At 41.3% G+C, this 242,500-nt stretch overlaps 8 protein-coding genes across 8 annotated transcripts in view; 6 read left to right on the top strand and 2 right to left on the bottom strand.

The window, feature by feature from the left end:
- The window catches only part of LOC306980821 (atrial natriuretic peptide receptor 2), a 16,747-nt gene extending 3,893 nt beyond the window's left edge, over window positions 1–12,854 (bottom strand). Inside the window, exons 1-18 of the mRNA XM_079580254.1 lie at window positions 12,753–12,854; window positions 11,401–11,533; window positions 11,105–11,237; window positions 10,205–10,309; window positions 8,628–8,730; window positions 8,416–8,561; window positions 7,362–7,434; window positions 6,022–6,181; window positions 4,891–4,977; window positions 4,667–4,810; window positions 4,482–4,603; window positions 3,326–3,464; window positions 3,199–3,247; window positions 2,256–2,357; window positions 2,072–2,191; window positions 492–585; window positions 334–421; window positions 117–256 (exon numbers count right to left, since the gene is read on the bottom strand). Of these exons, the coding sequence (XP_079436380.1) occupies window positions 117–256; window positions 334–421; window positions 492–585; window positions 2,072–2,191; window positions 2,256–2,357; window positions 3,199–3,247; window positions 3,326–3,464; window positions 4,482–4,603; window positions 4,667–4,810; window positions 4,891–4,977; window positions 6,022–6,181; window positions 7,362–7,434; window positions 8,416–8,561; window positions 8,628–8,730; window positions 10,205–10,309; window positions 11,105–11,237; window positions 11,401–11,533; window positions 12,753–12,768 (1,954 nt within the window). The 5' untranslated portion in view covers window positions 12,769–12,854. The remainder of the gene's footprint in view (window positions 1–116; window positions 257–333; window positions 422–491; window positions 586–2,071; window positions 2,192–2,255; window positions 2,358–3,198; window positions 3,248–3,325; window positions 3,465–4,481; window positions 4,604–4,666; window positions 4,811–4,890; window positions 4,978–6,021; window positions 6,182–7,361; window positions 7,435–8,415; window positions 8,562–8,627; window positions 8,731–10,204; window positions 10,310–11,104; window positions 11,238–11,400; window positions 11,534–12,752) is intronic.
- Window positions 12,855–14,958: 2,104 nt separating this feature from the next.
- LOC306981045 (nephronectin-like) lies at window positions 14,959–42,925 on the top strand (the record flags this gene model as incomplete). The annotated part of the gene is made up of 12 exons (XM_079580591.1): window positions 14,959–15,158; window positions 18,457–18,557; window positions 19,357–19,449; window positions 24,197–24,316; window positions 25,659–25,778; window positions 26,728–26,862; window positions 36,451–36,525; window positions 36,651–37,433; window positions 38,295–38,378; window positions 40,694–40,792; window positions 40,854–41,119; window positions 42,779–42,925. Coding segments are annotated over 12 exons (2,163 nt in total), but the record flags the coding sequence as incomplete, so codon positions are not given.
- Window positions 42,926–48,141: 5,216 nt separating this feature from the next.
- Window positions 48,142–67,468, top strand: gp1ba (glycoprotein Ib platelet subunit alpha; the record flags this gene model as incomplete). Its single annotated transcript, XM_079580590.1, has 15 exons — window positions 48,142–48,157; window positions 48,346–48,587; window positions 50,163–50,258; window positions 52,194–52,385; window positions 52,446–52,541; window positions 52,605–52,784; window positions 56,087–56,103; window positions 56,163–56,365; window positions 61,740–61,981; window positions 63,370–63,465; window positions 65,421–65,612; window positions 65,673–65,768; window positions 65,832–66,011; window positions 67,203–67,295; window positions 67,412–67,468. 15 exons carry the CDS (start codon window positions 48,142–48,144, stop codon window positions 67,466–67,468), a joined length of 1,998 nt encoding a protein of 665 aa, XP_079436716.1.
- A 4,060-nt stretch (window positions 67,469–71,528) lies between these two features.
- On the bottom strand, window positions 71,529–94,987 carry cfi (complement factor I). The gene is made up of 15 exons (XM_079580589.1): window positions 94,893–94,987; window positions 93,230–93,383; window positions 89,386–89,446; window positions 89,136–89,295; window positions 86,659–86,852; window positions 86,495–86,596; window positions 84,743–84,853; window positions 84,553–84,585; window positions 80,265–80,404; window positions 80,099–80,202; window positions 74,052–74,156; window positions 73,557–73,732; window positions 72,664–72,765; window positions 72,442–72,590; window positions 71,529–71,665 (listed from the first exon to the last, which is right to left on the bottom strand). The coding sequence occupies exons 1-15, from the start codon at window positions 94,967–94,969 to the stop codon at window positions 71,597–71,599; spliced, it is 1,737 nt and encodes a 578-aa protein (XP_079436715.1). The 5' UTR covers window positions 94,970–94,987; the 3' UTR covers window positions 71,529–71,596.
- A 6,802-nt stretch (window positions 94,988–101,789) lies between these two features.
- On the top strand, window positions 101,790–120,023 carry LOC306981042 (uncharacterized protein). Its single transcript, XM_079580588.1, has 13 exons — window positions 101,790–101,926; window positions 107,122–107,247; window positions 107,323–107,387; window positions 107,464–107,598; window positions 107,958–108,000; window positions 109,052–109,268; window positions 109,336–109,724; window positions 109,921–110,376; window positions 110,683–110,780; window positions 112,543–114,178; window positions 116,247–116,348; window positions 117,858–118,107; window positions 119,178–120,023. The coding sequence occupies exons 2-13, from the start codon at window positions 107,161–107,163 to the stop codon at window positions 119,195–119,197; spliced, it is 3,498 nt and encodes a 1,165-aa protein (XP_079436714.1). The 5' UTR covers window positions 101,790–101,926; window positions 107,122–107,160; the 3' UTR covers window positions 119,198–120,023.
- A 5,161-nt stretch (window positions 120,024–125,184) lies between these two features.
- ttc39b (tetratricopeptide repeat domain 39B) lies at window positions 125,185–159,406 on the top strand. Its single transcript, XM_079580199.1, has 19 exons — window positions 125,185–125,463; window positions 148,611–148,645; window positions 148,719–148,823; window positions 150,220–150,351; window positions 150,462–150,523; window positions 151,506–151,573; window positions 151,896–151,960; window positions 152,027–152,132; window positions 152,218–152,283; window positions 153,387–153,495; window positions 153,564–153,631; window positions 153,698–153,757; window positions 154,425–154,586; window positions 154,665–154,756; window positions 157,028–157,148; window positions 157,219–157,330; window positions 157,410–157,527; window positions 159,092–159,208; window positions 159,295–159,406. The coding sequence occupies exons 1-19, from the start codon at window positions 125,425–125,427 to the stop codon at window positions 159,389–159,391; spliced, it is 1,734 nt and encodes a 577-aa protein (XP_079436325.1). The 5' UTR covers window positions 125,185–125,424; the 3' UTR covers window positions 159,392–159,406.
- Window positions 159,407–165,589: 6,183 nt separating this feature from the next.
- Window positions 165,590–174,474, top strand: wdr55 (WD repeat domain 55; the record flags this gene model as incomplete). The annotated part of the gene is made up of 6 exons (XM_079580077.1): window positions 165,590–165,804; window positions 167,703–167,923; window positions 167,994–168,205; window positions 169,549–169,655; window positions 171,784–172,053; window positions 174,144–174,474. 6 exons carry the CDS (start codon window positions 165,590–165,592, stop codon window positions 174,472–174,474), a joined length of 1,356 nt encoding a protein of 451 aa, XP_079436203.1.
- Window positions 174,475–204,979: 30,505 nt separating this feature from the next.
- On the top strand, window positions 204,980–215,182 carry LOC306980543 (type I phosphatidylinositol 4,5-bisphosphate 4-phosphatase-B-like; the record flags this gene model as incomplete). The annotated part of the gene is made up of 7 exons (XM_079579976.1): window positions 204,980–205,078; window positions 209,163–209,329; window positions 211,409–211,515; window positions 211,596–211,710; window positions 211,782–211,834; window positions 213,639–213,729; window positions 215,039–215,182. The coding sequence occupies exons 1-7, from the start codon at window positions 205,012–205,014 to the stop codon at window positions 215,180–215,182; spliced, it is 744 nt and encodes a 247-aa protein (XP_079436102.1). The 5' UTR covers window positions 204,980–205,011.
- Between the last annotated feature and the right edge of the window lie 27,318 nt (window positions 215,183–242,500).

Genomic DNA, 242,500 nt, shown 5'->3' with positions numbered 1-242,500 from the left:
GATGGTTGGTTGGTTGGTGGATGGATGGTTGGATGATGGATGTAAAGATGGATGGATGGGAGGATCAATGTTGTGTATTCCAGGCAGATAAACAGGTAGATTAGCCCCACACTCACAGGCGTCGCCGATGGTCTCCACCTTGTAGACGTCGTAGTTGTCGATGATGTCGTCGAAGGTGGTGTAGAGCTTGTTGAGCAGATCCACCACCTGGTACGGAGTACTGGAGCCCGACAGCTGCGTGAAGCCCACGATGTCACTGAGGAACAGAAACATTTAGGTACTAGACTTTTATCAGGTTTTCTCCTTAACCCTTCAGTAAAGTGGATCTCTGACCTGAAGAAGACGGTGGCGCTGACGTAGCTCTGGGCCTGGGCCGTGGTTCCCTGCCGCAGGTCGTCGGCCACTTGTCTGGGGAGCATGCCTGAGGAGCACAGCACACGTTTGTACTTCAGTGTCTGTCATTCACAGCGTCTCGTCTCGTCTCGTCTCACTGTAGAGCAGCCGGTCCGTCCTCTGCTTCTCGTGCATCAGGTCCTGGGTTCGCTCGGCCACCAAGACCTCCAGGTGTTTACTGTACTTCTCCATCTGCGACACGGACACAACCACATGGAGCTCTATATAACATTTACACCAGTGAAATCAAAATAATGAACTCATCTCTCACAACCCGCCTTAACTGAGCGCATTTATTTTATTCTTATCACTTTTTAATTGATTTTTATTGTCACTTTTTTGTTTAATTTTTGTCAATTTTTTGTTGAGTTTTTGTCACTTTTTTGTAAATTTTTTGTCACTTTTTAATAGAATTTTTGTCACTTTTTAATAGAATTTTTGTCACTTTTTTATTCAATTTTTATCACTTTTTATTGAATCATTTATTTTTTTAGTTTTTGTCACTTTTTTATAGAATTTTTGTCACTTTTTTATTGATTTTTTGTCACTTTTTTATAGAATTTTTGTCACTTTTTTTATAGAATTTTTGTCACTTTTTTTATAGAATTTTTGTCACTTTTTTATTGAGTTTTTGTCACTTTTTATATTGAGTTTTTGTCACTTTTTTATAGAATTTTTGTCACTTTTTTATTGAGTTTTTGTCACTTTTTTATAGAATTTTTGTCACTTTTTTATTGAGTTTTTGTCACTTTTTTATAGAATTTTTGTCACTTTTTTTATTGAGTTTTTGTCACTTTTTTATAGAATTTTTGTCACTTTTTTATTGAGTTTTTGTCACTTTTTATATTGAGTTTTTGTCACTTTTTTGTAAAATTTTTGTCACTTTTTTGTTGAGTTTTCGTCACTTTTTTGTTGAATTTTTATCACCTTTTTGTCTAATTTTTGTCACTTTTTTGTCTAATTTTTGTCACTTTTTTATTGAATTTTTGTCACTTTTTTATTGAATTTTTATCACTTTTTTATTGAGTTTTCGTCACTTTTTTATTGAGTTTTAGTCACTTTTTTGTTGAGTTTTTGTCACTTTTTTGTTGAGTTTTTGTCACTTTTTTGTAGATTTTTTGTCACTTTTTTGTAGATTTTTTGTCACTTTTTTGTCGAATTTTTGTCACTTTTTTGTCGAATTTTTGTCACTTTTTTATTGAATTTTTGTCACTTTTTTATTGAATTTTTGTCACTTTTTTAATATAATGTTTGTCACTTTTTTATTGATTTTTTGTCACTTTTTGTAGGTTTCTTTTGTCACTTTGTTATAGATTATTTGTCAATTGTTGACACTTTTTTGGGTTTTTCTTTGTCACTTTTTTGTTGCACTTTCATCCTTGTTTCCACCTCGTTTTTGTCGCTATTTTGACACTTTCTTCAAGAAGCTTTTAGATTTGGGTAAAGCCGAGCTGTAGAAAAGGTGCTCGGTTCAGGCAAAAGTAAAGAGTAAAGAGGTCAACGACACATCTTTTCTTTTTTTCTTTTACGTACAATTTTTCATGCAAACAATGAAAGCAGAAGCCATTAGATTAAATTATCTAAACGTATTCGTAACATCCCAGTTCTTCTCAGGGCGAGTTTATTGGTTCATTTTAAAACCTGCAGGGTTTCGTGTCCCCGTCTCAAACCGTCCTACCAGGTTCATCATCATGTCGACGGGGCTGCCTTTGACCGGGTTGATGCGGTGGACGAACTTCTTGATCTGCTCGAAGGTGGGTCTGTGGGCGGGGTTATGGGCGCGGCACCGGCGGATCAGCTGCAGGTAAAGAGAACTCACGTTACACCACACGTTTAGGTTCCCTCTGGTTACCTCTGGTCACCTCCACGTAGTCCGCGGGGCAGGGGCAGGCGTTGTCCGTTTTGCTGCGGATCAGCTCGGGCAGCGGCGGGCACCAGGCCGACTCCAGGCTGGACTCCTCCGCCTGCGACCGCGAGAACGCTGGGTTTAGACCTTAGACCTTTAATTCACATGTGCAACCTCTTACCACCCGCCAAAACCACATGCATTCTCTCCTCTTTGCCACTGTCGTCACTTTTTATTTGTCACTTTTTTATGGCACTTTTGTTACTTTTTTGATGCATTTTTGTCACTTTTTGCTGGATTTTTGTAAAAAAAAAATTGCTGGATTATTGTCATTTTTTGCTGGATTTTGTCTTTTTTTTACTATATTTTTGTCATTTTTTGATGTTTTTTTTCATATTTTTTGCTGGATTTTTTCATATTTTTTGCTGGATTTTTGTCTTTTTGCTGGATTTTTGTTATTTTTTGCTAATTTTTTGTCATTTTTTTGCTGGATTTTTGAAAAAAATTTGCTGGATTTTTGTCATTTTTTTGCTGATTTTTTGTCATTTTTTGCTGGATTTTTTCATATTTTTTGATGTTTTTTTTCATATTTTTTGCTGGATTTTTTCATATTTTTTGCTGGATTTTTGTCATTTTTTTGCTGGATTTTTGTCTTTTTGCTGGATTTTTGTTATTTTTTGCTAATTTTTTGTCATTTTTTTGCTGGATTTTTGTAATTTTTTGCTGGAATTTTGAAAAAAATTTGCTGGATTTTTGTCATTTTTTTTGCTGGATTTTTGTCGCTTTTTTGCTGGATTTTTGACTTTTTTTTGCTGGATTTTTGTCATTTTTTTTGCTGGATTTTTGCCATATTTGTCAGTTCACATCCTCATTTTCATCTCGTTTTTGTCACTATTTTGAAGAACAGGAGAAAACATGTTCAGGTGGGAGTTCAGAGGTTAAAGACTGTTGGGACTCACGGGGACGGGGTCACTGCGCGTGGCGATCTCCAGCAGGATGATGGAGTAGCTGGAAACATCAGGAGAAGGTTATGAAGCGTCACATCTCATGTCCTGCTTGGATGGAAGTGAGCGTTATATGTCGTACCAGAAGACGTCGCCCGGCTGCGTGGGCTCGACGCTGGAGCTCTGGAACTCGGGCGGCAGATACACTTCCATCAGGCGCTGCTGATAGGACGACACAGGCTCCGCCCCCTCGTCGCGCCGGAACATCCTCAGACCGAAATCTGGAATGAGGAACCACCGTTTTACTAGAAGACGTTGTTAGCATTTAGCCTCTCCTAGCATGTTCCTCGCTCTTCCATGGGCACAAAGACCAGAGAGGTGCGGATCATCTAAGCTCAGGTAAGAACAGATCTCAGTCTGGAAAAACAGTGGCCTGTTCCTTTAACCCCTTAACTCCCACCTGAACCGAGCACATTTTCTCCAGTTTGGCTTTACCCCAGTCCAAAAGCTTCTGGAAAAAAGCTGTGAAAATAGCAACAAAACTGAGACGAAAACAATGATGGAAATTGATGAAAATTTATGAAAAAGTGGCAAAAATGTCACAAGAAAAAATGGACGAAAAAATGACAAGAAATATAACAAAAATGTGGTAAAAATTTGACAAAAAAATTACAAATATGTGACAAAAAATTACCAAAATTTGATAAAAAATAAAAAAAAAAAGGAAAAAAATGACAAAACATTACCAAAAAATGAAAAAAAAAATAGGACAAAAACAATTACAAAAATATAACAAAAATGTGATAAAAATTCGACCAAAAAATTTCAAATATGTGACAAAAACTGACCAAAATTTGATAAAAAATTTACAGAATTTTTTTTAAAAAAATGACAAAAATGTGACGAAAAAATGAAAAAATGTGACAAAAAAATGACGAAAAAAATACAAAAATGAGACAAAAAAATGACCAAAATTTGTTAAAGATTCACGAAAAAATGAAACAAAAAATTGACAAAAAATGACAAAAATGTGACAAAAAAATACAAAAATTTAACAAAAAAATGAAAAAAATGTGACCAAAAAATGACGAAAAAATGAAAAAAATGTGACAAAGAATTACAAAAATTTGACAAAAAAATATGACAAAAAATGAAAAACAAATGAAAAAAAAATTGACAAAAATATGACAAAAAAGCTACAAAAATGAGTTGAATACCCAACAAAAAAATGTGATGACGTGAGGAAAAAGATCCTCTCGGTTCAGGCGGGAGTTAAGAGGTCGAATGTCCGCAGTTACCCGTGATCTTGCAGACCCAGCGGTCGTCCAGGACACAGTTGAGGGACTTGAGGCGCCCGTGGCAGAGCCGGTGCTGGTGCAGGTACGACATCCCTCGGGCAATGTCCATCGCGAAGGAAAACCTGAACAAGAACACAGTCCCGTTACGACGACGCTCCCACCTCCGCCCAGCAGGGGTCGCTCACCTGAACCCCCAGTTGAGCGGGATCTCGTCGTTCAGCAGCACGTCGTTCAGGCTCCCTTTGGGGCAGTACTCGGTGACGATGGCCACGTTGGGCAGCTCCACGCAGCCGCCGATGAACTTGCACAGGTTGGGGTGATCCAGCTCGCTAAAAACATTAACTTTATTACTTATTATTACAGGAACCTGAGGAGAAACACGCGCAGAGGCCGAGGGTTTTCCTGTTACCGGACTTGCTTGACCTCCTGACGGATGGTTTTGGACAGAGAGAACGACTTGGTTTGGATTTTCTTTATGGCAACTGTTTGACCGTCACTGAAACAGGAAAAGATGAAGAATTTTAATCCCTTAACTCCCACCTGAACCGAGCGCATTTTCTCCAGTTTGGCTCGATGATGGAATGTGACAAAAAAGTGACAAAAAATTGAGGAAAAAGTGGCAAAAATGTGATAAAAATTTGACAAAAAAAGACAAAAATGTGATTTTTAAAAATGCCGAAAAAATTACAAAAATGTGACAAAATGTGACAAAATGTGACAAAAATGTGATAAAAAATTGACAAAAAATTGACAAAAAATGACAAAAATGTGACAAAAAATGTGATAAAAAATGACAAAATGTGACAAAAAAATGACAAAAATGGGACAAAAAAATGACAAAAATGGGACAAAAATGTGATAAAAATTGGACAAAAAAATGACTAAAATTTAACAAAATGTGACAAAAAATGACAAAAATTTGATTAAAAAATGACGAAAAAATGACAAAAATGTGATAAAAAATGTGATAAAAAATGACAAAAAATTGACAAAAAATGACAAAAATCTAACAAAATGTGACAAAAAAATGTCAAAAAAATGACAAAAATGGGACAAAAATGTGATAAAAATTTGACCAAAAAATTATAAAAAATTCACAAAATGTGACAAAAAAATTCACAAAAAATGACAAAAATTTGATTAAAAAAATGACGAAAAAATGACAAAAATGTGATAAAAATTTGACAAAAAAATTACAAAAATATTTAAAAAATTCAACAAAATGGGACAAAAACATTGATTAAAATTTAAAAAAAAAATAAAAAATGTGACAAAAAAATTGTTAAAAAATGACAAAAATATGATTACAAAAATGACCAAAAAATTACTAAAAATTGACAAAAAATGCCGAAAAAGTTACAAAAATGAGTTGAATACCCAACAAAAAAATTATGGAAAAAACTAATCTGACGTGAGGAAAAAGGTCCTCTCGGTTCAGGCGGAAGTTAAGAGGTTAAACAGAGTTAAAGCCACACACGTCGACATGAGAAAAGAGGTTTTCTGTCACAAACTGGCGTGATGATTAATATGAAGCAGTTACTAGACTCCGGTGCAGGTGAAGGCGCCCCGGCGGGGCCCGGGGCCCGTGCAGGAGCTGAGGGCCGTCACTCGGCTGCTGTTGCTCTCGTTGTTCCCCAGGGGGGCGCTCAGGATGCTGCCCATGGTCACGCGGGCGCCGTGCTCTGAGGACAAGCACACGTCTGAAACACGGGACATGTATGTAGAGACGTCAGTGAGAGGCTTCAGGAGGAGGAGTTTCCTGTCATTTTTACCTTTAATGCCCACCTGGACCAAGCACGTTTTCTACCGTTTGGCATTTCTCAAATCTAAAAGCTTCTTGAAAAAGCCTCAATTATAACAACGGAAATGAAGATGAAAACATGACAAAGAAATGACAAAGAAGCAATAAAAGAGACACAAAGGTTTCAAAAAAGCAACAATAATACAACATTTTCATCCTTTTTGTTGCCATATTGAGGCTCTTTTTCCAGACGCTTTTAGATTTGCATAAAGCCAGACTGTAGAACATGTGCTCGGTTCAGGTGGGGGTTCAGAGGTTGAGACACTGCAGGAAAAACTCATTGTTTTGATTTTCAGGTTTTGGGCTAAACTGGGCCTTTCCGAAACCGCTCCCTCCCCCTAACACTCAGTCTGCTCGTGCCCGGAGTGGAGTTCTGTCCGAAGTGGACCCCTCAGTGACGGGGGAAACCCCCTAATCAATGGAAATATTTTTTTTCACTCAAACCTGGCTGTAAATACTGTTTAAAGTGACGTTAGCCCGCAGTTAGCTTTGCCCGTTTGCATGTTAGCTTCTTCTTCGTGATTCCATTAGTGTGTATTGGTGGCTCTGGTCCGGTGGCAGTCAAGTTGCAAACATAGTTTTCTGTCCAGAGACACCAGGGGGAGATGAAAGACCCTCCAATCATCCCATAAACACTTGTATTACCCCCACAGGGACTACGGAAAGGATTTATTAAGGTAAACACGTTACTTAGTACTGCTTTAATAAGAGTGGAAGGGTGTAGGGGAAGGGAGGAGGGAATGGTTTCGGAAAGGCCTTTGGTCTCTTTTCTCTAACATGGGGCAGTTAACATAAAACAAAGGAAACTATTCCACACGTGTCCAGCAGAGGGCACTGACGTAATAATCTGGATATAAACAACACATTATAGCCACGCGGTAAATGGACAGTCTGCCCCAGGGCGGCTGTGGAGGGAAGGAATAGTGAATGTAGCAGAAACAGGCTGGTAAAGTGCCGTTTACATGTCAGGCTCATTATTGAAAAAAGTCTCCGGAATCGTATTTTCCTCAGATGGAAACATATTTCACTGGAGCTAAAGTCTCGTTCCTGCAGCGTCTCGACTTCAGTCTGGGCCGTACCTTGTTTGACGTGTGAGAAGTCGATGATCCAGCTCTCGTCCCAGAGCAGCTTCTGTTTCTGGTACCAGAGCCACTGCAGCAGAGAGCACAGCCTCCTCAGCCTCTCCCTCTCCCCCAGTATACATGTTACAGACAGCAGAGAGCACAGCCTCCTCAGCCTCTCCCCCAGTGTACCGTAAATAATCTAATTTAGGCCGGGGCCTTTATTTACTCAAGGGCATCTAGGACCAGGCCTTTATTGGAACCAGGCCACAATTAGAGACAGGCCTTTATTTCTATTGGAGCAAAACGGACGACCAGGAAAACAAAGAAAAACGAGATTTGTGTCCATTTGCACCTAAAATATTAGGTTCATTTATTCATTAACATTTCAAACCCTCTCCCAGCGGCTGGAACATTGACGCCTTTTATTTTGTCGGGACAACAGGAAGTGTTTCGTTGCTGTTAGCGGAGCTTTGACATCAGTGTCACTGCAGGTTTCTGTTTCGTTTTTACCGCGGACCGGATTATTTGTTGTTATCTTGTGTAAAGGCGAGTTTAGACGGAGCGTTTGTGTTTGTGATCGATCATGAGACTGACCCGAGAGAAGACGAGACGCTCGCGCTGATGGGAGGAGTTATTTTGAGGCGTGGGACTGACCTGCACACGGAGCAGCTGGACGTGCTTTGAAGACGCGATGGTGACTTTATTAAAACCCTGGAGGGTCACACAACATTTGTTGCTTTCCCTGTTTCCAAATATCGTCACAGGAGGTTTGAAAAGTGGCTAAATCTGTGTCAAAGTTACGCTCGGATCAGCTCCTCCGCAGCGTCTCCATCGGCCCGGGTTCAGTTTGTTACTTCCTGCACGTGAGTTTTCATTCACACCAGTATGAGACAAATTCCTAACATGGGGAATATTTCTACTGCTATAGTTTCTAATAAAAGCCCCGGCCTGTTTTAGAGACCGGCTTTAATTTGCCTCCACCAGCCGCGAACCCGGCCTCTGTTAGAGACCCGGCCGCTAATGGAATACAGGCCAGTATTAGAGAATTTACGGTATGTTACAGACTTACGGAGCAGAGGGCGGCGCAGCAGGTGCAGATCAGGCCCAGCGGGAGCCCGATGGCCACTTTGGTCGCGGGGCTCATGGGACACTCCCCACAGTCGACGGGACAGGTGCGGCAGAGCTCCGCCCCCTCGCACACGCCGTCGCCGCAGACTGAGACAAACAGGGTTCATTTGTGTCACTTTAATATCGGCTGTAACCTGCTGGGGGGGTACGTACTGTCGGCGGGCAGCACGGTGCTCTTGGCCTCCAGCGCCACCTGCATTTGCCCCACTCTGATGTGGGCGATGAGCGACGTGAGGCCGGGGTGGAACAGCACCACCTGCAGGAGACACGGGACACTTTCATAAGCTTAACTCCCACCTGAACGGATCCCATATTCTCTTGTTTGGCTTTACCCAAATCCAAAAGCTTCTTGGGGGAAAAAAGCACCAAAACAGCCACAAAAATGAGAAGAAAACAAGGATGTAAACGCAACAAAAAAGTGACAAAAATTAAAAAAAAATGTGACAAAAATTCAAAGAAAATGTGACAAAAATTCAACAAAAATGTGACAAAAATTCAACAAAAATGTGACAAAAATTCAACAAAAAATGACAAAAATTCAACACAAATTTGACAAAAACTCAACAAAAAAGTGACAAAAATTCAACAAAAAATGACAAAAATTAAACAAAAAAGTGACAAAAACTCAACAAAAATGTGACAAAAATGGAAAAAAAAGGAAAAAAAACACAACACAGCAACAATGCGAGGAAAAAGATCAGTTTTGTGGGTCTTAGCTTTAAAATGAGGTGTTGCACAGGCCTATATAATAACCTAAGAGGACAGAATGCATTTGGTTCAGGCGGGTGTTGAATTTTTGTCACATTTTTGTTGAATTTTTGTGACTTCGTGCCTTGGACGTCCAGTTGGTCTGCGTAGTATATTGTAGTACATTGTAGTACATGGTAGTATATAGTAGTATATTGTAGTATATTGTAGTACATGGTAGTATATAGTAGTATATTGTAGTATATTGTCGTGCCTTGGAGGTCCAGTTGGTCTGCCTCATGGTAGTATATTGTAGTACATTGTAGTATAATGTAGTATATAGTAGTATATTGTAGTATATAGTAGTATATAGTAGTATATTGTCGTGCCTTGGACGTCCAGTTGGTCTGCCTCATGGTAGTATATAGTAGTATATAGTAGTATATTGTAGTATATTATAGTATATTATAGTATATAGACTTCGTGCCTTGGAGGTCCAGTTGGTCTATATTGTAGTACATGGTAGTATATAGTAGTATATTGTCGTGCCTTGGAGGTCCAGTTGGTCTGCCTCATGGTAGTATATTGTAGTACATGGTAGTATATTGTAGTACATGGTAGTATATCGTAGTATATTGTAGTACATGGTAGTATATAGTAGTATATTGTCGTGCCTTGGAGGTCCAGTTGGTCTGCCTCATGGTAGTATATAGTAGTATATTGTAGTATATTGTAGTACATGGTAGTATATAGTAGTACATTGGAGTATATTGTAGTATATTGTAGTACATGGTAGTATATAGTAGTATATAGTAGTATATAGACTTCGTGCCTTGGACGTCCAGTTGGTCTGCTTCATGGTAGTATATTGTAGTATAATGTAGTAGTATATTGTAGTATATAGACTTCGTGCCTTGGACGTCCAGTTGGTCTGCTTCATGGTAGTATATTGTAGTATAATGTAGTATATTGTCGTGCCTTGGAGGTCCAGTTGGTCTGCCTCATGGTAGTATATTGTAGTATAATGTAGTATATTGTCGTGCCTTGGAGGTCCAGTTGGTCTGCCTCATGGTCCCGGTGGTGGAGATGGTGTGGGTGAAGATCTTCCCGTCGTCGGGGATCCAGGGTCCGCAGATGCTCTCCGTGACCTGCACAGACACAGCCGTGAACCCTCCCGTCCGCCTCTCGGCCCTCAGATCGCCTGCTGTACAGTGTTGTTTTCGTCAACGAGGACGATAACGTTATCTTTTCGTTCTCGCCCCTTTTTTAAAGACGATAACGTAACCATGACGTAGCGATGACGTAACGATGACGAGCTAAAATGAGCTCTTTGGGGACGAGAAAATGACGAGACGTTTCCGAGTTTACGTTAATGAGACGAGACAAAAATGGAAGAAGGTTTTTCATCAGATCGTTTGTGCGCGGAGTGAGAGAACACACGGTAAACGTGACCCGGAGCGGCGCCGTGCTGCTCATGATTCGCCCGGGCAGCGCCGCCTCTTTCTCTCTCTCTCTCCCCGTGGCGTGCGGTCGCTGCTCGTGCAGTTTTTCAATACCGCGGCGTCTGAACACAGAAGCACATTGAGGTCGGCTACGTATGTGCAGACAGCGCTGTTGGTAAAAAATAAATAATCTGGAAGTGACGATCAGAGGACGAGGAGAGCGGGCGCTTTTGGGAAAAGTCCTGTTCACAGTCGGCCACTTCTGCCAGTGCCTCTCGTGGTGTCATCTGTTTGTCAAAAGCCAATAGAAGCTTTTATTGATCCCAATTTCCAAGACTTATTGAAATTAATAATAACTTCTTATAATGAAACAGACGAAAACGTGACAAATCGTGACTAAAACGATCACATTTTGAAATGACTAAAACGTGACTAAACCTAAAAGCATTTTCGTCCAAAAGACTCAGACTAAAAGGGCCTAAACCAACACTGCTGCTGCACCATGTATCCGATGGGGCAGGAGTGGATGTTGGCGTGGTGGATGCAGCAGTTTTCTCCGTCGGCGTCTTTCCAGTTGGCGGGACAGTCGAGGTGTTCGCAGAAACGCCGCGCCGCCTCCGCGTCCACGATGGAGCTGCGGGACGGAGGTCAGAGGTCAGACGTGGAGGTCAGAGGTCACACGTGGAGGTCAGAGGTCAGATGTGGAGGTCAGAGGTCAGATGTGGAGGTCAGAGGTCAGACGTGGAGGTCAGAGGTCAGACGTGGAGGTCAGAGGTCAGATGTGGTGAGTTTAGTACCTGTGAGTGAAGATCCTGTTGTCCACGGCCCACTGGTAGAAGGAGTCCTGAGCGGTGACGGAGTACGTGACGCTGAAGACCTCGCCGCTCTTTATGGACTCCGGGGGGCGCTCCAACCAGGCCATCTCCAGACCTGAGGCACAACAAGGTCTTTAACCTCTTACCACCCGCCTGAACCAAAGGCATTCTGTCCTCTTTTGGCTGTGTAGTTCCTCATTTGAAAGCTAAGACCCACAAAACTGACCTTTTTCCTCGCGTTGTTGCTGTGTTGTGTCACCTGATTGTATGTTGTTGTTTTTTTCAATTTTTGTCACATTTTAGTTGATTTTTTCTCATTTTTTGTTGAATTTTTGTCATTTTTTGTTAATTTTTTGTTGAATTTTTGTTTAATTTTTGTCATTTTTTGTTAAATTTTTGTCATTTTTTGTTAAATTTTTGTCACTTTTTGTTGAATTTTTGTCACTTTTCGTAAAATTTTTGTCATTTTTTTGTCACATTTTTATCACATTTTGTCACATTTTTTGTAAATTTCTTGTGACATTTTTGTGACATTTTTGCCACTTTTTCATCAATTTTTCATCACTTTTTTGTCAACGTTTTCTCAGTTTTCTGTTACATTTCCATCATTGTTTCGTCTCAGTTTTGTTGCTATTTTCACAGCTTTTTTCCAGAAGCTTTTGGATTGGGGTAAAGCCAAACTGGAGAAAATGAGCTCGGTTCAGGTGGGAGTTAAGGGGTTAAACTCTCTCAACAATCTGTACCAAATGACGACCAGCCCCTTATCAGAGCCCCATTAATAACATATTAACTCTATTCTAAAGGATTAGTTATTATTATAGGGAGAACATTGCATGAAACGGAACATCAAAGACTGTCGTGGCAAAAGAAATGTGTTTGTTTTTATAGATCTACATCAGTCTCACCTCTGCAGTGTTTGAATGTTTTTATCACTTTTTTGTTGAGTTTTTGTCACTTTTTTGTAGAATAAAAAAGTGACAAAAATTCAATAAAAAAGTGACAAAAATTTAATAAAAAAGTGACAAAAATTTAATAAAAAAAGTGATAAAAATTTAATAAAAAAGTGACAAAAATTTAATAAAAAAGTGACAAAAATTTAATAAAAAAGTGACAAAAATTTAATAAAAAAGTGACAAAAATTCAATAAAAAAGTGACAAAAATTTAATAAAAAAGTGACAAAAATTTAATAAAAAAGTGATAAAAATTTAATAAAAAAGTGACAAAAATTTAATAAAAAAGTGACAAAAATTCAATAAAAAAGTGACAAAAATTTAATAAAAAAGTCTCACCTCCGCAGTGTTTGAAGGTTTGTATTAATCTGTATAAGTCTCACCTCCGCAGTGGATCATGTTGAACTCGTTGGGTTTTTCCAGGGGCCAACAGTCGTACTCGCTGTTGTCCAGGTCGTGCCAACACCGAGCGACGCCGAGGCAGAGAAACAACATCTGGAAACATCACATTTAAACACAGTCTTAACGATACAGAAATAATATTAGGATCAGAAAAAGATTAACTTTAAAATGAGTAAAATAAAAACTATAGCTGAGTCTGACCCAGAGCAGCGTCTGTCGCTCCATGTCCCTGATGAGGCTGATGTGAGGATCGTTCCAAATAAACACATCAGATTTATATAAAGAGGAGAGAGAGAGAGAGAGAGAGGGAGAGAGAGACTCAGAGGTGACAGAACACTGCCGCCTGGAGGAGGACGCGGGAACTGCACTGTCAAAGATTCACTCACATTTTCATGTAAATAAATCAAATGGACTGGGGGCGTTGGAACCAAAAGGAACTCACATCGGTCGCTGAAAATATGCAGCAAAAAGAAAATATAAATGGAAGTAAGTATATTAAATCTATCCTGGATCTGAGAAACTAAAGGTTTGTGAATCAGTTCCAGATAAAGATCAGGGGAAACATTTGGACGTTTCTTTACAAAACCGACTGGAAAGATCACATTTTGGAACGTCATGAAAGAAGCTCATTACAGGAGATGTTTTTACACTTATATAAAGAAGAAACATCAAGAACATTGTGCTCCTGCCCGGGGACTGAGATGGAAATGAGCTGAATCTACTACAAAGCAGCTTTTCTTTAGGATTACTGTGAAATATGCTCATCAGATAAAAGGGGGAACTATATTGTAAGGCGTACAATATATACTCCTGTTAATAATACCAGGAGTAGTCCGAAATCCGCGGAGTAATCTTCACTTTACTGCGCGGATTTCGAACTAATCCTGGTATTATTACGCCTTACAATATAGTTCCCCCTTTTATCCACTTAGAAAATCCACAGTTTAATTTTGTGTAATTATACTTTGTAGTGTAACACTTCACGTAACCATATTTAAATAGGGAAAACGTGGAAGAGCTTGGTAGCTTCTATCTTGACCTGTTTTGGAGCTATAGAGGAGAGAGGGAGAGGCTAAATGCTAACGCCGTCTGCGCTGTGTTTACGTGACTGAAGGCACGGGGGAAGATCAGACAGGTCCTAAAGAACTCGTCAAAGCTCAGGTAAGAACATATCTCAGTGTGTAAAAACGGTGGCCTGTTCCTTTAAACACAGGACCACAGGCTGTTATGAAGGTGTAGCTCTGCCCTGATAGGCTGAGGGGGAGGTGTGACCCATCATCACCTGGAGTAGGCTTCATTAATCCCCATAGGGAAATTCGCATTTGACCCATCCTCAATGCCACTGGAGCAACTTTAACTACGGGGCCGTCAGGATCCAGGGGTGGTCTCTGACACAGACCTCGACGCGTGGCTGAAATCTATCCCTAAATCCAAACACAGAGGAGAGAGTGAGCGCCGTGTTTCAGTGTTGACTGTAAACAGAGCTTTCACCTGCTCCTCCTGACAGCCACAGCCTCTGAGGGACAGCTCATTCTTCCTCCTCCTCCTCCTCCTCCTCCTCCTCCTCCACCTCCTCCCCCTCGCGGCGGCTGCAGGTGCAAACATGTCTTTACTGTAAAACTGCAGGAAGTACAGTACGAGCCTGAGGACACGCGCATACCTCCGCCTGACAGAGCGCCCCCAGGAGGAGAGGGATGCGCCTCCTTCAGTTTGACCACAGTAATGATCAGTACGTGTGGACATTAAGTCTCTAGTGAAGAAAAAGAGTGTGAATGTTTGCCCATAACTTCGGCAAAACGACTGCTTTATCCCAGCACATGGGCCTATACGTTTCCAGATGGGTTTATTTTCAGCTCGTGGTGTTATTTTAACCCCTCTGCCTCCGTGTGAGTTACGCCAGGGCTGTTTTTAACTCGACATCTGCAGAAAGAGAGAGAGGAGAGGGGGAGAGAGAGGAGAGGGGGGGAGAGAGGAGGGGAGGGGGACAGAGACGCACAGAGGGAGAAACAGGGGGAGAGAGTGAGTTGTTTCTGTCCTGAGGCTGGAATATCAATCACTTTCTCCTCGGTTTTGGACACTTTTACGCACGCGCTTCCTCCTCGCCGCCTCGTCTAAACTGTTCCGTTAAAACTCGGATAAACTCGGATTAATCCCTGTCTCAACATCGACGCGTTTTCGTGACTTTCTTCCCGCGTCTCGACTCTTTTTCCGCGCTGCGTAAAGTCGCGTCATTGCGATGCCGCTGAGTCGCGGACGGCGCTGAACCGCTTCACCCCCCGGGGAGCTGCTGCTGCTGCTGAGAGCCGGCCGTGGAGCATGTTCCCCCGGCTGTGGCTGGCGCTGGTGCCCGTGTGGAGCGCCTGGAGCAGCGGACAGCGCTACGACAGGTACGCGCTGGTACGGAGGGAGGGGGGGCTTTTCACGGATTAAGCGGGATTTCAGGCGGTTTAGCTTCACGACTTTTTACGCACGAGTTGTTCCACATCTCCTTTGGGTAAAGTCAACGTTATTCAAATGATTTTACATTTTAAGTGTGTACGTTTTTATTTTAACCCCTTAACTCCCACCTGAACCGAGCACATTTTCTCCAGTTTGGCTTTACCCCAGTCCAAAAGCTTCTGGGAAAAAAGCTGCGAAAATAGCAACAAAACTAAAACGAAAACAATGATGGAAATGTGACAAAAAAGTGACGAAAAATTGATGAAAAAGTGGCAAAAACGTCACAAAAATGTCACAAGAACTTGACAAAAAAATGTCAAAAAAATGTGACAAAAATGTGATAAAAATGTGATAAAAATTTGACAAAAAATTACAAAAAAATTACAAAAAATTGACAAAATTTGACCAAAAAAATGACAAAAATGTGACAAAAAATGACAAAAATTTGACAAAATTTGACCAAAAAATAAAAAAAAATGAAAAAATTGACAAAAATTTGAAAAAAAAAGACAAAACATTGACAAAAAAGTTACGAAAAATTGATGAAAAAGTGGCAAAAATATCACAAAAATGTGACAAAAAATGACAAAAATGTAACAAAAATGAGTTGAATACCCAACAAAAAAATGATGGAAAAATAATCTGGTGACGTGAGGAAAAAGATCCTCTCGGTTCAGGCGGGAGTTAAGAGGTTAATGTCGTGTTTGGTTGGACTCAAAACTGCTCATTGGATACAGGTGTTGGAGAAAACAGGTATAATGTGCGTAATTCAAACGTTTTGGTTCAGTAACACATCATCTCTTTTATAACTTCACTGAAACCGAATTCTCACTTAAATTTATTGACGTTTTTGTGCGTTTTTTCCACAAACTCTGAATCTCCACATTGATTCTCTTTCTAAAGGCGAGACGCTGCCGGTAAAGAGGGAAACTATGTATATGTAGTGATTTCAATTTGAAACTTTTTGCTGTAGATGCTGATATAAATATAAGAAAAAAAGTATTGCAAGTTTTCTGCCATTTTAAGTTTTATGTAAAAAATAAGACGTATTTTCAGAAGGATTGTGGATATTGTTTAGTATTGAAACCCACCTGAACAGAGCACATTTTCTCCAGTTTATCATTAACCGAATCTAAAACCTTCTTGAAAAAAGCGTCCAAATAGAGACAAAAAACTAGATGAAGACGAGGATGAAAGCGCAAAAGAAAACGTAAAAAAGTGACAACAAAGCAAGTGGCAACAAAATGCAACAAAAAAATGCAACAAAAAAATGCAACAAAAAAGTAATATTAAAGCAATGGAAAAAGTGGCAAAAAATGACAACAAAAAAATCTAAAAAATCAGAAATATGATTAAAAAAATTAATAATAAAAAAATAATGAAAACAACACGGCAACAATGCACGGAAAAAGATCCAATTAGATCAGTTTTGTTGGTCTGGCTGTTCCACTTCCCAGTCAAGAAACTTTTAGACTTGGGTAAAGCCGAACTGGAGAAAATACACTTGGTTAAGGTGGGAGTTAAGAGGTTAATGGTCATTTTTGTAATTCATAAGTTTTATTTTTAAATACGTGGTAGAGTGACATCATCACAGTCTAGAACCTGGGCTGTGTCTGAAACCATCAAATTATCGCCTCTATGTCCTATAGCTCCTGACCTTTAACCTTTCATGGGGTCGACTGTTAGATCTATACAGTTAGTGAACTAGAGCTTCAGCGGCATTTTCCCAATTGGACCGTCCTTACCCAGGGGAAGAGGACGTGACATCACCAACAGCTGCCGTTCTTCTTCTTTAAGGTTATTGGCAGACTGCAGGCAAACAAAAGCACATGTCGCCCCCTACTGTACAGTGTCCAACAACAGCAACAAGACAGTTAAATAAAAGAAAATGCTAAAGTGGCTATGATAGTTAGCATTGAGGCTCCTCCCCCTAACTCCTTCCTAACTGACAGCCCAATTCGGAGGCTTCTTATCATGGCGGACGTCATGATCGACCTCTTACCAATCTGCTCGTTTCAGAAGGACCCTGGAAACAGTCGGAGTTGGTGAAAGAAATGTTTCCCCCGATCATTATGACTATGATTCACAAACCACATAATCCTTATTCCACTGACCAACATCAGGCTCATGTTTCGGAATATTGTCTCCACTTTTGGACGCCGTAGTTCAGGGGTAGGTAAGCTTGCTTGGCGGAAGCTGATTTTCTTCATTTTAAAAAGACCATGGGCTGGACCTGCCAATTTTAGCCTAAAGTAAAGCACCATTTTCTACAAATGCCAGCGTTGTCTGTACATGACTGTGGCCATGCCGTTAAACGACACCAGTCTGGTATCGGGAAAAAAAGTTTAGGTTCTTCTGATATCAAAAGCAGTTTTTCCTGTTTTTTTCCCCTTTTATTTTAAATTTCTTGCCCAATGTTTGCCCCATTTCACACAATCTTTCTTTCTTTCTTATTTTTCCCAATTGTTTTTCTTGTTTTCAGAATTGTTTTTCCTTCTTACTAGTTTTTCTAAATTGATTCCCTATTTTTTGCCCCTTTTTTTGTCCACATTTTAGCCACAAAATGATCCCCCATGTTTCACACATTTCCTGTCACTGGAGCTGAACGCGATATTGTAAATGTGCAGATCTTTCACACATTATTGTTCTGTTTTCTTGTTCTAGACGACACATATTTTAGTATAGATATTGGATAAAGTACCCTTCCCTATACACGACCTAATCGGGTGTTTTGTTTACAATTTTGAAAGATTTGACTGCACATTTTTAGAATATTCAACCAGGCTTTTGACCTCTGATTTGTGTTATAATGTCATCTTCAAAATCATTCAAAGAGTCTTGAGGGCCAGAGCTTCAATGCTGGAGTTGCTTTGCCCTGCCGTAGTTCACATGAGCTGGATGAACACGTGGATCCAGGGTGGCCTCGGCCTCGGGTTCTGTCTTCATTCCATTTAAGAAGCTCACGGGGGGAAGGTTGTAGAAGCTGAATGTAAATGTGGTTCAGTGTGTCCTGTGATGGGAAGACACTTCACCTGCAGGATGTGTTTAGGAGCGAGGCTCAGACAGTCAGACAGACAGTCAGTCAGACAGTCAGTCAGACAGTGAGGGGAAAGTATGCGGCTCGTCGTGTCGGGGCCTGACCTGCCGTGGAACGTGCCCCGGATCCTGAGCCGGTCCGGACTGGCCCCCGAGGAGCCGAAAACACGCAGCGTCTCCCTGACTCTAACCCCCCCGTCTGTGTCGCAGCTGGAGGGACCTGCAGGGGGCGCCGGCCGACGGCCTGTGTCGCTATGGCAACAGCGTGGAGTGCTGCTGGGGGTGGAGCCTGGAGCGCGGACGCTGCCGACGTAAGGCCTGTGGATCTTTAACAGCTTAACTATCGCCTGAACCGAGCACATTTTCTCCAGCTTTACCCCAATCCAAAAGCCTCTGGAAGAAAGGTGTGACAATAGCAACAAAACTGAGACGAAAACAAGGATGTAAATGTGAAAAAAGTGACAAAAAATTTACAAAAAAATGACAAAAAAATTTACAAAAAGGTGAGAAAAATTTATGAAAAATTTAGAAAAAATGGACGAAAAAAACCGAAAGATTTGACAAAAAAATGACAAAAAAATGACAAAAAAATGACAAAAAAATGACAAAAAAATTACAAAAAATTACAAAAAAGTGAGAAAAATTTGACGAAAAATTTAGAAAAAATTGACGAAAAAGTGATGAGAATTTGACACAAAAAAAATAATTTGACCAAAAAAAATTGACCAAAAATGTTTGAAAAATTTGACAAAAAAATTACAATAAATTTACAAAAAAAATACAAAAAGTGACAAAAAATTTACACAAAATTTACACAAAAAATTACAAAAAAATTACAAAAAGATTACAAAAATTACAAAAACTTGGCAAAAAGTCACGAAAATTTGACAAAAATGAGACAACTGCCCAACAAAAAAAGTGATGAAAAAAAATCTGATAATTTGAGGAAAAAGATCAATTCAGTTTTGTAGATCTTAGCTTTCAAATGAGGCGTTACACTGACCTACAGGATTTGGGTAAAGCTGAACTGGAGAAAATGCTCTCGGTTCAGGCGGGAGTTAAGAGGTTTGTATTAAAGGCTCTGTAACCGGTTCACGCGTGTCCTTCCAGCGGCGTGTCCTCACGGCTGTAAACACGGGGAGTGCGTGACCCCGGGGCGGTGCCAGTGCGAGCCGGGCTTCACCGGGAAGACATGCAACCAAGGTAAGTGACGAGATATAAGAAGAATAAGTCGTTTTAAAATGGCCACTGTAGGTTTTCTGCGACAAAATCGAGCCTGGTTTAACTTCTTAAGCCCCGCCTTACCTGAGCACCTTCTCTCCAGTTCAACTTTACTTTATGAATTAGATATTAAAGGGGATATTATGCTTTTTTCAGTCACACAGCACCAGTCTATATCACACTACAATGATGACAAACCTTCTGTTGGTCTGTAAATGCAGTAAATTAGAATAACTGCCTTGTATAAAATGTCTCTCTCAAAATGGCTGTAGTGAATGTCTTGAAATAGGCCTCTGTCTCTTTAAGAACCTCTGAGCCTTTAGACACGCCCCCTCCACACGCTGTCTGTGGCATCAGTGGGGAGGGGGTTCTGCTGAGGAGCAGTGGTCGGTTACTCGGCTGGTGACGAAAGCTCGGAGGCGTCTCCAGGAGGTGGGGGCGTTCCTAGGAGGACTCAGGCAAACCTATCCCTAAAATGGCCGCCATCAGAGTTTTCACAGATTACTCAAGGCATGTTTTTAATGAGGGAGTGACAGAATAACATGATGTAAAGCTTGAAGAAGTCCATTTTGCATAATACCCCCCCTTTAAAGAGAGAAAGGCCCTGAAATTACAATTTCCCAAATAAATCTATGGAGAAACACTAGTGAATAGTTTAATACATTATTGTGAAGATTAGGGATTTTTTTTCCAGGTTAAAGTTTATATAAAGGGACATTATGCAACTTTTTATGTGGAAAAATAAACCAGAGTCTGTGTGGATTTAACCAGAGCTAAATGTTGTTAGTGCTGCAGCGTCTGCAGAGTTTACAACATACAGGCTAACGTTGCTAACGTTGCTAATGTTGCTAACTAGCCGCTAACTCACGGCTAACAGTTCTGGAGATTCTTACTCCGTTTTATGCCCAGGGGTTTATTCATCTGAAAAACTAACCCAGCGACTAAAAAGTCCTCAGAAAATCCTAAATAAAGACACACAGCATGTTTATATTGCAGCAAAAATGAGCAAAAAAAATGAAAATGCTGAAGCTACTGGATAAGTTACTTTAAACACAAGAGAAAATCCACACGGAGCTGAAGTAAAGGAGAAAAGATCTGCAGTAATAAGTAACATCTCAATACTATTGTTACATAAAAATATATAAATGAATAAAGCACAAGCGCTGAGGAGCTTTAGGACACGAGCTGTTCTGTCTGTGATGGACTGAGTGATAAAAATAAAAAATGGCATCTGTTCAATTCTGATATAACTTCTCTTAAAGTGTCGCCGACTTTACTCAAGGAAATGTAAATGAGTAAATGAACTAAATACTAACTAATCTGCTGTGACAAAGTGCTGACGGAGCTGCTGAACCTGAAAACCTACAAAACAGCTGACCCTGGAGCGTTGTAGAGATCACAGTAAAGGGGCCATGCGGACCACTCACACAGCTGTGGGTCACTACAAGGTCAAATGCACACAAATATCAAAAGTTGCATAATGCAGCTTTAAGCCCTTAACTCCCACCTGAACCGAGCACATTTTCTCCAGTTTGGCTTTACCCCAATCCAAAAGCTTCTGGAAAAAAGGTGAGAAAATAGTAACAAAACTGAGACGAAAAACAATGATGGAAATGTGACAAAAAAGTGACGAAAAACTGATGAAAAAGTGGCAAAAATGTCACAAGAAATTTACAAAAATTGGCAAAAAAATTACAAAAAATTGATAAAAAATTGACAAAAAAATGTGACAAAAAATGACAAAAAAAAATTGAAGAAAAAATGACGAAAAAATGACCAAAATGTGACCAAAAATTACAAAAATGTGATAAAAAATGACAAAAAAATGACAAAAAAGTTACAAAAATGAGTTGAATACCCAACAAACAACGGTTACAAGTTATAATTAACTTCTTCCTACTTCCTTCGAGCAGCACTAATACCTCTCATGTTGTGAAAAATTCTGTATGTTATATGTTTACTATACCTGTCTGCATCTGTTCAAATAAACTAAACTAAACTGTCTCCCCTTAAATGTGTATGAAAACCTAAAATGACAGAAAACTTGTAAATCGTTTTTGTCTTGTATTGATGTCAGCCTCTACAGCAGAAGTCTCTACATTTACAGAGTTTCCCGGTTCAGCTGCAGCGTCTGGGCCTCAAAGGCAGACGACTCGTTTGTCCTGAGCTTCCGTGTAGATCCGTGTAAACAGAGTGGGAGGAGCTCGTCTGAAGCGCATTCCTGTGGCGTGTTTCACTGAGCGCCGAAACGCCCGGATCTGTTTTTAATCCGCTGATTACAGAGGAGGTGTCAGACTCACTTCCTCTGAGCAAACTCCCTCTGAGACCCCGACGTCGACCACAGCCCCCCAAGGCAGGACTTTAACCTCTCACCTTCACCGAGCACGCTTTCTACAGGCCGGCTTCACCCATTTGAAAGCTAAGACCCACTAGGCAGATTTCTTCTTCACTCTTTTTCATCCTTTTGATAAACAAGACCAGTCTGGTAAAATGAAAGCATCAAAAACAGGAACTGAGGGGAACAAAAGTTTTATCTTTATCCAAGTGTTGATGCTGTCGGTCCAGAGCTGTGGTTTCTCCAGTTTGGCATTACCCAAATCTACAATTAACCTCTTAACTCCCGCCTGAATCGAGAGGATCTCTTTCCTCACGTCATCAGATTTTTTTTCCAGCCTTTTTTTGTGGGTGTTCAACTCATTTTTGTAACTTTTTTGTCATTTTTTTGTCATTTTTTGTCATTTTTTTTGTCAAATTTTTATCACATTTTTGTCAAATTTTATCACATTTTTGTAATTATTTTGTCACATTTTGGTCAATTTTTTATCAACTTTTTGTCATTTTTTAAAATCCCATTTTTGTCATTTTTTTGTCCATTTTTGTCACATTTTGGTAATTTTTTGTCATTTTTTTGTCAATTTTTTGTCATTGTTTGTCATTTTTTGTCATTTTTTTTTGTCAAATTTTTATCACATTTTGGTCAATTTTTTATCACATTTTTGTCATTTTTTTTGTCATTTCTTTGGTCAATTTTTGGTCATTTTTTCATACATTTTTCGTCACTTTTTTGTCACATTTCCATCATTGTTTTCGTCTCAGTTTTGTTGCTATTTTCTCACAGCTTTTTTCCAGAAGCTTTTGGACTGGGGTAAAGCCAAACTGGAGAAAATGTGCTCGGTTCAGGTGGGAGTTAAGGGGTTAGAGTGTGATTTAAAAAAAAAGCATCAAAAAAGCACCAAAAACACGACTAAAGAGGGATGAAAAAGCCACCTGAGCTTAGACGAGTTGATCCGTACCTGTCTGGTCTTTGTGGGAGAGCTCAGTCGCTTCTAACTTCACCCCGTTTGGAGCCATAGGAACACACTGGGAGAGGCCAAATGCTAACAACATGTTTGGTCTTTTAGCGTGAATGAGCGCACACACAAAGACCAGACAGGTACACATCAACTCGTCTAAGCTCAGGTAAGAACATATCTCAGTATGGAAGAATGTGAACTGTTCCTTTAAGGCAGACGCTGCAGGTGAACAGGGAAACCAGATTTATGTTGTTTGTTTCCTCTGTCACTGTGAGTTTAACCTTTCGACCCGAGGAGCGAGTGTGAGGAGCTGTTTGGGTTTCGGAAACTTCACTCTGAGAATCAGTAACGGCGTCGACAGAAACGTTAGAGAAGCTGAAGTTAAACAATGTCAGAGTCGGTTTGTGACGGGACAAAGGCGTTTCATCCATGCTGTTAACCTCTTAACTCCCACCTGAACCGAGCACATTTTCTCCAGTTTGGCTTTACCCCAATCCAAAAGCTTGTGGAAAAAAGGTGAGAAAATAGCAACAAAACTGAGACGAAAACAATGATGGAAATGTGACAAAAAATGACAAAAAATTGACAAAAAATTGATTAAAAAAATGACAAAAAATTACAAAAATTGACGAAAAAATGACAAAAAATAATTTAAAAAATGATGAAAAATGGACGAAAAAATGACAAAAATGTGACAAAAAAATAATAGAAATTTATAAAAAATTGACGAAAAAATTACAAAAAATTGATAAAAAATTGACATAAAAATGACAAAAAAATGACAAAAAAATGACAAAAAAAATGACAAAAATGTGACAAAAAATGACAAAAAATTGACGAAAAAAAGACAAACATGTGACGAAAAAATGACCAAAAATGTATTTAAAAAATGACAAAAATGTGACAAAAAAATTACAAAAAATTGGCGAAAACGTGACAAAAAATTGACAACAAAATTTTAAAAAAATGACGAAAAATCGACCAAAAAATTACAAAAAATGTGACAAAAAAAATTACAAAAAATTGACACAAAAATAATTTAAAAATTGATAAAAAATTGATGAAAAAATTACAAAACATTGATTAAAAATTAATAAAAAAATGATGACAAAACGACAAAAAATTCACAAAGAATGACAAAAATGCGACAAAAAAATGACCAAAAAATTGACAAAAAAATTAAAAAAATTAATTAAAAAATTGATAAAAAATTGACGAAAAAATGACAAAAATGTGATAAAATGTTACAAAAAAGTTACAAAAATGAGTTGAACACCCAACAAAAAATGATGGAAAAAAAATCAGATGACATGAGAAAAAAGATCCTCTGGGTTCAGGCGGGAGTTAAGAGGTTAAAGTGGCGGGACAAAGGCGTTTCATTTCCTCCTGCTCGTTTCTCTCTCACGTTTTGATCCTGTTGATTCTGTTTTGGTCAGACCTGAACGAGTGCGGCCTGAAGCCCCGCCCCTGTAAGCACCGCTGCATGAACACGCCGGGCAGCTTCAAATGCTACTGCGCCGACGGCTTCGCACTGCAGCCCGACGGGACCTGCAAGAGTCAGTACACACACACACACACACACACACACACACACACACACACACACACACACACACACACACACACACACACACACACACACACACACACACACACACACACACACACACACACACACACACACACACACAATCTTATACTTCTATCTTAGTGAGGACACTCATAGACATAATGCATTACCCAGACCCTAACCTTAACCCAATTCTAACCCTAACCCTAAAACCACCCAAAATGTCCTCACTCTGTTGGTTAAAAACTCAAACTGGTCCTCATAATGTCATAAGTACAAGAACACGCACACACACACACACACACACACACACACACACACACACACACACAATCTTGTACTTCTATCTTAGTGAGAACACAAAATGTCCTCACTCTGTTGGTTAAAAACTCAAACTGTGTCATAAGTACAAGAACACACACACACAAGTCCACAGGGAACACACAGTCTGTTAACCCCTTAACTCCCACCTGAACCGAGCACATTTTCTCCAGTTTGGCTTTACCCCAATGCAAAAGCTTCTGGAAAAAAGCTGTGAAAATAGCAACAAAACTGAGACGAAAACAATGATGGAAATGTGTCAAAAAAGTGATGAAAACATTGATGAAAAAAGTGGCAAAAACGTCACAAAAATGTCACAAGAAATTGACAAAAAATTGTCGAAAAAATAACAAAAAATTGACAAAAAATTGACAAAATGTGACAAAAATGTGATAAAAATGTGACAAAAAAATGAAAGAAATGTGATAAACATTTGACAAAAATATGGACAAAAATTTAACAAAAAAATGATTAAAAATGACCAAAAAAATACAAAAAATTAATAAAAAATGTGACAAAAAAATGTGACAAAAAAATTTGACAAAATTTTGACAAAAAAATTGACGAAAAAATGACAAAAAAGTTACAAAAATGAGTTGAATGCCCAACAAAAAAATGATGGAGAAAAAAATCTGATGACGTGAGGAAAAAGATCCTCTCAGTTCAGGCGGGAGTTAAGAGGTTAAGGAATGAGAAGAGGAGACCGGTAAATACGACACCTTCAGCTCTGAGCCTGGTCCTGCAACTTTACAGGAATATATCGGCTACGAGAGAATATCGTAGTAGTAGTAGTAGAAGTAGTAGTATTTGAAATTTACAATATCAAGAAATGCGGAAACAAAGTGTCACAAGGATTTTTGTCAATATCGCCCGGGCCTGATCTGATCCACAGAAAGCAGAAACTTCTAAAGCAAAGTCAAATCTCACAAGGTCAATACGTTCATTCCTGAAAACATCTGGACCGAACGCCGCTTCTCTTTTCTAATCCTCTGCGTTTGACCTTTCAGACGCCCGCACCTGTCGCCATGCCAACTGTCAGTACGGCTGTGAGGTCATGAAGGGGGCGGTCCTCTGCACCTGCCCGTCGCCGGGGTTACGGCTCGGGCCGGACCGGCGCACCTGCGTCGGTGAGAAACTCGCTGTAAACTGAGGCTGTGTCCGAACGTCCACACTATCGCCTATATAGTCACTATATAGGGAATATATAGTGCTCACGCCATTTTGTAGGGGTGTCCGAATGTCCAGAGAGAAAAAATAGTCCTCTCGAAATTTCCCACAATGTATCTGGAAAAGTAGTGAGCATCCGATGGTCACTAAACGGGTCAATATAGACCACAATGCATTGCGAGAGTCTGAGAAGAGCCTGACAGAGACAGGTCTTTGAACTAAACACCACGACTGAAGTAAATCAGCTGTTTCAGTCGTGTGTTTGTGTTTCTCATGAATAAACGACCTAAATATAAACGGTAACGGTGAAAAGATGCTAACGTTAGCTGCTAACCTTTAGCTGGAGCTGTTAAATGACCGACAGCTTCCTCTCGAATAATCCAAGCCATTCATGTAAAATCCATGTGAAGTAAAAGCGAATCTGAGTCGTATTAATCCATAAATATTCCACTGACTCTGAGTTTGGTTTTTATCACAGAAATACTTTATTCCCGGAGTTTCGTGAACTTTTAGCAGATGTAGTCGCTCAATCTGCTGCCGCTTCAGACACCGGGCTCTGACCGACTTTCGGCGTCTCTGAGCTCACGCTGGGGAGTTTCTTTTTTTTTTTCTTTTTTTTGTGATGAGAGCAACGCCTGTAAAAGTGCCAACACAGTCGTTCTGTTTCATAAAATAAACGTTTGTAACAATAAATAAATTCAGAAAAAACAGAATCAGAAATATCTGCAGTCGCTGCGCCTGACGTCACGCAGCTCTGAGAAAGTAGTGTCTTGTGTCCGAATCACAACAGAATCAGTGACTATATAGTGCGGGCGTATGCAGTGAATGAGGGTTAGGGATAGTGTGGACATTCGGACACAGCCTGAGACGATGAGTCGACTCGTGCTCGTGTTTGTTTCTCCGTCTCAGACGTGAACGAGTGCGTGGAGCTGAAGGGGGCGTGTCCTCGCCACAGGAAGTGCCTCAACACCTTCGGGAGCTTCGTTTGCAAATGTCACCTCGGATTCAGACTCAGCCTCGTCAACGGGCGATACAGCTGCATCGGTCAGTCCCAAACCCTCACAGAACTGTTCTCTGAGGGACTCACACACTCACAGAACTGCTCTCTGAGGGACACACACTCACAGAACTGCTCTCTCAGGGACACACACACTCACAGAACTGCTCTCTGAGGGACACACACTCACAGAACTGTTCTCTGAGGGACACACACTCACAGAACTGTTCTCTGAGGGACACACACACTCACAGAACTGCTCTCTGAGGGACACACACACTCACAGAACTGCTCTCTGAGGGACACACACACTCACAGAACTGTTCTCTGAGGGACACACACTCACAGAACTGCTCTCTGAGGGACACACACACTCACAGAACTGTTCTTAGAGTGACACACACTCACAGAACTGCTCTCTGAGGGACACACACACTCACAGAACTGCTCTCTGAGGGACACACACTCACAGAACTGTTCTTAGAGTGACACACACTCACAGAACTGCTCTCTGAGGGACACACACACTCACAGAACTGCTCTCTGAGGGACACACACTCACAGAACTGCTCTCTGAGGGACACACACTCACAGAACTGCTCTCTGAGGGACACACACTCACAGAACTGTTCTCTGAAGGACACACACACTCACAGAACTGTTCTCTGAGGGACACACACACTCACAGAACTGTTCTCTGAGGGACACACACTCACAGAACTGTTCTCTGAGGGACACACACTCACAGAACTGCTCTCTGAGGGACACACACACTCACAGAACTGTTCTCTGACGGACACACACTCACAGAACTGCTCTCTGAGGGACACACACACTCACAGAACTGTTCTCTGAGGGACACACACACTCACAGAACTGTTCTCTGAGGGACACACACTCAGAGAACTGTTCTCTTAGGGACACACACACTCACAGAACTGTTCTCTGACGGACACACACACTCACAGAACTGTTCTCTGAGGGACACACACACACACAGATCTGTTCTCTGAGGGACACACACACTCACAGAACTGCTCTCTGAGGGACACACACTCACAGAACTGCTCTTAGAGGGACACACACTCACAGAACTGTTCTCTGAGGGACACACACACTCACAGAACTGCTCTCTGAGGGACACACACACTCACAGAACTGTTCTCTTAGGGACACACACACTCACAGAACTGTTCTCTGAGGGACACACACACTCACAGAACTGTTCTCTTAGGGACACACACACTCACAGAACTGTTCTCTGACGGACACACACACTCACAGAACTGTTCTCTGAGGGACACACACACTCACAGAACTGTTCTCTGAGGGACACACACACTCACAGAACTGTTCTCTGACGGACACACACACTCACAGAACTGTTCTCTGAGGGACACACACTCACAGAACTGCTCTCTGATGGACACACACTCACAGAACTGCTCTCTGAGGGACACACACTCTCACAGAACTGCTCTCTGATGGACACACACACTCACATAACTGTTCTCTGAGGGACACACACTCACAGAACTGTTCTCTGAGGGACACACACTCACAGAACTGTTCTCTGAGGGACACACACTCTCACAGAACTGTTCTCTGAGGGACACACACTCACAGAACTGTTCTCTGAGGGACACACACTTACAGAACTGTTCTCTGAGGGACACACACTCAGAACTGTTCTCTGAGGGACACACACACACACAGAACTGTTCTCTGAGGGACACACACTCAGAACTGTTCTCTGAGGGACACACACTCAGAACTGTTCTCTGAGGGACACACACTCACAGAACTGTTCTCTGAGGGACACACACTCACAGAACTGTTCTCTGAGGGACACACACTTACAGAACTGTTCTCTGAGGGACACACACTCAGAACTGTTCTCTGAGGGACACACACACACACAGAACTGTTCTCTGAGGGACACACACTCAGAACTGTTCTCTGAGGGACACACACTTACAGAACTGTTCTCTGAGGGACACACACTCAGAACTGTTCTCTGAGGGACACACACTCACAGAACTGTTCTCTGAGTGACACACACTCACAGAACTGTTCTCTGAGGGACACACACACTCACAGAACTGTTCTCTGAGTGACACACACTCACAGAACTGTTCTCTGAGGGACACACACTCACAGAACTGTTCTCTGAGTGACACACACTCACAGAACTGCTCTCTGAGGGACACAAACTCACAGAACTGTTCTCTGAGGGACACACACACTCACAGAACTGCTCTCTGAGGGACACAAACTCACAGAACTGCTCTTAGAGGGACACACACTCACAGAACTGTTCTCTGAGGGACACACACTCACAGAACTGTTCTCTGAGGGACACACACACTCACAGAACTGTTCTCTTAGGGACACACACACTCACAGAACTGTTCTCTGAGGGACACACACTCACAGAACTGTTCTCTGACGGACACACACACTCACAGAACTGTTCTCTGAGGGACACACACACTCACAGAACTGTTCTCTGACGGACACACACACTCACAGAACTGTTCTCTGAGGGACACACACTCACAGAACTGCTCTCTGATGGACACACACTCACAGAACTGTTCTCTGAGGGACACACACTCTCACAGAACTGCTCTCTGAGGGACACACACTCTCACAGAACTGTTCTCTGAGGGACACACACTCACAGAACTGTTCTCTGAGGGACACACACTTACAGAACTGTTCTCTGAGGGACACACACTCAGAACTGTTCTCTGAGGGACACACACACTCACAGATCTGCTCTCTGAGGGACACACACACTCACAGAACTGCTCTCTGAGGGACACACACTCACAGAACTGTTCTCTGAGGGACACACTCTCACAGAACTGTTCTCTGAGGGACACACACTCACAGAACTGCTCTCTGAGGGACACACACACTCACAGAACTGTTCTCTGAGGGACACACACTCACAGAACTGTTCTCTGAGGGACACACACACTCACAGAACTGCTCTCTGAGGGACACACACACTCACAGAACTGCTCTCTGAGGGACACACACACTCACAGAACTGTTCTCTGAGGGACACACACACTCACAGAACTGTTCTCTGAGGGACACACACACTCACAGAACTGTTCTCTGAGGGACACACACACTCACAGAACTGCTCTCTGAGGGACACACACACTCACAGAACTGTTCTCTGAGTGACACACACACTCACAGAACTGCTCTCTGAGGGACACACACACTCACAGAACTGTTCTCTGAGGGACACACACTCACAGAACTGCTCTCTGAGGGACACACACACTCACAGAACTGCTCTCTGAGGGACACACACTCACAGAACTGCTCTCTGAGGGACACACACACTCACAGAACTGTTCTCTGAGGGACACACACTCACTGAACTGTTCTCTGAGGGACACACACACTCACAGAACTGTTCTCTGAGTGACACACACACTCACAGAACTGTTCTCTGAGGGACACACACTCACAGAACTGTTCTCTGAGGGACACACACTCACAGATCTGCTCTCTGAGGGACACACACACTCACAGAACTGTTCTCTGAGGGACACACACTCACAGAACTGTTCTCTGAGGGACACACACACTCACAGAACTGCTCTCTGAGGGACACACACTCACAGAACTGCTCTCTGAGGGACACACACACTCACAGAACTGTTCTCTGAGGGACACACACTCACAGAACTGTTCTCTGAGGGACACACACTCACAGAACTGTTCTCTGAGGGACACACACTCACAGAACTGCTCTCTGAGGGACACACACACTCACAGAACTGTTCTCTGAGGGACACACACACTCACAAAACTGCTCTCTGAGGGACACACACACTCACAGAACTGTTCTCTGAGGGACACACACACTCACAGAACTGCTCTCTGAGGGACACACACACTCACAGAACTGTTCTCTGAGGGACACACACACTCACAGAACTGTTCTCTGAGGGACACACACTCACAGAACTGTTCTCTGAGGGACACACACACTCACAGAACTGTTCTCTGAGGGACACACACTCACAGAACTGCTCTCTGAGGGACACACACACTCACAGAACTGTTCTCTGAGGGACACACACACTCACAGAACTGTTCTCTGAGGGACACACACTCACAGAACTGTTCTCTGAGGGACACACACACTCACAGAACTGTTCTCTGAGGGACACACACTCACAGAACTGTTCTCTGAGGGACACACACTCACAGAACTGTTCTCTGAGGGACACACACTCACAGAACTGCTCTCTGAGGGACACACACACTCACAGAACTGCTCTCTGAGGGACACACACACTCACAGAACTGTTCTCTGAGGGACACACACTCACAGAACTGCTCTCTGAGGGACACACACACTCACAGAACTGCTCTCTGAGGGACACACACACTCACAGAACTGTTCTCTGAGGGACACACACTCACAGAACTGTTCTCTGAAGGACACACACACTCACAGAACTGTTCTCTGAGAGACACACACTCACAGAACTGTTCTCTGAGGGACACACACTCACAGAACTGTTCTCTGAGAGACACACACACTCACAGAACTGTTCTCTGAGGGACACACACACTCACAGAACTGTTCTCTGAGGGACACACACACTCACAGAACTGCTCTCTGAGAGAAACACACACTCACAGAACTGTTCTCTGAGGGACACACACTCACAGAACTGTTCTCTGAGGGACACACACACTCACAGAACTGCTCTCTGAGAGACACACACACTCACAGAACTGTTCTCTGAGAGACACACACTCACAGAACTGCTCTCTGAGGGACACACACTCACAGAACTGTTCTCTGAGGGACACACACTCACAGAACTGTTCTCTGACGGACACACACTCACTGAACTGCTCTCTGAGGGACACACACTCACAGAACTGCTCTCTGAGGGACACACACACTCACAGAACTGTTCTCTGAGGGACACACACTCACAGAACTGTTCTCTGACGGACACACACACTCACAGAACTGTTCTCTGAGACACACACACTCACAGAACTGTTCTCTGAGGGACACACACTCACTGAACTGCTCTCTGAGACACACACACTCACAGAACTGTTCTCTGAGAGACACACACACTCACAGAACTGTTCTCTGAGGGACACACACACTCACAGAACTGTTCTCTGAGGGACACACACTCACAGAACTGCTCTCTGAGAGACACACACACTCACAGAACTGTTCTCTGAGGGACACACACACTCACAGAACTGTTCTCTGACGGACACACACTCACTGAACTGCTCTCTGAGGGACACACACTCACAGAACTGTTCTCTGAGGGACACACACACTCACAGAACTGTTCTCTGAGGGACACACTCACAGAACTGTTCTCTGAGGGACACACACTCACAGAACTGTTCTCTGACGGACACACACTCACTGAACTGTTCTCTGAGGGACACACACTCACAGAACTGTTCTCTGAGGGACACACACACTCACAGAACTGTTCTCTGAGGGACACACACTCACAGAACTGTTCTCTGACGGACACACACTCACTGAACTGCTCTCTGAGGGACACACACTCACAGAACTGCTCTCTGAGGGACACACACACTCACAGAACTGTTCTCTGAGGGACACACACTCACAGAACTGTTCTCTGACGGACACACACTCACTGAACTGCTCTCTGAGGGACACACACACACACAGAACTGTTCTCTGAGGGACACACACTCACAGAACTGTTCTCTGACGGACACACACTCACTGAACTGCTCTCTGAGGGACACACACTCACAGAACTGCTCTCTGAGGGACACACACACTCACAGAACTGTTCTCTGAGGGACACACACTCACAGAACTGTTCTCTGACGGACACACACTCACAGAACTGCTCTCTGACGGACACACACTCACAGAACTGTTCTCTGAGGGACACACACTCACAGAACTGTTCTCTGAGGGACACACACACTCACAGAACTGTTCTCTCAGGGACACACACTCACAGAACTGCTCTCTGAGGGACACACACTCACAGAACTGTTCTCTCAGGGACACACACACTCACAGAACTGTTCTCTGAGGGACACACACTCACAGAACTGTTCTCTCAGGGACACACACACTCACAGAACTGTTCTCTGAGGGACACACACTCACAGAACTGTTCTCTGAGGGACTCACACTCACAGAACGGTTCTCTGAGGGACACACACACTCACAGAACTGTTCTCTGAGGGACACACACACTCACAGAACTGTTCTCTGAGGGACACACACACTCACAGAACTGTTCTCTGAGGGACACACACTCACAGAACTGTTCTCTGAGGGACACACACACTCACAGAACTGTTCTCTGAGGGACACACACTCACAGAACTGTTCTCTGAGGGACTCACACTCACAGAACGGTTCTCTGAGGGACACACACACTCACAGAACTGTTCTCTGAGGGACACACACTCACAGAACTGTTCTCTGAGGGACACACACTCACAGAACTGTTCTCTGAGGGACACACACTCACAGAACTGCTCTCTGAGGGACACACACACTCACAGAACTGTTCTCTGAGGGACACACACACTCACAGAACTGCTCTCTGAGGGACACACACTCACAGAACTGTTCTCTGAGGGACTCACACTCACAGAACTGCTCTCTGAGGGACACACACTCACAGAACTGTTCTCTGAGGGACTCACACACACTCACAGAACTGTTCTCTGAGGGACACACACACTCACAGAACTGCTCTCTGAGGGACACACACACTCACAGAACTGTTCTCTGAGGGACACACACACTCACAGAACTGCTCTCTGAGGGACAGACACTCACAGAACTGTTCTCTGAGGGACACACACTCACAGAACTGTTCTCTGAGGGACACACACTCACAGAACTGCTCTCTGAGGGACACACACTCACAGATCTGCTCTCTGAGGGACACACACTCACAGATCTGTTCTCTGAGGGACACACACTCACAGAACTGTTCTCTGAGGGACACACACTCACAGAACTGCTCTCTGAGGGACACACACTCACAGATCTGTTCTCTGAGGGACACACACACTCACAGAACTGTTCTCTGAGGGACACACACTCACAGATCTGTTCTCTGAGGGACACACACTCACAGAACTGCTCTCTGAGGGACTCACACTCACACAGAACTGTTCTCTGAGGGACACACACTCACAGAACTGTTCTCTGAGGGACACACACACTCACAGAACTGCTCTCTGAGGGACACACACTCACAGAACTGTTCTCTGAGGGACACACACACTCACAGAACTGCTCTCTGAGGGACACACACACTCACAGAACTGTTCTCTGAGGGACACACACACTCACAGAACTGCTCTCTGAGGGACACACACTCACAGAACTGTTCTCTGAGGGACACACACACTCACAGAACTGCTCTCTGAGGGACACACACACTCACAGAACTGCTCTCTGAGGGACACACACTCACAGAACTGCTCTCTGAGGGACACACACACACAGAACTGCTCTCTGAGGGACACACACACTCACAGAACTGCTCTCTGAGTGACACACAGTCACAGAACTGCTCTCTGAGGGACACACACTCACAGAACTGCTCTCTGAGGGACACACACACTCACAGAACTGTTCTCTGAGGGACACACACACTCACAGAACTGCTCTCTGAGGGACACACACACTCACAGAACTGTTCTCTGAGGGACACACACACTCACAGAACTGCTCTCTGAGGGACACACACTCACAGATCTGTTCTCTGAGGGACACACACTCACAGAACTGTTCTCTGAGGGACACACACACTCACAGAACTGTTCTCTGAGGGACACACACTCACAGAACTGTTCTCTGAGGGACACACACTCACAGAACTGCTCTCTGAGGGACACACACTCACAGAACTGTTCTCTGAGGGACACACACACTCACAGAACTGTTCTCTGAGGGACACACACTCACAGAACTGCTCTCTGAGGGACACACACTCACAGAACTGCTCTCTGAGGGACTCACACACTCACAGAACTGCTCTCTGAGGGACACACACTCACAGAACTGCTCTCTGAGGGACACACACTCACAGAACTGCTCTCTGAGGGACTCACACACTCACAGAACTGCTCTCTGAGGGACACACACTCACAGAACTGTTCTCTGAGGGACACACACACTCACAGAACTGTTCTCTGAGGGACACACACTCACACAGAACTGCTCTCTGAGGGACACACACTCACAGAACTGCTCTCTGAGGGACACACACTCACAGAACTGCTCTCTGAGGGACACACACTCACAGAACTGTTCTCTGAGTGACACACACTCACAGAACTGTTCTCTGAGGGACTCACACACTCACAGAACTGCTCTCTGAGGGACACACACTCACAGAACTGCTCTCTGAGGGACACACACACTCACAGAACTGTTCTCTGAGGGACACACACACTCACAGAACTGCTCTCTGAGGGACACACACACTCACAGAACTGTTCTCTGAGGGACACACACACTCACAGAACTGTTCTCTGAGGGACACACACACTCACAGAACTGTTCTCTGAGGGACACACACACTCACAGAACTGCTCTCTGAGGGACACACACTCACAGAACTGCTCTCTGAGGGACACACACTCACAGAACTGCTCTCTGAGGGACACACACTCACAGAACTGCTCTCTGAGGGACTCACACTCACAGAACTGTTCTCTGAGGGACACACACTCACAGAACTGCTCTCTGAGGGACACACACTCACAGAACTGCTCTCTGAGGGACACACACACTCACAGAACTGCTCTCTGAGGGACACACACACTCACAGAACTGCTCTCTGAGGGACACACACACTCACAGAACTGCTCTCTGAGGGACACACACTCACAGAACTGCTCTCTGAGGGACACACACTCACAGAACTGCTCTCTGAGGGACACACACTCACAGAACTGCTCTCTGAGGGACTCACACTCACAGAACTGTTCTCTGAGGGACACACACTCACAGAACTGCTCTCTGAGGGACACACACTCACAGAACTGCTCTCTGAGGGACACACACACTCACAGAACTGCTCTCTGAGGGACACACACACTCACAGAACTGCTCTCTGAGGGACACACACACACACAGAACTGTTCTCTGAGGGACACACACTCACAGAACTGTTCTCTGAGGGACACACACACACAGAACTGCTCTCTTAGGGACACACACACTCACAGAACTGTTCTCTGAGGGACACACACACTCACAGAACTGTTCTCTGAGGGACACACACTCACAGAACTGCTCTCTGAGGGACACACACACTCACAGAACTGCTCTCTGAGGGACACACACACTCACAGAACTGTTCTCTGATGGACACACACTCACAGAACTGCTCTCTGAGGGACACACACTCACAGAACTGTTCTCTGAGGGACACACACTCACAGAACTGCTCTCTGAGGGACACACACTCACAGAACTGTTCTCTGAGGGACACACACACTCACAGAACTGCACTCTGAGGGACACACACTCACAGAACTGGGAGAACTTCCGGTTTGCTCATCACTTCTCCTAAAGTATTTGTCCTGAGCAGATAAGGACTCCAGGCCCTTCTGTTCCCTGAATCCCGACGCTCCAAAGTGCAGGTGCAGAGACGGACGCTGCAAAGGTACAAGTACAAGTACATATTGAAGTACAAAGTAACTCATGATATTTCTGGGTTCACAACACAAAGTACTTTTTACTACGTGGTAACATTTATACTCACAAAACTGACTGATATTTTCTTTGCAGATGTTCCCAAAGTCAAGGTGGAGCCGCAAACGCCTAAAACTACTACTACTACTACTACTACTACTACTACTACTCTGGCGACTACTACACCCACAACTACCATTACAATCCCTACAACTACTGCTACTTCTACTACCACCACACCGACAACTACTACTACAACTACACCTGTCCCCACTACTACTACTGCAACTACCACTACTTCTACTGCTGCGACTACAACTCCACTTCCTACTACTACTACTACTACTACTACTACTACTACAACTACACCTGTCCCTACTACTACTACAACTACACCTGTCCCTACTACTACAACTATCACTACTGCTATTGCTACAACTCCACTTCCTACTACAACTACTACTACTACACTTGCAACCACGACAACAACACCTATTCCCTCTACTACTACTACTACTACAACTCCAGCGACTACTACTACAACTCCCATTCCTACTACTACTACTACTACTACTCCAGCAACTACTACTCCAGCACCTACTACTACAACTCCAGCCGCCACAACAAACCCACCGACTACTTCAACTACTGCTGTTACTACTATGCAAACTACTACAACCGCAGTTACAACGCCCATTCCTACTACTACTACTACTACTACTACTACTACTACTGCAACCACAGAACAGGAAACTACCACAATAAGACGAACGGCGGCTCCGACGACTCTTATTTTGAAAAGCACAGCTCCGTCCACGACGACAGTGAACAATCGCATCAACAAAGACGTGACGCATCGACAGAGAGGAGACGTCCACAGTAAGAATAACATCGATTCTGCAAAGTATCGCGATATTCTGAGGCACGATACGATACTTTACATGTTCATATCGATACTTTACAGGCACTTTAACCTTTTCTCCAGTTTGGCTTTATGACAAAAATGACAAAAATGACAAAAAATTTACAAAAAATTTACAAAAAATGTACAAAAAATGTACAAAAAAATGACAAAAAAAATTGACAAAAAATGACAAAAAAATGACAAAAATGTAATAAAAATGTGACAAAAAAATGACGGAAAAATGACGGAAAAATGACCAAAAAAATGATAAAAAAAATGACAAAAATGTAATAAAAAATGGACAAAAAATGGACAAAAAAATGGACAAAAGAATGGACAAAAATTGACGGAAAAATGACCAAAAAAAATGAAAAATGTAATAAAAAATTACTAAAATTTGACAAAAAATTGACAAAAAAATGACAAAAAAATTGACAAAAAAATTGACTAAAATGACCAAAAAAAAGACAAAAATGTAATACAAAAATGTAATACAAATGTGACAAAAAACTGACAAAAAATTTACAAAAAATTTACAAGAAATTTACAAAAAATGACAGGAAAATGACCAAAAAGTTGAATGAGTTGAGTACCCAACAAAAAAATGATGGAAAAAAAATCTGATGACGTGAGGAAAAAGATCCTCTCGGTTCAGGCGGGAGTTAAGAGGTTAACAATAGTGATATATCGTTTGTTATTTTGTGCAATATGTATCGATTATCGTATCTCGAGGTTATCGATATCAGGAGACATGTATCGTGTCGTGACTCAGATGTTCCCAGATGTTTCCAGCCCTCCTCTCTCCTGCATCTCCCTCTTCTGCCTTTATCCTGCAGTCCCTCGTCATCCCGGTCAGAACCCGGTTTGGGAGTTCGATATCGAATTGGGAAACACGGCGGACGAGGCCAAAGACGACGCAGGTAAACGACCATGACGCCGTATTCAAGCTCAACTTAAACAGAATCAAATAATAAACATTTTTCAAGATGTTCACAAGTGGAGGACATGAGGAGGAATAAAAATCCAGAGAGAGTTTTGCAGCATCTCAAAGGGAATTATTAGAATCTCTGTCCAAAAGTTTGTTTTTTTTTACGTTTATTACAAAATCTCGTGGAGACAAAAACAGCAAAAAACAGGCAAGGCAAATAAAATAAAATAAGAGTAAAATAAAATAAGGCATTGTTCTCAGATAAGTAACAAGGTGTTTCAGCAGCATTGCAAATTGCTTCCACAGTTTGATTGGATCTTTTTGCAAAATTCAAGGAGGATAAAAACATACACAATTCATTTCCAAAAGTATCTTTGATGACTAAAGACATCAGGCATTTTGTCGGGATTTCCACAGTAAAACTACATTAAATTACAAACACATGTACTGAAAGTGATGAGGAATATCACTCTCGTGCGGGTTTTGAGTTACATCAATAGGAGTTTTGATAATCCCTTTCCAAAAGTCGCATATGTGGCCTTTAAAGGGGGGGTATTATGCAAAAGGACTCTTTCAAGCTTTCCATCATGTTATTCTGTCATTCCCTCATTAAAAACATGCCTGAAGTGTTGCCTTGGCACATTCACGTATTTTTGAGTAATCTGTAAAAACTCTGATGGCGGCCATTTTAGGGATAGCTCTGCCTGAGTCCTCCTAGGAACGCCCCCACCTCCTGGAGACGCCTCCGAGCTTTCGTCACCAGCCGAGTAACCAACCACTGCTCCTCAGCAGAACCCCCTCCCCACTGATGCCACAGACAGCGTGTGGAGGGGGCGTGTCGGAAAGGCTCAGAGGTTCTTAAAGAGACAGAGGCCTATTTCAAGACATTCACTACAGCCATTTTGAGAGAGACATTTTATTCAAGGCAGTTATTCTAATTTACTGCATTTACAGACCAACAGAAGGTTTGGTCATCATTGTAGTGTGATATAGACTGGTGCTATGTAGGGCCGTCACGGTATGAAAATTTTACCTCACGGTTATTGTGACCAAAATTATCACGGTTTTCGGTATTATCGCGGTATTTTATTTAATGTGTGTTAATATGTTCAGAAAGCATTGATAGTCCTGCACAAACTGAAATAGTTTCAATAAAGTTTAACAGTGCTTGTTACATAAAAAAATACAGACAAAGCCTTATCACATCAAAGTAAAGGAACTATAACGATGTGTTGTTGATGTTTCGAGGGTAATACATGTACTGTTTATACTGTCAGAAACGAAGAAGAAGAATATTGTTGAACAAGATAAACCGTCTATATCAGACACGGCTCATGCTGGCGGTGGCGCTGCAGCCGCACTATGGGGAGACTCGTTACATTCTCCCTCAACCCAAAGTCCCACATCAGCATTTCAGCTAAAACGCTAACGTTAACTTACTGCTATAGAGCTGTGGGAGACGCTAACGTTAGCTTACTGCTATAGAGCTGTGGGAGACGCAAACGTTAGCTTACTGCTATAGAGCTGTGGGAGACGCAAACGTTAGCTTACTGCTATAGAGCTGTGGAGACGCTAACGTTAGCTTACTGCTATAGAGCTGAGACGGTCACGCTAACGTTAGCTTCCTGCTATAGATGGAGACGGTCACGCAGGAGAGTCAGAGGTTCGAAGTCTTGCTGCATTTGGAGACACTTTTTCCTGCACGTTCCACAAACAGGAAAACTGTCTCTATCAACTGTCCTTCAGCTTCTTAAAATACACAAACATGTCCAGACTTCAGGCTCGGTCTCTGAGGCTGATCCTGCTCTGTCGTGTCGGACATGATTCCAGCTTTGAGAAAGTTTTGTTTTGCTTCAGCAGAGGAGACGGCGGCTCATGAGGCTCACTTTGCCTAAACCGCGGGCGCCGTAATCCACCGCGGTAAAATATTTTTTCAAGAACAAGACGGTAATTATTATTGTCAACATTTTTACCGGGATTTACCGCTACACCGGTAACCGTGACATCCCTAGTGCTATGTGACTGAAAAAAGCAGAATACCCCCTCTTTAAAGACCCGTATAGTCGTCATCAGTGGCATAATTAACTTAGATTTTCCTCAGGATTTCAAAGTAAAGGTGTTTCAGATTACGTAATAATAAAGTGAGATTATTAGAGATCATGTGACGCTGAGACCTCTCACTCCTCTCACTCCTCTCACTCCTCTCACTCCTCTCACTCCTCTCACTCCTCTCACTCCTCTCACTCCTCTCACTCCTCTCACTCCTCTCACTCCTCTCACTCCTCTCACTCCTCTCACTCCTCTCAGATGTCGGGGGACTCGAGTGTTCGTTCGACCGAGGTCTGTGTGACTGGATTTCGGAGCGAGAGGGCGACGTGCACTGGGAGACCACCGCCGGACCACGAGGTACCACCGACTCACGCCCTGTTGAAAAGTCCAAAGGTTTGACTCTCTTCACGTCCTCCAGGTGAGCGTTACCTGTCCGTCCCGCCCCTGAAGCCGGGTCAGCGCCCGCTCAGAGGGGCCCGCCTCTCCGTCCCCGTGGCCCCGCCCCTGAGCGCGGCCCCGCTCTGCTTCTCCTTCTCCCATTGGCTGACGGGGCACCAGGTGGGCGTGGTCCAGGTGTTCCTGCGGAGGGCGCGGGACCACAGGTACGGGGCGGCCGTGTGGAGCAGGACGGGCGCGCACGGCTGGAGACTCACTCAGGTCACGCTGGACCGGGACGTGGACCGGGTCAGAACCTGCTTTACTTAGTACTTACTTAGTACTTACTTACTTATTACTTCACTTATTACTTCACTTATTACTTTACTATTACTTTCTCATTACTTCACTTATTACTTTCTCATTACTTACTTAGTACTTTCTCATTACTTCACTTACTACTTATTCATTACTTCACTTATTGCTTTCTCATTACTTCACTTATTACTTATTCATTACTTACTTAGTACTTTCTCATTACTTCACTTACTACTTATTCATTACTTCACTTATTACTTTCTCATTACTTCACTTATTGCTTTCTCATTACTTCACTTATTACTTATTCATTACTTACTTAGTACTTTCTCATTACTTCAATTACTACTTATTCATTACTTCACTTATTACTTTCTCATTACTTCACTTATTGCTTTCTCATTACTTCACTTATTACTTATTCATTACTTATTACTTATTCATGACTTCAATTATTACTTCACTTACTACTTTCTCATTACTTCACTTATTACTTTCTCATTACTTACTTATTACTTATTATTCAATACTTTACATCAGGGGTCGGCAAGTTTGATAGACTCGCGACCCACTGAAAAAGGTTCCGCGACCCACTTTTGGGTCCCGACCCACCAGTTGAGAATCCCTGTTTCACAAGTGTGATATTCTCCCTGGGTATTTTTAAAATACTGCATGTTTAGAGTCCTGTTAAAGGAATCTGATCTCTTATTTGCATAATAATATTTCATCAATCATCTTGAGGGCCGGAGGTTCTGTGCTGGAGGGCCGGATTTGGCCCGCGGGCCTGACGTTGCCTGCTTTACATAATACTTCTTTACTTATTACTTAGAAGTAACTCTGGTTGTAAATAATACTTATCATTTTATTTCAGCTGAGCAGTATTTTAACCCCTTAACTCCCACCTGAACCGAGCACATTTTCTCCAGTTTGGCTTTACCCCAATCCAAAAGCTTCTGGAAAAACTGTGAAAATAGCAACAAAACTGAGACGAAAAAAGTGATGGAAATGTGACAAAAAAAGTGACGAAAAATTGATGAAAAAGAGGCAAAAATGTCACAAAAATGTCACAAGAAATTGACAAAAAATTGACGAAAAAATGACAAAAATGTGATGAAAGTTTGACAAAAAAATAACAAAAAATGACGAAAAAATAACAAAAATGTGCCAAAAAAGTTACAAAAATGTTATCACTCATTCAAATCTTGTTTTGTCCCTATTTTGAGTTATTTATTTATTTTAAGCTTTTATATTTGGGAAAGGTCAAAAAAATGTAAAATGTGCTCGGTTAAAGTGATAGTCTGTAAGTTTAAATATATCACAAATTTAATAGATTATAGATTATATATAGATTATAGATTGTTACATAATAATATTTTTTTCTAAAGTCCCTCCCTTCGCTGATTTCAGCAACTAATCAGAATCTGCAGGACACCACTTTGACCAATGAGACGAGCTCTTCCTGTGAACCGGCCTGTCAGGTCCAATCAGGAGAGAAGGGGGAGGAGCTTGATGTTCCTGCGCTACTCAGGCCTTTACTTTCAGATTTCACTCTTCAAACTTACAGACTATCACTTTAAGGCGGGGGTTAAGACTAGGAATAATTGTGTAAACTTTAAAACCTGGACATTGACGTTTATTTTTCTGGTCCAGATTTTGCTGAAGGCCGAGCGGAGGAGGGGCCACCGCGGACAGATCGCCGTCGACAACCTCCGACTCCGACCGGGGCCGTGCCGATGACATCACACCGACGCAGGCCTCTGATTGGACGACGCGTTTTATTTATGCTTCCTTATTTAAAGACGTTTTACGCAGGAATCGATGTGTTTGATTCTGATTTGTTTTATAATAAAAGCTTGAACCTTGAAATCGTCGTGTGAAATATGGGAAGGTAAACGTCGCCCCGCCCCCGCGCTCGACCTCTGACCCGCCCCCTCTCTCACCACCTCCACCTGCGGGGCGAGCGAGACGTCTGCACTCCCTCACCCCACCCCTCCTCTTCCTCACTCACAGCTGTTTCAGGAGGAAGGGGCGAGACGACAGGTTTGACAGGCGGTCATTATGAGAAAATCAACAGAGCTGAGGGAGGGAGGGGGAGGGGGGAGAGAGAGAGAGAGGGAGAGAGGGAGAGGAGGAAAGAGAGAGAGGAGGAAAGAGAGAGAGAGGAGGAAAGAAAGAGAGAGGAGAAAGAGGAGGAAAGAAAGAGAGGAGAAAGAGGAGGAAAGAGAGAGAGAAGAAAGAGGAGGAAAGAGAGAGAGAGGAGAGGAGGAAAGAGAGAGAGAGGAGAGGAGGAAAGAGAGAGGAGAAAGAGGAGGAAAGAGAGAGAGAGGAGGAAAGAGAGAGGGAGAAAGAGGAGGAAAGAGAGAGAGAGAAAGAGGAGGAAAGAGAGAGAAGAAAGAGGAGGAAAGAGAGGAGAGGAGGAAAGAGAGAGCAGAAAGAGGAGGAAAGAGAGAGAGAGAAAGAGGAGGAAAGAGAGAGGAGAAAGAGGAGGAAAGAGAGAGAAGAAAGAGGAGGAAAGAGAGGAGAGGAGGAAAGAGAGAGGAGAAAGAGGAGGAAAGAGAGAGGAGAAAGAGGAGGAAAGAGAGAGAGAGAAAGAGGAGGAAAGAGAGAGAAGAAAGAGGAGGAAAGAGAGGAGAGGAGGAAAGAGAGAGGAGAAAGAGGAGGAAAGAGAGAGGAGAAAGAGGAGGAAAGAGAGGAGAGGAGGAAAGAGAGAGGAGAAAGAGGAGGAAAGAGAGAGAAGAGAGGAGGAAAGAGGAGGAAAGAGAGAGGAGAAAGAGGAGGAAAGAGAGAGAGAGAAAGAGGAGGAAAGAGAGAGAGGGGAAAGAGAGATGAGACGAGGAAAGAGAGAGGAGAAAGAGGAGGAAAGAGAGAGGAGAAAGAGGAGGAAAGAGAGGAGAGGAGGAAAGAGAGATGAGACGAGGAAAGAGAGAGGAGAAAGAGGAGGAAAGAGAGAGGAGAAAGAGGAGGAAAGAGAGAGAGAGGAGGAAAAAGAGAGAAGAAAGAGGAGGAAAGAGAGGAGAGGAGGAAAGAGAGATGAGAGGGGGAAAGAGAGAGGAGAAAGAGGAGGAAAGAGAGAGAGAGAAAGAGGAGGAAAGAGAGAGAAGAAAGAGGAGGAAAGAGAGGAGAGGAGGAAAGAGAGATGAGACGAGGAAAGAGAGAGAGAGAAAGAGGAGGAAAGAGAGAGGAGAAAGAGGAGGAAAGAGAGAGGAGAAAGAGGAGGAAAGAGAGGAGAGGAGGAAAGAGAGATGAGAGGGGGAAAGAGAGAGGAGAAAGAGGAGGAAAGAGAGAGAGAGAAAGAGGAGGAAAGAGAGAGAAGAAAGAGGAGGAAAGAGAGAGAGAGAAAGAGGAGGAAAGAGAGAGGAGAAAGAGGAGGAAAGAGAGAGAAGAAAGAGGAGGAAAGAGAGGAGAGGAGGAAAGAGAGATGAGAGGGGGAAAGAGAGAGGAGAAAGAGGAGGAAAGAGAGAGAGAGAAAGAGGAGGAAAGAGAGAGAAGAAAGAGGAGGAAAGAGAGGAGAGGAGGAAAGAGAGATGAGACGAGGAAAGAGAGAGAGAGAAAGAGGAGGAAAGAGAGAGGAGAAAGAGGAGGAAAGAGAGAGGAGAAAGAGGAGGAAAGAGAGAGAGAGAAAGAGGAGGAAAGAGAGAGGAGAAAGAGGAGGAAAGAGAGAGAGAAAGAGGAGGAAAGAGAGGAGAGGAGGAAAGAGAGAGGAGAAAGAGGAGGAAAGAGAGAGAGAGAAAGAGGAGGAAAGAGAGAGAAGAAAGAGGAGGAAAGAGAGATGAGACGAGGAAAGAGAGAGGAGAAAGAGGAGGAAAGAGAGGAGAGGAGGAAAGAGAGACGAGAGGGGGAAAGAGAGAGGAGAAAGAGGAGGAAAGAGAGAGAGAAAGAGGAGGAAAGAGAGGAGAGGAGGAAAGAGAGACGAGAGGGGGAAAGAGAGAGGAGAAAGAGGAGGAAAGAGAGAGAGAAAGAGGAGGAAAGAGAGAGAGAGGAGAGGAGGAAAGAGAGAGAGGAGAAAGAGGAGGAAAGAGAGAGAGAGGAGGAAAGAGAGAGGGAGAAAGAGGAGGAAAGAGAGAGAGAGAAAGAGGAGGAAAGAGAGAGAAGAAAGAGGAGGAAAGAGAGATGAGACGAGGAAAGAGAGAGGAGAAAGAGGAGGAAAGAGAGGAGAGGAGGAAAGAGAGAGGAGAAAGAGGAGGAAAGAGAGAGAAGAAAGAGGAGGAAAGAGAGGAGAGGAGGAAAGAGAGAGGAGAAAGAGGAGGAAAGAGAGAGAGAGAAAGAGGAGGAAAGAGAGAGAAGAAAGAGGAGGAAAGAGAGATGAGACGAGGAAAGAGAGAGGAGAAAGAGGAGGAAAGAGAGAGGAGAAAGAGGAGGAAAGAGAGAGAGAGAAAGAGGAGGAAAGAGAGAGAGAGAAAGAGGAGGAAAGAGAGGAGAGGAGGAAAGAGAGACGAGAGGGGGAAAGAGAGAGGAGAAAGAGGAGGAAAGAGAGGAGAGGAGGAAAGAGAGAGGAGAAAGAGGAGGAAAGAGAGAGAGAGAAAGAGGAGGAAAGAGAGAGAAGAAAGAGGAGGAAAGAGAGATGAGACGAGGAAAGAGAGAGGAGAAAGAGGAGGAAAGAGAGGAGAGGAGGAAAGAGAGACGAGAGGGGGAAAGAGAGAGGAGAAAGAGGAGGAAAGAGAGAGGAGAGAGAGAGAGAGGAGAAAGTGGACGCGAGTGTGAGAGAAGAGGAGGAAGGAGAGAGAGAAGGGGAGGAAAGAGAAAGGGGGGGGAAAGAGGGGAGAAAGGGAAGGAAAGAGAGACAGAAGAGAGGAGGGAAGAGAGTGAAAGAAGAGAAGAGGAAAAACAGAGGAGGAAAGAGAGAGAGGAGAAAGGAGAGGAAAGAGGGGAGGAAAGAAAGAGGAGAAAGTGGACGAATATGTGAGAGAAGAGGAGGAAGGAGAGAGAGGAGAAGAGGAGGAAAGAGAAAAGAGGGGAGGAAAGAAAGAGGGGAGAGAGGGAAGGAAAGCGAGACAGAGAAGAGAGGAGGGAAGAGAGTGAAAGAAGAGAGGAGGAAAAACAGAGAGAGGAGGAAAGAAAGAGAGAGAGGAGAACGAGGGAGAGGAGAAGGGGAGGAAAGAGAAAAGAGGGGAGGAAAGAAAGAGGGGAGAAAAGGGAGGGAATAGTGAGGAGAAAGAGGAGGAAAGAAAGAGGAGAAAGAGGAGGAAAAAAAGAGTGAGAGACGAGAGGAAGAAAGAGAGAGAGGAGAAAGGGGAGGGAATAGTGAGGAGAAAGAGGAGGAAAGAGAGAGAGAAAGAGGAGGAAGAGGGAGAGTTTCCCGTATATCTCAGACTCACTATCTCTCTCATTCATCCTGGCGGTGCTCGTGCCCTGCCCGGCGCTGGGGCTGGGGGCGGAGCTTGTGCTCGTGCCCGGCGCTGGGGGCGGAGCTTGTGCTCGTGCCCGGCGCTGGGGGCGGAGCTCGGGGGATTCTTCGTTTACGACCCTGAACCCTGTCATTACTCACACTTTTCCTGCAGCCGAAACTTTTATTTCTCCGTTTGATCCGAGTCCGGGGAGTTTCCGTCGAATTCACTTTATATTTAAACCCCAGCGCTGGCCTGTAATCAGTCTCTCCCTGTTTTTATTTTACCTGGCACTTTATTTTAGCCTTAATCTCACTGATTAAAAGTCTGATTTATGTTTCATCCTGAGAAACAAAACAGGAAATAATGTGAGAATCCTTATATTTGTAGAATGAGCGACATTTGTTTTTACTCATGAGCACACCGCCCTCTGCTGGTCACAGTTAGACTAGGAGGCTATAGACTCTATGTACATTTTTATTTTATATTGGCTATATATTTTTAGATTGTATAATATGGTAACTATGGTAACGGTCAAAATGCTGAATTTCGGACTCAGTTTATGGTTAACCTCTTAACCCACACATTAACCCAAGTGCATTTTCTCCAGTTCAGCTTTACCCAAACCTAAAAGGTTACATCCTATGGGCCAGAGTAACGGGTCATTTGAAAGCTAAGGCCTACAAAACTCTTCTAAACAGATAATTTTCCTCATGTGGTTTCTGTGTCATCACTTTTTGGAGTTTTGTTTTCATAGCTTTTTTTATTTAATTTTCATCACTTTTTGTCACTTTTCTGTTGCTCTTTTGTAGCTTTTTTCCCCCGAAGAAGCTCAATTCAAAGCTCAATTGAACATCTTACCTCCCACCTGAACAGATGTCCAAATGTAAAGGCTTATTGGAAAAAGTGTAAAAAAAAAAAGGAGCGACAAAAACGTGACAAAAAACAATAAAAATGTGACCAAAAAAAACCCAACAAAAATGTGACAAAAAATAATTTAAAAAATGACAAAAAATAATAAAAATGTAAAAAAAATAAAAATGTGACAAAAAAAACAAAAAAATGTGACAGAAAATAAGAAAAATGTGACAAAAAAATAAATAAAAATGTGACAAATAATAAATAAAAATGTGACGAAAAAATGTGACCAAAAAAAACGTGACAAAAAAATTAAAATGTGACAAAAAATAAATAAAAATGTAAAATAAAAAAAATAAAAAATGTAAAAAAAAAAAAAAATGTAACAAATAAAAAAATAATAATAAAAAATGCGACAAAAAATAAATAAAAATGTGACAAAAAAACAAAAAAATGTGACAAAAAATAATAAAAATGGGACAAAAAAATAAATAAAAATGAGAAAAAAAATAAATAAAAATGTGACAAAAAATAATAAAACCAACAAAAATGTGACAAAAAATGTGACAAAAAATAAATACAAATGTAAAAAAAAAACTAAAAAAATGTGACAAAAAAAAAATGTAACAAATAAACAAAAAATGTGACAAAAAATAATAAAAATGTGACAAAAAAATAAATAAAAATGTGACAAAAAAACAACAAAAATGTGTCAAACTCTGACAAATATGAGATGAAAAAGAATGTGAAAAATTGACAACAACGAGGCAGCAATGCGAGGAAAAGGATCTGTTTTGTATGTCCTGACTATGAGGCGTTACTCTGGCCAATATGCCGCAAGCGCCAGGTGAGAACTTGTTAGATTTGGGTAAAGCCGAACTGGAGAAACTGCGCTCGGTTAAGGCGGAGGGTAAGAGGTTAATATCTAACTCCTAGATCTATCCACGTGAAACAAAAACAGTCATGAAGTCCGGCGTCCTCTCTCTCTCTCTCTGCACATATGAACTGAGGTCACATGACGTGTCCCGTTATCAGTCGTCTTCCTGGTCTTCCTGTTTGGCGTCTCCTCTCGGGGGCCAGTCCTGCCCCGGCCCTCGCCCGAGATGCTCCTCTCCTCCGTCGCTCCTCTCCTGCTTCTCCTCCATCTCCCTCCCGTCGTCGCGGGGACGGCGGTGACGGGTTGCCATGGAGACCGGGACACGGACCACCGACCCCGGCAGAACTGCACCGCGGCGGGTTTCGCACACGTGCCGTCGGGAATCGAACCCTCCACCCAGGTCAGGAAACGCATCACTGTTATGGCTTCTTACTCTCAAAGTACTGCGGTATTTGAGGAAAAGTTTCACGTTGTGTCGTATTTGCTCATTCCTTTGTTTGATATAATGTTTACAAATCCTCAGAACAAGAAATATGCTCAGAATGTTTACGTTTGTGGCGATGAAAGTGAGATATTTGCGGATTACAATGCCTTTAAATACGCCTTGCTGCTCCCTGTAGGAACCTGGATAGAAATATAAAATGTAAACAATAGAAGGGGTCCAAGCGCTGACCCTTGAGGGACCCCTCGACCAGGCCCAGGTACAGAAAAAGAGACTCTTTAGATCAAAGTTTTCAACTCATTTTTGTAACATTTTTGTAACTTTTTTGTAATTTTTTCGTCAATTTTTTATCAATTTTTTTGTCATTTCTTTTGTCCTTTTTTGTCAATTTTTTGTAATTTTGTCGTCAAACTTTAATCACATTTTTGTCCTTTTTTTGTCACATTTTTTGTCCATTTTTTGTCACATTTTTGTCATTTTTTTGTCAAATTTTTATCACATTTTTGTTAAATTTTTGTCGTTTTTTTGGTCATTTTTTTATCGATTTCTTGTCATTTTCTTGTGACATTTTTGTGACATTTTTTCCACTTTTTCATCAATGTTTTCTCACTTTTTTGTCACATTTCCATAATTTTTTTCATCTCAGTTTTGTCAGTCTATTTTCACAGCTTTTTTCCAGAAGCTTTTGGACTGGGGTAAAGCCAAACTGGAGAAAATGTGCTCGGTTCAGGTGGGAGTTAATAAGGGGTTAAAGGAAGTGACTATTTTTTTTAATAAATATATTTTTATATATATATTTTTCCAAAGGTTATGCCCAGTATATGCCCTATTTTCCCCAACTTTTTAACAAATCTTTTTTTCATTTTTGCCTCGATTTTTTCTTATTTCCCAATTTTCACCCCTCATTTTTGCAATTTTTTATTACAAATATTTTCCATGTTTCTCCCATTTTTTTCCTCTAAAATATTTTACACATTTACTTTTTTTCCCCAAATTTCTCCCAAATTTTTCCCCATTTTCCACGCCTGACATTGTAAATATGCAGATCTTCATTATTGACAAATATCTTAGTATAGGTATCGGAAAAGTATCGTTCAGGCATCTGTATCAAAAACCAAGCATTGCTAAAGTATCGGGAAAAATGTAACAATACCCAGCCCTAGTTATTCAAAGTAAAAAGTACAAATCCACTGAAAAAGCCAGAGAAAAATAATGTTTCATGAAGTGCATTATTAGGTTTTAACATGAACTAAACAACTTAGTGGAGTAGAAACATGAACATGAACATGTCGTGTAGTAAAAGTAATATATTCTCAACACAAGTACTGCTAAAGTACTGCGCTGTAGTACATGACTCCGTTATCTAAACCCCGAGCGTTTCCGGAGGTCGTGGTTTGACAGACGTGCCTGAACCACTTCCTGTCGATACGAGCCTCATGTTTCCTGAGGCTCGTGTTTCCAGAGCTACTGTACATGTACTGGATATTTCTGCTGTTTATGATTCTCCACTTAAGCTGCTTTTGTTCCTTTCAGGTTCTGTTGTTCCGTCTGAACCAGTTCTCCGACTTGTCCTGGTCGTCGTTCACCGTTTTTACAGAAATCTACGAAATCGACCTCAGCCAGAACCAGGTGAGCGGCGTCCGAAAGTCGGAAAGGATCAGTTTCTGCTGGTTTATCCTTCCCAAAGTAAAGTACAGGCATGTATGTGATATATGTACCTCTATCACTATGGAGTACTCATTTAGAGAAATATAAGTATTTTCTGGAGGTATTTTTCAAACCCAGAAGACACGACGCTTGGATTCAGTTAGTTCCGCCCCCTCTCTCCGCCCATACAACTTTACTGTAGTAGAAATAAAATATCACAGCAATAAGTGAAGTTACTTCATGATGCAGTTATAAGGAGTTGGCAACTGCAACACAGCTTCATAAACGGCTAACACACATGCTAACACACATGCTAACACACACATGCTAACACACACATGCTAACACACACATGCTAACACACACATGCTAACACACACATGCTAACACACACAAGCTAACACACACATGCTAACACACACAAGCTAACACACACAAGCTAACACACACATGCTAACACACACATGCTAACACACACATGCTAACACACACATGCTAACACACACAAGCTAACACACACATGCTAACACACACATGCTAACACACGCACGCTAACACACACATGCTAACACACACACGCTAACACACACATGCTAACACACACATGCTAACACACATGCTAACACACACGCTAGCACACACAAGCTAAGACACATGCTAACACACACACTAACACACACGCTTACACACATGCTAACACACACACGCTAACACACACGCTAGCACACACGCTAGCACACACGCTAACACACACGCTAACACACACGCTAGCACACACGCTAACACACACGCTAACACACACGCTAACACACGCGCTAACACACACGCTAACACACACGCTAACACACACGCTAACACACACGCTAACACACATGCTAATACACACACGCTAACACACACGCTAACACACACGCTAACACACATGCTAGCACACGTTCTGACTCACCACCGCTCCGGTCGCTCCATCATCGTTGGTTATAAAAGTGAATCCACTTTGATTCTGGTGAAGGTTCACAAATATCAGAGACTGTCACAGAAAAACACTATTTTGGTGAAAGTCGCCGAATCCCGGAGAGAAAAAACAACTTCTGGCGAGTGGCCTCTTCTTTAGGAAGGTTGAATAAAGTCCTCGAACTCAAACGCGCTTTTCTCCGTGACATTATCGTTAGGTAAGAATAAAGAACAGGCGTGTCCAGAGTAGGTTAGAAAGAGCTTCTTCTACACAACTTTCAGAGAAACATGACGTCTGTTCAGACGCCTCGGGCGTCTTACATCAGAAATAATGAAAAAGCAGTTTTATGAATTAAAATCAGGCCTAAGGCTTTACATTACAGACGTCGGGCTCTTCCTGTTTGACACTATGACGTAAAACACATCAGAGTCACAACTCAGTGTTTTCCAGCAGAGGCGGAGCAGCTGCTCAGAGCAGGATTCAGGTGGATTGTGAGAACTGTGTGAATGAAGCTAAACAACACTTATTGATCAGGAAATAGCAAAACAACATGGTTAAAAGCTCCAAAAAGTCGATGATATAGGTCCTTTAAAGACGAGTTTAATACAAGATGATGTGTTTAAGGCGAGACTCTGCAGGTGAATTAGGAAAACGTTTTCATTTCAAAGTGCAAATGTTGTTCAAAGTTTAGTTTCTCCCGTCTTTAGCCGCTGCTGTCTCCCACAAAGGAAATTACCATATTTGGATTACAGCGTCATCTCGGTCACAGCCTTTCCTGCTACACGTGGATACCAAACGTGTCAGTATTTGTGAATGAATAACCGTGGGAAAGACCAGGGAGACACAGACATGTTGGTCATTAAATGAACATTGTAAAGAGAGAGTTTGGTCTGTTTTGACTCTGACATCACCTGCCGTGTAGCTGGAGCGTTCTTCTTCTCCAAACCTTCCTCTTGTCCCTCCAGATCTCCGCTCTCGCCCCCAGCGATGCCCCGATCCTCCCCAGCCTCAGCGTCCTCCGCCTGGGCTCCAACCAGCTCCGGGCCGTCCCCGATCACTGCTTCACCGCGAGTCCCGCTTTAACCAAACTGTTCCTCCAGGACAACGTCATCAGCTCCCTCACGGACCAGTCCTTCTCCGGGCTCGGCAGACTGGAGGTCGGTCTGCAACGATATTCACCACAAGAGTCTTTTCAAAACTAACCGGTTTACGTTTAGGACCTGGATCTGTCGAACAACCACATCCAGACTCTTCCTGAGCGCATGATGTTTCCTCTGACCTCCATGACGATGCTGTTACTGGAGGCGAACAAGGCGAGGACACAACTCTATGAAAGGTTTATGAAACAAAGATCTCATTCGTCGATTCCGTTTCAGATAAAGGAGATGCCTGGCAGCTGGTTCAGCCCGAAGGAGGAGGTGCATTACCTGTTCCTCTCGGCCAATCCGTGGGTTTGCTCCTGCTCTGGGAGTTACCTGCAAACGTACCTGGAGGACTACAGCTACAACGTCTACGTGAGGGACGGGCCCACCATCAGCCCCGACGGGGAGAGCGTGGTGAGTTCAAACATAAGTTATATAATAACTTGTGATCCTCTCGCCTGAACTGAGAGGATCTTTTTCCTCACGTCATCAGATTTTTTTTCCATCACTTTTTGTAACTTTATTATCATTTTTTTGTCACTGTCGCCTTCGCTGTAATTGCTTAGAAAAGTATTTGTACCGTAAACTCTCTAATACAGGCCGGGGCCTTTATTTACTCAAGGGCATCTCGGACCAGGCCTTTATTGGAACCAGGCCACAATTAGAGACAGGCCTTTATTTCTATTTGAGCAAAACGGACGACCAGGAAAACGAAGGAAAACGAGATTTGTGTCCATTTGCTCCTAAAATATTAGGTTCATTTATTAATTAACATTTCAAACCCTCTCCCAGCGGCTGGAACATTGACGCCTTTTATTTTGTCGGGACAACAGGAAGTGTTTCGTTGCTGTTAGCGGAGCTTTGACATCAATGTCACTGCAGGTTTCTGTTTCGTTTTTACCGCGGACCGGATTATTTGTTGTTATCTTGTGTAAAGCCGCGTGTCTCGGACACTCGGGTGAAGAGAGGGGCTGAGCTGTCAACTGATCACCACCTGGTGGTGAGCTGGATCCGCTGGCAGGGGAGGAAGCCGGTCAGACCTGGCAGGCCCAAGCGTGTTGTGAGGGTCTGCTGGGAACGTCTGGCGGATCCCTCTGTCAGTGGGGTCTTCAACTCCCACCTCCGGAAGAGCTTCACCCAGATTCCGGGGGAGGCGGGGGACATGGAGTCCGAGTGGACCATGTTCTCCTCCTCCATTGTCGATGCGGCTGCTCGTAGTTGTGGCCGTAAGGTCTCTGGTGCCTGTCGCGGCGGCAATCCCCGGAAGTAAGGGATGCCGTCAAGCTGAAGAAGGAGTCCTACCTGGCCTTGTTGGCTTGTGGGACTCCTGAGGCAGCTGAGAGGTACCGGCAGGCCAAGCGTGCTGCGGCTCGTGCGGTCGCGGAGGCTAAAACTCGGGTCTGGGAGGAGTTCGGGGAGGCCATGGAGGAAGACTATCGGTCGGCCTCGAAGAGATTCTGGCAAACCGTCCGGCGCCTCAGGAGGGGGAAGCGGTGCTTCACCAACACTGTTTACAGTGCGGGTGGGGGGCTGCTGACCTCGACTGGGGATGTCGTCGGGCGGTGGAAGGAGTACTTCGAGGACCTCCTCAATCCCGTCGTCACGTCTTCCAATGAGGAAGCAGAGGCTGGGGACTCGGAGGTGGGCTCGCCCATCACCCAGGCTGAAGTCACTGAGGTGGTGAGAAAGCTCCTCGGTGGCTCCGGGGGTGGATGAGATTCGCCCTGAGTACCTTAAGTCTCTGGATGTTGTAGGACTGTCTTGGCTGACACGTCTCTGCAACATCGCGTGGCGGTCGGGGACAGCGCCCCTGGATTGGCAGACCGGGGTGGTGGTCCCTCTCTTTAAGAAGGGGGATCGGAGGGTGTGTTCCAATTACAGAGGGATCACCCTCCTTAGCCTCCCCGGTAAGGTCTACTCCAGGGTGCTGGAGAGGAGGATCCGGCCGATAGTTGAACCTCGGATCCAGGAGGAACAATGCGGTTTTCGTCCTGGTCGTGGCACACTGGACCAACTCTATACCCTTCATCGGGTGCTTGAGGGTTCGTGGGAGTTCGCCCAACCAGTCCACATGTGTTTTGTGGACCTGGAGAAGGCGTTCGACCGTGTCCCTCGTGGTGCCCTGTGGGGGGTGCTCCGGGAGTATGGGGTCCGGGGCCCTCTGCTAAGGGCTGTCCGTTCCCTGTATGACCGCAGCAGGAGCTTGGTTCGCATTGCCGGCAGTAAGTCAGACCTGTTCCCGGTGCGTGTTGGTCTCCACAGGGCTGCCCTTTGTCACCGGTTCTGTTCATTACTTTTATGGACAGAATTTCTTGGCGCAGCCAGGGGCCGGAGGGTGTCCGGTTTGGGAGCCTCAGAGTCTCATCTCTGCTGTTTGCGGACGATGTTGTTCTGATGGCTTCAACGAACCAGGACCTCCAGCTGCTCTGGGGCGGTTTGCAGCCGAGTGTGTAGCGGCCGGGATGAGAATCAGCACCTCCAAATCCGAGGCCATGGTTCTCCACCGGAAAAAGGTGGCTTCCCCTCTTCAGGTCGGTGGGGAGTCCTTGCCTCAAGTGGAGGAGTTCAAGTATCTCGGGGTCTTGTTCTCAGTGAGGGACGGATGGAGCGTGAGATGGACAGACGGATCGGTGCGGCGTCAGCAGTGATGCGGTCGCTGTATCGGTCTGTCGTGGTGAAGAGGGAGCTGAGTCGGGGCAAAGCTCTCGATTTACCGATCGATCTACGTTCCCGCCCTCACCTATGGTCATGAGATTTGGGTAATGACCGAAAGGACAAGATCGCGAATACAAGCGGCCGAAATGAGTTTCCTTCGCAGGGTGGCTGGGCGCACCCTCCGAGATCGGGTGAGGAGCTCAGTTACCCGAGAGGAGCTCGGAGTAGAGTCGCTGCTCCTTCACGTCGAAAGGAGCAGCTGAGGTGGCTCGGGCATCTGTTCCGGATGCCTCCTGGTCGCCTCCCGCGGGAGGTGTTCCAGGCATGTCCTAGTGGGACAAGGCCTCGTGGAAGACCCAGGACACGGTGGTGGGACTGTGTCTCCGAGCTGGCCTGGTGTCGCCTCGGGGTCAGAACAGCTGGAGGAGGTGTGTGTGGATCGGGAAGTTTGGGCATCTCTGCTGAGACTGCTGCCCCCGCGACCCGGCCCCGGATAAAGCGGAAGAAAATGGATGGATGGATTCTTGTGTAAAAGGCGAGTTTAGACGGAGCGTTTGTGTTTGTGATCGATCATGAGACTGACCCGAGAGAAGACGAGACGCTCGCGCTGATGGGAGGAGTTATTTTGAGGCGTGGGACTGACCTGCACACGGAGCAGCTGGACGTGCTTTGAAGACGCGATGGAGACTTTATTAAAACCCTGGAGGGTCATAAACATTTGTCGTTTGTCCTGTTTCCAAATATCATCACAGGAGGTTTGAAAAGTGGCTAAATCTGTGTCAAAGTTACGCTCGGATCAGCTCCTCCGCAGCGTCTGCATCGGCCCGGGTTCAGTTTGTTACTTCCTGCACGTGAGTTTTCATTTACACCAGTATGAGACAATTTCCTAACATGGGGAATATTTCCACCGCTATAGTTTCTAATAAAAGCCCCGGCAGTTTTAGAGACCGGCTTTAATTTGCCTCCGCCAGCCGCGAACCCGGCTTCTGTCGCAGACCCGGCCGCTAATGGAATACAGACCAGTATTAGAGAATTTACGGTATTTTTTGTTTGTTCTTTAGGTCTGTGACAGTCCGAAGTCTCTCAAAGGCCAACCCGTGATCACAGTCCAAGAATCCGACTTCTGCAATGCTGAAGCAACTACTGCTACGACGATTCCTGCTACTACTGCGACTCCTGCTACTGCGATTCCTGCTACAACGATTCCTGCTACTGCGACTCCTGCTACTGCGACTCCTGCTACTGCGACTCCTGCTACTGCGACTCCTGCTACTGCGACTCCTGCTACTGCGACTCCTGCTACTGCGACTCCAGTTGCACCCGCCGAGAAGCGAAGCGGAGTATGAGGAGGTCGGGTTGAAAGAAACAGGAGAGAAGTGATGTTTTATTTTTAGCTAAATTTCAGAGCTTTTCACTGCAAGACTCTTTTGCTAATTTGTTAAGTGGTGACGTCACAGCTCTACTTCCAGGTTCAACAGATGTGCGAGAAACTACAAAAAACTCTTTTATATCCTAATCAGTATTACTGAAACTCAACGGAGAGTTACTGAACACACTTATTTATCAGGCCCATGAGCCAAAAGTGCTGAACCTACTGCTATAAAAGTAATATTTACCAAAATCGCTACATCCGGGTTAGCGGAGATAAATGCTAACGGCGACTTTAGTAAATATTACTTTTTTAGCAGTAGATGCGGCATTTTTGGCTAATGAGTCTGAGAAATACGTAGGTTCAGATTCAGATTCAGATTCATTTATTGGCCATTTGCAGTTTGAAAAACCACATTGGAAAAAAATGTGCAAAGAGCTCAAAGTGCGATATGTAAAACACGTAAAAAGACACAATATAAAAAAACAGAACAAACAAACACTGCCACATTAAAAACCTAAGGGCAAAACATTGTACAATAAAAGTCCACACAGATAAATAATAAATAAATAGAAGTGCCTGTTTAAAGTGACTTGTTTAAAGTGACTTGTTTAAAGTGCCTTGTTTAAAGTGACTTGTTTAAAGTGACTTGTTTAAAGTGACTTGTTTAAAGTGCCTTGTTTAAAGTGACTTGTTTAAAGTGACTTGTTTAAAGTGCCTTGTTTAAAGTGACTTGTTTAAAGTGACTTGTTTAAAGTGACTTGTTTAAAGTGACTTGTTTAAAGTGACTTGTTTAAAGTGACTTGTTTAAAGTGACTTGTTTAAAGTGTCTTGTTTAAAGTGACTTGTTTAAAGTGACTTGTTTAAAGTGCCTTGTTTAAAGTGACTTGTTTAAAGGAATAGGCCACCGTTTTTACATACTAAGATATGTTCTTACCTCACTTTAGACGTGTTAATATATCCCCGTCTGGTCTTTGTCCGTGCGCTCTGCCAGGCAAACGGAGCACATACGCAGCCTCTCCCACATGTCACATAGCTCCAAAAAAGCTCACGATAGAAGCTACCAAGCTCTTCCACGTGTTCCCTATTTAAATAAAGTTACGTGAAGTGTTTTCATGCAAAGTATATTTACGCAGAAATGTAACGTGTCGATTTTATAAGCAAATAAAAAGGGGGACTATATTGTGAGGCGTAATGATACGAGGAGCACAGCGTCCGCGTAGTAACTCCTAAAGACTTCCCCCGCTCACTTCCGTCAATAACCTTTAGGAGTTACTGCGCGGACGTTTTGCTCCTCGTATCATTACGCCTCACAATATAGTCCCCCTTTTTATTTGCTTATAAAATCGACACGTTACATTTCTGTGTAAATATACTTCGCATGAAAACACTTCACGTAACTTTATTTAAATAGGGAACACGTGGAAGAGCTTGGTAGCTTCTATCGTGAGCTTTTTCGGAGCTATGTGAACTGTGGGAGAGGCTGCGTATGTGCTCCGTTTGCCTGGCAGAGCGCACGGACAAAGACCAGACGGGGATATATTAACTCGACTATAGTGAGGTAAGAACATATTTTAGTATGTAAAAACGGTGGCCTATTCCTTTAAAGTGACTTGTTTAAAGTGACTCGTTTAAAGTGCCTTGTTTAAAGTGACTCGTTTAAAGTGCCTTGTTTAAAGTGACTCGTTTAAAGTGCCTTGTTTAAAGTGACTTGTTTAAAGTGACTTGTTTAAAGTGACTTGTTTAAAGTGACTTGTTTAAAGTGACTTGTTTAAAGTGACTTGTTTAAAGTGACTTGTTTAAAGTGCCTTGTTTAAAGTGACTTGTTTAAAGTGACTTGTTTAAAGTGACTTGTTTAAAGTGACTTGTTTAAAGTGCCTTGTTTAAAGTGACTTGTTTAAAGTGACTTGTTTAAAGTGACTTGTTTAAAGTGACTTGTTTAAAGTGACTTGTTTAAAGTGACTTGTTTAAAGTGATCACAGCTTAAGGAAAGAAACTGTTGATATGTCGATCAGTAGAACATATGACGGAGCGATACCAGCACCTCAGAAAAGGCCTGAGCCGGGCGGCCTGAGGCGTCATTTGCAAGTTTTAAAGCTGGATTCAGTCGTCGAGCTTTATATGTGGCTCCAGGAGCGGCAAAGAGCAGCCAGTGGTCCTGAGGCTGAGCGAACCACTTTGTTCAAAGCCTTCTTCTCTTTCAGAGTGAGACCAAACCACACTGTGAAACATCTGGTCAGAACACTCTCAATTACACAATAATAAAACTTCAAAAGAATCCTAGTATTTTGGGTAAACTCTCGAAGCCTGCGTGAAAAGAAGAGGCGCTGTCAGAGTTCATCGTATGTGAGCTCCAGATCAAGCCATGAGAAAGAGTCACACCCAAGAGTTTACATTTCTCAACAATCTGCACGTCAGAATCATGGAGAGTAGGGCTGTGCAATTAATCGAAATTCGATTACGATTTCAATTACAACAGTAAACGATTACAAAATTAGCATAATCGCAAAAAATCGATTATAATATTTTTTTTCAATGTTTTTTTTTTTTTATGTTTTTTTTATTTTATTTTATTTTTTAATGTTTTTTTTTTTTCAAATTTTTAATTTTTGGATTTTTGTCACTTTTTTGCTGGATTTTTGTCACTTTTTTGATGGATTTTTGTCTTTTTTTGATGGATTTTTTTCACTTTTTTGATGGATTTTTGTCTTTTTTTTTGGATTTTTGTCACTTTTTTGCTGGATTTTTGTCACTTTTTTGATGGATTTTTGTCTTTTTTTTATGAATTTTTGTCACTTTTTTGCTGTATTTTTGTCATTTTTTTATGAATTTTTGTCACTTTTTTGCTGGATTTTTGTCATTTTTTTAATAGATTTTTGTCATTTTTTTTATGGATTTTTGTCACTTTTTTGCTGGATTTTTGTCATTTTTTTAATAGATTTTTGTCATTTTTTTAATGGATTTTTGTCACTTTTTTGCTGGATTTTTGTCACTTTTTTGCTGGATTTTTGTCATTTTTTTGCTGGATTTTTGTCACTTTTTTGCTGGATTTTTGTCTTTTTTTGCTGGATTTTTGTCACTTTTTTGATGTTTTTTTTAAAGGCAACAAATAATCGTTTGAATAATCGTGATTTCAATTATGACAAAAATAATCGTGATTATTATTTTTTCAATAATCGAGCAGCCCTAATGGAGAGTAACAGGAAACTGATTCCTATTGTGACAAAAATCAATAACAAGTTCACCTGTTTTTGAAGTGTTCAAAAGCAGGTTGTTTTCTCTCCTCACTGAACAACGTTCTCCACCTCCTCACGATAATGAGACTCATCATTTGAACTGATCAGCCCAATGACGGTCGAATCGTCGGCATATTTGATGATCACATTTTTATCATGCGATGCGACAAGGTCATGAGTATACAGTGTGAACAGCAGCAGGTTCAGTAACTCTCCACTGAGCTTCAGAAATATTGTTGTTTTTCAGAGTTTCAAATATATTTATATATATATGCATATTTGCAGGTTTGCTCGGCCCCGGAAGCAGAAGTCGTGACGTCACACTGAGCAAGCGTATTGATCGTACAGGGGTCAAAAGTGAAGGATTTATTACTGGCCACTAGGGGGCAATGTAGGATGTTACTATTACCGGCTCAGTTAGGAACCGGATATTGGTTGTTACGCTCATGTTCATGGCAAGGTGTGTTATTGTGCTATTCAGCCTAATTCATGTAAGTCCCATGTTTAATGTTTTAAAACGTAATTTACACAACAGTTGCATATTATGTGTAATGTTGTAATATATAATGACCTATGTTATATTGTACGGTCACATTTAGGAGTTTTACCATTCACTTATCCTGCAATTGTTTGTATTATTGTAGGGCTCCTTCATCTCTGTCATTAAAGACATAATTCGACATTGAGGAGTGTTTCTTCAAAAATTATCGTACAAATGCGATAATTATTGTACGTCTGGCAACCCTGTGTCTCTGTGATTTGGAAATTGCATTGCGTAATATTACGATAAAATTGCAAATGCATTTAAGTGTTGCCGTCTGTATCTATGTTGACGCACAGATGCTGTTGTTTGCCTTATTTAAACTGCTTCATTGCCGCTCCCTTGGAACATTTCCTTCTTAAAGTTATAAAAAGGGAAATTATCCACAAAATAATATGATATTACAGATACTTTTATGTTTTTATTCTCATCACAGCATTGACGGATAATATATGTTAATAAAGTGTAATAAAATAATTTGACTGAGCAACTTTTATGTTTATTAGGCCCGAGCGGCTGCCGGCGCAAGGGCCTATTGTAATCGCAATGCAGGCCAGTGCACGGAGCGCACGAAAACAGTCCCCATGTCAACCGTAACCGTAACAAATACACGTCTTCTGGTCAGTGTCGGCCCTTTGACTTTGTGGATTAACCTCTGACCACCCGCCTGAACCAAATGCATTCTGTCCTCTTTGGCTGTTATATAGGCCTGTGTAACACCTCATTTGAAAGCTAAGACCCACAAAATTGATCTTTTTCCTCACGTTGTTGCTGTGTTGTGTCACCTTTTTGGTGGGGTTTTTTAATCCTTTTTTTTTTCTTTTTTGTCACATTTTTGTTGATTTTTTGTCACTTTTTGGTGAATTTTTGTCACTTTTTGGTTGAGTTTTTTGTCACTTTTTGTTGAATTTTTGTCACTTTTTGGTTGAGTTTTTGTCACTTTTTGGTGAATTTTTGTCACTTTTTGGTTGAGTTTTTTGTCACTTTTTGTTGATTTTTTGTCACTTTTTGTTGAATTTTTGTCACTTTTTGGTTGAGTTTTTGTCACTTTTTGGTTGAGTTTTTTGTCACTTTTTGTTGATTTTTTGTCACTTTTTGGTTGAGTTTTTTGTCACTTTTTGTTGATTTTTTGTCACTTTTTGGTTGAGTTTTTTGTCACTTTTTGGTTGAGTTTTTTGTCACTTTTTGGTTGAGTTTTTTGCCACTTTTTGGTGATTTTTTGTCACTTTTTGGTTGAGTTTTTTGTCACTTTTTGTTGATTTTTTGTCACTTTTTGGTTGAGTTTTTTGTCACTTTTTGGTGAATTTTTGTCATTTATTGTTGCATTTTTGTCACATTTTTGTTGCATTTTTGTTTGTATGTCTTGGCTGTAAGCGCCAGGTGAGAACTTGTTAGATTTGGGTAAAGCCGAACTGGAGAAACTGCGCTCGGTTAAGGCGGAGGGTTAGAGGTTAGTATCTAACTTCTGGATCTATCCACGTGAAACAAAAACAGTCATGAAGTCCGGCGTCCTCTCTCTCTCTCTCTGCACATCTGAACTGAGGTCACATGACGTGTCCCGTTATCAGTCGTCTTCCTGGTCTTCCTGTTTGGCGTCTCCTCTCGGGGCCAGTCCTGCCCCCGGCCCTCGCCCGAGATGCTCCTCTCCTCCGTCGCTCCTCTCCTGCTTCTCCTCCATCTCCCTCCCGTCGTCGCGGGGACGGCGGTGACGGGTTGCCATGGAGACCGGGACACGGACCACCGACCCCGGCAGAACTGCACCGCGGCGGGTTTCGCACACGTGCCGTCGGGAATCGAACCCTCCACCCAGGTCAGGAAACGCATCACTGTTATGGCTTCTTACTCTCAAAGTACTGAAATGAAAATGAAATGAAGTACTGCAGTATTTGAGGAAAAGTTTCACGTTGTGTCGTATTTGCTCATTCCTTTGTTTGATATAATGTTTACAAATCCTCAGAACAAGAAATATGAATGAATGTTTACGTTTGTGGTGATGAAAGTGAGATATTTGCGGATTACAATGGCTTTAAATTTGCCTTGCTGCTCCCTGTAGGAACCTGGATCAAAATATAAAATGTAAACAATAGAAGGGGTCCAAGCGCTGACCCTTGAGGGACCCCTTGACCAGGCCCAGGTACAGAAAAAGAAAGACTCTTTAGATCCAAGTTTTGATGCTGTTGGTCCAGGGACAGCCTTAACCTCTTAACTCCCGCCTGAACCAAGAGGATCTTTTTCCCTCACGTCATCAGATTTTTTTTTTCCCATAATTTTTTTGTTGGGTATTCAACTCATTTTTGTAACTTTTTTGTCATTTTTTTGTCATTTTTTGTATTTTTTTTGTCAAACTTTTATCACATTTGTGTCCTTTTTTCCGTCAATTTGTCACATTTTTGTAATTTTTGGGTCATTTTTTGTCAATTTTTTGTTTTTTTTTGTCAATTTTTTATCACATTTTCGTCACATTTTCGTCCTTTTTTTGTCCTTTTTTGTCACATTTTTGTGACAAAAACACATCTTTTTTTTTTGCCTCAATTTTTTCTTGTTTCCCAATTTTCACCCCTCATTTTTGCATTTATATATTACAAATATTTTCCATGTTTCTCCCATTTTTTTCCCTCTAAAATGTTTTACACATTTACTTTTTTTTCCAAAATTTCTCCCAAATTTTTCCACATTTTCCACGCCTGACATTGTAAATATGCAGATCTTCCAAACATTATTGACAAATATCTTAGTATAGGTATCGGTAAAGTATCGTTCAGGCATCTGTATCAAAAACCAAGTATTGCTAAAGTATCGGGAAAAATGTAACAATACCCAGCCCTAGTTATTCAAAGTAAAAAGTACAAATCCACTGAAAAAGCCAGAGAAAAATAATGTTTCATGAAGTGCATTATTAGGTTTTTAACATGAACTAAACAACTTAGTGGAGTAGAAACATGAACGTGAACATGTCGTGGAGTAAAAGTAATATATGCTCAACACAAGTACTGCTAAAGTACTGCGCTGTAGTACATGACTCCGTTATCTAAACCCCGAGCGTTTCCGGAGGTCGTGGTTTGACAGACGTGCCTGAACCACTTCCTGTCGATACGAGCCTCATGTTTCCTGAGGCTCGTGTTTCCAGAGCTACTGTACATGTACTGGATATTTCTGCTGTTTATGATTCTCCACTTAAGCTGCTTTTGTTCCTTTCAGGTTCTGTTGTTCCGTCTGAACCAGTTCTCCGACTTGTCCTGGTCGTCGTTCACCGTTTTTACAGAAATCTACGAAATCGACCTCAGCCAGAACCAGGTGAGCGGCGTCAGGAAGTCGGAAAGGATCAGTTTCTGCTGTTTTATCCTTCCCAAAGTAAAGTACAGGCATTTATGTGATACATGTACCTCATATGTACCTCTACCACTATGGAGTACTCATTTATGTGATAAAGATAAATATTTTCTGGAGGTATTTTTCAAGTAGAAATAAAAATACCACAGCAATTAGTGAAGTTACTTCATGATGCAGTTGTAAGGAGTTGGCAACTGCAACAGCTTCATAAACGGCTAGCACATACGCTAACACACACAGGCTAACACACACACACCAACACACACACGCTAACACACACATTAACACACATGCTAACACACACATGCTAACACACACACACCAACACACACACGCTAACACACACGCTAGCACACACAAGCTAACATACACGCTAACACACAAGCTAACACATGCTAACACACACACCAACACACACACTCAAACACACACGCTAACACACACACGCGATAACACACAAGCTAACACATGCTAACACACACATGCTAACACACACATGCTAACACACACATACTAACACACATGCTAACACACACACGCTAACACACACATGCTAACACACACACCAACACACACACTCAAACACACACGCTAACACACACACGCTAACACACACATACTAACACACATGCTAACACACACACGCTAACACACACATGCTAACACACACATACTAACACACATGCTAACACACACACGCTAACACACACATGCTAACACACACACCAACACACACACTCAAACACACACGCTAACACACACACGCTAACACACACACGCTAACACACACACGCTAACACACACACGCTAACACACACATGCTAACACACACACACTAACACACAAGCTAACACACACAAGCTAACCCCCGCTCTGGTCGCTCCATCATCGTTGGTTATAAAAGTGAATCCACTTTGATTCTGGTGAAGATTCACAAACATCAGAGACAGAAAAACACTATTTTGGTGAAAGTCGCCGAATCCCGGAGAGAAAAAACAACTTCCGACGAGTGGCCTCTTCTTTAGGAAGGTTGAATAAAGTCCTCGAACTCAAACGCGCTTTTCTCCGTGACATTATTGTTAGGTAAGAATAAAGAACAGGCGTGTCCAGAGTAGGTTAGAAAGAGCTCCTTCTTCACAACTTTCAGAGAAACATGACGTCTGTTCAGACGTTCAGACGCCTCGGGCACTTCCTTCCTTTTTTTTTCTTTCTTACATCAGAAATAATGAAAAAGCTGTTTTATAAATTAAAACCAGGCCTAAGGCTTTACATTACAGACGTCGGGCTCTTCCTGTTTGACACTATGATGTAAAACACATCAGAGTCACAGCTCAGTGTTTTCCAGCAGAGGCGGAGCAACTGCTCAGAGCAGGATTCAGGAGGATTGTGAGAACTGTGTGAATGAAGCAGAAAACACTTACTGATCAGGAAATAGCAAAACAACATGGTTAAAAGCTCCAAAAAGTCGATGATATAGGTCCTTTAAAGACGAGTTTAATACAAAGAAAACTCAGTTTGGAGATTATGTGTTTAAGGCGAGACACTGCAGGTGAATTAGGAAAAGGTTTTCATTTCAAAGTGCAAATGTTGTTAAAGAAAGGAATAAAAACGGCCCTAAAGTTTAGTCTTTTTGTCTGCACATGCAGCCTTTAGCCGCTGCTGTCTCCCACAAAGGAAATGACCATATTTGGATTACAGCGTCATCTCGGTCACAGCCTTTCCTGCTACACGTGGATACCAAACATGTCAGTATTTGTGAATGAATAACCGTGGGAAAGACCAGGGAGACACATTCATGTTGGAGTCACTAAATCGTCATTAAATGAACATTATAAGAGAGAGTTTGGTCTGTTTTGACTCTGACATCACCTGCCGTGTAGCTGGTTCTTCTTCTCCAAACCTTCCTCTTGTCCCTCCAGATCTCCGCTCTCGCCCCCGGCGATGCCCCGATCCTCCCCAGCCTCAGCGTCCTCCGCCTGGGCTCCAACCAGCTCCGGGCCGTCCCCGATCACTGCTTCACCGCGAGTCCCGCTTTAACCAAACTGTTCCTCCAGGACAACGTCATCAGCTCCCTCACGGACCAGTCCTTCTCCGGGCTCCGCAGACTGGAGGTCGGTCTGTAACAATATTCACCATCAGAGTCTTTTCAAAACTAACCGGTTTACGTTTAGAACCTGGACCTGTCGAACAACCACATCCAGACTCTTCCTGAGCGCATGATGTTTCCTCTGACCTCCATGACGACGCTGTTACTGGAGGCGAACAAGGCAAGGACACAACTCTATGAAAGGTTTATGAAACTAAGATCTCATCCGTCGATTCCGTTTCAGATAAAGGAGATGCCTGGCAGCTGGTTCAGCCCGAAGGAGGAGGTGCATTACCTGTTCCTCTCGGCCAATCCGTGGGTTTGCTCCTGCTCTGGGAGTTACCTGCAAACGTACCTGGAGGACTACAGCTACAACGTCTACGTGAGGGACGGGCCCATCATCAGCCCCGACGGGGAGAGCGTGGTGAGTTCAAACATAAGTTATATAATAACTTGTGTTTTACTATATAAGTTAAGTTTGGTTTCTTAACCTCTTAACTCCCGCCTGAACCGAGAGGATCTTTTTCCTCACGTCATCAGATTTTTTTCCCATCACTTTTTTGTTGGGTATTCAACTAATTTTTGTAACTTTTTGGTCATTTTTTTGTCACTGTCGCCTTCGCTGTAATTGCTTAGAAAAAGTATTTGTACCGTAAACTCTCTAATACAGGCCGGGGCCTTTATTTACTCAAGGGCATCGAGGACCAGGCCTTTATTGGGACCAGGCCACAATTAGAGACAGGCCTTTATTTCTATCTGAGCAAAACGGACGACCAGGAAAATGAAGAAAAACGAGATTTGTGTCCATTTGCAGCTAAAATATTAGGTTAATTTATTAATGAACATTTCAAACCCTCTCCCAGCGGCTGGAACATTGACGCCTTTTATTTTGTCGGAACAACAGGAAGTGTTTCGCTGCTGTTAGCGGAGCTTTGACATCAGTGTCACTGCAGGTTTCTGTTTCGTTTTTACCGCGGACTTGGATTATTTGTTGTTATCTCGTGTAAAAGGCGAGTTTAGACGGAGCGTCTTGAGGCGTGAGACTGACCTGCACACGGAGCAGCTGGACGTGCTTTGAAGACGCGATGGAGACTTTATTAAAACCCTGGAGGGTCACACAACATTTGTTGCTTGTCCTGTTTCCAAATATCGTCACAGGAGGTTTGAAAAGTGGCTAAATCTGTGTCAAAGTTACGCTCGGATCAGCTCCTCCGCAGCGTCCCCAACATCGGCCCGGGTTCAGTTTGTTACTTCCTGCACGTGAGTTTTCATTTACTCCAGGATGAGACAAACTCCTAACATGGGGAATATTTCCACTGCTATAGTTTCTGATAAAAGCCCCGGCCTGTTTTAGAGACCGGCTTTAATTTGCCTCCGCCAGCCGCGAACCCGGCCTCTGTTAGAGACCCGGCCTCTGTCAGAGACCCGGCCCCTGTCGGAGACCCGGCCCCTGTCGGAGACCCGGCCCCTTTCAGAGACCCGGCCCCTGTCGGAGACCGGGCCTCTGTCAGAGACCCGGCCCCTGTCGGAGACCCGGCCCCTGTCGGAGACCCGGCCGCTAATGGAATACAGGCCAGTATTAGAGAATTTACGGTATTTTTTGTTTGTTCTCTAGGTCTGTGACAGTCCGGAGTCTCTCAAAGGCCAACCCGTGATCACAGTCCAAGAATCCGACTTCTGCAATGCTGAAGCAACTACTGCATCTTGGGTGGATACTACGACTCCTGCTGCTACGCCTCCTGCTGAAATGCCTCCTGCTACTGCGCCTCCTGCTACTACGCCTCCTGCTGCTACGACTCCTGCTACTACGCCTCCTGCTGCTAGGACTCCTGCTGCTGCGCCTCCTGCTATTACGACTCCTGCTGCTACGCCTCCTGCTGAAATGCCTCCTGCTACTGCGCCTCCTGCTACTACGCCTCCTGCTGCTACGACTCCTGCTACTACGCCTCCTGCTATTACGACTCCTGCTGCTGCGCCTCCTGCTACTACGCCTCCTGCTGCTACGCCTCCTGCTGCTACGACTCCTGCTGCTGCGCCTCCTGCTGCTACGACTCCTGCTGCTGCGCCTCCTGCTACTACGCCTCCTGCTGCTACGCCTCCTGCTGCTACGACTCCTGCTGCTGCGCCTCCTGCTATTACGACTCCAGTTGCACCTACGGTTGACAATTATGTGACTCTCAGTAACTATAAAGTCGTAACAAGGTACGAAACGTTCACGCGCTTCGTCGATTGGTCGGATCGGTGGGAATCGTTCAGAGGAGACGGACGAACGGTCAAAAAAACAACCCTTCCCCCAACGACCGAACCTCCCACCACGACCGTGCCACCCTTCCCCACTACCGGACACCAGACATCGACAAAAACGCCACCCGAAACCACAATTCCCGCCAAAACGACGCCTGTAGATGCTATTTCTGACATTAGCACAAAAGCCACCTTAGAAGTAGCGCGAGATACTACAAAACCTGCCACTTTACCGACTTTTGACACCACCGAAACTCAGTCAGTGACAGTTTCTACCCCTGAAAGCGTTAGAGCAACACCTACGGACCCGATTGTCGCCGTTAGCACGATTAGCAATGCCGTACTTAGCGCTGAAGTGGTTAGCACGGCGCGCGGGGTCTTCTGCTTCTGGTTGTTTGCGAGCTGCGTTTTTCTTTGCGTCGCTTTGGCCGTCTCTTCTTTCGTAACCGCGATGATGTTGTGTCTTTGGTACCGCGGGGTTTACAAGTCGCTAAAATGCATCATCGCGGGCAGGGAGCAGGTTAGCATGATGACTCGCGAGCCGGCGCAAGCTAGGTACCGCACAATGTTGTTGGTAGCGAAGGAAGCTGGAGAGGTCGAGTGTTTCGTCAACCTAGGACCAAAAGATGGCATTTTAGGAGCAGGAAATGTCGGGGGATCCGTTTACAAGCAGACGATGCACCGGGTTATTAGCAAAGAACAGGAAATCGAGGCTAAGGAAGTGCTAGCGGAAGGCGGAGCTAGCCGCGAAGCTAGCCGTGAAGCTAGAAAGCGATACAGCGTGATCCTGAGGGAGGTCCGCGAGAAGGACGGCGGGGAGGCGGAGAGATGCGATTGGGTGGTGGGCGGATGGGAGGCGGAGGATGAAGGGGCGGGGCACGGGGGCAGCTGGGGGGCGTGGCTGGGGCAGTTCTTACCCAGCATGCCGTGGGGTTTGAGCGCGCCGCCGAGAAGCGAAGCGGAGTATGATGAGGTCGGGTTGAAAGAAACAGGAGAGAAGTGATGTTTTATTTCTAGCTAAACTTCAAAGCTTTTTACTGCAAGACTCTTTTGCTAATGCGTTTGTTAAGTGGTGACGTCACAGCTCTACTTCCTGGTTCACAGATGTGCGAGAAACTACAAAAAACTCTTTGATATCACAATCAGTATTTCTGAAACTCAACGGAGAGTTACTGAACATACTTGTTTATCAGGCCCGTTTGCCAAAACTGCTTATACCATGGTCTGTGTGAATACTGGATTCTGATTCTGGCTGGTGCATTATTTTGGTATAATCGCACACGTAGTCCGGTAGTTAAATCACTGGGATATCACTCCGCTGTGGCGTCGCCATAGCAACGCCTGACACAGCTGAATCAGATAAAGGCGTAATTAGTGACTGACAGGAACGAATGAGATGGATTTTGTGTTAATTTCAACGTTTTGGGCTAAAACCAAACGTTTGATAAATGTTTGTAGAGGAGAGTGAGCAGCTAGGTTAGCTACTGTTAATAACATATGAGCTTTACATTTCTATTGAAAACGGTTCAGGCTATTCATCATTTTCAGACGTACATAAAATGATCCTGCATTTAAACATATTTGTCTGGATTAGTAAAGTCAAACATAAAAGTTTCAGTTCGTGGGGCCCAGGTGTGAGCGACTCCACCGCAGCTGTTTCCATAAACAGTTGAGCTGGTTGAGCTAGCTAGCTTTAGCTTCAGGTTAAACAGCGTAAAAGTGAAATAACTCCTGCCCACGAGTGCCGCATATCGGTGTTTACTTCCAGGGAAAAGTGTTTCCGGGTTAGTCCTGTTGTGTTGTGATTCTGTGCTGATGTTGTGTCGTTGAGCCTGACTGAGATCCTCGTAATAGCTGCGGAGAATGACTCGCTCTGAGACCAGCCTTCAGTGACCGGCTAATAACCCACACAAAATAGTCCCGTAGTCTGGCATATTTAGTGAGTTTAGTCAATGAAAAACACATTTATTATAAATGTTACGTTTGTGGGACCCTGGTATAAGCGGATTAAACAACGAGGAGCCGCATTAGACGTTATAATGCAGGAGGAACAACACTCCGTGTTGTGCGTTATAACCGTCTAATGCGGCTCCTCGTTGTTTAATCCTTACTGAACCTACTGCTATAAAAGTAATATTTACCAAAATCGGTACTAGCGGAGATAAATGCTAACGGCGCAGCAGCTACGCTGACTCCGGAAGTAGTGACTTTAGTGAATATTTCTTTTTAGCAGTAGGTGCGGCATTTTTGGCTAATGAGTCTGAGAAATAAGTAGGTTCAGTAACTCTCCACTGAGTTTCAGAAATATTCTCGCATATTTGCATCGTAAAGGGGTCAAAATTATCGTACAAATGGGATAGTTATTGTATGTCTGGCCACCCTGTGTCTGTGATTTGGAAATTGCGGTGTTGCCGTCTGTATCTATGTTGACACACAGATGCTGTTGTTTGCCTTATTTAAACTGCTTCATTGCCGCTCCCATGGAACATTTCCTTCTTAAAGTTATAAAAAGTGAAATTATCCACAAAATAATATGATATTACAGATACTTTTATGTTTTTAATCTCATCACAGCATTGACGGATAATGTATGTTAATAAAGTGCAATAAAATAATTTGACTGAGCAACTTTTTATTTGTTTATTTTAACCTCTTAACTCCCGCCTGAACAGAGAACATTTTCTCCAGTTCAGCTTTACCCAAATCCTGTAGACCATTTGAAAGCTAAGATATACAAAACTCATCTAAATGAATCTTTTTCCTCACGTCATCAGATTTTTTTTCCATCATTTTTTGGGGGGTATTCAACTCATTTTTGTAACTGTTTTGTAAAAAAAAAATAGTTTCATTTTTTATGATTTTTTGGTCATTTTTGTCACATTTGTCATTTTTTCGTCAATTTTTCATCACTTTTTTGTCAAAGTTTTCTCACTTTTTTGTCACATTTTCATCATGGTTTTCGTCTCAGTTCTGTTGCTATTTTCACACCTTTTATCCAGATTTTGGATTGGGGTAAAGCCAAATTGGAGAAAATGTGCTCGATTCACGTTTTTCCATACTGAGATATGTTCTTACCTGAGCTGTGACGAGTTCTTTAGGACCTGTCTGATCTTCCCCCGTGCCTTCAGTCACGTAAACACAGCGCAGACGGCGTTAGCATTTAGCCTCTCCCTCTCTCCTCTATAGCTCCAAAACAGGTCAAGACAGAAGCTACCAAGCTCTTCCACGTTTTCCCTATTTAAATATGGTTACGTGAAGTGTTCCACTACAAAGTGTAATTACACAAAATTAAACAATGTGGATAAAAGGGGAACTATATTGTAAGGCGTAATAATACCAGGAGTAGTTCGAAATCCGCACAGTAATCTTCACTTTACTGTGCGGATGCCAAATTACTCCTGGTATTAGTACGCCTTACAATATAGTTCCCCTTTTATCCGCTTAGAAAATCCACATTGTTTAATTTTGTGTAATTATACTTTGTAGTGGAACACTTCACGTAACCATATTTAAATAGGGAAAACGTGGAAGAGCTTGGTAGCTTCTATCTTGGCACAGGTGAAGATCAGGTCCTAAAGAACTCGTCAAAGCTAAGGTAAGAACATATCTCAGTGTGGAAAAACGGTGGCCTGTTCCTTTAAGGGTTTAATCGTTTTCCACATTCGGCCCAATGAAATCTGAACAAACACAAGCGAGTCTCGCAGAAACCAGTTTATTTGGCGTTGAACAGTTTTGTAAAAATGCAAAATGACCAAAAGTGACGGGTTACGGGTTGTATTTGGTGATGACGGGCCAGCCGGTGTGGAGTCGTATCCACTCGTAGAAATGCGCCACCTGCAGGTCAGAGAACAAAACAGTCAGCCGTATAGACCCTGCACATGTCGGGCTTTTCATTCATAAAGTAAACCTTCATTTAACCCCTTAACTCCCACCTGAATCGAGCACATTTTCTCCAGTTTGGCTTTACCCCAATCCAAAAGCTTCTGGACAAAAAATGTGACGAAATGTGACAAAATTGTGATAAAAAATTGACTTCTTTTTTTTTTTTAAATGGACAAAAAAGTAAATGTATTTAAAAATTACGAAAAAATTAAAAAAAAGGGACAAAAATGTGATAAAAATTGGATGAAAAATTGACCAAAAAATGTCAGAAAATTGACCAGAAAATTGACCAAAAAATTGACCAAAAAATGACAAAAATGTGACAAAAAATTTGATCAAAAATTTACCAAAAATGTGACAAAAAAATACAAAAAAATTACAAAAAATTGCAAAAATGTGACAAAAAAGACAAAAAATTGATTAAAAATGACGAAAAAAAGTGATAAAAAATTGACAAAAAAATTACCAAAAAAAATGACAAAAAAGACAAAAAATTGATAAAAAATTGACAAAAAAATTACCAAACATGACAAATATGTGATAAAAAATTGATGAAAAAATGACAAAAAATTGACAAAAAATGACAAAAAAAAAGACAAAAAAGATACAAAAAATAGTTGAATACCCAACAAAAAAATGATGGAAAAAAAAATCTGCTGACGTGAGGAAAAAGATCCTCTCAGTTCAGGCGGGAGTGAAGAGGTTAAAACTGGATGAACTCTCAGCACCTGTGTGTAGACTCCGGGGAAGCCTGGCTGTCCGCACTTCTCCCCCCAGCTCACGATGCCCCACAGGTACGACACCCCCAGGGCGTCCTCACAGACCAGGGGCCCCCCGCTGTCGCCCTGGCACGAGTCCACCAGGCCGTCCAAGTCCCCTGGAGGCAAACACATGGGCTCAGTGTCAGAACAACAAGGCGCCGTGTCGGGGAGGGCGGGCGGGGCACTCACCTGCGCACATCATGCCGGGCTTGAAACGGTCTTGGTAGAAGCGCTCGCAGTCGGGGATCAGAGACACGTTGGCCCAGAGAAGAACCTTCGCCGCTTTACCCTCTGCGGGAAACACACGGGACAGAGAGTCAGGTATGTGCCACGAAATAACTCAAATACACGTCTTCAGGTCAGTGTCGGCTAGGGCTGGGTACCGTCGTTTTTTTTCCGATACCACTACTTTAACGATACCTGCTTTTCGGTACCGGTGCCATAACGGTACTTTTTTCGATACCTATGTTATTTTAATTGAGTTAAAATAATGTGCACAGGAAAAGTATCGTTCAGGAGGAAGTCCAAACACGGCACATCAGAAAACAGGCGCAGCTGCATCACCTGTAACTTCATTTTTTGAGCAGAATTCCCACTAAAGCCGTCACATTTTTGTTGAATTTTTGTCATTTTTTGTTGAAATTTTGTCAAATTTTTGTTGAATTTTTGTTGAATTTTTGTCACATTTTTGTTGAATTTTTGTCACATTTTTGTCACATTTTTGTCACATTTTTGTTACATTTTCCTGTAAGGTGAGAGTGCTCGCCGCTGTCCCACTGTGCTGTGTGTGTAGAAGTATGAGTAGAAGGTGGAGTAGTAGAAGTAGGCGGTTCGCCCCCAGCCGCTGATGCTGCAGCTGTGATTGTAGTAGTAGTATAAGTATAAGTATAAGTACCTGCAGTGCGCCCCCAGCCGCTGATGCTGCAGCTGTGATTGTAGTAGTAGTAGTAGTAGTAGTAGTAGTAGTAGTATAAGTATAAGTATAAGTACCTGCAGTGCGCCCCCAGCCGCTGATGCTGCAGCTGTGATTGTAGTAGTAGTAGCAGTAGTATTAGTAGTAGTATAAGTATAAGTATAAGTACCTGCGGTGCGCCCCCAGCCGCTGATGCTGCAGCTGTGATTGGCCGGGAACAGCTGCGTGGTCCAGGGCACACAGACCGGACGCACCGCCGGGTTTTCACGGAAACATCTCTCCTCGAACGGGAGCTTCTTCAGCTCCACCAGCGCGATGTCGTTCTCGTACGTCCTACCGTTGTATCTGAGGGAACCGAGAAGTCACTGACACTGTGTATTTGTACCCCCTGAAGACGGGTCCGGGGCCCACATTTGGGCCCCGACCCACCAGTAGAGAAACACGGCTCTGATCTATAATGTGTCCTGCTGTTTTCTACATCTGGAAAAACGAAAATCAGTTAAATGTATTAAATTTGAAAGAGCTGGACCTGAGCTCATCCACTTAAAACATGTTAGAAACGCTGCTAAAAGTATCGAGCAAAACCAAAATGCGACACAGAGTGAGATAAACGGAGGAGGGAGTGTGAGGAAGGGCCTCAGGTGTAAACCCGTGTGTCTGTTACTGTGGGTGGATGTGGATGTCCTCCACCGGGACGATGTCCGTCGTGCTGTGAGCGCGATTCTTCCTCCACAGAGAAAACTTCACCCTAAAGGCGCCGGGGTTTGGCCTAAAAACACACCAAATAAAAACATCAATAAACATGTAAAAGTCGTAGAAGGTGGAGTAGAAGTAGGAGTAGTAGAAGTAGTCGTAGAAGTAGGAGTAGTAGAAGTAGTCGTAGAAGTAGGAGTAGTAGAAGTAGTCGTAGAAGTAGGAGTAGTAGAAGTAGTCGTAGAAGTAGGAGTAGTAGAAGTAGTCGTAGAAGTAGTAGAAGTAGTTGTAGAAGTAGGAGTAGTAGAAGTAGTCGTAGAAGGTGGAGTAGTAGAAGTAGGAGTAGAAGAAGGAGTAGTAGAAGTAGTCGTAGAAGTAGTAGAAGTAGTTGTAGAAGTAGTCGTAGAAGGTGGAGTAGTAGAAGTAGGAGTAGTAGAAGTAGTCGTAGAAGTAGTAGAAGTAGTTGTAGAAGTAGGAGTAGTAGAAGTAGGAGTAGTAGAAGTAGGAGTAGAAGAAGGAGTAGTAGTAGTAGTTGTAGAAGTAGTAGAAGTAGTTGGAGAAGTAGGAGTAGTAGAAGTAGGAGTAGAAGAAGGAGTAGTAGAAGTAGTCGTAGAAGTAGTAGAAGTAGTTGGAGAAGTAGGAGTAGTAGAAGTAGCCGTAGAAGTGGGAGTAGTAGAAGTAGTCGTAGAAGTAGGAGTAGTAGAAGTAGTCGTAGAAGTAGTAGAAGTAGTTGGAGAAGTAGGAGTAGTAGAAGTAGTCGTAGAAGGTGGAGTAGTAGAAGTAGCCGTAGAAGTAGGAGTAGTAGAAGTAGCCGTAGAAGTGGGAGTAGTAGAAGTAGTCGTAGGAGTAGTAGAAGTAGTCGTAGAAGGTGGAGTAGTAGAAGTAGCCGTAGAAGTAGGAGTAGTAGAAGTAGTCGTAGAAGTAGGAGTAGTAGAAGTAGTCGTAGAAGTAGTAGAAGTAGTTGTAGAAGTAGGAGTAGTAGAAGTAGTCGTAGAAGGTGGAGTAGTAGAAGTAAGAGTAGTAGAAGTAGGAGTAGAAGTAGGAGTAGTAGAAGTAGTCGTAGAAGGTGGAGTAGTAGAAGTAGGAGTAGAAGAAGGAGTAGTAGAAGTAGCCGTAGAAGGTGGAGTAGTAGAAGTAGGAGTAGTAGAAGTAGTCGTAGAAGTAGGAGTAGTAGAAGTAGCCGTAGAAGGTGGAGTAGTAGAAGTAGGAGTAGAAGAAGGAGTAGTAGAAGTAGGAGTAGTAGAAGTAGCCGTAGAAGTGGGAGTAGTAGAAGTAGTCGTAGAAGAAGTAGTTGTAGAAGCAGGAGTAGTAGAAGTAGTCGTAGTAGAAGTAGTCGTAGAAGTAGGAGTAGTAGAAGTAGTCGTAGAAGTAGTAGAAGTAGTTGGAGAAGTAGGAGTAGTAGAAGTAGTCGTAGAAGGTGGAGTAGTAGAAGTAGTCGTAGAAGTAGTAGAAGTAGTTGTAGAAGTAGGAGTAGTAGAAGTAGTCATAGAAGGTGGAGTAGTAGAAGTAGTCGTAGAAGTAGTAGAAGTAGTCGTAGAAGTAGTCGTAGAAGTAGTAGAAGTAGTTGTAGAAGTAGGAGTAGTAGAAGTAGCCGTAGAAGGTGGAGTAGTAGAAGTAGTCGTAGAAGTAGTAGAAGTTGTTGTAGAAGTAGGAGTAGTAGAAGTAGCCGTAGAAGGTGGAGTAGTAGAAGTAGTCGTAGAAGTAGTAGAAGTAGTTGTAGAAGTAGGAGTAGTAGAAGTAGTTGTAGAAGTAGGAGTAGTAGAAGTAGGAGTAGAAGGTGGAGTAGTAGAAGTAAGAGTAGTAGAAGTAGGAGTAGAAGTAGGAGTAGTAGAAGTAGTCGTAGAAGTAGTAGAAGTAGTTGTAGAAGCAGGAGTAGTAGAAGTAGTCGTAGAAGTAGGAGTAGTAGAAGTAGGAGTAGGAGTAGTAGAAGTAGGAGTAGAAGTAGTCGTAGTAGTAGTAGTCGTAGAAGGTGGAGTAGCAGAAGTAGGAGTAGTAGAAGTAGTCGTAGAAGTAGGAGTAGTAGAAGTAGTCGTAGAAGGTGGAGTAGTAGAAGTAGTTGTAGAAGTAGGAGTAGTAGAAGTAGTCGTAGAAGTAGTAGAAGTAGTTGTAGAAGTAGGAGTAGTAGAAGTAGTCGTAGGAGTAGAAGAAGTAGTCGTAGAAGTAGGAGTAGTAGAAGTAGTCGTAGAAGGTGGAGTAGAAGTAGGAGTAGTAGAAGTAGTCGTAGGAGTAGTAGAAGTAGTCGTAGAAGGTGGAGTAGAAGTAGGAGTAGTAGGAGTAGGAGTAGTAGAAGTAGGAGTAGGAGTAGTAGAAGTAGTCGTAGAAGTAGGAGTAGTAGAAGTAGTCGTAGAAGGTGGAGTAGAAGTAGGAGTAGTAGAAGTAGTCGTAGGAGTAGGAGTAGTAGAAGTAGTCGTAGAAGTAGGAGTAGTAGAAGTAGAAGTAGGAGTAGGAGTAGTAGAAGTAGTCGTAGAAGGTGGAGTAGTAGAAGTAGTCGTAGAAGTAGGAGTAGTAGAAGTAGTCGTAGGAGTAGTAGAAGTAGTCGTAGAAGGTGGAGTAGTAGAAGTAGTTGTAGAAGTAGGAGTAGTAGAAGTAGTCGTAGAAGTAGTAGAAGTAGTTGTAGAAGTAGGAGTAGTAGAAGTAGTCGTAGAAGGTGGAGTAGTAGAAGTAGTCGTAGTAGAAGTAGTCATAGTAGAAGTAGTCGTAGAAGGTGGAGTAGTAGAAGTAGTCGTAGAAGGTGGAGTAGTAGAAGTAGTCGTAGTAGAAGTAGTCGTAGAAGGTGGAGTAGTAGAAGTAGTCGTAGTAGAAGTAGTCATAGTAGAAGTAGTCGTAGAAGGTGTCGTAGTAGAAGTAGTCGTAGTAGAAGTAGTCATAGTAGAAGTAGTCGTAGAAGGTGGAGTAGTAGAAGTAGTCGTAGAAGGTGGAGTAGTAGAAGTAGTCGTAGTAGAAGTAGTCGTAGAAGGTGGAGTAGTAGAAGTAGTCGTAGTAGAAGTAGTCATAGTAGAAGTAGTCGTAGAAGGTGGAGTAGTAGAAGTAGTCGTAGTAGAAGTAGTCATAGTAGAAGTAGTCGTAGAAGGTGGAGTAGTAGAAGTAGTCGTAGAAGGTGGAGTAGTAGAAGTAGTCGTAGTAGAAGTAGTCGTAGAAGGTGGAGTAGTAGAAGTAGTCGTAGTAGAAGTAGTCGTAGAAGGTGGAGTAGTAGTAATTGTCCAATCAGACATCCTAGAAGCCGGGTCTCCAATGTAAACAATGGGACAGACCAGCGATGAGCACTGAGCAAATCCACTTTTTTTTAACTGCTAACCACAAAAAACCCACCAGACAAAGAAGAAGAAGCAAAATGGTGAAGCACCTGCCTGTGGAGGATGTAGATCAGACACTAGGACCACAGGAGAGTCAATGTGGATGGTCTACGCCCAGATAAATGTCTCCAAATAAACAAGCATACGTCTGCTTTAAAGGGGGGGTATTAAGCAAAATGCAAACTTTTTCAAGCTTTACATCATGTTATTCTGTCATTCCCTCATTAAAAACATGGCTGAAGTGTTGCCTTGGCACATTCACATATTTTTGAGTAATCTGTAAAAACTCTGATGGCGGCCATTTTAGGGATAGGTTTGCCTGAGTCCTCCTAGGAACGCCCCCACCTCCTGGAGACGCCTCCGAGCTTTCGTCACCAGCCGAGTAACCAACCACTGCTCCTCAGCAGAACCCCCTCCCCACTGATGCCCCAGACAGCGTGTGGAGGGGGCGTGTCTAAAGGCTCAGAGGTTCTTAAAGAGACAGAGGCCTATTTCAAGACATTCACTACAGCCATTTTGAGAGAGACATTTTATACGGCAGTTATTCTAAAGCTCCTCGGTGGCTCCGGGGGTGGATGAGATTCGCCCTGAGTACCTTAAGTCTCTGGATGTTGTAGGACTGTCTTGGCTGACACGTCTCTGCAACATCGCGTGGCGGTCGGGGACAGTGCCCCTGGATTGGCAGACCGGGGTGGTGGTCCCTCTCTTTAAGAAGGGGGATCGGAGGGTGTGTTCCAATTACAGAGGGATCACCCTCCTTAGCCTCCCCGGTAAGGTCTACTCCAGGGTGCTGGAGAGGAGGATCCGGCCGATAGTTGAACCTCGGATCCAGGAGGAACAATGCGGTTTTCGTCCTGGTCGTGGCACACTGGACCAGCTCTATGCCCTTCATCGGGTGCTCGAGGGTTCATGGGAGTTCGCCCAACCAGTCCACATGTGTTTTGTGGATCTGGAGAAAGCGTTCGACCGCGTCCCTCGTGGTGCCCTGTGGGGGGTGCTCCGGGAGTATGGGGTCCGGGGCCCTCATGGTGCCCTGTGGGGGGTGCTCCGGGAGTATGGGGTCCGGGGCCCTCTGCTAAGGGCTGTCCGTTCCCTGTATGAGCAGCAGGAGCTTGATTCGCATTGCCGGCAGTAAGTCAGACCTGTTCCCGGTGCGTGTTGGTCTCCACAGGGCTGCCCTTTGTCACCGGTTCTGTTCATTACTTTTATGGACAGAATTTCTAGGCGCAGCCAGGGGCCATAGGGTGTCTGGTTTGGGAGCCTCAGGATCTCATCTCTGCTGTTTGCGGATGATGTTGTTTTGTTGGACCTTCAGCTGCTCTGGGGCGGTTTGCAGCCGAGTGTGTAGCGGCCGGGATGGGAATCAGCAACTCCAAATCCGAGGCCATGGTTCTCCACCGGAAAAAGGTGGCTTCCCCTCTTCAGGTCGGTGGGGAGTCCTTGCCTCAAGTGGAGGAGTTCAAGTATCTCGGGGTCTTGTTCACGAGTGAGGGACGGATGGAGCGTGAGATCGATAGACGGATCGGTGCGGCGTCAGCAGTGATGCGGTCGCTGTATCGGTCTGTCGTGGTGAAGAGGGAGCTGAGTCGGGGCAAAGCTCTCGATTTACCGATCGATCTACGTTCCCGCCCTCACCTATGGTCATGAGATTTGGGTCATGACCGAAAGGACAAGATCGCGAATACAAGCGGCCGAAATGAGTTTCCTTTGCCGGGTGGCTGGGCGCACCCTCCGAGATCAGGTGAGGGGCTCAGTTACCCAGGAGGAGCTCGGAGTAGAGTCGCTGCTCCTCCTCTAAAGGAGCAGCTGAGGTGGCTCGGGCATCTGTTCCGGATGCCTCCTGGTCGCCTCCCGCGGGAGGTGTTCCAGGCATGTCCTAGTGGGACAAGGCCTTGTGGAAGACCCAGGACACGGTGGTGGGACTATGTCTCCGAGCTGGCCTGGTGTCGCCTCGGGGTCCCCCAGAACATCTGGAGGAGGTGTGTGTGGATCGGGAAGTTTGGGCATCTCTGCTGAGACTGCTGCCCCCATGACCCGGCCCCGGATAAAGCAGAAGAAAATGGATGGATTCTAATTCTAATTTACTGCATTTACAGACCAACAGAAGGTTTGCTCATCATTGTAGTGTGATATAGACTGGTGCTATGTCACTGAAAAAAGCAGAATACCCCCTCTTTAACTGCGGGGGTGAACTTTTACAAGCCCACAGTCCCACGTGTTTTTGTCTCCCTTTATGATAAAAGTACTGTGTGTTTAGTCTCAGTCCTGATAACCGTCTGTAGCTGAGGGTCATTGTGGCACCTGTAGGTTTAGCTAGCATTAGCTAACTTTAGCGCACCGGAGAAATGTTCCTATTTTTAGACATACTAAACAAGTCAGAGGGTGCTTCCAGGCAGTGTAAGAGCACGACTGGTCCACAAGGCGGCGCTGTTGCATTTAAGGAAGAGATCATAAGGTTTGTGTCTGTTTGCTTTAGTGTCAATAATGCTTTATCCTTCGTGGGATAGTTTAATATCTTGAATATCTCCCTCTGCTGCAGACTGTAACAGCCTTTACCTCGATCTGATCGTGTTTCACCATTTGTTTGTCGGCCGTAGCAACAGTAACTAAGGGGGGCGGGGCTCGGCAAAAGGTCATTTGATCAGGTCTAAATCTTAACTTTTATTCAGTTTTATTACAGAGTTCTTGGATACAATAGATGAGAATTGCTAAAAACGAAAGTGACCTGACGCAGTGAGCCGCCGTGAGGATCCAGCAGCCGCCGATGTACGCGCCGCCGCAGTCCATCTTCCCCGAGTCCACCAGCCCCACCTGCCACTGGATCTGGTACTGCAGCGGGAAACAATCTCTTCACATTAGGAACAACAGGCTGAAGGGTTTAAGATACTCACCGGTTTGGCAGGCACGCCCCCCACCACGCGCCGGACACGCCCCCCTCGCCCTCGCTCCTGCACCTCCTCCTCGTCCACCATCGTCATGTTCGGGACGCCGCACTCCAGCGTCTCCAGGTTCTTTCTGCTCAGCCTGATCTCTGGACAAACATGTTTACAGTTTATTCATCAATCGAGCCTCTGTTGTTCAAAAGTTTCCGTTGACTTATTTGCGACCGTGAACTGTCTGGTCGGGGTTGTGGGCGGGGTTTGCTCGAGCTAAGGCTGTTCCCGTGATGCGCCCGGAGCCCCTGGTAGGAACCGGGTTTCCGAGCGTGGAAGGTACTGTACATTATTTTGTTTACGTATCACTATTGAGGGTGCGAAAGTTTCGAAAGGCTAACTGTTTGTTTTTCTCTTTGCAGTTTGCCGCTGCTGCTCAAAACTAGCTCTCGTAGCTAGCTCTCTTTAAAGGGGCTAGATCAGGGGTGCCCAAAGTGGGGCCGAAACAATTCTATTGGCCCGCCAGAGGGTGACCTACTTTTGCGCTGCCTGTGGTTAACACTGACTGTCTTCCATTCATTCTCAATGGTAAATATGGATGCAGTACACTTTTTGACCACCAGCGTCAAATTGGGGGCGCTGTTTCACTCCTTTCACAAAGTTAAGAAAACACTGCTTGGTATTTATCAATTACAGAGCGTTGTAGCATCAACTTTCACAGTTTTTCAACTTTTATTGCAAAGGCTGTTGATATCGACAGCTGCTTATGTTAAAGGAATAGGCCACCGTTTTTACATACTGAGATATGCTCTTACCTAACCTTAGTAGAGTTAATATATCCCCGTCTGGTCTTTGTCCGTGCGCTCTGTCACGCAAACGGAGCACATACGCACATACTCTTCCACGTGTTCCCTATTTAAGTAAAGTTACGTGAAGTGTTTTCATACGAAGTATATTTACACAGAAATGTAACATGTCGATTTTATAAGCAGATAAAAAGGGGAACTATATTGTGAGGCGTAATGATACGAGGAGCACAACGTCCGCGCAGTAACTCCTAAAGACTTCCCCCGCTCACTTCCGTCAATAGAAGCTGCGTGACTTGTACAGAGCCTTTTACAACAAGCAGAAAATATATTTTGGGAAAGTGCTCGCGCATTCCTACCTCATGGTCGAGGTCCTGAGTCCTGTGTCGTCGTCCGGGGTGAGTTGGAAATCTGTGAAACATTACTACACTATATACTTTCTGCTTGTTATCACAGCCCGGCACGATGCACGTGAAAGGCATCGTTCACAAGTTATCCACGCTTCTTCAACTGTTCTCTGCGAGCTCTCTACAAGTCACGCAGCTTCTATTGACGGAAGTGAGCGGGGAAGTGTTTAGGAGTTACTGCGCGGACGCTGTGCTCCTCGTATCATTACGCCTCACAATATAGTCCCCCTTTTTATCTGCTTATAAAATCGACATGTTACATTTCTGTGTAAATATACTTCGCATGAAAACACTTCACGTAACTTTACTTAAATAGGGAACACGTGGAAGAGCTTGGTAGCTTCTATCGTGAGCTTTTTTGGAGCTATGTGACATGTGGGAGAGGCTGCGTATGTGCTCCGTTTGCCTGGCAGAGCGCACGGACAAAGACCAGACGGGGATATATTAACTCGACTAAGGTTTGGTAAGAACATATCTTAGTATGTAAAAACGGTGGCCTATTCCTTTAAGAATTGACGCTGAACTGAATTGATGCTGAACTGACACTTTCAAAATGATCTAATGTGGATTTTCTTTGAGTGAACGAATGAGGTAAAGTTACTGTAGGTGCTGTAGATACAGGTGTTTTTGTTGTTTTTTGTTGATTTTCTTTTACTAAAACTAGGCTTTTGCCATAGTTGCCATTTGTTTTAATATAGCATGTTATTTGCATAGATAGAATCAAATGCAAATGTTGGCTATCGGAGAAGAAAAAAGTAAATAAAAAAGTAACTTTATAATTTGCAGTTATACGTGTTTTTCGTGCTTGACATCGCCGTGTTTGCCCCATGATTTTGGCCCTCGGAGGCAAAAAGTTTGGGCCCCCCTGGTCTAGATGCATGTTAGTCATGTTATACTCACTACTGCCACCTCAGGTCATACGTGTAACTGCAGCTTCTATATTAAGCTCATGCATGACGGCACTTCAGAACCGAATTAACACCTTTCTGAGTGACAGGATTTTAGAGGCAGTTGTGGTGAACAGGTCGGAGGACATGGCTGGAACGTGTAGGGGGAGGGAAATACTTAGTTTGAACATTTTTAAACTCCTTATAGTCCCTTTGAGATTTCCAGAAGTGAATTCTAAAACTCTAGATTGCTCAGAGTTTGTGTGGTACACCTAAAAGTATGTGACCACATTGTTTTTATTTATTAGGTAATTTGAAAAGATTTTATTTTATAGCAATTTAAGCTGAGACAAATATACAGATATTATGGTACTGTCCTGATTTTATAAGGGAAGGGAACATTAGAGTGGAACCTTTGTTCGTAAGGTGTTGCCCCAGGTGGTAATAGCGTTGGACTTCCTGTTTTGCCTCAAACGCAATCTGGACGTAAACGGCAGCACTCGTGTGTTCATTGTCTCTACCTTATTTTAATATTTCACAGGTCAGTACACGGTGAACCATAACCACAAATATATTGTATGGTCCTTATACAATTATCTACTAGTATGTGAAACTGTTCTTTACTTTGTGGGCCGTTTCTAGGGATAAATGGGGAGTTTTATCAGTCAATATCTGAGAGTGGCAGTGGGACTCCCGCGCTCGGTAGTTCGTGCGGGGTTTAGCATAGCCATCGCCGACTCTGTTTTTAGGAGTTTGGTGATGCGTTTTGTTTAACTACCATTTGTGTGGCTCACATTTAGCAGCTATAGGCTCTGAGTACAGTAAGCTAATTAATATAGTAAAGCCAGCATATAGCTGTGTCTCATTTCATGTGTAGTAAATTTGTTCAAAAGAATGTAAAAGGTTACGGCATTTTGTTTTTGTTAAGCTGTAGTATTTTTCAGTCCTGATTAAAGATAATAGCGATGTATTTTAGTGCAAGCCCACTTTAATGCAGCTAAGTTTAGCAAAGCAAAAACAAAACAGTTGATCATCCTGTAATTATCATATGCATATTTTTCTCTAAATGTGGTAAAATGTGTTGGATCCAAAGGTTACCTGTGAGAAAATGTTTAAGCTTGTGCATAGAGAAAAGTGATAAATTCACTGTATCGCACCTGTTGATAAACGAGTAAAAAACGCAATCTAGACGTAAACGGCAGCACTCGTGTGTTCATTGTCTCTACCTTTTTTATTATTTCACAGACGCACAGATTGCAACAATCACTGCTACGTCAGCCCCACAGCTTGGGGCCCGTAACATTTGGTTCTTTTGTTTTGACTTTGAACGTAGCACTTTAGCCGAAGGTGGGGTTCAGCTAAATTGGGCGTGTGTTTTGTCTCAGTATTTTCATTTGTCTGGGCTCCATCCTTTGGTAAAGTTTTATTGGTGTTTGAAGTATTTGTATTAAAACTCTTAAAGTCGTGTTACTAAAAAGACACTTTAACATTGTTCAATATTAATAAAAGAGTATGTGTTTTTGCTACTACTCTTGCCTCAGTTCCAGTTTTTGCCAGACTTACCTCGCGGGTGTATTTATGATCTAAAAGTAACTTACCGTTTTTTACACTGGGGAACTCTGCAATGAGAAGATGAGATCATCATAATCTACTCAGTGTTTGATACGTCAGCCTTTAATCTGAGATGTAGGAATGAGTTTAACCTCTTAACTCCCACCTGAACGGATCCCATTTTGTCCAGTTTGGCTTTACCCTAATCAAAAAGCTTCTTGGGGAAAAAGCACCAAAACAGCCACAAAAAGATACAAGAAAACAAGGATGTAAACGCAACAAAAATGTGACAAAAACTCAACAAAAATGTGACAAAAATGTGACAAAAAATCAACAAAAATGTGACAAAAAATCAACAAAAATGTGACAAAAATGTGACAAAAACTCAACAAAAATGCGACAAAAATGTGACAAAAATGTGACAAAATTTCAACAAAAATTCAACAAAAATTCAACAAAAAAGTGACAAAATTTCAACAAAAAAGTGACAAAAACTCAACAATAAACTGACAAAAACGTAAGGAAAAAGATCAGTTTTGTGGGTCTTAGCTTTCAAATGAGGCCTATAGCCAAAGAGGACAGCATGCCTTCGGTTTAGGCGGGTGTTAAGAGGTTAAGCATCGTAATAATAAATGCGAAGTGGAAAAAAACGTACCAGTGACTCCAGTTTCTGTGTCCTCTGTGGTCTCTACAGAAGCATAAGAGAAAGAACGTTTTACAAACCAGAACAGCAAGTAAAAAGTACACGTTTTATACTGAAGTAAATCTTGTATCTGTACTTGTACTCGAGTGAGAAAATGTCCTGATTCTTTGTCCAGATTAGAGCATCGCTGTGTTTCCCTCACCTTTTACTCCCGCCTCGTCCGCTGCGTCCAGACAGTCCCTGATTCCGTCTCCGACCGCGGACCTGGGGATGCACACGCCCGAGTTACACCTGAACGCATCGCCTCTGCAGCCTGTGAAACAGCAGAGGCAGATCAGTGAGACACGCACAACCACACTTCATGGTCATGTGTTTCAGAAAGGTCACATGACCATGAGGCAGATCTTTAGAATATTTTACAGATTAGTGTTGGTCAACACATAATGGGACAAAAGATATAATCATATGGAGGTGTGGACGATATTGTAAGGTGTAGTAATACCAAGAGGAGTTCGGCGTCCGCACAGTAAAGTGAAGATATTACGGCGCGGATGTCACACGACTCCTGGTATTATTACAGTCCAGCCCACGACTTGTAGAGCATAAATTCATAAGTATGTCAAAAAGTATGTCTCTAGGCCATTCCTGTGCAGAGTTAGGATTTTTTTTAAATTACCAGAATGCTCACTTCAGCCAGTAGGGGGCAGCTTAAATAATAATAAAAGGAAAGAATTCCACAGTTGTCCAGCAGAGGGCTAACCTGGCTAACACCAGACTGCTGTGTGCGCTCGAATAATTTGGATCTGCACAGCAGCCTGGGGACCATGGCTGAAATGTTCGCCTGGATCTGGGACCAATCACAGAACGAGGAGAGACGGCGAGATGATGACGAACTATTCGATATACGGAAGCTTGTAGTTTATTTACGGATCAAACATGACAGCAGCAGACGCGACGCTATTTTTCGATCAAGCTTTAGGCCGTCTTCTAAATAGACGGCCTAGTAGATTGGTCTGACAGTCTGCCCCTGGGCAGCTGTGGCTACAATAGTAGCTTACTGTGAGGAGACTTGTGACACAGGCTTGTAAAGTGCAATAAGTGTGAGCCGTTTTTATGAGGCTACAGTCCTATTATTATTAATTTATTGAAAAAAAAAGTCCTCAATGTATTTTCCCAATCAATTTTTTTTTATACATATATATTTGAGCTTTTTTTATATTACACTGATATCCCACAAGTTTGAGTTATTGTTGATTTATTATTGACTCAATTCAGGCTTCTCATGTGGCCCCTTATGAAAATTAATTGCCCCCCCCTGCCTTACAATATAGTTCCCCCTTTTAATCGCTTAGAAAATCCACATTGTTTGATTTTGTGTAATTATACTTTATCGTGTAACACTTCATGTAACCATATTTAAATAGGGGAAACGTGGAAGAGCTTGGTAGCTTCTATGTTGACCTGTTTTGGAGCTATAGAGGAGAGAGGGAGAGGCTAAATGCTAACGCCGTCTGCGCTGTGTTTACGTGACTGAAGGCACGGGTGAAGATCAGACAGGTCCTAAAGAACTCGTCAAAGCTAAGGTAAGAACATATCTCAGTATGTAAAAACCGTGGCCTGTTCCTTTAAAATAAATGGTCTTTTATAGAATAAATGAACATACATTGTTCTGTTTTCTGGTTCTAGAACTAATATTTACAAATAGGCATCGAAAGCCCAAGACCCGCTTCTCTAAATCTACAGTATTGAGGACAAAACTGTCTTTTTTATACCTTGTTCATACATTTAGGCACATTTAAAGTCCAGAAACATCAATCTGAGAGAACTGGAGCTGGAACAATAAAGTTCATAGAAAAGACTTCTGGAGTGAAAGCTAAAAATACAGAAGTCTGAACTCTTAGGGGAGACTTGTAAACTTAAACCTTATAAAAGTAGAGACAAGAGGGAAACGTACTGTTGCAGCACAACTCGTCGCTGCGGTCGCCGCAGTCGTCGACGCCGTCACACGTCTGTATGCGCTGAATGAACTTGTCGTTTACGCACTTGAAGTTCGTGCCTGAAAGACGACAGAAAGCGGCGTCACCGAAGCGAAGTCCGAGCTGCCGTGAGCGTCGTTACCTTTGAGCGTCCCCGCGTAGCAGTTCTGCTGAGCCACCCTGGTCTCCATGCCTGAGTGGTTACGGATGGTGCACTCGGCCAGCGCCTCCTCGAACCCCTCGCACTCCACGTGAACGCAGCTCTCGGGGAACGACTTCAGGGGATCCGAGCGCTGCAGCGTCGAGAGCAGCGTCGTCTCGGCTCGCTGCGCTCCCCTGTTTCAGAAAGTACAGCATGAACGTCCCTCTCAGAAGAAGCAGGAGCTCACGTCCCTGTGCTTGCCTCACAGGGCGGAGCCTCCACAGGCTCCAGAGCTTGATTGACAGGCTCTGGAGCCAGTTAAAGGGGCTAGATACAAGTTAGTCATTTCATACTCACTACTGCCACCTCTGGTCTTATGCATAACTGCAGCTTCTATATTAATGTAGGGGGAGGAAAATACTTTAACATGTTTAAACTCTGTATAGTCCCTTTAATGCATTGAAAATGCTTCCATTTTTCGGGCTTTTAAACAAAAACCAGCGTGGTTAAAAATATTTCACCTCCCTCAGCGTGGTCACATGAGTCATAGCGGTTTTTAGAAAAAGAAAAAGTCTTTGGAGCCAGACTTTTATAGGGGGGGTATTATGCAAAATGGACTTTTTCAAGCTTTACATCATGTTATTATGTCACTCCCTCATTAAAAACATGCCTGAAGTGTTGCCTTGGCACATTCACGTATTTTTGAGTAATCTGTAAAAACTCTGATGGCGGCCATTTTAGGGATAGGTTTGCCTGAGTCCTCCTAGGAACGCCCCCACCTCCTGGAGACGCCTCCGAGCTTTCGTCACCAGCCGAGTAACCAACCACTGCTCCTCAGCAGAACCCCCTCCCCACTGATGCCACAGACAGCGTGTGGAGGGGGCGTGTCCGAAAGGCTCAGAGGTTCTTAAAGAGACAGAGGCCTATTTCAAGACATTCGCTACAGCCATTTTGAGAGAGACATTTTATACAAGGCAGTTATTCTAATTTACTGCATTTACAGACCAACAGAAGGTTTGGTCATCACTGGTGCTATGTGAGTGAAAAAAGCAGAATACCCCCTCTTTAAGCTTTAAAGAATCAATGCTCCCAAGTGTTTTATGGAGTCGCTCCTGGCCACCAGGGGGTGGTATTACAGCAATGTCAGCTCATAAGGACCATAGAGAAGAGCGTTCCTCAACCATTGGATTGTAGTGTTCAACTCAATTAGATAATCTTTGACAGTGGAAGAGCCAGACTTTGATTGACAGGCTGTTAGCATTACAGCTAATGGTGCGGGTGCGGCTAAGACCGAACTACACGTCACAGGAGGGCGGAGTCTACAGTGAAGATCCCGCCCTTATGCCCTTTTTAGGAACATGCTCCGGCTTTCGTCGACTAAAATATTTGCTCAAAATTTCAGTCAAAGTCATATTTTTGCTGACAAAAATTGGACTAAAGCTAAAAAAAAAGTTGAGTAACAGAAAAGTGAAAAAAAGCAATGGAAAACACAAGGAAAAAGATCTGTTTAGATGAGTTTTGTAGGTCTTAGCTTTCAAATGAGGCGTTACACTGGCCTATATTTTGCAACCTTTCAGATAGATACAGACAGCATCTCGTCATAGAAGGGGGCGTGGCCCGAGGGGGGAAATAGAATCTTTAGAGAAACACAATTTTCACTCTTTTTAGCCATTTTCTGGTGGAATATCAACTTATTTATCACATAAATAAAGTCAAGTGTAAATCGGGCCCATATGGATATTTTCTCACAGCAGATTGTTCAGTAGAAGTGAAAAAACTGCAGTTGTAGCAAGCGCTAGCTAACCGTTAGCATTAACCCGATGCTAACATGTAGCATCAGGTTAGCATTCTCTGTTATTTATAATAATAATAATAATGCATTGGTTTTATATAGCGCTTTTCTGGACACTCAAAGACGCACTATTCTTTCACTCCATACTCGGTGGTGGTAAGCTACTGTTGTAGCCACAGCTGCCCTGGGGTAGACTGACGGAAGCGAGGCAACCAGTCTGCGCCATCGGCCCCTCCGACCACCACCAACCACTCACTCACGCATTGCATTCGCCAGGCTTCCTGGTGTTACTAAACGGTCTCCCATCCAAGTACCGACCAGGCCCTTCCCTGCTTAGCTTCCAAGGTCTGACGGGATTGGGCATAGCAAAGGCGGTATGACCACGGTATGACCACAATATTTATGTTATTTATGGGCTGTTGAACCACTCTGCTCCTCCCCATGTCTTTGTATCTTTATGCAGTAGAAAACTATATTCATGTTTCAGCGTTTGTTAAAGACGTTTTTGAATAATTAGATAAAGTTTAGATTTTTCTCCAAATAGTTTTCCCCCTTAACTGTTTTCAAACATGACCATATATGGGCGACTCCAGAGATGCCGCCTGTATCTATTTGGGTAAAGCCGAGCTCGGTTAAGGCTGGGGTTAAGAGGTTAACACTGTCCTAAAAGTAAACGTTTCCTCACAGTTGAGTCCCATGTTCTCTGCAGACCACGTTGGCGGCGGCCATGTTCCAAGAAGAGCCGCAGATCAGTCTCTTTTCCGCCACCTCGGGGTTCAGGGCGTTGGGAACGTTCAGCGTGATCAGCCTGCCCTCGATCGAGCTGCTGAAGAACTGGTGCGACGCTGTGGGAACATCATCGAGGAGAAAAGAGATCCAAGGATGGAAACGTTACCAAATCCTCCTCCTCCTCAAGCAAAAGAAACAACACGAACCTTCACAGGAGCCGAAGTGAGACACGGTGCGGCGGTGAGTTCGACACGTCGTCGCCATCGCCTGAAACAACAGCAGCCCATGAAGAACACATTAAACACATACAATATTATAACTATTGTATCGAAACACACGGACAGGACATTAAAACCCCACTTTAAAGATTGCAAACATCAAACCCAGAATATTCTGTATGTATATAATGGGTTTTCGCTCACTCCAGGATTCCGTGATCTATTTTTTGTTTTGTTTTAACCAAAGGGAATAAGAAATAAAGCGCATATGACAGGTTTTAATGCTTTCGAAAATATGACTTCATTTCATTTATTAATTTATTTCAATGGGACAATGCACATTAAACGGATTTAGCTCAGACCAACCACCAACACAGAACATAAACAAGTACTACAAACATGACATACAGTACACGCGTACACAAACTAGTGGTGGGACCTGTTCATTACAGGTCTGTAATTAATTAATCACAAACGAAAATCGAAAACAAACATTTTTTGCACCTACATTATTCAATGATTAGCTAGAAACATGAGCTCAACAACAAATGTTTTTTATTGTTGTTAATCTGTAAAGTTATTCAAGTAACAGAAGTGCATTTACAGCTTTCAGGTGTTTACGAACTCTGATCACTCCTGTAACTTGTAGAGTTCATTAAACAGTAATAATAATGCCACATTTATATAAAAGTAACAAAATAAATAAAGCAAAAGGGCCAAAAAACAGCGCCTTTAAGTGTTTAACACCTGCAGGAAACAGGAATCAAAGTGACATTTCTTATCCTGATAAGGGCTAGGGTTATTGTGGCCAGTGTTAATTTTGACGACATATTTTAGTTTAGTTTTAGTCTTATGACTAAAATTTAATTTAATTTTAGTCAAGATTTAGTCAAAAAAACAATTTTAGTCTAGTTTTAGTCGACTAAAATTAAGACTAATTTAGTCGACTTTGCATTGATAATATTCATTATAATCAGTGCTTAATTTGTAAATTAGTATTTTCAGGAACACTTTTGGTCTGATGTGATGGATTGGGAGAACAGGCCAAAACATTTGCCGGAACACTCTCATTAGACACCAATATATCAGATAATATTTTTGCCGGATCCTCCTAAATATTTCCCGGATCGTTTACCCTGAAAAAAATTGAATTGGGGGAATGCGTTCCCCCAAACGGGGGATCAAATTAAGCACTGATTATAATCATATTTAATCTTGTTCCTCTGCTTCATGTTTCTGCTCCACATGAATAAAGCTCAGAGCTGATCCTTTGGCAGAGGATTTATATGATCTGAGGCTTTCAGACGCTCAATGGAAGTTTGGATGATTTTAGTCTCTCCTTTTCATTTTTATTTAGTCTTATTTTAGTCGACTAAAACATCTGGACATTTTAGTCATAGTTTTAGTCTCATGAAAAACTTTTTTATTTAGTTTTAGTCCAATTTTAGTCGGCAAAAATATCACTTTGACTAAAATTAAGACTAAATATTTTAGTCGACGAAATTAACACTGATTGTGGCAAGTTTATCAGTTGTATAATTATCATTTATTTCAGAAATGTTGGTGGAAAAGTTACTTTCATTTGAATTGTTAAGCTGTCAAAAGGAAGTGACATAGATAAAGGTAAAGCTCCAGAGCAGTTTGACTCTTTTCCCATTGGCATGGTCCGCACGGCAACCGTTTAAATCGGGCGGCATCTCGTCATAGAAGGGGGCGTGGCCTCGCCGAGGGGGAAAACAGAATCTTTTGGGAAACACAATTTTCACTCTTTTTTCTGGTGAAATATGATTTATTTATCACAGACAAATAAAGTCAAGTGGAGTTTATTTGTCTGGATATTTCCTCACAGCAGATTGCTCTGTAGAAGTGAAAAAACGGCAGCTGTAGCTCACGCTAGCTAGCGTTAGTGTTAGCATTAGCACGTTTCCTTTCTTTTATGTATTTAGGGGCTGTTGAACCACTTTGCTCCTCTCCATGTCTTTGTATCTTTACTTAGTAGAAAACTATATTCATAATTCAGCATTTGTTAAAGTAGTTTTTGAATAATTAGAGAAAGTTTAGATTGTTCTCAAAATTGTTTTCCCCCTTAACAGTTTTCAAACATGACCATATATGGGCCATTCCAGAGATGCCGTCTGTATCTATCTATAGATACAGGCGGCATCTCGTCATAGAAGGGGGCGTGCCTTCGCTGAGGGGGAAAATAGAATCTTTAGAGAAACACAATTTTCCCTCTTTTTTGCCATTTTCTGGTGGAATATCAACTTATTTATCACACAAAAATAAAGTCCAGTGTAAATCGGGCCCATATGGATGTTTTCTCACAGCAGATTGTTCAGTAGAAGTGAAAAAATGGCAGTTGTAGCAAGCGCTAGCTAACCGTTAGCATTAGCCCGATGCTAACATGTAGCATCAAGTTAGCATTCTCCGTTATTCATGTCTTTATGGGCTGTTGAACCACTTTGCTCCTCCCCATGTCTTTGTATCATTATTTAGTAGAAAACTATGTTCAGATTTCAGCATTTGTTAAAGTAGTTTTTGAATAATTAGAGAAAGTTCAGATTTTTCTCAAAATTGTTTTCCCCCTTAATTGTTTTCAAAAAACAATGTATATTTTCTCTAATTATTCAAAAACTACTGTAGCAAACGCTGAAATCTGAACATAGTTTTCTACTAAATAAAGATACAAAGACATGGGGAGGATCAAAGTGGTTCAACAGCCCATAAATACATGAATAACGGAGAATGCTAACTTGATGCTACATGTTAGCATCGGGCTAATGCTAACGGTTAGCTCGCGCTAGCTACAACTGCAGTTTTTTCACTTCTACTGAACAATCTGCTGTGAGAAAATATCCACATGGGCCGATTTAGACTTGACTTTATTTGTGTGTGATAAATAAGTTGATATTCCACCAGAAAATGGCTAAAAACTGGAAAATTGTGTTTCTCTAAAGATTCTATTTTCCCCCTCGGCGAGGCCACGCCCCTTTCTATGACGAGATGCCGTCTGTATCTATCTATCTATGTCACTTCCGGTTTGTGTCCAATAAGGAAGTGATGCCGCACAGAGTTTGCGTGATTTTGTATTAATAGTTTGCAAAAACCCAGGAGGAAGTTATAAGACAATGTTTTTTGTATTTCTGACAAACTCCCAGAAGATTTTATTTAATGCCAATTGGAATCTTTTTTTTAATGCTGTAAAGCTTTGTAACACACTGTGGAAAGACTGCGTCAGCACACGGCTGCCCTCAAGGCTGTGTCCTTTCCCCCAAACTCTCCTCCAAACCCCACTGAACCGATCAAAGGAGGAGGGAGGTGAAACATGGCGGTAAAAGCTAAAGGAGGAGGGAGGTGAAACATGGCGGTAAAGGTTAAAGGAGAGGGAGGTGAAACATGGCGGTAAAAGCTAAAGGAGGAGGGAGGTGAAACATGGCGGTAAAAGCTAAAGGAGAGGGAGGTGAAACATGGCGGTAAAGGTTAAAGGAGTTAAAGGAGTTAAAGGTGCATTATTATACGGCTCTTCACAACGCAAGTAGAAGCTCCGTTGATTTGAATGGGATTTCCCAACGTTCTACCGGTCATTATTTTATGATAAAGGACCTCTGAGAAAAATAATGACGCTGCCAATGGCAACGGAGTTCGTGCTTTCATATCACTCCGCGCGTACGTAGTAGCGACACTATCTCTGTCCCCGTCACTGCCAGAGAAGTTGGGGGAATCGCTCGTGAAGTTAGCGTGAGTCTGACTTTCAATTTACCCAAAAATTCACCATCATTCCTCCAACTGCGCCTTCAACTAAGTAGCTAGGCTAGCTACTAGTCTTACTTACGTGGCAGTAGGAGCGGTAGTCGCGGGGGCCGGGTCCACACACCGCCGTGATATTTTTGCTCGGACAAAGATACGCAGGTTTACAGTGACACACGCCGTTCACGCAGCGCTGCCACGGATAGCAGAAGACCAGCCCACAGGAGCGCCGGGTGTAACTGCAACACAGCGGCGGTTAGACACCTGGATCCAATATTCAGATTCAGATTTTTTTCTCATATTTATGCCTTTAATCTAGAGCAATATTCTCAAATTGATATCTCTATATTTAAAAGGTTTCCCATTAATCTGCATCAACAATAAATACTGACACTTTCAAATAGTCACATATATATATAGTGCTTTTCTACCTAACGTTTAGGCGCTTTATTAACCCCTTAACTTCCACCTGAACCGAGCACATTTTCTCCAGTTTGGCTTTACCCCAGTCCAAAAGCTTCTGGAAAAAAAGCTGTGAAAAAGCAACAAAACTGAGACGAAGACAATGATGGAAATGTGACAAAAAAGTGAGAAAACATTGGCAAAAAAGTGACGAAAAATTGATGAAAATGTGGCAAAAATGTACCAAAAAATGTACCAAAAAATGACAAAAATGTGACAAAAAAAATTGCAAAAATGTGACAAAAAATGACAAAAATTTGATTAAAAAAATGACTAAAATGTGACAAAAAAATGACAAAAATTTGACAAAAATTTGACAAAAAAATTACAAACATTTGACAAAAAATGACAAAAAACTTACAAAAAAGTTACAAAAATGAGTTGAATACCCAACAAAAAAATGATGAAAAAAAAATCTGATGACGTGAGGAAAAAGATCCTCTCGGTTCAGGCGGGAGTTAAGAGGTTAAAGCAGTGGTTCTCAACCTTTTGGAGCTGCGACCCCCACTATAACAGTTAAAGGGGTTCGTGAACCCCGCCCGGGTCACACCGTGAGAAATCGGAATATTAGCCTAAATAATTCTTAAAAAACAAAGAAAAAAAAACAAATGGTTAAAGTAAAATTAATCAAATTACGAACATATAATGGCACTCATATAATATAACATATAATGGTAAAATAGCACACACATGCGACAATAAAATATTATATTATACGCTAAAAAAAGTATGTATATTTTATCTACATGATCTGGCGACCACCCAAATTCGTCTCACGACCCCCAGGTTGAGAACCACTGGGTTAAAGGAACAGGCCACCGTTTTTCCATGCTGAGATATGTTTTTAGCTGAGACGAGACGAGTTGATGTGCACCGGTCTGGTCGACCAAAGATGTTGTTAGCATTTAGCCTCTCCCAGTGTATTCCTATGGCTCCAAACGGGGTTAGAAGCGACCGAGCTCTTCCACGGGCACAAAGACCAGACAGGTACAGATCTAAGCTCAGGTAAGAACATATCTCAGTCTGGAAAAACAGTGAACTGTTGCTTTAAGAGGAATTTGACCAAGGATGGGCTGAATCCAGAGCCGTGGGAAGATATTTTAGTTGGGGGTGCTGAGGGACAAAATTTACCCCCAAAACGCTTTTTCTGTGCATATTTCCTATTTATTAATGTTGCTTGGTGTTCCCAAACTATCCACCAGGGGGTGCTGCAGCCCCCTCAGCACCCTGGGTTCCCACGGCCTTGGCTGAATCTGCTCCTGTGATCTCAGTGCTGTTGACGTTACTTCTGTGCTAAACACTGCCGGTCCAGGACGCCGTCGTCTGGAATGGGGACTGATCCGGACCCGTTCTGTGGAAACATGACCGCGACCTGCTCCACTCCGACTCCGGACGGCGCCGCCCCGGTCGGCTCGGCTCCGGTCGGCGCCGCTCCGGTCGGCCCCACTCCAGTCTGCTCCACTCTTTGTCTGATCTGCTCCACAGAAAACGGCTCCACTCTGGTCTGCTCCACTCTGTGTCTGGTCTGCTCCACTTCGGGGATCGCGGGATCGGGCTCCGGGGGCCTGACCTGGAAGAAACCAGGACCAGAGTTACATTCAGGGGAGACACTTTTTGTTTTGGTGCTTATTGTGTTTAAACAATATAAGAAAAAAGAGTGTACGCAGACTAATGTTTAGCGCTCGTGCTTTTCCCACCAGGGACGGGGTCTCTCTGTGGAGTTTGCATGTTCTCCCCATGTCTGCGGAGGTTTCCCCTACCACTAAAACATGTACAATAGGCCAGGATGAATGTGAGTGTGTCTGTGAGTGCGCATGGCGGGCGATGGATGGAAATTAGACCAAGGCAACAATCCGGTGCGGCTCACTTACATGCATGAGACCCATGTATGTTCATTAACATGTCCCGACCAAATAAACCAGTAAATAAATAAAATAAGATAAACCACCTAAACCAGGGGGAGGCAAGTTTTCTTGGCAGAGGCCGATTTTCTTTATTGTAAATAGACCGAGGGCCGACGCCGCTGATATTTAGCCCAAAGCTGGAAAAAACACCATCATGAGATAAATGACTTAAAATTGCTTGAATTAAAGTTCTTTTATTCTAGAGAGGAAACAAAGTGATGGATACAGTGGGTAGAATAGTCTGCAAGGAGGTCTGGTGCTCTTCAGGAATAGGCAAAAAAAGGGATCGAGGCTCCGATACCAGGTTAAAAGTCCTTTAATGAATGGACATGCCAGGCCTCGGATTTTTCCCTTTTTTTGCCTAAAGTTCTTCTATGTTGAATTTGAGTCGGTTTGAACTAATCCAAGATACAAATGCTACAGCGCCAAAGGAACAAGAATAAAACCCTCTTCAGACAAATAATTGTTTTTCTCTTAAAATGACACAAAATTATCTGAATTAAGAGAATAACGACTACCAGAGGCTTTATCTAATCTAAGACCAGACCAAATCTACTCAAACCTTAGATGTAATCTCTTAATTCAAGTAGATCTATATGATTTCTTCCTTAAAACGATTATTCTCTTTCCAGTGGACGTCTTTCAAATGCCAGTGTTATGACCTAATTGACAGTATTTCTACCTTTTTTTCCTCCCATTTAACTCTAATAATGTTAAAAGTACTCTGTGATTTGTATAATAGTGTTTTTCAAAATCATCTTGAGGGCCAGAGGTTCTGTGCCAGAGGGCCGGATTTGGCCCCCGGGCCTGACGTTGCCTACCCCTGACCTAAACCGAACACATTTTCTCCAGGTTGGCTTTACCCAAATCTAAAAGCTTCTTGGAGAAAGTGTCAAATGGCGACAAAACGAAGTGGAAATACACTTTATTTTACACTACCTTGACACATTGTACTTAACTAAATGTAGTTCAGTGTAATGTGCTCTGCAACAATCTGTAATAACTTATGGGTTAGATACACAATGGAATAATGTGTATTTGTACTTTGTAGGTACATAATGTAATAGGACACGAGACCCTGAAGGGGTTAGAGCTATGTCTTATTACATGATGTACCTACAAACTACAAATACATATTATTCCATTGTGTATCTAACCCATACGTTTGTTAAGTGGTGACGTCACAGCTCTACTTCCTCTTAACCCCTTAACTCCCGCCGGAACATGTTTTCTCCTGTTTTCCAAATTCTCCAAATCTAAAAGCTTCTTCAAAATGAGGATGTAAATTGACAAAAAGTGATAAAATCCAGCAAAAAAAAAGACAAAAATCTAGGGGGAAAAAGTGACAAAAATCCAGCAAAAAAAGACAAAAATCTAGGGGAAAAAAGTGACAAAAATCCAGCAAAAAATCCAGCAAAAAATGACTAAAATCCAGCAAAAAAAAGACAAAAATCCAGCAAAAAAAAGACAAAAATCCAGAAAAAAAATGACAAAAATCCAGAAAAAAATGACAAAAATCCAGAAAAAAAATGACAAAAATCCAGCAAAAACATGACAAAAATCCAGCAAAAACATGACAAAAATCCAGCAAAAAAAATGGAAAAAATCCGGCAAAAAGTGACAAAAATCTACGAAAAAAAGTGACAAAAATGTGACAAAAATATGACAATAATTCAGCAAAAAAGTGACCAAAATCCAGCAAAAAATGTGACAAAGATGCATCAAAAAAGTAATAAAAAAAGTAACAAAAGTGCCATTAAAAAGTGACAAAAACACATAAGGGAAGAGAATAGAGGAGAGAATGCATTTGGTTTTGGTGGGTGGTAAGAGGTTAACATTTCCGAAACTCAACGGAGAGTTATTGAGCATATTTATTTATCAGGCCCATTAGCCAAAAATGCTGAATCTATTGCTATAAAAGTCATATTTACCTAAATCGGTACATCCGGTCTAATGCTAACGGCGGAGCAGCTACGCTAACCCCGGAAGTACCGACTTTAGTAAATATTACTTTTTTGGCAGTAGGTGCGACATTTTTGGCTAAAGAGTCTGAGAAATACGTAGGTTCAGTCACTCTCTGTTGAGTTTCACAAATATTGATTGTTGTTTTGATTGAGTTTTTAATGTTTATTTTCTCGCATATTTGCCGGTCTGCGCGTAGCCGGAAACGGAAATGACGTCAAACTTAACAAACTTTTTTTTTCTTTTTTTTTCTCACACTAAACAAACGTATTGGTACATGTTATTACAGACTGTTACAGAGCACATTACATTGTACTAAATTTAGTTAGTATGTAGGACACTGTAAAATGAAGTGATACCCAAAAAAGTGACCCAAAAAAACACGATTCAAATGTGATAAAAAAAAATGTGACAAAAACATGACAAAAATGAGCTGTTTCTCTGGCCTAGAGGCTGTGAGCTCCAGTCCAGAAGCTTTTAGATTTGGGTAAGCTGATATGGAGAAAATTAGCTTGGTTAATTGGTAAGAGGTTAACCCCTTAACTCCCACCTGAACCGAGCACATTTTCTCCAGTTTGGCTTTACCCCAATCCAAAAGCTTCTGGAAAAAAGCTGTGAAAATAGCAACAAAACTGAGACGAAAACAATGATGGAAATGTGACCAAAAAATGATGAAAAATTGATGAAAAAGTGGCAAAAATGTGACAAAAATATTATAAAAAATGACAAAAATTTGATAAAAAATTGATGAAAAAATGACAAAAATGCGACAAAAAAAAATGACAAAAATGTGATTAAAAAATGACGAAAAATGACAAAAATGTGACAAAAAAATGACAAAAATGTGATTAAAAAATGACGAAAAAATGACAAAAATGTGACAAAAAAATGACAAAAATGTGATAAAAAAATGCCGAAAAATGACCAAAAAATGACGAAAAAATGACAAAAATGTGACAAAAATGAGTTGAATACCCAACAAAAAAATGATGGAAAAAAATCTGATGACGTGAGGAAAAAGATCCTCTCGTTAAGGCGAGGTTAAAAGACCAAGAGAGTTGTGCTCGGCTTCTTCTGAAAAGCTTCTTGAAAATAGTAGACATGAAAATGAGACGAGATGAAAATAACAGAAAAGTGACGTCGCGATAACTATGTGGTCTTAGCTTTCAAATAATAGGCCCATAGGCTGGAAGCTCCAGTCGAGAAGGAGAAAATGGAGAAAATGTGCTCGGTTAAGAGAGGAAATCTGCCTGAAGCAGTTTTCTTACCGTTAAAGTCTGCAGCACCAGAACCAGCAGGAGGATCAGACTCAAACCTGCACATTTCATCTTCACAAACATCTCACTGCTCCTCATCCAGCGCAAATAAACAAGTACTAAACCAAACCCAGAAGAGGTGAAGACGGCGCCGCAGTGTTCCAGATGCCAATGACTGTTCTGACCTCCTTTACTCCCTGTCAGGTATTGATTTTGGGGGAAACGGAGGGAGGAGTTTTACAGTAGAATCCCGTAAACGCGTCTAAACAAACTCCAAACAAGGAACAAAGTGCACAGTATCAGAAGCATTGGGTAAAATAAATACAGCCTGAACCAGGACTCACTATAGATGTTTAATCATATTATTTAACCTCTTAACTCCCGCCTGAACCGAGAGGATCTTTTTCCTCACGTCATCAGATTTTTTTTTTCCATCATTTTTTTGTTGGGTGTTCAGCTCATTTTTGTAACTTTTTTGTCTTTTTTTTTCATCAATTTTTTATCACATTTTTGCCATATTTTTGTCATTTTTTTTGGTCTTTTTTTTTGTAATTTTTTGTCACATTTTTGTCAATTTTTTGTCATTTTTTGTCACATTTTAGTCATTTTTTGTCACATTTTTGTCACATTTTATCACTTTTTTATCATTTTTTCGTCATTTTTTAATCAATTTTTAGTCATTTTTTGTCATATTTTGTCACATTTTTGTCATTTTTTTGTCACATTTTTATCACTTTTTTGTCATTTTTTCGTCATTTTTTAATCAATTTTTTATCACATTTTTGCCACGTTTTTGTCATTTTTTATCACATTTTTATCATATTTTTGTCATCTTTTCATCATTTTTTTAATCAAATTTTTGTCATTTTTTGTCATTTTTTCGTCAATTTTCATCACATTTTTGTCAATTTTTTGTCATTTTTTTGTCAATTTTTTTGTCAATTTCTTGTCAATTTCTTGTGACATTTTTGTGACATTTTGCCACTTTTTCATCAATTTTTCGTTACTTTTTTGTCACATTTCCATATTTTTTTTCATTTTTGTTGCTTTTTTCACAGCTTTTTCCGAAGCTTTTGGACTGGGGTAAATCCAAACTGGAAAATGTGCTCGGTTCAGGTGGGAGTTAAGGTGTTAACAGAAGTGGAAACGTTTTGTGTGAGAAAACTGTTGTAAACGTAAGTATGACCTGCCTCTGGTGCTTTGTCAGAGTCTCAGCGCTGAACACATTTCACATGTTGAAATGATCTCTCTGTAAATAAACCGGCTGTAACGGTTAATGTTTAACAAAATCTCAGCACAGTTTCAAAATCTGTGAGCAAAGCTTTAGGTACAGACGATTAAAGGGAGAGAATTACCGAGACGTCGTGGAGGATTCCAGTCTCCGCAACGTCTCCACAACTCGGACTGATTACACACAGGGTTGTTCTCACTGGCCAGAGACCAGTTTGAGACAAGAGTCGCCTCCGGTGAAACGGCCCTTTAAAAATCAATATTGCCACAGGTCATCGTAATAAGACCACAGAAGCAAAATACAAGCAATCTTTTTCTTTTTATGTTTAAAAATATTGTTTTACTGTTACAAAAGGTAGCAGCAGTAGTAAACCAATGGGTGAATATTGCTGGGAGCTGACATTGCTGTAATACCACCCCCTGGGGGCCGGGGTTACTCCATAAGACACTTTGGAAACATGATTCTTATGTAGTTTTGCACCTAAACTGCTTAAAATCCTGACTCCAAGAGTTTTATTTTTTCTAAAAAATTGCTATGACCCACTGGGGTAGGTGTCATATTTTTAACCACGCTGTTTTTTGTATATTAGAAATATAATGTGGAAGCCTAAATCTGTGATTGACAGGCTCTGGAGCTCTGTGGAGGCTCTACCATTCCCGCCTTTATGCCCTTTTAAAGAGGGGGTATTATGCTTTTTTTCAATCCAGGAGGTGGGGGCGTTCCTAGGAGGACTCAGGCAAACCTATCCCTAAAATGGCCGCCATCAGTTTTTACAGATTACTCAAAAATACATGAATGTGCCAAGGCGACACTTCAGGCATGTTTTTAATGAGGGAATGACATAATAACTGTAACTGTAAAGCTTGAAAAAGTCGATTTTGCATAAACCCCCCTGTAACAGGCTTCGTAAGAGAAAAAGTGAGCAGCCATGTGAATTTCACAGACCACTCGGGACCATTATGAATGGGGCTGAATGGGACTCACCAATCTCTCTATAAACGTATGTTTTTGTGAATTCTTCCCTCTTTCCCCCCTGCAGCTATAATGTATTTTTTAGAACAATGTATCTAATAACATATTATTATTAGCATTAGTTACTAATTTTGCTGCACCCTTTTTATTTTGATACAGACGGCATCTCTGGAATCGCCCAAATATGGTCATGTTTGAAAACAGTTAAGGGGGAAGCGATTTAGAAAAAATGTAATCTTTCTCTAATTATTCAAAAACTTCTTAACAAATTCTGATTTATGAATATAGTTTTCAACTAAATAAAGATACAAAGACATGGAGAGGTGCAAAGTGGTTCAACAGCGCATAAATACACAAATAACAGAGAATGCTAACTTGATGCTACATGTTAGCATCGGTCTAATGCTAACGGTTAGCTAGCACTAGCTATAACTGCCGTTTTTTCATCTGCTGTGCGAAAATATCCATATGGGCCCGATTTACACTTGACTGTATTTATGTGATAAATAAGTTCATATTCCACCAGAAAATGGCTGAAAAGAGTGAAAAATTGTGTTTCCCAAAAGATTCTATTTTCCCCCTCGGCGAGGCCACGCCCCCTTCTATGATGAGATGCCGTCTGTGTCTATAGATTTTTTTCTACAGTCTATGCTATAGATGAAGAAAAATAAATAAATAAATTAATTAAGATAAAAAAAAAAATAGATTATTATTATTATTATTATCATTATTATTATTATTATTATTATTATTATTATTATTATTATTATTATTATTATTATTATTATTATAAATATTACTGCCACAATTAATTTTATTATTATTTAGCGGAGCCTTTTTCTCCGGCGGGCTCTGATCACGTGACATCCTACGTCACCGGGCAACATGGCGTCCTCGGATTGTAGCTGAACAGAAACAACAACGGCGCAAAAGAAATCTCCAAAACCGCCGAAGTATCTGCTTTCTTTTCCCGGACGGTTTTCCTTCCGCTGCGGGTGAGTGCGGAGCCTGAACCCGTGTGAAAACGACCCGGGAAACACGCGCAGTCTGGGCTAAAGGAGCGGGTTTGGCCGTTAGCTGCGGAGCTAACGACGGATGTAAACAGAAAGAAGCTCGCGCCGAGTCAGAGCGAGAACGTGGAGGTGTTCGCAGCTTTTACCGCAGATATCAGTGCGTTTGTTGTGGCTGTGGTTGACTAATCCCTGGATATTTCACTGTTTATGTGGAGTTTCGTTTTATCAGGTTAACTAAACAACATTTGCAACGTTACCAACTGCGACTGAGTAGCAATGAATGAATGGTGCCCGTTAAAACACACTTAAATAGTCTTTAGGTGGAATCTGTGTTGTATTTGTGCGATATTGAGCTGGTCTAGATTGAAACAAGGCAAAAACGGGTCAAATAAAGGCCACTTTACTTTACTGAGCTTCTTGTCTAGTGTGTTTTAGCCTCTTAACCTCTTAACTCCCACCTGAACATGTTTTCTCCAAATCTAAAAGCTTCTACAAAACAGAGGCAAAAAACGAGAAGGAAATGAGGATGGAAACGCAACAAAAAAACGCTAAAAAGTGACCCAAAAAAATGACAAAAACTCAACAAAAAAAGTGACAAAAGAGCAACAAAAAAGTGACAAAAATCCAGAAAAAAAATTGACAAAAATCCAGAAAAAAGTGACAAAAATCCAGAAAAAAAGTGATAAAATTCCAGCAAAAAAGACAAAAATCCAGCAGAAAAAAGACAAAAATCCAGAAAAAAAAAATTGACAAAAATCCAGAAAAAAAATTGACAAAAATTCAGAAAAAAGTGACAAAAATCCAGAAAAAAAAGTGATCAAATTCCAGCAAAAAAGACAAAAATCCAGCAGAAAAAAGACAAAAATCCAGAAAAAAAAGTGACAAAAATCCAGCCAAAAAAAAGACTAAAATCCAGGAAAAAAAAGACAAAAATCCAGAAAAAAGTGACTAAAGAGCAGCAAAAAAGTAATAAAAAAGTAACAAAAACACATAAGGGAAATAAAAAGTGACGACAATGGCAAAGAGGAGAGAATGGATTTGGCGTGTGGTAAGAGGTTAACCCCCGCCTTAACCGAGCACATTTTCTCCAGTTCAGCTTTACCTTAATCTTAAAGGAAACACTACACCCTAAAGGCCAGAGTAACACCTCATTTAAAAGCTAAGACCTACAAAACTGATCTTAAGGGATCTTTTTCCCTGCGTTGTTGCAGCAACATTTCTTTTCATTGCACTTTTGTTACTGTTTAGTTGCGTTTTCGTCACACATTTTTCATAATTTTTCTGTTGCTTTTCTGTTGCATCTTGACCCTTTTAGCCCCTTAACTCCCGCCTGAACCGAGCACATTTTCTCCAGTTTGGAAAAAAAGGTGAGAAAATAGCAACAAAACTTAGATGAAAACAATGATGAAGATGTGACAAAAAAAGTGAGAAAAGCTTGACAAAAAATGGACAAAAAATGAAAAAAAAATGTGACAAAAATGTGACAAAAAAAGACAAAAAATGAAAAAAAAAAATTGATTAAAAAAATTACAAAAAAGCTACAAAATGAGTTGAATACCCCCCCCCAAAAGGTAGAAAAAAATCTCATGACGTGAGTTTTGTAGATCTTAGCTTTCAAATGAGGCGTTACACTGGCCTACAGGATTTGGGTAAAGCTAAACTGGAGAAAATGCTCTCGTTTCAGGCGGGAGTTAAGAGGTTAGATTTTGGTGAAGCCAAACCGGAGACTAAACCACAGGATCCACGACCAGGCCTGACTGATTACATACTTTCTTACTCTCTGTCATAGTCTGATGATCACGACCTCAGGTTTGTGGTATTACAGAGCCGTCCTGCTGCTGCTGCTGGTGTTTCTCCTTTCACCGCGACGTCTACATTTCCGGATTGCAGAGCTTCATGGTTTCAGATTTACATAAAGGCAAATGTCCAAATGTTTCAAATCACAGTGCGAGAGCTGAGCCTTTACAATCCCCGTCCAGAGGAAATGTACGCTTTACCTGCTCTACACATTGTTCAGTGAATGACACACAAACATCAGATTTATATATACTTTTTTTTGGATCTCTCTTTTGTTTTATTTTCATATATTTTCAGTTGTGTTTAACTCCTTAACTCCCACCTGAACGGATCCCATTTTACCCAATTTGGCTTTACCCCAATCAAAAAGCTTCTTGGGGAAAAAGCCCCGAAACAGCCACAAAAAATGAGAAGAAAACAGGGATGTAAACGCAACAACAAAAAAAGTCATAAAACTGAACAGATATTTGTAAAAAAAAAACACAACCAACAAGTGACCAAAAATAAAATAAAGAAGGGAGAAAAACTCAACCAAAATGTGACAAAATTAGGAAAAAAATGTGACAAAAATTGGGAAAAAAAGTGACAAAAAATCAACAAATATTTGACAAAAACTCAACCAACAAGTGACCAAAAATTTGAAAAAAATGTGTCAAAAATGTGACAAAATTGGAAAAAAATGTGACAAAAAATCAACAAAAATGTGACAAAATTGGAAAAAAAATCAACAAAAAAAATGACAAAAACTCAACAAAAAAGTGACAAAAATTCAACAAATATTTGACAAAAACTCAACCAAAATTAAAAAAAAAAAAATGAGAGAAAAACTCAACCAAAATGTGACAAAAATTTGAAAAAAATGTGACAAAATGTGACAAAAAATCAACAAAAATGTGACAAAAAGTCAACCAACAAGTGACCAAAAATTTATTATAAATGTGAGAAAAACTCAACAAAAATTAGAAGAAAAAAAAAAAAAAAAAAAAAAGGTGACACAACACAGCAACAACTCAAGGAAAAATATCAATTTTGTGGGTCTTAGCTTTCAAATGAGGTGTTACACAGACCTACAACCAAAGAGGGCAGCATGCATTCGGTTTAGGCAGGTGGTAAGAGGTTAATTGTATTTCATGTTTATTGCAACTTCATGTTTTGATCCTTACAAAGGGCTTCTTTCTGCACATTCTTTGCTTTTATTTTTTGCAAAGAGTTTGTGAAAGTTGAAGCTGTTTGTCGTGTCCAAACTCATTCATTCCTAACATTCTTTAAGCATTTCTAACGTTCCAATTCTGTACAAGGATGAGTTTATGAACATGTTTCGCAACTTCCAGCTAAAAGTAACGAGGCTTCTTCGCACTATGATTTTCTGAGTCCATATTGTGAATTCACATTGTTATACAGTCAAACAACAGTAAGATAATCATATAGAGCTGGGTGATACTGACAAAAATGAATAGTTTCTCTAAATTTGTATCGCTTTGTCCTCAACAGACAATGCAAGAGCAGAGAAGAACACTTTCCTGATTGTTCCCCTAATTTTTTTTCTAAAATTTACTTAATTTTTTCCTCATTATTACTCTATTTGTTTTCATCCTAATTCTCGCATGTTTTCCCTTATTTTTTCCCAGTTTTTTTCCTAATTGTTCCTTTTTTTCTTCCTAATTTTTTCCCTCCTATTTTTTCTTCTCTCTTCTTTCTCTACTTTCCCCTTTTTTCATTTGTTTTCCCACATTTCCTGACACTGTGGATAAACTCAGTGTTGCAAATTTGCATAACTTCTGCCAACCAGCGCTTTCTATACAGTATATCCTGTATGTAGAGGATATATTGGCCTGCTCTGTATATACATAATCCTCATCAGCATCAGTAAGAGTTCAGCGTGTGCTCATAACGTAAGGCAGGGGTCGGCAAGTTTACTCGACCGATTTTCTTCATAGTAAAAAGACCGAGGGCCGAATCTGACAATTTCACCTAAAAGTAAAGCTCACAAATGCCAGTGCTGTGCATCATATATGACCTCATTAGGTGCTCTGTTTGGAAATGTTTAAGTAATTAACAGTATTTCTCATATTTTTACAGTACTTAACCAATTAAAGGAACAGGCCACCGTTTTTACATACTGAGATATGTTCTTACCTGAGCTTAGACGAGTTCTTTAGGACCTGTCTGATCTTCCCCCATGCCTTCAGTCACGTAAACACAGCACAGACGGCGTTAGCATTTAGCCTCTCCCCCTCTCCTCTATTCACCTTATTCCGCCCCGCCCACTTTTGCCACTTTTTGCGTTGTCTCGGCGCCTCGTTGTCCAGACGCTTCCGGTCGAGCGCGAAGCCCGTTCATTTAAGCGGAGAACGAGGGAAAATATTCCCCGCTCAAATCTGACGTTTAGTCGATCGATTTGTGTAAAATGTCCGATGTTCATTTGCAGCAACATGTCGACACTGCAGCATTTCTCTGCGCGGCCTGAAAACGGCTTTGTTTTCGTGTAGTGACTGATTTTATGCAGACTTCTCCAGCCCCATGTTAACACATAGGAGAAAAGGGGCGGGTACAATTCATGGCGGCGCCCACGCGAGCCTCCGGAATAAGGTGAATAGCTCCAAAACAGGTCAAGATAGAAGCTACCAAGCTCTCTCCGCGCACTAATCTTCACTTTACTGTGCGGATTTCGAACTACTCCTGGTATTATTACGCCTTACAATATAGTCCCCCCTTTTATCCGCTTAGAAAATCCACATTGTTTAATTGTGTGTAATTATACTTTGTAGTGGAACACTTCACGTAACCATATTTAAATAGGGAAAACGTGGAAGAGCTTGGTAGCTTCTATCTTGACCTGTTTTGGAGCTATAGAGGAGAGAGGGAGAGGCTAAATGCTAACGCCGTCTGCGCTGTGTTTACGTGACTGAAGGCACGGGGGAAGATCAGACAGGTCCTGAAGAACTCGTCTAAGCTCAGGTAAGAACATATCTCAGTATGTAAAAACGGTGGCCTGTTCCTTTAAAAAGCTTCTTGGAAAAAAACACATCAAAAGATTGACAAAAACTAGCGAGGAACTGAGGAAAAATCAGTTTTGACGGTCATAGCTTTCAAAATTAAGTGTTATTCCTATAGGCTGCAAGCTCCAGTCGATCGGCTTTTTAGATTTGGGTAAAGCCAAACTGGAGAAAAAGGGCTTGGTTAAGGCAGGGGTTAAGAGGTTAAACTCTACAACGGTTAAAGTACCTCTGATTTGTGTGAAGTTATTTCTCAAAATCATCTTGAGGGCCAAAGGTTCTATGCTGGAGGGCCGGATTTGGCCCCAGGGCCTGACGTTGCCTACCCCTGACGTAAGGTCTGATCACATACTGATAGATTCCTGTTTTCTTCTTCTTTCAGAGCCTCCTCTCTGTTCAGTTTGTTTTGTATAAACTGCTAAAATGTCGGGGAAGAACTCCGGCGAGCGCTTCAAAGTCGGCGACCTGGTCTTCGCCAAAATGAAGGGCTTCCCCCATTGGCCGGCTCGGGTAAGAACGTGGACACAACAGCTTTGATTTAAACTTTTATATCGCGCACAGGCTCATTTATGTTGTTTTTCTTAGATTTGCAAATCAGACACCGGCTACAAAAAGCGAGTCCCCGTCTACTATTTCGGGACGCACCAGACGTACGTACCCCTGCCGCGTTGGTCCGTGAGTTTCCGCGAGTTTCCGCGTGGACTGAGTTGTTGTTGTCTGTCGCAGGGGAAGCGTCCCGCCCGAGAACGTGGTCCCGTACGTCGGGAACAAAACCAAGTACGGCAGCGGAGTCCGGATCAAGGGCTTCACGGAGGGAATGTGGGAGATCCAGAACACACCGGGGTCGGGAGCAAGCAACAGGTGCGGCACAAAAACTCCCCACGGGTTTGTTTTGTTAAAGTAGCCACGAGAAAACACGATAAATCAAATGTAGATTCTTTCATTTGGTCTGGTATTCTTGTTTATACATCCATGGAAACAATTCAGGTCACATTTCACAGCCATTATTCTTTTTTCATGGTAATGCAACATAAAATTGGTACAACAACAATCCAACAAACAATAATACATTCCATCCACCTCTTAACCCCTGCGTTGAAGTGCATTTGACACATTAGACATATTTTTTGCTGACACATAGTTAACACAAGTGTATTTAAGATTTTGCTAAAGATTGTACCCGGCTTTCTTTAGTCTGACCATTTTTGTGTTGTTTATAGTTTCACTTCCTTATTTTACACTGACTGGAAGTGCCAGATGAAGGCAATTTTAAGCTGTTGCAGTGCCGACCATGTTATCTATCCTCTCCTCTCCCATCCTAACCTCTCCTCCTCTCCTCTCCTCTCCTCTCCTCTCTCTCTCTCTCATCTCTCTCCTCTCATCTCTCCTCTCTCTCCTCTCCTCTCCTCTCCTCGCCTCTCCTCGCCTCTCCTCTCCCATCCTAACCTCTCCTCTCCTCTCCCATCCTAACCTCTCCTCTCCTCTCCTCGCCTCTCTCCTCCCTCTCTCTCCCCTCTCCTCTCCTCTCTCTCCTCTCTCCTCTCATCTCTCCTCTCTCTCCTCTCCTCGCCTCTCCTCTCCCATCCTAACCTCTCCTCTCTCTCCTCTCTCCTCTCTCTCATCTCTCTTCTCTCTCCTCTCATCTCTCCTCTCTTCTCTCCTCTCTCTCCTCTCTCTCATCTCTCATCTCTCCTCTCATCTCTCCTCTCTTCTCTCCTCTCTCTCCTCTCTCATCTCTCATCTCTCCTCTCATCTCTCCTCTCATCTCTCCTCTCTTCTCTCCTCTCTCTCATCTCTCATCTATCATCTCTCCTCTCTCTCCTCTCCTCGCCTCTCCTCTCCCATCCTAACCTCTCCTCTCTCTCCTCTCTCCTCTCATCTCTCCTCTCATCTCTCCTCTCATCTCTCCTCTCTCTCCTCTCATCTCTCCTCTCTCCTCTCATCTCTCCTCTCTCCTCTCTTCTCATCTCCTCTCATCTCTCCTCTCTCTCCTCTCATCTCTCCTCTCTCTCCTCTCATCTCTCCTCTCTCTCCTCTCATCTCTCCTCTCTCTCCTCTCATCTCTCCTCTCTCCTCTCCTCTCCTCTCATCTCCTCTCATCTCTCCTCTCTCTCCTCTCATCTCTCCTCTCTCTCCTCTCATCTCTCCTCTCATCTCTCCTCTCTCTCCTCTCATCTCTCCTCTCATCTCTCCCTCTCTCCCCTCTCTCCTCTCCTTTCCTAATATGTATATCTGTTCACTTTATGGTTAAACTGGGTTTTGATTCATGTATTTTATAAGACAGGTGTAAATCTTGTCTCTTTTGTTTCTACAGAAGCCAAAAGTGCAGACCCCTCCGAAAACTCCAGCTCCAAAACCAACTCCTAAATCTCCAAACGCCAAAGCCACTCCCACTAAAACTCCCGCCAAAACTCCCGCCAAAACCCCCGCTAAAGACGCTAACGACAACAAACCGACCCCGAAGTCCCGAGCCCAGACTCCGCGAGCCGCCGGGTGGAGCCGAAGAAGCGCCAAGGCCGAGAAACCGACGAGTGTGGAGGAACCTGCCGAAGAAGAGCCGCAGAAGAAGAGAAAACAGGAAGAGGAGCCGGTGACGAGGGGGACGCAAGCGGCGCAAGCAGGAAGACGACACGCAAAACCAGGAAGTGGTCGCAGGAGTCGCGGAAGCTGAGGCCGAAAAGCAAGATGGCGGAGAGGCGGGTAAAGGAGGAGTGAAAAGGAAGCGAGGAGAAGAAGAGGGAGAAGGGGGAGCAGAAGCAAAGACGGGAGAGGAAAAGAAAGATGGAGAGAAGGAAGGAGACAGTAAAGAAGGGAAGGATGAGGAGGAGACGAAGGAGAGGAAAGATGAGGAGGAGGTGGGAGGCAGGAGAGGGAGAAGGAAGGATGAGGGAGAGGGAGAAGAGAAGGCTGAGGAGAAGGAGGTAGCACCCAGGAGAGGGAGAAGAAAGGGAGAAGAGAAGATGGAGGAGAGGAAAGATAAGGAGGAAGTAGCACACAGGAGAGGGAGAAGCAAGGGTGACGGAGAGGGAGAAGAGAAGACTGAGGAGGAGGCTGGAGACGGAGAGAGAGAAGGAAGGATGACGGAGAAGAGAAGACGGAGGAGAGGAAAGATAAGAAGAGGTAGGAGAGAGGAGAGGGAGAAGAAAGGATGACAAAGAGGGAGAAGAGAAGACTGAGGAGGAGGCAGGAGACGGGAGAGGGAGAAGGAAGGATGAAGAAAAGATGGAGGAGAAGAAGGATAAGGAGGAGGTAGCACACAGGAGAGGAAGAAGAAAGGATGAGGAAGAAAAGAAGATGGAGGAGAAGAAAGATGAGGAGGAGGTAGCACACAGGAGAGGAAGAAGAAAGGATGAGGAAGAAAAGAAGATGGAGGAGAAGAAAGATGAGGAGGAGGTAGCACACAGGAGAGGGAGAAGGAAGGAGGAGGAAGAAAAGAAAATGGAGGAGAAGAAAGATAAGAAGGAGGTAGCACACAGGAGAGGGAGAAGGAAGGATGAGGGAGAAGAGAAGACAGAGGAGAGGAAAGATGAGGAGGAGGTAGCACACAGGAGGAAGAGAAGGAAGGATGATGGCGAAGAGAAGGCTGAGGAGGAGAAGCCGAGAGCCAAGGAGAAGCGCGACAAACCTGTGGATGAAGAGGTGAGTTTGAGACGTTTGAGATCTCCCCTAATGTGAGCCTGCTGTTCTGCAAAATCCTCTTTAATATCACATTGTTTTCCTTTAAAATATTGAGCTGAACTTTCGCCAGTATCGCCCAGGCCTGAACTGGTCTCGGGATGTTTATTGATGCGAGTTCCGGATTCTCCTTTTAATGTCTTCTCCTCTACAGCTGTAATCGTATACGGCCTTGTAATGGCTCCGTTAACGCAGACAGGCCGTGCCCTAAAGGCTTTAGGAGCCGGGAGACAGTTTAATGAGCGCCGTGTTTTATTTGAAATCGTTCAGAAGCAGAAGCGGATGGCGGCGAAGAGAGAGAGCGTCCTCAAGTCGCTGCGAGGGTTGATCAAGTCCGGGAAAAGAGCCAAGACGAGAGAGGCGTCCAGGTAAACGATACGAGCCCTACGGTTGTGCCTCGCGGCGAGACGCTGCAGGGCTCCTCCTCCCTGAACGTCTGAGCTTTAAAGGCACATTCTGTAATTCAAATGATCACTCTTTAACAGCAGCTCCACTTTAGTCGCTCCTACAGCTCCAGGCTTTCCAGGCTCCACACTTTCCAGGCTGCTTTTGTCAGAGAGATTTTTCAGTATCAAATTCCATCCAGATACTTTTACGTTTTTTTTTCACTTTGGAATGAGCCGAGTTAGAGCCTTCGTAAAATGGGCAAAGGCATAGCAGTGATCAGAAGGGGCTCCTCCTTTATGGCCCCGGCTGTGAGGAAAATGGTGGTACAATCCCTGGTTTTATCCCACCTTGAATATTGCTCTATCGTGTGGTCTGCTCTGAACGAAACTGACTCATCACGACTCCAGGTCATGCAAAATAAAGCTGCCCGCCTCGTGCTGGGACGTCCATACAGAAAAAGGATCACTGATTTGCATCAAATGCTGTCGTGGCCTTTGCTCCAAATTAAAATACAACACAACCTTTTGTTTTTTCTAAAGAAAACCATTCTGACTGGTCAACCTCAATGTTTGTTTGAAAAATTAAAATATGTCAACCAAAGTCACTCACATGGCGTCGGGCCTGTGGAGCGGACTTGGTCCTACCTCGTCCTAGGACTCATTTTTTAAAGAAATCTGTTTCATACAGAGACGATGCGCTGTGGAATGAGCTCCCAACAGCACAATCTTTTAAGAGAAAAGTAAAATGCTTAATGAAATAATGCAGGATGTTCTGACATTTTTAAAATACTGACACAATTTCTAGCATTTTCAGACAACTTTTACAAGCATTTTTTCTCTTATTTGCACAATAATATTTCTCAAAATCATCTTGGGGGCCAGAGGTTCTGTGCTGGAGGGCCGGATTTGTAGCCTGGCATCCAGACTAATCTCCGATGTTTATTAATTAATAAACAGGAGACTAGTCTGGCGACCCTGCTGCTGGAGGCGGGACTAATGTGGGACAACCGAAGCGCAGCAGCCAATGAGAACATAGCGGATGTGACGACAGAAACAGCGACAAGAAAGTTGTATCATTCGGACATTAACAATGGCGCTCCTGCCACACGGAGTTCAGTAAATGACTTCTGTTGTTTATGTCAGAAAAACTTAAGAATACAAGCATACTGGAGCATTACGTGAAGTGGTTGCTTGTGTTGAAAAACTACAAAACAAAGGCGTAACAACGTGACCCCGTTCAGCGAGCTGCTCTGATTGGTCGGTAGGCTCCATATCGCTGCGTCACTTCCTTTGAAAGCGCGCAATGGAGTGTTGCCAGACCCTCTTCTGTAATGAAGTTGGCGAGACTACCGGATTTGGCTCCCGGGCCTGACGTTGCCTACCCCTGCTTTAGGTGATTCAATCACAGTTTCTGTCCCAGCTTTAATTAGCTGCACTTAGCATTAGCATACAGTTGCTAGGCTAGCAAGTATGTCAAAATTAGCTCAGCGATTGAATTCTCAAAGTTCTCGGTGACATACAGCATGTTCATATCGACTGATATCGGCCTCATATCGGCAATTTTTACACATAAATTATGCCTCGTTTTTTATATGAAAACATAAAATGACACAGACCTCGCAGTACATTTTTTTCTCATATTTATGTCAGTAATCGACAGCAGAAGCTTCGAATCAATATCACCTGCAGCGTCTCGCCTTAAGCCCATTAAGACTCGATTCTGATTTGTTTTCTCATATTTTAGGAAAAGTCTAGAAGCCGCTAAAAAGAGGAAAGAGAAGAAACCCGAGGTGAAAAAGTCGGATCGGACCAAGCGCAAAGAGAGGCTTCAAAAGGACGAGAAAAAGGTCAAAGAGACTGAAAAATCTAAGAAAAAGGACACGGAACGAGGTCAGAAAGAGACGACCAAGGACGCGAAGAAGGAGCCGACCAAGGAGGCGAGGAAGGAGCCGACCAAGGAGGCGAGGAAGGATGCATCTGTCGAGCCCAAGGCGGCGGATAAGAAGGCGGAGCTAGGAAGCAAGAAGACGGACAAGGAAGCGAGTGAGGAAAGGAAAAAAGAGGGTTCAAAGGAAGCGACTAAGGAGGCGAAGAACGACGTAACAAAGGACACGGCTAAGGAGGCGAAGAAGGGCGAAGTCGAGGAAGCGAAGAAGGAAGAGGCCAAGAAGGAAGCGAGGAAGGATGCAGGCGAGGAGGTGAAAACGGAGGAGAAACGGATCATCGGGAAGATCGTAAAAGCGTCGTCTGGGACTAAAATCCACGTCAAGACGATGGGTGGCGGTTCGGAGGAGGCTAAAAACAAAAGTGCCGAAGTCCAAAGTGAGAAAAAGAGAGTCTCTGAGGAGAAAGAAGGCACCAAGGAGGCTTCGAAGAGCAAGGAGGAGCCGAGGGAAGGTCGGAAAGAGAGGACAGACGGGAAAAGTGACAAGGAGACTGCAAAAATGGCCGACAGTAGCAAAGGAACTGCAAAAACGGCAGATAAAAGCAAAGATACTACAAGAATTGACAAAACAACTGTTAAAGAAGCTACAAAAATGGCCGACAAAAGCCAAGAAGCTACAAATACGGACGAAAAAAGAAAAGGAACTACAAAAATGGACAAAACAACTGTTAAAGAAGCTACAAAAATGGCGGACAAAAGCCAGGAAGCTACAAATACGGACGAAAAAAGAAAAGGAACTACAAAAATGGACAAAACAACCCCCAAAGAAACAACAAAAATGACGGAGAAAAGCAAAGAAACTACAAAAGTTGATAAAACAACCAGAGCGGCTTCCAAAATGGCCGACAAAAGCAAAGAGACGACAAAAAAGACCGACCGAAGCAAAGAAACTACAAAAACGAATGACAAAAGGAAAGGAACTACAAAAGCGTCCGACAAAACGGGGAAAGAAGAAGCGAAAGACGTCGGTAAAAGGGTCGAGTCTGGACGGGGAGGGCGGAGGGACGATGGAAGAAAAGAAAAGGAAGGGCCGAGGAAGAAGGCGAAGGAAGAAGAGGTGAGGAAGAGCGGCGCGAAGAAAGAAACCGACAACGACAGAGAGTCCAGGAGAGGCAGGGGGTCCCGAGCCGGAGAAGAGGAGGTGAAAGGCAAAAAAGAGCGACAGAAGAAGGAGGAGAAGAAAGACGGGGCGGCGGCGGAAGAGAAGGTCAAAGAGGCGGAGGTGGAGAGCATCGAGTCGCTGCAGGAGAGGATGATGCGAGCGCTCAGGGAGGAGGAGAGGAAGAGCGAGGGGGAGAGGGCGGAGGAGGGGGCGGCGAGGAGCCCGGGGGGAGGAGGAGGGGGAGAGGGGAGAGGCGCCGGGATGACGCTCACCGACTCCACGCTGCACCGGCTCCACGGGGACATCCGGATATCGCTCAAAATGGACAATCCGGTGAGAAAACACACTTTCAATCTAGCCTTTCTTCTATTCCTGCACAATGTACTGCAAATATTGTATCGTAACATTGGGTATCGGAGTGAATATTTGACACGCTTTGGTGAAAATCAATGTTCCAGTTTGGCTTGATCCAAATCTAAAAGCTTCTTGAAAAAAGCAGCTCCACTGAGGAGAGAAAATAACAACAAACTGGAGAATAGTTTAGTGTAAATCCAATATTCCACATAGAGCTGACTTTATTACAGACGACACTCCCTAAATCAGAGTCTGTGCTGGATTTAACCTCTTAACTCCCACCTGAACATGTTTGCTCCTGTTCTACAAATTCTCCAAATCTAAAAGCTTCTTCAAAATGGCAACGAAAAATGAGAAGAAAAGGAGGATGTAAATTGACAAATATGACAAAAAATCCAGCAAAAAAAGACAAAAATCCAGCAAAAAAAGTAACAAAAATCCAGCAAAAAAAGTGACAAAAATCCAGCAAAAAAGTGATACAAATTCAACAAAAAAGTGACAAAAATCCAGCAAAAAAAATGACAAAAATCCAGCAAAAAAGTGACAAAAATCCAGCAAAAAAAGTAACAAAAATCCAGCAAAAAAAGGGACAAAAATCCAGCAAAAAAGTGACACAAAATCCAGCAAAAAAAAAAGACTTAAATCCAGCAAAAAAAAAAGACTAAAATCCAGCAAAAAAAAGACAAAAATCCAGCAAAAAAGTGACAAAAATCCAGCAAAAAAGTGACAAAAATCCAGCAAAAAAGTGACAAAAATCCAGCAAAAAATGTGACAAAAATCCAGCAAAAAAGTGACAAAAATCCAGCAAAGAAGTGACAAAAATCCGGCAAAAAAGTGACACAAAATCCAGCAAAAAAAGTGACAAAAATCCAGCAAAAAAACGACAAAAATCAAGCAAAAAAAAAAAGACAAAAATCCAGCAAAAAACTGACAAAAGAGCAGCAAAAAATGTGACAAAACAGCAACAAAAAAGTTGACAATAATCCAACAAAAAGTGACCAAAATCCAGCAAAAAAGTTACAAAAGTGCCATAAAAAAAAGTGACAAAAACACATAAGGGAAATAAAAAGTGGCGACAATGGCAAAGAGGAGAGAATGCATTTGGTTTTGGCGGGTGGTAAGAGGATTTAACCAGAGCTAAATGTTGTTAGTGCTGCAGCGTCTGCAGTGTTTACAACATACAGGCTAATGTTGCTAAACTAGCCGCTAACTCACGGCTAACAGTTCTGCCAATTCTCACGCCGTTTTAATCCCAGGGGTTTATTCATCTGTCAAAAAGTCAAAAATGTGACAAAAAAGCACAGCCATTTATATCAGTTTTGTAGGTCTTTCAAATGAGGCGTCACAATGAGATTTGGCTGAAGCTGAACTGGAGAAAATGCACTTGGTCAAACCTCTTTATCTCTCACCTAAACTTAGCACATTTTCTCCAGTTCGGCCTTACTCAAATCTAAAAGCTTCTCGACTGGAGAGTCCACAGCCTACAGGCTCATTTGAAAGCTAAGACTTTCTTGCGTTGTCGTCACTTTCTCGTCATATGTTTTGTGCTTTTTTGTCAAACTTTTGTCGCATTTTTTTTGTTGCCTTTTCATCACTTTTTGATGCGTTTTTGTTGCCTTTTTTGACGCCTGTTTTGCTGTGTTTTCAATCCTCACTTGTGTCTCGTTTTGTTTCACTTTTTTGTAACTGTTTTGTCGCTTTTTCATCACTTTTTTGTCGCTTTCTTGCTGCGTTTTCCTCCTGATTTACGTCTCGTTTTTCAAGAAGCTTTTAGATTTGGGTCAAGTCTCACTGAACGGATCCGCCCAGTGTCTCACTCTTTTCAGGGACATGTTTTCACACTTTAAAACATAATAAAACAATAATGATGTGAGGAATCAAGACGAGACATGTCCTGACAGTTGAACATTACTCATAGTCACGACTGTAGGTGGTTGGAAGGAGGAGGATTAGGATATTTATTCAGATCTGGAGGCTCAAACACATGCATGAACACTGTACCAAATGCTGACCTGGCAACCCTGCTGACTGATGTGATGTGCCTCAGGACGTGAGCGCGTGTCTGCTGGCCCTGGATCAGCTCAGCATGGTCTACGTGACGTCTCAACACGTGCAGAGACACAGCGAGCTCGTCACCACGCTCAGACAGGTACGGCCACTGACTCATTACACCGGGTTAACCATGGGCGGGTTAACCATGGGCGGGTTAACCATGGGCGGGTTAACCATGGGCGGGTTAACCATGGGCGGGTTAACCGTGGGGAAACTGAAAAGTCCATGCAAAGTATGAAAGAGCTCAGTCCAAACGTTGGCGGGAACGTTTGACATTAAATCTAGGGCTGCATTATATGAGAAGAAATACAATACTACTACAGGTTTTAGGTCAAGTAGAATGAGAGGTTGAATTGTCTACACGGTTTTATATTACTGTATGCAAAGCCAAACGTTTACATGTCATTCATATTTGGGAGCATTGCCTTTAAACCGTGTAACTTGGGTCAAATGTTCTGGATTTTTTCCCATAAGCTTCTCACAATATTGAGAACTGGTGTAACTGAGACACATTTTTAGGCCGCCTTGTGTGCCTATGCCTTTTCAGCTCTGCCCATACATTTTCAACTGGATTGAGATCAGGACTTTGTGACGACTTTAAGTCACTTTGTACCAGTTTGACTTTGGGTCATTGTCCATTTGGAAGAAACATCTGCCACAAGCTTTAACGTCCTGACTCTTGAGATGTTGCTCCAATATTTCCACATAGAGTTCTTTCTTCATGATGTCATCTATTGTGTGAAGTGCACCAGCCCCTCCCACAGCAAAACAGCCCCACAGCATGAAGCTGCCCCCCCGTATTCACAGTTCAGATGGTGTTCTCCAAACGTGATGATGGTCATTTTGGCCAAAAGGCCACAGGAAATGTCTCTATACATTAAAGTCTTTATTTTGGATTATGTTTTGGAGTCAGAGTTTCTTCCTGCAGAGTTCCCTCTCAGCCCATGTCGGTTCAGGACTTGTTTCACTCTGGATAATGACAAACTCTGACCAGGTTCAGAATCTTCACCGGGTCTTTTGTTCTTGGGTTGATCTTCACATTTCAGACACAGAACCCGCCTTCTTTCTGGTCTGTGTGATGACTGGACATTTACATCATTGTTTTAACCAAAGAACCTGAACCTTCAAGTGTCTTGAAATTAAACTCAAGGATCCAGACTTGTGTTTCCAAGGTCATGACATCGACATCTGGGCTTTCTCAAATATATAGTAATCTTAGTGTATGTAAACTTCTGCCAAAAAAATGTTATCTCTCATTCTGCTGGCATTTAGCAAATAGAAATAATTTTGAACCATAAAAGGAAAAGTGCATTCTGGTCTTTTTTATATAGTGTAAGTAAACATCTGGTTCCCATTGTACGTTCTTAATTTAGGACGTTTTGTCGACTTGCGATTTTGTCTATAATCCCTCCAACATGTTGCTCCCTCGTCTTTCCCACGCTTATTCATTCACATATACTGACTGTAATCTAAATATGGTCGTTTCCTTTGTGGGGACAGCAGCGGCTAAAGACAGGACAAATATTCACAGGGAGCATGTGCAGACAAAGAGACTGTATTCGTTATTCCGATAATGATCCGTAAATGCGTGTCTGGTTCCTCTTAGCTGCGTTTCTACCGGGCGAGCGAGGCCATCATGGACAAGGCCTCCATGCTCTACAACCGCTTCAAGAACGCCTTCCTGCTGGGCGAGGGCCAGGAGGTGGTGAGCGCCGGCTTCCTGCGCTCTCTGCTGGAGGAGAAGGAGCGCGAGGAGGGGCAGCGCTGGCGGGACAAGCTGAAGACGGAGGACCTGCTGCAGGAGGTGAAGCGGCGCATGGAGCACGTGCACGAGCGCAAGGAGGCCCACGGCACCGGTACTTAACGTGGCTAAAGGTCCTGATGTCTGTGGTAGGGCTGGGTACCGTTCGTTTTTTTTCGATACCACTACTTTTTCCGATACCTATGTTGTTTTAATTGAGTTAAAATACTGTGCATAGGAAAAGTATCGTTCCGGAGGAAGTCCAAACACGGCACATCAGAAAACAGGAGCAGCAGCGTCACCTGTAACTTCATGTTTTGAGCAGAATTCCCACTAAAGCCGTGATAAAAAGAGAGTTCGGACATTATTACCTCCTGAGCTGCAGGAACAGACCAGATCCACATCAGGAGCGTTTACTGAAGATAAACTTTTCTAAACTCACTGAGCTGTTGGACAGTGAAAGCTCCTCACACGTCACAGATCTGTTACATAGTGAGAGCGCTCACTCTGTCACTGACAATGCACCATAACTGTTCCAAACATGGCTAATGCAGAGTGAGCCTCACCTTTTCCACAAACACTTTGATCCCAAATGCTCCGGTGCAGCTGGAGTTTAAACAACAGCAGTAACTTCAGGCTCTGCGGCTAAAGCTAAAGAGTTTCTTGTTGTCACTATCGTGTTGTCACTGCTTTTCTTTTTGTCTAAGAGTTTATTTTCTTATTCAGTCCAGGTTTAGTCCTGTTTTTTAAGCAGTTTACTGTAAGTCCTGGTTTAGTCCTGGTTTAGTCCTGGTTTAGTCCTGGTTTAGTCCTGGTTTAGTCCAGGTTTAGTCCAGGTTTAGTCCTGGTTTAGTCCTGGCTCAGACCGCGGCTCTGCCATCTCTGATAACGACTGAAGTGTGAGTAAGTTACAGCTTTGCTTCTGCATTTGTGCTGAAGCTGCTCATGAGTTCAGGCTTTTTTAGACTCACTGCGGATCATTTATTGACGTTTGGAGAGAAAAAGTACCGAAAATTAGCACCGAAAAAAAAAAGTTTTTCGATACCGCCCCCGACCGGAGCTTTTCGGTTTAACGGTACCCAGCCCTAGTCTGTGGTCTCTTAACCTTTTGGACACAGTTGTTAGTAAAAGGCACTGCATTTTGTTTCTCCATATTAATTTTAATTTTTTTGCCTTATTTCCCAGCCCCAGTGGAGAGTCACTAGCCACACGGCGCCCCCTTGTGGACTAAAGGACCTCTAAGAAGACTCCATGGTGCTATTTCTTGCATTTCTGCATTTTTACTGGACTTCACCATCTCACGACACTTATTTATTTGCAGTCAACTTCTTCCAATGGCCTTAACTCTTTTAAATGCATTACTTCAATACTACAAACTATTTATACACATTCTTATTTGTTTTTGTCAACAGTTCTCAACTGTATTCACTACAAAATGCTGCAACATCCCAGCCTTTTAGAGAGAGCTCATTCACAAACGTATTATTCTGATGATAAAGCTAAGCTAACTCATGCTAAACTTGTCTTAACATGTTTTTAACAGGGCTAAGCTAACTGGCGCTAAAGCTAAAGGCATCAACATCCAAGCATTAGCTGTTTAGTTAGCATAGACTAGGCTAACTGGTACAAAAAAATAATAATTTCAACCTTTGTCGACCTTACATTTACTTTCCCCAGACATTTTTTTGTTTCTTCGTTCAAATTTTTTTTATTCTGGTGTCAAAGCTAAGCTAACTTGTGCTAAACTTGTCTTAACATGTTTTTAACAGGGGCTAAGCTAACTGGCGCTAAAGCTAAAGGCATCAACATCCAAGCATTAGCTGTTTAGTTAGCATAGGCTAGGCTAACTGGTACAAAAACAAAATTATTTCAACCTTTGTCGACCTTACATTTACTTTCCCCAGACATTTTTTTGTTTCTTCGTTCCAAAAAGTTTTATTCTGGTGTCAAAGCTAAGCTAGCTTGTGCTTAACATGTCATAAGTCATTTTTAATGAGGCTACGCTAACTGGCGCCAAAGCTAAAGGCATCAAAATCCCGTTTGCTAGCTTGTAATTGAGTAAAGTAAATTTCCCTTAATTGTTTACCATTTTGGTCATTCAGAAAAGTTATTGTGGTGTTCAAAGCTTACTCAGGCTAAACTTGTAACACATTTTGAATGAGGCTATGCTAATTGAGGCATTAGCTGTTTCATTAATGTAGAATAGGCTAAATGGTGATAAAACAAAATGATTTAAACCTTACTTTTCCCATAGACATATTTTGCTTCATTCAAAAAAGTTTTAATTTGGTGTCAAAGCTAAGCTAACTCATGATGCTACGCTAACTTGCGCTAAAGCTGAAGGCATCAAAACCTAAGCATTAGCCGTTACGCTGCAATTTGAACCTCTGTCTTCCTTATTACACCTTTTTTCCTTGCTTGTAAATTGTTTTTAATTAGCCTAAGCTAACTAAAGCTATCAAAATCCAAGCATTAGCTGTTTCGTTATTGTCGAGCTGATAGTTAGCAGCACATTTATGTTTTCCCCCCTTTTTAAGAGCTCTTGTAAATGTTTAACAGCTGGAATGCTCCACACTGGCTTTATAATTTGAGGAAACCAATAAACAAAAAAAAGCTGTTTCATTAGCATAGGCTAGGTTAACAACAAACAAAACAATTTAAACCTTTGTATTGAGTAAAACCTTTTAATAATTTAATACATTTCATTCATTTTTTGTTTATTCATTCAGAGAAGTGTTTTTTCTGGTTTTAAAGCCAAGCTATCTCATGCTAAACTTGTCATAGCACATTGTTATTGAAGCTAAGCTAATTGGCGCTAAAATAAAATAATCTAAGCATTAGCTGTTTAAGATAACTGGTGCTAAAACAAAACGATAGCCTTATTCTTTCTACCTGTCTGTTTTATCTGCTTGGAAATTTACTACAAATGCTCAAAACCAACTAGCATGAAACATATTCATAACTTTGTAGCGTTTTCGGTTTCAGATTTTAAAAGTTGTTTAGCGACAGATTCAATTTTCTCGATTTCTTTGGTAAAAATTAATGGGATGTTTTCTGCCTTTCCACTTTCAGCCCCATATGAAGCGATAATTTTTTTGTTACTTGAAGAAATGGTTGATGGGAAATTGAGTTCTCCCCCAGACAGAAGCATTAAAGGCTCTTTTGTATCATTACATTCAACAACCGCTGATATTTTACTGTATTTAACTGTCACAGTGTGATGTTTTTTAATGGTTTTTCTCTTTATTTTGTAGATATTTTAGTTTTGGTTGTACGTAGCTGTGTATTTTTCATCATTTGGATATAAAAAATGTGAATTTATAAATGACTACATTTGTTGTGCATTTATTTCTATACTTTGCCTAAATAATTGTGTGTCTGTTTATTAATTTGTTACAAAAAGTATATATTTTTTAATAGAAAAGGTCTTGCTGTTATTACTTCTTTCACGTTGATATCCATTCTGAAATTTGGGGCATTTTGGAATTGATTTGCACATCCCCAATCGGGAGAAATCTATGTATTTAAGATTGAAAATTAAGAAAAGGCATTAACTAGGAGAGAAAAATCCTCCCCATTCATGTTCCAGCAATGTCCTAATGTGTAGAATGAGCTCAGACCTGTTCACCACAACCAGGTTTTAAGTAAAATGGGCCCCGGGGCTAACGTTTTTTCAGGGCCCCCATGGCATCTCTCTCTCTACAATGAAAGGATAAATTACAAATTTGTTTAATCTGAACATGCAGAAGTAACTTCTCAAACATAGCACTAGTTATAAAAAAAATTGTGAATAAACAGTTTAACATAATGACCCCAATGTGAGCTCCGTGGCCCTCGCGGAGGAACTTCTGCTACTGCCAGACTGGAGATTTTTTTTTATCTTAATGGTGCAGTTTGGTGCTTTCTCGTGCATTTTAACAGACCATATTTTTCCCAGTGTCAGCTCAATGTAATTGGCTCAGACATTGTTTAGTCCTGGTTTTAGTCTCACGTACAAAGTCATCTGATTAAGCCTTACATGTGAGGGAGTCTACAGAGAGGAAACCCTCTCCTTTTCCCTTTATACCCAGGGGCCCTTCAGCCTGCCGGGCCCCTGAGCTTAGCCCCTGTAAAGCCCCTGCATAAATCCGGCCTTGACCACAACTGCCTCTAAAATCCTGTCACTCAAAAAGTTGTTCATTCGTGTCTGAAGTGCCGTCATGCACGAGCTTAATATAGAGACTGCAGTTACGCTTAAGACCTGAGGTGGCAGTAGTGAGCATAAAATGACCAACTTGCTTCTAGCCCTTTTAAGTAACAAATCTTCATTTTCACTGGTTAAAAAGATTTATATAGTGTTGTGTTACTTAATTCTTCATAATGATTTATTCTTTATGTTTTTATGCTATTTTCTTCAGCTTTGTTTTCCATAACTGTCACAACTGAAACATGAATCAAACTCTTTAACCTCTTAAAGAGGGGGTATTATGCTTTTTTCAGCCACATAGCACCAGTCTATATCACACTACAATGATGACGAAACCTTCTGTTGGTCTGTCAATGCAGTAAATTAGAATAACTGCCTTGTATAAAATTGCTCTTTCAAAATGGCGTTAGCAAATGACTTGAAATAGGCTTCTGTCACTTTAAGAACCTCTGACCCTTTCCGACACGCCCCCTCCACACGCTGTCAACACTCCGCTCGTTGTCTCAACAGTATTGAAACTACGATCGGTGCATTTTAATTTTTATTGTTGGAAAGGACCTACTGTTTATCACTTTGTGAACAATGGCCACACAGGATATTATTTGGAAACGAACCTTCCACACCGGACGCTTGGAAGGGGCTCTTGCCTGAAAAATAACTGCTGTTTGGAGGCTCTCTCTTTGCATCTGCCATGCCCTATGGATCTCTAACTATACCCCCATGGGATCTGCAGGAGCCCATACGATTCAAAGACGGACATTATCTGTGCAGGTGGACAATGGTTTTTCGAGGTTACCCGTTAGCTTGTTACAATCGACTACAGCTCATTGTTGATGAAAAGTCTGCAATAAACCACTAATGTGTAAAGCCAGGCTCATTGTGTGATCATCGTAAAGGCTGCTTCGAGTAGTTGCCTGCTTTATTGACGTTATTTGTGCATAATATGCTGCCTGTTTTCAATGAATGTTGTGAAGGTGAAGGTTGTTAGCTTGTCGCGGCTAATAGTGCCTTAGCTCCGGGAGAAAACCACTCGGCAACGACTCACTGTAGATGAAATGTGAGCAATAAACTACACAATCAACAAGCCAGGCTCCGTGTGTGATCATCATAAAGGCTGCTTCAAGCAGTTGCCTGTTTTAGTGACGTTTTCAATGCATAATATGCTGCTTGTATTCAGTGAATTTTCCCGTTAGCTTATCACGGCTAGCTTGTTAGCTCCGGGAGAAAACCACTCGGCTACGACTCACTGTAGATGAAATGTGAGCAATAAACTACGAAATCAACAAGCCCGGCTCAGTGTGTGATCATCATAAAGGCTGCTTCAAGCAGTTGCCTGTTTTAGTGACGTTTTCAATGCATAATATGCTTGTATTCAGTGAATTTTCCCGTTAGCTTGTCGCGGCTAGCTTGTTAGCTCCGGGAGAAAACCACTCGGCTATGACCCATTGTAGATGAAATGTGAGCAATAAACTTCCAAATCAACAAGCCTGGCTCCGTGTGTGATCATTGTTAAACGGTTCTTTATGTGTGTGGTGGTTTTATTGACTTTATTTGTGCATATTTCTCGTTTCCACGTGATGACTCGAGGTTTAGCTTAGCATTAGCTTTCTCCGGAGGCTCTGTGCATCATCAAGGCCCAGCGCAGAACCAGACACTGAAATAAGTGTTCTTGTCACCGGTTTTAATCCTGGGTGTTTCGGTAACAGAAACACTGATGTGTGTCTTTGTAAAAGTCTGCTGTGGCTCCGGTTCACAACACATGAAGCTAATCCTCCATGATGACTCTGTTTACATCTTAGGGCTAGACACTGGGGGGATGGGGGTTCTGCTGAGGAGCAGTGGTTGGTTACTCGGCTGGTGACGAAAGGTCGGAGGCGTATCCTGGAGGTCGAGGGCGTTTCCTGAAGGAATCAGGCGTTTTATCCCTAAAATGGCCGCCATCAGAGTTTCTACAGATTACTCGAAAATACGTGAATGTGCCAAGGCAACACTTCAGGCATGTTTTTAATGAGGGAATGACTTAATAACATGATGTAAAGCTTGAAAAAGTCGATTTTGCATAATAGGCCCCCTTTAACTCCCGCCTGAACCGAGAGGATCTTTTTCCTCACGTTATCAGATTTTTTTCCATCATTTTTTTGTTGGGTATTCAACTCATTTTTGTAACTCTTTTGTTACAAATTTTTTTGGTCATTTTTTCTCAAATTTTTGTCATTTTTTTTCCTTTTCATTTTTTAGTCATATTTTTGTAATTTTTTTTGTCAAATTTTTATAAATTTTTTTTATTTCTTTGTCATATTTTGTCAAATTTTAGTGTTTTTTTTTTTTTTTAATATTTTTTTTGTCAAATTTTTTAATTTTTGTTGGTCAAATTTGAATCACATTTTTGTAATTATTTTGTCACATTTTTGTCATTTTTTTGTCACATTTTTATCACATTTTTGTATTTTTTTTGTCCATTTTTTGTCCATTTCTTGTGACATTTTTGCCACTTTTTCATCCATTTTTCGTCACTTTTTTGTCAATGTTTTCTCACTTTTTTGTCACATTTCCATCATTGTTTTCGTCTCAGTCTTGTTGCTTTTCCACAGCTTTTTTCCAGAAGCTTTTGGATTGGGGTAAAGCCAAACTGGAGAAAATGAGCTCGGTTCAGGTGGGAGTTAAGGGGTTAAGAAGCCTACTTTTTTATTCTTACATGAGCAACTATTTGGGCCACTACTTTTTACTTCTACTTGAGTAAAATTATCTAAAAGCACCGTTATTCTTACTTGAGTAAATATTTTGGCTAATGTGTCAATGGAATAAACAAGGACAAGAAGCAGCCGTTAAACAGGAAGTTAGCATCATCTTGCTAATCAACTCCCGAACTTAAAATCCCATTCCTTGTCTCTCTTTTGTCCCGTTTTTGCGCTCGTTTATCCCGACTTCAGCTGCATTTTAACCCGGGTAAACCGCTGTAAACTGAGCCGGGTCTGGTGGTCTGTGGGCGGGGACCCGGAAGCCTCCATCGCAGCGGGCGGAGGCGTGTCCTGTGGCCGCCTCTCCAAGCTCCTCACTCGGCGTCAGATCACGGAAGAGCCCGCTTTGCCTGATCCAGCTCCGGAGCGGGGATTTTTTTTTCTTCCACCGAGGATTTTTTTTTTTTTTTTTAACGAAACGTAGAAGGAGGAGGAAACATGGCGTTGTCGTGACTTAAAGGCTTTTTTTTCTTTATTTATTTTGTCTGTGAGAAAAAAGGAGGAGAAAATGGCCCACGTCAGCAACGGGACTCCAGCCGAAGAGGAGGTGAGTCCGAGCGGCGGCGGCGGTGTCTCGTAACCCGGGCTGTACTGGAGGGGGGGAAATAAAACCAAAACCAGACTAAAACTGTAGATCAGGTGCAAATCCAAGAATGAAGGCAGATCTGGAGAGGGGAATGATTTGGTGTTGCATAAAGGTGTAGCCTACCTGCGCCAGTGGAAAACAAGGCAGACCTACAGCCTCATTATGGGACAGGGCATGGGGTAAAGCAAACACTGGGCACTAAAATCAATCTGTTTGAATGGAACATGATGCTATAATGCCATTAATTATTGATAAAGCTTTCGATTGGTTTCCAGATCTATGGTTATTGGAGAAAAAAAGGGCATCGCTTGAGTGTTTTCATGCAGAAGTTCATACAAATATACACAAAGATTTTTTGCATTTCTGGTATTGTAAGTAGAGAAAATCTGACTACTGCAACTAAAAGATCATGTGTAATGAAAAGGTTGGCTGCCTTATTGCGGAAGCTGTGCCATATTTTACTACACAATAAGATATTAAAGCGTCTTAACCTCCGCCTGAACTGAGCAGATGTTCTCCAGTTTGGCTTTGTCCAAATTTAAAGGCGTCTTGGAAAAAAAAGTGGCATCAAAAATGAGACAAAAACGTGACAAAATAGAGCTTTGTAGGCCTCAGCTTTCAGATAAGGTGTTACACTGGTCTATAGGCTGTGACCTTGCAGCAGGGGTTGGGCCGGACCCTCCAATTGAAGCAATTGCAGTAAATCATCACTTTCTACATAATTATGCCAACAAAAATGTAACAAAAAATCAACAAAAATGTGACAAAAAAATCAACAAAAATGTGACAAAAATTCAACAAAAATGTGACAAAAAATTAAAAAAATGTGACAAAAATGTGACAAAAATGTGACAAAAAAATCAACAAAAATTCAACAAAAATTCAACAAAAATTCAACAAAATTCAACAAAAATGTGACAAAAATGTGACAAAAATGTGACAAAAAAATCAACAAAAATTCAACAAAAATTCAACAAAAATTCAACAAAAATGTGACAAAAACTCAACAAAAATGTGACAAAAATTCAACAAAAATTCAACAAAAATGTGACAAAAAAATCAACAAAAATGTGACAAAAATTCAACAAAAAATCAACAAAAATGTGACAAAAACTCAACAAAAATGTGACAAAAAATCAACAAAAATGTCACAAAAATGTCACAAAAACTCAAAAATGAAAAAAAAAAAAAAAACATACAAGAGGTGACACAACACAGCAACAACAGTTTTGTGGGTCTTACCTTTCAAATGAGGTGTTACACAGGCCTATATAACAGCCAAAGAGGACAGAATGCATTTGGTTTAGGCGGGTGGTAAGAGGTTAAAAAGGAGCCGTCTGGTATCGATCCGCCCATCCCTAATACACACACAGATTTTTTTGCATTTCTGGTATTGTAAGTAGAGTAAATCTGACTACAGCAACCAGAATACACCCTGGACCTAAGGAAAAGAAGAGATTGTAGTAAACTCCCATGTCTCACAGTGACTAACAACAATAATAACCTTAACCCTACTGTTATTTTCTTCTCCTGTTTGTGAATGCTTGTTGACAATGGCAATAAAGAGACAGGTTTTTATGTTGCGTAAAGGTCGGCAGTCTCTCCCTGAGCCAATGAGGACGACAATAAAGGCAGTTTTTTAGAGATGCGTTGTGAAACTAAAAGGTAATGTGCAATGAAAAGGTTGGCTGCCTTAGTGCGAAAGCTGTGCCATATTTTACTACACAATAAGATATTAAAGCGTCTTAACCTCCACCCAGGGCCGGACTGGGACTGAAAAACAGCCCTGGACTCTGACCAGCCTGGCCCAAATTAGCGTAATTGTGACACTTCCACAAATACATATTTTAACCTCTTGCCCCCCGCCTTAACATTAACGAGTGCATTTTCCCCAGTTCTGCTTTTTATTATTATTATTTTGATCGGTATCATCAGCAAAAAGAGCGGGAAAGGCGGTCGTAGAAACAGAAGCAAAATCATTCATATAAATAATAAATAATAACGGTCCCAAAATTGAACCTTGTGGCGCACCATACTCCATGGAATTCCTTTTAGATTCAGGTTTTTTTATACTGGGCTTTACCCAAATCTAAAAGCTTCTCGACTGTAGATCAGCCTCATCACTTTTCATCACGTTGCCACATTTTTCTCATATTTTTGTTTTTTTAATAATTTTTCTATCATTTTTTGTTTTCTCACGTTTTTGTAGGTTTTTTTGTCCGTGTTTTTCTCACGTTTTTGTTGACTTTTCATCCCCTTTTTCTCGCTATTTTGATGCTTTTCTTTTTAGCTTTTAGATTTGGGTAAAGCTCGGTTGAGGCGGGACTGGTGGCCCTTCTGTGCTCTTCCAGAATGGACACATGGCCAGTCCGCCCCTGCCTCCGCCTGAACTGAGCAGATGTTCTCCAGTTTGGCTTTGTCCAAATCTAAAGGCGTCTTGAAAAAAAAGTGGCATCAAAAATGAGACAAAAACGTGACAAAATAGAGCTTTGTAGGCCTTAGCTTTCAAATAAGGTGTTACACTGGTCTATAGGCGGTGACCTTACAGCAGGGTCGGCAGGTTTGCTCGGTGGAGCTGGTTTTCTTCATCGTCAAAAGACCGAGGGCCGGACCCTCAAATTGAAGCAATCGAAGTAAAGCATCACTTTCTACATATGCCAGTGTTGTACATCATATACACTGGGAAAATGTCCGTCGTAAATTACATAAATTACTTAAAATCGCTTGAATAAAGGGTTTTTTATGTTAGATTTGAGTTTGAACTCATCTAAGATCAGATAAAAACACCAATGGAACAAATAGAAATCCCACTGGAAATCAAACAAATTAACTTTTCTGTAAAAGATATTTATTTTTCACTTGAAATTATACAAAATAATAATAATAAACTTGTGCTTGTTCCTTTGGCAAGAATAGGTTTTATCTGCTTTAAGGCCAGACCTAATCCACTCAATCTTTAGATTTAATCATTTAATTCAAGTAGATTTAAGTCATTTCTTAGTTTTCTTAGAGTATTCTTTAGGATTATGGCCTAAGGATGCTCTGCTAAGATATTTTAGGATTTTAGGAATTGCCAGTATTTTTCACATTTCTAAAGTACTTTAACAGGCATTTCATCTCTGATTTGGGTCATAATATTTCTCAAAATCATCTCGAGGGCCAGAGTTTGATGATGGAGGGCCGGTTTTGGCCCCGGGCCTGACGTTGCCGACCCCTGCCTGACAGTACACATTCTGCTCAGAAGGAGTGAACTGAAGCAAGAATCTTATGAGCCCCAACCCCCAAACTCAATGCAATAAAACAAAGTACATTTCACAATTAAACTACAACAAGGAAACATCAGCAAAAACATGGATAATAATCCCATCACTATCTGATCATTACAGAGTGGCCAATTACAAGATGGCAGCTACATTATGGGATTTACATCACTGAAACTCATGCACTTAAAGCTGGACTGGAGAAAATGCGCTCGGTGAAGAGGTTAAAATGCAAAAAATCATCAGAAATATAATTTACATGGCTTTGTCGCTGAAAAATAAATTTATCCTGATAATATTGCATCCATACACCTTCCACAGTTACTTTCCCCCCCAATATTTCCCCCATGTTTTTATTTTTTCTTTCCCAATTTCTCCCCCATTTCATCCCCAATTTTTCCCCATTTCTTGACATTGAAGATAAACTCGTTATTGTAAATTTGCGTATCTTATAAACTAGGGATGCACGATAATATCGGCCGCCGATAATTATCGGCATTTATCGGCATTTTGGCGCCATCTCCGATAAGCCAATAAAAAAAAAATTGGCCGATAATTAGCGGCGCCGCCCCGCACGTCCTGCAGCCCGGAGCTGCTGCAGACTCAGGACAGCACGTTTACAGCAGCAGATACAAGCTCTCCACGGCCGACTTCTGCACTGCTTTAGCTGAAAACACGACGAGTATTCCAGCGAAACAGCTGTGCAGAAGAGTGTTTCGACTTTTTACATCGAAGTAACTTCAACATTAGCACCGCAACAAAATGAGAAAAAGGACGAGGAAATGTGAACCGCGGATCCGCTCATGTGAGTTACATTGATGAAATGAGCCACACGCGCTGCCACATCACTTTTCTCTCATGTCAGAGACGCCTCTAGACTCAGTGAAATACTGTAATACTGTCTATATTCCAGTATTGTAAATAAGAATTCATTAGTATGATGTCAACAAAAAGAAAAACACAAGGAAGGAAGTAGTAGTAGTAGGTTTTTTTTAATCAGATGTGACACATCATGTGAGCAGAGACAGAGAGAGAGGTGAGACTCAAACCCAAAGTAAAACTCATTATTTGATTTATATTTATACACTTGTTTATTGCTTGGTAGAGTTAATACATTTTGGGCAGAACTGTGAACTGTTACATTGAGTTCTTGTCACAAAATAAAGTGCAAATATATAAACATAGTTATCGGTGTCATTATCGGTATCGGGACATGCGGAATTATCGGTTATCGGTTCAAATTGGCATTATTGTGCATCACTATTGTAGACAGCTTTTTCCGTATGATCTTGTAGTCAATACATTACCAACATCTAATGTAGTGAAATACTAATCTCGGTCTTTGCCGAAGGAACGACATTACAACATGGTTAAAGCTCAGAAAATTATGTCCACAGAAGAGGCCACTTTACCCAAACCACTTTTGCAAACGTCCCATTTCCCACGTGATGGCGATGGACCTCGAGACCCGGTTTTGCTTTGGCCGTACATAACGTCACGTAATTGCGTAAAATGCCGCACAGCTGTTTTTTTTTTGCCTGGGCCAGACTCGTGTCAAACAAACGTCTCCTGAATGTGAGGGCGGCTAATCTGATTAGCTTCATTAGAGTCAGCAGACTGCGCTGACCAGGCCCACAATGGAGGCCTGTCCCAGAAACCCCGGCACCTGGAGACCAGTTAGGGACTCCAGTTGGCCTCGGAGACGTCCCCTCTAGGTGGTCGGGAAAGAACTGGGTCTCCGGTCTTCAGGGAAGGTTCTTGAGTCGTCTTCTGTTCTCTCTTGGTCTGAAAGAGGAGTCAAAGAAGGAGAATCTATTCATGAACCGGAATGGCGGCTTCGCTTTCACCAAGTTTAGACCAGTCTGAGCTCTGTCATGTTAACGAGGCTGAAACTCGGCCCAGGACAGATCGATGGGCAGGTGATCAGCAGAGGTTCGGGCCGTTCAGACTGAAACTGAATAACGTCTAATGACAGTTTGAAAGAGCCTCTGAGCTTGGTTCATGTGGAGAACAAACATGAAGCAGAGAACCTCGATTAAACACAATTACAATCAATATTATTAATGCAGAGTTGACTAGATTCGTAGAAGAAATTAAAGTATTAAGACGAAAAACGACGACAATTTTTTGATTCTGTTGGTCCAGGGACGTTACAGGAATTACAGGAAGTGACTCGGTTGTTTCAGCTCAAATAAATGATTGTTTTCCTCTCATTTTTTTTATTGCCATTAAAAAAAAGCTCAATGTTTGTCCGATTTTTCCCAATTTTTTCCACATTTTTTCCTATTATTATCATTATTTATTGAAACAGGGACAATGTACAGAACCATTAGTCTTTACAAGAGGAGATGGTTTGTACCAGATTTAGCTCAGCAGCTGTTTTCCATCCGCAGTCCCTGGACAGGTGTGAACATAAAGCATTACAATTACAATCTATAAATCCAATCTACAATAAAATCACTGTATAAAATACGTTCTATGCTTTTCCTAAAAGTGTACACACAAAAAAAACTAAACAATCTCTATAGTTTACTGTACATTCATTAATGCTGACACGACTGATGATCTAAAATGTACATTTTCAAATTTCGAGTAAAACTATTAAAATCCACAGACAGTTTCAGACGGTCTGGAAGTTCGTTCCACTGTTTAATGGAGCGAAACGAGGAGGCTCATCGTGCAAAGGCCGATCTTTTTGGTATGACACAGTTTTTATTTGCAGTGGATCGAGTAGTTCTTGTATTTTGCTCAGAACAAAGTCTGACAAAGTTCTTCAGTGGTGGTGGAGCTGCGTTATTGGTGATTTTTAATGTAGTTCTTAGATTATTGTATAAAATTAGATCACTCAGGATATTGCAATGATGATGATGAAGTGTTGTTTTTTTTTCCTCATTATTTATTACTAATGTTTTCCCTATTTAACCCCAATTTATTCCCTATTTTTGCCCCATTTTTTACGTTTTTTTTGCAGGAAGTGACTCGGTTGTTTCAGCTCAAATAAATAATTGTTTCCTCTCATTTTTTTATTCCAGTTCAGTTCAGTTCAGTTCAAGTTTTTTATTCAGCCATGGTGTTATTACAGACACAATAACAACAACAGCAAAAGCAAAATATTCAATGCTGAATAGGAGCATGAGGAAGACATTGTCTTATAAATTTCATGCCCCTTTTTTTTTTTTCTCCAAAATCTGAGCTGGCTCTGAACAGATGGCTCACCGGTTTTTGATGTGTGTTAGCCTATATCAAGGTACAAATAATACTTTACATCTAAATCAATAACTGTTTCAAATTCAACATTGGTTCTTATGTTTCGTTGCTTTCGTATTTTCCAAGTACTTTTTTTTTATACATTTGATTGAATTGAGTGATTGTGTTACATGATTTTTGAACAATGTCCAAAGAATTCCATAAACTGATCCCTTTTACAAGAAACCCCTTTTGTTTTTGTGAAGTGTGTGAAAATGGAACCCAGAAATTGCCCTTTCTTCTGTTGTTACTGTCTGTGATTAACACAAATTTGTTTTGAATATGTATTGGCACCAACTTATTTTTCACTCTCCACATAATTTGTAGTATTTTAAATTTGACCAATTCATTAAATTTCAAGGTCTGCAGTTTTATAAACAGTTTGTTTGTGTGATCTCGTGGACCTTTGAGAGTCACAATTCTTACAGCTTTCTTCTGGCGTAAGAACAACCTTTCTGTATAACTGGTGCATGCATTTCCCCACACTTCAATACAGTATGTTATATAAGGAACTATTAAGGCTGAGTATAAAAGCTGTAATGAAGCCTCATCCAACGTGTGTTTAACCTTATATAAGATACCAATATTTTTACTAACTTTACCTTTGATGTGGTCAATATGAGGCTTCCAGCTAAGTTTGCTGTCTAGGATAACCCCCAAAAATTTGATTTCTGAGACACATTCAATATTTACATCTTCAATAACTAGTTTTGTACATGCATTTTTCTTATTTCCAAACACCATATAATTTGTCTTATCCCAGTTTAAGAACAATTTATTATAATCAAACCATGTCTTTAATACTGTCATTTCCCTTTCGATATTGGCCATTAATTCATTTAAATCTGTTCCAGACTTGAACACAGTTGTGTCATCAGCAAACAACAAAAAATTATTGTCCTTGGAAGCCTCAAAGATATCATTAATAAATAATATAAAAAGTTTAGGGCCAATTACTGAACCCTGGGGGATTCCACATACAACAGTTCTACAGTCCGAGTTATAGTGTTTAAATTGAACATATTGGTTTCTGTTACTTAAGTAGCTTTCAAGCCATTTGTATATCTGACCCCTTAGTCCGTAGTGTTGTAGTTTTTTCAACAATAGGTTATGGTTGACAGCAGAGGTTACATTAACCGAAATTTCTCCGTCATTTACGGAATATTTTTTACTTTGACGGAAAATTTCAAAGGCCGTCTGTCATTTTGAAGGATTGAAAATCAAGCCTTAACGAAAATAAAGCCGCAGCTCTGCTGTTCTTCAGAGCGCGCGGGTCTCTCTCTCTCTAAAGTTTCACACCGCGTCTTACAAGTTGTATCACTGCCTTGCTCGCTAACTTTCCTGACCCGGGCGCTAACAACAACACGGGGAAGAAAACCACGATGCAAACGCGGTTAAAGGCTAATAATATGGAGCGCTCTCAGGAGTCTCAGGACGAGCTCATCTATGTCCCCCCCCCTCTCTCTCTTTCCCTCCCCGTGTGCGTAGCGGGCGGCGCGTAGTGCAGTGATGGAACTGGTAAACATTGTCCCGTTCACTCACCGTTTCTTATATTCCGTTAAAATTGAAAAAAAAAGAAGAAGCAAATAATAAGCTCCACTTTACATTTGTATGAGCGTAATCTGAGCCTTGATATTGATGAGCAGGTGACGCTCTGAAACTCGTCTCCTCTGAGACTTTTACGCACGACTTTATGCACATTTCTGCTGCAAAATGTACCGTGACTGCTCAGATCAGGTTTAGTTTAGCTCCATTTATCCTGCAATCTCACATTTTTACTAACATAAGTAACATGCAGCATATATATATATATATATATATATTTATTTAAAAAAAAACGCTTATTGAGAGATTATTCATGAAGGATAAAAATTGCTCATGACGGATTTTTTTCAACCCTGTCCTTCAAAATGAAGGAGAGAAATTATCCCGAGCGAAACCACTGGTTGACAGTGTCAAACGCTTTCTGTAAGTCCAGAAATATGCTGACCAGGTACTGCTTCTTGTCTATTGCAGCAAGAATTTCTTCAGTCAAGTGAATTAGTGCAACAGAGGTTGATCTATTGGATCGGAATCCATATTGGTAATCAAAAAGTAAATCATTTTTTTCCAAAAATAAATCTAATTTATGCGTAAACCATTTTTCAGCAATTTTAGAAAACTGTGAGAGTATTGAAACTAAAAAAATTAAAAAAGCCCAATGTTTGTCCGATTTTTCCCAATTTTCTTCCACATTTTTTGCGTATTTTCCCAATTTTTCCTCATTATTTATTACTAATTTTTTCCCCTATTTAACCCCAATTTATTCCCTATTTTTGCCCCATTTTTTACAACATTTGTTTACAGGAAGTGACTCGGTTGTTTCAGCTCAAATAAATGATTGTTTTCTTCTCATTTTTTTATCCCATTAAAAGAAAGCCCAATGCTTGTCCGATTTTTCCCAATTTTTTTCCACATTTTTTTCTTATTTCCCCCAATTTATTCCCTGTATTTGCCCCATTATCCCCCTTTTTTTTTTTTACAATTTTTTTCCTCATTTTTTGCCACATTTTTTTCCTATTTTCCCAATTTTTCCTCATTATTTATTACTAACATTTTCCCTATTCAACCCCAATTTATTCCCTATTTTTGCCCCATTATCCCCCATTTTTTAAAAAATTTTTTACAGGAAGTGACTCGGTTGCTTCAGCTCAAATAACTGATTGTTTCCTCTCATTTTTTTTATTGCCATTAAAAACAGCCCAATGTTTGTCCGATTTTTCCACATTTTTTCTAATTTTCCCAATTTTTCCTCATTATTTATTACAATTTTTTTTCCCTATTTAACCCCAATTTATTCCCTATTTTTGCCCCATTATCCCCCATTTTTTGCAATTTTTTCCCTCATTTTTTGCCACATGTTTTTCTAAATTATTCCCAATTTCTCCCCCCATGTCTTGACATTGGAGATGAACCCGATATTGTAAATTATTCATGAACATAAACTGTCCTTTGGTGAACCTTTGGGCTGGAGAGATTGGTCGAAATCCTCTGTGTTTTCACTTCAGACGCAGCAGGTCCTGGTGGAGAGAGGAAGTTTCGCTCGGAGTCGTGTGGGAGGGAAAAAAAAATCCTTTTTATAAAAGGCTCTTAAACGTCCCACGCACTTTCGCAGCTTCTCGCTCTGAAACACATGCTTCACTTCCTACAGAAACTTCATCAGCGCAAAACAAGGAGATACGGAGACACAATCTGAGGGAGCTTTTTATTTTATTGTTATGTTTGTTACATCTGAGCTTTAGATCTGGTTCTGAACTCTTTATAAGTGAAAACAATTCTAAATCTTGTCAAGTCTGAGCCTGCAGGAGCTGAAGGGAGACGTTGTTGTAAAACTGGATTGAAAACCTCATTCTGACGTCTCCAGTCTCTGAGATTTATGCAGTTTGAAGTTCGATATATTGAGGCAGGAAAGTATCGCGATAAACGATATTATCGACTCTTAACGATACTCGATACTGTCGACTCTCAGGCATAAAATAACAGTAAACCTTTGTTCTGAAAGTGCGTCATCATCTCCTACAATATCACACAAGCTGCAAAAAGCAAGAAATATAATGAAATTCAATTTGCTTCAGTTAGAAATCAAAGGAGAACAAGAAAGAATAACGGGAAAATGGTAATAAATGTACAGACGCTAAATATCGATTCCAAAAATGTATCGTTTATCTGTTATTTATTGAACGATAAGTTGATATAGTGATTATCGTGACAGGCCGACGCAGACTCACAACAGCCTGAAAAAGGTCAAAACTCTGGTTCTAGTTCGGGCTGAACGATATGGACATTTTTAGAAAAATAGAAACATAATACAATTAGGGCTGAAACAACTAATCGATTAATCGACGACTAATCGATTATTGAAATAGTCGACAACTATTTTAGTCATCGATTAATCGTTTTCTGGTTCACACAGACTCAAATAGAGCAAAAATTACATGAAAATTTAGTATTTTTTGATGAAAACCTACTTTGTTTTTATAGCAAGTGTATGAAGTGCACTTTGTACATTGTAAATTTCATGAATATCTGTTTGTGTCTCATCCAATCAGAAGCAGAATCAGCACCCAGAGCCTCCAACAAACATTTACTTCACGTTTACTCCATCAACACGTCCTCAAGCGGCTCCACTTTAGCTTTGTGTGGTACAAAAACACCATCCATGGCCAAGCGACTAATCGATTAATCGTAAAAATAGTCGATAGATTAATCGATTACAGAATAATCATTAGTTGCAGCCGTAAATACAATATATATAAAAGAGTGCAGTTTCATTGATGAAAGTCTATATTGTTTATATCGTTGCTTTTTGGATTTTAAAGAACAGGCCAGACTGAGATATGTTTTACCTGAGCTTAGACGAGTTCATATGTACCTGTCTGGTCTTTGTGCCCGTGGAAGAGCTCGGTCACTTCTAACCTCACCTCATTTGGAGCCATGGGAATACACTGGGAGAGGCCAAATGCGACTGAGCGCACACACAAAGACCAGACAGGTACACATCAACTCGTCTAAGCTCAGGTAAGAACATTTCTCAGTATGAAATAACGGTGGCCTGTTCCTTTAATGTTTTGAATGTTCATATATCGATATGATAATGATATATCTTTCAGCCCTAGTTCAAGTTTTGATTTTTTTTTTTTTATGTCAAAATAGCGACAAAAAAATGCCAAAAATGAGAATGAAAATCCAACCAAAGAGCGACTAAAAGGCGATGAAGAAGTGACAAAAATGTGTGATGAAAACTCAACAAAAAAGTGAGAAAAGCGATGAAAATGTGGCAAAAAAATGTGACGAAAATGCATTAAAAAAGCAATGGAAAAAGTGGCGACGATGCGGAAACAGCACAAGGAAAATGATCCGTTTAGATGAGTTTGGTTAAGGCGGGGGCTAAGAGGTTTACTTACTTCCATTGTAGCCTTGTTTTGGCCCATTTTTTTGTCTCTTTTAGACCAAACGTTGTGTATAATTTCAGCCAAATCCGCAGGTAAATGAGTTTTGTATGTTTGTGATTTCCGCTCAGTCCCTGTAAGACTTTTAACAGCCAGTGTTAACAGCGATTGTTTGGGTCATAAGTCGCTGAGTCAGAGCGTCGCATTCATCTCCCGTGACGACCGTGTTTGTTTACTCTCTCCTTGAACGTTTTCTGCTGAGAAACTCTGAACAAAAGTCATGTGCGGGGCGTGGTCTCAGGTGGAGGTTTTGGAAGGAACACATTTAACAAGTCATTAAATGTATTGTGCCAAAATGACGGCTTCTTTACTTCTGCTAACACCGAAATCAAAGCACGTAGTCACGACAGGAACCGAATGAACCGCTAGTAAAATATTTCTTAAATTAACTTTACAAGAATCTACCATCTTCATCTTCTCTCAGATGATTTTCTTCTTCTTGTTCCTCTCCTGTTTTGGCTCTCGCTGTTTTAAAAGGATGACCTTCACCCACGAAATCCAAGTGAATATGAACATCCTGCACCTCATTCTGAAGCTCTGAAATCTGTAAACTTCCTTCTGATGGCGTGAGGATCAGATCTACCTGCTCCTCAATGCACCCAGTTAACCTCTTAACTCCCACCTGAACGGGTCCCATTTTCTCCAGTTTGGCTTTACCCTAATCAAAAAGCTTCTTGGGGAAAGAAACGCCAAAACAGCCACAACAAATGAGAAGAAAACAAGGATGTAAACGCAACAAAAATGTGACAAAAATTCAACAAAAAAGTGACAAAAATGTGACAAAAATGTGACAAAAAAGTGACAAAAATTCAACAAAAATTCAACAAAAATGTGACAAAAATTCAACAAAAAGTGATAAAAACTCAACCAAAAAGTGACAAAAGCTCAACAAAGATGTGACAAAAAAGTGGAAAAAAAACTCAACAAAAATGTGACAAAAATTCAACAAAAATGTGACAAAAATTCAACATAAATGTGACAAAAATTCAACAAAAATGTGACAAAAATTCAACAAAAATGTGACAAAAATTCAACAAAAATGTAACAAAAACTCAACAAAGATGTGACAAAAATGTGACAAAAATTCAACAAAAAAGTGACAAAAAAGTGACAAAAACTCAACAAAAATGTGACAAAAATTCAACAAAAATGTGACAAAAATTCAACAAAAAAGTGAAAAAAACTCAACCAAAAAGTGACAAAAATTCAACAAAAATGTGACAAAAATTCAACAAAAATGTGACAAAAATTCAACAAAAATGTGACAAAAATTCAACAAAAATGTGACAAAAATTCAACAAAAATGTGACAAAAATTCAACAAAAATGTGACAAAAATTCAACAAAAAGTGAAAAAAACTCAACCAAAAAGTGACAAATGCTCAACAAAGATGTGACAAAAAAGTGAAAAAAAAACTCAACCAAAAAGTGACAAAAATTCAACATAAATGTGACAAAAATTCAACAAAAATGTGACAAAAATTCAACAAAAATGTAACAAAAAATCAACAAAAAAGTGACAAAACTCAACAAAGATGTGACAAAAATTCAACAAAAATGTAACAAAAACTCAACAAAGATGTGACAAAAACAACAAAAAAAGTGACAAAAACTCAACAAAAATGTGACAAAAATTCAACATAAATGTGACAAAAATTCAACAAAAATGTGACAAAAATTCAACAAAAATGTAACAAAAAATCAACAAAAAAGTGACAAAACTCAACAAAGATGTGACAAAAATTCAACAAAAATGTAACAAAAACTCAACAAAGATGTGACAAAAACAACAAAAAAAGTGACAAAAACTCAACCAAAAAGTGACAAAAATTCAACAAAAATGTGACAAAAATTCAACAAAAATGTGACAAAAATTCAACAAAAATGTAACAAAAAATCAACAAAAAAGTGACAAAACTCAACAAAGATGTGACAAAAATTCAACAAAAATGTAACAAAAACTCAACAAAGATGTGACAAAAATTCAACAAAAAAGTGACAAAAATTCAACAAAAATGTGACAAAAATTCAACAAAAATTCAACAAAAAAGTGACAAAAATTCAACAAAAATGTGACAAAAATTCAACAAAAAAGTGACACAAAATCAACAAAAATGTGACAAAAATTCAACAAAAAAGTGACAAAAAAACATAAAAAAGGTGACACAACACAGCATAAACGCGAGGAAAAAGATCAGTTTTGTGGGTCTTAGCTTTCAAATGAGGTGTTACAGGCCTATAGCTATTGAGGACAGCAGGGTTTAGGTGGGTGGTAAGAGGTTAAACATCTCTCTGCATTGATCCGTGGCCTCCATGTCGTGGCACTTGATGAAAAAGCTTTGGCTGATTTGATTCACGCCTCGTTTATTACCGGACAGACGTGTATCAGCGTTTTCTCTGCGTCTCCTCCTCGTGTCTTTCACAGTCTCCTCTGTGTCGCAGTAAATCCACTCACTCAGGAATGTCCCGTCTTCAGCCAACAACCAACAACGCCAACGTAAAGTACACAACACGCACAAACTGACCGGGTCGTGAACTCATTTTCAGTCCAGACGCGTCAGCTCAAACACTTTCAGACAGTTTTCTCCTTAACATGTTAGTCTGAATTGCAGTTTATGATTATTCTCTGACGTTTTGTCGCTTCAAGCCGGAGGTTTATCCAGAAAGTGCCTCCAACATGTCTGTGTCGCTCCCTGTCTTTCCCACACTTATTCATTCTTAAATACGGTTTGGTATCCACGTGTAGCACTAAGGCTGTGGCCGAGATGACGCTGTAATCCAGGGGTAGGCGAGTTTGCATCACGGAGGGACGTTTTTCATCATTGCCAAAACACCAAGGGCCAAACCTCACCATTGTAGCCTAAAGTAAAGAACCATTTTCTGCAAATGCCAATGTTTTACATCTGTGGTTCTAAAGTGGTCTGGCTTCGAGACCTACCACTACCTTAATAACAAGCTATGACCCAAATAAAACTTTAATTTGTCATATATCGTATAAAATATTGTATTTACCACATCTGTCCTTATTGAACATGCCGTAGATGTGATTTTAAGACTGAAATTATGATCAAAACAACCCAATAGTATTAGTTTTAACAGACTCCCGTGTAGTTTCAGATGGAAAATATTGACAAAAGTCCTGACCCGCCAGTTGAGAATCACTGTTTTACATTATATATGACCAAGTGGGATGTTTTGCAAGGACATTTAAAACATACTGACACTATATGTCGCATTTTTAGAGTACTTTAACAGGTATTTTATCCCTTATTTGCATAGTAATAGTTCTCAAAATTATATTGAGAGCCAGAGGTTCTGTGCTGGAGGGCCGGATTTGGCCCCCGGACCTGACGTTGCCTACCCCTGCCATAGGATGACAAGCCACGACCCAAATAAAACTGTAATTTGCCATATATCTAATGAATTGTTGTATTATCCTCACAAGTTTTTATTGAACAAGCAGTAGATATGTTTTTAAGAGATGAAAACAAACCAGTAACATTCATTTGAACAGACACCTGTGTGTTTCCATGCAGTTTAAGATGGAAAGTTTAAGATTTTCTTGGGGGGAAAAAAAAGTTCAATATTAGGCTTGCGACGTCCTGAAAATGGTTCTGCTATCAACTTTTGTGTCCCGACCCACCATGCAGTTAAGAATCACTGTTTTTGACGGAGGAAATTAGCACCCTGTACATTTTGCTTCACTTATATATGTTAACCTGTACAGGGTTTTATTTTCTGTTTTATTTTATTTTTTATTTATGTATCTATTTTTTCATTTTTGGGGACTACTTTTTACGCAAATTTTAGTTTCTCTGCCCATCATAAGGGAAATGGGGATGTGGGTGACAAAAAGGGTGTAAAATGAAAGTGTATTGCATGCAAAAAAGTGCAAAATGCCAATGCAATGTAACACTTCAATAAAAAATAATCACTGTTTTATATATATAACCAAGTAGGAAACTTTTTAAATACTGACACTATTTGTCGCATTTTAGAGTACATTAACAGGTATTTGATCTCTTATTGGTGTAGCAATATTTCTCTGTGCTTGTGTGCTGTAATCCAAATATGTCTGAAGTCCCTCTGAGCAAATCTGTGTAACAAACATGGCTCTATCCATTATTTAGGTGTCGCTGAAAACAGTACATTTTGGTCGTTCTGGTTGTTCTTATGTTTATTTCCCCGCCTGTTCTTCACCTCCAGCGTCTCGCCTGACCTCAGATCAGTTTACTTCCACGTGTCGCTCCTGGACGTCGTGTTGAAAAGCTGCTCCGTCCGCAGACACCTCAGTCAAATCCAGGGTGTGCCGGTGGTTTTATTGGCTTCATAAACTCGCCCGGTTACTTCCTGTTTCCTGTTTGCGGAGGGAAATTTCTCATTTACATACGACTGCACACGCCAGGATCAGGGTTATAGGCCTGGGTTTACTGTGCACAGATTAAAGATTAAGCAAAGGTCATCTAGAAGTCGTCTATCCGTGGCTTATACAGCAGCAAGGCAATCCTAAACATTATATTTGTAAAGCCACGGATGGAAAAGTCTACACATCGTCACACTTCATTTTTTTTTTTCCTTGCTTTTGATGAGTTTTTGTTGTATTTTTGTTGTTTAGTCCATTCTGGTTCTTGTTTAGTGCAGCCTGGTCTTTGTTTAGTGCAGTCTGGTCCTTGTTTAGTGCAGTCTGGTCCTTGTTTAGTGCAGTCTGGTCTTTGTTTAGTGCAGTCTGGTCTTGTTTAGTGCAGTCTGGTCCTTGTTTAGTGCAGTCTGGTCCTTGTTTAGTGCAGTTTGGTCTTGTTTAGTGCAGTTTGGTCTTGTTTAGTGCAGTCTGGTCTTTGTTTAGTGCAGTCTGGTCCTTGTTTAGTGCAGTCTGGTCCTTGTTTAGTGCAGTCTGGTCTTTGTTTAGTGCAGTCTGGTCTTGTTTAGTGCAGTCTGGTCCTTGTTTAGTGCAGTCTGGTCCTTGTTTAGTGCAGTTTGGTCTTGTTTAGTGCAGTCTGGTCCTTGTTTAGTGCAGTCTGGTCCTTGTTTAGTGCAGTCTGGTCTTGTTTAGTGCAGTCTGGTTCTTGTTTAGTGCAGTCTGGTCGTGTATAGTGCAGTCTGGTCTTGTTTAGTGCAGTCTGGTCTTGTTTAGTGCAGTATGGTCCTTGTTTAGTGCAGTCTTGTCCTTGTTTAGTGCAGTTTGGTCTTGTTTAGTGCAGTCTGGTCCTTGTTTAGTGCAGTCTGGTCCTTGTTTAGTGCAGTCTGGTCCTTGTTTAGTGCAGTCTGGTCTTGTTTAGTGCAGTTTGGTCCTTGTTTAGTGCAGTCTGGTCTTGTTTAATGCAGTCTGGTCCTTGTTTAGTGCAGTCTGGTCTTGTTTAGTGCAGTCTGGTCCTTGTTTAGTGCAGTCTGGTCCTTGTTTAGTGCAGTCTGGTCCTTGTATTGCGCAGTCTGGTCTTGTATAGTGCAGTTTGGTCCTTGTTTAGTGCAGTCTGGTCCTTGTTTAGTGCAGTCTGGTCCTTGTTTAGTGCAGTCTGGTCCTTGTATTGCGCAGTCTGGTCTTGTATAGTGCAGTCTGGTCCTCGTTTAGTGCAGCCTGGTCTTGTTTAGTGCAGTTTGGTCTTTGTTTAGTGAGGGTTGGTCTTTGTTTAGTGCAGTCTGGTCCTGGTTTAGTGCAGTTTGGTCCTTGTTTAGTGCAGGTTGGTCTTTGTTTAGTGCAGTCTGGTCCTTGTTTAGTGCAGTTTGGTCCTTGTTTAGTGCAGTCTGGTCCTTGTTTAGTGCAGTCTGGTCCTTATTTAGTGCAGTTTGGTCCTTATTTAGTGCAGTTTGGTCCTTGTTTAGTGCAGTCTGGTTCTTGTTTAGTGCAGCCTGGTCCTTGTTTAGTGCAGTCTGGTCCTTGTTTAGTGCAGCCTGGTCCTTGTTTAGTGCAGTCTGGTCCTTGTTTAGTGCAGTCTGGTCCTTGTTTAGTGCAGTCTGATCCTTGTTTAGTGCAGTCCGGTCCTTGTTTAGTGCAGTTTGGTCCTTGTTTAGTGCAGCCTGGTCCTTGTTTAGTGCAGCCTGGTCTTGTTTAGTGCAGTCTGGTCTTGTTTAGTGCAGTCTGGTCTTGTTTAGTGCAGCCTGGTCCTTGTTTAGTGCAGCCTGGTCTTGTTTAGTGCAGTCTGGTCTTGTTTAGTGCAGTGTGGTCCTTGTTTAGTGCAGTTTGGTCCTTGTTTAGTGCAGTCCGGTCCTTGTTTAGTGCAGTTTGGTCCTTGTTTAGTGCAGCCTGGTCCTTGTTTAGTGCAGCCTGGTCTTGTTTAGTGCAGTCTGGTCCTTATTTAGTGCAGTTTGGTCCTTATTTAGTGCAGTTTGGTCCTTGTTTAGTGCAGTCTGGTCCTTGTTTAGTGCAGTCTGGTCTTGTTTAGTGCAGTCTGGTCTTTGTTTAGTGCAGTTTGGTCCTTGTTTAGTGCAGTCTGGTCCTTGTTTAGTGCAGTCTGGTCCGAGTTTAGTGCAGTTGGTCCTTGTTTAGTGCTGTCTGGTCCTTGTTTAGTGTAGTCTGGTCCTTGTTTAGTGCAGCCTGGTCTTGTTTAGTGCAGTCTGGTCCTCGTTCAGTGCAGTCTGGTCCTTGTTTAGTGCAGCCTGGTCTTGTTTAGTGCAGTTGGTCCTTGTTTAGTGCTGTCTGGTCCTTGTTTAGTGTAGTCTGGTCCTCGTTCAGTGCAGTCTGGTCCTTGTTTAGTGCAGCCTGGTCTTGTTTAGTGCAGTCTCGTCGTGTTTAGTGCAGTCTGGTCCTTGTTTAGTACAGTCTGGTCCTTGTTTAGTGCAGTCTGGTCCTTGTTTAGTGCAGTCTGGTCCTTGTTTAGTGCAGTTTTGTCCTTGTATAGTGCAGTCTGATCTTGTTTAGTGCAGTTTGGTCTTGTTTAGTGCAGTCTGGTCTTGTTTAGTGCAGTCTGGTCCTTGTTTAGTACAGTCTGGTCCTTGTTTAGTGCAGTTTGGTCCTTGTTTAGTGCAGTTTGGTCCTTGTTTAGTGCAGTCTGGTCCTTGTTTAGTGCAGTCTGGTCTTGTTTAGTGCAGTCTCGTCGTGTTTAGTGCAGTCTGGTCCTTGTTTAGTGCAGTTTGGTCCTTGTTTAGTGCAGTCTGGTCCTCGTTCAGTGCAGTCTGGTCCTTGTTTAGTGCAGTCTCGTCGTGTTTAGTGCAGTCTGGTCCTTGTTTAGTGCAGTCTGGTCCTTGTTTAGTGCAGTCTCGTCGTGTTTAGTGCAGTCTGGTCCTTGTTTAGTGCAGTTTGGTCCTTGTTTAGTGCAGTCTGGTCCTTGTTTAGTGCAGTTTGGTCCTTGTTTAGTGCAGTTTGGTCCTTGTTTAGTGCAGTCTGGTCCTTGTTTAGTGCAGTTTGGTCTTGTATAGTGCAGTCTGGTCCTTGTATAGTGCTGTCTGGTCCTTGTTTAGTGCTGTCTGGTCCTTGTTTAGTGCAGTCTGGTCCTTGTTTAGTGCAGTTTGGTCGTGTTTAGTGCAGTCTGGTCGTGTTTAGTGCAGTCTGGTCTTGTATAGTGCAGTCTGGTCCTTGTATAGTGCAGTTTGGTCTTTGTTTAGTGCAGTTTGGTCTTTGTTTAGTGCAGTCTTGTCTTGTATAGTGCAGTCTGATCTTGTTTAGTGCAGTCTGGTCCTTGTTTAGTGCAGTCTGGTCTTGTTTAGTGCAGTCTGGTCCTTGTATTGCGCAGTCTGGTCTTGTTTAGTGCAGTCTGGTCCTTGTTTAGTGCAGTTTGGTCCTTGTTTAGTGCAGTTTGGTCCTTGTTTAGTGCAGTCCGGTCCTTGTTTAGTGCAGTTTGGTCCTTGTTTAGTGCAGTCTGGTCCTTGTTCAGTGCAGTCTGGTCCTTGTTTAGTGCAGTCTGGTCCTTGTATAGTGCAGTCCGGTCCTGTCCTCGTGTTGACAGCGCTCCTGCCCGGGCCAGTCGTAGTCCGGCGTGTGCAGTGAGCGGTGGCGCCGGTGCCTGAGGCTGCAGCTGCTTCTCTCTGTTACATAACGCTCGCTCTCCGTCTATTATTAGCCTGGCTCTGTGTCTCTTTCGCTCGCACTCTGTTCACGACTTCACATCACTGCGGTCACTTCAGGGACACTGCAGGCCCGGGTTTAATCCTGCTGAAGTCTGGACCTGCTTTAGACCTGGTTTAGACCTGCTTTAGACCTGGTTTAGTCCCGGTTGGAGAGAGATGTAACATTAACAGTAACACAAATGAGAGTCAGCATCATTTTCAAGTCTTTAACTATTAGAGGATCATTTAAATGTGGTTGAAAAAACCTCCCAGTGATAACAGTATTTTTTCCTCTAATAAATATAGTAAAAATCTCTATTGTTCCAAGTGATCTTGCAACTCAGGGTTTCCAATACATTTTAAAGCTTGTAATTCACTGAAAATAGGTCATATTTACTGAAATCAAAAGCTATTTCAATTTAGCCTGGCATCCAGACTAATCTCCGATGTTTATTAATTAATAAACAGGAGACTAGTCTGGCGACCCTGTCGTAGAAAAGCTACTGCTTGAGGCGGGACTAATGTGGGACGACCGAAGCGCATAGCAGCCAATGAGAACATAGCGGATGTGACGACAGAAACAGTCACAAGAAAGTTGTAGTCATTCGGACATTAATAATGGCGCTCCTGCCACACGGAGTTCAGTAAATGACTTCTGTCAGCACACACTACACGACTTTTATGCCCGATTTCGCTCTTCTCGAGTCGCGTCTAGTCGAAGGCAGTCACACGGAGTCGGGTCGTGTTGTTTGGGGGGGGTCACGACTGGACTGTTCAAATCGTGTAGTGTGGGCGGTAGAAAGACGTGACTAGACTTCAGTCGTAGGTAATCAAACATGTTTGATTTTTAAGCCCGATTTTGGACGCACGGGAGAAACGTGGGTGATTTTACCCCAAATGTGAATGACAGAGTGATATAAAGACAGAAAAACACCGCCGCGCCTCCTTTTTTCACTTCTCTGTTAAACCAGCGGCACAAACAACTCATTTCATGGCCACAGCCCCACACACGAAACAGCACAACTTTATATCACCAAAAGTTCACGACAGCCACCCTTTCCAGCTACATTTCAACCACGAACAGAGTTTAGCGGCTCTTACTGTGTTTGGAGACGAACTGTTTAGCTTCACCTCCCCGCTTTCTCCTCCGTCTCCTCCGTTATCTCCTCCATCCTGAGATTGACGCCCGTCTCCTTTTCTTATTAAATCCACTGAAATACGTCTTCTTCCTCTCGCCAACTTTTATCTCCATTTGACAGGCCAAGTTGAAGGCTACGTAGTAGCGTTAGCCTAGCGCTGCGGTGTTGTGACATTGTTGACACCGTTGACCAATCGGTACCCGCACACGTTATCCCACGCTCACAAACACAGACCTATCTTTGCGGATTTGGGGTCAGTTTTCGAAGCCGTAGAGAGGACAGACAGTGTTATAAAACATCAGCTGTTTGTCAGAATCGTGTAGTGTGTTCGCTCTTACGATTCTCAGTCGCTAAGTGTGAACCCCAGACGTTCGAAAATCGCACTGAATCCAGTCGTGTAGTGTGGACCCCCCATTCTATATAAAATCGTTTACGACTGGAAAAGTCGTGTAGTGTGTGCTGACCTTAATGTCAGAAAAACTTAAGAATACAAGCATACCGGAGCATAACGTGAAGTCGTTGCTTGTGTTGAAAAACTACAAAACAAAGGCGCAACAACGTGACGCCCGTTCAGGGAGCTGCTCTGATTGGTCGGTAGGCTCCATATCGCTGCGTCACTTCCTTTGAAAGCGCGCAATGGAGCGTTGCCAGACCCTCTTCTGTAAAGAAGCGGGGTCTGGTTGGCGAGACTAATTTCAATTATATTTCAACATAGGACCTTCTTTGAGCAGCTTGAAAATTCTTAAATCCATTAAATTGTAAGTTTTTGGACAGTTTCTGTTTGGATTTCTTTGCAGGATGTCAGAATAGCCTCCCAGAGCTGCTTTTTGGATGAAAACTGCCTCCCACCCTCATAGATGTTTTGCTTGAGGCTCTAAAGGTTCTCAATAGGGCTGAGGTCAGGGGAGGAGGGGGTCCACATCATGAGTTTCTCTCCTTTTATGCCCATAGCAGCCAGTGATGCAGAGGTTTTCTTTGCAGCTTAATGTGGTGCGTTGTCATGATGAAGAGGATTTTGTAAAGCTCAGTGGTCAGTCAGAAAGAGGTCATTTTCACACCTTCAGGGATCCTAAAGGGGCCGACCAGCTCTCTCCTCATGATTTTGGTCCAAAACATGACTCCGCCCCCTCCTTACTGACGTCACAGCCTTGTTGGGACATTGTGGTCATTCACCAACTATCCACTACTCCATTGATTTGACCATCCAGGGTCACACGGCCTCATCAGTGAACAAGACTGTTTGAAAATGAGTCTCATGTATTTCTGAGCAGCCGTTTCTGCTTCAGCTTCAATGAACAGTTTAGGGGAGGCCGGAAACTGCAGCCTCTGGAGGGTCCTACACCTTGATGTTCGGGAGACTTCAGCTTTGTAGCTGCTGTTCTCTTAATCTGATGTATTTGTCTGGCTGAAACCGTCCTCATTTTGCCTTTATCTGCACAAACCTGTGTGTGTCTGAATCATCCACAAATCTCTTATCAGTACGATGATTATGCTTAATCTTTCATGAAATATCGAAGGTTTTCATACCTAGACCAAGGCATTCAACTATTTCACGCTTTTCATCAGCAGAGAGATCCTTTTTCTTTCCCTTATTGCTTGAAAATGATGATCTGCTTAATAAAGTGGAACATCCTTTTTCAGAAGTTTTTCCCTTAACTGGGCTTAACCTGAAAACTAATCATCCCAGGCCTCTGAGATTAATGTCAGTGATTCAAAGAGCCCTGAGATACAAAACCATCCATGAGTTTAATAATTCGGAACGCATTGTTAAGTTGATTCAGTGACATAAAAACGGACAATAGACAGAAATGCGAGAAAATAGAGAAGAAAATGGGGGAAATAGAGAAGAAAATGGGAGAAAATAGAAGGAAAAAATGGGTAGAAGAAAATGGGGGAAAATAGAGGAAAAATAGAGAAGAAAATAGAGGGAAAAAATTGCGGAAAATAGAGAAAAAATTGTGGGAAATAGAGGAAAAAATTGGGAAAAAATAGAGGAAAAAATGGGGGAAAAATAGAGGAAAAAATGGGAGAAAATAGAGGAAAAAATGGGGAAAAAATGGGAGAAAATAGAGAAGAAAATGGGAGAAAAAAGAGAAAAAATGGGGGAAAATAGGGGGAAAAATAGAGAAGAAAATGGGGGGAAAAAGAGAGTAAAAAAATGGGGGAAAATAGGGGGGAAAAGAGAGAAGAAAATGGGGAAAAATAGAGAAGAAAATGGGAGTAAATAGACAAGAAAATGGGAGAAAATAGACAAGAAAATGGGGGAAAATAGGGGAAAAAAGAGAGAAGAAAATGGGGGAAAATAGAGAAGAAAATTGGAGAAAATAGAGAAAAAATGGGAGAAAATAGAGAAAAAAATTAGATTAATGTCAGGGATTCAAAGAGCCCCGAGACACAATATCCATGAGTTTAAAAATTTGGAACGCATTGTAAAGTTGATTCAGTGACATAAAAACGGAGAATAGACAGATCATTCACTCCCTGATTCTGTTTCTGCAGGACTGCTTTGAGGATGCCTTCGACCGGATCCCGGCGTGAGTACAGCTGAACGGTTTGGAGCTGGACACGGTGAGTCACGGCCTGAAATGTAAACTGTTTCTGTTCCAGCACGTGTCAGATGGACCTCCACACGGCCATCCAGGAGACCCAGTGCGCCCTGAACCTCGTCCTCAACAACAAGTTCTCGGAGGCGCTGGACCTGCTCAAGCCCTGGTGAGGAGCCCAGACTCTGTGTTATTACGTTTGATCACAGTGAAGGGGCGAGAACTTCTGTTTACCACACAAGTCCATACGAGTTGTTACAAGCGCTGAGTTTCACTGTTTTCCCCTTTTTTATTTTTATTATCATTTTGCCCAATGTTTGCCCCGTTTCTCCATTTTTTTTTTCTTCTTTTGTCCCTAATGTTTTCTCATTTTCCCAATTTTTCACCCTCAGTTTTGCTATTTTTTTCTGAGCAATATTTTCCCTTTTTCCCCATTTTTCCTCCATTTTTGGTTCTGTTTTTTCCCTTTTTTCTTTCCATTTTTTCCCAACCTTTTCTCTTCCTCATTTTTACCATTTCTTTCCCCCCTCATTTGAGCTCATTTCTTATTTCTAAAATGTTTCTACATTTTTTCCCCCCGTATTCTTTTCCATTTTTTATTATTTTTTTCATTTTTACCCAATGTTTTGTCCCATTTCTTCCTATTTTTTCTTCTTTTGGATCAATTTTTTTTGCTCTTTTCCCCAATTTTCCCCAATTTTTGTCACTTTTTTCCCAGATTTTTGTCCAATTTTTCCCAGATTTTTGTCCAATTTATCCCAGATTTTCCCCAGATTTTTGTGACTTTTTTCCCAGATTTTTGACAATTTTTTCCCAGATTTTTGTCAAATTTTTCCCAGATTTTTGTCAATTTTTCCCCCAATTTTCCCCAGATTTTTGTCACTTTTTTCCCAGATTTTTGTCCAATTTTTCCCAGATTTTTGTCACTTTTTTCCCAGATTTTTGTCACTTTTTTCCCAGATTATTGTCAAACTTTTCCCCCTGTTATCCCCCCCATTTTTGCCCAAATATTCCCCAGATTTTTGTCAATATTTTACCCAATTTTCCCCAGATTTTTGTCCAATTTTTCCCAGATTTTTGCAACATTTTCCCCAGATTTTTGTAACTTTTTCCCCAGATTTTCCCCAGATTTTTGTGACTTTTTTCCCAGATTTTTGTCCAATTTTTCCCAGGTTTTTGTCAATTTTTCCCCCAATTTTCCCCAGATTTTTGTCACTTTTTCCCCAGATTTTTGTCAATTTTTTCCTATTTTCCCCCATTTTATTCAAATGCTTTCGCCTATTTAAAAAAAATAATGATGACAATTTCTCCCATTTTTCACATATTTCTTAACATTGGACATGAACCTGATATTGTTAATTTGCAGATCTTCCAAACATTCTTGCTCTGTTTTCTGCTTCTACACATATTTCTGTATCGTATCGGGAAAAGTATAATTCGAGTATCTGTATTAAAACCATGTATGGTTAAAGCGCTCAGGCCTCGCCGCAGTAACCACGGTGATGATGTGTGTGAGGAAGCTCCCGCCCCCTCGTGAAGGCGTCTGTGTGTCTGATGTGTTGCAGGTGGAGGGACAGCATGTACCACGCTCTGGGCTACAGCAGCATCCTGGTGATGCAGGCCACCATGACCTTTGAGCAGAGGGACATCCAGACGGCCATGGGCGTCATCAAAGAGGCGCTCAGCACCTGCCAGAGGTCAGGCGGCTTTAGTCTGGGTCTAGTCCTGGTCTAGTCCTGGTCTAGTTAATCTTTCAAGCAGGATTTTCATCAAATGAATGTTAAAGAATGTGTTTGTTTGGTTGCAGGTTCAGGAAGAGGAACTCGATGGTGGGCGCTCTCCTCAGTAAACAGACCAACCTGCAGGAGCGTAAGTCCCGCCCCCTCAGTGTGATTGACAGCTGGGGTCTGTGCAGGAGTAGAGCTGGGCACCGTTAGATCTTTAAATCTTTAGATCTAAGTTTTGATGCTTTTGGTCCAGGGACCGAATGAAAGGAAGTGACTCGGTTGTTTCAGCTGAATTATTTATTTTTTTTACCGCATTTTCCCCTTTTACCCACTTTTACCATTTCTTTTCCCCTCATTTTTGCTCATTTTTTATTTCTAAAATGTTTTCCCACATATTTTTTCCTTTTTTTTTATTTTTACAATGCCCAATGTTTTTCTGATTTCCCCCCTATTTTTCCCAGATTTTTGTCCAATTTTCCCCCCAATTTTTTCCCTATTTTTCCCCAATTTTCCCCAGATTTTTGTCCAAATTTTCATGGATTTTTGTCCAATTTTCCCCCCATTTTTCCCCTATTTTTGTCCAATTTCCCCCAATGTTTTCCCTATTTTTGCCCCAATTTTTCCCAGATTTTTGTCTATTTTTGTCCAAAATTTCACCCATTTTTCGCCCTATTTTTGCCCCAAATGTTCCCTGATTTTTGTCCAATTTTTTCCTGATTTTTGTCCAGTTTCCCCCATTTTCCCCCCCTCATTTTCCCCCTATTTTTCCAAGATTTTTGACCAATTTTTCACAGATTTTTGTCCAATTTCCCCCCTATGTTTTCCCTATTTTTGCCCCAAATGTTCCCTGATTTTTGTCCAATCTTTTCCAGATTTTTTTCAGATTTTTGTTGTCCAGTTTTCCCCCAATTTTCCCCTATTTTTGTTCAGTTTCCCCCTTTTTTCCCCCCGATTTTTCCCAGATTTTTGTCACACATATCTCCGTATAGGTATCACTAAAATCAGCATGGAAAACCCAGTATCGTTAAAGTACTGGTATCGAATGTATCGGCCCAGCCCTGTGCAGGAGTCAGTGGAGGCCGTGGGGTTTATACTTAAACGTTCTTTGTTTCTCTGATTCCCAGAGGAGATGCACGCCGAGCTGTGTTACGCCGAGTGCCTTCTGCAGAAAGCCACGCTCACCTTCGTCCAGGTCAGTCTCGTCTTCACCACACGATTTAGCCCCGGTTCTTACCCTGGTTTAGTCCTGGTTTAGTCCCTGGTTTAGTCCCGGTTCGGCCGTGGATTCGCCGTCTGTGCAGCGTGTGGTGGAAACATTGTCTTCAGTTTCAGCTTCATCCATAATTCAGTTTGTTTTGGGGCCGTTTTCACCTGATCTTTCTCTTGCTCCACTTTGAGACTTTAACGCTAAAACCACAAACCTCTTTAAACACCATTTCATCATCCAAAATACAGAAACATTATGTCTCTGAGATCCTCAATGAATAACCTCCGATGTGTCGCTGTTTTCAAAGGACGAGAACATGATCAGCTTCATCAAAGGCGGCATGAAGATCCGCACGGCTCACCAGATCTACAAGTGAGCGTCTCCTCTGAGCCGTCGTCTTTGCCCGGGGAAGCTTTAGTAACGTTTGGTGTTTTCCAGAGATTGTCAGAACGTGCTGAGCGCCAGTCGGGGCGCGGACAGCCAATCAGACGCCTTCAGGCAGTTCGAGGGCGGGGTCAAACTGGGCGTGGGCTCCTTTAACCTGGTCAGTGCTGGACTTTATGTTCTGGCTCTTTACTTACGTGGATGTTTTCTTCATACAATGACTGACTCTGACTTCCTGGTTCCAGATGTTGTCTCTTCTGCCTCAGAGGATCCTGCGGCTGCTCGAGTTCATCGGCTTCTCTGGGAACAGGGTCAGTGAGCTCGGAAAGTCCGGGTCTAAGTTCTCATTTAGTCCTGGCTGAGGCTGGGCACTGTTAAACGATGCCAGTGCTGCATCAGAGAAAGGGTTTCGGTACTAACAGCATCGAAATAATATCTTTAGATCAGAGTTTTGATGCTGTTGGGCCCGGGCAGCATTAAAGGAAGCGACTTAAATTTTCCCAATGTTTGCCCCATTCTTCCAGATTCTTTTCTTATTTTTGTCCAAATTTATTCTAGTCTCCCTAATTTTTCCCCCTAATTTTTGCTCATTTTTGATCACTAATATTTTCCTTATTTTCCTCCAATTTATTCCACATTTTTTGCCTATTTTTCCCTCCCTTTTTTCCTCTATTTTTCCATATTTTCCCCAATTTTTTCTCAATTTTCTCACCAATTTTTCTATATTTTCCCCCATTGTTTTCTTTATTTTCTCCCATTTTCTCCTCTTTTTTCCCCATTTTTTTCCTCTATTTTCCCTCAAATGTTTCCCTATTTTCCCCTACTGTTTTCTTTATTTTCCCCCCAATTTTTTCTATATTTTCCCCTATTTTTTCCATATTTTCCCCCATTGTTTTCTTTATTTTCCCCCATTTTATCCTCTTTTTCCCCCATTTTTTCCCTATTTTCCCCCATTGTTTTCTTTATTTTCCCCCATTTTATCCTCTTTTTCCCCCATTTTTTCCCTATTTTCCCCCATTGTTTTCTTTATTTTCCCCCATTTTATCCTCTTTTTTCCCCATTTTTTCCCTATTTTCCCCCATTGTTTTCTTTATTTTCCCCCATTATATACTCTTTTTTTCCCCCCATTTTTTCCCTATTTCCCCTATGGTTTTCTTTATTTCCCCCCCATTTTTTTCTCTATTTTTCCCCGATTTTTCTCCTATTTTTGCACCATGTCTTTTCCCCACACTGACGTTGTAGATGAACCCGTTACTGTAAATGTGCAGATCTTCCACACATTATGGTTCTGTTTTCTGGTCCCAGAAGACTAAACGTTATTTAAAGTGACCGTCCCGATGCCCGGCCCTCGTCCCGGCTCCTCCCGTCGTCTCCATGTTTCTGTAATCGGCTTCTGGTTGTGTTTTTGGTGCAGAGTTTCGGTTTGTCTCAGCTCAGAGAAGGCGCCTCGAGCCACAGCCTGCGCTCCATCCTCAGCGCCCTGACCCTGCTCTTCTACAACACCTACGTGTCCCTCATCCTCGGTGCAGTTCCTCACTCTCATCATCCATGGTCACGTGATCTCCATGTTAAAGCTTGGTTTGGTTTTCAGGCACCGGTGAGGGAAACCTGGAGGAGGCCGAGGCGCTACTGGAGCCGTACAGACACAAATATCCCAAAGTAAAGACGCTTAAAACTAAATACATGCTGTATATACATCAACTTTAAATGTGATTTTAATTCCAGGGCGCCATTATCCTCTTCTACTCGGCTCGAATCTCCAACTTGAGGGGACATTTTGAAAAGGTAGGAAGCCATTCACTCATTCATTCATTCATTTAAAGAAAATGGGAGAAAATAGAGAAATAAATGGGAGAAAATAGAGAAGAAAATGGGGGAAAATAGAGAAGAAAATGGGGAAAAATCCAGAAGAAAATGGGGGATAATAGAGAAGAAAATGGGGGAAATAGGGAAGAAAATGGGGGAAATTAGAGAAGAAAATGGGGGAAAATAGAGGGAAAAAATGGGGGGGAATGTGGAAAAAATAGAGGAAAAAATGGGAGAAAATAGAGAAGAAAATGGGAGAAAATAGAGAAAAATGGGAAAATATAGAGGGAAATGGGGGAAATAGGGAAAATTGGGGAAAATAGAGGAAAAAATGTGGAGAAAAAATTGGAGAAAATAGAGAAGAAAATGGGGGGGGAAATGTGGAAAAATAGAGAAAAAATGGGAGAAACTAGAGAAAAAATATTAAAAATTAGGGGGAAAAAGAAAAAGGGGAAAAAAGTGTATTTTTAAAATGGTAGAAATGGAAAAAAGGTGAAAAATAAATTTCTAATGAGGAATAAAGTGAAGGGAAAAAAAGAAACATGGGAAAAACTGTAAAAAAAATGTTGAGGAAGTATTATTATGTATAGACGTGTTCATACACATGTTCATACATGTCCCTGTGGTCCCTGTGGTCCGTGTCCAGGCCGTGTCGCGGTTCGAGGAGTGCGTGCAGAGTCAGACCGAGTGGCGGCAGATCCATCACCTCTGTTACTGGGAGCTGATGTGGACGCACTCGTTCAGGCAGGAGTGGGTCCAGGCCTATCACTACGCCCGGCTGCTGTGTGAGGAGAGCCGCTGGTCCAAGGTCAGAGGTCACTCACGCTTCAGACACTCACGCTTCAGACAAACACGACCGCCGTAACTCCTCTGTCTCTCTCTGAAGGCCATCTACGTTTACCAGAAGGCGGCGATCCTCAGCATGATGACGCAGGAGGAGGCGCAGAAGACGGGGGAGAACATCGTCGAGCTCTTCAGGTTTGGACAGAAACAATGTGATAATAATGAAGCCTTTTACAAATGTGGAAGAACTTATCCTGGTCAATGTTTGGCCCTTGATCTTGTTCGGGAAAGCACGGCTCTTCTTTTTGTACCATAGAAGACAGTGGACAGTCAGAAAGAGGTCATTTTCGCACCTTCAGGGATCCTAAAGGGGCCGACCAGCTCTCTCCCCATGATTCTGGCCCAAAACATGACTCCGCCCCCTCCTTGCTGACGTCACAGCCTTGTTGGGACTGTTTGAAAATGAGTCTTCATGTGTTCCTGAGCCACGGCAGCCGTTTCTGCTTCAGCTTCAATGAACAGTTTAGGGGAGGCCGGAAACTGCAGCCTCTGGAGGGTCCCACACCTTGATGTTCGGGAGACTCCAGCTTTGTAGCAGCTGTTCTCTTAACCGCTTAACTCCCGCCTGAACCGAGCACATTTTCTCCAGTTTCGAAAAATTTATGGAAAAGTGGCAAAAATGTCACAAGAAATTGACAAGAAATTGAAAAAAAATGGACACAAAAATGTGACAAAATGTGACAAAAGAATTACAAAAATGTGACAAAAAATGGATTAAAAAATGACGAAAAAATTACCAAAATGTGACAAAAAAATGACATAAATTTGATAAAAAATTGACAAAAAAATTACAAAAATGTGACAAAAAAATGACAAAAAATATGACAAAAAATGACGAAAAATTGATTAAAAAATGATGAAAAAATTACCAAAATGTGACAAAAAAAAAGACAAAAAATTTGATAAAAATTTGACAAAAAATGACAAAACAATGACCAAAATGTGACAAAAAAATGACTAAAAAATTGACAAAAAATTACAAAAATTTGATAAAAATGTGACGAAAAATTACCAAAAAATTTGAAAAATGTGACAAAAAATTACAAAAAAGGTACAAAAATGATTTGAATACCCAACAAAAAAATGATGGAAAACAATGTGATGATGTGAGGAAAAAGATCCTCTCGGTTCAGGCGGGGGTTAAGAGGTTAATCTGATGTATTTGTTTGGCAGAAACCGTCCACATTGTGCCTTTATCTGAATCAGTACGATGATTACGCTTAATCTTTCGTGAAATATCGAAGGTTTTCATTCCTAGTCCGAGGCATTCAACTATTCCACACTTTTCATCAGCAGAGAGACCCTTTTTCTTTCCCTCATTGCTTGAAAATGATGGCCTGCAGAGCCCTGAGACACAATACACCAAACTTCATGTAGGGCTGCTCGATTATTGAAAAAATAATTATCACGATTATTTTTGTCATAATTGAAATCACGATTATTCAAACGATTATTTGTTGCCTTTAAAAAAAATCCATCAAAAAAGTGACAAAAATCCATCAAAAAAGTGACAAAAATCCATCAAAAAAAAGGACAAAAATCCATCAAAAAAAGGACAAAAATCCATCAAAAAAGGACAAAAATCCATTAAAAAAAAGGACAAAAATCCATAAAAAAAGGACAAAATTCCATCAAAAAAGTGACAAAAATCCATCAAAAAAATGACAAAATTCCATCAAAAAAGTGACAAAAATCCATCAAAAAAATGACAAAATTCCATCAAAAAAGTGACAAAAATCCAGCAAAAAAATGACAAAAATCCAGCAAAAAAGTGACAAAAATCCAGCAAAAAAAGACAAAAATCCAGCAAAAAAAAGACAAAAATCCAGCAGAAAAAGACAAAAATCCAGCAAAAAAAGACAAAAATCCAGCAAAAAAAGACAAAAATCCAGCAAAAAATTGACAAAAATCCAGCAAAAAAGTGACAAAAATCCATCAAAAAAAGGACAAAAATCCATCAAAAAAGTGACAAAAATCCATCAAAAAAGTGACAAAAATCCATCAAAAAAATGACAAAATTCCATCAAAAAAGTGACAAAAATCCAGCAAAAAAATGACAAAAATCCAGCAAAAAAGTGACAAAAATCCAGCAAAAAAAGAGAAAAATCCAGCAAAAAAAGGACAAAAATCCAGCAAAAAAAGACAAAAATCCAGCAAAAAAATTACAAAAATCCAAAATAAAATAAAAAAAAGTGGAATTAAAAAAAAAAATTAAAAAAAAAATTAAAAAAAATTAAAAAAAACAATTATAATCGATTTTTTTCGATTATGCTAATTTTGTAATTGTTTACTGTTGTAATCGAAATCGTAATCGAATTTCGATTAATTGCACAGCCCTAACTTCATGGGTTGCTCGAGTGTTTGCTTCAGAGATGGAGGTCTAAATAAACACGTGCTGTTCCGCAGGCAGGTGGAGGGTCTGAAGCAGCGTCTGGCGGGAAAGTCCATCCCGACGGAGAAGTTCGCTGTGAGGAAGTCCAGACGATACAAGAGCGCCTCTCCTGTGCCGCTGGTCGTCCCCGCGCTGGTAAAACACACTCAGAGCCAAAACCAAACCGAGCGTTCACCATTCAGACCGTGTTCCTGAATGTCTGCAGGAGATGATGTACGTGTGGAACGGCTTCACCATCGTGGGGAAGAGGGCGGACTGCACGGAGGCGCTGCTCGTCACCATCGAGAAGGAGGAGGAGAAGCTGCGGGACGACGCCGGTGAGTCCCGGACCCCGCGGGGGGTTAAAGCCTGTGTTTGAACCCCGCCCCCCCGTTTAAACAGAGAGTCCTCTTTCAGAGCCGTCCGAGTTCCACGGAGACGACAGCTGCCTGGTGCAGATGCTGAAGGGGCTGTGTCTGAAACATCTGGGCCGTCTGCTGCAGGCCGAGCTCTGCTTCACTCAGGTGCTCTCCAGGTAAACGCCCACACAGGCGGCCAAATATGCAAGTTTACAATATGACGAGAAGTGTGGAGGAAATGGGGGAATATTTGTGGGAAAGATTAGAATAAAGAGGGGTGGGGGTATTGGGAAATTGTGGTTAAAAAATATTAAAAAGGGAAAAGTAAAAGACAAAAAATCTATCTAAAAGTACATTTGGAAAAAATAAAATAAAAAGGGGAGGGAAATGGTGAAACATGGAAGAAAAAATGGGGATTTTTTTTTTTTTAAATGTAGAGAAAATGAGGAAAACCTGGGAGAAAAAAATACCCAGTTGAGAAACACTGCTATACAAGATAATATGGAAATTTCCTTTAAAGAGGGGGTATTCTGCTTTTTTTTGTCACATAGCACCTGTCTATTTCACACTATAATGATGAGCAAACCTTCTGTTGGTCTGAAAATGCAGTAAATCAGAATAACTTTGTATAAAATGTCTCTCTCAAAATGGCTGTAGTGAATGTCTTGAAATAGGCCTCTGTCTCTTTAAGAACCTCTGAGCCTTTCAGACACACCCCCTCCACACGCTGTCTGTGGCATCAGTGGGGAGGGGGTTCTGCTGAGGAGCAGTGGTTGGTTACTCGGCTCGGAGGCGTCTCCAGGAGGTGGGGGCGTTCCTAGGAGGACTCAGGCAAACCTATCCCTAAAATGGCCGCCATCAGAGTTTTTACAGATTACTCAAAAATACGTGAATGTGCCAAGGCAACACTTCAGGCATGTTTTTAATGAGGGAATGACAGAATAACATGATGTAAAGCTTGAAAAAGTTGATTTTGCATAGAAGCAATGCAAATTTATAATATCAAGTTTATCTGTAATGCTTGAGATGAAATGATGAATGTTAAAAAATAAAAATAACAATAATATTTATAATAATTGTTGGAAATAATGTGGAGGGAAAAATACAAAAAAAAAGTGTAAAATTAAAAAATGATAGATTTTTTTTTTTTTTTTTTTGAGAAAATAAATATGGGGAAACATTGAAAAAAGAATTAGGAAAATTTGGGTGAAAATGCATCAAAAAAATGAAAAACCCCTGAAAAATCAGGGGTAAATTTATGAAAAAAGGAAAAAAAAATCGGGGCAGAGATGGGAAAAAAGTGAAAAATTAAATGGAGGGAAAATGGGAAAACACTGAAGTAAAAATGGGGGAAATTATAAACAGGGGCAATATGGGAGGAAATATAGGAAAAATGCTGGGGAAAAAAAGTAAAATAAAAAGGGGGCAAATTTGAAAAACACATTTAGGGGAAAAAATAAATATATGTAAATTTCCAATATCAAGTTTGTGATATTAAAAAGAATAAAAAAGAATAGGCTGAAAAAATAGGGAAAATACAGAAAAAATTGTAAAATGAAAAGTATGGGGAAAATAGGAAAACAATCTGGTAAATTTAAGGAAAAATGCAGAAAAAGTAAAATGTGGGGAAAAAATAATGGGGAAATATAAACGGGGGTAAATTTGAAGTTGAAAAAAGCTATATTTTTTCATGAATCACATTTTGCACCTGCCTGATTGAAACCCTGTGATGTTTTTCAGTGAGCGTCGGATCCGGTACGACCATTACCTGATCCCCTTCACTCTGTACGAGCTGGGGCTGCTGTACAAGCAACAGGGCGACTTCGCCAAAGCCGCCACTTACATCGAGAACGCCAAGTCAGTCCACGCTTTACTTCAGCCTTACTCAACTTTGTACCTTTTTACATCTGTATCAAATCACTCACAGCAGGTTCTACTTTCAGGACCAATTACAAGGACTATTCCATGGAGTCCAGGCTGCACTTCCGGATCCACGCCGCCCTGAAGAGCCTCAAAGGGTCTCCAGTCAGCACCCCCTAGTGGAAACTGTTGGAAACAACCTAAAAACAAGCTTAGTCTCTCTCTGGCTTCGTCCACAGTAAAACTTCCCTTTAACCAGAACCGGCCTCTGTGAGCGAGTTTGAACATGAGGTTTTAAGGCGAGACGCTTCTTAGTTTAAAGTCAGAGTAAATAATAGACGATCTATGTTCACCTGCAGCGTCTCGCCTTAAAGGGTCGACTCTAGGGATGCACCGATACCGGTATCGAGTATCGGGCCGATACCACATGCTCGTACTCATTAATGAGGTCCCGATACCAGAAACCGATATCACCTGATGTGTGGCCGGTTAGAAACAAACTGGAGAATAGTTTAGTGTAAATCCACATAGAGCTGACTTTATTACAGACGACACTCCCTAAACCAGAGTCTGAGCTGGATTTAACCAGAGCTTAATGTTGCTAATGTTGCTAACTAGCCGCTAACTCATGGCTAACAGTTCCCCGGAGGCTTATTCATCTGAAAAACTAACCCAGCGACTAAAAAGTCCTCAGAAAATCCTAAACAAAGAGATACATCATGTTTATAGAGCTCCACAGTCCCGCCTCCTCTCCGGTCCGGAAGTGAAATCCCCCGTTGCTTTGAGACCGTATTGATTTGGAATAAAGTCTTTAACTCTTGGGCTGAATCCAGCTCTGTGGTTCTAAAGCGACCGCAAAGTCACACGCAGGTGAAAAAAGCACGTCTGAGATCCATCTAGTTTAACTGCGACGTGTTTATTTATTGTAATTTAGCAAACATATTATAAACAGTGTGCTAAAACATAATGCAGGCAGAGAGTTGACGTTTTATCCATGTCTAACACTGAGAGTAAGAAAAAACGTCAAAAAAATGTTCCCAACGATCCAATTAAACGAACCACAATCATTTTTATTCCCATTAGCCTGATTCAGATTGTTTAATAGTGATATAATATAGAACTTTTCTCTGCAAAGTAAAAGAAACTGGCCGTGTTTGCTGAAAACCTGGTTGCCTTGACCAGCGGGCGCGATGTTGCAATGGTTCTTGGGATACGGAGTCTCTATAGTCAGGAAGTGAATGATGTCACAGCCTTGTACCTTTGCCTTTTCTTCAACATGTCGTCTTCTTTTTGGATTGAAATGAAACATTTTATGGTCACGAATCGCTACAGAGCTGATTAGCTTTTGCGCTGACGTTAAACTCTTAATATTTGGTCGTGTAGACGGGGATTTTTTGCATCCGGAGCAACAGGACCGTGAGGGGCGGGACTGTGGAGCTCTTATATTGAGCCAAAATGAGCTGCAGCAAAACAATCAAAATACTGTTGGCAAGTACTTAAATCAAAGTACTCGTATCGGTTTAGAAAAAGTGGTATCGGTGCCTCCCTGGTCGACTCTTATTAATATATTTCTTGCGTAAAATCCGAAAAGAAACACAGAAAAAGAATCATAAACTAGAGCCAAGTACAATCCTCCTTTTATTGTGGACGTGGTTAAAGACTCGTTTTAAAAATCAAATCAAAATGAAGTCACGTTTGGGGGATATTTCTATATTTACAGAATTATCTTTATTAACTTTTTATTGTGATATTTATTATTTTTGTTTGTTTTCACATTTTTAGCTTTAGCCAGTGCTTCCATTCCACGGTTACTTTACGGAACAATTCACCAAACGTTCTATATTTTTTGACTTCGTCACAGAGAGTATTCTGTTCATTCTTTGGTACTTGAAAACAAACCGCTTTATTTTTCAATACTTTGCTCGATGCATTTGATATTTATGTGATATTATGAAGGACTTTGCTGAACACTTTATTAACAAAAACAAGCCCTCATTGTGCAAAACAAAACTTGCACAATAGGGGCTTTTCTTGACTCCCTCCTCGCGCACAAACCTCCCTCCAGGCCTTACAGCTCCTCCTTTAAAACACTCACTCATGTTGTTTCCTGTAAATATGCTCTGACTGTTGCAAACGTTATAAATATATGAAACAATAAGCAGGAGAGAAGCAGCTTAGTTTAGTCTTTTTCTTTGGCCTTGTTTTTGTAACAATATTTCATGAAATGCAATCGCAGCCTTAAGTATGATGCACATTTTGGCAGCAATATTAAAGCAAAGGTTGTTAGCGTTAGCCGTTAGCGTTAGCCGTTAGCGTTAGCCGTTAGCGTTAGCCGTTAGCGTTAGCCGTTAGCGATAGTGTGTTTCACTTCTTGCTCTCGTCGTCCTCTGAAGTCACCAACAGCCTATATTTTAGTTAAAAACAGCAGCACAAGAAGCCAGGATATAAATATAAGAATCCTCTGCCCCGTATGTTTGAGCGGTGACGTCACAGCTCGACTTCCTGGTTCACAGATGTGCGAGAAACTACAAAAAACTCTTAAAACAACAATCAATATTTGTGAAACTCCACAGAGAGTTACTGAACAGACTTATTTATCAGAACCATGAGCCAAACCTGCTGAACCTACTGCTGTAAAAGTAATATTTACTTTTCATCTGGGTTAGCAGAGATAAATGCTAACCGCGTAGCAGCTACGCTAACCCCGGAAGTACCGACTTTAGTAAATATGACTTTTCTAGCAGTAGGTGCGTCATTTTTGGCTCATGAGTCTGAGAAATAAGTAGGTTCAGTAACTCTCTGCTGAGTTTCACAAATATTGATGGTTGTTTTTAAGAGTTTTTAAAAAAAAAATCTCACATATTTGCCGGTCTACCCGGAAGCAGAAGTTGTTACGTCACGCATACTGGTTGCTGGTATTTTTCCCACTTGAAAGTTCCCAGTTGCGACTTCAGAGCGTTCCAGGTGATTGAAGTCGTATGTAAACAAAGCTGCTAATGCTACAACCGTTAGCTCAGTCGATGCTAACGTTATATGAACGTTTCTTCAAACCAGATCTACAAACATGCGACACAACGTTGTGTTGAAGCTGTGACCAAAAGTAACATTGTCACTGATGTAGTGATTTTGCTACAGTTTTATCATTAGCATCGCTGCTCCACTGGGGGGCGCCATTACTGTCTTCATCTCGTATACGAACTCGTAGCAGTCTTGAGGTTTCCGACTTTACAAGTTGTAATTACCAGTTCGAGCGGCTTCAAGGCATTTTTCCAAGTAGGAAGTGGTAAATTTACCAGTTGCCTGGAACGCACCATTAACAAACGTATAGTCCTTCCTCTGTATCACCAGGGTTGCCAGATCCACCGTTCAACCGCAGAATTGGCCTTACCTAACTGTCCACTAATTTGGAATAAGCTTTTTTTTTAGCTCATTTCTTTATAAAGATCACCATTTCTAACGTCAAAGAGCAGCTTTTTTAGAGAGAGAGGAGCTCACAGCTCAGTAAACTTATACAAAAACACTGACCCACCTGACACTCCCTCTCAGGACAGAAACATCTGCAGGCCCTGTCGTGCACATCTGGCTGCCTCGCTGTGAGTGACGGTGTTGCTGATCATCATAGACATATTTGTGGGAAAGATTAGAATAAAAAGGGGAGGGGGAATGGGGAAACTGTGGTTAAAAACAATTCAAAAGAGAAAAGTAAAAGACAAAAAATCTGGTAAATTTGGAAAAATAAATAAATGGGGAAACGTTGAAAAAAAGGGGAGCATTTTGAGGGGAAAAAAATTCAAATAAAAAAATTAATAGGGGGAAATTTAGAGAAAAAACATTTAAAATGGAGGGAAAATCAGGAAAAGACGGGGGAAAGGGGGAAATACCCACCAGTCAAGAAACACTGCTATGCAAGATAATATGGACATTTCCTTTACAATATCACGTTTATCTCTAGTGCTTGACATAAAAGAAATTGTGGGGGAAAAAAGGAATAATAATTATAATAATTGTTGACAAAAATGTGGAAAAGTAGAATTTTTTGGAAAAATACAGAAAAAAATTGTGAAATAAAACAAAATTATGGAAAAAAATTTGGAGAAAATAATCATGGGGAAACATTAAAATCTGAGTGAGTGACGGTGTTGCTGATCATCATAGACATATTATCAATAGACCGTCATTCCTCACTCCTCCCCGTTTACCACAGTGACTCCTCCCCCCACCAGAAGCGTGTTCCTAAAAAGGGCATAAGGGCGGGATCTCCTCTGTCGTCTAGGCCAGTGTAGTTCGCGCAGCTCCGATGCCAACACTCCGACCCTCATTAGAACCAGATTTAGTTTTTTTCTGATATTTTTGGCCGAGTTTCGCTGTCGAGACCTGGCAACCCCGGCCCCACCTCTCTCTTACTCTCCCTCTTTATCATTAAGGCTTTCACCTGCTAGAAGTTACTGCCCACAGTTAAATGTTACTAATAATGAACCCACTTATTACCAAAGTTTTCTGTTTAACTAAAGGAAGAACAAGCACAACATTCTGCCAGAAACAATGATGAAATAAAAAATACTATATACATCTTTAACTGCAAATTCTGCCTAATATTTAGATTATTATTATCACTTGTGCTTGGACTTTAAAGCAGCTGATTTTTGCTTTTTAAAGGTTATGGCTTTCTCGTTCTGAATGTAACACAACCTGAAGACCAAAAGTACCTGTCGTTTTTTGCTGAACTCATTATTTGTATCGTTTTATCTTTTTCTGATTCCACGTTTTGTGCCTGGATGTAAAAACTGTGTGTCTTTGCGATATTTTAGGACCTATTTAAAAGTGTAAAGTGGAATGTGTCGGGCGAGCTGCGGCGCCGGATGGTTTTCTGTAACTACACTCCGGACGATGAGCTGTTACTGCCACAGGAGGCGCTAGACCTGCGTTCACAGCTCAGTTCCTCGCTCTAACCCCTAAGCCACCGGCGCTCGGCCACAGCTCGCTCCGTCTGTGTCTCCTGTCGTGCCTCGTGTTGGAAACGTGTCTGAGGTTTTGTTTTTTTTTGCATGTTAATCGTGTCTGTTTTACGAAGGTTCTTTTCTTCTTCTTGGCTTCACGGCAGGTTCCACTGACGTTCCTTATCGAGGAACAAGGTGCAATAATAAAAGATATATTACTTGGGATTTGAACCTGTGTCCACTGTTGTTTTCCTATCGTCGCACAGTTACTATTCATCAACTTTCTTTAATGTGTAAAAGTCTGAATCATTTTAAACACGTTCTCACATTAAAATGGTCAAACATGGAACTTTAAAAGCACTAAATAAAACCACATTAATCTCGGTCCAGGGGGGTAAGAAGTTGAACTTTACCCAAATCTAAAAGGAGATAGAGGAGAGGACTGGAGCTTATAGACCAGTTTCATTTGAAACCTAAGACCTACAAAACCAATAGAAACAGATCTTTTTCCTCTTGGCTGCCATCACTTTTTTTAATGTTATTTTTTTAGTTTTTCGCATTTTTGTCACTTTTCCATAAAAACAATGTTTTCATTTTTTTCACTTTTTTCATAGTTTTTTTTGTCACTTTTTCGATTTTTTTTCGTATTTTTTTCATGTATTTTTGTATTTTTTTGGCAGTTTTTTCGCCATTTTCACATCAATTGTCACTTTTTCATTACTTTGTCATTTTTTCTTATTAATTTTGTCACTTTTCCATAAAAAAAGATGTTCTCATTTTTTGTCACTTTTTCGAAATTTCTTGTATTTTTGTAAGAATTTTTTCAGAATTTTTTGTCACCTTTTTTAGTGTTTTTTTGTAATTTTTTGTCACTTTTTTCGCAATTTTTACATCAATTTTCACTTTTTCATTACTTTGTCATTTTTTTCCTATTATTTTTTGTCACTTTTCAGAAAAAAGATGTTTTCATTTTTTGTGTGACTTTTTCGTAATTTAAAAAAAAAAAAATCCTAATTTTTTTGTCACTTTTTTTTATTTTTTCGTTATTTTTTCATCTATTTTTGTCACTTTTTTGTTTTATTTTTGTAATTTTTCATCACATTTTTGTAAATTTTTCGTTATTTTTTCATTTTTTTTTTTTCATTTCATTTTTTCATTACTTTGTCATTTTTTCTTCATATTTTTGTCACTTTTTTGTCGCATTTCGCATTTTCATCATTTGTCTTATTTTTGTCTCTATTTAGACGCTCTTTCCCCAATAAACCTTTAGATTTGGTTAAAGCCGAACTGGAGAAAATGCGCTCCGTTTAGGTGGGGGTTAAGAGGTTTACAAGGAAAAGCAGAGGCCAAACGTCAGTGTAACGTCAGTCTCGCCGGGGGGGGGCAGCAGAGCGGTGACTCCGAGTCAAAGCGCAGAAGAAGAAGAGCGGGTGTAAACAACATGGCGTCGCCCGGTGAGCACGCGACTGCAAACACGAGCGACGAAAACACAGAAACAACGGAACAAAACACGACAGAAACAGACCAGACCGAGGACACGAGCAGCTCCGGACCCGGACCCGGACCTGGACCCGGACCCGGACCCGGACCCGCCCCGGACTCGGCCCAGGAGCGACAACAGGAACAGAAACGGGTCCAAGACGACACGGATGAAGAGTACGTTTCCATTATAACTAATATTTCCATTATAAAATCTACTAAAGGAAAAGCTGCAGGTGTTTTCCGTGACATCACAACATTAATAAGAGTTAAACCTGTGTAAATGCAGATGTTTTGGCTCTGTCTAAGCTTGGTCAGAGGTAGAATTGTTTTATTGCCATTGTAAAAATAAAAAACAAACTGAGAACTGTGAGGGCAAAGTTTCCGGCCCGAGTGCAGGTGGTTTGTAAAGTGATGCAGAGATTATTGCTCGAGTTACTTACTTATTTACTTACAGTCGTGTTGTTCAGTCTGAGCAGTGAGGATGAAGGACCTGAGGGTGTCTCGGTCTGCCACTGAAAGAGCTGCTCAGCTGCTCTACAGTCCCGTGCAGTGTGTGGGAGTTGTTGTCCACAATGGAGAAGGGACTAGAAGAGAGGAGTTGATGTTCTGCCACCCCCCTCAAGTGTAAAATGAGCTGACGCCTATAGGTGGCGCTCACGTGTTAGTTGTGATGACGTCATAATGTCCTCATCAGAGTTTGACAGTGACTGGATTCACAAACCTGACGCTTTATTTTCTACTGACCAACTTCACGCTCACGTTTTTGAATTTTGTCTCCACTTTTGGATGCAAAGGAAATAACTGGATATTAGCTTATTTAAATCGGTTTAGATGCAAGTTAGCCATTTTATACTCACTACTGCCACCTCAGGTCTTATGTGTAACTGCAGGTTCTATATTAAGCTCAGTGCAGGATTTTAGAGGCGGTGAACAAGGTCTGGGCTCATTCTGAACCTAAAGGTCAGCACACACGTTGTTGGAACATGTAATATATAATCTATACATTGAACTTTGAGACAGTTTTTGTTTCATGTATAATCGCTGCGTATTAACCTAAACCTAATACAAAGGAATCTGCAGTTCGCCAGTTACCATAGTTACCATAGTTACCATCAGCTCCACCTGTTCACCACAACTGCTGCTAAAAGGTCTGAAGTGCCGTCATGCACGAGTTTAACCCCTTAACTCCCACCTGAACCGAGCACATTTTCTCCAGTTTGGCTTTACCCCAATCCAAAAGCTTCTGGAAAAAAGGTGAGAAAAAAGCAACAAAACTGAGACGAAAACAATGATGGAAATGTGACAAAAAAAAGTGACGAAAAATTGATGAAAAAGTGGCAAAAATGTCACAAGAAATTGACAAAAAATTGACGAACAAATGACCAAAATGTGACCAAAAAATGACCAAAATTTAATTTAAAAAATTATGAAAAAATGACAAAAATGGGACAATTTTTTTTTACCAAAAAATGACAAAAAAATGACAAAAAAATGACAAAAATGTGACAAAAAATTGACCCAAAAAATGACAAAAATGTGACAAAAAATTCTAAAGATGTGACAAAAAAAATTACAAAAAACTGACAAAAAAATGTATGAAAAATGTGACAAAAAATGGATAAAAAATTGATGAAAAAATGACAAAAATGTGACAAAAAAATGACAAATTTGATTAAAAAAATTATGAAAAAATGACAAAAATTTGACTTTTTTTTTTTTACCAAAATGTGACAAAAAATGACAAAAACATTACAAAAATGAGACAAAAAATTCTAAAAATGTGACCAAAAAAAAGACAAAAATGTGACAAAAAAATTGATAAAAAACTGATGAAAAAATGTGACAAAAAATTACCAAAAAAATCTGATGACGTGAGGAAAAAGATCCTCAGTTCAGGCGGGAGTTAAGAGGTTAATATAGAAGCTGCAGTTACACGTCAGACCTGAGGTGGCAGTACTGAGCATAAAAATGCCAAATTCCATTTAAACTGATGATCTCGTAGCGTTTTACTGGAGTTCACAGTAAAAGAAGGAAAACTTTACTGTTGTAGCTTAAGTTTGATGTAATGACAGGTCTGATAAAGATGATGCAGATGGTGATGAAGAGGAGGAGGAGAAAGAGCGCCCCCCTCGGGTCATGGACACCCCGGAGGACCTGCGCCTCGAGGCCATCGCCAACTCCATCTGCCTCCACCCGAGCAGAGACGTGATCGTGTGCGGCGACCTGGACGGAGACGTTTACGCCTTCGGGTACTCGTGCACCGAGGGGCAGACCCGGGAGCTCTGGTCCTCAGGTAAAGGGGCGGGGTTTAGTTTACTCGCAGGTAAAGGGGTTCTTCATAATCAGGGGTTCTCTCTCGTCAGGGCACCACATGAAGTCGTGCCGCGCGGTGAGGCTCTCGGCGGACGGGCGGCGCGTCTTCACCGTGTCCCGGGACAAAGCGGTTCACCTGCTGGAGGCGGAGTCCGGGAAGCTGGTGACGCGGATTAAAGGCGCTCACTCCGCCCCCATCAACGCGCTGCGGATCATCGACGAGAACCTGCTCGCCACCGGAGACGACAACGGAGCGCTGAAGGTCCACAAACCACAAACCGCACGCTCTGCTTTCTGAAAACCGCTCGTAAAACTGTCAAAAAAAATGTAAACAAAAATGTGACAAAAATGTGACAAAAATGTGACAAAAATTCAACAAAAATGTGACAAAAATGTGGCAAAAATTCAACAAAAATGTGGCAAAAATTCAACAAAAATGTGACAAAAATGTGGCAAAAATTCAACAAAAATGTGGCAAAAATTCAACAAAAATGTGACAAAAATGTGGCAAAAATTCAACAAAAATGTGACAAAAATGTGACAAAAATTCTACAAAAATGTGACAAAAATTCAACAAAAATGTGACAAAAATGTGACAAAAATTCAACAAAAATGTGACAAAAATTCAACAAAAATTCTACAAAAATTCTACAAAAAATCTACGAAAATGTGACAAAAATTCTACAAAAATGTGACAAAAATTCAACAAAAATGTGACAAAAATGTGACAAAAATTCTACAAAAATTCTACAAAAATTCTACAAAAATTCTACAAAAATTCTACAAAAATTCAACACAAATTCAACAAAAATGTGACAAAAATTCTACAAAAATGTGACAAAAATTCAACAAAAATGTGACAAAAATTCTACAAAAATTCAACAAAAATGTGGCAAAAATTCAACAAAAATGCGACAAAAATTCAACAAAAATGTGGCAAAAATTCGACAAAAATGCGACAAAAATTCTACGAAAATTCTACGAAAATGTGACAAAAATTCAACAAAAATTCAACAAAAATTCAACAAAAATTCAACAAAAATTCAACAAAAATTCAACAAAAATTCAACAAAAATTCAACAAAAATTCAACAAAAATTCAACAAAAATTCAACAAAAATTCAACAAAAAATCGACAAAAATGTGACAAAAATGTGACAAAAATGTGACAAAAATTCAACAAAAATTCAACAAAAATTCAACAAAAAATTAACAAAAATGTGACAAAAATTCAACAAAAAGTGACAAAAATTCTACAAAAATTCAACAAAAATGTGACAAAACTTCAACAAAAATGTGACAAAAATGTCACAAAAATTCAACAAAAATGTGACAAAAATGTGACAAAAATTCAACAAAAATTCAACAAAAATTCAACAAAAATTCAACAAAAATTCAACAAAAATGTGACAAAAATGTGACAAAACTTCAACAAAAATGTGACAAAAATGTGACAAAACTTCAACAAAAATGTGACAAAAATTCTACAAAAATTCTACAAAAATTCTACAAAAATTCTACAAAAATTCTACAAAAATTCTACAAAAATTCTACAAAAATGTGACAAAAATGTGACAAAATGTCCAAATGTCTGTTTCCTCTTCAGGTCTGGGACATGAGGAAAGGCACCTCCATCATGGACTTCAAACATCACGACGACTACATCAGCGACATCACGGTGGACCAGGCCAAACGCATCCTCCTCACAGCCAGGTGGCGCTGACGTTTAACATTTAAGGCTGTTATTTAAAGCAGCATTAAGTCTTTAGAAATACACAGCGTTCCAAACTATTATACAAATTGTACTTCAGTGTCATAAAGGTTAAAAAAATTCAATGTAACTCATGATGTGGACCCCCTCCTCCCCTGACCTCAGCCCTATTGAGAACCTTTGGAGCCTCAAGCAAAACTTCTATGAGGGTGGGAGGCAGTTTTCATTTAAACAGCAGCTCTGGGAGGCTATTCTGACATCCCGCAAACAAATCCAAGCAGAAACTGTCCAAAAACTTACAACTTTAATGGATTTAAAACTTTTGAAGCTGCTCAAAGAAGATGTTTTTGATTGAAATAGCTTTTGATTTAAGTAAATACAACCTCCTATTTTCAGTTAATTACAAGCTTTAAAATGTATTGAAGCGATGAGTTGCAAATTAATTTGGAACAGTGTGTTTTGAGATTTTTTCAACCACATTCAAATGATCCTCTAACAGTTCAAAAACCGCCTAAACCAAATGCATTCTGTCCTCTTTTGGCTGTGTAGCACCTCATTTGAAAGCTAAGACCCACAACACTGATCTTGTTCTTCGCATTGTTGCTGTGTTGTGTCACTTTTTGTATGTTTTTTTTGTGTGACATTTTCGTTGCATTTTTGTCACATTTTTGTTGCATTTTTGTTGAATTTTTGTCACATTTTTCTCATTTTTGTCACATTTTTGTCACAATTTTTATCACATTTTTGTTGAATTTTTGTCACATTTTTGTCACATTTTTGTCACATTTTTGTTGAATTTTTGTCACATTTTTGTCACATTTTTGTTGAATTTTTGTCACATTTTCGTTGCATTTTTGTCACATTTTTGTTGCATTTTTGTTGAATTTTTGTCACATTTTTCTCATTTTTGTCTGTCACGGCAACGGTCACGTGACCTCACTCTGCCTTGTCTGCGTGCGCGCCGCAGCAGGTGCGGGTGAATGAAATGACAATCAGCTGTGCGCCCCGAGAAAACACAAAAAGCTATGGTCTCTGGAGTACAGATCAATCTGAACTGTGTGCTACCACTACGCAGTGTTGTTACGTGTAAAGACCTCCGAAGAAACTGCCGGTAAGAGAAACCCCTCCTTCACTGAACTGTTGAATGAACTGGAGTTCGAAAGTTATCGCTCACACGTAGCGCATGTGTTGTGTTTACGTTCGTGAGCGTCATGGTTGCATTACGCACGATGAACACTGAACACCAATTTATGTTTATGGTTTCGTTAGGACGTATTCTCCGGTGGAGATGTGTTTGGTTGTGTTTATTGTGAATTAAGGAAATAACGAAAGAAAGAAGGAACTTATTCAATTACTTTAAACACTTTGGTTTAAAGGAAACTGTTATACAAAAGAAAAGTAAACGTTAAACAATTTGGTTTAAAGGAACGTAAACAATTTATGCAAATGAATATGTCAATTTATGCAAATGAATGTCAGATATAATGCCTGTGATGGGTTTAAGTTAAGAGAAAATAAAGTAAATAGCAGAAGAAATACTGATGATTTTGTGATTTCCACTTTGCCAATCTGAGTTTAGGAGTTTGATCTAAGTTGTAAATTTTGTGTGTCCATTTGTTAAAGGTTTTTTACCTGCTGGGAACTACCCCAATAAAAGAAACAAAAGAAACAAAAAGTTGGAGTGGTTTCTGTGCTTGAGTAAAGTCCTGCTGGGAGGCCTTGAACATCACCAACCCAATTAAGTGCGGGGTTTGGCGTAGTGACTAAGAAAGGCACTTAACATCGTCACATTTTTGTCACAATTTTTATCACATTTTTGTCACAATTTTTATCACATTTTTGTTGAATTTTTGTCACATTTTTGTCACATTTTTGTCACATTTTTGTTGATTTTTTTGTCACATTTTTGTTGATTTTTTTGTCACATTTTTTTTTTTTTTTTGTAACATTTTTGTTGCTTTTTCCCCAAGAATCTTGTTGATTGGGGTAAAGCCAAACTGTAGAAAATGGGATCCGTTCAGGTGGGAGTTAAGAGGTTAAAGACTTGAAAATGATGCTGACTCTTGACAGTTTGTAAAATCTTAGAAACATGTCATTTGCGTAATCGACACTGACGCTCTCCCCCCTCAGCGGCGACGGGACGATGGGCGTGTTCCACCTGAAGCGGCGGCGTTTCGAGCTGCTGTCGGAGCCTCAGGGCGGGGACCTGACGTCGGTGGCGCTGATGAAGCGAGGGAAGAAGGTGGTGTGCGGGTCGAGCGAGGGCACCGTCTACATCTTCAACTGGAACGGCTTCGGCGCCACCAGCGACCGCTTCGCCCTCAAAGCCGAGTCCGTGGACTGTATCCTCCCCCTGAGCGACAGCGTCATGTGCACGGCCTCCATGGACGGATACATACGGTCAGTCAGGGGGGACTGGCTTTGAGCCGCACGGGTTCTGGATCAGTCAAGGGATTCATGTCCAAACTCGGCCTGGGCGACGCTGAGTAAAATAAATATCTCAATATTTTCAGGGACTGCAAACAAACAAAAAAAGCTTTTTTTTCAACTTCCATTTTTCCCTTAATTTTTCCTCAATTTCAGCCCTTTTTTCCCTCAATTTCTCTCCTTTTCTCCCTCAAGTCCCCCTTCTTTCCCTTCAATTTTCCCCCTTCTTTCCCCTCAATTTTCCCCCTTCTTTACCCTCAATGTTCCCCCTTCTTTCCCCTCAATGTTCCCCCTTCTTTACCCTCAATTTTCCCCCTTCTTTACCCTCAATTTTCCCCCTTCTTTCCCCTCAATTTCCCCCTTCTTTCCCCTCAATCTCCTCCCGTCTTTCCCCTCAATTTTCCCCTTCTTTCCCCTAAATTTCCCCCTTCTTTACCCTCAATTTTCCCCTTCTTTTCCCTCAATTTTCCCCCTTCTTTCCCCTCAATGTTCCCCCTTCTTTCCTCTCAATTTCCCCCTTCTTTCCCCTTGATTTCCCCCTTCTTTCCCCTCAATGTTCCCCCTTCTTTCCCCTCAATTTTCCCCCTTCTTTCCCCTCAATTTCCCCCTTCTTTCCCCTCAATTTTCCCCCTTCTTTCCCCTCAATTTCTCCCCTTCTTTCTCCTCAAATTTCCCCCTTCTTTACCATCAATTTTCCCCCTTCTTTTCCTTCAATTTTCCCCCCTCTTTCCCCTCAATTTCCCCCCTTCTTTACCCTCAATTTCCCCCCTTCTTTCCCCTCAATTTCCCCCCTTCTTTCCCCTCAATTTTCCCCCTTCTTTCCCCTCATTTTTCCCCCTTTACCATCAATCTTCCCCCTTCTTTCCCCTCAATCTTCCCCCTTCTTTCCCCTCATTTTTCCCCCTTTACCATCAATCTTCCCCCTTCTTTCCCCTCAATCTTCCCCCTTCTTTCCCCTCATTTTTCCCCCTTTCCCATCAATCTTCCCCCTTCTTTCCCCTCAATTTCCCCCCTTCTTTCCCCTCAATTTCCCCCTTCTTTCCTCTCAATTTTCCCCCTTCTTTACCCTCAATTTTCCCCCTTCTTTCCCCTCAATGTTCCCCCTTCTTTCCCCTCAATGTTCCCCCTTCTTTCCCCTCAATTTCCCCCCTTCTTTCCCCTCAATTTCCCCCTTCTTTCCTCTCAATTTTCCCCCTTCTTTACCCTCAATCTTCCCCCTTCTTACCCTCACTTTTCCCACTTCTTTCCCCTCAATTTCCCCCCTTCTTTACCCTCAATTTTCCCCCTTCTTTCCTCTCAATGTTCCCCCTTCTTTCCCCTCAATGTTCCCCCTTCTTTCTCCTCAATTTTCCCCCTTCTTTACCCTCAATTTTCCCCCTTCTTTACCCTCAATTTCCCCCCTTCTTTCCCCTCAATTTTCCCTATATTTCAGCCCTTTTTTCCACTCAATTTTTCAATTTTTTCGCTCAATTTTCCCCCTTTATCTGTCAGGTCAGGCTCAGTTCAGGTTCAGGCTCAGGCTCAGTTCAGGCTCAGTTCAGGCTCAGTTCAGGCTCAGTTCAGGCTCAGGTTTAGGCTCAGGTTTAGGCTCAGTTCAGGCTCAGTTCAGGTTCAGGCTCAGTTCAGGTTCAGGCTCAGTTCAGACTCAGTTCAGGTTCAGGCTCAGTTCAGGCTCAGGTTCAGGCTCAGGTTCAGGCTCAGTTCAGGCTCAGTTCAGGCTCAGGTTCAGGCTCAGGTTCAGGCTCAGTTCAGGCTGTTCAGGCTCAGGTTCAGGCTCAGGTTCAGGCTCAGGTTCAGGCTCAGTTCAGGCTCAGTTCAGGCTCAGGTTCAGGCTCAGGTTCAGGCTCAGGTTCAGGCTCAGGTTCAGGCTCAAGTTCAGGCTCAGGTTCAGGCTCAGGTTCAGGCTCAGTTCAGACTCAGTTCAGGCTCAGGTTCAGGCTCAGTTCAGGCTCAGTTTAGGTTCAGTTCCGGCTCAGGTTTAGGCTCAGTTCCGGCTCAGTTCCGGCTCAGTTAAGAGGTGAATACCCCCCACAGCGTGACCCTAATGTCCCGTCTCTCCTCAGAGCCATTCACCTGCTCCCGAACCGGGTGCTGGGCTGCGTGGGGCAGCACGTGGGCGAGCCCATCGAGGAGCTGGCGAGCTCTCACTGCGGGCGCTTCCTCGCCAGCTGCGCCCACGACCAGACCGTGCGCTTCTGGGACGTGTCGGCGCTGCGCCACGCCGAGGTGCAGACGTACCGCAAACGCAAGAGGAAGGACGGGCGGCTCAAGGCGCTCAGCAAGAAGGCGCTCGGGGAGAACGACTTCTTCAGCGGACTCAAGGAGGAGGAGGAGGAGGAGAAACAGGAGGAGGAAGAGGAGGAGGAGAGTGAGGAGGACAGTGACAGCGACTAGAGAGAGGAGGAAGTGGAGGAGAAACAGGACGAGGAGGAGGAGGAAGAGGAAGAGGAGAGTGAGGAGCACATCGACAGCGACTGAAGGCAAAAGTAGAATTTTTAATTAAAGGGCCGGGCACCGTTAAAGGGACTGTACTAAAATCCTGTCACTCACAAAGGTGTTAATTCGGGTCTGAAGTGCCGTCATACACAAGCTTCATATAGAAGCTGCAGTTACATATAAGACCTGAGGTGGCAGTAGTGAGTATAAAATGACAAACTTGCATCTAGCCCCTTTAACCCCTTAACCCCCGCCTTAACTGAGCGCATTTTCTCCAGTTCGGCTCTTGACCAGAGAGCTTACATGACTGATTGTGGTCACACTTGGTCACACATGTTGTTGCTTTTTTGTTACTCTTTCAAGACCTGACTCTATGACTAGTGACAAAAACTTGACAAAAATGCAAAAAAAATGGACAAAATGCAGCAAAAAAAGTGACAAAAATTCATTAAAAAAAGTGACAAAAAAATAAGACAAAAATGCACAAATTTTTTGACAAAAATTAGACAAAAAATCGACAAAAATGATACAAAAAGTGAAAAAAAATTAGACAAAAAAGCAATGAAGAAAGCAACCAAACATGACCAAAAAAATATACGAAAACACAACAAAAAACCTGCAAAAACACAACAAAATTGTGACATAAAAGCGGTGACAACGTGATGTCGGTTTTGTAGGCCTTAGCTTTCAAATGAGCCGTAAAAAACAAACAAACAAACACTGGCCTATAGGCTTTGAGCTCCAGTCAAGAAGCTTCTAGATTTGGGTAAAACCAAACTGGAGAAAATGCGCTCAGTTAAGGCGGGGTTTAAGAGGTTAAACAATATCAGTCTGGTGTCGGAAAAAAGGTTTAGTTACCACTGGTGTCGAATAAAGAAAATTATCAAAAGCAGGAACGAAAAAGAAATGTGAATTCTATATGTTCAAGTTTTGATGCTGTTGGTCATTAAACATTATAAAGAAACACAATGTGGGAAAGTTTTGGGGAAAAAGATTTGAAAAAAAATAAAACATTTAGGGAAAATTTAAGGAAAAAAGGAGTTAAAATTGGGGAAATAAATTTAAAAAAATGGGAAAATGTTTGAGAAAGTTGGAGGGAAAATAAAAAATGGTGAAAATAAAAAATAATAATCATAACAAATTGGGGGAAAAGTGTCTTTTTCTACTCTTTTGTTAAAGGAACTTCTTGGTTGTTTCTTCTCAAACAAATGATACAAATGCAAAAGAGATGAAACGGAAGGTTTTATATGACAAATTATTTAATACATGTATCAAAAAGTGTCACTAAAGTACAAGTGTAACTGTACCAGCCCTGTTTAATCCTGTTCACCAGAGCATTTCTGATTCTGGAAAAGACTCATCAGGAGAAAACCTGGATTTTTACGGCAGTTTTGTCTCGTTTTGTCCTGAATGTCGGGATTTACGAGGTTTATTTTGTGTTTTGTCTGAACTCGCGACGTCAACGTGAGGATTCTCGCCTGATTTATTGAACCCGAAAGAACAAGAGAAATCTGAACTTTTACAAAAGATTTTTTTTATTATTAAAAAACTAAACAAGCTCCAAAATCCCCTGATGTTTGTAACTAACATGTGACAGAATAAAAACACATTATAAACCTGGCTCTGTTTGTGCTTACAGTTCTTCTTTTCGCCACCAGATGGAGCTCTCTGACTATATATTTGTTTCTAAGTATCGATGTGACGACAGCAGCTCTTAACCTCTTACACCCCACCTTCACCGAGCACATTATCTCTAGTTTATCTAAAAGCTTGACTGGAGAGTAAGTGTTATGCCTCATTTGAAAGCTAAGGCCTACAAAAGTGATGTAGTCACCGCATTTCTGTCACATATTTGAAGTGTTTTTGTCGCTCTTTTTTGTCATTTTTTTGTTTAATTTTTGTCACTTTTGTCACATTTATTTCACTTTTTTGTCACATTTTTGTCACATTTATTCCACTTTTTTGTCACATTTATTGCACTTTTTTGTCACATTTTTGAAGGGTTTTATTCTGCCTTTTCTTTCACTTTTTAATGACTTTTTTGTCGCATTTTTGCCCACTTCTTTACCCTCGATTTTCCCCCTTCTTTCCCATCAATTTTCTCCCTTCTTTCCCCTCAATGTTCCCTTCTTTCCCATCAATCTTCCCCCTTCTTTACCCTCAATGTTCCCCCTTCTTTCCCCTCAATGTTCCCCCTTCTTTCCCATCAATTTTCCCCCTTCTTTCCCATCAATTTTCCCCCTTCTTTCCCCTCAATGTTCCCTTCTTTCCCCTCAATCGCTCAATTTTCTCCCTTTTTCTGTCTGTTCAGGCTCTTTTTGTCGCATTTTTGTCACTTTTTTTGTGACTTTTTGGTCCATTTTTTGTCACATTGTCATCATTTTTTTTGCTGAATGTGCTGGTTCAGGTGGGAGTTATGAGGTTAAAACTGCGTGATGAAAGTGATGAAAGTGAGGAATATTGCGTTTCCTTTAGGCCCTTTCACAGTAAGAGCCTCTGCGAGTGTCGTCTTATTTTGGCGGCGCCTCCTTGGTGGTGATTTTCCTGCGGACGAGGCGCAGCTTCATCTCGGGAGTCAGGCCTCGGATCAGCAGCTCCTCCTTGAGCTGCAAACAGAGGAGGTTTAGGCTTTGGTCTGGACTCAGGCTGAGCTAGACCAGACCGGTCTGGGACAAACAACAAATTCACAATCCTCATATTCAAGTTTTGATGCTGATGATCATCAAAATAAGAGAAAAACAAGTTGATTTTTATTATTTTCTTTTAAGGGTAAATAGTTGGAGAAAAGGGTTGAAAAATTAAGATTTAAAAAAAGACTAAATTGAGAAACAAGGGGGGAAAATGTTAAAAATGGGGGAGAAATGAAATGGAAGGCAAAAAAATTAAATAATCTGTTTTCTGGTTCTATATGACAAATATTTTAGTATCGAAAACCCAGTATTGTTAAAGCACCGATATCGGAAACAATTTAACCTCTTTTCCTCACGTCATCAGATTTTTTTTTTCCATCTTTTTTTGTTGTTGTTTTTTGTCATATTTTTGTCATTTTTTTGTCAATTTTTAGTAATTTTTTTTGTTAAATTTTTATCACATTTTTGTCACATTTTTGTAATTTTTTTAATCATTTTTTCATTGTTTTTTTAATCAATTTTTTGTAATTTTTTTCATCAATTTTTTATCACATTTTTGTCACATTTTGTCACATTTTTGTCATTTTTTAATCAAATGTTTTAATCACATTTTTTAATCACATTTTTGTCATTTTTTTGTCACATTTTGTTATTTTTTGTTACGTTTTTGTCCTTTTTTGTCATTTTTGTATCAATTTTTTGTCATTTTTTGTCATTTTTTCATCAATTTTTTGTCAATTTCTTGTGACATTTTTGGGACATTTTTTGCCACTTTTTCATCAATTTTTCGTCACTTTTTTGTCACATTTCCATCATTGTTTTCGTCTCAGTTTTTTCGCTATTCTCTCACCTTTTTTCCAGAAGCTTTTGGATTGGGGTAAAGCCAAACTGGAGAAAATGTGCTTGGTTCAGGTGGGAGTTAAGGGGTTAACAGGATCAGGAGTGCCTAAAGCTGGAGGATTCACCCATTATACATGTTTGGGTTGAAGCAAACATTCTGCTCTAAACCATATTAAATCATATTCAGGCTTAAACTTAAACTTTATTCCTTTTGATGGTGTTTGTGGAATTGAAAATATTAATCTTGTGCATCAAAAACTATTTGTTTATTAAGTGGTGACATCACAGCTCGACTTCCTGGTTCGCAGATGTGCGAAAAACAACAAAAAACTCTTTAAAACCACAATCAATATTTGTGAAACTCCACAGAGAGTTACTGAACAGACTTATTTATCAGAACCATGAGCCAAACCTGCTGAACCTACTGCTATAAAAGTCATATTTACTTTTCATCCGGGTTAGCGGAGATAAATGCTAATGCTACGCTAACCCTGGAAGTGCCGACTTTAGTAAATATTAGTTTTAGGTGCGGCTAATGAGTCTGAGAAATAAGTCAGTAACTCTCTACTGAGTTCCAGAAATATTGGTGGTTGTATTAGAGTTTTTAATGTTTTTTTGTTTTGTTTTCTCAAATATTAGCCGGTATAGATACAGACGGCATCTCGTCATAGAAGGGGGCGTGGCTTCGCTGAGGGGGAAAATAGAATCTTTAGAGAAACACAATTTTCCCTCTTTTTTGCCATTTTCTGGTGGAATATCAACTTATTTATCACATGAAAATAAAGTCAAGTATAAATCGGTGCCATATGGATATTTTCTCACAGCAGATTGTTCTGTAGAAGTGAAAAAACGGCAGTTGTAGCAAGCGCTAGCTAACCGTTAGCATTAGCCCGATGCTAACATGTAGCATCATGTTAGCATTCTCCATTATTCATGTATTTATGGGCTGTTGAACCACTTTGCTCCTCACCATGTCTTTGTATCATTATTTAGTAGAAACTATGTTCATATTTCAGCATTTGTTACAGTAGTTTTTGAATAATTAGAGAAAAAAATTTCAAAATTGTTTTCCCTCTTAACTGTTTTCAAACATGTTTGAAAACAGTTAAGAGGGAAAAATCAAAACTTTCTATAATTATTCAAAAACTACTTAAACAAATGCTGAATTATGAATATAGTTTTCTACTTAAAAAGATACGAAGACATGGAGAGGAGCAAAGTGGTTCAACAGCCCATAAATAACAGAGAATGCTAACTTGATGCTACATGTTAGCATCAGGCTAACGGTTAGCTAGAGTTAGCTACGACTGCCGTTTTTTCACTTTTACTGAACAATCTGCTGTGAGAAAATATCCACATGGACCTAATTTACACTTGACTTTATTTATGTGATAAATAAGTTCATATTCCACCAGAAAACGGCTAAAAAGAGAGAAGTCGTGACGTCACACTTAACAAACGTATTGATTTTATTTCTTGCTGCTGTTGCCGTAGAAACCCGGAGTTACCACTGATCTTCTCTTCTGCTCCTTTACATTTGACACTTTGCCGTTTTGAAATAAATAAATAAATTAAAAAGTGAAATCGTGCCTTCTGTATCACGTCGTTTTGCAGGAAGTCGTCGCCGAGCGCAGTCGCAGAGATGATCTTTGTTCTGAGGAAAACTACACGAACATCAGAGTCAGACACAGAAACAGCTGTGAATAAATCAGAGCCGACGACCTCACACCGGGTTAAAAACACGCACCTGAACTCGTCGGCCTGGGTGGATCCGGTTCTGCTAAATTCAACAAACATTTAGAGCGACATGTTCAGAGACTATAAGATATTCCAAACATTTCATTAACCTCTTAACTCCCGCCTGAACCGAGAGGATCTTTTTCCTCACGTTATTAGATTTTTTTTTCCATCATTTTTTTGTTGGGTATTCAACTCATTTTTGTAACTTTTTTGTCATTTTCTGTCACATTTTTGTCATTTTTTTTGTCTTTTTTTTTGTCAAATTTTTATCAAATTTTTGTCATTTTTTCGTCCATTTTTTGTCAATTTTTTGTATTTTTTTTGGTCAATTTTTTATAAAATTTTTGTCATTTTTTTGTCACATTTTGTAACATTTTTGTCATTTTTTGGGTCACATTTTTGTCATTTTTTGTCACATTTTTGTCACATTTTTTGTCAATTTCTTGTGACATTTTTGTGACAATTTTGCCACTTTTTCATCAATTTTTCATCACTTTTTTGTCACATTTTTGTCATTTTTTGTCACATTTTTGTCATTTTTTTTGGTCATTTTTTTGTCAAATTCTTGTAATTTTTTTGTCAAATTTTTATCACATTTTTACCACATTTTTGTCATTTTTTCGTCAATTTTTTGTCCATTTTTTGTTTGTTTTTTTGTCATTTTTATCACATTTTTGTCATTTTTTGTCACATTTTGTAACATTTTTGTCATTTTTTGGGTCACATTATTGTCATTTTTTGTCAAATTTTTATCACATTCTTGTCACATTTTTGTCATTTTTTTGTCAATTTTTTGTGACATTTTTCCACTTTTTTATCAATTTTTCATCACTTTTTTGTCACATTTCCATCATTGTTTTCGTCTCAGTTCTGTCGCTATTTTCACACCTTTTGTCCCAGAAGCTTTTGGATTGGGGTAAAGCCAATCTGGAGAAAATGTGCTCGGTTCAGGTGGGAGTTAAGGGGTTGATGGAGTTTAAGCCACGATGAGTTTTTCTCAGGTGTGGCTTGTAGAATTATAAGATCGTTATAGATTATTTGTTCCTCACCGTTGTGCACCGTGACAGTGACCGTCCGATACTCCGTCTGGTAGTGGTTCAAGAGCGGGTTCTCACTGAGGGGAAAGTGTGGCCGTCACCAAACAGAAATCACAATCACACATAGTTCCGGCGGCCATTTTGAATACCGAAGTAGCATTATGCAGCACTACAACATGAAACAATATCTCTACTAAGGAGGAAATGAAAGAAAACTCTGCAGGATTTACTAAAGACCTGCTACATCAGAGAGGAAACAGAAATGTCAGTGTCAACAGAGTCGTTAGCATGCTACCGGATAGCAAATGCCAACCACTGACAGTCAATGGCTTCAACACGATCAACACAAGTGTGGCTCACGTCTATGGACACTGAGGAAATACTACAGTAGCAGCTCAGACGTGTTGTATCCAAGGCTAGATGCTTGGAGTGTGGTTCAGGGCTTTATCTTGGAGAGGTAAAGGCTAACCGGTAGCATGCTAACACTCTTAACCCCTTAACTCCCACCTGAACCAAGCTGTGAAAATAGCAACAAAACTGAGACGAAAAAAGTTCTGGAAATGTGACAATAAAGTGACAAAAAATTTACAAAAATGTGATAAAAAAATTGACAAAAAAATGACAAAAATGTGATAAAAAAATTGACAAAAAAGTTACAAAAATGAGTTGAATACCCCCCAAAAAAATTGAAAAAAAGAATCTGATGACGTGAGGAAAAAGATCCTCTCGGTTCAGGCGGGAGTTAAGAGGTTAAACATTGACTCACTGGTTTCTTCACATAAACGTGCGTCTCTGGGGCCGTGTTTTTACTCTTATCTTCTTGAACAATTAGTACAATTACATAAAAATGCCACTGTCAGCCTTTCTTTTACATGTTGTAATCAAAATGGCCGTCATAACAATAAAAGTCACATGACTGTAGGGCATGTATACGGGCAAACTGAATCTCCCTCTGAAGCTCTGAACCCGCAGAGTTTAAACTTCTGCAAACGTTCTTTTGATCGCTGCGTAATGCCGCCGCTAGCAACGGTATGCTAATGCTAGCAGCGCCTGATCAAGGCTGGGTCAGAAACGATGATTGTTTGACCCCTCCCTGCTCTGTTTAACCCCTTAACTCCCACCTGAACCGAGCACATTTTCTCTAGTTTGGCTTTACCCCAGTCCAAAAGCTTCTGGAAAAAAGCTGTGAAAATAGCAACAAAACTGAGACGAAAACAATGATGGAAATGTGACAAAAAATGACAAAATAATTTACAAAAATGTGACAAAAATATGAGAAAAATTGGACAAAAAAATGACAAAAATGTGACAAAAAAATGACACAAATTGGACAAAAAAAATGACAAAAATGTGACAAAAAATTCCAAAAATTTGACAAAAAAATGACAAAAAATGGACGAAAAAATGACAAAAAAATGTGACAAAAATATGAGAAAAATGTGACAAAAAATGACAAAAACGTGACAAAAATATGAGAAAAATTTGACCAAAAAATGACAAACAAAAAATGTACAAATAAATGACGAAAAAATGACAAAAATGTGACAGAAAATTTCAAAAATGTGATAAAAATTTGATACCCAACAAAAAAATGATGGAAAAAAAATCTGATGACGTGAGGAAAAAGATCCTCTCGGTTCAGGCGGGAGTTAAGAGGTTAAAACAAAGTACCTGAAGAGCATGTTGGAGAAAGCGACGAAGAAGCCGACGGTGAAGCTCCGCCCCTCGTCTGCGTCTGAGGGAACCCAGATCAGGGTGAACCAGCCGGGTCCAAACGTGGAGTTCCTCATGGTCTCCGGCCCCGAGAACAGCAGCCCCAGAGGCCTGAAACAGTCCCAGTGAAACGCCTCAGGTCCGAACAGTCCGAGTCAGGTCTGTAAGGCGGCTGCTGTACTCACGGAGCGGCGCTGGCCTCCACTTTGATGTAAATGGCCATGGTTTGGTTCACGGAGACGAACAGCTCGGTGCCGTTGGCTGGAGTCGGATACAGGAACTCGGGCACTGATCAAGAACCAGCTTCAGTGTTTCATTAAATTAGGGACTAGTACGTTTACCTCCAGAGCTTCAACTCACCTTTCACAACCGTCACCACGAAGCAGCGCGGCTCCGACTCGTGTTTGCCCAACCTGTAACAGGAGTTAACCTCTTACCACCCGCCTGAACCGAGAGCATTTTGAGTTTAGTGTTTGCTGTTGTCATCCTCGTAGCAACAAAACTCTGAGCGAAAAGACTGACATCAATGTGAGGAAAAACAACAACATCTTTAAGCTCTTAACTCCCGCCTGAACTGAGAGCATTTTCTCCAGTTCAGCTTAACACAAATCCTGTAGGCCAGTACAACGCCTCATTTGAAAGATAAGATCTACAAAACTCATCTAAATGGATCTTTTTCCTCACGTCATCAGATTTTTTTTCATTTTTTTTGTTCATTTTTTTCCAACTAATTTTTTTTAACTTTTTTTGTCAAATAGAATTTATTTGTCATTTTTTTGGCAATGTTTTGTCATTTTATGTCATTTATTTTTGTCAATTTTTGTGACTTTTTGCCACTTTTTCATCATTTTTTTGGTCAATTTTTTGTAAATTTTTGTGACTTTTTGCCACTTTTTCATCATTTTTTGTCCTTTTTTGTCATTTTTTGTACATTTTTCATCATTTTTTCATCAATTTTTTGTTATTTTTTGTCACATTCTGTCCTTTTTTTTGTCCTTTTTTGACATTTATTTGTCACATTGTCATAATTTTTTTGTCAAATTATTGTAAATTTCTGTAAATTTTTTGTCACATTTTTGTAATTTTTTTGTCATTTTTTGGTCAATTTTTGTGACTTTTTGTCAATTTTTCATCATTTTTTTGTCAAATTTTTGTCACATTTTTGTACATTTTTTGTAAATTTTTGCCACTTTTTCATCATTTTTTGTCATTTTTTTGTCATTTTTTTGTCATTTTTTTGTCATTTTTTTGTCATTTTTTGTCATTTTTTTGTCAATTTTTTTGTCAATTTTTTTGTGACATTTTTGCCACTTTTTCATCATTTTTTCGTCATTTTTTTGTAAATTTTTCGTTATTTTTTGTCATATTCTGTCCTTTTTTTGTCCTTTTTTGACATTTTTTTGGTCACATTTTCATCATTTTTTTTGTCAATTTTTTGTAAATTTTTGTCCATCTTTTGTCAATTTTTTGTCACATTTTTGTAATTTTTTTGTCAGTTTTTTGTAAAAGTTTTCTCACTTTTTTGTCACATCTTCACCATTGTTTTCCTCTCAGTTCTGTCGCTATTCTCTCACCTTTTTTCCCGAAGCTTTTGGATTGGGGTAAAGCCAAACTAGAGAAAATGTGCTCGGTTCAGGCGGGAGTTTCCCACATCTCGGGAAAACGAGCTCAGTCCACATGAACGCATCATAGAAGTAATAAACCGATCACAAACAGTGAGTCTCACATTCTGCCGTTAGATCAATGAAAATGTTGTGCCGGCCAGTCACAAGATGGCCGCCACGTTTGCCACGCCAACGAGCCTCATGTCCGATCTAGAGTTTTATGAAATACCTGGGATTGAAAGACTTGCAGGTCCCTGACAGCTGTGGTGTGAGTCGCATACGCACATGGTGGTGACCTGCAGGACGACGCACACGGGGAAGTGCTGGTTCATGTGCTCGTCTGTGGGAGTCCAGACCAGAGCGAACTCCTTCCGCCCCGCTGGAGACTGCGTCATGTTGATCGGCCCGTTATGGAAGAGCTGCGAAGAACTGCAGCGGAATCAGAGAAGCATGAGGGCCTATAAAGTGCAGGATAGTCGTGTTCTTTTATTCAGTAATACGTAGAAAACATGTTGCGTACGAGGAGTAGTTGGCGGCGAATCGTACGAAGATGACGATCACCTGGTGCGCCGCGGTGAAGACCTGGGCTTCGTGGTCCGGGGTCGGAGGCAGGAACTGGGGCAGATACAGACCCTCCTCACAGGACGGGACAGGCCGAGCCACTGCAACGTCACTTTATCATCAGCACAGCATAAAAGAGCACCACTTACCCTCTTACCCTCCGCCTTAACCGAGCACAGTTTCTCCAGTTCGGCTTTACCCAAATCTAACAAGTTCTCACTCGGCATATTGGCCAGAGTAACGCCTCATAGTCAGGACAAACAAAACAGATCCTTTTCCTCGCATTGCTGCCTCGTTGTTTCACTTTTTCACATCCTTTTTCATCTCATATTTGCCAGAGTTTGACACATTTTTGTTGTTTTTTTGTAACATTTTTATTTATTTTTTGTCACATTTTTATTTATTTTTTGTCACATTTTCATTTATTTTTTGTTACATTTTTATTTTATTTTTTGTCACATTTTTATTTATTTTTTGTCACATTTTTATTTATTTTTTGCCACATTTCTATTATTTTTTGTCACATTTTTATTTATTTTTTGTCACATTTTTATTTATTTTTTGTCACATTTTTATTTATTTTTTGCCACATTTCTATTATTTTTTGTCAAATTTTTATTTATTTTTTGTCACATTTTTATTATTTTTTGTCACATTTTTATTTTATTTTTGTCACATTTTTATTATTTTTTTTGTCACATTTTTATTTAATTTTTGTCACATTTTTACTATTTTTTGTCACATTTTTATTTATTTTTTGTCACATTTTTATTTATTTTTTGTCACATTTTTATTTAATTTTTGTCACATTTTTACTATTTTTTGTCACATTTTTATTTATTTTTTGTCACATTTTTATTTATTTTTTGTCACATTTTTATTATTTTTTGTCACATTTTTATTTATTTTTTTGTCACATTTTTATTAATTTTTTGTCACATTTTTATTATTTTTTGTCACATTTTTATTTTATTTTTTTGTCACATTTTTATTATTTTTTGTTACATTTTTATTTATTTTTTGTTACATTTTTATTTATTTTTTGTCACATTTTTATTATTTTTTGTCACATTTTTATTTATTTTTTTTGCCACATTTTTATTATTTTTTGCCACATCTTTATTATTATTTTTTTTTACATTTTTATGTATTTTTTGTCACATTTTTTCTTTTTTTTTCTTACATTTTCATTTATTTTTTATTGTTTTTTGTCACATTATTGATTTGATTTTTTTTTTTACACTTTTTCCAATAAGCCTTTACATTTGGGTAAAACCAAACTGGAGAGAAAGTGCTCCGTTCAGGTGGGAGGTAAGAGGTTAATGCAGGCTAGCTGATACCATAGACATGCACTAGCCTAGCGCCACTAAGCTCTTCAAATATAAGACCTGCATGAATTTAAGAAAAAAACATCTCCAGAAATCCACAACACGAGAGCTCGTTCACACACTGGTAAAGGCAGAAGACCTACTTGTTCCTCTGAATCATGTGTTTATTTCCTGCCTCACCTTTGAACAGGAACTGCACGAGGACTTTGCTGAGGCTCCCACCGCGGCTCCTCGTCTCTCGGCTGCCGTTGGTGAAGGTCAGGGTCAGTTCGGCCCTGGGGAAGTCCTCGATGACCTGGTCCACCCTGAACACGTCCCCGGCCTGGCTGAGGTCCGGAGTGTAGACGACCGTGCACGGCTCCAACGGGTTAAACTGAGAGAGCGACAGGTCAGGCGTCTGAGCCGAAGGCTAACCGCTCTGCCGTCCACTCACCGACGGGAGCAGCGCCGCCGACACACACTCCACACACTCCACGTTGGAGATGGTCAGGAATCTGCACATGGTGTTGTCGTCGTCGGGATCGAATCTCAGCAGGGAAAATTTCATCGGGCAGTTTACGGGAACCCTGGAAACACAAATAGCATTCAGCTAACGGTTAGCTCGCCACCCAAGAAGCAACATCCGGTTCTAAATGGTGACCATCGCTATGAACCGGGTGCCACTTTCAGTTGATGCTACGGTACGTGACCCGGAGCGTGACTCTCTCCCCGTGGCCTGCGGTCACTGCTCGCGTACATCCTCCACGGAGCGTCTGACGTCCAGGTCACAGGGACTTTATTGTTTCTCAGGACAGTTTTCAATACTGCGGCGTCTGAACACAGAAAGCACGTTGAGATCGGCTACGTATGTGCAGACAGCGCTGTTGGCAAAAAAATAAATAAATAAATCTAGAAGTGACGATCAGAGGACGAGGAGAGCGGGCGCTTTTGGGAAAAGTCCTGTTCACAGTCGGCCGACCACTTCTGCCAGTGCCTTTCGTGGTGTCATCTGTTTGTCAAAAGCCAATAGAAGCTTTTATTTATCCCAATTTCCAAGACTTATTGAAATTAATTATAACTTCTTATAATGAAACAGACGAAAACTTGACAAAAACCTTTTTAATTTTCGTCTGACTAAAACGTGACTAAAACCATCACAGTTTGAAATGACTAAAATGTGACTAAACCTAAAAGCATTTTTGTCCAAAAGACTAAAACTAAAAGGGCCAAAAACAACACTGGTGCAGTGAAGAAGAAGAAGATCTTTATACACAGACATAGTCACAAAGCGCTTTACAGTGGTGGTAAACTACATTTGTAGCTTCAGTTTCCCCTGGGGGAGACTGACAGAAGCGCTTTCACGACTGCACACGTCTGCGCCAACGCTCCCTCTGACACCACCATACATTCACTCACACACATCAGTCCACCTGTCCTATTGTACATGTTTTTAGTGGGAGGAGAAACCTACGCCGACACGGGGAGAACATGCAAACTCCACACAGGCTCTGTCCTGGTGGGAATCCTTCTAGCTGTGAAGCGAGAGCGCTAACCGCCGCGCTACCCTGCCGCCCAAGGAGAGGGCGCCGTCGAGGATGACACCCAGACTCTTTACCTGAGGGGCGGAGGGAATGTAGGAGCTCTCAATGGGAAAGGAGAGATTGCTGATTTTATTTCGGGTGGATTTGGTGCCAATGAGGAGGAGTTCAGTTTTATTGCTGTTGAGTTTGAGAAAGTTTGAAGTGAAGCTTTATTCCATGGAGGCAGTTAGTGAGAGAGGAGGGTGGGGGTGTGGAGTTAGGTTTCCTTGAGATGTAGAGCTGTGAAAGTGTGTGTGGTGTTTTTCTAAAGAGGGAGGAGGTAGATTAGGAACAGTAAGGGGCCGAGGACAGAACCCTGGGGAACACCTGAAGTGACGGGGAAGGGACGGGAAGTAAAAGATGTGAGCTGGATGAACTGGGTCAGAAAGGCAGGGGCGGAGTCTGTAGGAGCTACTAAAGTGTGTTGTCGGGGGGATTCCGTGCATCACGTGGACACCAGGCATGTCAGAATATCTGTCTGTCTCGCCTGAAAGGTTTGAGGTTGTTCTCACCGTACGATGGGCAGCATGGAGACCTGAGGGGAGGTGTTGGACTTCCCGGAGTCTGAGCGAGTCCTTAAATCCACCTCAGTTATGTTCCTCCATCGGTCCCTGGCTGTGGAGATGTCGTCCTCGCCGCCTTCACCAACGTTCAGCCTGGAGAAACATGTGGAAATGCCAGGTGATGTTTGAGGACCAGGACTCACGCCTATGACGTTAACCCCTTAACTCCCACCTGAACCGAGTTTGGCTTTACCCCAGTCCAAAAGCTTCTGGAAAAAAGCTGTGAAAATAGCAACAAAACTGAGACGAAAACAATGATGGAAATGTGACCAAAAAAGTGACGAAAAATTTATGAAAAAGTGGCAAAAATGTCACAAGAAATTGACAAAAAAATTGAAGAAATGACAAAAATGTGACAAAAAAGACAAAAAAATGTGACAAAATTTGACAAAAAAATGACAAAAATGTGACAAAAATGTGATAAAAAATTGACAAAAATTTAATACAAAATTGACAAAAAAAATGACAAAAATGTGACAAAAAAATTACAAAAACATGCAAAAAATTTGACAAAAAAAATACAAAAATTTGACAAAAAAATGACAAAAATGTGACAAAAAATAACCAAAATTTAATTAAAAAATTGACTAAAAATGACAAAAATGTGACAAAAAAATTCCAAAAATGTGCTACAAATTTGACCAAAAAAATACGAAAAATTGACCAAAAAAATGACAAAAAAGTGACAAAAAAGAACAAAAAATTAATTAAAAAATTGACTAAAAATGACAAAAATGTGCAAAAAAATTGACCAAAAATACAAAAAATTGACAAAAAATTGACAAATATGTGACAAAAATGTGACAAAAATGTGCTACAAATTTGACCAAAAAAATACGAAAAATTGACGAAAAGATTACAAAAAAGTGACAAAAAATGACAAAAAAATACACAAAAGTTACACAAAAGTTACAAAACTGAGCACCCAACACCCAAAAAAAAAATTTGAAAAAAAAAATCTGATGACGTGAGGAAAAAGATCCTCTCGGTTCAGGCGGGAGTTAAGAGGTTAAACTCGCCTGATTTCGAAGGGGCCGTTCGTCGCCGCTCGTCGTGTCAGGATCTGCTCCACCTGACAGTAACCCTCGTCGTCTTCGTAAAGGATCCGAGCGTCGGTGGAGCTCTCGTTACCACAGTCTCCAGAGAAACACTGCCACTGGCCCGGAAGGCAGTCCAGCGAGGTCTTCTTCATTACAATCACAAACTGGAAGGACATTTAGTGAGTAATACAAGAATCAAATCAAATCAAATGCATAGATTTCTTTAACCTCTTAACTCCCGCCTGAACCGAGAGGATTTTTTTCCTCAAGTCATCAGATTTTTTTTCCATCGTTTTTTTGTTGGGTATTCAACTCATTTTTGTAAGTTTTTCGTCATTTTTTTGTCATTTCTTAGTCAATTTTTTATCACATTTTTGTCACATTTTCTTGTCATTTTTTGTCAAATCTTTGTAATTATTTTGTCAAATATTTATCACATTTTTGTCATTTTTTTGTCCATTTTTTATTTAAAAAAATTGCTACATTTTTGTCATTTTTTGTCACATTTTTGTCAATTTTTTATCAAATTTTTGTCATTTTTTTGTCACATTTTTGTCAATTTTTCGTCAATTTTTGGTCACATTTTTTGTCAAATCTTTGTAATTGTTTTGTCAAATATTTATCACATTTTTGTCTTTTTTTTTCATTTTTTCGTCAATTTTTTTTATCAAATTTTTGTCTTTTTTTGCTACATTTTGGTCATTTTTTTGTCACATTTTTGTAATATTTTGTCAAATTTTTATCACATTTTTGTAATTTTTTGTCAAATTTGTGTCACATTTTTGTAATTTTTTAAGTAGTGACATTTTTGTGACATTTTTGCCACTTTTTCATCACTTTTTTGTCACATTTCCATCATTGTTTTCGTCTCAGTTTTGTTGCTATTTTCACAGCTTTTTTCCTGAAGCTTTTGGACTGGGGTAAAGCCAAACTGGAGAAAATGTGCTCGGTTCAGGTGGGAGTTAAGGGGTTAAGTTACTTTTTCTCATTAAATGTTGCAATGGGATCAAATGAAGGCTCAAAATTATATCCGTTTTGTAATAATGTACTGCTGTCAGTTACGTTTACATGGACGGAGTAATCAGAAAACCCAATAATCAGATATGATGCGTTTCAGAAATCGGATTATGAAAAACTTCAGAGCAGTTGTGTATTTTTAGTCTTCTCCACCCGCAGAACCAGATGGAGATGATTGAAGATGATCGCAGCTCCATATCTGGACTTGGAGTCAAAGGTGCATGAGGCCAGTGGAGACGGCACAGGTTTAGAAACTCAAAGGTCAAGGGGTCAAGTTAAAAAAAAATGCCATAGAACACTTACAAAAAGCAGGGGGAAAAGCAAGAAAAATTGGTTAATAAAAAGGGGGGGAAAATGGTCTAGAGGCCTATAGACTGTGAACTCTCCAGTCAAGAAGCTTTCAGATTTGGGGAAAGCTGAAAATGGAGAAAATGTGCTCGGTTATGGCCGATACCAGAATCAGCTCCACTGAGGAGATAAAATAACAACAAACTGGAGAATAGTTTAGTGTAAATCCAATAATCCACATAGAGCTGACTTTATTACAGACGACACTCCCTAAACCAGAGTCTGAGCTGGATTTAACCAGAGCTTAATGTTGTTAGTGCTGCAGCGTCTGCAGTGTTTACAACATACAGGCTAATGTTGCTAACTAGCTGCTAACTTGAGGCTAACAGTTCTGGCGATTCATACGCCGTTTTATGCCCAGGGGTTTATTCATCTGAAAAACTAACCCAGAGACTAAAAAGTCATCAGAAAATCCAAAATAAAGAGACACAGCATGTTTATATTGATGAAAATGAGCTGCAGCAGAACAATGAAAATGCTGAAGCTCCTGGATAAGTTACTATGAACACACGAGAAAATCCACACGGAGCTGAAGTAAAGGAGAAAAGAGAGCATTTATCTGCAGAAATAAGAAACATCTCAATACTATTGTTAAATACAAATGTATAAATGAATAAAGCACAAGCGCTGAGGAGCTTTAGGACACGAGCTGTTCTGTCTGTGATGGACAGAGACATAAAAATAAAATGGCATCTGTTCAATTCTGATATAACTTCTCTTAAAAGTGTCGCCGACTTTACTCAAGGAAATGTAAATGAGTAACCAGTAACCACCGGCTGGACGCCATGTTGACTCTCATTCATAATAACTTGGGATTTTTTGTTTTTTATGATCTCTTACAATCTTTGTGACACTAGTTGTTTGTTTTCCATCTTGAAGTATGATAATGGGTCGTGCTGTAACACACACGGGTCGGCCTGTCTTGTTTTCACTGACGTTATCGGCTCAGGCTCACGTTACCGACGCCGTCAGAAACACTTTAGGCTCAAATGTGAACACTTTCTGCTCAAAACAAGTTTTCCTTTGCTCTGGGATAATGACATTTAGTGAATGGGATTAGAAAGCATTTAACCTCTTAAAGGAATAGGCCACCGTTTTTACATACTGAGATATGCTCTTACCTCACTTTAGCCAAGTTAATATATCCCCGTCTGGTCTTTGTCCGTGCGCTCTGCCAGGCAAACGGAGCACATACTCTCCCACATGTCACATAGCTCCAAAAAAGCTCACGATAGAAGCTACCCAGCTCTTCCACGTGTTCCCTATTTAAATAAAGTTACGTGAAGTGTTTTCATGCGAAGTATATTTACACAGAAATGTAGCATGTCGATTTTAAAAGCAGATAAAAAGGGGGACTATATTGTGAGGCGTAATGATACGAGGAGCACAACGTCCGCGCAGTAACTCCTAAAGGTTATTGACGGAAGTGAGCGGGGAAGTTTTCAGATCATTTTTTTGTTGGGTATTCAACTCATTTTTGTAACTTTGTCATATTTTGTCAAATTTTATCAAATTTTAGTAATTTTTTGTCATTTTTTCATCAATTTTTTGTAAATGTTTTGTCATTTTTTTGTACAATTTGTATCAAATCTTTGCTGGATTTTTGTCACTTTTTTGCTGGATTTTTGTCACTTTTTGTTGCTGTTTTGTCACATTTTTTACGGAATTTTTTGTCGCTTTTTTGCTGGATTTTTGTCCTTTTTTTGCTAGATTTTTGACGCTTTTTTTTGCTGGATTTTTGTCCTTTTTTTGCTAGATTTTTGACGCTTTTTTGATGGATTTTTGTCACTTTTTGTTGGATTATTGTCACCTTTTTGTTGCTGTTTTGTCACATTTTTTGCTGATTTTTTGACGCTTTTTTGCTGGATTTTTGTCACTTTTTTGCTGGATTTTTGTCACTTTTTTGATGGATTTTTTTTCACTTTTTTGCTGGATTTTTGTCACTTTTTGTCAATTTACATCCTCATTTTTCTTCTCATTTTTTGTCGCTATTTTGAAGAAGCTTTTAGATTTGGAGAATTTGGAGAACAGAAGAAAATATGTTCGGGTGGGAGTTAAGAGGTTAAATCAGGCAGGTGTCATTTCCCAGACCAATGTTTTTTTGAGGGGAAAAACTTCACGCCTCACACTTCATGTCACAGGGAAAAACTTTATTTATGCTCTTAATACACTTCCTTATGTCCCAAAAGAACCTCTGAACCCCCACTTGAACTGAGCTCCACCCTCCCCTTACCTCCACGGATCCGTCCGGGTGCGTCGCTTTCGGATAGAAACTTGTCACGGTGCCGAACGTTCCCGACGAGGAGCGAGCGAGAGCCAGGAACAGCAGCACTGGGAGCGCCTCCATCGTGGAACAGCGGCAGGAAGAAGCTCAGAAATGCGAACATGGGTACGAGCTGAAAGGGAACGAACCAGGACATGACGCCTCTTTGGGACTAAAACCGAACAGGTCTGAAGCGTCGGCCCGGTTTGGATTACACTCACCATTGTGCTCCCTAAATCCCTTTTTGTCTGAGGAACAAAGTCATTTCTGAGCAGCGTTTATCAAGATTTACACAATGTATCACCGAGCCGGTTTAACTCTCCAAAGGACAGCACAGATCTCACACATTAACTCACTGACTGCTCTGTTTTTCAGTGGAAACAGGTGCAGTAAAGCCTTCTTACCTGTCGACAGTACTTTATTGAGTCAGCAGGTGGCAGCAGTGTTCTGTGGAGGCCCGATCACAGGCAGAAGTAGAAACCGAGGCTTCTTCTTTAGATATTCACCTTAGAGACCTGGGCTGCGTCTGAAACCATCACATCATATCCTCTAAGCACTAACACTAGTAACTAACTCCTTAACCTTTCATAGGTCGATCTGTGCAGTTGGCTTGTTGCACAGTGTGGCTATGCTAGTTCCTCTGACCTGAAGGTGTGAGCGCCTGGACTTCCTGTCTGTTTTCTTTTCCTGGAATAATAATCATATTTTCCAAAGATTATGTTGTGGGCGGTGAGTTCCCGGTGGATGATCATTTATTGAGTTCAAATCTTTATGTAACGAGTTCAGATCGGAGACACTTCATAAAGGATTGATAGTTTGTCTTGAAGCTAAAGGCTAACATGCTATAAAAAAATATATATATATAAAGGCACTATTTCAAGTTGTGTAATGCATTAACCGCTTAACTCCCACCTGAACTGAGCACATTTTCTCGACGAAAACAATGATGGAAATGTGGCAAAATGTCACAAAAATGTCACAAGAACTTGAGTAATCTGTAAAAACTCTGATGGCGGCCATTTTAGGGATAGGTTTGCCTGAGTCCTCCTAGGAACGCCCCCACCTCCTGGAGACGCCTCCGAGCTTTCGAGTAACCAACCACTGCTCCTCAGCAGAACCCCCTCCCCACTGATGCCACAGACAGCGTGTGGAGGGGGCGTGTCGGAAAGGCTCAGAGGCTCTTAACCTCTTAACTCCCGCCTGAACCGGGAGGATCTTTTTCCTCACGTCATCAGATTTTTTTTCCATCATTTTTTTGTTGGGTGTTCAACTCATTTTTGTAACTTTTTTGTCATTTTTTTGTCAAATTTTTGTTATTTTTTTGTCAAATTTTTATCACATTTTTTGTCTTTTTTTGTCACATTTTTGTCAATTTCTCGTGACATTTTTGTGACATTTTTGCTACTTTTTCAGCAATTTTTCTTCACTTTTTTGTCACATTTTTGTCACATTTCCATCATTGTTTTCGTCAGAGTTTTGTTGCTATTTTCACAGCTTTTTTCCAGAAGCTTTTGGAGAGAGGGGGGAGAGAGAGGGGGGGGGGGGGGGGCGGATCTAGAGAGAGAGAGATTATGTAAGGATTAAACACTTCGCGGAGTGTTCTTGACTCCGCGTCGTGCATTATAACCATGGATCTATTATAAACAATTATAACGTCTAATGCGGCTCCTCGTTGTTTAATCCGCTTATACCAGGGTCCCACAAACGCAACATTTATAATAAATATTTGTTTCATTCACTAAAGTCACTAAATCTGCCAGACTACGGGACTATTTTGTGTGGGTTATTAGCCGGTCACTGAAGGCTGGTCTCAGAGCGAGTCATTCTCCGCAACTATTACGAGGATCTCAGTCAGGCTCAACGACACAACATCAGCACAGAATCACAACACAACAGGACTAACCCGGAAACACTTTTCCCTGGAAGTAAACACCGATATGCGGCACTCGTGGGCAGGAGTTATTTACCTTTTACGCTGTTTAACCTGAAGCTAAAGCTAGCTAGCTCAACCAGCTCAACTGTTTATGGAAACAGCTGCGGTGGAGTCGCTCACACCTGGGCCCCCCCAACTGAAACTTTTATGTTTGACTTTACTAATCCAGACAAATATGCTTCAATGCAGGATCATTTTATGTACGCCTGAAAATCATGAATATCCTTAACCGTTTTCAATAGAAATGTAAAGCTCGTATGTTATTAACAGTAGCTAACCTAGCTGCTCACTCTCCTCTACAAACATTTATCAAACATTTTGTTTTGGCCAAAAACGTTGAAATTAAACAAAATCCATCTCATACGTTCCTGTCAGTCACTAATTACGCCTTTATCTGATTCAGCTGTGTCATGCGTTGCTATGGCGACGCCACAGCGGAGTGATATCCCAGTGATTTAACTACCGGACTACTTGTGCGGTTATACCAAAATAATGCACCAGCCAATCAGAATCCAGTATTCACCCAGACCATGGTATAATATCTGATTAAATGACGTTATTCATCCCTTTTACACCTTGTTTTTACAAAGGTGAACAAAAAATGAGCTAAACTAAGACAACAGAAAAGCACACAAACCAACACAAAAGGGCATCTGTGTCGGCTCTCAGTTGTGCAGGCGAAAGACGAAGGTTCTTCAGTCACCGTCTGTACTCTGGCTGAAGAGTTGAATGTTTCTCCTCTGATCCAAAAGGCTTCGTCAGCAACTCTAGGCACAGCTCGGCCCACAGACCAGATCTTTATCCGGTCGTCGGGCCGAGCTGAAACGTTAGTGTCACTGACGAAGCCTTTTGGATGAGAGGTGAAACGTTCAACACTCTAACTAGAGCACAGACGATGACTGAAATGTCCCCCTCACCAGAAAACCTACAGAACAGTTGATCCTGGAGCTTTGTAGAGACACTGATGGAAACTGAAGGCACCGCTGCTGACACAGCTGCTGGGTCCCTATATGTGTGCGTATTTAACAAGTTTAATACGCACAAATATAAACTTCTAAACCTTTAAAGCAGGGGTGCCCAAAGTGGGGCCCGCGGGCCAAATTTGGCCCGCCGGAACAATTAGGTTGGCCCGCCAGAGGGTGACCTACTTTTGCGCCGCATCTGGTCAATAACTCTCTCTCCCGTTCATCTTCAACTAGCTGAGACCCGGCCTTCGGCCGGGCCTCGCTAGTCTCCACATTTGATAGTCTGAGATTGTGAGTGATTACAAAGAAATGTCCAACCCATCACACAGTTCAGCTGTAGACCAGTGGTTCCCAACCCATTCCAAAAACTATGGCCACTACAAATGTGTAAAATAATGAATGCTAAAAATAATTTCAAACAAACTGCAATTGGAGTGTTTGATGCACCCGTACTCCTTTCTTATAAACTACAACGACAATATGTTCGCTAAACTCAGGGAATAGAATTCAAAAGACAGTGGGATAATTATGGATAAATATTAGGGGTTCAGCTCTAACGGTTTGGTTGACGGTGCAGGACCCGTGGTTTGGTGCATCCCGGTAGTGTACAATCAAAAAAATAATGAGTAGGTTTTGAAATGAAATAGCCTAATGATCGTTGTTAGACAGTATTTATAACCTTACAATAAAATTGGCAATGCTTTCAAAGCTGCTTTAGAATGAAATGTACCTCTGGGCTCACAATACGTGAAAGCAAAATAGAAAACAAATGGTGCAGCAGCAAAGTACAAAAAAGAAAAAAACTACCAGTGCAGGCCATGCGCTTAAGGGGTAGTTACATTTTCGCTTTTACTCACAAGGAGGATAAATCAGTCGGAGCAGCGCGTTTGATTAGAGGCTCGTGTTTGAGCAGGTTTTGGGCAAAGTTTTGCGTGTACTTTTTTTCGGAGACAAAGCTTTGGAGACGGAATACGGCCAGGATTGGATCTTACGTTTGTCTGCGCCTCTGACATAACACAGCACTGGATCCATAATGAACCACAGCCTCGGTCACTGCAGGAGAGACTTAAACAAAGACACGCAGATGTCTTTTGGAGGATGTATCTGTACCTGTGCGGAGCGTCTGCAGGTTAGCGGTGAGTGACGATGACGCACATCGCCCTGTTTGGATGCGCACGCGCACACATACACGCGCACACATACACGCGCACACATACACGCGCACACGCACACACACACCGCCCTGTTTGGATGCGCACGCACACACATACACGCGCACACGCACACACACACACACACACCGCCCTGTTTGGATGCGCGTGCACGCACGGCAGTCGGATGTCGTGCACTCGCGTTGTTGTGAGGGCGGGTTGTCCTCGGACAGCAGCACCGCGGTCCATATGGACCCGTGGTCAATGCCCGCGGCCGGTGGGACGGTCACGTGGGGGCCGGCCGCGGATGTAATAATAATAATAATAATAAAAATGCAATAGTCTTATATAGCGCTTTTCCAGACGCGCAAAGTCAGTGTACAATTTGATGCATTATTCATTCACCCCATACTCGGTGATGATAAGCGAGGAAACCAGTCTGCTCACATCAGCCCCCACCACCAACCACGCACAAACTCAGTACTGTCGCCAGGCTTCCTGGTGTTCCCAAACGGTCTCCCATCCCAGTCCTAACCAGGCCCTTCCCTGCTTAGCTTCCGAGGAACGGTCTCCCATCCCAGTTCTAACCAGGCACTTCCCTGCTTAGCTTCAAAGTCGGTATGGGAAATAAACATGGCGGCGGCCATTGAGATTGCGGTTTCTATTATAGATGGCAAATATAAATGCAATACACTTTTTGACCACGAGCGTCAAATTGGGGGCGCTGTTTCACTCCTTTCACAAAGTTAAGGAAACACTGTTCTGGTGTCTTGGTGTTTATCAATCACAGAGCGTCCTTGCATCAACTTTCCCATTTTTCCAACTTTTTTTTGCAAAAATCGTTGACATCTATGACTTATAAAATAATTTATGCTGAACTGACACTTTCAAAATGATATAATATGGCATTTTCTTTGACTTAAAGAAATGAATGAGCTAAAGTCACTGTAGGTACTGCAGGTACAGGTGGTGCTGTTGTTTCCATTTTGCTCTATATTGCTACAATAATTGATTTTGTTCTACTAAAACTAGGCTTTTGTAGCATGTTAACCCCTTAACTCCCACCTGAACCGAGCACATTTTCTCCAGTTTGGCTTTACCCCAATCCCAAAGCTTCTGGAAAAAAGCTGTGAAAATGGCAACAAAACTGAGACCAAAACAATGATGGAAATGTGACAAAAAAGTGAGAAAACATTGACAAAAAAGTGATGAAAAATGTATGAAAAAGTGGCAAAAATGTCACAAAAATGTCACAAGAAATTGACAAAAAAAATGATTTGACAAAAAATAACAAAAGTATGATAAAAAATTTGACAAAAAATGACAAAAATTTGATGAAAAATGGACCAAAAAATGACAAAAAAGTTACAAAAATGAGTTGAATATCCAACAAAAAATGATGGAAAAAAATCTGATGACATGAGCAAAAAGATCCTCTCGGTTCAGGCGGGAGTTAAGAGGTTAGTTGCATAGATAGAATTAAATGCAAATGTATACCAAAAAAGAAAATAAAGTCACTTTTATTATTTGCAGTTATGTGTTTCACGCTTGACATCGCCGTGTTTGGCCCGCGACTCACAGGCACTTTTTAATTTTGGCCCTCGGAGACAAAAAGTTTGGGCCCCCCTGCTTTAAAGGAACAGGCCACCGTTTTCCCCACACTGAGATATTTTCTGAGAGTCGATGATTAGCTGTCTGGTCTCTGTGCCCTCAGTCACGCACAAAGACCAGAGATGTTGTTAGCATTTAGCTAGCAACATCTCTGCTCTCTGTGCCCTCAGTCACGCACAAAGACCAGAGATGTTGTTAGCATTTAGCTAACAACATCTCTGGTCTCTGTGCCCTCAGTCACGCACAAAGACCAGAGATGTTGTTAGCATTTAGCTAACAACATCTCTGGTCTCTGTGCCCTCAGTCACGCACAAAGACCAGAGATGTTGTTAGCACTTAGCTAGCAACATCTCTGGTCTCTGTGCCCTCAGTCACGCACAAAGACCAGAGATGTGGTTGCACTTAGCTAGCAACATCTCTGCTCTCTGTGCCCTCAGTCACGCAAATGCTAACAACATCTCTGGTCTCTGTGCCCTCAGTCACGCACAAAGACCAGAGATGTTGTTAGCATTTAGCTAGCAACATCTCTGCTCTCTGTGCCCTCAGTCACGCACAAAGACCAGAGATGTTGTTAGCATTTAGCTAGCAACATCTCTGCTCTCTGTGCCCTCAGTCACGCACAAAGACCAGAGATGTTGTTAGCATTTAGCTAACAACATCTCTGCTCTCTGTGCCCTCAGTCACGCACAAAGACCAGACAGTTAAGCATCAACGTCTCAGCTCAGGTAAGAACATATCTCGGTGTGGAAAACTGTGGCCTGTTAAAAGCAGCTGTTTACAAATCCTCCTCTCGAGTCGTCTGTCATCTACATTCCTGCGATGGCGTTCCTGGTCTTCTGTCTGATTGTCACGCTAAGTGTCTTATTTGCAGCTGCCAGAGCGTTGACCTCTCTCCCCAACGCCCTCTCGATTATCACCCTGACCTCCTCGGTGCGGACACTGACAGTGACGTCTTCGTGCTCTTTCTGAATCCTCTGAAAGTCCAGCTGCAGGTTATTAATTCTTTCCTTGTAGTCACTGATTTTTCCTTGTAGAGGTTGCAGCTTCTTCATTCGGTCCTGTAAGTTCAGGACCCTCTTCCTCAGGAAGTCGTTTGAAGCGTTAAATGACTCCTCCTCCAGGGCCAGTCGTTTTGCTTTTGCTTTCACCACACTCATGCGTGTGAACTTCTCCTCCAGTGAACCCACCTCTTCGTGTAAGCGACGGTTCTCCTGGCTCGAAGCATCAGTCGCCTTTAGCTGCTTCTCATGCGTCTCCTCCACGCTTTGAAGTTTCTGAAGTTGCTTTTCAAGAACTTGCTGTTCCTTGAGCAGTTTTTTGTTTTCAGCTTTCAGTCCAGCGCCGCCCTTCATGACTGCTTTGTAGCTGTCCTCTGTGGCTTTGGCCTTTCTTATTTCACGCTTTAAATAAGCAATTCTTTCCTCAGTTGCTTCATTGCTTTTTCTCATGTCTTCATCTTCACGGATCGGTGCATCATATATGGGTAAATCCCTCATGTAGCCCTCCCATATATCCTCATACTTCTTCAGATAGATCTGCAGCTCCTCCATTTCTCTTTTCTTGATGTCTTTTGTGTCCAACAGGTGAATGTGCTTGATGCACATGTACTCTCCCTGAATGGATTGGATTATCGTCTCCTTTATGGCTTTCTGTTGTTCTTCAATGTCATCATGATCTTTCTTGAGTTCATTTTCCAAGTCTTTACACCGTTGTTTTAACTCGTCTAATAGGAGCCGGTCAGAATTAATGTTGTTTTGCTCAACATTTAAAGCACTTTTACAGGTTTTTGCCAGCGCTAGATCATCTTGAAGTTGTTTTTCGTAACTCCTGTACTCTTCCAACTGCTTCTGTTCCCTCTCATTGAGTTCAGAGACTTGTTTCTGTTTGGCTTCGACTTCCTGACGAATGGAGTCTCTTTCCGCTTCTAAGTCGAGGCACCTTTGGGGTTGTGTCTTTTTAAACTGAATTTCTTTGGCGATCTCCTCAGATTCTTTGTCCAGAGCTCTGCCCTGGGCCTTCAGGGCAGAAACCTCTGCTGTCAGGTTGTTGACGGTCTTCTCGATGGCTTTGAGCTCCTGCAGTTTGCGTGACAGATTTCTCTTAATATCCCGCTTAAATCTTTTGCCATGCTGTAGCTTTGTGACCTCGTTTTGTAGCTCGGCACAGTCTGCTTTCCGCTGTTCCACTGCTGCGTCGGCCTGTTCTGTTTCTTCTGTCTCCGCACACCTCTGTGAAACATCTGTCTGTGTCTCCGACGCACACGGCTGCTGTTGGTGAGGGTCGCTCGGTCGTGCAGGGGCCGTGGATCCGTCGTCTTGTGCCGTGTTCACGGGCAGCGCCCACGTGTCGTCCTCTGTGAGGGACGTGTTGGGCGCCTCCAGTGGCCATGTGTACTCCTCTCTGATGAACGTGCCCAGAGTTTTGAGCCTCTTCAGTCTTTCCAGTGTGTCCCCTCGGAGCTGCGTGTGGATCGCTCTGACAATCTCACCGATCAACTTGTTCTCTTCTTCGTCGACAGTCATGCTTAAACTCTGGCGACCACGTGACTGGGATGTAAAAAGTCTTTATCAGCGCTGTTTTTAAAGCGACTTTGTCCGAATGTCCGTGTGTAACAGAGAAATGAACCTGCAGCCTCTGACAAAGCGTGTGTTTCTGAGATGAAGCCTCGGCTGAGAAGAATATGATGTCATACAATAGAACGCTGTCAGCCAATCAAATCACAGGAATCGTTTCTAAGCAACAGGCAGGTATCTTTGGAATTGCCCATATATGGTCATGTTCGTAGCGGCCAAAGGGATTAGTCCATTACTTTGACAAATGCTCAATTATGAATATATTTTCGACTAAATAAAGATACAGAGACATAGATACAGACGGCATCCCTGGAATCGCCCATATATGGTCATGTTTGAAAACAGTTAAGGGGGAAAACAATTTGGAGAAAAATCTAAACTTTCTCTAATTATTCAAAAACTACTTTAACAAACGCTGAAATATGAATAAAGTTTTCTACTAAATGAAGATACAAAGACATGGAGAGGAGCAAAGTGGATCAACAGCCCATAAATACATAAATAACGGAGAATGCTAATGCTAACGGTTAGCTAGCGCTAGCTACAACTGCCGTTTTTTCACTTCTACTGAACAATCTGCTGTGAGAAAATATCCATATGGACCCAAATTACACTTGACTTTATTGATAAATAAGTTGATATTCCACCAGAAAATGGCTAAAAAGGGTGAAAAATTGTGTTTCTCTAAAGATTCCATTTTCCCCCTCGGCCAAGCCACGCCCCCTTCTATGACGAGATGCCGTCTGTGTCTATAGAGGCATTTTAACTGTTTATCATCCGCCAGAAATCGGCTCAAAGGGGGAAAAACTGTGATTCCCATGAGATGTTTACTTCCCCCTCGGCTTGGCCACGCCCCCTTTGCTGGCTGTATCTATGCTAACCGGGATGTAAAAGTTAGCTTCATGCTACATTTGCTAACATTAGCTATGACAATCGTTAAGCTAGATTCATGAAATCCTGAAATATCCCTTTAAGACAGGGGTGTCAAACATACGTATGACATTATTTAATCTGGCCCCAACCCTTTCGCGGTCCTGTGCGCACCCGTGTTTGATCGCAGCGCTGCTGATCATTTACATAAAATATATATGTTTTCATTAGCAAGTAATGTTTTATTGTAGCATGTGTTTGCTATTGTACCAGAGTGCCATTATTTGTTCGTAGTTTCATGAATTTTATTTCAGCTATTTGTTTTTTTGTTCTTTGTTTTTTAACCCCTTGACTCCCACCTGAACCGAGCACATTTTCTCCAGTTTGGCTTTACCCCAGCTGTGAAAATAGCAACAAAACTGAGAGGAAAACAATGATAAAAAGTGGCAAAAATGTCACAAAAAAATAGCAAAAAATGGACGAAAAAATGACAAAAATGTGACAAAAAAAATACAAAGATTTGATAATAAATGACGAAAATGTGACGAAAAAATTACAAACATGTGACAAAAAAAAAAAAATTGCAACAAAACTGAGACAAAAAAAATAATGGAAATGTGACAAAAAAGTGATGAAAAATTGATGAAAAAGTGGCAAAAATGTGACAAAAAATGTGACAAAATGTGACAAAAAAAATGACAAAAAAATGATACAAAATATGACCAAAAAATGACAAAAATGTGACAAAAAAATAATTTTTAAAAAATGATTTTAAAAAGATTTTCACCAAGATTTTTGTACCCAGTTTGTACCCAGGGCAGAATTTGGTGCTCCGCCCCTGCTAGAAGGGAAAAAAGTAAGCCTAAAACAAAGTAAATAAAAAATAATAAAAACATTAAAACAAAAATAATTAAAAAAATAAACAAGAAAAGATAATTAAAAAATAATAGTAATAATTAAAAAATATATATAAAAAAGAAAGAAAAAACCAAACAAAAACAAAGTCCCGCCCTCTTCCGCGTGTCCTCGCTCTGTGATTGGCCCGCTCGCCTGCCCGTCTTCCCCGTGACTCACCGCTGTCATGTGACCAGTGTTTGTGTCGCTCCACTTCCGCGTTGTCTTTGCAGAGTCATGTGCTTCACCTGTACCGACAACACCGAGTCCAGGCCTAGACTCTGACCGCTTTCCTCTCAACCCCGAGCGGCCGAAGCCCCCGCCAGACCCCCGGTGTCGGCGCCTCCTCCTCCCCGAGGCTCCGGTTCTTTGGGACGGCCACGGAGAGGCTCGTTTCTTCGCTATGTCGCTGCACTTCTCCTCCTCCATGTCGGATCGTGTGGCGTTTTGAGCTCGAATACAGCGTCCAAACTCTTCCCCAGGTCAGTCCGGTTTAGAATCAGCATTTTATTCGCCTACAGACACGAATTAGTCCAAAAGTGTCCGTCAATTTGTGGAATATAATAATAATATAATGTTGTGTCACATCCCCTAACAGTGAAATGCCCGTCATTTAACCTCTTAACTTCCACCTGAACATGTTTTCTCCAAATTCTCCAAATCTAAAAGCTTCTTCCATAGCGACAAAAAACGAGAAGAAAAATGAGGATGTATATTGACAAAAATGACAAAAATCCGGCAAAAAAGTGACAAAAATCCAGCAAAAAAGTGACAAAAATCCAGCAAAAAAGTGACAAAAATCCAGCAAAAAAGTGACAAAAATCCAGCAAAAAAGCGACAAAAATCCAGCAAAAATGTGACAAAAATCCAATAAAAAAGCGACAAAAATCCAGCAAAAAAGCGACAAAAATACAGATTTTTTTTTAAACAAAAATCCAGTAAAAAAGCGACAAAAATCCAGCAAAAAAAAGACAAAAATCGAGCAAAAAAGTGACAAAAATACAGAAAAAAAGACAAAAAATCAGAAAAAAGTGACAAAAATCCAGCAAAAAAAACCGACAAAAATACAGAAAAAAAGACAAAAATTCAGAAAAAAGTGACAAAAATACAGAAAAAAAGACAAAATTACAGAAAAAAACGACAATAATCCAACAAAAAGTTACAAAAGTGCCATAAAAAAAAGTGATAAAAACACATAAGGGAAATAAAAAGTGACGACAATGGCAAAGAGGAGAGAATGCAAATATTGTTGCAAATATTTGAGCTTTGCAAAATATCTTGACCTTGACAGGGTTTTATTCTAAACAAAAATGAATAAATAATAATAATAATAAAGAGAACGTTTTGCAGTGTTTCTGATGGTCGATCGTTCTAAAAAAAAAGTCCCCAATAATATTCAAGCCTTTCTTTCACGTGATTACAGAGCCTCTCGTGAGTATTCATACACCTTGAACTTTTGCACATTTTGTCATGTTTACAACCCTAAACATGAAGATTTTATTTTTATTTTTTTACTGAACGTTCACACACAAGTAACAGACAACTGTGAAGTGAAAGCAAAATGATTCCTGATTCTGTTATTTTTCAAAAAATAGAAAAGTGAAAAGTGGGGCTTGCATAAGTATCATACAGCATTTTCTGAGTGCATTAAACTGCCTTTAAAACATTCCTCATGACTCCAGAATGTTCATACCTTGGCCTAACGGTTAAATAGAGGCACCTGTGTGTCTTTTTCATCAATTTTTTCGTCACTTTTTTGTCACATTTCCATCATTGTTTTCGTCTCAGTTTTGTTGCTATTTTCACAGTTTTTTCCAGAAGCTTTTGGACTGGGGTAAAGCCAAACTGGAGAAAATGTGCTCGGTTCAGGTGGGAGTTAAGGGGTTAGTCTAAAAGTCTAAAAATACGAGAAATAGTGTCAGTGTTTTTGAAATGTCATCCCAGTTCGTCATATATAATGTTAAACAGTGATTCTCAACAGGTGGGTCGGGACTTTTTCAATATTTTCCATCTGAAACTACACGGAAACACTGGAGTCTGTTCAATTTAATATTATTGGGTTGTTTTGATCATAATTTCAGTCTTAAAGGCAAATCTACGGTGTTTTCAATAAAAACATGTGGTAAATACAATATAAGTACAGCTTTATTTGGGCCGCAGCTTGTCATTGAAGTAATGGCTGGATTTGAGGATGTTTTTGTGTGTGCTGTGGACCCGCAGGTTCCTCTGTTCGTTCCTGCGCCGGACTCTCCGTGATGGCGGACGGGGAGCGCTCGCCGCTGCTGTCGGAGCCGCAGGACGACGGCTTCGGGCTGCCTCACGGTGCGAACATCACAATCACTACTTTCACATCAAAACATATGTCGAGCTGCGGATAATGGACTTTGAGTTTCCAGCGTGACAATCAGTCGACTTTGTGACGTCCAGCGATATTTAGCGCCGTAAAAAGAATCGGTATCGTATCACGCCTTCAAGGGATAGTTCAGGATCTTTGACATAGGGCCTCATTTCCTCGTTATCCAGAGTGTTGCTGATTCCTGGAGATATTTTTTTTGTAATTCATGCAGTTCTTATATTTGAAGAGTTTCGTGGCGCTAGGCTAATGCAAGGCTAGTGCATGTCTATGGTATCAGCTAGCCTGCATTAAAAACCCGCTCCACAGAGCACCCGAGGCAAATCACTTATAACACCAGACTAACCATATTTAAAATACCTTATATTTGAGCAGCATCAGCTTCGTGGTTGTATAAGCTACGCGGCGGCGGAGTGATCTGCTAGAAAATAGTCCCTCAAAATGCGATCATTCATGTGATGCAGGTCAGTTATATTCCAAACATGATTCTATGGACACCAGAGGTTACATTAACCGAAAATTCTCTGTCATTTATATATTATATTTTTTACTTTGACGGATAATTTCAAAGGCCGTCCGTCATTTTGAAGGGGAAAATAAGTGCCTTCAGGGCGGGATACATTATCCCGCTCATTATACGGCCATTTGCCAACTGAACACACACAACATAAACTTCGTACACTTTTATGAAGGCCCAAAGGTTTATTTAATGACTTCCACGACAAATAGTTCCCAAAAGTTTGCGCGTTGCTCGGCAACATTTTGCTAGGCTAGAAGCAGCAAGGCTAGCAGCTAGCCTAGCTACTTAGCTGAAGGTGCAGTTGGAGGAATGATGGTGAATCTCTTGGTAAGTTGAAAGTCAGACTCACGCTAACTTCACGAGCGATTCCCCGACTTCTCTCTCAGTGACGGGACAGAGATAGTGTCGCTACTACGTACGCGCGGAGCAGAGGTTACATTAACCGAAAATTCTCCATCATTTACGGAATACTTTTTACTTTGACGGAAAATTTCAAAGGCCGTCCGTCATTTTGAAGGATTGAAAATCAAGCCGTAACGAAAATAAAGCCGCAACTCTGTTGTTTTTCATAGTGCGCGGGTCTCTCTCTCTCTCTCTCTCTCTCTCTCTTTCTCTTCTCTTCTCTTTCTCTTCTCTTTCTCTTCTCTTCTCTTCTCTTCTCTTCTCTTCTCTTCTCTTCTCTTCTCTTCTCTTCTCTTCTCTTCTCTTCTCTTCTCTTCTCTTCTCTTCTCTTCTCTCCTCTCCTCTCCTCTCCTCTCCTCTCCTCTCCTCTCCTCTCCTCTCCTCTCCTCTCCTCTCCTCTCCTCTCCTCTCCTCTCCTCTCCTCTCCTCTCCTCTCCTCTCCTCTCCTCTCCTCTCCTCTCCTCTCCTCTCCTCTCCTCTCCTCTCCTCTCCTCTCCTCTCCTCTTCTCTTCTCTCTAAAGTTTCAGACCGTGTCTTATCTTGGATGAGCTCTTACAAGTTGTATCACTGCCTTGCTCGCTAACTTTCCTGACCCGGGCGCTAACAACAAACGGGGAAGAAAACCACGATGCAAACGCGGTTAAAGGTTAATAATATCCTTCCCATCTGGAGCGCTCTTCTCACGTAAGTCTCAGGACGAGCTCATCTATCCCCCCCCCCCCTCTCTCTTTCCCTCCCCGTGTGGTAGCGGCGGCGCGTCGTGCAGTGATGCAACTGGTAAACATTGTCCCGTTCACCCACCGTCTCTTACATTCCGTTAAACTTGACAAATGCAAATAATAAGCTCCACTTTACATTTGTATGAGCGTAATCTGAGCCTTGATGTTGATGAGCAGGTGACGCTCTGAAAGTCGTCTCCTCTGAGGCTTTTACGCACAAGTTTATTCACTTTTCTGTTGCAAAATGTACCATGACTGTTCAGATCAGGTTTAGTTTAGCTCCGTTTATCCTGCAGAAATCAGGAACTAACTAGGAAATGACGCCCTATGTCAAAAATCCTGAAATATAATATAATGGCTTGTTTTCCTGTTCACAGATATTATCCTGTCCAGTCATTTTCATTCATCATCCCTTTAAAATATCACAAACTTCAGATTTCTTGTCACACCAGCTCGTGCCTGTAATAGATATTTTTTTGGCAGTAAAAGGAAGCAGCGCTGAATGTTTGGGGAAACCAGTTTGTCGCGTCTCGTGATTGCATTTTTGTGGAGTGAACGACACTGACGCAGGTGCAGCCGGGTTCATTTACAGATACTTTTTATTGTGTCGAAACAAAGCGTGGCGTCATTATTTATCCAGAGGAGTCTTTCCAAAGTAACGCGAGTAGGTCTGGGTACTGTAAAAAAAAAAATCCGATACTGGTGCTTTAACGATGCGATACCTTTGCTAAATAATTTGTCAAATAGAATCAGAAAACAGATTAATAATGTTATTCCTTTTCCTTCTGTTTCCTTTGTTTTGTATTTGTATCATTTGCTTGAAGTAAAACAACTAAGAAACTTCCTTTAACGACAAATGGACAGAAAAACACTTTCGTTTTTACTTTTCCCCACAATTTCCCCCCCCCACTTTTTTCCAGTTTTTTCTACGTTTTTAAATTTCCCCCAAATTATTATTTTTTTCCCCCAAAATGTTTTCCTACTTTTTGACAATTTTTCTCCGTTTTTAATTTTCTATTTTTCCCCTAAATTATTGTTGTTTTCCCCCAAAAATGTTCCTATTTTTTTTTCAATTTTTTCTACGTTTTTAATATTCCCCCAAATTATTATTTTTTCCCCAAATTTTTTTCCTACTTTTTGACAATTTTCCTCCGTTTTTGATTTTCTATTTTCCCCCAAATTATAGTTTTTTCCGCCAAAAATGTTTCCTACTTTTTTTTTTCCAATTTTTCTGTTTTTCATTTTCAATTTTCCCCCAAATTTTAATTTTTTCTCCCCAATTTTTTCCAACTTTTCTGTTTTTGATTTTACATTTTCCCCCAAATTATTATTTTTTCTCTGCAATTTCTTCCTACTTTTTTCCAATTTCTCTACGTTTTTAGTTTTCAATTTTCAATTTCCCCCAAAATATTGTTTTTTCCCACTTTTCTCCGTTTTGAATTTTCTATTTTCCCCCAAATTATTGTTGTTTTCCCCAAAAAATGTTCCTATTTTTTTTCTTCCAATTTTTCTACGTTTTTAATTTTCCCCCAAATTATTCTTTTTTTCCCCAACATTTTTTCCTACTTTTTAACAGTTTTTCTCCGTTTTTAATTGTCTATTTTCCCCCAAATTATTATTTTTTCTCTGCAATTTCTTCCTACTTTTTTTAATTTCTCTACGTTTTTAATTTTCCTCCAAATGATTATTTTTTTTCCCCAAAATGTTTTCCTACTTTTTTCCAATTTTTCTCCGTTTAGAATTTTACATTTCCCCCTAAATTATTGTTGTTTTCCCCAAAATTTTTCCTACTTTTTTTTCCCAATTTTTCTATGTTTTGAATTTTCTATTTTCCCCCAAATTATAGTTTTTTTCTCCCCAATTTTTTCCTACTTTTTTCGAATTTCTCTACGTTTTTAATTTTCCCCCAAATGATTATTTTTTTTCCCCAAAATGTTTTCCTACTTTTTTCCAATTTTTCTACATTTTTAATTTTCAATTACCCCCAAATTATAGTTTTTTCCCCAAAAAATGTTTCCTACTTTTTGTTTCAAATTTTTCTCCGTTTTTAATTTTCTATTTTCCCCCAAATTATTATTTTTTCTCTGCAATTTCTTCCTACTTTTTCTAATTTTTCTACGTTTTTAGTTTTCAATTTCCCCAAAATTATTATTTTTTCCCCAAATTTTTTTTTAAACGTGTGTTTCACTTTTTTCCCTTTTGAATAGTGATGACCCACAGTGTTAAAACTTAAACATACAGATTTTATATTTCTTTTCGGTTCCTGGGTTTGATTCCAGACTGGTATTATTTACCGGTGCCCAGCCCTAAATCTGAGTTGCCAAATACAAAATGGAGCTTTTATTTTGTAGTTTATGGATCTGCAAAATGCCTTGATGTATCTAAAAACGGTTATTTATTCCCCCCCCACAGGCCTGTCGCCGTACCCGTGTGAGCCCCCTCCTCCGTACTCGCCCCAGGGCAGCCCCGACAGCAGCAGCGCCCCTGTCATCAGCTGCAGGGTCTGCCAGAGCGCCATCAACGTGGAGGGCAAGACGCACCAGCACGTGGTGAAGTGCAACTTCTGCAACGAGGCCACGGTGAGTCCGGCTGCTCACGAGGAGCACCGATCACAGACTCTCTATATGCCTCTAAATATACTGCTAATGATTCATGTATTATTGATTAACGTAGTTCTAATGTCTTTAATACAATTCATCGGTGGGGCAGTTATGATACAAGTTATAAATCATGTTTCATGGGCAGCACGGTGGCACTTTAGAAACATAATCTGGTGGAGACGTGAGTAAAAAGTCTGTCACTGCTCATTATAAGTTGCATTATAGGGAACCAGGACTCACTAAAGCAGCAGGATGGGGATAAACAGCGCCACGGCACATTAGTGGAGACATGGTGTAATGGCAGAATCTTAGGAAGACTTGATGCAACTTTATTAACCCCTTAACTCCCACCTGAACCGAGCTCAATTTCTCCAGTTTGGCTTTACCCCAATCCAAAAGCTTCTGGAAAAAAGGTGAGAAAATAGCAACAAAACTGAGACGAAAACAATGATGGAAATGTGACAAAAAAGTGACGAAAAATGTATGAGAAAGTGGCAAAAATGTCACAAGAAATTGGCAAAAAAATTGACGAAAAAATGACCAAAATGTGACTAAAAAATGACAAAAAATGGATACAAAATTTACAAAAAATGACCATGTGACAAAAATGTGACGAAATGTGACAAAAAAATTACAAAAAAAATTACAAACGTGACAAGAAATTACAAAAAATTGATAAAAAATGTGACAAAAATGAGTTGAATACCCAACAAAAAAATGATGGGAAAAAAATCTGATGACGTGAGGAAAAAGATCCTCTCGGTTCAGGCGGGAGTTAAGAGGTTAAAAAAAATGGGTCAGTTCAAGGGGCCCCTTGCCTGTGGGGGGCCCCAGGCAGCTACACCTCTGCATGTTCTCCCTGTGTCTGCGTAGGGTTCCTCCGGGAACTCCGGTTTCCCCTACCACTAAAAACATGTACAACAGGCCAGGATGAATGAGAGTGTGTTTGAGAGTGCACATGGGGGACGATGGATGGAAATTAGACCAAGGCTACAATCCTGGTGTGGCTTGTTTACATGCATGAGACCCATGTATGTTCATTAACATGCCCCGACCAAATAAACCAATACATAAAAAATAAGTCCGGCTCTAACTCACCTCACCAACTTTAAACCTCTTACCTTCCGCCTTAACCGAGCGCATTTTCTCCAGTTCGGCTTTACCCAAATCTAGAAGCTCCTTGACTGGAGAGCCTCATTTGAAAGCTAAGACCCACAACAGTTGTCGCCGCCTTTTTGTCACATTTTTAAAGTTTTTGTCATGTTCCCGGCATGTTTTTTGTCGCTCTTTCGTAGCTTTTTCGTAGCTTTTTCGTCACTCTTTAATCATGTGTTTTTGTCGCTCTTTTGCCATTTTTTTATTTTTCTTTCCAAAGTAACGTGAGTAGGTCTGGGTACTGCAAAAAAAAATCAGATACCGATACTTTAACGCTAAATAATTTGTCATATAGAACCAGAAAACAGATTAATAATGTTATTCCTTTTCCTTCTGTTTCATTTCTTTTGTATTTGAATCATTTGCTTGAAGTAAAACAACTAAGAAACTTCCTTTAACGACAAATGGGCAGAAAAACACTTTCGTTTTTACTTTTCCCCACAATTTTTTTTCCCTACTTTTTTCCAGTTTTTTTCTACGTTTTTAAATTTCCCCCAAATTATTATTTTTTTCCCCCAAAATGTTTTCCTACTTTTTAACAATTTTTCTCCGTTTTTAATTTTCTATTTTTCCCCAAATTATTGTTGCTTTCCCCCAAATTTTTCCTACTTTTTTTCCCAATTTCCAAAGGCGGCGACAACTGTTGTAGGTCTTAGCTTTCAAAATGAGGCTCTCCAGTCAAGGAGCTTTTAGATTTGGGTAAAGCTGAACTGGAGGAAATGTGCTCGGTTCCTGTGGGGGTTAAGAGGTTAAAGAGAACATGTTAGGATCAGATTAGATCAACTAAAGGGATGAAGTTTTTTAGGACTTTCTTCAAACAGAGCAGCCTAATCTGTATAACCTTTATTCCGTCTCCTGTGTCTCTAAATTTGCTTCTGTCTTGTTCTTGTTTTTTCACTCCAGCCGATTAAAAACGCTCCGGTGGGGAAGAAGTACGTCCGCTGCCCGTGCAACTGCCTCCTCATCTGCAAAGTGACGTCTCAGAAGATCGCCTGCCCCAGACCGTACTGGTGAGAGCCACACACCGGCCTCTCACCTTAAATCAAACACCAGCGTTTCTTCTTCTGACTTTCTCCTCGTCCTCCTCCAGCAAACGTGTGATAAACCTGGGCCCGGTCCACATCGGCAGAGACAGCCCCGAGCCGCAGCACCGCCAGCCCGTGGGCGTCCGGGTCATCTGCGGACACTGCTCCAACACCTTCCTGGTAAAAGGGGAGCGTTTTGATTCAAAGGCTCTGAGATGCTGGTCTTTGTCTGACTCGCTTTTCTCTTCCAGTGGACGGAGTTTTCGGACCGAACCTTGGCCCGATGTCCTCACTGTCGGAACGTGTGAGTAACTTATGTGATGTTTTCACAAAGCAGGCGCCACTTTTTTATTTCAGGTTTAACTTTGCATTACAGTCAAAGAAAAGGAAGTTGATTTGAAAGAATTGAAGTTTTAGTGATTTGGAAAGAGCTAACAGTTTTTTTTTTTTACCTAAATGAGCAATGTGTTTTATTATAAATAGATCAAGGCTGCGTCCGAAGCCATCAAATTATAGCTTCTCTAGCCCGAGCTCCTGATCCTTAACCTTCTCTGTGGTCCTCATGGCGGGAGCTGACATTGCTGTAATACCGCCCCCCTGGTGGCCAGGGGCGACTTCAAGAGACACTTGGGATCATTGAGTCTAATGGGACTTAAAACGGCTTAACCTCTTACCACCCGCTTAAACCAAATGCCTTCTGTCCTCTTTGGCTATTATATAGGCCTGTGTCATTTGAAACCTAAGACCCACAAAACTGATCTTTTTCCTCGCATTGTTGCTGTGTTGTGTCACCTTTTGTATGTTTTTTTTATTTTTTTTATTTTTTTTTTCATTTTTGTCACATCCTTGTTGAATTTTTGTCACATTTTTGTCACATCTTGAGTTTTTGTCACATCTTTCTGTGGCTGTTTTGGTGCTTTTTTCCTCAAGAAGCTTTTTGATTAGGGTAAAGCCAAACTGGAGAAAATGGAATCCGTTCAGGTGGAAGTTAAGAGGTTTAAAGCCTGGCTCCAAAGAGTTTTTCTTTTTCAAAAAATCGCTGTGACCCATGTAACCAGGCTGGGGGAGGTGAAATATTTTTAACCACGCTAGTTTTTGTTTAGCATTTTCAGTGTATTGACTGGTCCCAGAGCCTGTTAATCAACCTCTGGAGCCTGTGGAGGCTCCGCCCACTCCTCGAGTGCAGGGCTTCCCGCCTTTCTGCCCTTTTAAGGAACAGGCTGCGTAGGAGGGGACAGAGCGGCCATTATATTTCACACAGGACTCAGGACCTTTTTCAATGAATAGGGCTGAATGGGACCTGCTCATCTTTATTATTTTATATCTATGGGTCGACTGTTAGATCTATGCAGTTAGTGAACTAGAGCTTCAGCATTTGCCCGATTTGACCGTTCTTACTCAGGGGAAGTGACATCACCAACAGCTGCTGTTCTTCTTCTCTAAGGTTATTGTCAGACTGCAGGCAAACAAAAGTGCATGTCGCCCCCTACTGTATTACATCTGCAACAACACAGTGTCCAAATAAAGACATTTAAGGAGAAAAAAAAGAAAAATCCAGATGTTCCTTCACATTTCCCTTCAGCGTTATTTTATCTCAACAGTTGTTTCTTAAAGCTACAGTAGCAAATGATCCATGTGGTTTAAGTTTCTACTAAATTAAAGCAAAATCACAAACTGTCTTCATTTAAGCCGTTTACTTTAAAACACTGACATGTGACTAAGCTGAGGAGACGACACTTTTATAAAGTTTGGCTTGTGCAAAATCTTTTTCCAGATTTTTAAAATTAATTGTGCACCTCAATCAAAAGTGGTTGCGCATGAATCACTGAGGGTGGGGCCGAGGGGGGGAGTGGCTTATGGGATGGCACATAGCTCCTAATCACCGGTTCGTTAGCACCAGAGGTCCCTATGCTAAAGTGGCTATGATAGTTAGCATTGAGGCTCCTCCCCCTAACTCCTTCCTAACTGACAGCCCAATTTGGAGGCTCCTTATCATGGCGGACACTGACGCACATCCGGTTTGGCGTTAGACCTCTTACCAATCTTCAGAAAGGGCCTTCGATTTAAGGCGATGCTGACCCTTGTATTTCCTGGTTTTGTGTTTGCAGCTCCTCCATTGGCCAGCGGTATCCCAGGAGGCGGAGTCTGCTGTGTTTACTGTTGTTCGTCATTCTCGTCATATGGACGGCTGGACTCATGGTAAAGACTCTCCCCCCTCACTCTGTCTGTTTGGTCTATAATCCTGTAAAAACATCAGTACTTGGCCGCTCCAGCAGTGGCCGATTTTATTTTACTACTTCAGTGATTCAATTATAGTTTCTGTCCCAGCTTTGATTAGCTGCAGTTAGCATTAGCATTCTGTTGCTAGCATTAGCATACTGTCGCTAGCCGTGGCATTTTGCGTAGTGATCAAAAATACAATTGACTCTGTGCATAACTTCAAAGCATAACAACGCCGCCCAAGAAGTGACTTCCTGTTTCGATATAGCACGCCAAAAATAAAAGCACCGTCTTATTCATTAGTTCAACTTTCTTTCTGCCACGCTATTAACAGACAAAAGACTTTAAATGTGTATGTTTAATTTTATTCTTGTAATGTTGCAAGTACAAAGTCAATTTTTTATCACATTTTTGTCACATTTTTGTCATTTTTTGTCACATTTTTGTCATTTTTTTGTCACATTTTGTCTCATATTTTTGTCATTTTTTGTCACATTTTTGTCATTTTTTTGTCAAATTGTTATCAATTTTTTGTCACATTTTTGTCATTTTTTTGTCATTTTTTTTGTCACATTTTTGTCACATTTTTGTCATTTTTTGGTCAAATTTTTATCCAATTTTTGTCACATTTTTGTCATTTTTTCGTCATTTTTTGGTCAAATTTTTATCCAATTTTTGTCACATTTTTGTCATTTTTTGTCATTTTTTTGTCCCTTTTTTGTCACATTTGTCATTTTTTTGTCACATTTTGTCATTTTTTGTCACATTTTTGTCATTTTTTCGTCCATTTTTTGTCCATTTCTCGTGACATTTTTGTGACATTTTTGCCACTTTTTCATACATTTTTCGTCACTTTTTTGTCAATGTTTTCTCACTTTTTTGTCAAATTTTTGTCTTTTTTTTGGTCAAATTTTTATCACATTTTTGTCATTTTTTTGTCACATTTTTTGTCTTTTTTTGTCACATTTTTGTCATTTTTTGTCAATTTTTCGTCAATTTTTTGTCAATTTCTTGTGACATTTTTGCCACTTTTTCATCAATATTTCATCACTTTTTTGTCAATGTTTTCTCACTTTTTTGTCACATTTCCATATTTTTTTTTCCGTCTCAGTTTTGTTGCTTTTTCACACCTTTTTTCCTGAAGCTTTTGGACTGGGGGTAAAGCCAAACTGGAGAAAATGTGCTCGGTTTAGGCGGGAGTTACGGGGTTAAACAGACATCAGGATTTTCAGCGTGTGTTGGTTATTATGGTCTGGCCGTGTGGTTAAACTCTCCGCCTCCTCCTCAGACCGGGACGTGGTTGCCCGCTCAGAAGAACCACGGCGTGTACGTGGCCTGGGTGGTGTTCTGGCTGCTGACTCTGCTGGCTCTGGCCCGGACCATTTACTGGAGGTGCCTCAAGATCAGCCTCCCCATCTCCAACGTCACGTAGAAGCCCCTGGAGCGAGCGAAGTCACGCCAGCAAGGTTCAAAACGACGACGGACACTCTTTTTCAGACTAAAAACGAGGATTAACTTTGAATCTGTCGGTAATTTATCTCCATAACCCAGCTAATGAATCAAATCCAGGCAACTCTAATATTCTGGATCCTTGTCGTTTTAACTTTTGTTTTGGGGTTGAACTTGCGCTTGTGCTAAACTTCAGTTCACTTTGAGAAACACAAACACGTCAGAAGTTTAAGGGAAACTGGAAAAGCTGAGAAAGGCTTTTTCAGTTTCTGGTTTTCCATATTCGCTGGACCATGATGACGCTGCTATACTCTTGATCAAAGCCACCGTTTAAGTCCCACACACTGATTTTTAAACCTTGTACGTATGTTATCTAGCTAATGTAATCAAATATAGTGTTATTTTTTTGAAAAAGCATGGCGTTTACTGCAGAAATCGGCAGCAGAAAAGAAAAGAAGCATCCAGACAGTATAATGACCTTTCGCAAAAGCCCCAACTATTGCGAGAAATTACAAGATTGATGGGAATTGAGTAAATATTCCTCTTCATTGTCTTCAAATGTTATGTTGAGTGAGACCCAATAAAGTATATTTAAACAAATTCAGCTAAAAATAAATGCAGTCAAATGTTAATAGAGCAAAAAAACAGCTGATTTTTTTTATATATGAAGCAGAAGAACCACAGAACATTAAAACATCATGGCTCAGTTCGCGTCAGCAGCACGTTGGTATAATATTTCAGAAAACACAATACAGGAGAGCCACGCGGTGCTACTAGCAATAATTAATCGACTTTGCTGCCTGGTAAAGATGACAAACTGTGAGAAAGCTTCTGACTGAAGCCTGTTTGATTATGGGTTGGTTGGTTGGTTGGTTGGTTGGTTGGTTGGATGTAAGGATGGATGGTTGGAAGGATGGATGGATGGATGGATGGATGGATGGATGGATGGATGGATGGATGGATGGATGGATGGATGGAAAGGTGGTTGGTTGGATGGTTGGATGGATGGAAGGATGGATGGATGGAAGGATGGATGGTTGGAAGGATGGATGGATGTAAAGGTGGATGGTTGGTTGGTTGGATGGTTGGTTGGTTGGAAGGATGGATGGATGGAAGGATGGATGGATGGATGGATGGAAGGATGGATGGATGGAAGGATGGATGGATGGAAGGATGGATGGATGGATGGATGGATGTAAAGGTGGATGGTTGGTTGGATGGTTGGATGGTTGGTTGGTTGGAAGGATGGATGGATGTAAGGATGGATGGATGGAAAGGTGGTTGGAAAGGTGGTTGGTTGGTTGGTTGGTTGGTTGGTTGGTTGGTTGGAAGGATGGATGTAAAGGTGGTTGGCTGGATGGTTGGTTGGTTGGAAGGATGGATGGATGGATGGATGGATGGATGGATGGATGGATGGATGTAAAGGTGGATGGATGTAAAGGTGGATGGATGGATGGATGGATGGATGGATGGATGGATGGATGGACACTTTACTGATCTCACAGATGGAGACATTAATTTGATGAGAGACCATCAGGAAGCTGCACCCATTCAGTTAAAAAAAACAATTCAAAACCTTGAATTGTTTGTGTATCAGGCCGGCGTCAGTCCTTTCACCCGTGGCTTGGCCTTGGTGGTAGATGTTGACATTGCACAGGGAAGATAATGGCCCAACTGCTGTCCTGTGTTCCATGGAGGGTAAAGTTAAGTTCTTCAACATTATTCAGACGTGCACAGCAGGTCCTTCCTCCAAACTTCTTCAGTTTGTAAACGATGCAGGTGCTCCTCATGTGGGAGTTTCATCCTAAGCTTTCTTTTGCTTCAATTAAAAAAAAAATCCCCCACAAGACTTTACTTTCCCCCGGGGAGGATAAAGTGTGGACTTATTGGAATCCACAACGTTCACGGTTTCCTGATTATCTTCTAGCGCGATGATCACGATTATTAAAAATTGCAGTGATCGCGAAATCCCAAACTTTGCGGAAAAATGGCCCATGAAATCAGGCATTTTAGCAACAAAAAAATGTTCGCTAAATCCTGCAGGGACTGGCCATGGAACTCCTGACAAAGGACGAGCCGGACGGTGAATGAGACGTATCTTGGCTCAACAGGTTTTGCGAAAGGTCAATAATTACTGTTAACGCCGCAAAGACAAAATGGCGAAAAATCAGCATAAAAACTAAGAAATCTGACTAAAAATTCACTATCTTTTGTTTTGTTTTGATTAATTTGCACTTTTCACTGCACTGGTCGAACACTGGACTGCAACAAAGAAGAAGAAGTTTGTATCGTCTGAAGCATTTACTCACTGTATGTGTGTGTGCATTATTGAACTTTGTCCCTTTATGCTTCCTGTAGGGCATTAACACACGTTAGGGACCAGAACTGAAACCTCGCAGTGATTTGAATCGCGTTTTGCACTTATGGGAAAAGATGTATTTAATGTAAGTAATCGTATGTTTTGTAAAGAGCATAGTTTTTTTTGTTCGACTTCTGATGAAAAACGACTCGTTTCTCACAATCTCGATCTGAACCGGGGCTGAACTACTTCCAGAAAATAACGTGTAGTGCAATTGTGATATGAAATACATTTGTAATTGTCAAATGAAGGGATAGCTTACAGTTAAAGGCCTTGTACCCGATTTTTCTCCTTTTTAAACGGTGCCCCTACAGGCCAAAGCTGCAACTGCACCTATGGGAATGTAACAAGCTCTGCTCTAGCAATAAAATCCACAGGGCAGAGACATCCACAGTTTGAGAAGGCCTCACATAGATCCATCAAATAATAGATACAGACGGCTACTCGTCATAGAAGGGGGCGTGGCCTTCCCTCTTTTAGCCGTTTTCTGGTGGAATATGAAGTTATTTATCACATAAATAAAGTCAAGTGTAAATCAGGCCCATATGGATATTTTCTCACAGCAGATTGTTCAGTAGAAGTGAAAAAACGGCATTTGTAGCTAGTGCTAGCTAACCGTTAGCATTAGCCTTTGCTGTTATTTATGTATTTATGGGCTGTTGAGCCACTTTGCTCCACCCCATGTCTTTGTATCCTTATTTAGTAGAAACTATATTCATAATTCAGCATTTGTTAAAGTAATTTTTGAATAATTAGAGAAAGTTTACATTTCTCAATTGTTTTCCCCTTAACTGTTTTCAAACATGACCATATATGGCCGATTCCAGAGATGCCGTCTGTATCTATTGTCCATTTTGTGTTCTTCTACGAGAGAATAATCGGGTACAGGATCTTTTTAAATGGATTAAATAAGGAAGTTCTTAAATGTTGATCTATATAGCACTTATTCGGCGTTTGGCATGTGTGGTTTAAACAATACTTGATGTTTTTTTTTCAATTATTTGCAGCTATAAAAAGCATTTTATCCTCAGAAGCACAAATATCCAAGTAAATGAGGGTCGTTTTTGTGAAAAACACTTTGTATCGTGATGCAAACTCTAAAACTCGGGGTTCCTGCACAGAGATTATGAGGAACAAAAGCACTCGTAATGAAGTCTAAGGGAGACATTTTTTTTTGCAAATATGGCATAAATACAGTAACTGATTCCAAATATTGTTATTGTAAAATCGTTAAAAACAAAAACTACTTTTACTTTATTTCATGTAATTTACCCAAACTGATTAAATTACACTATGCGATTACAAAATGCAATTACCAAAATACAAAATGCTATTTCAACATTGACTAAATTACAAAATGCAATTACTAAAATACAAAATGCTATTTCAACAATGACTAAATTACAAAATGCAATTACAAAATGCTATTTCAACATTGACTAAATTACAAAATGCAATTACTAAAATACAAAATGCTATTTCAACATTGACTAAATTACAAAATGCAATTACTAAAATACAAAATGCTATTTCAACATTGACTAAATTACAAAATGCAATTACTAAATTACAAAATGCTATTTCAACAATGACTAAATTACAAAATGCAATTACCAAAATACAAAATGCTATTTCAACATTGATTAAATTACAAAATGCAATTACAAAATGCTATTTCAACATTGACTAAATTACAATATGCAATTACAAAATGCTATTTCAACAATGACTAAATTACAAAATGCAATTACAAAATGCTATTTCAACAATGACTAAATTACAAAATGCAATTACAAAATGCTATTTCAACATTGACTAAATTACAAAATGCAATTACTAAAATACAAAATGCTATTTCAACATTGATTAAATTACAAAATGCAATTACAAAATGCAATTACTAAAATACAAAATGCTATTTCAACATTTTTACTTGAAATAATAATAACACTCTATACAAGAACAAATTAAGAAATAAATCAATTTAACAATTTCAGTCATTTTTTTTTTTTTTTTCTGGCCAAACAATACAGTTTTTTGACGAGTAACAACAATACTCATTTTCGAGCCCACTTAATAATAAATTTCAAATATCTTAAAAGCACTTTCCGAGTATAAAACCTGTGCGCGGACCCTGTGTCAGACGTTGAATTGTAAATAAACTCTGTGGATGTGAATATTATTGGTTTTGTATAGGAACTCAGAGGCGTTGTGTCTCCCTCTAGTGGCCAGTCCATGTAACTCTCCAATGTTCTGATGAATTCCTGTGTCTGTGTTTCTGCGGAATGGGTTTTGTAAATGTAAAATAATAACTTTTAAGCAATCAAACAGGTCACGTGTTGTTATTTCTTGCTTTGTGTGAATTCAGTTCAATCAAAAAGGGGACGTCCGAAAATAAAAAGCATGAAAAGTCATCAATTGTACCAAAATGTGTCTTTTTAGTATGATATCAGACATTTGTAGGGGGGGGGGGGGGGGGGATTGTAGTCAGTTCTGTACCTGGGGTCTACACTTTGAATGAAAAAGAAAAGCAAAAAACTGAGAAAAGTAAAAAATTCAAGAATAGTAACCTAATGGACCCAAATGATAAAGAAAACAATATATATATTTAAGTTTAACTCATGATTCAGATTCATTTATTGGCCATTTGCAGTTTGAAAAACCACATTGGAAAATAAAATGTTGCTTTGTTTGGGGGTGTACCACAAGGATCAGCGCTTGGACCACTTCTCATCCTTTACATTTGATTATTTATCTACATATATAACTTACATAAGCTTGTCCAAGAAGTGGAGAATCTTGTTGGAGGACGTGCCAAAAGACAAAGAAGGCTGCCTACTTTAAAGCAGTACTTAAGTAACGTGTTTACCTTAATAAATCCTTTCCGTAGTCCCTGTGGGGGTAATACAAGTGTTTATGGGATGATTGGAGGGTCTTTCATCTCCCCCTGGTGTCTCTGACCAGAAAACCATGTTTGCAACTTCACTGCCACCGGTCCGGAGAAAGCAATACACACTAATGGAATCACGAAGAAGAAGCTAACATGCTAATGGGCAAAGCTAACTGCGGGCTAGCATCACTTTAAACAGTATTTACAGCCAAGTTTGAGTGAAAAAAAAATATTTCAGTTGTATAATTGGATGCACAATATCGCTCTCTCCCTTCGCCTTTCCTGTCAGTGTCGGCGTAGTATTTACTCTCCAAGACAATAAGTTAAAAAATCGTAACTTGCTACTACACCTGCAGTTGCGCTTATGGCCTCTAGGGGGAAGAGTTACTTAGTACTGCTTTAAACCTCTGAATGATTATCCACTCGTTTGACCAGTTTTCTTTGCGCCAACAGCTCATCTGTGTCAAATTCCTGCAGACACCGTGTGAACCACAGACTCTTACGGTCATCGAAACTACACAACAGAGTATTACATACATGTTGTTGATGACGAGCCCCAGAGCAGTGGTTCTCAACCTGGGGGCCGGGACTCTCAAGGGGGTCGTGAGATCATTTAGTTAAAACATACATATTTTCATTAGCATATAATCTAATGTTTTATTGTAGCATGTGTTTGCTATTTTACCAGAGTGCCATTATTTCTTTGTTTTTTTAAGAATTATGTAGGCGGATGTTCCCATTTCTCACGGTGTGACCCGGGTGGGGGGTCACGAACCCCTTTACCTGTTGTAATGGGGGTCGCGGCTCCAAAAGGTTGAGAACCACTGCCCTGGAGGCCCCTAGAAGCCATAAGCGCAACTGAGAGAGTGAGAGTAAATCCTACGCTGACAGATAAGACAAAGGGACGGAGGGATTGTTCATCCAATTCCACAATGGAGATCATTTTTTCGCTCAAACTTGGCTGTAAATTGCTCATACATTCTAATACATTTGCCCAGCAATGTACATAATAAAATCAGTTCATAATAAAATCAGTTCATTATAAAATCAGTTCACTGCAGACACAGTAGCAGCAGGTTCACTTCATTAAAGGAAAGGAAAAAGGAACAGACTGACTGAACGACATTAATTCTTACAACTTATTCAGCTCCTTGATGGCAAAGGGAACAAAAGAATTCCTGTACACATTTTTCTTGGCACAAGGAAGTCTGTATCTCTGCCCTGATGGAAGGAGCTCAAAGTGACGGGACAATGGGCGGCTCTCGTCATCTGTGATCTTAATACAGACACGACGCACTGCTTTACTGTAATGCTGAGGTAAACTGGTTTGTTCAAATTTTATCAAATTTGTGTCTTTTTTTGTCAAATTTTTGTCATTTTTTTGTCAATTTTCTATACAATTTTTGTCACATTTTTGTAATATTTTTTTCACATTTTTGTCATTTTTTTCGTCCATTTTTTATCAATTTTTTATCAAATCTTTGTCATTTTTGGTCACATTTTTTACATTTTTTCGTCCGTTTTTTTATCACATTTTTGTCCATTTTTTTATTTATTTTTTGTAATTTTTTTTGTTACATTTTTATCACATTTTTGTCACATTCATTGTCATTTTTTCGTCAATTTTTTTTATCAATTTTTTGTAATTTTTTTTGTCACATTTTTATCACATTTTTGTCACTTTTTGTCATTTTTTCGTCAATTTTTTAATCTAATTTGTGTCTTTTTGCTGCCCTGTTTAACAACTCTGCCAAGTTTAGCTTTGTTTTTGACAGTTAAATGCCCAAACCAAGAGACTATGTTAAATATCAGCACGCTCTCAATTAAACACTGATAAACCCTTGATAAGACATGGTCACTAGCTTCCAAACCTCTCAGCGACGCAGCAGGAAAAGCCTTTGCTGAGCTTTCTTGTAAACACAGTCAACATGTTCGTTAAAGGTGAAAGAATTGTCCAAAATTGTTCCTAGATATTTGAATGAGTCCACTTGCTCTACATCATGTCCGTTTAACTGAAGTGAATCGAACAGTGGATTTGACGGCTCCGGTTTCCTTTCGGCTGCTGAAGCACATTTCTTTTGTCTTATTTACGTTAAGTTGAAGGTTACTGTCCCGGAACCATTTCATAAGCTCGACTGTCGAGTTTACAACAACTAAACAAGTTACTTAGTTCTGCTTTAATCTTGGGTGTGTCCTTGTTTTATCCTCAGTCCTGGAGTTGGGGAAAAATGAACTCTGTGGCTTGAGAAACTTGAAAATGTGGCCTGAATTCCCCTCTGGAGTTTGCACTTTCAGGCTTTTCAAATGAGCAAAACACAAATGAACTTAGACCTTTTTAGAAATGTGGACAATATTATATTTATCTTTCTAATGTAGTGGAGCAAGACACATTCTCAGTGAATTACAGATACTCACTTTTTTTCAATTTTGGTACATTTCATGAGAGATAATGTCTCGTGTGTCTGCAGTGTTTCACATGTATTGAATTCACTGTGCAGGATGTGAGAAAGCCATATGTCTAGACGGATTGTCCATCCATCCATCCATCCATTTTCTTCCGCTTTATCCGGGGCCGGGTCGCGGGGGCAGCAGTCTCAGCAGAGATGCCCAAACTTCCCGATCCACACACACCTCCTCCAGCTGTTCTGGGGGGACCCCGAGGCGACACCAGGCCAGCTCGGAGACATAGTCCCACCACCGTGTCCTGGGCCTTCCACGAGGCCTTGTCCCACTAGGACATGCCTGGAACACCTCCCGCGGGAGGCGACCAGGAGGCATCCGAAACAGATGCCCGAGCCACCTCAGCTGGCTCCTTTCGACGTGAAGGAGCAGCGACTCTACTCCGAGCTCCTCCCGGGTAACTGAGCTCCTCACCCGATCTCGGAGGGTGCGCCCAGCCACCCTGCGAAGGAAACTCATTTCGGCCGCTTGTATTCGCGATCTTGTCCTTTCGGTCATGACCCAAATCTCATGACCATAGGTGAGGGTGGGAACGTAGATCGATCGGTAAATCGAGAGCTTTGCCCTCCGACTCAGCTCCCTCTTCACCACGACAGACCGATACAGCGACCGCATCACTGCTGACGCCGCACCGATCCGTCTATCGATCTCACGCTCCATCCGTCCCTCACTCGTGAACAAGACCCCGAGATACTTGAACTCCTCCACTTGAGGCAAGGACTCCCCACCGACCTGAAGAGGGGAAACCACCTTTTTCCGGTGGAGAACCATGGCCTCGGATTTGGAGGTGCTGATCCTCATCCCGGCCGCTACACACTCGGCTGCAAACCGCCCCAGAGCGTGCTGAAGGTCCCGGTTCGTTGAAGCCATCAGAACAACATCGTCCGCAAACAGCAGAGATGAGACTCTGAGGCTCCCAAACCGGACACCCTCCGGCCCCTGGCTGCGCCTAGAAATTCTGTCCATAAAAGTAATGAACAGAACCGGTGACAAAGGGCAGCCCTGGCGGAGACCAACACGCACCGGGAACAGGTCTGACTTACTGCCGGCAATGCGAACCAAGCTCCTGCTGCGGTCATACAGGGAACGGACAGCCCTTAGCAGAGGGCCCCGGACCCCATACTCCCGGAGCACCCCCCACAGGGCACCACGAGGGACGCGGTCGAACGCTTTCTCCAGATCCACAAAACACATGTGGACTGGTTGGGCGAACTCCCACGAACCCTCGAGTACCCGATGAAGGGTATAGAGTTGGTCCAGTGTGCCACGACCAGGACGAAAACCGCATTGTTCCTCCTGAATCCGAGGTTCAACCATCGGCCGGATCCTCCTCTCCAGCACCCCGGAATAGACCTTACCGGGGAGGCTAAGGAGACGGATTGTAATGAAGATTTTACATATTTAACAGATTCCCAAAGTGTCCAGTGGCTCTGAATCCGGTCACACAGACACATCCAGAGACGTGGGAAAACTCAAACAAAGGTCATTTATTTTGTTACATTCTCATGACCTGGCGCAACTTGGAACGTCAAATATTAATAAGTTTATAGATTGTATTTGGTGTAAAATATTTTAGAACTGCCTATTATGAATCACTACAGAAGGAAAATAAGATGCCAAGTTATTCACCAAAAAAAAAAAGATTGATTCTAAGCCTGCTCATGTAAACACATTTTTTGCAGGCGTACCTCAAGGATCAGTGCTTGGACCAATGTTATCCATTACATTTTACCATTCATTTCTTTTTGATTAATCACATGAGCCGTGGAGCGGCACGGTAGCGCAGCGGTTAGCGCTCTCGCTTCACAGCTAGAAGGTCCTGGGTTCGATTTCCACCTAGACGGGGCCTTTCTGTGTGGAGTTTGTATGTTCTCCCCGTGTCTGCGTAGGTTTCCTCCGGGTACTCCGGTTTCCCCTACCACTAAAAACATGTACAATAGGCCAGGATGAATGATGTGAGTGAATGCATGGTGGTGGTCAGAGGGTCCGTTGGTGCAGACGTGTGAAGCGAAAGCGCTTCTGACAGTCTCCCCCAGGGGAACCTGAAGCTACAAACGTAGCTTTCCACCACCAAGTATGGAGTGAATGTCCAATTGTCTCATGTAAAGCGCTTTGTGACAATGTCTGTGAAAGGCGCTGTAAAGATCTTCTTCTTCTTCTTCTTCTTGGAGCCAGTGTTAATTTGGACAACATATTTTAATTTAGTTTTAGCCTTAGTCTTTTGACTAAAATGTAAGTTAATTTTAGTCGAGATTTAGTCAAAAAAAATCGTTTCAATTTTAGTCTAATTTTAGTCGACTAAAATTGCATATCAATATAGTCGACTAAATTTAAGACTAATTTAGTCGACTTTGCATTTATAATATTCATTATAATCATATTTAATGTTGTTCCTCTGCTTCATGGAGCTGCTCCACATGAACAAAGCTCAGAGCTGATCCTTTGGCAGAGGATTTACATGATCTGAGGCTCTTTCAGACGGTCAATAGAAGTTTGGATGATTTTAGTCTCTCCTTTTCATTTTTATTTAGTCTTATTTTAGTCGACTAAAATATCTGGACATTTTAGTCATAGTTTTAGTCTCATGAACAACTTTAATTTAGTTTTAGTCAAATTTTAGTCGTCACTTTGACTAAAATTAAGACTAAATAGTCGACGAAATCAACACTGCCTGGAGCAGAAGAGTCTGTTGTTTGGCAGCGGAGACATTCCACACAGAGTCGCCCTCGAGCTTGTTATTGTATCTTGTACCTTTGTCTGCAAATCTATATGTTTTCTGTCTGGCGATTTCTTCACGTGTGTCTGTACCTGTGTGAAAACCCCGCCCACGGATCCTACAGGTGCCCACGTCGCCCAGAGACAACGCCATAAAAGACGAGGCCTCTCCATCAGCGCCTCAGACCCTCGGACTTCCACAGCGGCGCTTCTCCAGACCCGACCTCAACCAGTCGACGTAAGCTTCTTTATTCAGATGTTTAAGTCCCTTCTGTTTTTATCCAACAAAAATATCTGGGGATTGTAGTCACTGTCTTGTTAACCTCTTAACTCCCGCCTGAACCGAGGGCATTTTCTCCAGTTCAGCTTTACCCAAATCCTGTAGGCCAGTGTAACGCCTCATTTGAAAGCTGAGATCTACAAAACTCATCTATATTGATCTTTTTCCTCACGTCATCAGATTTTATTCCATCTTTTTGTAACTTTTGTCAAATAGTACATTTTTTGTCACTTTTTGTCACATGTTCATCATTTTTTCATCATGTTTTTGTAGTTTTTTTTTACTTTTTTTGTTTTTTTTGTTAATTTTTTTGTTAATTTTTTGTGACATTTTTTGCCACTTTTTCATCATTTTTTCGTCAATTTTTTGTCAATTTTTTTTGTCAAATTTTTGTAAATTTTTTGTCAGTTTTTTGTACATTTTTTGCCAGTTTTTAATCATTTTTTTCGGCAATTTTTTGTACATTTTTTGTACATTTTTTGTACATTTTTTGTACATTTTTTGTCACATTTTTGCCACTTTTTCATCATTTTTATGTCAATTTTTCGTCCGTTTTTTGTCAGTTTTTTGTCTACGTTTTCTCACTTTTTTGTCACATCTTCATCATTGTTTTCGTCTCAGTTCTGTCGCAATTTTCTCACCTTTTTCCCAGAAGCTTTTGGATTGGGGTAAAGCCAAACTAGAGAAAATGTGCTCGGTTCAGGTGGGAGTTAAGGGGTTAACTGTTTTACTTACTATTTACTGACATTCTAAACGTTTGGTGTTTTACAGCTGTGATCTGATTGGCCGTGTCCAACATGCTCCGCCTCCTGTGGTGCTTGGCCTGTGTTTCCTTGGCCACAGGTAGAGTCTGTTTAACCTCTTAACCTCCACTTAAACAGCGCATTTTCTCCAGTTCCGCTTCACGCAAATCTTAAAGCTCCTTACGCCTCATTTGAAAGCTAAGCCCTGTCTATATGAAGTCAAGCTGTGGACCAAACGCAAAGAGCCGGCGTTTTGGGGGTCTGTAAACGAACATTTTTCAAACTAGGTCCCAGAGGAAAGATCTCAAAACGCCATTTACGTGGCGCCGTTGTTACGACGTCTCCGCAACTTTGACTAAAACGATGACATCACAGCTATGGGGGTGTGGGTGGAGGGTGTGTGGGTATGGGAGGGCGGGTGGAAGGTGTGTGGGTATGGGAGGGCGGGTGGATGTGGGTGGAAGGTGTGTGGGTATGGGAGGGCGGGTGGATGTGGGTGGAAAGTGTGTGGGTATGGGAAGGCGGGTGGATGTGGGTGGAAAGTGTGTGGGTATGGGAGGGCGGGTGGATGTGGGTGGAAAGTGTGTGGGTATGGGAGGGCGGGTGGATGTGGGTGGAAAGTGTGTGGGGGTGTGGGTGGAAAGTGTGTGGGTATGGGAGGGCGGGTGGAAAGTGTGTGGGTATGGGAAGGCGTGTGGGTATGGGTGGAAAGTGTGTGGGTATGGGAGGGCGGGTGGGTATGGGAGGGCGGGTGGATGTGGGTGGAAAGTGTGTGGGTATGGGAGGGCGGGTGGGTGTGGGTGGAAAGTGTGTGGGTATGGGAGGGCGGGTGGAAAGTGTGTGGGTATGGGAGGGCGGGTGGAAAGTGTGTGGGTATGGGAGGGCGGGTGGCTGTGGGTGGAAGGTGTGTGGGTATGAGGGTGTGGGTGGAAAGTGTGTGGGTATGGGAGGGCGGGTGGATGTGGGTGGAAAGTGTGTGGGGGTGTGGGTGGAGGGTGTGTGGGTATGGGAGGGCGGGTGGAAAGTGTGTGGGTATGGGAAGGCGTGTGGGTATGGGTGGAAAGTGTGTGGGTATGGGAGGGCGGGTGGGTATGGGAGGGCGGGTGGATGTGGGTGGAAAGTGTGTGGGTATGGGAGGGCGGGTGGGTGTGGGTGGAAAGTGTGTGGGTATGGGAGGGCGGGTGGAAAGTGTGTGGGTATGGGAGGGCGGGTGGAAAGTGTGTGGGTATGGGAGGGCGGGTGGCTGTGGGTGGAAGGTGTGTGGGTATGAGGGTGTGGGTGGAAAGTGTGTGGGTATGGGAGGGCGGGTGGATGTGGGTGGAAAGTGTGTGGGTATGGGAGGGCGGGTGGATGTGGGTGGAAAGTGTGTGGGTATGGGAGGGCGGGTGGGTGTGGGTGGAAGGTGTGGGTATGGGAAGGCGGGTGGAAAGTGTGTGGGTATGGGAGGGCGGGTGGAAAGTGTGTGGGTATGGGAAGGCGGGCGGAAAGCGTGTAGGTATGGGAGGGCGGGTGGAAAGTGTGTGGGTATGGGAGGGCGGGTGGATGTGGGTGGAAAGTGTGGGTTTTATAAAGTATAGGACTGTGTGAGTGAGTGCAGGGGTGAATGTGCAGAACAAGTGTTAAGGACTGATTGATGCTCTGCAGAGTGAGTGGTGTAGCCGGGCCTGGTCCGGTTGGGGACAGAGGATGGAAATTAGCTTGACCTGTAATCCTGCATTTTAACTTTGTGTAAATGCATTGTCCCTTTTAAATAAATAAATACAAATACAAATACAAATACAAATACAAATACAAATACAAATACAAATACAAATACAAATTGGGCAATGCCTGGATACCTGGATAATAACTGAGGAAAATGTGCTTCCGTAGGTGGGGGTTGTGAAATTAAAAAACTCTTGCAAATGTGTTTCAGGCTCTAACCCGGATGTTTCACTCGACGGAGAAGTCGACATCTCCACGTGTCCGATCTTCTTTTTTCAAGAAAAGAACGAGAGGTTTTTTGTGAGTACACTTTGTTTTGTTTTTTTCGTTTTCTGGGACCACAAAAGGAAAAGGAGCTGGTCGAAGGATGGGTCAAAGCCAGGACAAGAGAATAATGTCTGCCTTTAGTTCATGGCCTTCCCATCCACAATATTCTCAAATATGGTCCAGGATTGTTGAAAGTTTTGTTCATCTCCTTGCAGACGGCGGTCAGTTTAGGCCAGTCCCAGACCTACTGCTTTGACAAGTCTCCCACCGGTCAAGATGCCCTCGGAGACTGTTTGGAACTACCTCAGACTCCGAACCCTCCCAGATTCGGCGTGGAGACGGATCTGGCCTGGTTGGACGAGCACATCACCGCCATCAGAGGAAAGTTCCCTGACGTGAGCGGCGAGCCCAGCTGCGCCCTGCACTGGGACTGGGACAGCGGCGTGGTCGGAGCGGAGCCCTCGGTGAGTCCCGGCTCTCCATCCTCAAAACTGAGCGCTTCAGCTGCAGATTGGGCTGAACTCTCCTCCTCCTCTGGTCCACAGCACATGGTCCTGTTGACGTTCGGGAGCCTGACGGTGATGCAGCTCATCGACGTCCAGTCCAGCGAAGCTTCGACCGTGAGTAAAACTATCACAGCTCCACCAAGTCTTTTTCAACAGGCCCGACGCTGCTGGTGAATAAGGGAAAACATTTAAATGTGTTTTTTATATTGCATCACATTAACCTCTTAACTCCCGCCTGAACCGAGAGGATCTTTTTCCTCACGTCATCAGATTGTTTTCCATCATTTTTTTGTTGGGTATTCATCTCATTTTTGTATTTTTGTATTTTTTTTCATTTTTTCGTCAATTTTTTAATCACATTTTTGTCACATTTTATCACATTTCTGTCATTTTTTTGTCACATTTTTATTACAGTTTTGTTTCTTATAGTAAGACACTAGTCAAGCAGGTAAACTAAACCTTCTGTCTTACTATAAGAAGCAAAACTGTAATAGTCTTAACCTAAGAAGACAGTATGAACCTTCTACAAAGTCACATTTTTGTGTGTTTTTTGTCTAATGTTTGCCACTTTTTCCATCAATGTTTTCTCACTTTTTTGTCACATTTTTGTCATTTTTTTGTCCAATTTAAAAAAAAAAAAATTTGGTCACATTTTTTGTCATTTTTTTTGTCAATTTTTTAATCACATTTCTGACATTTTTTTGTCAAATTTTTGTCATTTTTTTTGAAAAAATTTTTGTCACATTTTTTGTCCTTTTTTAGTCAATTTTTTGCCACTTTTTCCATCATTTTTTTAGTCAATTTTTTGTCATTTTTTAGTCAATTTTTTTTTTTTAAATTTGTCACATTTTTGTCACATTTTTGTCATTTTTTAATCAAATTTTTTTAAAAAAATTTGTCACATTTTTGTCACATTTTTGTCATTTTTTAGTCAAATTTTTGCCACTTTTTCATCAAATTTTCGTCACTTTTTTGTAATTTTTTTTGTCACATTTTGTCAAATTTTTGTCTTATTTACGTCAATTTTTGTCAATTTCTTGTCACATTTTTGTCAATGTTTTCTCACTTTTTTGTCACATTTCCACCATTGTTTTCGTCTCAGTTTTGTTGCTATTTTCACAGCTTTTTTCCAGAAGCTTTTGGACTGGGGTAAAGCCAAACTGGAGAAAATGTGCTCGGTTCAGGTGGAAGTTAAGGGGTTGAACTTCAATGTCACAGAGACTTGACACATGTCCTTTTTCTCTCACTCAGGTGAAGGTTTTCACGGCAGGGACGGCCTTTAAGACGATCGCGGTGCCACCGAATGAACTCATCGCCGCCAGCCAGTTACTCGAGGGCTGCAGGACGGGTACGGGCAAAGATGGCAGCAGTTAGACATGGGCGGTTTATCTACAAGAGCAGATCGAAGCTGCTGTTTGGAAGACGTGCAATTTTACAATGTCGAGTCCATCTCCAATGTCAAGAAATGGGGAAAAAATAAGAAAAAAATTGGGAACTAGGGAAAAATGTGTAAAGAGAATGGGGGAAAGTTGGGGTAAAAAGTAGGAAAGAAAATGGGGGAAAAATTAGGGAAATTAGAAAATAATTTGAAAAAAAAAAGTGAATAAAAATTTGGAAAAATAGGAGAAATTGTGAAAACCTTGTAAAACAAAATGGGGGGAAATTAGGGAAAAATGTGAAGAAAAAAAATTAAAAAATTGGGGAAAATTTGGAAAAAAATTGCAAAACTTGTAAAAGAAAACTGGAGAAGAATTAAAAAAGAAAGTGTGAAAGAATGGGTGAAATTAGTAAACAACGTGAAAAACAAAATTGGGGAAATTGGGAGGAAATGTAAATAAAATGTGAATAAAAATAATGAAAAAATGTTGAAAAATAGTGCAAAAAGAAAGAAAACGGGAAGAATTGAAAAAAGAAAACGTCTAAAAAATTAGGGAAATTAGTATACAATGTGAAAAACAAAGTGGGGAAAATTAGGAGGAAATGTGAATAAAAATAGTGAGAAAATTGGGGAAAATTTGGAAAAACTTGGAAAACAAAATGGGGGAAAATTGGGGAAAAAAATTATTCAGAACAATTTGTTTCGTTTTTTTGTGAAAAAGCGAAGTACATGAAGAAGTTGGCAGAACATATTTAGCATCATTATCGAACAAGTCCTGATTTTTTTTTTTTTTTTTAATATAACATTTTTGTCAGTATCGCCCGAGCAGCAGTTATGCTTTACCGTTCTTTATATCACTGAAAACATTGTATCAAATATCTTATTAGTTTTTTTTTTTTAAAGGCGCTAAATCTTCGACTCGGGTTGTGCGTAGCTTAGGGCTGCTCGATTATTGAAAAAATAATAATCACGATTATTTTTGTCATAATTGAAATCACGATTATTCAAACGATTATTTGTTGCCTTTAAAAAAATCCATCAAAAAGGTGACAAAAATCCAGCAAAAAAATGACAAAAATCCATCAAAAAAAGTGACAAAAATCCAGCAGAAAAATGACAAAAATCCAGAAAAAAAAGACAAAAATCCAGCAAAAAAAGACAAAAATCCAGCAGAAATATGACAAAAATCCAGCAAAAATATTACAAAAATCCAGCAAAAATATTACAAAAATCCAGCAAAAAAGTGACAAAAATCCAGCAAAAAAATTACAAAAATCCAGCAGAAAAGTGACAAAAATCCAGCAAAAAAATTACAAAAATCCAGCAGAAAAAAGACAAAAATCCAGCAAAAAAGTGACAAAAATCCCAAAATTAAAAATTAGAAAAAAAAAAATCGAAAAAAATTTGAATTTTTTTTTGAAAAAAATAAATAAATAAAAATTATAATCGATTTTTTGCGATTATGCTAATTGTGTAATCGTTTACTGTTGTAATTGAAATCGTAATCGAATTTCGATTAATTGCACAGCCCTAGCGTAGCTTTAATGATCCAAAAGCTTTTATAATTTGGCAGGAAAGTTTAGGCGAGACGCTGCAGATGAAAAGGAAGATCATTTATTTAATCTGTTTTTTACTCTGACGTTAAAACTAAGATGTTAAACTGGCACAAATCTAAAAATTGACCATGATCTCTGGCCTCTGGATAAACTGGCTGATCTCCGTCCTCCCTCAGAGCTGCTGGACGTCGGGGCCGAGCTCGACGCTCCGGGCTGCGTGACCAAAGTCTGCACTTTATCTGGAGCCGTGGAGGAAACGAGCAAATGTGAACGAGGGGAAGTCTGCGATAAAGATGAGTAAGTCACAAATACTTCAGCTCAAACCTTCTGTATGTTTTATTAAGAGACTGTTTCTCATGTCTTTGTCAGGTGTGTGTCTGGGGACGTCTGTGTCGTCACTTCGAACACCGCCATCGACTTCTCCGGACAAAGCGCCGCTCTGGAAAACTTCTGTGGCCAAGTGTTGCTGAAGAACGAGCAGGTGACGGTGGAGGCGTTTTACAAAGAGCGGCGCTTCAGCGGCGTCGCCTTCATCGACTACGTGAAGATCAGCGACACCGACGACGGGGCTCTGACGCTGGACGAAGGCGGAAAGATCTCCGTGAGTCCGACTCTTTCCTTCTGCGCTCTGTTGCAAATGTGCTTAGCGTTAGTTTCAGATGCAAAGCATATAAAACAGTGAAGCTTACATCGTCGACTGGACTGGGTTTTATGTAAGGGATAATGTATAGAACACTGGTCATTATCGGGAAAATAATAATTTTCCCGATAATGACCAGTGTTCTATACATGATCCCGCTTATTATACGGCCATTTGCCAACTGAACACAAACTTTGTACACTTTTATGAAGGTCGAAAGGTTTATTTAATGACTTCCGCGACAAATAGTTCCCAAGAGTTTGCGCGTTGCTCGGCAACGTTTGGCTAGGCTAGAAGCAGCAAGGCTAGTAGCTAACCTAGCTACTTAGTTGAAGGCGCAGTTGGAGGAATGGTGGTGAATCTCTGGGTAAGTTGAAAGTCAGACTCACGCTAACTTCACGAGCGATTCCCCGACTTCTCTGTCAGTGACGGGACAGATAGTGTCGCTACTACGTACGTGCGGAGTGATATGAAAGCACCAACTCCGTTGCCATTGGCAGCGTCATTATTTTTTTCAGAGGTCCTTTATCAGAAAATAATGACCGGTAGAACATTGGGAAATCCCATTCAAATCAACGGAGCTTCTACTTACGTTGTGAAGAGCCGTATAATAAATATGAATACAATAGAATAACTTTATGGTCAAAGGCCTCATAGAAGACCCAGGACACGCTGGTGGGACCATGTCTCCGAGCTGGCCTGGTGTCGCCTCGGGGTCCCCCCAGAACAGCTGGAGGAGGTGTGTGTGGATCGGGATGTCTGGGCATCTCTGCTGAGACTGCTGCCCCGGATAGAGCGGAAGAAAATGGATGGATGGAACTTTATTGTCTACCATGCTCAATAAAGGAATAAATTTGCTTTCGACTTGCCTTGCTCACACATTCATTGTAAATGTAAGAAAAATCCATCCATCCATCCAACCAACCATCCATCCATCCAGTTTCTTCCTCTTTATCCGATGCCCAGACTTCCTGATCCACAGGAGGTATCCAGAACAGATGCCCGAGCCACCTCAGCTAACTGAGCTCCTCATCCCCAGCCACCCTGCGAAGGAAACTCATTTCGGCCGCTTGTATCCGTGATCTCGTCCTCTCGGTCATTACCCAGATCTCATGACCAAAGGTGAGGGCGGGAACGTAGATCGATCGGTAAATGGAGGAGTTTGAGTGTAAATCAAATCAACATCCTAGCTTAGCGATAGCATGAGGGCCATGAATCTGTGGTCCTGGTCCGGCTTCAGTCTCCAGGTTTACCACAGTGCTGCGATAAACCTCGAGGCACTGGAGCCGCTGCAGATCCTCGGCTGCAGATTCACGGCCGTCTCGTCTCGGACCCGTCCAGTCATCAGATCCGATCCGGTCCGAGGAGGCGGAGCTACTCGCACTGATTAGCAAAGCCCAAATAAACTCATATTTATCTAACCAAACCACCTGACCTGTTTTGGCGACCTGAAGCCGTGTTCTTCTTTGATGATGAAAGTCTTCTCCCCGACAGGACGGTGCCGGTAACGCCGTGGTCCCGACCGAGAGCGGCCTCACAGCCGGAGGGTTCGTCCTCACGACGGTCGAAGGCGGCGTTTTGCTCAAACACAGCACGAAGTTCCTGCACGTGTTTTTTGACGGCACGACTCTGCACATGAACAGTGAGATTCTTCAAACAGCTCAACAGAATCTGAATATAATGAGGAAGAAAGTACAGAAGTATCGCTCAGTTTTCTTTTCCGTTCTTCTTTCCTTTCATTTCAGCCAAAGCCGTGGATTATTCCGAGGGCACGTGTAAGGATGTGTCCACTAACGTCGCGAGTCAGACACAGACTGAGGGGTCAGTTTGCTTAGAGAAGTTCAACTCTGCAAAATCAAACTCTCAGTGAAAGGTTTTTGTTGTTTTTGTTTGTTGTTCTAGTTGTGACACAGCGGTGGACGACCCTCGAGGAGAAAACATCGACTGTGAAGCTGTGAAGGAAAGGTAGGTTCTCTCAGCCTCGTCCATTTATTAAAAAAGAACTTAACTTTGTATTGAGAGCTGCCTGAGCGAGTGAATTCAGATCTTCAAAAAAACGTTTGATGAAAGTTCAGTCGTCGTCTTCAGGTCAACATTGGCAATACTTATCTTAACCTCTTAACTCCCACCTGAACATGTTTTCTCCTGTTCTCCAAATTCTCCAAATGTAAAAGCTTCTTCAAAATGGCAACCAAAAACGAGAAGAAAATGAGGATGTAAATTGACAAAAAGTGACAAAAAATGTATGAAAAAGTGGCAAAAATGTCACAAAAATGTCACAAGAAATTGTCAAAAAATGGACGAAAAAAGGACAAAAATGTGACAAAAATCCAGCAAAAAAAAAGACAAAAATCCAACAAAAAAGTGACAAAAGAAGTGACAAAAAATGTATGAAAAATTTATGAAAAAGTAGCAAAAATGTCACAGGAAATTGACGAAAAAATGACGAAAAAATGACAAAAAAAGTGACAAAAAAAGTGACAAAAAAAGTGACAAAAAAAGTGACAAAAATCCAGCAAAAAAGTGGCAAAAAAGTGAGAAAACATTGACAAAAAAGTGACAAAAATGTATGAAAAAGTCGCAAAAATGTGACAAAAATCCAGCAAAAAAAAAAGACAAAAATCCAACAAAAAAGTGACAAAAGAAGTGACAAATAATGTATAAAAAATTGACGAAAAATTGATTAAAAATTGACGAAAAAAAGTTAGAGAAAATTTATGAAAAAGTGACAAAAAAATTGTGAGAAAACATTGACAAAAAAATGACAAAAATGTGACAAAAAATTGATTAAAAATGTGACAAAAAATTGATTAAAAATGGACGAAAAAATTGACCAAAAAAATGACAAAAATGAGTTGAATACCCAACAAAAAAAGATGGAAATAAAATCTGATGACGTGAGGAAAAAGATCCTCTCGGTTCAGGCGGGAGTTAAGAGGTTAAATGTAGTTTTAGTCCAGCTTTCGTCAGCAAAAGTGTTACTTTAATAAAATAACGCTGTAGTTGCTGTGTGACAGGTGTGTAAAGGTCCTGTCGGAGTCGCCCTTCGATCAGTGCTCCGTGAACAGCACAGCGTACGTCGCCGCCTGCTCCAACCTCCTGTGCGAGTACCTGGACAAGGACGGCCTCCTCTGCCACCTGCTGGACGCCTTCGCTCGCTCCTGCCACCTGCAGGACTGGAGGGACGCCACAGGCTGCTGTAAGCTCTCACTCTGACCCTCTGCCTAAAGACCAGGTCATGAAGTCTGTGTTTCTGGCAGACGCCTCTGGATGTCACGCACGCCGGTGTTTGGACTCTGAGTTCTGCGGCGTGTCTGTGGGAGGGGAGCCGCGGTGTTTCTGTCGCGAGAGCACTTCTGCCCCCTACAGGGAGAGCGGAAAACTGGGTACGTACGTGTCTGAGGGTCTGTGCTTTAGTAGTGTTTGTGTTGGGAACATTTACTCTGCTACATTTGTAAACTTCAGATCCAGACACTGAAGTACAAGAATATAATAACTTACGTTTTCATTTTGCTTCGGTGTTTTCGGTGATGGTCCAGGCGGTGACACTCAGTGCGCAGGGAAGTCGGCCTCGGTGAATCTGCTCGGGTGCCTCCTGGAGGAGAAAGGCGTCGACCCGGCCTCTCTGCACCTGAACGACCCCGACTGCCCCGGGACCCGCAACCCCCAAACCAACGAGTACACCTTCAGCTTCAGCGACACGGCGAGCTGCGACGCCACAGTGGAGGTACACACGCAGAGGTCATGGAGCCTCTGAGGGTTATTTTACTATCTCAGATTCAGGTCGATGTGTTTTGAGCATCAGAAACCGTTGAGTCACCAGGGCTGGGTTTACAGTTAAACAATGCCGGGCTGGAATAGAAAAAAAAAAGTTAAGGTTGATGCTCTTGGTTAAGGGACATCATTAAAGGAAATGACTTGGTTGTTTCAGCTCAAATAAAACAAAAAATTTGCAGACTTTTCCCCATTTTTCCCCCCTCTTTTTTCTTTTGTCCTGTTATTCTGAATATTTTTTCAGAATTTTTGCCAGTTTTCTATTAATATTATTCTCCCAATTTCCCTTTTTTTCTTAATGTTTGTCCCATTTTTCCTAATTTTCCCAATTATTTCCCCTAATTTTTGCCAGTTTTTTCAATAGTAATATTTTCCCTTTTCCCCCCTATTTTTCCTCCAATTTCCTTTTTTTCCCCATTTTTTTTTTTTTTTTTTAACACATTTTTCCTTATTTTTTCCTATTTTTATTACTAATATTTTCCCTTTTTCTCCCCATTATTCTCCCAATTTCCCTTTTTTTAATGACTTTTTCCCCAATGTTTTTATACATTTCTTCCTATTTTTTATTTATTATCAAATCAAATCAAACTTTATTTATAAAGCGTTTTTCACAGAAAATGTAACTGTGCTTTACAGGGCTTAAAAATCATTAAAATTATTTCATATTACTAATATTCTCCCTTTTTTCTCCCCATTATTCTCTCAATTTCTCTTTTTTTCTGAATGTTTGTCCCATTTTCCCAATGTTTTCCCCTAATGTTTGCCAGTTTTTTCAATACTAATATTTTCCCTTTTCCCCCCTATTTTTCCTCCAGTTTCCTTTTTTTCCCATTTTTCCCAATTTTTTTTTTTTTACACATTTTTTCCTTATTTTTTTCCTATTTTTATTACCAATATTTTCCCTTTTTTATCCCCATTATTTTCCCAATTTCCCTTTTTTTAATGAATTTTTCCCCAATGTTTTTTATACATTTCTTCCTATTTTTTTAAATTATCAAATCAAATCAAACTAGATTTATAAAGTGCTTTACAGGGCTTAAAAATCATTAAAATTATTTAATATTACTAATATTTTCCCTTTTTTCTCCCATATTTCTCTCAATTGCTCTTTTTTTCTGAATGCTTGCCCCTTTTTCCCCAATTTTTTTTTTTTTTTTCCCTTTTTTTTGCCACGATTTCTCCCAATTTCCCTCAATATTCCCCAAATTATTCCCTGACATTGGGGATGAACCCAAACATTATGCTTCTGTTTTCTGGTTCTAGAGGAGAAATATTTTAGCATCGGTATCGAATAAGTATCGTTGAAGTCCCGGTATCTAAAATAATGTTCTCAGCAGTGGCTCGTTTCTCTCGTTTCTCTTTCGGTCACAGGTCGACGGCGACAGAATCGTCTACGCCAACGTCGTCCAGCTGTCCGGCAGCGACGGGGTCATCTCCCGCGACGACCAGGTCTCCGTGGGGTTCTCCTGCGCCTACGTCCAGCCCGAGGTCCAGACCATGTCCCTCAAGATCATGGACAGGTGAGGACTAACAGAGGCCGGGTTCGCGGCTGGCGGAGGCAAATTAAAGTCGGTCTCTAAAACAGGCCGGGGCTTTTATTAGAAACTATAGCAGTAGAAATATTCCCCATGTTAGGAATTTGTCTCATACTGGTGTAAATGAAAACTCACGTGCAGGAAGTAACAAACGGGAACCCGGGCCGAGGGCGACGCTGTGGAGGAGCTGATCCGAGCGTAACTTTGACACAGATTTAGCCACTTTTCAAACCTCCTGTGACGATATTTGGAAACAGAGCAACAAATGTTGTGTGACCCTCCAGGGTTTTAATAAAGTCTCCATCGCGTCTTCAAAGCACGTCCAGCTGCTCCGTGTGCAGGTCAGTCCCGCCTCAAAATAACTCCTCCCATCAGCGCGAGCGTCTCGTCTTCTCTCGGGTCAGTCTCATGATCGATCACAAACACAAACGCTCCGTCTAAACTCGCCTTTACACAAGATAACAACAAATAATCCGGTCCAAGGTAAAAACGAAACAGAAACCTGCAGTGACACTGATGTCAAAGCTCCGCTAACAGCAACGAAACACTTCCTGTTGTCCCGACAAAATAAAAGGCGTCAATGTTCCAGCCGCTGGGAGAGGGTTTGAAATGTTCATTAATAAATGAACCTAATATTATAGGTGCAAATGGACACAAATCTCGTTTTTCTTCGTTTTCCTGGTCGTCCGTTTTGCTCAAATAGAAATAAAGGCCTGTCTCTAATTGTGGCCTGGTTCCAATAAAGGCCTGGTCCTAGATGCCCTTGAGTAAATAAATTATATATACTATATACTATACTATACTCTACTATACTATATTAGAGCATTTACGGTAAACAGAAGTCAAGTTTCAAGTGAAAAAAGCGGCTTCTGATCTGGCACTGGTGAAACACTGGGACAGAGCTGGTATAATAGTGGGACAAAGCAAAGTCTTGGGGTGATCCAGCGGGACGATCTGGAGGAGAACACGCTGACACACTGACTCGATCTGCAGCTCCGTGGTGAAGGTGATGGACTCGGGCGAGTGGAGCTACGTCTTCAAACTGGAGGCGTTCACGGACGACGCGCTGACTGAGACCGTGGCGTCCGAGGTCCGCCTGAACCAGCCGCTGTGGGTCCGAGCCGAGGCCACGGAGGTCGACGGGACGCAGCTCAGCCTGGTCATCGAGGCCTGCTGGGCCACCAAGGAGGACGACGCCGAGGCCCAGGAGAAATACGAGCTCATCCGGGACGGGTGAGAGCTAGAACAACAGAGAAACTTTTTAAATTCACAACACTGAAAACAGGTGTCCCCCAGGGATCAATTCTTTGGCCTCTCCTTTTTGCAATGTACATAAACGATTTACCAAACATCTGTCCGGGCGCAGGTTTCCAAATGTATGCAGACGATACAGTTGTTTTAGTGAGTGGCAAAAGTGTTGAAGCCATTTCTGCGCAGCTGCAGCAACACCTTAGCTCTGTGTCAGTGTGGTTTCAAAACTCAGGACTAACACTAAGTATGAGTAAGACAGTCTCAGTTTGTTTTGCTTCCAGATCTCACCCCGTGGAAGAACTGCGTCTGACAATAAACGGTCAAGACATTGCCCAGGTTAAAGGAACAGGCCACCGTTTTTACACACTGAGATATGTTCTTACCTGAGCTTTGACGAGTTCTTTAGGACCTGTCTGATCTTCACCCGTGCCTTCAGTCACGTAAACACAGCGCAGACGGCGTTAGCATTTAGCCTCTCCCTCTCTCCTCTATAGCTCCAAAACAGGTCAAGATAGAAGCTACCAAGCTCTTCCACGTTTTCCCTATTTAAATATGGTTACGTGAAGTGTTCCACTACAAAGTATAATTACACAAAATTAAACAATGTGGATTTTCTAAGCGGATAAAAGGCCTGGGTCTCTATAGCCTGTCCGTCCATGGGAGTGGATCTCTCCTTCTGTGATTCTCCCCAAGGTTTCTCTTTTCTCCTGCCGGGTTTTTGAGTTTTTCCTTGCCGTGCTGGAGAGTCTAAGGACGGGGGACGCCCACGCCGCTCGTCGCCACCTCCTATTGGACATTATATTTGCCTGAACTTTTAATTGTCATATTTATTGCTCTGTTTTATTGCCTTGATGTTTGGTGCAGCCCTGTGAGGCGACTTCTGTTGTGATATTGGGCTATACAAAACCATTAAACTTGAAACTTGAAACTTGGAACTATATTGTAAGGCGTAATAATACCAGGAGTAGTTCTAAATCCGCGCAGTAATCTTCACTTTACTGTGCGGATGCCATTTCATGTTTTCATATAAAAAATAAGGCCTTTATGCTTCAAAATGCCCCACATTCAGTGAGTTTCCCTTGTGTTTGCGCAGCTGCTCTGTGGAGGAGAGCACGGAGCTGGAGGGAAACGGAGCCGCTCTGTCCAGCGTCTTCACCCTCAGAGTTTTCCAGTTCATCGGCAGCGACGCCGACGTGTTCCTGCACTGCGACGCCAAACTGTGCCTCAAGTCCACGGGCTGCACCAAGGTGAGGTCACTCGTGTTAACCCAGCGCTCCAGGGACTAAAGGGGGCCTCTACCTTTAACAACGGGTTAAAGTACAGGCCACTAAAAGAGTGCTGAGTATGAAAGTCTGGCACGACATGATTATTGTGACCCCAGGGTGAATAAAAATGGCCTTATTTTTAACATTTATCCTGCTTGTTCCAGACGTGTGGAGATGTTGAAGCCTAAACGCAGCTGCATCCAACAGGTGAGCTTTCGATTAACCTCTTAACTCCCGCCTGAACCGAGAGCATTTTCTCCAGTTCAGCTTTACCCAAATCCTGTAGGCCAGTGTAACACCTCATTTGAAAGCTAAGACCTACAAAACTCATCTGAATGGATCTTTTTCCTCAAGTCATCAGATTTTTTTCCATCTTTTGGGGGAGGGGGGTTTCAACTCATTTTGTAGCTTTTTTGTCATTTTTTAAAATAAATTGTTTGTAATTTTTTGTCACATTTTTTGTCACATTTTTTGTCATTTTTTGTCACATTTTTTGTCACATTTTTTGCCATTTTTGTCACATTTTTGTCACATTTTTTGTCACATTTTTTGTCATTTTTTTGTCATTTTTTTGTCATTTTTTTGTCAATTTTTTGTCACTTTTTGTCACTTTTTTGTCACATTTCCATCATTGTTTTCGCCTCAGTTTTGTTGCTATTTTCACACCTTTTTTCCAGAAGCTTTTGGACTGGGGTAAAGCCAAACTGGAGAAAATGTGCTCGGTTCAGGTGGGAGTTAATTTAGGTTAAAATTAGTTAAAATTTAGGAAAGATTGGGAGAATAATTATGGGAAAATGGAGAGAAATTGGAGAAAACTTGGGAAGAAATGGGGGGGGGGATTGAAGGGAGATGGGAAAAAATTAAAACGGAATTTGAGGGGAAATTTCAGGTAAATAGGGAAGAAATCGGGGGGGTAAAAAGACTGTGAAAAAATTGGAGCGAATTTGAAAAAAATAGGGAAGAAATTGGTAAAATTTGGGAATATTATTGGGGGGGAAATAAAGAGAAATTGGGGAAAAATTAAGAGGAAAATGCAAAAAAATATGGAAGAAATGGGGAAAAAATATTTTTCTATTTTTCTCACCTTTCGTAAGAAAAATAGGCGAGAAATGGGGAAGAAATTAGAAAAATTATTTTGGAAGAAAAGATAGAAATTGAGGGGGGGAGTGGAGGAAATTTGGGAAATTTAACCTCTTACCACCCGCCTTATCCGAGTGCATTTTCTCCAGTTTAGCTTTACCCAAATTTAAAATCTTCTGGACTCGGAGCTTCCAACCTATCGGCCAGCGTAACGCCTCATTTGAAAGCTAAGACCCACTGAAACTGAAAGAGCTGTTTTTAAAAGGTGATTTTGGGTTTGTCTCCTCAGGTTTCCGTGGATGTGTTCAGGCCACAGCGACACTTTACGGATCCAAATCTGCTTTTTAAATATAAACGATGTGGGAGCGAGACGGTGGTGGTGGAGGAACCGGAGGAAACGATTCAGCTTGTTTTATTGTTAACCGAATGGTGGCTGGGATTTTATTACCTAATATGAGAGCAGTTCATCTTCATATTTAACAAAAGCATTCTTTTTTCATTTTAGCATCTCAAAATGTGGCGTGTTTTTGTTTCTTCTGCGGCTCAGGCTTTTGTCATCTTTATGTCCGACTGTTTGAACACGCTCAGCAGAGGGCGCTAGTGAGCAGCCGCTTTGGAGCAGGAGTGTGGGGGAGAATACTGTGCAATTGTATTTAGTTACAGAATACTGAATACTTGCCTTTAAGTGTATTTAGTAACGTTGTCCAATCAGAGTACTGTATTTTGAATACTTAGAATACTTTCACGTTGATTTGCATATAGTAAGTAAGTAGTAAGTAATAGTAAGCGTTGTATGATTAAAAAAAATGATTATTTGCCACTAATTATTTGCCCACAGCCCTGAATGATTTAGCGTTCAACTTTTCCCCGGCTGTTTTGACCTTCTCTTCTCTAAACT

This window comes from Gobius niger, assembly GCF_951799975.1.
Source record: "Gobius niger genome assembly, chromosome: 21".
Classification (NCBI taxonomy): domain Eukaryota; kingdom Metazoa; phylum Chordata; class Actinopteri; order Gobiiformes; family Gobiidae; genus Gobius; species Gobius niger.
Note: the sequence above shows the minus strand (reverse complement) of the source record. Positions and strands in the feature narration are given on the sequence as shown.

Excerpts from the sequence above, each read along its gene's own strand:
- cfi (XM_079580589.1), bottom strand. The coding sequence starts at position 94,969 with ATGTTTCCACAGAACGGGTCCGGATCAGTCCCCATTCCAGACGACGGC. Across the intron at positions 86,597-86,658 it reads CTACGCGGGGACGCTCAAAG|GCACGAACTTCAAGTGCGTA; the intron begins GTAACGACGCTC and ends GTCGTCTTTCAG. Across the intron at positions 73,733-74,051 it reads GACATCCACATCCACCCACA|ATACAACGGTAGGACGTACG; the intron begins GTAACAGACACA and ends CGGTTCCCTCAG.
- LOC306981042 (XM_079580588.1), top strand. The coding sequence starts at position 107,161 with ATGTCGGGGAAGAACTCCGGCGAGCGCTTCAAAGTCGGCGACCTGGTC. Across the intron at positions 110,377-110,682 it reads ACAAACCTGTGGATGAAGAG|AAGCAGAAGCGGATGGCGGC; the intron begins GTGAGTTTGAGA and ends GAAATCGTTCAG. Across the intron at positions 114,179-116,246 it reads CGCTCAAAATGGACAATCCG|GACGTGAGCGCGTGTCTGCT; the intron begins GTGAGAAAACAC and ends GATGTGCCTCAG.
- ttc39b (XM_079580199.1), top strand. The coding sequence starts at position 125,425 with ATGGCCCACGTCAGCAACGGGACTCCAGCCGAAGAGGAG. Across the intron at positions 157,331-157,409 it reads GAAGCTGCGGGACGACGCCG|AGCCGTCCGAGTTCCACGGA; the intron begins GTGAGTCCCGGA and ends GTCCTCTTTCAG. Across the intron at positions 157,528-159,091 it reads TTCACTCAGGTGCTCTCCAG|TGAGCGTCGGATCCGGTACG; the intron begins GTAAACGCCCAC and ends GATGTTTTTCAG.